A 273,416-nucleotide genomic window follows, 5' to 3' on the forward strand; every position below is an offset into this window, starting at 1 on the left:
CAGATCTGACGAGCTGAGCTGTTTTATAGAAACAGACTTTTCTCTGTATTTTCTAGGACCGGTATTTAGAAATTATACAAAGAAAAACTGCAGGTCAAGAAGTGTGGTCTAGAAAAGGCGGGATGAAACAAAGAAGTCTACAAAAGTAATAAGGTTTCTAGAATTGTTCAGACAGATGGAAAAACCACCCAGACTCTGGAGAGATATAAGTAAACAGATTCTGGAAGCAAATAGATCATATTAGAAAGCCAATCAGGGTTCATCCTGCTTGAAGGTTCCTTTTTTTCCTAATGTTTTGCCTTATTGTAAGGCACATAAAGGGAAGTTTACAATCTGTGGCCATATTTGCTGGGGGCGGGGGGCTCCCTGCTTGAGGTCACTTCCATCTCTGTGTGATCAAGTCCCAGAAGTTCTGCAAGCATCTACTATGCAATGTTTACAAAATCACTTCCCAGGAGCTTCACCCAACAATGGAGGGTAAAGACTGAGCATCAAGTCCAAATGCATCAGAGTGGTTTCCACCGCTTCCTTGCTCTGCACTCAGCCGCCATGCTCTCTTCGCTGTGTCAACACCATGTTGTCACCTGTCCTCATCTACCAGGAAGACCCCCTCCCTGCTTACTGCCCTGCCCCCACCTTCAAATCAACTCCCAACCAACCTTTCCGTGAGATGTCCCCAGGCGACCCCAACCCTGGGCCAACCTAGTCTCTCCCCACTGCTGCCACCACCAAATGATTATTATAACACATTTGATAGATTGTTGGAAGAGAAAGATTTCTCTCCATCCTCTTATATTTCCAAGGGATTTCCACTCAAGAGCCCTCTCCCTGTGTGAAGGAATATTAGCAGAAACCATTCCAGACTCTAATGATGCATCTCCAGGAGAGGAGGCACCACCAGATGGATTGCAGCCTGACAATCAGTGACCAGTGTCTCTCTAGGAAACAGGGTTACTGTGCCTCAAAACTGGGAACCAGCTCAGTTGCTGTTTTTCGTTTCCTGCAGTCAGCGGCAGTTTCTTCTCCTCTTCCTGTCCCCATGCAGTACGCACACGTGGGGATATTACACTCTTCTCTGTGGTCTGTGTCCATTCAACTTGTCAGTGAGAACATTGAGAGTCACCTGCATAGAGGTCCAGTCATATCGGGGTGGGTACAATGGGTCCCCAACATGACCTCAGATTTAGTTCACATTCCCCAATGCAAACCCTTCACAAGCATCGCGTGTAGTTATGACCCAGAGTGAAAAATCAGTCCCTTATTTCCCACGCAGGTGGTGTTGCTCTAATGATTTATCTAGAATGCTAGAGAAGGGGAGGTTAGGGGCAACTCCATCTTTCCACATTTAGCGTTGGTTCTCAAGTACCAATCTTTCAGTGCACAAACGTTTCGCTTCCGAACAAGATGTTACAAGCGTTGAAGGCAAATGCATCTGTATGCCTCTTTATAACTCCTCTAGTGTCTACCAGTGTCCTATGCGTAATTGATAGTCAAAGAGTACTTTTTAACAATATTATCCACAAGCAAACATAAGCCCGTGAATCACCAGCCCTGCCCTTTGGCTGCCTGCTCCCCCAACAGAGCCTCGCTATCAAAATAAGAGTGTCGCGGTGGTTGCGTGAAAAATGAGACTGGAGAGACCCATTTGAATTCCCGGTGCGTTTTGTTTGTTTTTCCCAGTGATACAGGAAAGAAATTTCTCATCTCCTGTCTGTGGACACTTCAGAAACAATATAGATCTTATCTCTAGTCCGTTTAATTGAACATAAAAAGCAAGGTCACTGCAGCCCTTTGGTCCCTGTGACTTTGGAACTGCCACGTGCCGCATCAACGCAGAAAGAATATGGTGCTCTCTTGCCGCCTGCTGCTTGGAAACAAAACAAATGGCTTTAATAGGTTTAATCTTCTCATTAGGGCAGGCGTGTAGGCTGGAGTTGGTGACAGTACTGCACTGATCATGAGAAAAATAAGTTGGCACGGTTCTTTCAAATAAGCCTTCATACAGTAAGAGCCCTACAAATGTCACTCTTGTCCTTAACAGATAAAGCTATTTCCAATGAGAGAGGAAAGAAAAAAGATACATTCTGGTCATCTTTGCTTAATTTCTTTCACTTTGCAGCAAGCCTGTTTTTGTTCTCAACTGGAAAATGGTACTTCCTTGGGAAAAGGAACCAAGACTACTTGGAACTATGACACAATGGTCCAAGGTCAAATGCATTGTCCAGGCCTGCCTGATGCACTTGTAGCTTGACCTCACTTGCAGGCAGTTCTTACCTGAGAAGCCCAGATAGCTAACAAATATTGGCAGCTCCCATGTCGATGTGAACAGCCCCAGAGGTGAAAACTTCAGCCAGCTAACAAGGTGCTCTGAGCCGCTTTCTTCCTTAACAGTCGGAGAGCGTACACTAATTAGATAACATGGTTAATTACTTTATTGAATGCCAATGCTCTGACTCACTTTTCCTCCTTAAAGTACTAGCCAGGAAGCACTGAGGAAATAAACACTGTCCTCTTGACTTGTATGCTCTTCGATTCATCCTGGGTCCCCAAGAGAGGTCCTAGAGCCAGCACAAGCAAATGTGTGAGCCCATCCCCAGCAACCCTGGACTTCTGTGGGCAGGACCCCCTTGCCTAGAACCCCCAACACTAAGACTGTCATTCATTAGCAATGACTCAGCAGCGGCTTGGTCAGGCTCTCTGACAGAGTTTGAGAACCTAAACTATTAACTCAGACATAATCCAAGCCATTCTGACTTCAGAGGGGCACACAGACCGTTGAACTCCATCCCAGAATCCAGCGTATTGGGGTTCAAATGCACTGTACTCAGAATCAACACGACTGTTGAGTATCTGTCACTGGAAGCCTAATTAGGGAACACACACAAGCCCTGCCAAACACTCAGATGCACGGGCTCTTTTCTGATTCCTGCATCCACTGTGCAGGGGCCCCTCTTACCACCTCAATTTTGCTGATGAGAAAGTAGAGACTCAGAGTGTTCTGGTTGCAAACCAGCCTAGGACCTACTGGCTTAAAACCACAAGTTATTATTATCTCTCAGGGTTATGTGAGTTGACTGGGGCTTCAGTGGGCAGATCGCTCTTGGAGTCTCATGCAGTTGCAAACAGATGTCATCTGAGAGTCCAAATGGGCCAGACGTCCAAGATGGCTTCTTAACTCCCATTCTGCTGCTTCAGGGTGCCGCAATGTGGCCTCTGCCTCCAGCAGGATACTTGGACTTCCTAGATGGTAACGAGGGCCCCAAATGACCAAGACAAAAGCTGCTAATGCTTGGAATGTTCGGCCTGGATCTGGCTTAGCATCATTTCAACACACTCCATTGGTCAAAGCCATCTCAGACTGGCCCTGATTCAAGACAAGCAACAGACCCCATCCTTGCGTAGGGGAGTATGAAAGAATGTGTGGTCATCTTTAATCTGCCACAAAGAGGTTAGGCAATTTACCCAAGGTCACACAGCAAATAAAAGCCCAGACTGGAGCTCAATCCAGTTCAGTCTGACTCCAAAGCCCATGCTCTTAATCAACCACTCTACTCCCTTCCCAGCAAAGGGCACTTCCATGAACCTCCATAGTAGAAATGGAAGTAAGCCTACCCAAGACTCTTCCCAGCCCAGGGAGAGAGAGAACTGAGGACACAGGCTCCCTCACGACCTTGGCCCTTGACTGGGTCCTGGCACAGCTATTGGTCTCTATCTGGGGGTATAAGAACAAAAGACCCCACCCCTGGGTCTCAGAATTCCTCAGACCCTGCCACAGACACTCTGGCCTTGTAAAATATATTCACAATGCCCCAGATTCTTTCTCTCAATTCTTAACTCTGCCGGGGTGAGACAGATGGGGACTCAAAGAACAACCAGGTCACAGATCAGGCCAAGGACAGAAATCACCCGAGGACCTCACCTGGACAGCATAGAGGGCAGAAGTGTGCAGAATTGGGATCCCGGGTCCCTCACAGGGCTACTCCAGGGAACACTGTGATTCCCAGAGACTGATCAGGAGAAATGGTCCCACTGGCAGGTGTCCTAAGGGTTTTGTTGGTCAAGAACTGGGGAAATGAGGGTGGGGCTGAGGGAAATAGAGTCAAGGGGGTGTGCTGCAACAAGCAGAGCAGGTGGACAAAGGCTATGTAAAGAACACCATACGGGTGTCGCGGGAAGGTGACTTAGAACCCTGACCTGCCCCGAGCGGAATGGTCAGGGTCTCCCAGGAGAGGTAGGGGAAGGAAGATTCTGAGTAAAGCCTCTCCTTTCACCAGCTCAAGCTCCACGGTAGCGGGTCCTGGTCATTCTCCCCTAAAACGACACCAAGTCATCCACACCAGCCAAATCCCATGGCATCTCACTCGTGAGCGGGATGCACCTTTCCTACACCTTCCCTCCCTTCCCCTCCAGCCCGCACCCTCCTTCCCCTTATCTCTCTAGAGCCAGCATTTGGGAGCCCTTCTTTCATTCAGCATTCATCAGCCAGACCAGGCCTGCAGCCATTTCTTCCGCGAGAACCCTGTGCATCCGTGGTCATGGCTGGGAAGCGCACAGATTGCCACACACGCGCGCATCTGCATAAGGCGGTCCCTTTATAAGCAGCGGTGAAAACAAAATTCCATGACGTCAGAGTGCATTCCCCTGCAGCTCACCATCAGACGCTCTTCGCTCTTCGGAGGAGAGGCAGTCACCTGGCTGCCACCAGGTACTTTAGGGCAGTGGTCCCCAACCTCCGGGCCGCAGACCGGTACCGGTCTGTGGGTCATTTGGTACCGGTCCACAGAGAAAGAATAAATAACTTACATTATTTCTGTTTTATTTATATTTAAGTCTGAATGATGTTTTATTTTTTTTTAAATGACCAGATTCCCTCTGTTACATCCATCTAAGACTCACTCTTGATGCTTGTCTCATAAGTTCGACAATTATATTTAAAAATACCACAGTTTTTACGCCAGTCGCATAATTTTATTTTGTGCATTTATCCATCCCACCCTAAAGGCCAGTCTGTGAAAATATTTTCTGACATTAAACCGGTCCGTGGCCCAAAAAAGGTTGGGGACCACTGCTTTAGGGGGCTGACGTAGTGATGCTTTCTCTGCAAGGATCCTGGAAATGACCGACCCTTCCATTTACCTGGGGCTGCCTCACCCGGAGGAAGCCCGAAATGCCTCACTGCCTACCCCCGCATTGCTCATCTGTCCGCTAAAGTGGGGGACCATGCGCTCATCCCAGCCAGCATGTTCTTGCCTCCATCTGCAGCCATAGAAACATGGCCTGGGGGACAGATCACACGGAGCTCATCAGCTCTGACTTGCCTTCCTCTTGCTTATAAGTCTGGTCTCCCAGTAACTCGATTGACTTAGGGAGGTTTCACAGCCACTTCCCCCACCCCAGCAGAGGCAGCTGGCAGGGTCCCACCATGGAACCAGGATGACCACAAAGCCCCGAGCAGGGGAAGGCAGATGTGGGTTCACGGCAGCTAACACCTACCCAGGAGCCTCTGGGCTGCTCCCACGGCAATGTAGAAGGTGCACGGCCTTAGGGAATGAGAAGACTCAGACTGCTCTGGAGCCCAGAGCCCTGAATGGGCTTGGGGATGCTCTTGGAAGAGGACAGTGATAGGCAGGTTATCCTTACGGATGGACTAAGGAGGCGTCGGCAGAGATGCTTTCTTCACATTCCAATGTCAGGGACTCCAAGAAAGCATCCCCCACCTCCCCGAAATAATAAGGTCCCTCCCAGGTGACAGGGCTTCTTTAACAAGGAACAGGATTAGTCCATCTACAGGTGGAACCAAAGTGAAAGTGCAGTTGTCCCTCAGAGATCAAGTCATCACTGGGGCAAATGGTTAATGTGGGAAACGTTCTGACAGGTGGGAAAGGAGAGAGGGAGGTGGCAGTGGGAACCTGGTGAGACAGGACAAGGGGGACAACAGGGAGGAGACCACTGATACCTCATCTGCTTCATGACAGGGAAAAGGCTGCTGTACTGACCAGAGGAAATAGGGGTGTTCCCCAGATGGGGGCTTCCTCTGGAGGTTGAGAGAGTTCAGAAATTAGAGACTGAGGGTGATGTCCAAGGTGTCTTTCCCTTCCCCTGTCATATTCCTCCACGAATTCCTTTTAATAGCATTACCCGACCCAGCAATGACCATGTCTAACCCTCTTGCCACAGCTGAAGGAAAGTCCAATTTCACCATTTTTATTGCACGGCTGAGTACAGAGTGCTAATGACATTTTTCAAGGGAGAACGAATGACTTAGATACATCAAAAAAACAACTGTGAAGAAGGGACTCATGTCTCCTTGTTTCAGCTGACCCTGATTAGCTGTCAGCACCAGATGAAGTCTACATTAGATCATTCCGCCTCCATGTTTGTCTTTTCTTCATGAATTTGGGCCAAGCTGCCCTTCAGTAAAAACTATGGCCTCTGACCCTAGCAAGACAAAGAAAAGTGGAGGGAGGAACTGACAGCTAAGAGGTCCCCACATGACCTTGAGAAACTTGGGGGGGGGGTGTCCAGAGTCAGTGATTGTTTCAGGACGACTGACCTAAGCTCCTACCCAGCCTGTCTGTGGTCACACTTTACACATTAAGAAGTAATCAAAGCTGAATAACTGAAGGTGGCCTGAACTCCAAAATCCAGCAAAGGGAATGCTTTCCAGAGGTTATAGAATTTCAGAAGCTGTTCAGGTTCTCTGCCATATTAGGGTTTGAAGAGGACTCCCCCTGCCTGAATCCTACCTCTCACCCTTCCCCTCTGGAGTTCTCAATAGAAAGAGAATATTCACAAGGAACAACATCTCAGTGCAGAACAAAACATAGTTGTATTCATAACTTTGAAAGCACCTAAGGGCCCACAATGCAGGACTTCTTGGGTAAAACTGAATTGGAGAATGAGGCTCAGAGCAGAAGACCAGAGTGGGACCACCCACCTCCTCCCAATGGACCATGTGACTCCTACCTGTTTCAGCTTGCACTCTGAGAGCAAGAAACTTGGTAGAATTTTATGAGAGGTCTGAGGTCTACTTGAAAGAGGCTGGCCCATCAGTGTCAAGAGACTCAATCAATACTCAGCATGCTGGCAAGCCTTAGTTGGCAGGGGGTAGGAGGTGGGGTGCAGAGCTAGGAAGAGGATGAAGAAAGTGTCTAAGAACATGTGAGCACTTCCCCTAGAAGGAGAGGACTGGGTTTGCTGCCTTCTATTAAGAGATGTTGAAACATGAGGAGAAAACCCAAAAGTCACATAAACAAGAATTTGCAAGAATATCTGTATATGCCTGACCAGGCGGTAGCACAGTGGATAGAGCATTGGATTGGGACACAAAGGACCCAGGTTCAACACCCTGAGGTCACTGGCTTGAGCACAGGCTCACCAGCTTGAGCGCAGGCTTAGCAGCTTGAGCGCAGGGTCGCTGGCTTAAGCATGGGATCATAGACATGACCCCATGGTTGCTGGCTTGAGCAAGGGGTCACTTGCTCTGCTGTAGTCCCCCAGTCAAGACACATATGAGGAAAGCAATCAATGAACAACTAAGGAGCCTCAATGAAGAACTAATGCTTCTCATCTCTCTCCCTTCCTGTCTGTCCCTCTCTCTTTGTCTCTCTCTCTCTGTCACTGTCACCAAAGGAAAAAAAAAAAGAATATCTGTACATGCAGTAACTACCTTCCTAAGAAGTTCTGTACTGAGGACAGGTAGAGGGCCCATGGCAGTAAGAGATGAAGCTCCTCCTCAGCTCTACAGAAAAGCACCTGGGCTCAAGGTAGGATGATGACCCAAAAGTCCATGGGACAAAGCACAACCCCTGGGTCTCCTTGCCATCGTGGGGCCTGTGCAGACTTTTAGAAAATGCTATAAGATGTAGGGAAAGGCTACGTCTAGATCATTGAGCAACTGGGCACTAATCATCAGAGATTAACTAGATTGTCCCAATATGGATGGTGACAAGCAGATGCTTAATGCACCCATAGCCTACACATCATTGGAGAACCTTGGGTCATGGTTCACTGCTTTGTGCCACTGACTCAGGGGAAACAGTGCCCAGAGAAGGTGCTGACTGCCCAGAATAGGTTCAAGGGCTTGGCTCATTGATCAGCTTTCTGAGAATGGGGGTGTGGGGTGTCCTTGGACGGAAAGCTGCGCCCTCTGTGTCTTGGCCATAACAGAAATAAAGAACAATCAAGTGGCAAAAGATTGGCATCTATCCCTTTTTTCTCGTGCCTTTGTAGGTTGGAATGTCTAACAAAAGCAGACCCTCACACCTCACACATGCCCAATAGCCAAGTGGGAGAATGCCGTGAGGACTTCAGGGAATTTTTGCGAGGGACAGCTAAAGTACAGACAAGTGACAAAACCCGAGAGACAGAAAGGAGGGAGAGAGAAAACAAAACCCCTTTGACCTGAAGGCTCCATCCTCACTTCAAGCTTTCAAAGGTGCCTCAAGGTCACCTGGAGGGGCCAGCAAAGATGGAGCAGGCAGGGTTCCATACCATACTTGCTTCAATCACAGCCATTTAATTTGCCTTATATGTTGGGATTTTATATCAAATTTCATTTGGACAAAAGGGGAAGTCCTCTGACCAAAAAAGAAAAAAGAAAAAGAAAACATTGAATGCCACTGTTCTAGAAAGGGCAAAGAATAGGAATTCCTAACATACTAGGAAACAAAACCCTTGTCCCCCAGCGCACCCCATTATACACATTGACTCAAGCAAGCATAACTGGAATTAAAACCGTTAGCTTCTGTCTGATTTGCCCTCTCCTCTCCTTCCCATGTTTCAGCAGTGTCAAGGTCTTGTGGTCAAAAGAGAAAGCCCTGATCTCAGAAATCAAAGTCATAAAGGAGAGGTTTGGTCCCTTTGCTTACTAGAGATGTCCCCCACACTAATCACCCAACCTCTGAGCTTCTATCTTCTGAACTATGAAAGGACATGGTCATTCACACCCTCCCTGCCTCACAAGGTTATAGAGATAATTCACGTGGAAGAACTTTCTTCTGCGAAAGAGCCTTATGCAAATCTGTGTCTGTTACTTCTGAATATTTTGTAGCACCTCTGCATTTTTTGGTCCATGTTCTAGTCACGAATTACTTATTCAGATCAACCAAAACTTCAGCCACCTGCAGATACAGGTGTGGGTGGGTGAAGGAGCTAGAGGCCTAAGTTTGGGGAATAAGTTTCAGGGAAATCACGGAAGTTCCAGTGTGGATACTGTAACATCCACTGGGTACAAGAACAGACGTCGGAGACTTTCAGGAGTATAGATGTAACTTTATTGGCCAGTTTTACCTGTGCAGGGGCAAATTCCCGAGGTGTCCAGAGACACTGTGCTCACAAGGAGCTACAGATGGGAATCGCACCTAGCGCTCACAGCTAAATCTTTTTATAAGATAAGCAAGCAAGCCTAATACAGAAGCAGATGCATAGCATAGCAACAGGGGCTGGGGTCTAGCTCATTGGCGAATTCCAAACCTAAACTTCTGATAAGGGTCTTTTAACCAATAGAATGCAAACGTTTGTCTCTTTTTCTTTTTTTTTTTTTTTTTTTTTCTCTCTCTCTCAGCCTCCCAGAGTCCCTATCTGTCTCTGCTTCTTGAACGACCTTGGGCATGTTATTCCTAACAGAACAGGAGCAGGACCTGCCTGTAACCCTTAAGTTCCCTGTTCCATTAGTGCCCTGCTTATTTTCTGATCTTCTCTTGGTCCTTACAGATACCATAGCCCCGTGTTAACCACACAGCACCTTTCACTGGTCCTATTAGTGATCTGAAGACCACATCAATCAGAATTAGAACAGGAGCCCCCAACACCCCCCTAAAGAGACCCCTGTTTCTTCTCATAACTTTATTCCATTTTATTTCAGGTATATACACCGGAGTCACCGAGGGCCCCAAAAGGTGAATATACCCTACTTACCTAGTTCACCACTCCACACTTTGACAGGTCAGAGGACAGAAGAAATGATCAGGCAGAAGGCAGGACAGCCCAATGGCAATGATGAACCCATTGGCCATGAGACCCCAGAAACAAAACAGATGAGTGAGTTCAGCTAGGATCCCATATTTTCACAGAGAATTTAAAAAAATCTATACACAGTTCTTATATATTCAAATAGCAAGACTGCATTAATCTTCAGCTTTAGCCAGCTGCAGCAAGACCCCCATAAGCCTCTCAACAATTGCTTAAGCACCAGAAACGCAGCATGCAGTTACAAACCCCCCCCCCCCCAACTGCTCCTGACAGCTCCACGGCAGCTGCAGATTTCACCGTGAGAACGCCACCAAATGCTGCAGACATGTAGACTGGCTTTAAACTGTAAGTTAAGCCCGGCACAAACGCAAGGGGCTGCCTTAAAGTGGAGAAACCTGTCTATCTTATTTACCCATCACTGTCCTCATCTTAATTAATGACAATGAGTAACCATGATCACAGAAAGAACCAACCTCGAGATTGGAAGCAGAAGAACAGCAGGATAACAAAATCAGAAAAAGAAAAAACAACCAACCAGGCCCTGGCTGGGTAGCTCGAGCATCGTCCTGATACACCAAGGTTGTGGGTTCGATCCCCAGTTAGGGCACATACAAGAATCAACCAATAAATGCATAAATAAGTGGAACAACAAGTCAGTGTATCTTTCTCTCTCTCTCCTTCCTCTCTCTTTGTAAAATCAATAAATAAATTTTTAAAAAGATTAAAAAAACAATCAGACTACACATTTGAGCGCTTTCTCATCAGTTGCATAAAAACAGGACCAATAAGAAAAGGATCCCACAAAACCATGAAAATCAAACAATGAATCAGAATGTATTCATAATTATACTTGACCTTTAAATATTTATTGCCTTGCCACTTCCAAAGCCCTTTCCTAAGAATTACCAACATGGATGCTAGAACCCTTAGAAACAGAAAACACAGACCTTGTTCCCATTTGACTGATGGGCAAACTAAAGCCCAGAGTGGTGATGTGACTGGTCCACGTCACACAGCTAGTAAGAGACAATGCCAGGCCTCCGGGCTTCAAACTCCATGCTTCCTGCTGCATAAAACCTGCTCTCTTGAGAGTTATAGAACTGCAAATAAGTATCTTACAGGAAACACTAGGTTGCCAAGCTTCTTCAAGTGACATTTAGAAACAAACTGGGCCAAGTCAAGGGTCACAGAATGGACTGTCATGTGGCTAGAAGCCACCCATCCCCTTGGCGTCTGCATCTTGCAGATCCCCCGAGAGTCAAGAGTCACATCTTCATTCACAACATTTCCAATAAACCAACCAAGACATCACGATGCTGGCAGAAGGGCCCAGAATGAGCTAAGAAGATTCCAAGGGCTCCCCATCGCCTGTTCCACCGCCAAGAAATAGCATTACTAGTGCCCACTGGACATGGGGTGGGGGGGCTTGGGAAGGCGGGGAGAACCCAGTCTGGCCCTCAGACAGCATATGTTAATAGGGGCAAGGTCATTCTCACTGTCATCTAAGGACTCTGGGCGTGCCATTCCCTGAAGGCCCATTTCTCCCTGACCCTGACTCTGTGCCTTATTTTAGAGCCACTGTGGAATCCACCTCAAAGTTTCTGCAGTGAACAAAATAGATCCCTTTTAATAAGCATCTGCACCAGTTTTCAGAGTTACTGGTTCCCGAGTCCATGTGAGCTACCATTTTACACAGTTATCCTCGGTTTGGGGTTTTGTGTTTTCGCCTGAATAAACAATGTTACTCAAATACTTGTGCTTATCAAGAGAGACAGACCCTACCAAGCCCAAGCAAGAAACACTCGCTTTTATTATTCACCATACTGGCCTTGGCATACTTGGAAGCCAAGGTGCTGTTCTGCAAATGCTGGGCTCATTGATGAAATGGGTTTTACACCTAAGAGATGGATGAGCCATCTAGACTCTGAGACAATGCATTCTGTGGCCAGGACACTTTACTTGATTGTGAATCAGCAAATGGAACTGATGGCTTGTTTTGTTTGCTTTGGGGAGCACCGGCCTCCCACCCTCCATCTCTTTTCTGGGTACAACCTGGGGAATGTTTTCTTTTCCTCAAGTCTCAAGAAATACCCCCCTCTTGTTGTGGACCGTTAATGGCAAAAAGCCATTATAGATTCGAGGCTTAGCAAAAGGCTAAGTTCTCCCCCCTCCATCTCCATATTTGGCTTTGATGCTAAGTATTTGCACCCACTCCACTTGCTTCCTTGGGTTGCTGAAAGCAATATACATGCCCTTCCTCTGACTCTTTGTTTATTTCAGATATTTGAAAATTTCACTAATGTATCCTGTTTTTGCCTTGGGAGAGTTCCTGTCTTAGCCTTTGATGTGCAACTTTGTATCAGGGTCTTTGATTTGCATATGTCTATATAATAAAGGGAACTGGGGCTATGAGGCACTCAGATACTGCCAGGCAGTTTGAGGAGTCCTCCCGGTCCCATCATTTTTGTTTTGACAAAGTGTGTTTCCTTAATTCCACACCGTTATTTGGAGCCGAGCTGGTCCGCAGCACCCTCTGGTTTGAGGTGACACCCCGCCCTATGCTCTGTGAGGGAAGCAGAGACTAATAAAATAGAACATGACATTGTAGAGGAAACTCAGACCACCCAGCCAAGCACAGAAAGCCAGAGATTTTTAGCTGGGCTCTTGTTCAGTGAAAATGATATCACCATCCATCAGCATCGCTCCAGCCGGGACCTCCTACTCCCGGGATAGATCAAGGTGAATTAAGTTGCCAGATGGACTGTGTTGAACATTTTAAGAGACAACCTGCTCTCCCTGTTCTGGATACAGGTTTAAATAAGTGCCAGCAGCCTTCTCTGGAATTTTCAGGAGTCCCTGGAAAGAGGAGATGGGGGTAGTGCTTATGAAGTGCGGAGAAGTGTCTCTTAAGACAGGGTTTCTCCGTGGTGACAGTGGTGACATTTTGCACTGGATCATTCTTGGTTGTGGGTGTACTGCTATGCAAGAACTGCCCTGTCATAGGGCCACAGACGGGGTGCTTAAAACAACAGAAATGTATTCTCTCACAGTTCTGCAGGTCAGAAGTCCAAGATCAAGGTGTCAGCAGGGTGGGTTCCTCCTAAGGGCTATGATGGAGAATCTGTTCTAAAATGCTCTCCTGCCTTCTGGGGATGACTGGCGACCCTTAGTGCCTTTGACTTGCTGACGCAGGGAGAAGCGCATCCCTCCAGTCCCTGTGTCTACCTTCCTGTGCTTCTCCCTGTGTCTCCCCATGGCCAGCGTTTTATAGGGACACCAGTCACATTAGATTAGGGGGTCCACGGACTCCAGTACTGACATCTTAACTAGTCACATGTACACCAAACCCCTTTCCAAATCAAGTCACATTCTGAGGTCCTGCAACATCACTTTCTGAGAGACCCAATTCAGCTCCTAACACTGAAGTGTTCTGGGCATTGAAGGGTATGTAGCTGCACCCCTAGCTTCAGCCTACTAGATGCCATTAGCACTCTCATCGTTTGGAAAGTGACAATCAAATATGTCTCCTAGTGGGAAAATTGCCTCTGGTTGAGAAACACTGTCCTAAGGCTTTGTGTCAGTTTAAATTCTGGTTCTGTTTTCATGACTTGTACCGTCACCCTGGACGACTTGGCTACACTGTCCGGTCCTCATTTTTCTCACCTATCTCATGGAGCTGCAGTGACACTGAGGATTAAATAAGATAGTGTATGGAAAGCATCTGTTGCCTAATGAGACCCAGTAAATGACAGCTATCACCTTTCGTTAATTAGGGGAGGTTCCTTTGCAGGATTCTCCATAGGTTTCAGTAAACCCATGTTGATTTTGAACTCTGGGCTTTGTCCCCAAGACTTTCAGAAGGCAAAGGAGCTTCCCAGATCTGCTCTATGTCCTTTCTAAGGGCAGAAAGTCCCCTTGAGCCCAGCTGACACCCTCCCAGAGTCTGTGACTGCAACACCGAAGCTGCAGATAGCCATAGATCACAGCCAGGGAAGGTGAAGCGCGGGCTCTGAGCTGAATGTTAATGTGGCTGCATTGCACCATGCCCATGTCAACCCAAGTGCATGCTGCAGGGATGGGGGCGATGAAGGAATCTGACTCTTACCATTGGTTAGAGCAGAACTTTAAAGCCCTGGCTTCCCTTGCCATGACCATGATGAGATGATCTGAGGTCTGCGCTAGGTACTTATTATAAAACACATCGCAATGAGCTGTGATTGGCAAGTTACTAGTCTAGTTCCCTCAACTCTGTGAGGTTGAGAGTAAGAACTGTATCTTATCCAAGTGTCTATCTCATGTGCTCAGAAATAGTGCCTGTCATATGGTGAAAGGTCTGTAGAAGTACGTGTTTATTAGATGTGCCATCTCTTTGTCCCCAAGCTCTCTTGTCTTCTAAGTGATACTTTTCTTTAAAGCTTTAATAAAAATAATCCCATGGAGCTCAAGAAATCCCTCATTTTTGCAGAGTTCCTCCCATTAAGTAAGTTCTGGGCATTCCATAAATCTGTCCATGTGGAAATGAAATTCCTCTGTCAATCATTCTCCAATCACCTCTCGCCATCTTTTAACTGGCCTGTTGTTGCTCATTCCATATAATGTCAACTCCTTTGGGAACCCTGACCCCAACTGCCCAACACTCTGCTAAGAGCAGACTTACAACATTTCACAGATCCATGACCAAAGACCGAAAGACCAAGGGGCCATGAAAGGTGCTTTCATCAGCTACCACACATGGGTACTCAGGGTCCCTGGACTGCATCTGACTGCACACCCTTGTCTATTTCCCCACAGGCTCACACGTGGTGGGATGAGGAGGAAGGCTGCTGCTCTATTGGTTTTCACAGTGTGCTAGGTTCACTGTAAGCCATCCTTGATTTGTGTGTTTATTACAACAATATTCTGGTAGGGAAATTTGCATGAAGGTTCTACATGGGCTAGTGGTGAGCAGTGGTCCTCATCCAGCCCCAGCCAATATTTTCAATCATGAGCAAGTGGTACAGAAGACCAAAGATCAGAGAGATTAGCTCTGTTGTGGCCAGATAGTTGCACAGCCCTGCAACCCATGTCCTGTAGTATCCCACAGTGATGGCCTCCATTGGCAGCCATTTGTAGTGATAGTGGAATTGGACATCAATGGTAGTGGCCACTCCCTGGCCCAAATGTGCATTCTGCTGAGCCTCCATTGGTGACTGTTTTTCCCACCTGGTTCTGCGGCCTCCCCAGTGACTTGTGAGTTAGCCAGGACACTTCCAACTCTGCACCTGCACTGCACAGCTGGACATAGCTGGAGACAAACTCACGAGCAGGGCTCACTGATGAAAACAAGCGTGCAAACCACCTGGCAATTATGGGATATTCTCATAGTAAAGCTGCTTCCCCATTTCTCAAGATGATATTTTACACCTTTTTCTCTCTCTTTAATAACTATTGTCTCCTCCAACAGTTCCTCTCCCCATGCCCATTTTTAACTGTAAGCTTTATGCTTCATTTCACTGAAGAAAAAAAAAATAGGAATGAAAGAGAAACATCTGCACCTACCTGCTCTCCTTGTCTATTGTTGAAATGAATGACCATTCCCGGTCATACCATAGCCAGCCTTTAACTTGTACTGAGTAGTTCATCCCTACTCACCCTTGTGAAGGACTCCACTCCTGCAATCATAACCTCTCTCCCACGTGGTCAATCCTCCTTCTCTATGGAGTATTCCCATTTCAATCAGCAGCATCATAACCTGCTGATGTAGACAAATGCTTCCATTAGATAAAAAAACAAAAACAAGCTCCTTCAACTCACCAGAAGCCCCTATTCAGAACCCTGATGAAGCACTGTACCCCAGAGAGCCAGATTGTGGGAAATATTTATTTTGGAACCCCTGTCAACAGGAAGAGGAATCAATTTGTCCTCATGAGAATAGACACTAATTTTCGAGGTGAATTTGCTTTCTCTACATCCTCCAACATGACTCTATCAGGATATCCATTACTGGACTAACTGTATGCCTATATACAATTACATCTCCTGGTACATTTTTTTCTAGGGGCTGAACTTTATAGAAAAAAAAAATTAGGCCATCTGGTTGGTACCCGTGGAGTTCAATAGTACTATAATGCACCCCATCACCCAAAGGCAGTTATGCAATGGTGCAGTAGCCCTCTGAATCCTCAGTTATGGTGCTATCTTGGAGACAACACTCTGTGATATTTGGATGAAGCCTTATAAGATGTTGTATGCGCTCTGAACAATATACCTGGTGGGCAAAAAGTAGGCTTATAGTTGTGACTATGCAAAACACAGAGTTTTTTGTCTATTGTCTCCTCCAACAGTTCCTCTCCCCATGCCCAATTATTATATGCTTATATTATTATTTATTAATTTGTATTTCTCTGCATGAACTATAAACCTACTTTTGCCCTCCCCTGTGTAATCCTGCAATACGGGTTTTTCCCACATCACTAAGTAATTAATTCATTTCTGACTCTGCATACCTGTAGATAGCATTGGATCCCACTGGTTAAGGACTTAGTTCCACAAGACTGTCCCCACCCTTCATACACCGACTGAAAGTACCTGTCACCTGGCTTCGGACCTACCAGCTGTAGATTGCAGGTTCCTATAATGCACTCCTCGGGTTGCTAGGGCAGCTCACAGGATGCAGGAAAACATTTTACTTACAAGATGACCAGTTTATTACAAAAGTTACCGTACAACTCAGGAACAGCCAGACAAAAGGGATATGGAGAGCAAGGTATGGGGAGGGGACACTGAGCCTCCATGTTCATGAGAGCATTACTCCCCCAGCACCCCCACAGGTTCATGGAGCTGCCGACTCTCAGAACCTCTGCGTTCTGGGTCCTTATGGAGGCTTCATTACATAGGCATGATTGACTAAGCCAGTGGTAGTCATCCTGGTCCCTACCGCCCACTAGTGGGCGTTCCAGCTTTCATGGTGGGTGGTAGCGGAGCAACCAAAGTACAAATAAAAAGATAGATTTAACTATATTAAGTTGTTTTATAAAGATTTATTCTGCCAAACTTAGTGAAAATCAGACATAAAGTACTTGGTAAGTACAATAATTATTATATGCTTTAACTTGCTGTAACTCTGCTTTATAAATTTTATAAAGTAAAGTTACTTCCCTACTTTATAAATCACCATTACTGTAGAACCGGTGGGTGGTTAGAAAATTTTATTACTAACAGAGATACAAAAGTGGGCGGTAGGTATAAAAAGGTTGACTACCCCTGGACTAAGCCATCGGCCATTGTTTGATCCAACCTCCAGCCCTTCTCTCCTCCCCAGAGGTAGAGAGTGGGTCTGAAAGTTCCCCTGGCAACCAGCTTCATCCTTAGAGGACTTAGAGACTTTCCAAAAGTCACCTCATTAGCATAAAAAATGCACTTTTATCGCTTTCATCACTTAGGAAATGTTTAGGTTCTTGAGAGCCTCTGTGGCAAGAACGTGGGAGAAGACCAAATATATATATATATTTCTTATTATAAATCACAAGATCATAAATCCTGTGTCCACTGTAACCAAACATGCAAAGCAATGAAACCAAGGTTTGAAAGGGTCCAACAGAAGTGCCGTGTCCAGTGGTGGGAGCCATGTCAGCAGCAACCGTGTCCAGTGGGGGTGACAATACCCTGAGTGATGGTCCCACATCCCACATTGGCTGTTCCTTGCTGCCACGCATCCTCAGTTTCTGCCCATTTTTCCAGCTGAGTTCTTCAGCTTTCCCTATCAATTTTGTGAGCTGATACTTGTTGGAATCCATGGGAGTCCAAAAGACCAGAGTAACAGGCTTTATTGAAAGGAAGAAAGAAACCGTGCCAGGAACTTCTCCTGGGGGAGAAGAGCACCAGTACAAGCTAGGGGGACAAATTATATGGGGTCAAGAAGAATTTCGAGGATGTGGGTATTGAATCAAAAGTCCTGGTATGTCTGGAGCCCCTCCTTGGGGTGGCTTGTCAGCTTCTTGGAATTCCTCTGTCTCAGGGGTGATAGTCCAGTAAGGGTGAGGTCTGACAGATAAGCGGAACATCAAGAGGGCAGTTGGAATATACATATCTATCATTTCTCAACTCTGTAGTTACATATAAAAGAAAGGCAGTTATTAATTTTATAATATATGGTGAGGGGTGATGAGGAGAAAGAGGAGAAAAAATTGGAAAATTATTGCTTCTTCTGGAGAGAACTCAAGAAGGGAACCTTGCTAAGCCAAGTCCCTCATCCAGTTAAGGAGGTCATCCATTTCCGTGCTGAACCGGGCGATGTCTTCGAAAACCTGAGTGAGGAAGTAAAATAATTTTTCGAGGTAATAATTGTTAGTTACTTGCTGCGAGTGCTGATTGAATAGGGTGACATGGTGATACGTGGTCTCCTGGATGAGCCTCATGAGACTAGCTGGTCTGGTTCCTCTCAAATGGGAGGACATGTGGAGATTTTTAGAGACAAGGAACCTGTTGGTATAAGTTTTTAGAAGGACTGAATATGTGTGGTTTAAAAGGAAGGAGGTTTGGAGAACATTCAGGAGGAAACTTCTCAGGCTGAGGGGCAGCTTCTTCCTGCTGTCATCCCTACCTATTTGATATTTCCCTCGTGAAGTTCTCCTTGGTGTATTGAAGAATAGGAGTGTAGAAGCATTTAATTGTAGGTAATCCTAGAGATTTCTCTCATCCGAGCCTGTAGGAACTTGATAAAGAAGGGGGCAAGTGTTTGGAGATCAGAAATGCAGAGATAAGGCGGGTTGTATAGCAGGGGGTTAAAGTTCTTCCATGGTAAAGTTAGAGATATTTTTTCCTGGCAGCCCTGGAGAGAGCAGTTAGCTTGAGCTAAAAGAAATGTTTCATGTTCATTTGCAGGCTCTTCTTCAGCCAAGAAGACCCAGCGATCTTGTCCCCTTACTATGTGAAGGGTAAAAAGATTGAGAAGTGTTAAGAGGTGAATGCTATTCATTCTCCTAGTTCTTCAAGGATACAGGAGAGCGTTAGGGTTAGGGGACCTGTAGAGGTTGAAAGATAGGATTTAGGAGGCTTGCTGATATAGGGTTTCAGATTTTTCTGTTTCGCGAGGGCAGGTTTTAGGGTTGGTGTGTAGGGTTAGGTAGATTTTCCAATTTTCTGATTGGCAAAGGTCTGCATGCGGTTCTGTAAGAAACTAGTGAATAAATGTAAGTGGCAGGGTCTAAAAGTTAGAAAAATAAATAGGAGAGTGAGTGGACTAATGAAAGGCTATAGTCAAGACACCCAGTTTGTGTGAAACCACTGATTCCATGGTTACAAATTTTCTGGGCTTCAGAAAGAGAGAGAGAGTAGAAATAAGACAGGGAAGTGGCCAGTACCCTGCCCTTAGACCTACTTTTGTAGAGATTCCTAAAGCAACAAGAAGAGAAATTACCTGTACAGCTCGTTTGGTCCTTAGTTTGACGGGTAGTGTACTAGGAACTGGAAGAGGTTCATGAGATGGGATTAGGTTGATATTTGGGGTGAGCTAGATTAGGGTACAGGTTTCTGTCCAATTAGTAGGGAGACACATATAGGTGTTAGTCCCACACGAGTAGAAAGCCCGTGATTGGGTGAGGCGGGCTGATAGGGGAATAGAGAATGGAAGGACAAGGGGTCAGTTTCGTTTCTCTGTTTCTGAGCTCCAGAAGGTCAGGGTGGAGGAAAGAGTCACCCTTAACAGCAGTGGGAGTTGTCAAGATCATGGTGTGTGGACCTGTCCACGTGAAAATCAGTCCTTGGGTAATGTACTGCTTGAAAGCACCTCTTGGACAGTCTTTGAACTGTTTGCTGAGTAACCTATAAATCCTGCAAGTACTTAGGGAAAGGGTGGTTACATTTCTATACTTTGCAGTTAGAGTTTAAGTCCTAGTAACCACTGCTTCTAGCTGGAATTAGCAGCAGGTCCCAGCCTATAATAGACATAGGGCATTGAGATAAGAGGAATAAAGGAGATACTATACATTAAATAAAGTAAAAAAATCAGACTGTCAATACCCACAGTAGAGACCTTCGAGAGATAAATAAAACTTAAATATTCAAGCAAGGCATAGTAGATGGCCCGTGTGTTTACAAGAAATGAGATTAGCTTATCTGCTACTTGGAAGAAATACCTTAGGCTCGTGAACGATGTCCTTGGGCCTTCAGTGGCAATTCCCAGCATGCTGGGCAAGGTCAGGTCACAGGTAGCTGGAGCAGGGCTGGAAGAGACTGAACCCTCCCTCCATGGAGCAAGGGGGCAGCTTACCTTCTCGTGTCCTTCTTTCCACAGCAGAGGTGTGTCCCTTGATGGGGCCGGGAAGCCTGGCAGGCTTCAGTTCAATGACTTTTTTTTCCCCCACTCTTGAAGTAGGGCCCTGATGGAATCCTATGAAGCCCTTTAGGGCACTGGAGCCAAAAGCTGGTATTTCCTGACTTCTTTTGGGCCTTATTTGCCTTTTCTGTTACTTCCTTGGCCATTATAGACCTTAAAAGCCATGCTCAGATCTCACTGAGGGGCTTGACTAAGAGAGCAAAATTGGGAATCCAGTATTTAAAGAAGACTATTAGATCAAGGAAAGAAAAGATTTGATTTTCAGTGGTAGGTGGTTGGAGACTGCGGAGGGTCTGAGTTTGATTTAGGGTGAGACTTCAGGTGGTGGGGGTTAAGGTGATGCCCAGATAGACTACAGACTGAGAATGAAGTTAGTTGAGCCTTAGCAGAGAAGACACAATATCACTTCATAGCAAGGAAGTTAAGAAGGGTGGTGGTGTGTCTCCTTGAGGCAGGCAGGGAGGGGCTGCAGAGGAGTAGGTTATTTACATATTATAAGAGAGTACTAGTTTTGAGATTGCATGCTGTTAAATCCTGAGCTAGTGCCTGCCCAAACAGGTGTGGGCTGTTTTTGATCCCCTGGGGTAAGACAGTTCATGTAAGTGCTGGGCTGCATTAGTGTCCGGATAAAGGTAAACAGAAAGTATAAGTCAGGGTGTAAAAGAATGGTAAAGAAGGCATTCTTGAGGTCTAGGACCTGTGGAGATTAGGGACTACTGGATGGAGAGGAATTACTGCCTCATTGATTAGGTGTAAGGCTTGTATGAGGCAATAAACCCCTGAAGGTTTTTGAACAAGAAGGATGGAGGTATTGCAGGAAGAGTCCATGGGGATGTGTAAGCCTGGTTTAAGAGGTGGATAATTATTAGTTTAAGGCCTTAGAAATAGACACAGTTACACATTAAACAAAGACTTTACATAAAAGTTATGAATTAAGGAATTTAAATGAGCATGCTTTACTTGTTTCAATTCAAATTATACTAGAAATATTTTCTGACAAAGAGACAAGACGGATTACTTACTCACATATCTTAATATACACTTCTGGGTTTTTTTAAGTTTTTCGAGATGGCAGGGAGTTGCCAGCATAGAGGGGAGGAAGAGAGAAAGTAGATGGATGGACAGTGTGAGCAGCTGGATGGAAAGAAGGAGGGACAGAATCTGCAAGAGGAGGAGGAGATTAAAGTGCCACATGGTCAGAGGAGTCAAAAAAGATTTAGAGCTCTGAGGAGAGGGGAGAGGGCGAGGAGGAAAGAGGCACAATCACAGTTTGTAAGGAGGGAGGAGGGGTCAGAGAAGAGACAGGCACCTCAGCCAGAGCTACAGCTTCTAAGGAAAGGGGAGGGGATGAAGAACACAGTGGCCAGCAGGGGAAGAGAAAGAGAGTGTGGTATTTGCAGGTGAATGAGAAGCAGGTTTCTGTGAAGGGAGGGGGCTCTTGGAGGGAAGAGACTCAAGTTGAAGATATTTGCAGAGGGACCAAAGAGGGGTCCTGAAAGAGGGGTGCCCCCAGGAGTCAGGCAGGAGAGAGAGAGTTGGGAGTCTACAGAGAAGGAGAGATTAGGAGCAAAGGTTTTAGGTGAGGTTTCTTTGGACAAAAATGGCCTGCATGTAGAACAGAAGGCACAGAAATTAAGGACAGGAGAGAAAGGAGAAGAAAGGCCCGCACATAAGGAATTTCTGATCCCCTCCCCGTCCGGTGGCAGAAATTGTCAAGATCTCTTAGGATATTGTAATGGTAGTAGAACGCAACCTGGCTAGGTGCCTAGACTTTTCAGGAAGTCTGTAGAAACTAGCCGCTCAAAGTAGAAATCTCCCAAACTGAACCTCAGAGAGTAGGGTAAGTCCCGAAGGAGTAGAGGAGTCCTGAAGGAGTAGAGGAGTAGTCTCTGAGGCCTGAAGTTGGGAGGAGCCCATGTTCCAAGGGGAGCCTGGCTGGACGGTTTGGACTGAGAGGAGCCCATAGTAGAGGAGACTGGTGAGAGAAGGGGGCGTCCCCGCCTTCAGTCACAGTTTCAAGAGAAGAAAATCTCTGTAGAAAGAGAGTCTCATATAAGAGGTCATCACCCCAAGGCTGAGATCCCAGGACACAGGAGAGTGGCTAGCCAGGCTAGTCGCGCCCAGACTTATGTAGACATCCATAAAGGAGTGGAGGCAGACCACCCGTAGATATGGGGTCCAAAGTCAAAACCGTCCGACCAGGAAGGGGTGTTTTTGGAGAGAAATTTGGAGGCCAACCAGGGAAGGGGAAGGGAGAAACTCCTTACCTTCTGGTCCAGCAGGGGTTCGGGACAGGGACAGGTCGCCGGCCAATCGACCTACAATTACACGTCCAAACAGAATCAGGGAGTAAGCCTGGGACGAGCTGCCACTGCCCATTGCTTCCCTGGTTGTAAGTTTGGATGGCAAAGAGCGATTATCCAGGCAGTTAATACCCTGTCCTGGGTTTTGGTACCAAATGTTGGAATCCATGGGAGTCCAAAAGACCAGAGTAACAGGCTTTATTGAAAGGAAGAAAGAAACCCTGCCAGGAACTTCTTCTGGGGAGAAGAGCACCGGTACAAGCTAGGGGGACAAATTATATGGGGTCAAGAAGAATTTCAAGCATGTGGGTGTTGAATCAAAAGTCCTGGTATGTCCAGAACCCCTCCTTGGGGTGGCTTGCCAGCTTCTTGGAATTCCTCTGTCTCAGGGGCGATAGTCCAGTAAGGGTGAGGTCTGACAGATAAGCGGAACATCAAGAGGGCAGTTGGAATACACATATCTATCAATATTCTTCCATGATCCTCCCTGAAAACCTACTTTCAGCCTAAGCTAGTCAGCCTTGGTTTCCTTCTCTTGAAACTGGGAGAAATAATACAAACAGAGCTACTTTCTTTTTTTTTTTTTCTTTTTTTTTTTTTTTTAATTATAATTTTATTTTTTTAATGGGGCGACATCAATAAATCAGGTTACATATATTCAAAGATCAACAAGTCCAGGTTATCTTGTCTTTCAATTATGTTGCATACCCATCACCCAAAGTCAGATTGTCCTCTGTCACCTTCTATCTAGTTTTCTTTGTGCCCCTCCCCCTCCCCCTTTCCCTCTCCCTTTCCCCCCTCCCCCCGTAACCACCACACTCTTCTCCATGTCTCTTAGTTTCACTTTTATGTCCCACCTACGTATGAAATAATGCAATTCCTGGTTTTTTCTGATTTACTTATTTCACTTCATATAATGTTATCAAGATCCCACCATTTTGCTGTAAATGATCCGATGTCATCATTTCTTATGGCTGAGTAGTATTCCATAGTGTATATGTGCCACATCTTCTTTATCCAGTCATCTATTGACGGGCTTTTTGGTTGTTTCCATGTCCTGGCCACTGTGAACAATGCTGCAATGAACATGGGGCTGCATGTGTCTTTACGTATCAATGTTTCTGAGTTTTGGGGGTATATACCCAGTAGAGGGATTGCTGCGTCATAAGGTAGTTCTATTTTCAGTTTTTTGAGGAACCACCATACTTTCTTCCATAATGGTTGTACTACTTTACATTCCCACCAACAGTGGATGAGGGTTCCTTTTTCTCCACAGCCTCTCCAACATTTGCTATGACCTGTCTTGTTAATAATAGCTAATCTAACAGGTGTGAGGTGGTATCTCATTGCAGTTTTGATTTGCATTTCTCTAATAACTAAAGAAGATGAGCATCTTTTCATATATCTGTTGGCCATTTGTATTTCTTCCTGGGAGAAGTGTCTGTTCATGTCCTCTTCCCATTTTTTATTGGATTGTTTGTTTGTTTGTTGTTGAGTTTTATGAGTTCTTTGTTCTATTAGGCCCTTATCTGAGCTGTTGTTTGAAAATATCATTTCCCATTTAGTTGGCTTTCTGTTTATTTTGTTATCAGTTTCTCTTGCTGAGCAAAAACTTCTTAGACTGATGTAGTCCCATTCATTAATTTTTGCCTTCACTTCTCTTGCCATTGGAGTCAAATTCATAAAATGCTCTTTAAAACCCAGGTCCATGAGTTTAGTACCTATGTCTTCTTCTATGTACTTTATTGTTTCAGGTCTTATGTTTAGATCTTTGATCCATTTTGAGTTCATTTTAGTACAGGGGGACAAACTGTAGTCCAGTTTCATTCTTTTGCATGTGGCTTTCCAGTTTTCCCAGCACCATTTATTGAAGAGGCTTTCTTTTCTCCATTGTATGTTCTTGGCCCCTTTATCAAAAATTATTTGACTATATATATGTGGTTTTATTTCTGGACTTTCTATTCTGTTCCATTGGTCTGAGTGTCTATTTTTCTGCCAATACCATGCTGTTTTGATTGTCGTGGCCCTATAATAGAGTTTGAAGTCAGGTATTGTAATGCCCCCAGCTTCATTCTTTTTCTTTAGGATTGCTTTGGCTAGTCAGGGTTTTTTATAGTTCCATATAAATCTGATGATTTTTTGCTCTATTTCTTTAAAAAATGTCATTGGAATTTTGATGGGAATTGCATTAAATTTGTATATTGCTTTGGGTAATATAGCCATCTTGATTATGTTTATTCTTCCTAACCAAGAACAAGGAATATTCTTCCATCTCATTATATCTTTCTCAATTTCAACAGAGCTACTTTCAAAGGGAGTCGGAGCTGCCCTCTCTGGGGAGCTTCCTGGCCTGTGGCCCATCCTATTCTTCAAACCTCTGGAACATGAGAGCCAAGCCTTCGGACTGGGCCTAAAGTGGCACTGTTTCCCAAACAACTGTGTGTAAAGATAACAAGAAAGCAGACATTGTGACTATAGACTGAAAATTAAAGACATTCTTTAGAATTAGCATCACTATGTTAGCTTATCTACACCTATAGAAATGCCTTCCTTCACTTACTAAACACCCACAGAAATGGTTTCGTTCCACTGATGCAACTGTTTCCCTTCCCTTTCTCATAAATTCCCCCTGGCCTTCGCCTACATCCTCATCGGAACACTATTTGGGTGTCTGCTTGAATCAGTGCTTCATGGAGAGCTATGATTTTGGATCACAAATAAATACCTGTGGCTCCTCATGTTGGCCTTCTAATTTTAAGTCAACCAAACCAGGCACCCAGACATTCACAGAGAGTGTTACACAAAGATAATTCAGAAACTTGCAATCTGGAAAACAGTAGTTCTCCAGCTTTAAAAGAAACTGAACACTCAATCTCCATCCAAGAAGCACCACATTACAAATGAATGAATGTGAGAATGAATAGCCTTCAGCTCTCCAGAGTGGGTGACCATGTGCTTAGAGCCTCAAATGGAAAATGTGAGCTCCTTACTTCCTTATGCTGGGGACCTGGCCACCTTGCCAGCCCTAAAAATGACATGTAGGACCAATCACTAGCAGAACAAGGTAGATAAATTGGGGGGTTTTTTCCCTTTGGGGACAGAGCACATAAATGAGGGTACCATTCTGGCTTCAAAAGAAATTCTTAGATGAAAGCTGGTATTGTAACGGTTGTAAAACAAATAGAGATAATGCCTTTCTGTTGTGCTTGCACACTCAGAGGGCTGCTAGGAATCACCATTTGCACATATTTAGAACTTTCTGTCCCTCCACTAATGTATAGAAGATAAAATACAACAAATCCTACCAAGAGCACAGGATCCCAACCCTCATTACCAATGGCTGTAAACCTTTGCAGGATGATATGAGGCTCTGATGCTCGCTAACATCTAACATCCTTGGAACAAAAGCAAAAGAGAATTTAGCAACAGGCCTTCCTTCTCTGCTCCCTTCTCCCAGAACAGTCATGGAAACAGCCTTTTCTGGCATCCAGTGTACCACTTACTGCGACATCTTAACTGCACGGCAGTGTTTTAAAATGCAGATTTGATTATTATTCAGGTATGGTGAGGCCCACAGATCAGGGGATGACTGTCACTGGGAAAAATAGATAGTCACTTACAGTTCCCTAGGGGAGGGAACAGGGCATGTTATGCAGGGCCCGGCAGGAAAGCACCAGGGGTAGTCAGGAGGCAGGAGCAAAGGAAAGCACAGGCAGTATCTTTCCTTGTGACTTCCACAAGGAAAACAAAGCAGGACCTGGGAAGCAGGCTTAGAACTGGCACGTCTGAATGAATTCAGCAGACTCCAGGAGGATTAGGACAGAGGAACAGTGCCTCCTGGAAACTGAGCCAGACAGGAGGTGGCCCAGAGACTGGCCTCTGGGTTGGTTGGTTTGCATATGAAAGGCAGACTCCTGTGGGAGTCCTTCACTCTCTCTAAAACTAAACTAAGCCCTGAAGGGGTTAGCTATCACCAGGCAGCAGGCAGTGAGGCCCCCAATGCCCCAGGATTGAGAATACAGAAAATAAGAAAATATTGTTCAGACAGACAATGACATTGCAAATTCCTGATGGGCCTTCTGAATCATCTAACTGCAGGCAAATCATATCCACAGTCATTTTGGTGGTGAATACTGTGATTTTGAGGGTTTCTTGAGTTACAAATGAACCTCATCCTCCCCCCCCCCCCCCAAAAAAAAAAAGTCATTCTGACTCAGACAGGAAAGAGGGATGTGTTGTTCCGGTATCTCAAAGTCCATGGGCTCGTTTCATCCAAATATCAGGCCCTGTTCTTCTGCATTTCTTGACTCTGTGCTTTTTTAGGTCCCTCCTCAGTGGACTCTCCTTTCTGTAGCTCAACCAAAGGGACCAAGCTTCTGTTTCTTCTTTCTACCACTGATTGCAGGGGAAGAGAGACAAGGTCAGTTTTCCAGAAGTTCCAGCAAATGTCATCTTGATTCTCATTGGCTATGACTGGATTACATCACCGCAACCTGTCTGCTGGTTTAAACCAATCAGGATGCAACCCTGGAGCCAAGTTGGATCCATTCAAAAGAATCCACATGATTGGGAAAGGATGAAGGGTGTTTTCTTAAAGGAAATGTGGACAGCATTTCCAGAAGAGAGGATTGATAATGAATCTCAAATGTACATCCTTCTTTGTATTTAAAATGTTCAAGGTATATTAATCATAAACACAAACAATACATTGTTTGAAAATTTAAAAAAAAGAAGGCTGAAAACCCATTGCCCTGGTAATGCTACCTTCATTTCTCAACTATTATATGACTCAGTCATTAAATCTTCATTTGTAACAGGCTGTTTAATTTCAATCATAACTTTTCAGTATTTAAAAAATAATACATACTACTTACTAGTGAGGATTCAAAATATACTAATTCATTTCTCAATGCAAACTGATTTTTTATCATTTTACATAAAAGTAGAAAGGAATCGCCAATAAAAAACTTCATACCTTAACCCTACCTGTCTTTGGCTCTCACTTTCCCCTTAGCCTTGACAACATCAATTGGGTCTCTTGCTATATTTTAAGGGGAGAGTTAAAATATTTCTAGGAATAAATGATGAAGAAAAAGTCAAACAAATCTGCTGCCTTCTTTCACTCAAAAGAGAGCCCCTGCCTCAAAACCAGAAGGCAGAGCAGGGAGCATTTCTGTAGAGATGTAACTGCAGAACCAGTTCAAAATGGTCCCGCCCTGTTTAACAAGATACTGAGTTACGTTTCAGAGACAACTGAACAAAAGCACAAGTCAGGCATGCAGACAGAGCAGGGAACTTTGATCTCCAGCTGCACCCAGCATCAAAACCTCAGCCACTTTCTGCCATGGAACCAAGGGACTGGACCAGGATATGACCGGAATTTGAACATGAAAACCCTTTCCAAACTGAAGGGTCCATTGTCCAGGAAGATCCAGTGCTAAGAACCCTGTACCATAAATAGCCAAGTTCCAAGGTCCTCCAATTAAAACTTGCCCCACTGGGGCTTCCGCATACCTGTTCCCCCAGCCACTTAAAACCCTACTAGTCCAGGCCTGACCTGTGATGGCGCAGTGGATAAAACATCGACCTGGAAATGCTGAGGTCGCCGGTTCGAAACCCTGGGCTTGCCTGGTCAAGGCACATATGGGAGTTGATGCTTCCAGCTCCTCCCCACCTTCTCTCTCCCCCTCTCTGTCTCTCTCTTTCCCTTTCTCTTTCCTCTCTAAAATGAATAAATAAAATTTAAAAAAAAAATAAATAAAAAAAATAAAAAACCTACTAGTCCAGCAAGCAAGATGGGAGAATTAGGTCTCCCATTTTCTCAGTGTCTACTCGATAAATAAACCTTTCCTTATTCAAAACTTTGTTTTGAGTTTTGGCTTTTTGACGTGTCGAGCAAACAAACCAGAGTTCAGATACAGAGATAATATTTAGCCACATAACATAGTGCTTTCCCCCACCCTTCTTCCATGCAGGTGTCTTTTGCCTGGTCAGGGAGAAGCCCAATCTTCCAACAAAGCTGGGGGTGAGGACCGCAGGAAGTAATACATTAATACAAAAAAAAAGGGAAAGGAAAGAAAAGAAAAAAGAGCTCACACCATTTCTTTTACTACACCAAGTTACTAAATTAACACAAAAATTAAATTTTTTTTTGTATTTTTCAAAAGTGAGAAGTAGGAAGGCAGAGGGACAGACTCCCACATGAGCCAATCAGGATCCACCTGGCAAGCCCACCAGGGGGCGATGCTCTGCCCATCTGGGGCGTTGCTCCGTTGAGGCCAGAGCCATTCTAGCACTTGAGGCAGAGGCCACAGAGCCATCCTCAGCACCCGGGCCAACTTTGCTCCAATGGAGCCTTGGCTGTGGGAGGGGAAGAGAGAGAGAGAGAGAGAGAGAGAGAGAGAGAGAGAGAGGAGAGGGGGAAGGGTGGAGAAGCAGATGGGCGCTTCTCCTGTGTGCTCTGGCCAGGAACCGAACCCAGGACTTCCATACGTGGGGCCAACACTCTACCACTGAGCCAAACAGCTAGGTCCAAAAAGTAAAATTTAACATATAATTTGACATTGAATATCCTTGACCAGAAAAGCAGATGAGGAGAGAGGGCATCTCTCTATTGTTTAGGTTGCAATCAAGAAAAGTTTTTTGTTTTTTAAAGATTTTATTTATTCATTATTGAGAGGGGAGAGAGAGAGAGAGAGAAGGGGGGGAGCAGGAAGCATCAACTCCCATATGTGCCTTGACCAGGCAAGCCCAGGGTTTTGAACCAGCAACCTCAGCGTTTCCAGGTTGACGCTTTATCCACTGCACCACCACTGGTCAGGTGCAATCAAGAAAAGTTAAGATGGTTGGTTTTGAACCTGTGGCCTTGAGAGCTCAGATTTACAATAAATTCCTATGGGAAGGAAAATGAACCTGGTATAATGTTAAGACATTCTTCTCAAAAAACCTTCAGGACTAGATTATATTGTAGGACTTCCTGGCTTGTTACAGTGACCAACAGGTCCCTAAATGCCATCTGTTTACAAGGGACTGTGTTTGGAAAAGTTCACCAGTCATTGCTGCAATGAGTCCCCTTTGGCGGGACTTGGGCTGCATGCAAAGTAAATCTCTGCCTCTGAGGGTCACACTGTTTCCAACTCAGAAGAGCTCCAAGGAAAAGGGCAAGAAATTTTACCAGCCAGGAAGGAATAAAAGAGGTATGTTTTTGCACACACACATGGTTTCTATCATCGTTTTGTAAAAATCAACTTCGACCTAGCTTTGTGATAGGAGACAGCATGATTAAGGATGACAGGCCCAGAGAGCCCACTGCTGTCCCCAGACAGGGGAGTGCCTGCGCTTGATTTGTGGCCCTAAATGGGGTCCTGCGCCATGTGAGGTGAGTCTGACACACGTCTCCTCTCCTGACTGACCTCCCCCAAGCCGCTTCCCCCATATGCCAACCAGCTTCCTACTGGGTGGTGATCCGAAATACAGAAATAATGAGCATCTCAGGGGAAATTAATGGTCTAAAACAGAAGCCAGACACTTGTGCCCACAAAACAGAGCCATCCCAAAGGCCTATGGTGGCTCCCTCCAAAACAGGTGGCCATGGGAACTTGCATAGCCACCAGGCTCCATGTCAGAACCTAACATGCAAATCTAACCAAAATCAACTCAGGAGAGTTGACTATACCCATGAAATGCCTCTAAGTCTCCTTAAGCCTATGGAGCCCGGGTAAAGACATGGGTATAGGAAGAAAGCCTCCATGTGCCTGAGGAATGGGGGGTCCAGGGCCTAAGAAAGCTGGCCCCAGCACCCCCTCCCGGGCTTGGCCTCGCTGCAACATGGCAGCACTGGACCGCGGCACCACCGGCCTTCAGGAGGCCCTTCAATGAGATCAGAACACACCTGAAAATAAGTCAAGAAATACTTGGTGCCCTGGCCAGTTGGCTCAGCGGTAGAGCGTCGGCCTGGCATGCGGGGGACCCAGGTTCGATTCCCGGCCAGGGCACATAGGAGAGGCGCCCATTTGCTTCTCCACCCCCCCCTCCTTCCTCTCTGTCTCTCTCTTCCCCTCCCGCAGCCAAGGCTCCATTGGAGCAAAGATGGCCCGGGCGCTGGGGATGGCTCCTTGGCCTCTGCCCCAGGCGCTAGAGTGGCTCTGGTCGCGGCAGAGCGATGCCCCGGAGGGGCAGAGCATCACCCCCTGGTGGGCAGAGCGTCGCCCCTGGTGGGCGTGCCGGGTGGATCCTGGTCGGGCGCATGCGGGAGTCTGTCTGACTGTCTCTCCCCGTTTCCAGCTTCAGAAAAACACAAAAAAAAAAGAAAAGAAATACTTGGCAAGGGGTGACATTTCTAACTCAGAAGCCCGCTGGCATTGCCCACCCTGCTCTCTACACAACACCCACCCCACCACCTTCAGTGCCTAAACAGTACAAGGCTTGTTGTTTTCCCACCACTGGAGATGCTCTTCCCCCCAGATGTCTACCTGCCAGGTCTCCTCGTCAGGAGTCACCCTCCTTCCCAGATAGCCTACCCATCCACACCCCACAACCCTGTCACCCTGTTCTAGTCCTCTCAACATTCACCATGTACATTCTCAGCATGATGTGCTAGGAAAGCAAGGCTAAAATTCTGTTCAACTGAGGCTAAGTCACAGGACACAGAACACAATGTGACTTAGCCACCATAGCGCAGGTTTAAGGCATGAGCTGACTCTTTCAAAAGTTTCCAGCCCATGAGTCGTCCTCTGAGCCACAGTTTGGGACATCAATGCGCATCCACCCAGCTTCCTTCACAGCCCATGCTGACCTCTATGTGGCAGCTTCTTCTGCACCTGGGGACCTAGGGACATGTGCTATTGAGCCTCAGGTAGAAAGCCTTCTTTTCCCAGGCCAGCTTGGACAGAAGTCTCCATCTCTGGACATCCCTAGATCAGGCCCTTCGGCTTCTTCCCAGCTCAGGCAGTGTGTCCTGCTCCCCTTCCCTCTCTCATTCTGTCTCTGAACCTGCATTTCTCTTTAGAATGAAACCCCAAGTTACCTCCTCAGTCTTCCACCCTCCTGGCCCTCTGTCCTTCCGTCCACTCTGCCTGACACACACCAGCAGGAATATACCGCTCCTGGTTAAGATAGAGTCTTTCCAAACTACATACATTAATTGGGCCTCAGTACCTCCCCTGGACCTGACCGAACAGCCAGATCCATTATTTCTACGGAAATTCTTTTAATGCCTTTCATCATAGTCATTTTTGGGAGAGGAGGAGCTAAAATAAGGTTGGGGATTTCAGTTATCCACACTGATCCTCTGCAGAACCACGGGTGGTCCATGCTCATCAGCAAGCCTGTGTCTGATGGGAGACCCTGGATCCCATGGGTGCCTTCTTCACGATTAACTCAGCCCCCTGGCTGACCTCAACCCCGCCCAATTTCATCCATGCTGGCAAGACCGAGAGCCAACAAACTGGATTGCAGCCCAGTAATGTTTCCATCTGCCCACATCTGGGTTCTGTTTGGGGCTGGTTAGTGAGTTCACTGGTTGTTGGTTGGAAGAGGTTCGTTTTCATTCACAACTTTGCAGGAAACTGTTGGGAGAGGTCAACCTGATTCAGGGTCTTCTCCCGGGTTCTCTTCTGAGCATCAACTCTAGACAGGATAGAGGGAATACAACATTGAGAAGACAAAAGCCAGCATCTGCCTAGCCAGGAGTGTGAGGGACTCTGCACACAGGGAAGGCCAAGCGGCCCTTCCACCTCCTCAAAGCAGCAGAGAGTTCAGGCTGTACCAAGTAAGGGAGAGGGGCAGCTCATTCTGACATTCCACAGCTTCCAGCACCAGAATCCCACACGGCTGCACCATGGCCCTCTGCCTGCCAATCTGGGGCGGCAGATCAACCTGGGACTTCTTCCTGCCCAGCATGCTCCTTCTTCCAGCTCCATCCTTTTTCTCCCAGCAGTTTGACACCCCCCCTTGCTTCCCTGAGTCTGTCCTTCCCTTTCATGGTCTTGACTCATCAGAAAATGAGAGGCCCTTAATGCTAACAGTCCTGGTCCCCTCTCTGTAGGTACATGGGTGTACACACGGAACACAGACTTCAGATCTGCACATGCGCACAGGTATGCCCACATCGTACCCATACCCACTCCGTGCCCACAGAGAAGAAATTTACCTCTCTGGAAATGCTGCCTCTTTTACAGATTTATTCTTTAAAAAGTGAGATTCCCTGCCTGGGATGGACCCGGAGGGGGATGGTGGGGGGAGAAAGAAAAGCCTGCATATTTGTACAGCCTACCCAAGCTCCAGGCATCTGGTAAGGTAGAGGGGAAGCAAGGAGGGAGTTAAGGAAAGGGGGATGAGCAAACGTAACTCACAATAATTATGGGACTAGAAATGCTACTTGTCCTTGGAAAGAGCTAAGTGTATAGAGCCATTGCAAAGATCCAGATGTTTCAGGGACTTATACAACATCTGGCCCATCTGCAGTTGGATAAGCACCTAGGAAGGAAAGCTCTCATTTCCAGGCCAAATCTCAAGGTGGGGACAATGGCTTAGTACGTCCCTTGGGAAGCCTGAACACCCTATACATGGCCATTCTGGAGATACTAAAATGCACATCGAATTGCACAGCTTTAAAAGCACGCGGTGATCCCATTCAGTCATCACCAAATGACTGAATCATCATCTTCCTGATACAGATTTTAACTCCACAATCTGGGCTGTCACACACGGTTTTGTGAAGGATGAGAGCTGGATCTGAAATGTTCACCATCAGGTTGATATTGAACTTTAGCTGCTGGGCAAAGAAGCTTGAAGGAGGAGGAGCCCAGAGATCTCCGGAGACAGCCAGGAAAGGGGCGGGCCGCTATTTCTGCACACTCCCAAGAGCTCTAAATCTTCTTGCTACATATAAGGGCAGCCTCTGAAGTTGTCATAAAAGCCAAGGCAATATCAGATACCATCTCGAAGAGTTTAGTGTATGGTCAAGAGAACAAGCCAGTTCCACTGCCCTTCTACCCATTGGACCACCCATGGGGTGAGGCCATGTCCAGTCCTTTGTAATCGGCAAGGTGATGAGCTGGAACTTACCCAGAGGACAGCAGTGAGCACACTCCAAGCACGGCAGTGCTGTCACATGAGCAAAAGAAAAAGGTTCATTGACAAGGAAAGCAGAAGGGTAAGGGAGCAACATTACAGCCCTCAGGGGTCTGGCATGTGTGAAGAACTTTCATTTCTATACATACACAGCTTGCTAAATACACACAAATTACAGTCAGAAACACAGAGAGTAGAACTAGGAAGAGAGTTCACTGGGAGGTCCCATCCTGGCCAACACCATGTCCTAGGGTTTTCTGATCTCTCTCCTTGAAAATCTAACAGCCCCAGCAAACAGAACCACAGTTACACACACAGACACACACCAGCACACACCCCTTCCCCAGGCTCTGAACCATTAGTCAGCCTTGCAAACCCCCTCCGGAGGTCAGAACAGACTCTCTCCATGGCCAGCTCAACGAGGCCCCACACACAGATCACATATGTATTGAGATGGAGGACATGAGTGTCACCCGCTCCCACATCACCAACCAACGCTTCACAGAGATGGGACAGCACGTGTTCCAGCTGCTCAGAACAGAACTCAGAGTCAGACGAAGGTGGACTTCCTTCCCTGTGAGCTCTCCCACACTCAGGCTAGCGCACTACTCCAGGGAACATCTCACACTTCCTTTCAAGGAGAAAAGAAGTTCAAGTTCACCAACTGCAATATGTTCATTTTACAGATGAGAAAACTCACTTTCACAGGTCCCATTAAAATGTCCATTTCTCCCTAACGAGGATGTTTCCACATCCTAGTTAATAGTCCATATATACAGGACTTTGCTAATGTGGACACAATGTATTCTGCTAAGTCACAAAGATACAGTGGGCAGATGGGTTCACAGGCCATGGCTGTTTAGAGTCGTATCTGTGTCCAGTGTCTCAGCTGGCCATGAACTAGCAGAGTAACCTGAGAAAGTCACTGCCCCACTCCTGAGCTGAAGTTCTCTCATTTGTTTTATGAGGTGATTAGATTAGAGAATTTATCATCCATTAAGGTCACTTCCAACTGTAAAGTCCCTTATCTGTAAAAGTTCTTGAAGAGGTTGACTCCAGCCCTTGAGGTAACATCTCTTTTTTTTTTTTTCTTTTTTTTTTTTTTTTCTGTATTTTTCTGAAGCTGGAAGCGGGGAGAGACAGTCAGACAGACTCCCACATGCGCCCGACCAGGATCCACCTGGCACGCCCACCAGGGGGCAATGCTCTGCCCCTCCGGGGCCTCGCTCTGTTGCAACCAGAGCCACTCTAGCACCTGGGGCAGAGGCCGAGGAGCCATCCCCAGCACCCGGGCCATCTTTGCTCCAGTGGAGCCTCGGCTGCGGGAGGGGAAGAGAGAGACAGAGAGGAAGGAGAGGGGGAGGGGTGGAGAAGCAGATGGGCGCTTCTCCTGTGTGCCCTGGCTGGGAATCGAACCCGGGACTTCTGCACGCCAGGCCGACGCTCTACCACTGAGCCAACCGGCCAGGGCAAGGTAACATCTCTTTAAATTACTGTACTTAGACCCATCTTAGTTCCAATCCATCCTTCTGTGCACCTGTCATTCTGCACACAGCTTGGGTGAAAACACTCATTTAAAAATTTGATTGAAGTGCAAGCAAAGTGAACTCCAAACACCCAGACCAGCTCTTCAGACATTAAAGAGACAAGAGTTTCTCATTCTCCAGACGCGGCCATGAAGGTCCCAGCTTTGTACCAGAGGACTGATGTCCACACTCATGTGTCCACACCCATGTGTCCACATGCACATCAGCAGAGCCATCTTCCTTAGACACCCAAGACTGACTGCCCTAACCTGAGACAGTCACCTGCTTCTGAGCCTCTCCAGTCCCTCAAAAGTTTGGGATCAGCTGGGTAAATCATGAAAGGTTTTGATAGGAACAAAAAAGATTATTATCTAGAAAGACAAGCCCCAACACCAGGGCAATTATCTGATTCTGTAGGGGTTTATGCCCATGGTTTTCTGTGACAGTTTACAGAGTTTGCTACAACTTTGAAAATTTGTAGCTCATTGAAAAGAATAAAAAATTATTCTTGTCCACAAAAATGTGAGCTAATTCTATCTATAGAAATATATACAATTGATTGAGGAGACACGTGAGTGTCCTTTTGGGCCCCTGGGCTTGGCATCCTTAGCGGCGGGAGTTCACGGGCATCGGGCTGGACCCAGGCTGGACCCTAGTGTCAGACAGGAGCCCCAACCCAGATGACGGCGAATGCCAGGGCCTCACTGGTTGGCTGGTTTTTGTCGCTTCCTTTAGCAAATGGCGGATGACACCAGTGCTGTGGAGAGTCCGGAGGCCCGGGGGGCCCTGGAATGGGAAGCTGCGGCGGCTTCCGGCTTCCGTGGAGGATTTGGCAGCGGCATCCGGGGTCGGGGTCGAGGCCGAGAGGCTCGCAGAGGACAAGGAGTGGATTCCAGTCACCAAGCTGGGGCGCCTGGTCAAGGACATGAAGATCAAGTCTCTGGAGGAGATCTATCTCTTCTCCCTGCCTATCAAGGAGTCAGAGATTATTGACTTTTTCTTGGGGGCATCCCTTAAGGACGAAGTTCTGAAGATTATGCCCATGCAAAAGCAGACACGTGCTGCCCAGAGGACCTGCTTCAAGGTATTTGTTGCCATTGGAGACTTCAATGGACATGTTGGTCTGGGTGTTAAGTGCTCAAAAGAAGTAGCCACTGCAATCTGTGGGGCCATTATCCTGGCCAAGCTCTCTATTGTTCCTGTTCAAGAGGCTTCTGGGGGAACAAGATAGGCAAGCCCCACACTGTCCCTTGCAAGGTGACAGGCTGCTGTGTCTCTGTGCTGGTGCGCCTCATCCCTGCCCCAGAGGCACTGGCCTTGTCTCTGCCCCTGTGCCCAAGAAATTGCTGATGATGGCTGGTATCGACGACTGCTATACCTCGGCTAGGGGCTGCACTGCTACCCTGGGCAACTTTGCCAAGGCCACCTTTGATGCCATCTCCAAGACCTATAGCTATCTCACCCCTGACCTCTGGAAAGAGACTGTGTTCAATAAGTCTCCCTATCAGGAATTCACTGATCATCGCTGTGGCCACCACATAATTTTATATAAGGAAAATAAAGTGAATTATGCCTGTTAAAAATAAAAAAAAAGAAATACAATTGATTTCTGCTTTTTAGAAAACATGATTCCAAACATTAGATTTCATTGCCCTATAAGATAACAACCAGTTTTGCATCTCTGAGCAAATTCATGTCAGCATTTCTAATTACATACATATAAATGAGTTATGGTTTTTCCTTTTTGAAAATTATCCCGTAACCATCCATTATATTTCTTTTTGTTTTTATACACAATACAAACTTTGTTCACACATCCACAGCGATGGGAATGGAAGTTTAGTTAGAGCAATGTCACACTGTTCTCTGACATTCTGAGTTTGTATGTCAAAATTCATATAATAATCGTGATCAAACTTATTTTGATGGTCTTTGAACTGACAACTCAAGTTAGTTCTTCAATTCTGAAAGCAAAGAACTGGAAACTGTCCGACCAGTGACCCAGCCATTAGAGTCATTTGCTCTCTCAGAACCATTATTTGGAAATCCTGGTTTGAAGCACTAAAGGCTTTTATTCCTGGGACAAGGCACCACGGTTAAGACTCAGAAGGGTGAGAGGTATTCAATTATTGCGTAAAGTGAGCCAAGGGCTATTGTAAACAGGAAGGTAGGACAGAAACATTATAGGATTGTTTTAGGAGAAAACAAATGTAGGAGAAACTATGTTTATGAGCTGAGGATGTGGATACTGATTCCCTTCAAAGTCTTCTAGGAAGTCTGTGCACCGCCATGAATGTGTATGTCCAATGTGAAGACCACTCTTTTAAGGCACATGGGAGAAAAATCCATCCCTTGTGGAAGCAGCTGAATTCAGCAGAAGCATCTGAGAGTCCTCAAGATGTTGACTTTGTTTCCCAATTTTCAAACTTTGACTCCTGTCTGATTGACTTCTAGCATCTACCTTTCAGTTTCCAGGCTTCTTCTAGCAACTTCCATACATTCCTTTGGGATATAGATATTGTGTCTTTGAGTTCCCTTTTAAATTGCATTTCTGCACAACCTTCCATTACATCAGAAAGTTTGGAGGCTCTGGAAGAAAATTATTTTGTGACTTCCTTGCATTTCACCAGAAATTTCTAAGAAATCTATATCATAAAGCAGGAGTCAGGAACCTATGGCTCATGAGCCAGATGTGGCTCTTTTGATGGCTGCATCTGGCTCACAGACAATCTTTGATAAATATAATATTGTAATAATGTTAAAAATATAAAACATTCTCATGTATTACAATCCATTCATTTCCTACCACTCATGATGATGGTTGTGGGTGGCTGGAGCCAATCACAGCTGTCCTCCAGGACAACACCAAATTTTTACTGGATAATGCATAACGTACACGGGTCGTTGTGAGGTCAGGAAGTAAACTTCCCTCCTTTTAATCAAGTACAGTGATACCTCGGTTCTCGAACATAATTCGTTCCGGGAGAACGGTCGAGAACCAAATTGTTCGAGAACCGAAACAATGAAACCCATAGGAAATAATGGAAACTGGATTAATTTGTTCCAAGCCCCAAAAATATGCCTATTTACTGGTGCTTTCTCACAAATAACGACTTCATTGATGCTGTCACCTGCTAACTCTTTTTCTTTAATGAAAATAAGAAGCAGCTTCTCCATTTCCTCCATTATCTGAGGCCTTTGCTTTGTTAACAATGTAACACCTTTGGCAACATTGGCAGCCTTTATAACAGCTTTATTCTTAAGGAAAGTTGAGATAGTAGATCTTGGCATGCCATACTCAGCAGACAGATCTGAAACACGTGTGCCCTGTTCATATTTGGCAATGATTTCTTTTTTCAGCTCAATCGTTGTTCTCACAGCTTTCCGCTTACCTTTGTCTGCATTACCACTTCTGGCTTTCTTTGGACCCATGTCTAAGGGTTAAATTCAGTGTACAAAGCATGCACAAAGCGTGAGTCTCTCCACAAAGCGTGAGTCTCACCACAAAGCGTGACTCTCACCACAAAGCGTGACTCTCACCACAAAGCGTGACTCTCTCCACAAAAACGTGATTCTCTCTCTCCACAAAGCGTGACAAAGCGTGACTCACACTGATGACGCAGGCAAGGCGCGCTCGGCCGAATGAACACCATTTGGCTCAACTCGGCTAATCTCGGACGTTCGAGTTCCAAATATTTGTTCGGATTCCAAGACAAAATTTTCTCGAATTTCCTGGTCGAATACCGATTTGGTCGAAAGTCAAGGCGTTCGAGAACCGAGGTATCACTGTAGTTAGCTAGCTAATTGCAGAAACCTTTTTGACGAAGAAGATGGTTAAAAGAAAAAAAAAGGATGAAGAGTATCGTACTTTTCAGCAGGAATGGACAGAGGAATTCACCTTTGTGGAGAGAGCAGGTTCTGCAGTGTGTCTAATATGCAATGATAAAACTGCATCGATGAAACGGTCAAATATAAAGCAGCACTTTGACACACGCCATACTACATTTGCATCAAAATATCCAGCGGGGGACAGCAGGAAGAAAGCATGTCAAGAGCTACTGTGCAGAGTGCAAGCTAGTCAGCAGCAACTCTGTGTTTGGACCCAACAAGGTGACTGGAATTTAGCTAATTTTGCTGGTGCTTTAGCAATTGTGAGAAATGGAAAGCCATTCACAGATGGGGAGTATGCCAAAACATTCATGCTTGATGTTGCCAATAAACTTTTTTACTACTTTTCAGATAAAGACAAGATAATCAAATGAATAAAAGACATGCCTCTGTCGGCAAGAACTGTTCATGATCATACCATCATGATGGCAAATCAAATTGAGGCAACACAAGTGAAGGACATAAATGCAGCACCATTCTTTTCTCTCGCTTTGGATGAGTCAACAGATGTAAGCCATTTATCCCAGTTCAGCGTGATTGCAAGGTATGCTATCGGTGGCACACTATGTGAGGAAAGTCTTGCTGTTTTGCCCATGAAAGAGACAATAAGAGAGGAGGTTTTATTCAAGTCTTTCACTGAGTTTGCTAAAGAAAAAAATCTACTGATGGATAAACTTATTTCGGTGTGTACTGATGGTGCTCCATGCATGGTGGGGAAAAACAGAGGATTCATAGCACTTCTTTGTGAACATGAAAGAGACCCATTCTAAGTTTTCACTGTATCCTACATCAGGAGGCGCTTTGTGCTCAGATGTTTGGCGAGAATCTTGGTGAGGTGATGTTGCTGGTCATTCGGGTGGTCAACTTTATTGTTGCCCGAGCTTTAAATGATCGCCAGTTTAAAACACTGCTGGATGAAGTTGGGAATAATTATCCTGGTCTGCTTCTGCACAGCAATGTGCGTTGGTTGTCAAGAGGGAAGGTGCTCAGCTGTTTCATGGCTTTTCTGAGCAAAATCCAGACTTTTCTTGAAATGAAAAACATTGAGCATCCTGAGTTAGCTAATACTTAATGGCTCCTGAAGTTCTTAATGGTCCACAGGTTGAAGTTTTTTCATTTCTCCCACTTGTGTTTGCTTGCCAACTCTGCCTGCTCCTGAAGTTGGCAAGCAAACTTCAGGCTCCTGAAGTCATCTCATGAACATGACTGAACATCTGAACCAGCTCAATGTGAAAATGCAGGGCCTTGGAAATACAGTCTTATCCCTTCAACAAGCAGTGTTTACACTTGAAAACAAGCTGGAACTCTTCATTGCCAACATTGAAACAGGTCGTTTACTACACTTTGAAAAACTGGGAGAGTTTAAAGATATATGCACAGCAAGTGACCCTGCTCAACATTTGATCTCCAGCAGCTAGCGGGCTTCACATCTAATCTCCTGCAGTCATTCAAAGCATGTTTTGGAAAATTTCATGAGTGCACTCGTCTTTTTAAGTTCATCACCCATCCACACTAGTGTGCAGTGGACAGCACCAACCTGAGTTACATCCCCGGTGTCTCCATCAGAGATTTTGAGCTATAAGCTGCCGACCTGAAGGCCTCAGAAATGTGGGTGAATAAGTTCAAGTCACTGAATGAAGATTTGGAAAAACTTACATGACAGCAGGCAGAGTTGGCAAGCAAACACAAGTGGGAGAAATGAAAAAACTTCAACCTGTGGACCAGCTGATTGTCAAAACTTGGAACACGCTTCCTGTCACATACCACACGCTGCAGCATGTGAGTATTGCTGTACTGACAATGTTTGGCTCTACGTATGCATGTGAACAGTCTTTATCACATCTAAAGAACATTAAGACCAACGTACAATCATGTTTAACAGATGGAAGTCTCAATACCTGCATGAAGCTTAACCTCACCATGTATCAACCAGACTACAAAGCCATCAGCAAAACCATGCAGCACCAGAAGTCGCATTAATGGTAAGAAGCACTTTATTCATCATTGGTTAGCAACAGCATAACAACGTTATTAAAAAGAATTCAGAGACTTATTGTACTTTAAAAGTGTTGGTCTTAGCCTGACCTCTGGTGGTGCAGTGGATAAAGCGTCGACCTGGGAACACTGAGGTTGCTGGTTCAAAACCCTGCACTTGTCTGGTCAAGGCATATATGGGAGTAAATGCTTCCTGCTCCTCCCCCCTTTCTCTCTCTCTCTCTCTCCCTCTCTCCTCTCTAAAATGAATAAATAAAAATAAATAAAAACAAACAAACAAACAAAAGTCTTCACCTTTAAAAAAAAGTGTTGGTCTTAAATAAAATGCACACATTTACTTGTATTTAGTGTTTAACATTTTGTATGGCTCTCACAGAATTACATTTTAAAATATGTGGCATTCATGGCCCTCTCAGCCAAAAAGGTTCCCAACGCCTGTCATAAAGCCACTTACAACCATGACATGCCAGTTCGTCAGGTCAGCCTCAGCAGAGAGCGGGCCCTGAGTGAATGAAGCTCAGGTTAGATCAGCTCTGAAGCTGGGAAGACCATAGATAAGAAGATTGGGAATGCACAATACTCCCATTCCAGATGGATATTGGAGCAGATTCTGGGAGAGTTTTGGGGGGAAATACATATATTGATCGACTTACGACCTATGCAACTTATGACCATTCGACTTTACGACCACAATCGCTAGCAATGACTGCTCTGCATCTGGCAGCACAAGTGTTGCCCAGCTGGGCATATGACAGTGCGGACCAGCTTCCAGCAGCACTACCATCTCCACGTGCACCATTTCAACTGTTATCCCAGACTCAGTACAGCAATTTGTGTTTTGTGTCTTGGATATTTTTCATCAAACCCCTCCCAAGATGTCTACCAAGAGGAAATTGTCTTTGCAAATATTAAACCAGTTGTACTGGTAATGCAGTGTTTTACTTAAACCTGACGAATGTAAAAATAAGAAACAAAATGGTGTGGAGATGATAAAAATGGCATAAAATGAACAAAGAAAATTATGATATATAATAATGAAAGAAAATTATGATAAAATATGACTTAAAGATTTTTATAACATCATTTCACAGTACTGTACATATAGCCTACTCAACTTACAACCAAATCGTGTTATGATCAGTCTGTCAGAACCAATCGTGGTCGTAAGTCGAGCACTAGCTGTACCCTGGGTGTCCTTAGAAAGAAGACACTAGAAATCCTTGGAGAGAAGAAAAAAAAAGGGTGGAAAAAAGGTGCACAAAGGATAAAATTAGATCATTCACAACTTTGACCAGTCATCCTCCAGATCAGCAAAACTGCAAGTTGTAGTAAACAGTACAGGGAGGAGGCAGAGCTAATGCTTCCATTCAAACTTCTTTTCTTTTTTTTTTTTTTTTGTTGTTTTTTTGTTTTTTTGTTTTTTTTTTCCATTCAAACTTCTAACCAGCATAACCCAAAAGCCAGTCTCCTTGGAAACGACAGCTTCCCCGGGGTACCCCTGAACCAACAGCACCAAACAAGGACGCCCTTGGGGAGGTGGTGAGAGGAACAGTGGATCTCCCTCCCCGGAAAGGACAATGTCAACCTCTCCTTCCCACCCCAGGACTAGATAGAACCATATGTTCACTGTTTTCACAGTTTCAGAAGGAGAAATAAAAAGCAGCCTATTATTTTTCTTACCTCATTTGCATAATGGGCGAGCAATAACAGAGCCCAGAGGATGATGAGCGTCCGCTTCGCAATCATGGGGCATCCCAATGACCAAGCACTAGGACGAGATGGGCTGATCACCCATCAGTTGTTCACCCATTGCTCCATTGGTCCAGGGCTAAGTCAGGAGAACTGAAGGAAGAAGACACACACGCTGCCCTCAAGGAGTCTACTTTCTAATGTGCACATGATGGGCCAGAGCCAAGTACATCAGTCTGTACATAGTGCATATAGGGTCAACCCATCAATACTTATGCAACTACTTTGTGTCAAGCACCATGCTAGACATGACGAGAGACTCGAGAAGCACAAGATTTGGGTTCTGCCTTGAAAATGTGCACAGACTGGTTGGATAAGTCGCCCTGTTAAGACGTCTTAAATCAACATGTGTTAAGAGGAGCCCAAGTGTCTGATGGTGAGCTGCAGATCGAAGGCACCACAAAGGAGACCAAAATAGAAAAATGTATTACTCAGTGGGACCTGGAGGAAGTACAGGGATCTCCTCAAGGGGCCACTAGGGTGGTCAACTGAGAGAGTACAGACGGAGGAGGGGCAGGACCTGGGGCACGTGCCTTTATGAAGGTCCCTGGGTGGAGTGCTTTGGGATCCCTGGGCTAAGGACTAATTGGCAGGGTTTTGTTAAACTCCATGGAGACCCTACCTCAGGGGCACACAATGAGAAGGCCCTGGGAAACAGGGGGGACTACTGATCTCAAGGGCTGTTGGAAAGTCACATCAGAAACTTACATGGGCTTGTTATATAGAGCACACCATTTGTATAAGGGGGCAAGGGTCAGTTCAAGGACCCTACTAGCCACTTGGCCAAACAAAATGGATGTTGCAGCAGAAACAACCTCTTGTCAGAGACTCACCCACATGAGACAATTACTGAGCAGTAAAGATTTAAAACATTCACAAGTATAAACAGGCATTCAGGAAAAGGAGGAGTCGATGAGGCCTGGAATAGTCCCAGGGGTTTTATGGAGAAAGAGACATTTGGCCAAGCCAGAAGGGTAAACAGTAGATGGACAGGTCTGAGAATCGAGAAGACATCTCTCTCAAAGACAGCAGGCGGCGTAGAGGCACTGAGGAAACACCAACCACAGCAGAACAGGGGGCAAGGAGGGACTAAGACAGTTTGAGTCAGGAGTAGTGGGGAACACCAGTTTACCAAAGGTCTGGCAGAGAACTGTGGCTGAACAGGGCAATCCAAAAGAGGTTATAATTAGTTCTTGTGTAGGAAAAGGGCATAAAAAGGCAAAGGTTTGGATAGATGATCTTAAAATAAGTGCTTTAACCTAATTGGATGTAAGTTTTGTATATCTTGAAGCCTAATATGGAGAAATGGTGGAGGAAGTAAGCCCCAAACTCAGTTTGCAATGTTCAAGGTACACGGTGTTAGCATTCAATCATCAGTAAACGCCAAGCACCTTCTCTGTTCCAGGCACTGAGCCTGGCACTAGAAATACAAACACAATGAATAAAATACCTTTTTTGTCCCTTGAGTCTACAAGCTTCTCACCTTGGCTCTGCTAGATCAAATAATCAGTCATACCTCTTCATTTCCCTGGAGAAAAAATATGCACCCACATGCTTGTCATGGTCTCATAGGAGCAACGTGCATTTCTTGGCTCCACTGATTTTGTCATTAGCCATGTGACTTCTTGGGCTAGGGCTATGTTAGCAGATAGGACACAGCAGCAGCTTGAAGTGTGCTTGTGTGGTTGGCCAATCCCTCATGAGCTTCTGATATCACCATAAGTAGAGCTTCCCTAGAAAGCTCCTGCCCCTTCAACCTGGACCCCAGAATAAACATGTATAGAGAAAAGCCACTCAGCCAATCCAGAGACCAGAATCTTGGAGGACAGCCACTTCAGTGGCCCAGCAGGTGTGCCAGAAATAAATGCCTAATGTAAGAATTTTTTGTGCTTGTTTGTTATACAGCAATAGCTGACTGATATACTTGCTCTCAAGTGCCTCCCTAATCAAGCCTGCATCTACATTTCCAACCGTATTTCCTACTTTCTCTCTATACATCTCTTAGAGTCCAAGCAAAGTAGACTACTCACTGTGCCCTTGACCAACCCTCCTTCCCCATCTGCATGTCTTTGTTTGATTCAGCTCTTACTACCAACTTTCCCTCTTTCTATCACTACTCAGCAAAATCCTACCCATATCATCTCCTGTGCTAGCTTCCCCTCCAAAGCTTTTCCTAATCCTAACTGAATCCATATGGCCCACCCTGAATGTGCTCAACCCTGACTGTCCCCTAACCCCCAGCCTTATTTGCTTGTTTTACTTCCAGGCCAGAATGACCCTAGTGACAGCTCATATTATTTTTACAGTCATAAAGCCCAAGTGACAACTGCTGCCACCAAAGACCAAGAGGCACCCACAGATACCAACTGACCATGTCTGCGCACCGAACAAACAGGGCCCCCCAAGCCTCTGGCCGCTCAGCAGAGTGCTGGATAAAACAACCCAAAACTTCAATGCAGTTGGCGTTCATGGAGAAGCCGTGGACTAACAAAAGGGGGTAAGAGGCAAGAGCCAGCAAATAAATTGCTCCCCTTCCATCTCGATGAGGGACAGCTAACTGTTCCTTGCACTGTCCCTGGAGATGGCCCAATTGACTGCGCAGTCATCTGGTTCTCTGCAAAGCTGTAATCACCCTGGCAGGGTGCCACCTTGCCTCTGCTCTCGCTTCTTGCCCAGCTTCCCCCTTTGCCTCACTCCTTCCCCCTGGGGGTGCACCCTCGATATAGTGTTACTGAGTAAGAGTTTGTTTCAGGCCCATTTTCCCCAGGAGTCCAGCTGAAACACCAAATAAATATGCTCTCTGCTTCCTTTGACCCTAAGTGGTCCTTTTCACATCTCTCACTGACAGTGCTTATTTCGTTCAGCTTCGTGTTAAAGCTCTTTCTGATGGATATGCCCACGTCAGCTGCTACGCGCTCCATATGTAGTAGGCACTCAATAAATGCTCTAATTAAGTGGAACTGACCCTGTCTCATTACATTGGAGTTAATAAGTAAAAACAATGACCGTTCCAATGATCAAAATAAATTTGCCCCATTAGCCCCATGAAACACATTCCTTCCAAAACTACTCTAATTTCTACTTGTCCCATAAACATTAACAGAAAACAGCTTTCTGTCCCGTTGTACTTGCTACAGCTAGAAACATGAACACTTACAACAACTCCACAGGGATGCAGAAAGGCAGAGAAAACAGGCAGTTAATTGAGGATCCAGGAGGCAGTTAATATTTCTAAAGCTTAACAAAGTAGCCAAGTTACCACCCCCTCACCACCATCAGGACAACTGCCACCTTCCCCTTCTGTGTGCCAATTGCCTCTAGGCCTTTCCAAACACACACCGTGTTCTCATAAATCACAGTGGTGTTAACTAGATCTGCTCAGACTCACCGTCTATCACTACGATGATAACACAGGAAAAATATTTGCAAAATCCAATGCATTATTGATGCACTCTGGAATGAATGCCCATTCAGTAATTACACTCCCTCCTGCTAAAAATGCAGCAAAAGATATCGGGCAAGAATTAAAATGTTTCTGGAAAGCTATACAAACACATGTGAGGATTTTCTAACTTGGACCCTATTGGAGGGAATAAGCATCCTGCAGGGGGAGGAGCATTCTGCAGGGAGAGGGCCTAGACTCCGCTCCAGAGTCAGAAGTCATTGCAACTCCACCTCTTATCAGTGATCTCACCTGAGACCCATTGTCTGATGTCTAAATATTAGGAAGGAATAACAATTTGGGGCATACAAAGGAAAAAATGATATGAAAATGTTTCCTAAAAAACTATGAAAGACCAGCCAATGATATCTTCCAAATATTTTCTGTGTGTGCCCAAGTAGCTCGTGATGTTTGTTATCACTTTGTCTATACAACTGCATTCAAGTGCTCCACACCTGCAATCTGGTCCTTCCTGCAATGGATACTGACACACAGGAAACTAAAAATTCTCCTTCACGGTCCTTTGCCAGCCATTCCAAAAACACTTCCTCTCCACACCCTTGCTCAAAGGAGAAGCTGGGTATATTGCCAAAAGAGTCACTGTCTTCCCTCTGGGAAAAATGGATCCCAATAGCACTTGTGCATTGCTACTGGGGTTGGATTATATCTCAAAGTCAGCCTAAGATGCTCGAGGTAAGGTGCTAGACTTCTAGACTGTGTACTTAGAAGGAAGCTGCTTCCTGCCTGGAAATCACCTTCCTGTCTCCCAGACACCCTCTCCCCACAGACACACATATATATAAGGTCACTGACAAATGTCTGTATCCCTCCTGGAAAAAGTATGCCCTATGCATGGTACTGCAGAGGTACCATTTGCATTCTGAATTATTTTATGAGGGCAAGAATGAATTAAGAGTCTAGCACATGCATATCAAATACCCCATGCAGTCACTCCCTCTATTTTACAGGTGCATGCATTGAACAGAGTACTAGAAGCCTTATGAACAGCCAGAGTCATGGCAATAGTAGTAATCGCTAATAGCCACCATTTACCGGCTGCCTCCTCTGTGTAGATATTATTGTGATAACTTGATGCATAATCCCCAATCTTCACAGCTACCCTTTGACTTTAGTTTAGCTTCTCTCCTCCTATTGATGTTGAAATAGACACACAGAGAGGCTTGGACACATGCTCAAGGTCAGCAGTGTGACAGCCCAGACGCAGGTCCAGCTCCATCCTGATCCAAAGCCTGGGCTCCTCACACTGCATCACAACCAACCCCTCTCACGGCAAAGATGAGAGGGGAAAAGAATGTGGTTCCAAGCCCCACGGGTCAGTTGCTGAATCACCTTGGACATAATTTATGACCCAAGGGACTTGGTGGAAACAGAGTTGGCTTCTTTTATGACTTTTTTTCCTTGCGGACCTTTTGGCTCTCTTCTGTGGGTGATTTTCTCTTTTCTTAAGCCACATTTAGCATGTGCACATTTGTATATATTAATAATGCCTGTTCATTTGCATCTTACCAAGGCACAAGTCAAAGTGCTCTGGGTGTATTATTTATCTTCCATTGTTTACTCTCCTCTGCTTTGCCATTTCCATACCTTTCTTTTTCTTACTCTTCCCCCCTACTTCAGCCATGTAGAATAAATAATGCTCTCATTCTATAATTAAAAATGAATCTGGAAACAGAGGGTTAAGTTCTTCAGGATGTGAGGATGGGTCCAGGAAACATTTCATCTCTTTCCATATATTACATGGTTTCACGGGATGTTTTAAATGTAAGGATGTGAATTTTCGTTTCCGAAATCTTGAGTTAATAAAAATCGTAATTAAAACTAAAATAGGGGGTACTGTAAGTGGTGAAGATTATCAAGCTAGAGACCACCTTATTTAATAAGCTCTGAATCTCCAGGTTATTATTCACTTTAAGAATGTAGACATTTTATAAAACATGGATCTATTTAACTTACTACTTCCCTCTACCTGAAACAACCCTTCCCTCTTTTCTGCCAGAACCCTCCCTCTCCTGGCTAACCATGAAAATAAACCACCAATGTGATGGTACATCCAACAATGTCATCTTAAAATTTATGTGTCTCCCTACCTCTACTCAGTACCTACACTGCATTTGGACCACTCATTCTCATGGCTATCCCCCGGGTTTTGTTATCAACCCAAAACTCTTGAACTCCAACGTTGTACTCTCTGACCATTTCCCTACCCTCTGAGCTCTCTCATTCTCTCTTACCTTACTCCTACTACACTTGTTCCCTGGCCTTATGGAACATTCCAGTTCCTTGGTTCTCTTTCCCTCTCTCTCTCTCTCTCTCTCTCTGCCAGCAATGTTTCCTTCCCTGCCAAGCCTACATCCCCAAATGAACTATCTGCACCATTCTGTCTGCTAACCCTGATCATCTCTCTATCACCTAGCTCAGGAGAATCCCAACCCTGCGTCCATGCTCCAGTCCTCCTTCCCCACCCCTATACCCACCAGCGACACACCACCAACAAAAGGGCATCTCTCAGGGTTGACTCCACTTAACAGTCATGGCTTCAAGCTTCACATGAGCCTCTAGCACCAGCCATCCACCCCGCGGCATGTCCTTGGTCCGCACCCTCTTCCATCTCCGCAATAACTGTTCCAAGTGTCTACCAATTTCTCTGTACCCCTTAGATTCATTTCTCTCAGGGGCTGATCTTGCCTCGCTCTTTATTATTAAAACTGAGGTTATGAGATATGATCTCCCTCGTCTTTTCTCATGTTATCTATTAATTTATTTACATGCAGATCAGTACTGACTCCTTCCCTTCAGGCTCAGAAGGTGCTAGGCTTCCTCTCACTGATGCTCAGTCTTCCACCTGGGAGCCTGCTCCTCTGTCCCTGGATCCTGTCTCCCCAGGACCCTTCTCCACAAGTTCCCCCCCACCTCACATTTCCTTGGAGAACATAAAAGAAGCACAAGGCAACATTCCAGCCTTCAGATCCTGTATCAGCTTGGAGAAACAAGAAGAAGAGACACTGCAGCAAATAATAAAGCAGATGGAGAAAATCCTCAGCCTAGTAGAGTCTAATGAATCTATCACCTAATCATAAAAAGCCAGTCCTGGAAGGGACCGTAAGGTCATCTGATACCCCTATTCTCAGGCAGGCGTCCAGCTAAATGAACCAAGAAAGATTGCTTCACCTCCCATTAAAATCCACCCAAGACAGAAATTCCAACAAGTTTCTGTCCCAAATTGGCAGTTGCACTGCCCTTAGGAGCATCCAGAAGGGATATATTTTGATGGTGAGCCAACCTATTTTCTGCTATTTCTTAAAATGCCTCATTCAGAAAGACCACAAGGCAATCAACTAGAATTACTTTCTGGACATGAGCAACATGAAACTCTGGGAAAGTCCAGTCAGCATCAGGACGATCAGGGTTACAATAGATCAATTTCTTCTTGGAGGACTTGAAGACCTTTGGGAAATAACCTAAAACAGTAGGCTGACCTCTGCCTGGAAGCCAAGGGTAACCTGAGCATTTCTGGTGAGACGCACACACACGCGCGCACACACACACACACACACACACACACACACACACACACACAAGCCTACCGCCCCATCCAAAATCTCTGATGTTCTGCCCTCCTCCTACTTTTCCATTTCTCCTTGGGAGGCTCAATCAGAAGCCTTGAGACTTGTCCATCCTGCTTGGTAGACATCATCCAACCCTGGCCAGTGACTGACAGAGGTTTTGCAACAAGGTCACTAACCCTGAGCAATCAGCCAAACCCGGTGCAGGGATGGCTGGGCTGGTGCTCTCTGTGAGCATGGAGCAGCTCCACTCGGCCTCACAGAGAGCCACAGCGATGCACGGGAGCCCACGAGCAAGGACCACTGCACAGGAGCAGCCAGCATCCCCCCCAAGCAGATTCAGCCAATGCACATGAGACCTGTAAGAGTTGTTAACAGGGGAAAGCCATGTTTTAAACTTCCTGCTTATAACCATTCCCCTACAATACAGCCAAACTTTATGTTCAAGATATAAAACCCTGAAATTTTCCTCTCCTAAACTAGTTTTCCTTCTTGGGAGGATTCAGTCACTGAAATACATGAAGAAGGCTTGATGGTATTGGAAAGCAGAGTGGTGGTGTATTTTAAAGAATAGGGAACCAGCCCTGGGCAGGTGGCGCAGCTGGTTGGAACATCATCCCAAAGTACAGAGGTTGCCAGTTCAATCCCTGGTCAGGGCACACACAGGAACAGATCAATGTCACTGTCTCTCTCTCTCTCTCTCTCTTTCTCCATTCCTCTTTAGCTAAAATCAATCAATAAAAAATAATTTAAAAAAAAAGAACAGGAAGCCAAATGAAGGGTGGGACTGAGAATATAGACCTGTGTCCACCACTAATGGACAGCAGTAACCAAATCAGAGTCCTCTGTATCCATGACCACAAAACAGAGAAATATTAGAGAACTAGGAGCACAGTGCAGGTAATCGGAAGTAAAGATGATGTAGATATTTATGACATTATTACTGTGGCATATTTATACAACAGACTTGACTGTTAATAAAAGGCACTAAATACTTCAATGAAAAATTATTCATCTCAAATTATCAGCTCCTCCCATGAACTTTGAGAAATATTTCACCTCATTTCATCAATGTGAACCCCAAGGCCCAGAGAAGTCCAGTGATTAATCTAAGATCTCATAGCTTTTAAGTGGCCGAGTCCAAATTTCAACCCAGACCTTCTAATTCCAAAATGTTTCATTCTCTAGAAAAGGAAGATGCTACGGGTTCTGCCAATTTATCAGTAAGACTAACTAGTTATAGGCCCTTCTGGAATACTCTTCCAAATTACAATACCTTATGCCTCTCATTGAGCAAACTCTACATCAAATTTAAACACCTCCCTGAAGCCTTCCAAGCTCTGTCCTTTACCCTCAGTGCTTCCAGACACAACATTGAATGCAGGTGACTCTGAACATTTATTTGCATTCATGACAGCTATTCAAAAAGAATAGGACTTGGGGGAAGGTTGCTGGGACAAGAGGTGTAGTTCTGTGACTTTGCTGGTAGCTCAGACTCTAATTAGAAACATGTATTTTGCATTAGCTATGACTGCTTTGTGATAGCCTTCAGTGAAAATGGTCACATTTCTAGACAGCAACTGTTAGACAAAGACTTCTATATGGAAAGAATTTCAAACAGAATACTTTCATACAGAAATAGGTCACCAACTTACTAAAGCTTACATGAAGTTCTTTGAACTCTAAGTACCCATTTAAAAGACTGTGTTATGAAAGTGTAGTCTAATGCAAACACAGTGCAAGTAATTTTAAATCCGGTAGCCACAATATTTAAAAGTAGAAGGAAATCAGTGAAATTGATTTTTAATAAGTTAAGTAAACCTACCAAAACAGTGCTGTTTCAAAATGTAATCAACATATAAACACTATTAATGAGACTTCATACTTTTAATGCTCATACTAAGCCCTACAAATCAGAATTAGCCACATTTCAAGTGCCAAGAACCACACGTGGCTACTGGCTCCTGTACGGAAGCAAGCAAGGTTAAAGACTTCTATTCATTCAGAAGGATGCTCATGGTGCATTATTAGGGGGAAAAATGCAAGGTAGGGGATATTAGATAAAAGAAGTTCATGTTTAGGAGGAAAAAGAACTTATACACATCAGTTATGTTTGTGAAGAGTGTGCACATCAGCCTTTTAACACCGGTTATCTCATGAGGCTAGGACTTGAGGAGGCTGGGTAGTAGACAGAATATAACTAGCTTTTTATATACATACACCTTTGCATTGTTTTCACTATAGTTCAATGAGCCTGTATTAATTCTGTAGCTTTTCTCTAATTCTCTGAATACAATGGGACAAGTTGGGGGCAGGCATCATTTAAGATGTCTTATTTCACTTAACATACACAATGACAACAAATCTGTTTAGAAATCACATAGAAAAATTATTTTTCGTTTGAATCTGAGAATAAAATAATATTAGAGTCACAAGTCACCCACCCTCATCAGAATAACTCCTCCACCTCACCTTGGAAGGTAGACACCTGGTATTCTGTTAGATATAGCCACTCCTTTCCCAGAAATCCCATTTTTTCACAGCTGTCTGCCCTCCTGACCCAAGTTCCATTCCACACTTCAAATGAAGACATCAGAACTTAGAGTCAATTAATAACAGGACAGGAATGATAAGACACAGGCCCAATCAGCCCAAGGCCAGGGTTACTCTGAGAAATGGGTAGCACTCAGAAGGGTATGGGTATAGGGTGTCAATACATATTTCTAAAAGCAGGCGAGGATCACCAAGCCCAAACCCATTCGACAGAAAGGGGCCAGGAACGGGCTAGAGAAGAGTTCGGGGCGGTCTCAGGGTCCACCCTCATGATCATCTACCCCCATAACTCCTCGACAATTCTGCTCCCTATCCCTATAACGGCGTAATCTCTGCTCCGTGCAACATGACGTGGAAAAACGTGTCAACATTTTTTCCCCTGGGTGACTTGGGGAAATTAATTGGAAATAAGAGTTGGTTTTCCATTCATTCCACTTAGGTGAGAAAAGTGGGCCCCTTAGAAGCAAGAGCATGTGAACCTTAAATTTCTGTAAAAAAGTAAAAATCTTAATTAAATAAATAAATAAAAGCATGACAATCCTTTTCCCACTCAGCTGGATTTCTTTTCCATTGTCCTTTTCTTTTCTTTTCTTTTCTTTTTTTTTTTACAGAGGCAGAGATAGACAGGGACAGACAGACAGGAACGGAGAGAGATGAGAAGCATCAATCATCAGTTTCTCATTGCGCGTTGCGACTTCTTAGTTGTTCATTGATTGCTTTCTCACATGTGCCTTGACCGCGGGCCTTCAGCAGACCGAGTAACCCCCTGCTGGAGCCAGCGACCTTGGGTCTAAGCTGGTGAGCTCTTTGCTCAAGCCAGATGAGCCCGTGCTCAAGCTGGTGACCTCGGGGTCTCGAACCTGGGTCCTTCCGCATCCCAGTCCGACGCTTTATCCACTGTGCCACCACCTGGTCAGGCCATTGTCCTTTTCTAAAGGAATATTCTCCACGTTCTGCTGGAAATGACATAAGAGACTTCCACTTATAAATCAGTTCCGCCAAGGGCCATGTCCAATGATGAGCTAATGTCTTTCACTCAGGCTGACTCTCATACAAACATATGTCACAGGGACTCCGACCATGATGAGCGTAAGACTCGGTTACAGAGTTCCGAAAAGAATAAATAAATCAACAGAAATAAAAAAGTCAGCTGGATGGAATCAAGGTCTAAGGAAAGAGAAGACAGAGGACATATGGACAAGGCATGATGGCTGGAATGGCTCTTGAGACATGTCACGGGTCTGCAGTGTGCTGTTTGTGGTTAGTCATAGCCCTCTGCTGCTTATAAGCCTTTCTTCTGGGGGTTGGAATAAAGGGAAAAAGAGAAGAGAAGAGAAGAGAAGAGAAGAGAAGAGAAGAGAAGAGAAGAGAAGAGAAGAGAAGAGAAGAGAAGAGAAGAGAAGACAGGAGGGGAGAGGTGGGGAGAGAAGGGAAGAAGTGTTTGTACAAATAAAAACATATGAGATATATAATACACACTGTTTATGATACCCCCTAAGGGAAAGAGTATTACCATTGTCATTTGGGGTCCCATGATCCATCTCTTCCAGTGTCTCTCTTTCGTAGTGTCACTGAGGCATTTTAACTCTTCCATGATGTCAAAACTTGACAATAATGTGATTTATCCCAAATAGCCCTTGATTCCCTTAATAGCCCATTATGAATCCATTACACATTAATTCATCCAAGGTCTTAAACTCTTCTCTACTCTCAGTTAATGCTACATTTTAGAGAATAGAGTTTCCATAAAAGTGAATCCATGAAGGCTTTCCTTGAACTTGTCCTTAACCTCTCTGTTTCAGGCTCAAAGGGTTGCCTCTAAATTCTGTTAGAGTGAGATTTGTTTTCAAGTCCATGTTGGGGCCATGGTTATTCCCTTCATAATTTTCTTAACTTTTAGGGTGCCACCTTCAATCTATATGTGCGACATAGGCAGAAAGCAGACTAGATTGTTTTTACTGTTTTGCCTGAAAGGTTTTTACAATGGATGATTTTCTACTTGAAAAAACTTTAAGGCCCTGGCTGGTTGGCTCAGTGGTAAAGTGTGACACAGTGTGTAGGTGTCTCGAGTTCAATTCCCGGTCAGGGCACACTGGAAAGGCAACCATCTGCTTTTCCACCCCTCTCTCTCCCCCTTCTCTCTCTCTCTCTCTCTCTTCCCCTCCTGTAGCCATGGCTCGATTGGTTCAAGCACATTGGCTCAGGTGCTAAAGATGGCTCCTTAGAGCCTCTGCCTCAGGTGCTAAAAATAATTCAGTTGGGAGCATGGCCCCAGACAGGAGTTACCAGGTGGATCCTGGTCAGGGTGCATGTAGGAGTCTGTCTCTCTACTTCCCTTGCTCTCACTTGGAAAAGAAGGGGAAAAAGAGAGAGAGAAAAAAATACTTTAATATCCTTAGCCTCACATTAAGTCCCCACTTCAGATCAAGGTACAAGGTCCATATAGAACTTCTAAGAAAGATCCTAAATAGACTAGCCAAAGCAACCTTGAGAAAGAAGAGCAAATCTGGAGGCATTACACATCCTGATTTCAAAGCATATTACAAAGCTATAGTCATCAAAACAGCCTGGTATTGGTATAAAAACAGAAGCATAGATCAACAGAACAGAACAGAGAGCCCAGTAATAAACCCATACATGTATGCTCAAGAAATTCACAGCAATGGAGCCAAGAATACACAACCCCCTGCAGCTTGGTGGTAAAGCCCACTGGAAATGCTGTCTCCAAGATGTGCTCAGGGTCAGGGAAGGGGGAGCAAAGATCATCAGGAAGTCTTGGGGCAGAACCAATCCAGCCAGCTGTCCAAGCTTTGCTGGAGCTGATACTTAGTGTTTGCCTAAAGACCCTCGGGCTGCCTGCTCTCATGGATTCCCTAGCATCCTCAGACCCGACTTTTCATCACACCCCATTTCGACCCCCTTGTACTTATCTGCATCATGCTCCCCAACCAGCCCATCACTCCCACAGCAGCCTTGTTCTCAGACACATGCCCAGTGCCTAGCACAACACCCAGGACAGTGCAATACACAGACAGGAAAGGCCTGGATGGGGGCTCTGTCGTAAATAACAAACTTGCCACTGATGTAACAACACTGTAAAATGTGCACCCTTGGCAGTATTTTTGGTCATGTGTGACCGGGACACCTCTGAAGCCTCCCTCACGCCATCCACTTTCCTTGCAGCTGGGGCTCAGCACGTTCTATACCCCGGAAATTGATCAAACGTAATAATTCATTAACAAGAATGAATATTTTATTGAAGATATCATGGGAAGGCCCAGAAGAAGGTTTTCACTCTCCAACCACAAGCAACACTTTCTCTAAAAGACCCTGTGGACTTTTCTGTTCCTTCCCACGAAATTCTCCCAGCACAGCCCCTGCAGCGCCCCGCCCCCACCCCGACACAGCTCCCTCCCTCCCCAGCCCTTCCTCAGCTTCTCTCCATCTCCAGGTTTCCAGTAGAAAAGGTTCAATCTTGCATCTGCCATGTGATCACCCAGCCCAACAAATCAATGTTTCCCCTGGGGACCCACCCTCCTTACAAAGCTGAATGACACATCAAAAATAAGTTTCCTCTGAAATCTGGTTTTAGACTCAAGTTTATCGAGGGTAGAGAATGTGTCCACTTCACCAGCCAGACCAATTCCATGTCCGATTCCACTTCTGGGTCTCAACTCCTGAAAGACTGACAAAAACACCTTTCATTTTATTTGGTGAGAGTTCTGTGACCATCACTCTCTGCTCAGAAGTAGGAGAGGACAGGGGTTTGAGCAGAAACTGGTTTTAAACGTCCCAAGCACCTTGAAATACCTCCTCCCATATAGACATAAAATCTTATGAATACTAATGGTCTCAGGCCAGGCTCAGCCCAAGAAACAGAACCAGCCGGAGAGAGTTATATAGAGAGATATATGGAAGAAATGACCTGTGCCATTCTGGGCGCTGGCTGAACATGCCCGTTCTCCCGAAGGCAGAGGGTCGGGGACGATGCACCCTCCCCTGGAACCCAGAGCAGAAGTCCTTCCTTCCCCGGCTCTTAAGACCTTCCACCTGATTCAGCCAGGCCCACCCACGTGATCTGCACCATTTTGTCAACTCAAGTCAGCCAAAAGCCCTGACCAGGTAGCTCGGGGTTGGTTGGAGCGTCACCACGAAGCTCAGAGGTTTGATCCCTGGTCAGGATCAAACACACACAGGAATAGATTGATGTTCCTGCCTCTCGCTAAACACATAAATATAAAATAAAAAGTCACCTAATTAGGAGCATTAACAGAATGAATGCCTTCACAGCAAGGCCTAACTTAGCGTTTGATTTTATTCAAACGGGGGGGGGGGGGCTGTACTCTGGGCAAACTGACGTATCAGTGATGCTACCACGCTAGTGAGAGCAGGAAGAAGCTGCACCCATGCGGTGCTCTGCGCCAGCCACGTCACATATATTATCACCTTTACTGTCACCACCACGCAGTGTGATATCACCTCTATTTTACACTAACTCTCCAGGCTAATTATTGGTTAAAGTGCCATGGTAAGGCAGCAGCTCACACTTGGACCCGTTGCAGAGTAATTAGCCAATCGCTCCCCGTTAGGACAGAGGAACTTGATCTGCAGAAAGGAAATCCTTCCTCCAGCATCTAGTGGGATGAGCCTGAGAAAGGCTCCTGATTGGCACCTCAATATCCCACTACCAGCCACCAGGGGGCGCATCTCCCACTGATACTGAAAGGGCTCATCAAGGGACCTCAGACTCAGGCCGAGATCAGGGCAGAGTGTAAGGACCAAGAGAAGATCAGAAAATAAGCAGGGCACTAATGGAACAGGGAACTTAAGGGTTACAGGCAGGTCCTGCTCCTGTTCTGTTAGGAATAACATGCCCAAGGTCGTTCAAGAAGCAGAGACAGATAGGGACTCTGGGAGGCTGAGAGAGAGAAAAAAAAAAAAAAAAAGAAAAAGAGACAAACGTTTGCATTCTATTGGTTAAAAGACCCTTATCAGAAGTTTAGGTTTGGAATTCGCCAATGAGCTAGACCCCAGCCCCTGTTGCTATGCTATGTGCAGCCCCCTTAGCAAATAGGTTACCACCACATCTGCTTCTGTATTAGGCTTACTTGCTTAGCTTATAAAAAGATTTAGCTGTGAGCGCTAGGTGCGATTCCCATTCGCAGCTCCTTGTGAGCACGGTGTCTCTGGACACCTCGGGAATTTGCCCCTGCGCAGGTAAAACTGGCCAATAAAGTTACATCTATACTCCTGAAAGTCTCCAACGTTTGTTCTTGTACCCGGTGGATGCTACACAGAGCACGGTTTCTCTACAGCAGTGTTACTGGCAACCCGGACAAGACAGTTCTTCGTCTGGGAGGCCTTCCTGTGCATTAAGACATTTAGCAGCATTGCCGGGCCTCTACCCACCTGATGCCAGTAGTGCCCTCCTCCCTCCATGTGTGACACCCCAAAATGTCACCAGACATGGCCAAAATCACTGGAGATGAGGGCAAGGGGAGGGGGCAGCAAAATCCAGTTGAGAACCACTGGTGTAGATCAAAAGTCCACATAAATGGTGCCAATAAATGAAGGGTGGGGGCTACAATGTACCCGTTTCAAAATACTGCAACAGTGGTCTCTCTCCAGGGGAGCAGCCAGCCATGCTTTGGAAATACAATGCTCTCTTTCTCACCTTCAGGTATATGCTGCTCCCTCAGCCACCTGTCCCCTTTGCCTGAATAACATCCATTTATCCTCCAGAGCCCCAGAGCCCCTCGAGTCTCAGAAAGGTGTCCCTCCCACATGTCCCCTGTCTGCGCTCACTGTCCCCACTATGGTATGCCCCACTCCAGCACTTTGTGTGTCCTGTGCCTGTCACAGTACCTAAGACTCATGCTCAATTAATGTTCTTCTTTAGGTAATTCTAAAAAGCTAAAATGTATTGATTATTTACCCTGTGCCAAGCAGTGTGTTAGAAAGCAAGTAAAAGGCTGAATTGTAAATGAGGAACAAATGAATAAATGTTGATCAGGAAAACCTAAATTAAGCTATATGTTATTTATTGTGTCAGAATTTTACTAATTATCCCAATATTGAGAGTATTCCTATGTACAATGGGGTTCTTGGATTTCCCCAAGATAGAAATCAAGAGGAAAGCCCAGAGAAATTTCCAGACAGATTTTATATATTAAGCTTGTGCTCAAGCACAAGGGAGGCAGCCCAGAGGAAAGAAAGATCCTCTGAACTGGCTGGGGTCCTGGCTCTGCTGGGTTGCTTTTATAAACTGGGGGCAAAGAAGGCAGGCTTTTTGAAAAAGGGCAGGCTTTTGGAATTTTCCATTTCAGGATCAGGTGACTTCCATTTCCAGCTGTGTTGCCTGGTAACTATTCCCCTTGCACTGTTGGGGCAAGAGGGTGGACTGCTCATTAGCACCACCCTAGGAAGGTCATATAGTGGTCAAGCCTTGATCAACTGTGCACGTGGGTCAATAGTTAAAGCAGACAGTTAGAAGGGAGATAAAATCATCTACCTCTGCGTTTCTGAGTAGGGAGTGGAGGGGTGGTGACATATTTTTTTCAGTCCTGCTTTCCATCTGGCCATCCAGTGTCCTTGGGGTCGGGAGCCCAGGTCCCTATGCTGTCTCATGAAGACTAGCAATTTTCAAAGAATTTGTACCCTATTGTGATTTTATGATTTATAATAAATATATGTTTTGATCTTTGTCCACAGTTACTGGCTCACAGTTTCCCAAACCCTTGGAATTTCCTGAGCGTAAGAGCTATGAGAGGGTCTTTGGTTATAATTGTTGGTCTTCTGTCCTCAGTTCCTGAAACTGCTTTATAGTTATAAAGGTGAAAGGGATGTCTTGCTGTTAACATGACAAGTGTATGTTAATGAGGTGACTTTTGGAAATCCCCAAGGCAAGGGTCATGGGAACCTCAGGTTCATACCTGGTTGGTAAGAATCACAGGTTAACAACTCGGACTTGCGATTGGCATCCACAGTGGAGGACAGTGCTGTGAGGCTGACCCTTCACCTGTGGGATCTGACGCTATCTCCAGGTAGTCAGAATTGAGTTGAATTGTAAAATACCCACCTGACATCCAAGAATTGCTTGGTGTTGTGGTGGGGAAACCTACACATTGCAACTGGTCCCAGAATGAGACCAATGAAATGCATTTTACATTAAAACTTCAGTGAACATAATTTGTCCATCTTTCATCATGGGGGGGGGGGGACACTTAAGGTATTTCTATCCATAGGAGCTGTTGGGCAGATAAAATGTATTATGCTCACTTTGTTAAAGAGGCCGTTGCCCAGGTGATATTAATGTGTGTTGAGAATCGTTGTAGCCTGAGGCTTGGTTTTGGGATTAAGCCTTTCCCACCCTTTTTGATGTAGGGCGGTACAATCCAATCATGCCTCAGAGAAGTGACTTTGTTTTAGAGACTTCCCTACTTTGTATATTAGATTAGAGGTTGTGAAGCTACAGTATAAAGTGGGGGCAAAACGGGAGTTTGCGCTCTTGGTTCCTGAGATTAGCATGAGAGAGCAGAGAGAGTAGAGCCAGCAGCAGGAGGAGGCCACGTGGAGGAGGCCAGGAAAAGCAGCCAAGATGGCGGAGTGCTGAGTGAGATGCCAGTTTGTGTAGAGTTTGTATCTGGGAGAAGGAAGGAGATGGGGAACTGAGGAGAATAAGTCTGGTGAGCTAGAAACCTTTGATTCTAGGAAACTCGGATAAATCAGTAGCTTTGTGAGCACTGAATGTGATTAGGTTTTGGAGCCCAGTGTGTATTTTTACTTGCCCGCCGGGTGCAAACTAGGATTAAAGACTATGGCCCACCAGCTTTTGGCTCCACTGTTTCTTTACCGACTGTCCGAATCCAATGCGAACCTGCATGGGCCAGAAGGCTGCTGTGATAGTGGCTGTGATAGTGGCCCTGGCCCTGCCTCCTGGCTTTACAGAGCCATTATTAGAAATATCAGTTATTACATTTCACTGATAGGGAGTCACTCAACATTCAGTTCTTATTGCTAGAACACCAGAAAAATAACCTTTTCTGTGGCAAAGACATGACTTCAACACAGTCACTTTTGAACCCCAGGACCATAGTAAAAGAGTCACCAAATATTCTCTCCTCCAAGAGGCAGTTACTATGGCCCCCAAGAGATGTTTCTCTTTGATACTCAGCCTGGATTTTACACACGGGACTAAAACGTTATATTATTTGAGCCAGATCCATCAAAACTAATGAGCCCTCTGCACTTACAGTTCTCTCTCTCTCCATCACAGACTATTATCAGTGACCTGTGAGCTCTCCCCTTTTACGAGCTACCCGGGGCTCAGTCCCACCAGCTTGGGCATGACCGCCTCCCAGTCCTGCAAGCAACCCTGCATTTCTGTGCAGATGGCCATGCTGAGAATCATTGCACTGGATGGCTCCAAAGAGCTCAATGCACTGAAGGATGTGCAGGCTAGAAAAGCCCCGACAGTTTACCCAGTGCTCTCTGCCCAAGCCTTCCAAAGGTCCTGTGCCTCCCGTGATAAGAGGAGTGACCTCGAAGGCGAGGGACAGGCATGCTCCTGTTTTGTCCTGAGTGGCCATTGTGAAATTACAGAAGGGGAGCAGATGGAGAAGTAACTCAAATGAATATTCATAAGAAGAAAATCAATTAGCTACCATATGTGCCACCTGCCCTCTCAACCCAACTTAACCCCCAGCTGTGGGAGGTAAAGGGGATTGCACGCCAACCACAGCCTTCACCTGGGAGGCTCTCAGCGAGGCCAAGGGTACGATGCCAAACCGGGAATTTTTGGCACATTTGACCTGAAAAGATGCAATATTTTGTGTTCGTGACCTTTAAAACAGGAACCAAAGCCATAGAAAGATGGCATGGTGAAAGTGAAAGGGGGAAAAAAGCCTTCCAAGGCAGTATGGCCTGGGCTCCAGTCCCAGCACTGACCCTTCTGAAGTCTTGCCCTGTAAGTCTGTTTAAACCGAACAGGTGACACAGACTCTGAGCCTCACCACCCTCACCTGCATAACAGGGAGAAGCACATATCTGTGTCGAGGGTGGGGGGCCAGGGTAGAGGGAGTAAGTGAAACAACAAATACAAATCACCCAAGCATGGCCCCGCCCCCACAAATACCACATCAGAGGGAAGAGACTGGGTTGGTAAGCATCAAAACCATTTACGCTGAATGTCTACTGATGGACGGTGTGTGATGCCCAGTGGCTTTATGACTGCCCCATAGGCTTTTTAGGAAGCAGAGACATAAAAGATTTGCTATTCATATAAAGGGGCCCTTGAATATTCAGTTGTTATTTTATATAATATAGCTCCTTTATATAGATCCTTTATTCCTGCATCCAGATATATTACAACCACAATACCACCAGGGTTTACCCTGCAGAAAAAAATTAAAGGACTTCAAATTATAAATTGTTCTTTTAAAAGCATTTTTATAAACTTGCAGAAATGAATGAAACCAGAGAGCCAAGGCCCAGGGCAAGGAGCCCTGTGGTGCCCAAGGGCCCCTTTCTGTGTTTCAGAACTGCTGCCCCTCTCTCCTCCCAGCCTTACCCACAAACCCCTCGCTCATGTCCCCACTTCTAGCGGAGGGCAAAGGATCATCTCTGCCACCCCAGATAGTCCCTGCAAATACCCTGTTCCTAACCTTCTCAGGAAGCTGTACCCAAATGGGCTCTGGCTTCCTACAATGAAAATTCCAGCTTAACATAATTTCCTTAATTATGATTCAGTTATTCTAATCAGGGCCCTTGGAACAGCTTTTCTTTGGCAAACCATAATAGGGAGTTAGTCCCTGCAGGCACCTGGGCCCCCTCTTGCCTTTCAGACAGCCAGGTGGCCACCACCATTGTCATCCCTGCAAGCGGGGACAGCCGCCAAAAACCCTCTGCAACCTGGAACCTGCTCTCATATCCACTTCTCTCGTCCTCCCAGGGCATGGGCCAAAAGCTTGACTCATCCATCAATGCAGGCTTCACCCCAGGCGACACACCGGCCCTCTCCCGACCTATCTGTGACCTTCCCAGCCCTCACAGATGGCTGTGGCTGCCCCTCAGCTTCTGGACTCGCCCCTTCCTCCAAAAATAGAGCTGGACAGCTTGCAAGAGAAGGGATGCCAAAGGCGAGCCCTCTCATCCATCCTGCCCACCTCGGCTGACCAAGGGGAGCAGCACTCACTCACCAGCCCACCCTCGGAGGCCTAATGTCCACGTCAGAACGTGTGCCCTTGAACTTGTGAAACTGCTTGCTTAGGGGCGGGGATAAAATACAGATATTCCCACAGTTATGCAGGAGGCCAGAGAGGGCGGGGGCAGTGTGGGGAAGGGAGGGGCGAGGAGGAGGAGAAAAGGAAGAGGTTGGTTCATAAAACCCTGCTCTTAAGGTCCAGCCCCAGGCACACGCGCTTTCCCCACCTGACTCCTTCCTCTAAGGCTTGAAGAAAGTGCTAGAGGGAAAAGTGTACCTTTGTCCCTGCCCTTAGCTCTCTGGAATTCCCCTCATTACCCGTTGCCCACACAGCTGGTCCCCAGGCCTCCCAGGGCCCTCCCCTGCCACTCCCTCCAGGGCCCTGGCGGCCAGGGACCCGCCCCTGGGCCCCTGCTCACCTGCTCTCAGGCTCACATGAGCACTGGCTCTGCTCACCCTGCCCGAGTCTCCAGTCTGCAGTCCCAGCCCTGGGAAACCCCAGTGTGACCCAGCAGGTGCCACAGAATCCTTGAGAAACAGCCTCTATTTAAAGCACAAGGAAGCCATTAGGCCACAGAGCTGGCATTCACCGCCATTGTCCCCTGGTTCTCTCCCAAGACGTTCTCCCATTGTTAGTATTCTACAGAAACCCTGACAAAGGTCATGGGGGTGACAGGGACACATCGGAAGAAGCACAAAGCCCCCTGCGCCCTGCTCTGAGGACGTGTGGCCCAGGTGACCTGCAGGCTCAGGCCCGGGGTTTCTCAGCAGAGCCCGGACCAGCTGGGGTGTCAGAGAGACACTGATTACACAAGGGGAAGACTGATGTGTCCCCTGTGTGCTGTACAGAGGTCAGCAAGCCACACTGTCTGGCTTTAAATCTACGAGGTGTGACATCTGGGCCAACGGGGAGACCTCCCTTATTTGCAGCCCAGGATGCTCACCTCCTGACGGGCAGGAGTATTTTATTTTGTTCATCTTTATTTTAAAATTCACGTCAGTGCCCAGCAACGAATGTTTCGATGGAATGAATACACCAGCCAAGGTCACGGTCTTCCCACTAAATTCTTCAGCTCTGTCCCAAAACCGGCATCGGTTGGCATGGGGAAGTTGTGTTCCATGAAGTCAGCGAGGCAGCTTATCACAGACTGCTCCTGCTTTGGGTTACTTCTAGGACAGGCCACGGAAGGGAAACCCTTTTAAACTGTGCCGTCATGCCAGGTGTGGTGGCAAAGCCCTTTACAGACCAGGAAGCAGACAGTGTATCAGGAGAGACTCAGAAGAGCGGGAGAAGGGCCTCGGATGGAGATATGTCCCAGCAGTGTCCTCGGTTCTCAGGCCACCAGCCCTGGACCCAGCTCCATGAGCTCTAAGTCAGCCCCAGTCCCCCGACAGCCCTTGGGCAGAAGAACCTCCCTTGTGGGGCATCTGATGGGAGGGGACCACAGTCCTGTGGCAGCCATGAGGAGCAGGACACTTCATGAGACCTCTTCACCCTGTTGGCAAACTAGTCTTTGACAGAACTCAGGGATACATTTCATAATCCACCAGTGCTTCCGCAGATGAAAGACAGGGTGCAACTAGAATTTCTTAAAGCAGGAGGACCACAATGAAGGTGGTGGACATCTGTCAGCCCATCCAAACATCACTGCACTCCTGGCCCAAATAGCAACTGCCTCTTCATCACGATGATCTTTAAATCTATGGGGACTGGCCGCCTCACAGACATCTCTCTTGGAAGAGACAGATTCCTACAAACTGGAAGATTTTGACTCTATACAGGGTTAAGAAAAGAAATATCAAACTTATACTGACTGACCCCAAAGTAAGTCCTTTAGTATCTCCCATCCACCCCTTTCCTTGGTTAAAAATGGGAGACACGTTGTGAAGTGTGGCAAAGTGAAAAGGAAGTGTGGTCTGGACTTACACAGATCAGGGTTCAAATCTCAGCTCCACCACTGACTAGCTGTGTGACCTTGAGCAAACTATTTGACCTTGCTACACCTCAGCATCTGCATCTGTAAAATGGGAATGAAAGTACACAGCTCAAAAGGCTAATATGAGAAAGAAATAAGGCCCTATCCAGGTGGCTCAGTGGATGATAGAGTGTTGTCCCGGTACTCGGAGGTCACAGGTTCGGTCCTGGGTCAGGGCACGTAGGAGAAGCAATCAATGAGTGCACAAATAAATGGAACAACTAAGCAGAATAATGAGTTGATGCTTCTCTCTCTCTCTCTCTCTCTCTCTCTCTCTCTCTCTTCCCCTCCTTATCTTGTTCTCTTCCCCTTCTCTCTCTCAAATCAATGGAGGGAGGGAGGGAGGGAGGGAGGGAGGGAGGGAGGGAGGAAAGGGAGGAAGGGAAGGGAGGGAGGAAGGGAAGGGAGGGAGGGAGGGAGGGAGGGAGGGAAGATGGTACCTATGAAACATCTAGCAAGGTTCCCAAAGTGTAGGTGTGATGTGTATAAAAAGGATTCCACAACCTGATAAATTTGGGAAGCGCTTGATTAGACAAATGGAAACCTGTTTCCTCTCTGCGGGCCTTCTCAGAGCCTTGGAGAGACCAGTCTTCAGGCTTGCCAGGCCACTGCGACCACAAAATCCTCCTCATAGACCACCATTCAGGGCAGTGCTCCCTGGCTTAGCACTTAGGAAATGACGCTTTAAATTGTGAAAATGCAGCAAGTAAACATCACACGGCCAGCGGCCTTCCTCTGGAACCTGTTAGTGGCCACTATTAGAGAAACCCTCACCAAAGAAGAGAATCCAAACTCAGTTTTCTTCCCCAAAACTACCGCATGAACTGACTGCTGTTGCAACCCTAATGTTTTCCTAGTGGGGGGCCGCCCAGCGGTACCCACTACCCAGCCCTCACTGCGCAAGTATCTCTTCTGTGTTCCCAGGCACTTGCTTCCCTGGGAGGAAACAGAACCACGCCTTAAAGCAGACTGGTGTGTGGTTAAGCATTTTTTAGGTTTTTGTCTGATTTTATGCCTCGCATGCAGTTGTACTCCTGAGCCAGTTTGGAGCTGCTGAGGACTTTTCGGCCATCTGATTGCCTCTTCCTGTCCCTGCAAAGGAAGCAGGCTAAGGCCTCCACTCCTGGTAGGCAGAGTGAGAGCCAGATGGTCAGAGCAGCCCAACCGGAGAGCCCACCGCTGTGGGGAGAGGCACGGCCTCCCCGGGGCTGCAGTTCCCCCCGAAAAATGTCTTCTTTGGTCACCATCACCCTACCCATCAGTTATGGATCCTGGCATGTCCTGAAAGCAGATTTGATTTCACAGAGGAAGGAAATGAATATGCACACCCACTCTTTCCAGAATTATCTGTCAGGTACGAAAAGCCACTCTGGACACTGTGGTCCCATAAAGCGCTGCCCAGAGACCTGCCTGGTGGCTTTACACTTTCATGTGCGAATGAGACTCAGGGACAGTTTATCCCTCCATGCAGATGAGAATAGCAGGTGGCTCACCTTGGCCACTGTCCCCTGAAGCCGGTGACAGGCACGCTTAACCCCACCACTAAGTCAAGTGCACAACACAGTCTGGTGGACTTGGAGAGCTGGGTGGGCCAGGAGAAGGGCTTTGAAAAGAAAGGTTAATGTTACCAAGGTTCAGCCTCAAAATCCCCCTCTCCCCGCACCCCCCTCCTCCATTCCCCTCCCCAGTCCCTCCCACCATGTCCTTCTACCCTGTCACACTCCAGTCACTTCTGCAGAATGAAGAACCAACCACCTGTTGAACACATATGCTGAGAAATCCTACGTGAGGATCTCATCCTCACACCAGCTCCGCGAAATCAAGTCTTCCCATTTATCAGATGATAAAGCCAAGGCTTAGACAAGGTTAAAATCACAGCCAAGGATGCTCTCACGTCACCCATGTCACTGGCAAGGCTAGAAATGACTGGGAAGTGGACAGCCAACCTTCTTATGTCTGAAGTGGAGAGTATCTACCTCTGTCATTGTTGGGTGGCCATTTCAGAAAATCTGACTAGCCCTGAAAATGAAACATGTAGCCATGCTCCTACTGTCATCTTGCAATAATAATTGCTCTCATTCATCAGCTGCTTCCTATTTGCCTGGCATTATTCAACATAGTTTAGATATGTGACAGAGCTAATCCTCACAACGACCCCATTACCTAGTCATGGCTCTCATCCCCCATGTTACAGAGGAGAAAACAAAGGTCCATAAAGACCAAATGCCTTTCCAAACGTTTAAGAGCCAGATCTCAAACCCAGACAAGACAGTCTAGCTCTGAAGTCCACACAAACTCTAAGCCCTGGTTGTTACCCCTCTCTGTTAATGTGCTCAGAGCAAGGCAAAAATTTTCCCCCATGAGACTAAAAGCTCCTTGAATGTAGTGACTGAATTGTATTCATCTTTTATTCATCACACACACACACACACACATCCTTAGCACAATATAGAGTACAGGATAAGTGATAAATTTTTAATTTCTTACTTTATTAACCCCACACATTTTTCTTTTATGTTCCCATTTTTGGTGAGAAATTATGTATTATTTTGGTCCCATTTCATAGGCAAGAGGTTACCTCATTTTTCTAAATAGCCTTCAGAACTCATTAAAAAGAAATGGAATGAAAAGGGCGCCCACGTGGCACCCAATGCCAGAAACCATAACTGAGAAGCAGCTCTTCCCAACCGAGCCCTTTAAACCCTCAGGAGGAAGTTGAGGGAGACAGCTTGAGGACTCAGTTTGAGACAATCTCACCAACGATCAGAAAGACAGAGAATGCTCAATGGTGGGGCTACATTCTGAGAAATGCGTTCTTATGTGATTTAATCATCATACGAACATCACAGCATGCACTCACCCAGACCTACATGGTCTAGCCCACGTCCACTGAGGCTGGATGGTACAGCCTATTGCTCCTGGACGACAAGCCTGTACAGCAGGTTACTGCACTGAGTACTGCAGGCAAGTGCAACACAAAGGTGAGCATGTGTGTATCTCAACACAGAACAAAGACAATATAAATACAGTATAAAAGATTAAAAATGGCACACACCTGTGTAGTTCACTTACCATGAGTGGAGTCTGCAGGACTGGGAGTCAGGTTGGCTGGTTTGGGGAGAGGCCTCGGTAACTGCAGAGGCAGAGCATCTGATGGGAGGCAGCGTTTGGGAACCATAGCATCCATGGAGAGAGCCAGAGAGCTGGCTTCAGAGAGGGGCACAGGCTGCCCCCATTGACTCCTCCTCTCTTAAATCCCTAGTCCTGCCTCTCACCTATACTCCTGACATCTTCAATCTTGAATCAGTCACTATATGTGGTCATTCATTCACCCCATACTATTGATTACTTTCATGGCCTCCATTTCCTTCTTACTGCCATCACTCAACAACTAAAATTATCACGTCTTTCTACCTAGTAAATTAGGATACAGTCTGTTTGCTTTAATGTTCAAACCAGGCTCACGCTGAGGCCCCACCTGCTCATATGAGCAGAACCATCGACCTTTTTCTACCGGTCTCCATTGAGGCCCCTCTTCTGGGTGTCACTTCCTCTGCCATCATGTGTGGCCACCTGGCCATTTCATTTGCAAACCTCCGTTTCCCATTGGTGTGAACTCATTTGGAGCAATCCAGGCTCCCTTGCAAACTCCCTGCCCTTTTTTGTCAACATTTTACAGAGAGCACTGAGGCTGGAGCAAAATGACATTGCCAAGGTCGAAGAGCCAGCTGGTGGCAGAGCAGGAATACAGGACTTTCGGGTCAAAGCCATCCTCACGCCCCTGTAGCTCCATCACTTTCTAAAGCACTGACCCACCGGGGTCTGACAGTTGTGTCTACAGAGTCCGGAGACAAGTGGCAAGATGATTAGGAACTTGCATGAGGCCAGTGAACCCTCTTTACAACTGAGTTAGAGAGTCCCGTGGAAGACTGCTCATCACCATGACAACACTCAAATCATCTTTCCACGCCTGCGCCTGCTTCCTGCGATGCACACTTTGCTTACCTTCTCAGGTAGGTAACACCAGGGATCCCTCTCCTAACTGGTGGTAAACTGAGGCTCAAGTAAGTGGCATCACCTCCTCAGGACAGGGCCAGGCGTCTGCTAATTCAGGGAGGGCCAGCCAAACAAGTACAAGGGTCTCCGCAGGACCACTGGTCACTTACACAGCAGTCATCACAGGGGAATGTCGCAGCCAGACCCCAGCCCTGTGGCTGAGCCCAGCTGGTTCTTATTGTCTTCCCCGGCCAGGCCTGCTGTGTGGTTTCATTTAATCGTGTATTTTTATCGTTTGATATGTGTAGCCAGATGCCTGCAGGCAGTAAATGCCCTTTTCATCCCTGCGAACATGAAAATGTACCTGCCATGGCAGTATTCGCTTCACTGGGCTGCTGACTTATTTTAAGGACTAAATCTTTCCTGTTACTTTATTTTTCACTCTGGGGTTCATGTACTCCAAAGATTGACATTAATAACTTCCGCGCAGGGCAGAGCTCCCTCTGGCGTGAGAACGCAGCTCCACCTAGTGTCCACTCGCTCAACTGCAGCCAAGATAAATAACTGTGGTGATAACCTTGACAAAGGGTGTGCTCTGGAGGAGAGCTTTCACACACATTCTTCTTTCCTCACATAACAGAGCTTGCCTGGCAGCGTTAGACTGATCTTACTTCTAAAATAAATAAGTGAAGACACAAGGCTCCAGGAAGAAAGCTGAGTAAGATGTCTACTTGCCAACTGGTGTCATACTTCCCAACTTTGGTGGCTGTCATTTATAAATGATGAGCTCATGAGACAAGAGAGCAATGCCCAGGTGTCCAAAGCACGAACGTGGAGAAAGACAGCCCTCCCATGGGGCCTGATGCAATGGTCTCGGCTTCATTTAGATTTCATACCAGCAGCCCCATGCGTTAGAGCAGGATCATACTCATAGCACCTCTGAGGACTCAATCCCAGGATTACTGAGATTGCAGGTTAGCACGAGCTCGCCTGTACAGAGGTGGGAAGTCCTTACTCCTGGCACGTGAGAGCGGAGATGGGGCTGTTCACTGCCCCCTTGCCTCCTCACCAGGGCAAGAACCAAAACCACCCATCTATTACCACCTACCAGCTCTGGTCTTCAAGCTCCCGATTCCTTTCAGATGCCTAGAGTAGGGCTTCTCCACCTTGGCACCCTCGGGTTGGATAACCCTCTGTTTGGAGCAGGGCTCTAACTTGCGCACTGGGAATGTTTAGTAGCACCCCTGGCCGCTACCCACTAGATGCCAGTAGCACCATCTCCCCTGTTAAGACACTCAAAATATTTCTAGGCATTGCTGAATGTTCCCAGGGGGTGCAGTAGTACCTCTGGTTGAAAACCATTAGTCTAGCCTGGGGTGCCACAGTGGATAGAACATCAGCCTGGAATTCAGAGGACCCAGGCTCGAGACCCCAAGGTCACCGGCTTGAGCATGGGCTCACCAACTTGAGCATAGGGTTGCTGGCTTGAGCATAGGATCATAGGCATGACCCCATGTCGCTGGCATGAGCTCAAGGTTGCTGGCTTGAACAAGAGGTCACTGGCTCAGCTGGAGCCCCCCGGTCAAGGCACATATAAGAAAGCAAACAATGAACTACTAAGGTGCCACAATGAAGAATTGATGTTTCTCTCTCTCTCTCCCTTCCTACCTGTCTGTCCCTATCTGTCCCCCTCTCTGTCTCTCTCTCTCTCTGTTGCTGTCTCTCTCACTAAAAAATTTAATTAATTAATTAATTAATTAATGAAAGCCACTATTCTAGAAGGGCAATACACATAAATAAATAATAGTAGTAGCAACAACTACTATGGTTGCTACCAATTAAAAGGCACAAATTGTGAGCTAAGAGCTTACTGTTATTACTTTACTTCATCTTCACAACCAGGAAGCCAATCTATGTTGAAATCTCTAAGGAAATATTTACATTACAGATAAGGAAACTGAAGCTCAAAGAGGTTATGCCACATGACCAAGGTCACCAGGCTTTCTTGACTCCAAAACCTGAGCCTGTCACCACTTCCAGAGCTTGGGGATCACAGATCACAAGTGTTTCTCAGGCAGTCTCAGTTCTTGACAGTCCCTCTAGAGTTGTGCTAGCACTATTCACATAACACAGGGGTCCCCAAACTATGGCCCGCGGGCCGCATGCGGCCCCCTGAGGCCATTTATCCGGCCCCCGCCACACTTCTGGAAAGGGCACCTCTTTCATTGGTGGTCAGTGAGAGGAGCATAGTTCCCATTGAAATACTGGTCAGTTTGTTGATTTAAATTTACTTGTTCTTTATTTTAAATATTGTATTCGTTCCCATTTTGTTTTTTTACTTTAAAATAAGATATGTGCAGTGTGCATAGTGATTTGTTCATAGTTTTTTTTTTAGTCCAGCCCTCCAATGGTCTGAGGGACAGTGAACTGGCCCCCTGTGTAAAAAGTTTGGGGACCCCTGACATAACATATCCAGATTTAGCTTGAAACATGTAAACACTGTCACTATTCTCTAAAATCAATACAAAGACTGTTGATGCTGAGGACATTTTGCTGCAGGGTAATGGAGAGAGCCCAAGTCTGAAGTTTAGACCCTGTGGCCAATTATTTTTTTAAGTTCTGAAAGTCTTTGTTTTTTCATCTGCAAGATGGCAAGGATTGGTTAGATCAGGTTCTCAACCCCGGCTGCACACTATAGTAACTTGGAAAGCATTTTTAAAAGAATGGAAAGAAAAGAAAGAAGGAAGGAAGGACGGAAGAAAGGAAGGAGGGAGGGAGGGAGGGAGGGAGGGAGGGAGGGAGGGAGGGAGGGAGGGAAGGAGGGAGGGAGGAAGGGAGAAAGAAAGGAAGCCTCACCCCAAAACAATTAAATCAGACTTTCTGGGACCTGGGCAATGACATATTTTAAAAGCCCCAAGATAACTGATGTGCAGCCTGATGAACTGTGAGACCCTCAAGCTCTGCGTTTCTACCTTAGGGCCCCGCCCCCCTTTGACTAGAGGTCTTTCTGCCTTACATGGTCCACTAGGACTGTCCGACACACAGCACTCTTCTGGGGGCCACAGGTGGCTAGTTTCTCTGTCTTATAAGATTTGTCCCAAAAGTCTTGAACAATTCCTAGGACTCCCTTGGTGCCTCAACTGTCTTTCAGTCCCTGAACTAACCATTTCTAGCATCTCTTTCTACCCACCATGCATGACAACCCCACGCCACTGTCCTATGGTAGCTGGGGGTTGGACCCCCCTTTTACGCCAGGCTGCAGAGAACAGGGAGCATGACAGCAGACAGCTGCATCGGCAGAAAGACTATCCTGTCGCCAGCCTTGTTGAGCTCTTGCCCTGGCTAACTTTAATAAGGTTGATTCTAATCCATGGTCTCACAGGAGGTGAGAAAATCTCTCCTTTCTGAATATGACTCAGGGCTCCCAACACAGAGTGATAACATCTCACTCAGCCGCTGCCCAAGAGGAGCTTTGGTTGCAGAAATAGGGCTCTGGGCTCTAGAAGGCCACATTCTGCATCCCTCCCTCTGCCTCCTCTACCCCCATCTCTGTGAGCGACCCCCCCCACACACACTACGTATTCGGAGGGCTTCACACAATACTTCTAGGTACAACTATTGTAGTAATAAAAGTAATTCACACCAAGCACTCCCCAGATGCAAGGCTCTGTGGGAAGTATCTACATGCATTGCTTCATTTATTCTCCCCAACTAGCCACAGGCGATGATGGTGTTATTGCTATCATCATCAGCATCATCATTCACATTTTACAAATGAGGAAACTGAGATGTCCACACTCACCATTCTTGTTCCCCAGCCTTGAAAACCACATTGGACAAGGTCAACTTAATAGAAATTTAATCCAAAAATGGAAAAATACACATTTTTCTCCCAAGTGCGGAGAACATTCTCCAGGGTAGATCACATATTAAGTCACAAAACAAGCCTCAACAAATTCAAGATCAAAACCATAAAGCATATTTTCCGACCACAATAGCATGAAACTAGCAATCAACGATGGGAAAAAAACTGGAGAAAAAAACACACAAATACATGGAGGCTAAACAACACACTACTAAACAACCAATGGCTCAAACAGGAAATCAAACAAGAAATGGAAAACGATCTTGAAACAAACAAACATAAAAACAGAACTTTTCAACACTTATGGGATGGAGCAAAAGCAGTTCTAAGAAGGAAGTTCAGAGCAATACAGGCCTATCTCAAGAAACAAACTAAAACATCCCAATGTACACTCTAACTCTACACCTAAAGGCACTAGACAAAGAATAATAAACAAAACCCAAAGTAAACACAAGAAAGGAAATCATTAAAATCAGAATAGAAATAAACAAAATAGAAATTAAAACAAAAAAAGATTGATAAAACTAAGAGCTGGTTCTTGCTAAAGACAAATAGAATAGACAAGCCTTTGAGAAAAAAGGAAAACCCAAGTACATAACATCATACAGGAAGAGAAGTTTCAACCAGCACCACAGAAATACACAGAATCACTAAAGAATACAATGAACATCAAATGCCAACAAATTCGACAATTCAGAAGAAATAGAAAAATTTTAGAAGGATATAACCTTCCCAGACTGAACCAGGAATATATACAAAATCTAAACAGACCAATTACTAGCAATGAAATTGAAGCAGTAATAAAAAAAAATCTCAAGAAATAAAAGTCCAGGACTAGATGGCTTTAGAGGTGAATTCTGTCCAACATTCAAGAAAATGACTACCTATACTTAAACCATTTCAAAAAAATCGAAAAGGAACGAACACTTCCAAACTCATTTTATGACACTAGCATTAACCTGGTACCAAAACCATATAAAAACATCACATAAAAAAAGGAAATTATAGGCCAATATCCTTGATGAATAACTTAACATCAAAAAAAACAAACGAGCCTGACCAGGTGGTGGTGCAGTGGATAGAGTGTCGCACTGGGATGCCGAGGACCGAGGTTCGAGACCCCGAGGTCACCAGCTTGAGCGCAAGGTCGCTGGCTTGAGCAAGGGGTTACTCAGTCTGCTGAAGGCCCACAGTCAAGGCACATATGAGAAAGCAATCAATGAACAACTACTAAGGTGTCACAATGCGCAATGAAAAACTAATGATTGATGCTTCTCATCTCTCCGTTCCTGTCTGTCTGTCCCTATCTATCCCTCTCTCTGACTCTCTCTCTGTTTCTGTAAAAAGAAAAAAAAAGATCCAATTTAAAAATGGGCAGAGGACCTGAATAGACATTTCTCCCAAGAGGACATACAGATGGCCAACAGACATATGAAATGATGCTCAACATCACTAATCATCAGGAAAATGCAAATTATAATCACAATGAGACATCACCTCACACCTGTCAGACTGGCATCAATAAATCAACAAATAAGTGCTGGCGAGGATGTGGAGAAAAAGGAACAGTCGTGCACTGTTGATAGGGAATATAAATTGGTATAGTCGCTATGGAAAACACTATGGAGATGTCTCAAAAAGTTAAAAACAGAGCCTGACCTGTGGTGGTGCAGTGGATGGAGTGTTGACCTCCATCCACTCAGGTTGCCAGTTCAGGGCACACGCGAGAAGCAACTATGAGTTGATGCTTCCAGTTCCTACCCCTCACCCCCTGATGCCTTTCTCTCTCACTCTCTCTCTCTCTCTCTTTCATCAATAAATAAAGTATTTTTAAAAAACGTTCAAAATCGAGCTGCCACACAATATTCCCATTCTGGGTATTTATCCAAAGAAAATAAAAACACAAATTTAAAAAGATATATGCACCCCTACGTTCATCGCAACATTACTAGTAATTGCCAAGATACAGAAGCAACCTAGATGTTACCAATAAATGAATGGAGAAAGAAGATGTGGTACAAAGTATACACAATGAAATATCATCCAGCAATAAAAAAGAATGAAATCTTGCCATTAGCTACAACATGGATGGACCTAGAGGGTATTATGCCAAGTGCAGTAAGTCAGACAGAGAAAGACAAATACCATACAATATCACATCTATGTGAAATCTAAAATAATAATAATGAGTAAACAAAGCAAAATAAAAACAGACTCAGAAATAAAGAACCAGCTGATGGTTGCCAAAGGGGATGGGGACATGGTAATGTAAAAAAAAAAGTCTTTTTTTTTAAACATCCATGAAAGGGCTATTTGGTGTGAGACAGAACCAAAGTTCATGAGATAAGTTGTATTACTGATTTCAATAAATGGGTGTATTCCATTGGGCCCACATAAAGTGGGGAGGCATTCACATTTGAGCTGTCCCCCAGGAGGTCAAATGGTTACCACCCCACTACCTGTGGGATATATCTGCCCATGTGGGGTGTTGAGAAGGGCTGTGTGTCCTGAGTCATCCTAGAGGATGCTACAGCCCCTCCTACTAAAGATCCAGGCAAGTGGGAGGAGAGGGTCAGCTGGGGCCAGAGACCCTAATCCCTGCACCAGGTGGCCCGCTTCAGTGGACACCAAGAACAGGGCGCTGGGTGTTGATCCCTCCTAACACTAAATGGAACCTGGAGGGCAGGGGTTCGCACAACTGGTTCGTTCTGAATCTTCTGTACCTGAACAAACATGCTCTGTGTCTCCTGAAGCCACTAATTACTGCCACTGCTCCATGTAACTCTGCCTTTGCGTTTATAAAGCAACAAGATGACTCCATCTATGGCAGCCATTCAGCTTTTATTGAGCACTTACTATGTGCTACACACTATTCTAGGCGCTGAGACTACAGCAGGGAATAAAACAAACACCTCTGGCCTCCAAGTGAGACAGAACAGAATAATCAACATGATAAGCACACTATTTGGTAGGAAAGGAAAGTAAGTAGAATGGGGCAGAAGGAAGAAAATGAGAAGGATGGTGCAGCTTAAATGGGGGTCCAGAAAGGTCTCTTTGTGAACCTGGATGTGAACTTGAAGGAGGTACAGCAGAGAGTCGGGGAGCTCATGATGCAGTAACAGCACGCTGTGGCCATAATGTCATCCCTTTGATAGATAGTTCATTAAACAAAAGGGACTGAGGCATAGTCTCATGATCCCAATTATTCTGTAAAAAGAGCTCGTGTCACAGTAAGATGAGTACTCAATAAATATGTGTTGAATCAATTAACTTGTCCATAAACAATGACTGATTTAATTTACCAGAACCAAAGCCACCCCCCTATAACTTCCCTATCCTTACTAAACTTGATACAAGTTGCCACAGAAACAATAGATCCGGGAAGCATTTCTAAGACCTAAAGGTATATTTCATTTTTGCGTTTTCCCTTCCAGCCTTTGTCAACAGGCATAACTTACCATCAGTGTTTTGTGATCCTAACCATCAGATTTTGACATTTGGTTTTCTGCTTATCACGTTGTAGACATTTCCCTCTGGCATTTTATAGTTTTAATAAGAACAATTATCCATACAGGATGCATGGAGTCAGAGCCTGCTAGCTAAAGCAAGGTTGCTTCCAATGTCCTTGAATTACAGTGTCCAAGGTAACAAGTGGATTCCATAGCTCAGTGGTTAGAGCACTAGTCTTGTAAACCAGGGGTTGCGAGTTCGATCCTCATTGGGGCCTTGCCTCATGTCCCTTCCTTCCTCTCTTTTTATTGTACTTGTTCTCCGTAAACACGGAACAGAAGCACCAAAACGGAAAAGTCCTCTCCTAAAACGTTCCTCTCCACAGATGAAAAGTTACTCCTGAAATGCCAATAACGGGCACCCTTACTGCGCTTTAAATGTGACCCGGAAGAGAAAAGCCTGGACCGCAACAAAGAGCAGAAAAAAGAAAAACAGAAAAGCCGACCTCGGCGCCCCCGGCACCTGCGGGCCCGACCACTGGGAATGCACGCGGGAGGGCGCAGGCTCGTGGGAGACCGAGCCCCGCACGAAGCGCGTAAAGCTCGGGGCCCATCCTTCCCGGGCTCCAGCGCCAGCGGGCAGGCGGTGGGGACGCTGCGCCTGCAGTGCGGCGCGCGGCCGGCAGGGGGCGCTCTGGCACCGGCCCCGCTCGCCTGTTTCGCGTGGGCGAATGAACGTCTGCACACCGGCCCGCACCCAGAGCGTGGCCAGCGTGGTCCAGAAGGAAGCCCGCGTCGTGGCTGTCACGTGGCAGCCCGGGCCTCGGCGCCCAGCCGGGGTCTCAGGTGCGGCCCTCCTCCAGAGGGAGGGTCAGGGGTTCCTCAAAACAAACAGCCCTGGCCGCTAGGGAAGCCAGTGTTTGCAGACATTGTCATTTCTCCGTTTTTCCCCCCTGAATGCTTGATGTGTGTGACTGCAGTCATCAGAGGCTTTTCTGAATAAATGAATGTTCCCCGCCCACGATTCCTGTCCCCACATCTCAGGGCTGGAGCTAGGTAAAGGGCTCTCTGTAAAGCAGCCATTAGCCACATGTGGCCACTGCGTGCCTGAAATGTGCAGACAAAGTAACATACACATCAGATTCAGAAAACTTGGTTCCGAAAAAGGAATGTAAACTATCCCATTCATAATTTTGGATTGATTAGATGTTGAAATGTTAATATTGTAGATATAGTGGATTAAATAAAATACATCATTACATTAATTTTACCTATTCTTTTGAATGTGAATCCCAGAAATTTTTCAGTTACATCTGTGGCTCCCATTTGCAGCTCTCATACTTCTGTTGGGTGATGCAGGTTTAGGGAGCCAGAGACCTGTGACCTTGAGTTCAAGTTAATTTTTAACCAGGTAAAACTGTGGTAGGCAAAGCCATCTGGGCCTCCCAACGCCAGCACTGTGCCTGGCAAGCAGCAAGCATGACATTGGTTGAAATGAAATTAAATACAGTGTGTCCGTAAAGTCATGGTGCACTTTTGACCGGTCACAGGAAAGCAACAAAAGACGATAGAAATGTGAAATCTGCACCAAATAAAAGGAAAACCCTCCCAGTTTCTGTAGGATGGTGTGGCAGCATGTGCGCATGCGCAGATGATGACGTAACACCATATACTCAGCGGAGCAGCCTACAGCCATGCCGGCCATATGGACAGTACAGAGGAAAGTTCAGTGTGTTCTGTGGCTCGCTAAATTCGAATCCGTGACCAAAGTGCAACGTGAATATCGGCGCGTTTATAACAAAGCGCCACCACATAGGAATAACATTACTCGGTGGGATAAGCAGTTGAAGGAAACCAGCAGTTTGGTGGAGAAACCCCATCTGGTAGGCCATCAGTCAGTGACAAGTCTGTAGAGGCTATACGGGATAGCTACCTAGGAGTCCTAAAAAATCTGTGCGTGAGCCCACATCGAACTGCACTGAATAGGTATGAAACTGGGAGGGTTTTCCTTTTATTTGGTGCAGATTTCACATTTCTATCGTCTTTTGTTGCTTTCCTGTGACCGGTCAAAAGTGCACCATGACTTTATGGACACACTGTAGTTCCCTAACATAATTTTCAACTCCACAAAGAGCAAGAGAATGCTTTTCTTTTAAGTTAGCTTTGAGAGGATGCAATTGTAAGACTTTCTATCTTGCCTTGCAAGATTTTGGCTCTGAAAAAAACACATAGTTTAGTTGGCTCCTTTGCCCTTCTGTGGTCAGGATATCTGTTGTGACCATCTGTGAAGTAAAGTGAGAGAACTATCCATAGTTATCACGTATAGGTCAGCACGTCACTGCCACCGAAGGCCTTTTGACAGAGCCATGTCAGGTACTTGAATACCTTAATACCAAGACTACTTACTCTGAACCTGCAAAGGAGATGACCCATGTAGAGGGCTTTTCCCTGGACACCTGTCACCACCAGCCTCCTCTTAGACCTGGAATGAGGCGTGAGAGTGAAATACAGTCATATTTCCCCATGTATAAAACGCACCATTTTTCGAAAAATTTGGTCTAAACTGGATCCGTCTTATATAGTAGTTGTAGATTTCTTTACTTGCATTTAAAAAGTGTACCATTTCAAATGCCATAGGTGGAACTGAGGATGAGGCAATATATGAAGACACTGATTCATTCATTCATTCAGACACAGATGAGGACAAGCTACTGATGGGAATTTTGACAGTGATGAGGAGGTGTATGAATTTTATGATGAATAAAACTTGGGCTCAATAACTTTATGTAATACATTTTTTTTCAAATTTTGGGCCCCCAAAATTAAGGTGTGTCTTATATATGGGAGCGTCTTATACATGGGGAGATATAATATACTTCTTAGGCTAATGCCAACCATTAAAGAGATACCTGTGTATTTGAGGAGTGTTGATTTATTGCTTTAGGTCGTAAGCATCTACAAAACAACATAGAGATGTGGGGTGCCGGTCCAAGCAGGTTACGCACCAGTGCCCAGGACAGCTGGGTGCACTGGCAACGTGGGATTTGGTCTCCCCACCCCCCCGCCCCAGAAGCAGACAAGGAGCATCGTTCAGATAGCAAGATTCCCTCGGCAAGATGATCACACAGGCCCTAATTCAAGTTCTCTCTGCCTCACCCCTCCCATATACCCATCTCCCCAACCACCCCTACCCCCATACGTCTAAGATCCCAGTTTAGCAGCAGCAGGTTCCACGTGGTGAGGCGGTTCTCCCCTCGCAGAGCCCCTGATTGACCAGCTTCACAGTAAAGGCCAAGGACGGCTCTTTCTAGCTCACCCCCACCGTGCTGACAGGCTTGCCCGGCCACTATAGGGTTTCCGGCTCTCCTTCCTCTTCCCCTGGGGGCCTGAGGACCTGGCTCCAGCTCCCTTCTCTGCACCAGGACTTGGAAACGGCTTCCTGGTTCTTGTGGGAGAAGCTGGCTTCTTGGAGGAGCCCCTCTGAGATGAGGCTGGGTCTGGATGAGAAGCTGAAGTTACGCTGGATAATTTTCTAGCAGCTTTCTCTGATTGCTCCTTGAGCAAGTCCAAGACCATCTCTGGGAAACAAGCATTTATTTAGGAAGAAATGTAAGTCTGGGAAAAAGTAACTCTAACAAAAGCACCATCCAGGAGAGCTAGGACTGCAGGAGGGTTCTTTAATATGAATTCTTTTGAAATTAAAGGATTTTTAACTGGCCTTGATCTACATATATTACTTCTATGTGTCACTCCAATGACACATAGCTCCCTTAAGATAGTGTCCCTTTATAAATCTTCTCTGATTCCCCACCCTACCCCTAAAAAGCAGTCCTCGCCCTAGGGGCCCTCAGTGCTATAGAGTGTATTGATTTCTTTATTTGACTGCACTACCCACTCCCCTCCATTTGACTCCTGCAGGTCAGGCTCACTGTGATGCCCCCAAGGATTAGCACAGTGCTTGCCACAAAAAGGTACTGAATGAATGAAGCCAAATGAATGAATACATGTGTGATTGAATGAATGAATGAATGAATGACAACAGGTTACAAAAACAGGTGTTGACCCCATTCCCGCTAGTATGCAGAACAGATGTATATATAGTCTGAGCCACAACTTATAACCCTCAACCACAGAACAAGCCATAGATGAGGAAGCAAGACCTCCCACCAGAATTGTCGTGTTTGCAGAGGGCCCAGTGTCTGCGCCTTGGTGGTAAGGCCCGAGTCAAAGACAAGGACGGACTCACTGGCTAGTGGTCTGAACTGGACCCGCTGACTCTTGGTTTTCAATGGCACAGGCTTGTATTTGCACTTGCCTGGGGGTGCTCGCCTAAAATCAGATAGAAAAAGTGAGGACACAGACTCTGAAAACAGGACTAGAAAATCCAGGTCACCAGAAGGCATACTTTTACAAGAACTGGCTTCAGCTCTCCCTTATCTATGGGGATGGAAAATAGGTGACAAACTCAGAAGGAGAGGAGAAAGGTTAGGGGTGTCACAAGGACACCACAGGTCCTTGGAACGCAGCGTCGTGAGAGGGCACAGCATAGCAGCAGATAGAACTGGGTTTACATCCTGGGGACCACAGGCAAGTAAACCTTCCCACATCTGAATTTCCACATCATAAAATAGAAAAAGTAATAGCACTTGCGGGGTGGGTGGTGAGGATTAAATGAGAACTGAGAACATGGCACACCATGAGTGATTGATAAGTCACTTTTTAAATTTTTAAAAATAAAATTAAAAAAAACAATTGAAATAGTGCCAAACACATAACACGTGCTCCATAGATGACGATAATGGTGGTGGTGGTCATGGCGGTTCCCTTGAAAGAAAGTTCCTTCAGGAACTCATGACACAGTCCCTTAACACCAGCCTCTCTGCCTACGAGTATACTCATTTGTAAACTGCTGTCCCCTGAGTGTATTTTCTGAAAAAAGAGGGACTCTGGAGTCTGGTGGCAGTCTGCTATTCAGAGCAGAGAAGGAACTTTCCAGCTAGCCCCCACTGCCACCTTCTGTGACCCCCCCCCACCCTATCTCTTGTTGCTATTGCCCCCATCCCAGATGAAAAGAGGAAGTCATTATATTTATGTGACAAACGCATAAACAGCTTAGACACTGCACTAAGCTTTACAAATATAACTCCCTGAATCCTCACAATAACCCTATATGGTAGGTGCTATTATTATCTCATTGTGCAGAGGGGAAACTGAGGCACACAAAGGTTAAGAAATAGATGCAAGGTCACACAGTGAGTTGGTGGCAAAGCCAAGATTCAAGCCCAGTCTCCAGGCTCTCTGACTAGTCTAAAGGAAGTGAGAAAGGAAAAAAAATGGACGGGGGACAAAAATTATACATAAATAATCCAACCACCCTGAGAATGCTGGGCTGGTGCATGCAGTGCAAAGGCGGGCTGGATAAGTCAGCGGCGTCAGCGTCTGGGCCATGGGAGCTTTTTAAAAGTCTGCAGAATACAACGTACATAATTATAACCGAAGTGAACTACCTTGGTCCAGTGATTCACCGAGCTGTCTCTGTAAAGCAAGGGCATTAGCCTGCCTCCCTGGGTTGCATCTGCATTAATTGAGTGCCTGGTGTGCAGTAATAACTCAGTATATTTCAACTTGAGAAAAGTTGGAAGGTATTTGCCAAAGACCTTGGGAGCCTTGACCAAACCCAGGGGACAAGGCAGTAATACTTACTCAGGTGGTCAGCAGTAAACACCCAATGGTCAGATGATCCCAAAAAGAAATTTCCAGAAGCAAATTTTAAAAAACAAAAACAAAACAGGAGGCACAGGTCTAGACTAGTCACCCTGGAAATTTTCTGAAATAAGAGTCTTTTGGAAAGACTCAAACTCCTCATTTCCAACTGCAAAGAAACCACGGCCCAAATATCCCGTCATTCCTAGAGATACACTGTCCTCCTAGGCTTGATCAGGGCAGGGATTTGCTTCCTTGATCAGTTATGGTAATTCTTGGGGAGTGAGGACACTTTTTATGGCCTGCCCCAGAGATAAGGTCAGATAGAAATGCACCTGAGAAGAAAATGAGACCAAATCTCACCTTGATGGGTCAACAAGTTTGTAAATGGATCCATGTGGTGCATACGCACTTGGGTAAGCGGTGGCCAGGAAATAGAGCTCCCCTAAGGAAACAGGACAGGTGGTCAACCACGGGACACAGGCAGGGCCGAGCCACGGAGCTGAGCGCACAGTGACCTGGGGCCCCCCGGCCTTGTGACTTTCACAACACCCACTTTCCACTAAACATCAGCCTGCCGGCCTGTGGTTTCTCTCCTTTTTTATATGTTTGGACTTCCAATTTGTAACTCACACAGACTTGTCTCTATTACGAATGCTGGAATGTTCCAATATTCCCTGCTGCTCTGAAAGACCCACCTCAAACTTCCCATTCATAAGCCAGCCAAGAGAAAAGAGTCCAGGAGCCGACCAGATTTTTCCCCATCCTACTCAAATAAAGGTCCTGAACAGCCACACCATGGTTTGGAGTGATAGAAAACCAAATACTTAGCAAAAAAAAACCTTCAAGATTCTGGTTTGTGTTACAGAGAATCCCAGGTCTGTAAGAGACCCCAGGGCGAAGTTTATTCTCTTCCTTGCTCCTAAGCATGGCTAGATCCAGAGCGAAATAACATTTTATTGTTCAAAAATATAATGTATATAAAGCCAAAATTTAATAACCCATTTTCTGGCTACAAAATTTGGGGAAACTTATTAGAGAGGAGTGTGTGTGTGTGTGTGTGTGTGTGTGTGTGTGTACACACACATGACTTGCTTTGCTACTGCCCTTAATATATATGCCTAATCTGTCTAGTGAGTAGCCTCCTACCTAGCTGTTCACCCATCTCTTGTCCCTTGCTCACTCACAGGCTCTTTCAGGGTCAGGAAAGAGCCCAGCCCAGCCAGTGGCTGAGCTCAGAGGTGCTCTCTCCTAGGTGACAGCAACAGGACAGACACCCCCTGTTCCTCTGGTCTGTCCCACTACTGGCCTTGTCCACCTTCCTACAATCGTAGATTAGGATAAAATCGGGGAGGAGGGATCACATGCAACTCCTCCATAGCCACCGGATGGGAAGGATCAAAGTATAGATTTTGATGTAGCCCACACAGTGAGTACAGCTCAACCAAGAAGGAGTAGGCTGGTGTAGTCAATGTTTCTGCACTGAGGAAGTGAGCATCATAGTCACCTTGGGGGTGTTGTGATTACTAAATTAGATTAAAATGTAAAGGGCATAAGTCCTGGCTGTTTTGCTCAGTGTGTGGAAGTCCTAAGTTCGATTCCCGGTCAGGGCACACAGGAGAAGCACCCATCCGCTTCTCCACCCTTCCCCTTCTCCTTTCTCTCTATCTATCTTTTCCCCTCCCACAGACAAGGCTCCAATGGAGCAAAAGTTGGCCCAGGTTCTGAAGATGGCTCCATGGCCTCTGCCTGAGGCACTAGAATGGCTCCAGTCGCAACAGAGCAGCTGCCCTGACGGGCAGAGCATCACCCCCTGGTGGGCATGCCTGGTGGATCTCAGTTGGGCGCATGCAGGAGTCTGTCTGCCTGCCTGCTTCTCACTTCGGAAAAATAAATAAATAAATAAATAAATAAATAAATAAATAAATATAAGATGTAAAGGGCATAGAACAGTCTTCATGCGACTAAGGATAGTAAAAACAGAAGTGGTCACTGATATTTAAGTAACAATAGCAGCAAAAATAATAATAATTTAATTAATCAACATTCAGTGCCCTTCAGTTACCTGCCTCGTCCTCCGCGAAGGAGATGATGAACTTGTTGTGAGTGCTGACCAGCCCCGGGAAGGCACAGGATGTGGGGCTACCCACGCAGATGTCCCGTTTCTTCCATTTCTTGGTTTTTCTATCTTCCTGCAAAGCCATAAGTCGACTAGATGAAAAATAAAACCTTATATTTTAGGAATCCGTATTTCCACCCTGCAATCCTGCAGGGTATTTATTATTCCTGCTAGAATTAGAATCTTTTGAGTACTGAAACTGGGTCTCCCATAGGCAATCGATAACTAGCCTCCCCCAAGGGTCCAAAATCCACTTCCCCGATACTTCTGTCCCCCACTTGCCCAAGGTGGGGAAGTTCATTTTCTGTCATAAAAGGAGTTTGATGCTCTGCGGACATTGCACCTCTACAAAAGACTAACTTAATTTTTATTAGTTACATGAGCTTGGGCTAGTTGCTCAACATCTCTAAGCCTCAGTTTTCTCATCTGTAAAATGGGAAATAGAAATTGAATTTACCATGGGTGAGAGCTGGGAAGGTTAAATGTGACAACATACAAAATTATCTCACCAAAGTACTTGGCATATATAAAGGGTTCAAAAACCAGTAGCTGCTTTTATTATTATTATTATTATTATTATTATCATTATTATTATTATTATTTTATTATCACTTTGTCTATATAATAGTAGATGCTTTATATGCCTCATCATCTATCTGAATTAAAGGCAGGATTTGTGTGTGTGTGTGTGTGTGTGTGTGTGTGTGTGTGTGTGTGTATTTTTCTGAAGCTGGAAATGGGGAGGCAGTCAGACAGACTCCCGCATGTGCCCAACCGGGATCCACCCGGCACGCCCACCAGGGGGCAATGCTCTGCCCATCTGGGGCGTCGCTCTGTGGCGACCAGAGCCACTCTAGCGCCTGGGGCAGAGGCCAAGGAGCCATCCCCAGCGCCCGGGCCATCTTTTGCTCCAATGGAGCCTCGGCTGCGGGAGGGGAAGAGAGAGACAGAGAGGAAGGAGGGGGGGAGGGGGGGAGAAGCAGATGGGCACCTCTCCTGTGTGCCCTGGCCAGGAATCGAACCCGGGACTTCTGCATGCCAGGCCGACGCTCTACCACTGAGCCAACTGGCCAGAGCCAAAGGCAGGATTTTAGAAGAAAAGATAATGGAAGTTGGGTAAAACAGAAGTGGCACCGGAAAAGTTGCATATAAAGAGAAAAAAATATGAAAATAAAATAACCCTAATAAAAAAGAGATGCCCAATCCCATGTGATTCTAATGCACATGCTTCAATTAACAATCACTGCATATTAACCCCACAATATGAATGGGGTGAAGTGGGAGGTAGGAGTTATGGTAAAAACCATAAAGAACAATTAAATCCCAAAGAACTAACAAGTAATAAAGGACCTATATGGTTACTAATGCTACACCATTTCTGTGACCAAGAACTGCATCATGAAAATGTCAACACCCTATCTGGCTAAGATGGGGTAACAGGGACCAGATTCACCGTCCCATCTTAAATAGACAAAAAACTAGATAAAATAGAACAGCAATGGTTTAGAAGGCATTGGAGAGGCCCTGGCCAGTTGGCTCAGTGGTAGAGCATTGGTCTGGCGTATGGAAGTCCCGAGTTTGACTCCCAGTCAGGGCACACAGGAGAAGCGCCCATCTGCTTCTCCACCTCTCCCCCTCTCGTTCTCTCTATCCCCCCCCCCCCCAGCCATGATTCAGTTGGAGGGAGTTGGCCCTGGGTGCTGAGAATGGCTCCATGGCCTCTGCCTCAGGCACGTAATAGAATCTGGTTGCTTAGCAACAAAGCAACACCCCAGATGGGCAGAGCATCACCCCTAGTGGATTTGCCAAGTGGATTCTGGTTGGGACACATGCGGGAGTCTGTCACTGCCTCCCCTCTTCTCACTGAATAAAAAAATAAATAAAAAAAGACAGTGGAGAGCAGTGAAGGACTGTGTTCCTTAAGAGATGGGAGACAAACAGAATGAGCCCTACAACGGGCCCAGCTTGCTATCTTGCAGGAGTTTCCATCGCAGAGAGGGAAATCATAGGCAGTGCCTATCAGGCTCCTTGAGTTGAAAAGACAGAGGTGAAAGTCCAGCCTCCATCCAGCTTTCTTGTTCATATAAAGGTTAAAATAAAAAATAAGAGAGGCCAGTGGGTGGTTTAGTGGATAGGGTGTTGACCAAGCATACCAGAGGTCACAGGTTCAACCCCCAGTCAGGGCACGTATGAGAAGCAATCAATGAGTGCACAACCAAATGGAACAATTAAGTGAAACAATGAGTTGATGCTTCTCTCTCTCTCTCTCTGTCTAATCAATGGGAAATTTTTAAAATCAAATAAAAATATTAAAAGGAGAGAGCCAACATAAACCCCTCCTTACCCACTCATGAAGTCCCCAAAGATGTAGAGGCCATTGAGATTTGGAGATTTGCACCCACGGTAGACATAACCTCCAGTGACTGACTTCCCCAGTGCATGGCCATAAGCATAGATTGGCAGGATGTCATCTGTCCAGGGACAAGAAAAGAGAATGAGTGTCATAGCTAAAACTCGGGAGCTTCGAGGAGGAAGAAGAGGGCTTTTTAATGCAGTCACCAGGTTGAGTGGAGGACATTTTATGCGAGGTCTTCAATAGGACAGGCAACCAAGAGAATCACATCCATTTTTCTCAACAGACAAGCCACAAAGTACACACACCTAAGGTGCACTTTGATCATTGACTATATAAGAATATCATTCCTGTGGGCTATCCCAATTGGAAAATAAATGGAAACACAGCCACCAATTTCTCTCTGCCGGTGGTCCTCATAATAGTACACCTAAAACTCATGTGGGTAACTTATTAAAATATAGATTTCTAGGTCAATCCTGCTCTCTGAGTCCACCCAAGATTCAAATTTATTAGGTTAACAAGTAGCGTGCGGCCCTGGCCGGTTGGCTCAGCGGTAGAGCGTCGGCCTAGCGTGCGGAGGACCAGGGTTCGATTCCCGGCCAGGGCACATAGGAGAAGCGCCCATTTGCTTCTCCACCCCTCCGCCGCGCTTTCCTCTCTGTCTCTCTCTTCCCCTCCCGCAGCCAAGGCTCCATTGGAGCAAAGATGGCCCGGGCGCTGGGGATGGCTCTGTGGCCTCTGCCCCAGGCGCTAGAGTGGCTCTGGTCGCAACATGGCGACGCCCAGGATGGGCAGAGCATCGCCCCCTGGTGGGCAGAGCATCGCCCCTGGTGGGCGTGCCGGGTGGATCCCGGTCGGACGCATGCGGGAGTCTGTCTGACTGTCTCTCCCTGTTTCCAGCTTCAAAAAAACGTAAAAAAAAAAAAAAAAAAAAAAAAGTAGTGTGCAAGGGCTCTCTGGTGCCGGTTGCCAGAGGGCCACTGTGAGAAACACTCTCCCCTAGAACACGAGCAAAGGCACTTAAAGGACCTGCAGGGCAGGACACGTCCAGATTTTTGTCCCCTAACCTCCACCTCCTACAAGACATCATCAGAGAGCTGCTCGCTTACCCAAAGAGGCATTGTGACAAAGTTTCCAGTCGTAACACTCAAAACCTTCCTTTGCTCTCCAGCCATAGTTCCCGCCTCTAACAATGATGTTGACTTCTTCAAACCGGTTCTGTCCCACATACCCGCAGAATATCTGGCCGCGGCCCTGGTGTGTGACGGGGTCCCCTCGGTCCACCGAGCAGCGCCATATGTTTCTGATTCCATAGGCATAGACAGCGGGCTAGGCCCCTGGCTCAGAGACAAATGGATTGTCCAGAGGGACCCGGTACTGCCTGCCACCTGAGCCCGCCCCGTTCACATTGATCCTTAACACTTTCCCCAACAGGGAACTTCTGAAAGAAACAGGGCCAAAAAAATAGGCACAGGGTAAATACTCAGCAGTGGAACTGCCAGATCATAGGCTAGTTCTGGTTTTAATTTTTTGCGGAGTCACACGCTGTTTCCATAGCAGCCACGCTAGTCTGCCTCTCCCGCCACCCTGCACAAAGGTTCAAATGTCTCCACATCTTGCCAACACTTGTCTTTTTTTTTTTTATCAATAGCCATCCTAACAGGTGTGAGGTGGTATCTCATTGCAGTTTTGATTTGCATTTCCCTGATGATCAGTGATGTTAAGCCCCTTCCCCTGTACCTGGTGGCCACCTGTGTGCAAGATGAGTGGGTTCCAGTGACCTGCTGCCTGGCATTGTCCGATAATTAACAACATTGTAGGGTACACTTGAATTTTGTGTTAGATCTCTTTTTTTTTTTTTTTTTTTTTTCCTGAAGCTGGAAACAGGGAGAGACAGTCAGACAGACTCCCGCATGCGCCCGACCGGGATCCACCCGGCACGCCCACCAGGGGCGACGCTCTGCCCACCAGGGGGCGATGCTCTGCCCATCCTGGGCGTCGCCATGTTGCGACCAGAGCCACTCTAGCGCCTGAGGCAGAGGCCACAGAGCCATGCCCAGCGCCCGGGCCATCTTTGCTCCAATGGAGCCTTGGCTGCGGGAGGGGAAGAGAGAGACAGAGAGGAAAGCGCAGCGGAGGGGTGGAGAAGCAAATGGGCGCTTCTCCTGTGTGCCCTGGCCGGGAATCGAACCCAGGTCCTCCGCACGCTAGGCCGACGCTCTACCACTGAGCCAACCGGCCAGGGCCTTGTGTTAGATCTCATGTTAAGTATTCAAAATAAAATAAAGCAATAAAATAAAAAATAAAATGGCACAGGACCAGAGGAGACAGCCCAGGCAGGCCTGCTAACAGTCGGTGCTGAGCAACGGCTAGATATCACATGGGGACACATGACAATATGTGTGTTTGTGTACACAAGATATTAAGACTTCTTGATTTTTATTTTATTGTTTTGCTTTGTTTTTGGAGAAGAAGGGAGAGAGAGAGAAAAACATTGATTTTGTCATTCCACCCATATATGCATTCATTGGTTGACTTTTGCATGTGTCCCAACTGGGGATTGAACCTGGAACCTTGGTGTATCACAATGATACTCCAACCAACTGAGCCAACCAGCCAAGGCAAGACATCCTGATCTGGGGGCTCCATGAACCACTAGGTAAAAGTTGATGTAGTTCTGGTCCATGTGACTCTGAACAATTTTTTTTTTCCCAATGAGATGGTTTCTCTCAGATCTGGTCTAATACTCTGAACTTTAAAAGGAGCTGGTTTGTCCTTCCTCATAAGCAATGTGGTCAGCAGAAAGGACAAAGGCATTCTGAGGCTCTTCCGAGGACGGCGGTCTGTGGGCCTCCGTCTCCTCATTTGCAAAGCAAGGGAGAATAACATGACCTCGCAATGTGGTTGTAATGTAACGCTGCCACGGGTTCATATGACACAGCGTGCCACGGGGCAGGCATCTGACAAATATTAGCTCTTTATTATTATCAGCCAAAATACGGATATTACGAGCAATAACAGGAGCCATGTGGTTGCTAGGTGCAAAGGGCAGAAGGAATATGTGACCTTTATAAGGGTGGCACAGCCTCATGGTCTGAGTTTGAAATCTGGTTTTGCCGCTTACTCGCGGTGTGACCTTGGACAAGCTCCTTTACCCTTCCCTACCTCTATTGTCTTGTGTGTAGATGGCAGTCATAATACCTACACTTCATAGGATTCATCCATTCTGTAAGTATTCACGGAATGACTCCTTTGTGCCAGGCACTATTCTTCGTCCTGGGATAGGTCAATTAAAACAGATAAAAACGCTTCCCCTTGTAGGTTGTTAGAATTGCATTTAAGGTATTTAGAACAATACCTGGCACACAGTAAGCATTCAGTATACATTAGCTCTTATTAACTAAGACTGCCATGTGCCTCTGGGGCCTAGCACAGTGCCTGGAACTCAGGAATGAATAATATTGTTGAGTTGAGTTCAATTGGATGGTCAGATCTTGGTGTGCAAATAATGTCCTGATAATATATTTTAAACATTCTGAATTTGTTTCTACAAAGGGCTCTGCAAATTACGTTGACCTCCATAACGTTAATTACTAAAATATACAATGCCAAAATGCACTGGACAGAAAACCAAATGTCCCTCCCACTTGCCCCCACACAGGGAAATACATCTTGCAGTAAGTGATTTGGGTTTGACCCATCTGTGGCTCCTTCTCAGTAAGAACATTGCCCCAGGAGCTCGCCCTAAGGGGACATGGACCCAGCCTCCACTCCGCTTACTTGTTCTGAACATTTCCGAATTTGCCAAAGGGGTCCCCGGCCTGTCCTCTGTCACCAATGAATATGTACAGATAGTCATCCACGCCAAAAAGAAGTTGTCCACCATTATGATTTGAGGCTGGTTCTTCTATCTCCAAAATGACCCTGGAAGAAAAAAAAAAGAAACCTTGGATGAGGCTTTAACATAAACTCAATCTGTATCCTCTTTTTTTTTTTTATTATTAATTTTTAGAGAGGAGAGAGAGAGAGAGAGAGAGAGAGAGAGAGAGAGAGAGAGAGAGAGAGGCGGGAGGGAGGAGCAGGAAGCATCAACTCCCATATGTGCCTGACCAGGCAAGCCCAGGGTTTTGAACCGGCGACCTCAGCATTTCCAGGTCAACGCTTTATCCACTGCGCCACCACAGGTCAGGCAATCTGTATCCTCTTGAGAGTCCGAAATGATTGGTGCAAACCAGCCAAGACCTGCTCAGAGATTCCAAGGATCACAAAGCAGGTATCTTTGGGGCTCTGAGACACCCCTTGTGCCCTAGTACGACTCCTTCATGCATCATTTTCCTTTTCTATCATGACTTCGTGAGATGTAGGCACAGCCAGGGTAACAACCATCCTCTTGTGAGGCTTGGCCCTACTCTCTGCTCTACCAGCAATCTCAAACCCCTTCCTTTGGGCAACCTTGCAGCTGTTGGTCTATCAGTTCCTCATGCTCTTTGCAATCCCCTAACCTTTCTATATGGGAAAGGAGAGATGAGGCAGAAAGAAGAAGGAGAAAAAGCAGAATGATAGAGTGGAAAGAACATGAGCTTGGGGTCAGTTAGAACCGAGTCCTGTCTACGGCCATACCACCCTGAACGCGCCCGATCTCGTCTGATCTCGGAAGCTAAGCAGGTCGGGCCTGGTTAGTACTTGGATGGGAGAACTGAGTCCTTTGTCTATGCATCGATAGCATCTCAATGTCTTATGAGGTTGAAAATTCCCACATTCAAGGTAAAGAGTGTGGGATCTAACAGCTACACCATAATCAGACACTGCTATTATATATATATTGATATGACCCATAGTTATCTTTCAAACCTTTATGGCTGCTGGACTTTGCTTACTTTCCATAAAGTCAAGCAATCATGGCTCTAATTAGGTAACTATAAGGTGATGTCAGTACCCCAAGAAGACCCTTGACTCTAGAGTTTAACTTGAGTTGTCCTCATTAATCAACGAGTCCTTTGTCAACATTATAAGCTAGTGACTCTAACACCAAGAAAGTTCCCCCATATCATCCTATCCATTATCCATTATCTTGGATAATGGTACACAGATGTTTACAGGCACATCTCACCTTTCTGACTTTGGGTCTGCTTGGTTGGAATCAGTCTGAGAAACCTTCATCTGACTAATCCGGATCTTTTCCACCTTCTTCTTGCCCAGGCATGAATAATAAATATAGAACTTGCAGTTACGGTAGAATTTGGGATGAAAAGCCAGCCCCAAGAAGCCTCTCTCATCCCCAATCCATGGAGTGGTCAACACGATGCTCTTGAGGTCCAAGAAGGGCTGTTCCAGGCGACACCCATCAGGCAGGTAGACTCCCGTTGAGCAGCATGGAATCCACACCCACCTGCTCTGCCACGAAGAAGCGATGGGTGCCATCCCCTGCATGGACCATGGAGACAGGGTTCCTCAGCCCGTTGGCCACCTCAGCCAGGCAGAGCTGCAGACAGCCCTGATGGTCCTCGGCCACCGCGCCCAGGTTGCGGTTCAGATGGTCATTCTTCAGGACGTTCGGGAAGCAATAATCCTGGTCAGGAAGGTTGAGGAGGTGGCAGAAGTGGGCACCATCTTTTTCATGGGACTCCTGGAGGCGACGGTCACTGGTCAGCAGGGAGATGGCAGAGTGGCAGCTGGAGTGAAATGCAGAGCAGTAGTCAGAGCAGAGGCCAGGGAGTTTCTGGAGTGGGGTCTGTGGGTTCTCAGCATTGTAGAGATGGGCCGCATACGGCGAGCACTCCTAGAAAAGACAGAAGGCTTACATTCCCACGTGTCACACTGGCCACAGTGGGCAGGTCCCAATTTTTGAGAAGGCAGAAAGGAAAACAGTCGGGGAAAGAATCAGGATTCTGGGGCTTCTACAATATTACCAATACTGGTCCAGCTCTTCCCTGGGACCCAAATTTCCCATCCAGTTAACCCTCCCGGAAGGTGGAATGGGAGGGAAAGATCTCTCATATTCACTATATTCTAGCATTTTAACTTAGTTCTTGACACATGAAGTTTTATTAAGTGATGAATTATTTTTATTTTTTTTATTTTTAAAAAGAGATAGTAGCAGCCTTGGCTGGGTGGCTCAATGGATAAAGTGACCCCACGCAAGGTCATGGGTTTGACTTCCCCCCATCAGGGCACATACAAGAAGCAATCAGTGAGCACACAACTAAATGGAACAACAAAACAATGAGTTATGTCTCTCTTTCTCTCTCTCTCTCTCTCTCAAATCAATGAAAACATTTTTTTTTTTTTTTTTCTGAAGCTGGAAACGGGGAGAGACAGTCAGACAGACTCCCGCATGCGCCCGACCGGGATCCACCCGGCACGCCCACCAGAGGCGATGCTCTGCCCACCAGGGGGCGATGCTCTGCCCCTCCGGGGGGTCGCTCTGCCGCGACCAGAGCCACTCTAGTGCCTGGGGCAGAGGCCAAGGAGCCATCGCCAACGCCCGGGCCATCTTTGCTCCAATGGAGCCTTGGCTGCGGGAGGGGAAGAGAGAGACAGAGAGGAAGGAGGGGGTAGGGGTGGAGAAGCAAATGGGCGCTTCTCCTATGTGCCCTGGCCGGGAATCGAACCCGGTTCCCCCGCACGCCAGGCCGACGCTCTACCGCTGAGCCAACCAGCCAGGGCAAAACATTTTAAAAAGAGACAGTACCAAATTTCTCCATCTTTCCCTTCATCATAAATGCTGTATCTATAAGACTTGACTTCTTTATATAGGTCTGAAGCAACGTAGCAGAAGTTTCACATTCGTTAAAACTAAGTATTGAATACATAGTGTGAATTTTTCATTTTCTGCACTTTCCCACATGTTTGAAATACTTTATAATCTAAAAATAAAATGACCAAAATGGACACAGGATTGATCTATCGCTCCCTGAGCTTAGGCGTCCAGTAATTCCATCACTTACTTATTAAAGATATTTATATTTAATGTATATAAACACAAATTTTGCCAGACGCTGCACAGATTTCATTGTGGCTACAGCGACATGGGACTGCTCTTTCCACAAATACACATGAATTGCGTGCTCAAATGAAGGAGCATCTTCTACTGAGACCTCCCTGAATGGTAGCAATTTTTAGAAAATAAATAGAGTATTGTGGGTAGACAACCAACTCCCAATACTGTTGGAAGGCAGAGGTAGCCGAAATGGGAGAATAAACAAGGCCCACTGAATGAGTGTAGTCTAAGTCCGTTGAGCAGCATGGAGTCCACTAGCCCAGAACCCATGACATCTGACCTCCCTCCCAGCCAGCCGGCCAGCACAGGACTGTCTGTTGTGTTACCACTTATCAAAGGGACCAGCCTCATCTCTCAGGCGTACCTGAGTTCCCTAATCTCTCATATTTCCACCCTGATTGCAGGTTACAGAGCCAGGGCTGGATCACCAGAAAGAAGGGAAGAAAATGCCCAGCAATTCAGCATCTGAGTTTAGGACACTTGTCAGGGCTGCTGACCACAAGCAGAAATGACCTGAACTGCTCTCGAAGCAGCTCTCTGCTCTGGAGATGTGCAGGGAGCAGGCGGCACAAAGGCTCTGACCTGGTGAAGCTGACACTTTCTCACGGTCAGAAGACCATTAAGTAAATCTCAGGACTGTCATTTGGAACCATGTTATCAAAAGGGCACAAGACTTGGAGCCCAAGCCTCTAAACTCATGTCCCACACTGTCTGACCTGGGACAAGCCCATTAAAACTCCCGATCCCTCCTCAGTAAAATGAAGGTCATGACAGCTGCCCACAGTTGTTGCTGGGGACACACTACCTGTGTGGGAAAGAGCGAGGGAGCACCTTCTGCTTTTTTAAAAAATGGACACATGCAGTTATTCTGATTCTTCAAATCCCTAAAACAGGAGAGCTCTGAATTTGGCTCTCTGAAATCTCACCCAACTGGGAAGAGGCAGAGAGGAGAGACGGAGGGGGAGACGTTTCCACCAAGAGAATTCTCAGAATTTGACAGCCTTGGTGTTGTTCCTAAGGGCCCCGAGTCTGCCCAGATGGCTGTCCCAGGGTTAATTCTCCAGGAAACAGAGGAAGGTGGTTCCAGGTGACAGAGCACAGCCCCAGGCGATGCCACCCAGGTGGCTGGCTTCTGGGCCAGACTCTGCCTGGAGAGCAGAGTGGCCGCTGTGCTCCGGAACAGTGGGAATGGTGGCAGCGAGGGGAGCCAAGTAATCACACCAACGTGGCAGGAAGGTCTCAGATCAAAGGCCTTGCTGGATTCCCTGGGTCGCCCCCAGCCCATTGTAGGAGCGCTTCTCCCCACGGCAACCTCTTTCATCAGCTCTGGATGCTGACTCTCCCCTGCGCCAGGGTCCCCCTCTCACAAAGCCGGTGTGTGGCGCCGGCACCCGCGCAGGTGATGCCTGCCAGGGATGTGGGTTTGGCTGCTGGAGAGCCAGGAGAAGCAGAACCTCTGAGTCATTGCCACCCGGCTGCCTGCAATTCTGCCAGTCCAGCTCTCGGATGCTGGGGAGAGCCCTCAACCCCTGCCGCCACCATCACCACCATCACCATGGCAGGACCCCTGGTGTGCATGACCCCTGGCGTGCACGACCCGGGGAGCCCTGGGCCCCTGCAGATGCCCCCATTGCCCCACCCCGGGCTCTGTATAAACCCCCGCAGGTATGTGCTGCTCTCGGAGCACCCACCGTGGGGAGGACCCAGACAACAGCTGCTGTGACCGCATCACAAAGGACAGTGGCTCATTCTCCCAGGGGTCTGAGAAAGCACTAGGGCCTGCAGAGCCCCGGAGGGGGAGTTCTGGGAAGCCATCAGAAAGCAAAGTCAGCACCTCCTCACCGACAGGGACCTGTCCGGCCCAAAGTTCTTCAGGTACAGCAGCTGAGCTTCTAGAAGGCTGGGGGCTCAAGAGCCCTGCCCACCCGGCCACCCGCCCTGCACCTGGTCAGCGGGGCTGGAAGGTGCTTTTCTAAGCCTGCTCCCTCGGGGTTATTTTTACACTCATGCCTACCTGGCAAAGGATGTCTTTAATGTAACTGCCACACAGCTCATGGCCTTTCAGACCCAAGTAGTCCATGATGTCCCAATACCGAGCAGCAACGCGGTGGTCCTTATGCTGGTCACAGCAGCCGAAGGACTCATAGTCCGAGCAAAACTCGAGGTGCACAGGGGGCTGGAAGGGGGGCCTGTAATCCAGGCACTATGGGTGCCCCTGCAGCAAGCCCGCCTGGTCCAACAAGAACGTGAGGCAGAGACAGAAAATGCCAGAAGAGGTTGGAAGCCAGGGGGCCTGCCAAGTAGGACCCCCCTCGAAGTGGATTTCCTCCGCATTCTGGCCTCGGGAACAGTCCCGCCACTGTGTTCCCTCGAGATAGACTCACTGCTCTGGGCTAATTCCCACCCTCCCCTCCAGGTTTTCTTCCTTCCTTCTCTCCCCCCTCACCAAGTTCACTGAACAGTGTCCCTGCTGTAGGCTGGGTAGGAAGGAGTCTCCTGTGAAAGCAGTCAGAGGTGTCCCTGTCCCCTCCAGTCCCCTAAACATGAAGGCACCTACTGCTGGCTTATTGGGGAGCATGACTGTTGAGCAAAAAGGGTCCACAGTCTCCAGGGCAGAGATGCTGTGATTCATTAAAATTGCAGAGTTCCTGCCAGTTGGGAGACCAGGAAGTTCAGGCTGTGTTTACAGTTTCTTCCCAAGCGGAGCAGTCAGAGTCTCACATGAAAACACAGGTTACACACAGTCCAGACGTCAGGCTGTGGAAGCTGAGGTTCAAGTGCTCCTATGATGCTCAGTGGCCCCAGGAACGTGGGTGTGGATCGGGGAAAACAGAAGGGAGCTTTCCTGGAATCTGGGAAGGTATGTATTCAGAGTGGGAGGAAGACAGCATTAGTAGGAGACCGTGAAGGAAAAGGAGGGAGTGTGACCTAGTGAAAACAAGGAGACAGCAAGGACTCTGGGGACCTAAGAATACTTTTGGATCTTTTATGGACATTCATGCCTGTTTTCCCTTTAGCCATGTAAAAGAATTAGTCCAAAAGAAATACCCTGTTTGGAAAATAAGTCTAAATGAGTCTGTTCACAGAATTGTAGCACACATTAAAAAAACAAGCAAACCAAGAAAAATATGGCCATGATAAAACATATGTCTTTTTATCTACCCAGGGCATGTATGATCAAATCAGATCTTGCTGTTTTGGGCAAAGAATGACTACAAACTTTACAGGGAAAAAAATAGCTAGCAGGTACCCCCAGACAGAGTGACAGCATGAGTTTCTGATTATTAAAATATGCAACATTTCAGCTGGGACTGCATAATATTGTGGTTAAAATTATGTAATACATGTGATTATGTAATAATTTTACAGTAGGTATGTATTGCCTGCCACATGCAAAGTATTGTGCAGGAAAAGGGCTGTCTAATGGAAAACCAACACAGAAAATAAACTTTGTCAGGGAGCTTATGCCCCGAGAAGGCAGGTTCAAGTTGATGTCCAAATAACACAGGGCAGATTATACTAACAAAGGAACAAACTGCCATTGGGGTTCTAAGGAGAGAGATGAGATCAGTCTGGGGAAGTGGTTGGCAAACTCATTAGTCAACAGAGTCAAATATCAACAGTACAACGATTGAAATTTCTTTTGAGAGCCAAATTTTTTAAACTTAAACTACATAGGTAGGTACATTCCTTATAGAGGTAGCGCCCGCACGTGGTATTTTGTGGAAGAGCCACACTTAAGGGGCCAAAGAGCCGCATGTGGCTCACGAGCCACAGTTTGATGACCAGGGGTCTAGGGGGCTGAGAAAATCTTAATGAAGGCTGAAGAGATATTTAGATAAGGTCCAGGTGGGCAAGAACAGAGAACAAATTTTAACCAAGTGTTAAATGAATTTTGGGGATAAATCTGGGACCAACTGGGACCAGACTGAGTAGCTGAAATCAGCTGAACTCCCACTTTTGAAGCAAAAGTGGTATTTAAAACATACACATATACACACTGTGTGAGTTTGCTAGGACTGCTGTAACAAAGGACAAACTGGGCGGCAGAAACCACAGAAAATCATTGTCTCACACCCCGGAGGCCAGAGTCTGACATCAAGGTGTCTGTCAGCAGGGCTGGTTCTTCCCAAGGCCCATGCAGGAGAATCCGTCCCAGGCCCCCCAGCTCGTTAGGGTCTGCTGGAAGTACCCTGCATTCTCTGGCTTGTAGACACATTAGCCCAATTTCTGACTTTGGCTTCACGTTGTGCTCTCCCTATGTGCATGCCTGTGTCTACATTTTTCTTTTTTATACGGAGATTAGTCATATTGGATTAAGGCCCAACCTAATGATTTCATTTTAACTGGATGATCTCTGTAAAGATCCTATCTCCAAATAAGGTCACATTCTGTGTTAAGACATCAATAGGGCACTGGCATAAAAACAGACAGATCAGTGGAACAATATAGAGCAGGGGTCCCCAAACTTTTTACACAGGGGGCCAGTTCACTGTCCCTCAGACCGTTGGAGGGCCAGACTATAAAAAAAACTATGAACAAATCCCTATGCACACTGCACATATCTTAGTTTAAAGTAAAAAAAACAAAATGAGAACAAATACAATATTTAAAATAAAGAACAAGTAAATTTAAATCAACAAACTGACCAGTATTTCAACGGGAACTATGCTCCTCTCACCAACCACCAATGAAAGAGGTGCCCCTTCCGGAAGTGCGGTGGGGGCCAGATAAATGGCCTCAGGGGGCCGCATGCGGCCCGCGGGCCGTAGTTTGGGGACCCCTGATATAAAGAGAACAGAAATAAACCCATGCCTGTATGGTCAATTAATCTATGATGAAGAGATTAACTGGGGTAAAGACAGTCTCTTCAATAAGTGGTATTGGGAAAACTGGACAGATACATGCAAAAAACACGAAACAAGACCACTTCCTTATGCCATATACAAAAATCTACTCAAAATGGACTCAAGAGTTCAATGTAAGGCCTGAAATCATAAAACTCCTGGATGAAAACATAGGCTGTGACTCTGACATCATCCTTAGCAATATTTTTTGGGCGTATGTCTTCTTGGGCAAGAAAAACAAAAGAAAAAATAAATGGAACTATTTCATACTAAAAATTTTTGCATATCTCATAAGGGGTTAATATCCAAAATACATAAGAAACTTATGCAACTTAACAACAAAAAATACAATTTAAAAAATGGGCAGAGGAACTGAATACACGTTTCTTATACACACACACACACACACACACACACACACACACACACACACACACAGATGGCCAATGAAAAGAAGCTCAACATTACTCATCATCAGGGAAATGCAAATTAAAGCATGAGATAGCACCTCCCACCTCTCAGAATAGTTACCAGCAGTAAAATCAACAAACAAGTGGATGTAAAGAAAAGGTAATAATCCTTGTGCACTGTTGGTCAGATTGTAAATTGGTGCAGGCAATTTCAAATTAAAAATAAAACTACCATATGACCCAGGAATTCCATTTTTGTGTACTTATCCAAAGAAATCCAAAACACTAATTTGAAAAGATATGCAACCCTATGTTCCTGCAGCATTGTTTACCATAACCAAGAGAGGGAAGCACCAGACCAATGATTTCCTAGAGGGTATTGTGCTATGCAAAGTCAGTCAGACAGAGACAAATACCGTCTGATTTCACTTATATGTGAAATCTAAAAAACCAAATAAATGAACAAACAAAACAAAAACAAGCTCACAGACACAGAGAGAACCTTGATGGTTGTCAATGGGAGGAAGGTTGGGAGACGAGATGAAAAGGTCACGGGATTAGAAGTACAAAATACCTGGTAAGAAAAGAGTCACAGGGGATGTAAGTCCAGCCCAGGGAATACAGCTGGTAATATTGTAAGAACTATGTATGGTGTCAGGTGGGTACTAGACTTGTTGGGGTGATCACATTGTAAGGTATATGTCTAATAATTATGTTATACACCTAGCAATATAATATTGTATGCCAACTATAATATGGAAAATTTTTTTAAAATAAAGAGCTGCTACCCAGCTCTATGTTCTACATTATAAACACTGACTAAACTGCGAGTCAGTACAGACAGTACAAATAGTGTGGTCTTTGGACCACACTGATTGTGTTACAGACCTGGTGAACATACTGACTAGCTACAACCTTAGACAAGTTACTTAATCTGTGAGTACCCGACTTCCGTTCTAGGTAAGACAGGGATGAGCCATAGGCTGTGTGGTGATGCTAAGATGAAATGGAAAGCCCAAAGTGCTTGATCATTGTTAGCAACTATTATTCATGAAACTGGCTCTAACCTAAACAAAATTTTCAATTGTTGATCCACACTGCTTACTGTACAATAAATACATGAACATTCGACGTAAGACTGACCCTTTCAGGCTGTAGCTTCCACTTGGTTTATTTGTCTGTGGGGCACCTACTTGTCTCATATGCATATAGTAAAAGGTTGGATACTTCTTTGGTGATAGTCATTTTTTACTAAATATAAAATATTAAATTAAATTACTGACAAAGCATAGTATACCATCCAATTTTCTTGCAGATGGTTTAAAATTAGTGGGAATTTAAGCCAATGGGGAGACTAGATTGTTTGCTGTCTAAATACTGGGCATTCTCTGAACTTCATGGAACTCAAATACTAGTTATCTGAACAATAAATGTATAAGAGCCAAGACATTGTTGAAGAAACACGCACTCTACCAGTATTCACAAGCTGTTATAAAGCTCAGCTCAAATTCCAGGAAAGCTGTTTTTGGATTCTTAGCCAAGCCTTCCTATTGGGCTTACTGTGTGGCCCTGGACACTATCTGACGGGCAGTGTCCTCCGCTGTCCAGCTGCCTACTGCTGCAACCTAGTTTCCGAGAGAAAGGCGAGGACAGGGGAGTTCTAGAGCCCATCTTCAGATTGCTGAGTCCAATAAACAAACAAACAAACCCAGAACCCTCTAAAGTTAAGCAGGCGCCAGGTGACAGCAGCTGGCCCCCTCTGCCCTCTGACCCAAATCAGTCCTCTGGGATCAAAGAGGCCTCTCTGCCAGGTCACTCAGCCCCGGCCATGTCTAAATGCCAGAGAAAGGGTAAGGTCCTGTTCTAAATCTTTCTATTTCCAAAGTCCCTCAACAGAACTCATCGCACAAATATTCTTCAGGGTAGTAACGTGGATCTAATATGGACCATTCAGAATCTAAAAGAAGAACATAAATTCATTCAACAATACTACGGTGATATTTCATTACACAAAGTCAGGCAAGTTATCTACAAATAACAGTAACTGTTGCAGAGTGCATTCTCTGAGTTTACAAATATATTTTTTATTTGAAGATTATTCTTTAATAAATGTTATATTTAACAGGACACAAAGGAGAAGTATCTATGTACAGAGAGCAAAGGTAGTGTGGCTGTTTATAACAAAAAGTAAAAAGAAAATATAAAATATACATAAAAATAATTTTTTTGTAGCCATGTAAAACTATCTGAAAACACCAAATAAATAAATGCACTCAGTAATTATCTATTCAGCCACTACACTGTAGCTACTAATCTGAAATAACTAAAATTCAGTATCAGGGTCCTAGAGTTACAATACTATATTTTTGCACAAATTTCTTTATTCGCTTTATTTTCTTCCTTAAGGCTAGATGATCTTGTTTTGAAATATACCGAAAATATCTACAACCTAAAAAACAAACAAAGCAAAATAAACAAAAATTGTTTTAATACTTATCAAATTCTTCACATATATTTCTACATTTTAGATTTTGCTTCAATTCTGGCATAAGTGATTTGTGTTATTTATACAAACATCTTCTAAGCACCTCATCAGAGACCTTACATATAAAATGTACTGCTTCCTACATATGGGTATGTTTCTGAGCCATCAAAATCAAAGCATAAACTTTAGTGTGTTTTCTACCCTGCCTCTCAAACCCTAATTAAGATGATATGCATATTATATAATTCATATATTAAATGAGCCTCCTCCAAAAGCAAATTACCATAGATTCCCTCTCAATGTTAGTTTGTCAAGAGCAAAAGAGGCCTCTATAACAATAATGACGTAGTGTGCAAAAACTTTTACTGTTAAGGACTAGGACAAACCATAGATTAGAAAAAATCAGAAATTATCTAGTCAGTCTAGACACCTGGCAAGTAGCTGGCTGGAGATCATGTAGCCCTGCCAAGGTGTCTAGTCCTCAGTAGAAGTTCTGTTCAAGGTCCTCTGCTCATTTTTTAATTGGATTGTTTATTTTTGTTGTCACTGAGTTGTACGTTCTCTACATATTTTGGATATCAGCCTCTTATCAGAGGGATTGTTTGCAAATATCTTTTCCCATTTGGTTGGTTATCTTTTTATTTTGTTGATTTCTTTTGCTGTGCAGAAGCTTTTTAGTTTTTTGTAGTCCTATTCATTTTTTTTTTTCTTTTCTGAAGTTGATAACAGGGAGGTAGTCAGAGAGACTCCTGCATGCGCCCGACCAGGATCCGCCCGGCATGCCCACCAGGGGGCAATGCTCTGCCCATCTGGGGCGTTGCTCTGTTGCGACCAGAGCCATTCTAGTGCCTGAGGCAGAGGCCATGGAGCCATCCTCAGCACCCGGGCCATCTTTGCTCCAATGGAGCCTTGACTGCGGGGGGGGAAGAGAGAGACAGAGAGGAAGGAGGGGTAAAGAAGCAGATGGGTGCTTCTCCTGTGTGCCCTGGCTGGGAATCAAACTCGGGACTCCTGCACGCCAGGCCAACGCTCTACCACTGAGCCAACCGGCCAGGGCCCTATTCATTTATTTTTGCTTTTGGGGTCAAGTTCACAAAACCCTCTGAGAACAAGGTCCCTAGGTTTAGTATAACATATAATTTCCTATATGTATTTTATTGTTTTGGGTTTTATATTCAAGTATTCAATCCACTTTGAGTTAATTTTTATGTTTGATGTCAGATAGCCATCCAGGACACATACAAGAATCAACCAATGACTGCACAAATAAGTGGAATAACAAATTGATGTCTCTTTCTCTCTCTCCCTTCCTCTCTCTCTAAAATCAATAAATACTAATTTAAAAAATAAACATTACAGTCAAAAAAGAATATTTCTCTATTTCTAATAAAGTAGACAATCCCAGTAAACTTTTTATACAGCATGGTAAAATGGTTATGTGTTGTGAAAATAGTTTTCAGCTCCTACCTTAATGGCCACTGAAGATAATCAAGTTAGAGCATAAAGACCAATCATATTCAACAACATAAAGTCACTATTTCTAATCCACTGAGCTTCCTACCAGCACATCACCTGAACTCAACCCAGGATTCATTTTTCTATTAAAGTTATTTCTCTATCATCTAATATCCTTATATACCGCTCTATGTAAGCTAGAAGATGAATGAATGATCATACTTTATACTTTCAAAATCATTAAAAGTGATGTCCAGATTTTTAAAAAAATGTACCTTTTCCTAACAATATCCCAGCTACAAAAGCTTTCTCATAAGCCAAAGCATTATCCTCCTTCCAATCATTTGTTGCCCAATAGTAGCTGAAGTGAAAGTGTGGCCACCAGTTTTTCCTGGAGCTCCACTCTTCTTGGACCCAGGCAAAGTGACTTCTGGAAAAGAAAAATGTCAAACAGAAGGTCTATATCAGCAATGGAGATGGGTCTATGGCATCAGAATGTGAACTTAAGCAGAGTCTGTGGAACAATGACAAGGAAGACGCTTTCAGACCAATGATGAGTTTGGCCATGGTAGAGGATACACGTGAACTCTCACCAATTTTAGTTCCCTTTGATCTCTATGCCCTGTTTTCCATTTAACTAAACCATCAGCTCAGTATAGAACAGCAGTTAAGAGCAAAGACTTTGTGGTCAAAATCCAACATTGAATCTCAGACCTTCTATCATCCTGGCCACGCTGTTTAACCTCTCTGAGCCTATCTCCTTGAGGATGTTAATGGCACCCACCCCATAGCATTGCTATTAGGATTAAACTGGTTCAGTGATATAACAGTCTCAGAGAATGCTCTTGGCATACTGTCTGGTACATAGTGCATGTTCCATAAATGTTAGCTATCATCATTAATTAAAAGTAATTTTAAATTAAACCTTATTTTAATTTATATGCTACTAAGAATTACTATCCAAATTCAGACACCATTTTGATACATATACATGAACACACAGGTGTGACAGTTGAATCACACAGTGCTAAGTGTTCATCAATAATTTAATTGAGCAAATACAGCACATATTTAGGACCTATTTGCATCCTATGATGGAAATTCTTCAAGTTCAAAAAATGAACAGTACATTTCTCTGCCTTCAAGAACCTTATGGTTAGTAGGAGATTACATGGTGCTTTAGATTTGCAAAGTGGTTTTCAGTGAGTATATGAACATATCACACCGCAAACATTTTATAATCAACTCTGTTCTATCTCCAAGTTCAGGTCGAATCTGAAGCAGGAAACACGTTCCCATCCATAATGAATTTCCTAACCAACTAAAATGGATACAATAAATAAATAAAACAAATTTTTTTTTTTTGTATTTTTCTGAAGTTGGAAACGAGGAGGCAGTCAGACAGGCTCCCACATGCGCCCGACTGGGATCCACCTGGCATGCCCACCAGGGGGCGATGCTCTGCCCATCTGGGGTGTTGCTCTGTTACAACCAGAGCCATTCTAGTGCCTGAGGCAGAGGCCATGGAGCCATCCTCAGCACCCAGGCCAACCTTGCTCCAATGGAGCCTTGGCTGTGGGAGGGGAAGAGAGAGACAGAGAGGAAGGAGAGGGGGAGGGGTGGAGAAGCAGATGGGCGCTTCTCCTGTGTGCCCTGGCCGGGAATGGAACCCGGGACTCCTGCACGCCAGGCCGACGCTCTACCACTGAGTCAACTAGCCAGGGCCAAAACAATTTTTTGATATACCTTCTTCTCATCAAGTAAAAATGACAAGGGCTATACCTTCTTTTCTTAAAAATGTGGTACTAATGATATAATGGTCAGAGGTATTGTTTTAGATAGCCAGCTCACAATGGACTTAAGAATATTTGTTGAATGAATAACCTATGGTTTCTGAGGCCCTAAAACCCCACTGAAAATTATTGAAAACGCAGGGAGGAAAACTGCTTCCTACGTGATCTCAGAAGCTGATGACAAATAGCTTTACAAGAGTCTGGCAAAGAGTGGGAGTGATCCTGTCTAAGTCCTCATTTCCAATTTGAAAACCTACATATTTCCTAACAGCATAGGAGTACATTATTTGTGGTACAGAACTTATTTTGCTAAAAGAAATTTGCATTAAAAAACTTGATAGAATTTTTGTATGTTTTACTTGTGACTTTGCATGTCCTGCTTCTGATGAACTCAAAAGAAAGTAGCAAAAGACACAGTTCAAAAAATCCAAAGCCCTGGCCGGTTGGCTCAGTGGTAGAGCATTGGCCTGGCGTGTGGGAGTCCTGGGTTCGATTCCTAGTCAGGGGACACAGAAGAAGCGCCCATCTGCTTCTCCACCTTTCCCCCTCTCCTTCCTCTCTATTTTTCTCTTCCCCTCCCGCAGCCAAGGCTCCATTGGAGCAAAGCTGGCCTGGGCGCTGGGGATGGCTCCATGGCCTCTGCCTCAGGCGCTAGGATGGCTCTGATTGCAGTGGAGCAATGCCCCAGATGGGCAGAGCATCACACCCTGGTGGGCATGCCAGATGCGGGGGGGGGGGGGGGGGGGATCTCGGTCAGGAGCATGCAGTAGTCTGTCTGACTGCCTCCCTGCTTCTAACTTTGAAAAAATAAAAAAAAATTAATTTAATTTAAAAAATAAAAATAAATAATCCAAAACCAGGCCCTCGCTGGGTAGCTCAGTTGGTTAGAGTGTCGTTCTGATATGCCAATGTTGCAGGTTCAATCCCCAGTCAGGGCACATACAAGAATCAACCAATGAATACATGAATGAGTAGAACAACAAATTGATGTTTCTGTCTCTCTCCCTACCTCTCTAAAATCAATAATTTTTTTTAAAAATTTAAAAAAGGAGCCCAAAAACATATGCAAAGAACTTCATTTAAAAAGTGACAGCTATCAGCTATAATATCAGGACATATTTTTTATACTGATCCAGTAATAAATACCATGTGTTACTTACCCCATTAAGGTCTGTCTGAGACATTTTGCCAAATATTGCCAAGCTGTTGTATTTTTCGTGCATCCAGCAAAATCTAAGACAGCAAATAACACCTCCAAGCCCAGCTTATGGTGCTCTTCTTTCTCTGCAATGGTCACAACAAGCAGGCTTCACATAAGGGATTACAGTACACAAAGCTAACTCAGTATGTTCTGTTGATAAAATATTACTGAACCACAAGCCCTCTACTTTGGTTAACAGTTTAAAACAATTCACTGTACCACTACTTTCCTGTGTTGAACCTGAAAAACTCAGGAATTTAGTCCACACTACTGAAAATCGCAGTGCTGGGTCTCATCTCTAAATGGGCGTCACAGTTGAATGCATGAGTTTGGGGTGTCAACCCCCACACCTCCACAATCAAAAATCCATGTCTAATTTTTGACTCCCCCAAAACTTTACTGATGGCTTACTGTTGACCGTAAGCCATATCAATAACACGTTTTGTCTGTTACAAGTATTACATACTGTATTCTTACAATACAGTAAACTAGAGAAAAGAAACTGTTATTAAGAAAATCATAAGGAAGAGAAAATATGTTAATGTATTTATTTTAAAAATTATGCATATAATTGGACCCACACAGTTCTAACCTATAATGTCTAAGGATCAACCATATACGCCGAGAACCTTATTTAAAGAACCTGCCCTGTCTGGGCATTTCATATCCGTTTTCCCCTATTAGGAAGGCCACCGAGGCAGTTTCAGTACCTATCAGGGTTAGGCTGGTTTCTTCCTAGGAAGATATGCTGTTCTCTATATTGAGCTGTGATGCTGTAGTGGTTAAAATGGGCTGAATTATATAAATTAAAGCCAGTTCTCTTTTGTTGACTACTGTCTACATTCCATAGCAGGGGTCAGCAAACGTTTTTTGTAAAGGACCAGAGAGTAAACATTTAGGCTTTGTGAGCTGTGTGGTCCCTGTCACAACGACGTAACTCACTGCCATCTTGTAAAAGCAGCCAACACGTGAAGATACGTGAGTGAATGGACGTGGTGCTCCGAGACCCTGATTCATAAAAACAGGTGAGCGGTGGATTTGGCGTACAGGCACAGTTGGCAGACCCTTTAGTCTACAGCTTATCTGCACAGAGATATAAAACAAACATGACCTACCTGATTTTTGCAGTAATCTGTGGAATTCTAACATCAGTTTATGAGACGGTACAATTTGATACAGAATCTGGAAGAAAGAATACTTTTGTAATATATACACATTCAAAAGACATTTCTCATATTTCAGCTTACTTGCAAATACAGTTCTTTCTGTCACATAGACCCTCAGTGAGCTAATCACGGGTTTAAAATATACCATCCTTATACCCAGTTTCAATTTGGGTACAGAAATTGTCCCATGTAAATCTATTTTTAAAAAATCAATAATAACAAGATCAGAGGGGTGAGAGAAATAGACGAAACATTTATTTCTCCTTATACATTTTTTATACTGTTTACCACACTTAAAATTTTAATTTTATTTTTCAGAAGCCAAGACTGAGAAAAAAAAGGGGAAAAATCAATATCACACAGACTAGATAATTAATATTTATTGATGAGAAAAGGTCACAGAATAGTTGTATAAAAACAAAACCCAGAAAGACAGGAGTGGCTATTTTAGATTGTGTTCAGGAAAACAGTACAGTAAGAATATTCAAGTAAATATTTTTATAACCTTTCTACACAATAGAGAGAAGGTAAAGGCATTTCTTCTTAAGAACAGAAAGGACTATTTTTATAAATATATATATAAAAAATTTAAAGTTAAGTTATATTTCTCATTTCAATACATTTAATATTAAAAATGAATTCATTCTGTGTGCTAGTTGAGGTTCTTCGACTTTCCACTGAGGTAATCTCCTATAATAAAAAGTAAATTCTATTATTTTTCTTCTAAATAGTTTTTTAAAAGGAGATCAATCGGGATCAATATACCAAGATTGAGGATATTATTAAAACTTGGTTCTTACAAAATCACTTTAAGTTTTATGACATATAAAATTCTGTATATGGCTGAATTCCCTTAAGATTTTTCAAAATCTTTTTGTTAAAATATAGCAAATATAGCATATATAATAGATATGTATATAAAGTGTGTCATCCAATAAATATTTACAAATTATACACACTCATATAATCAGTACCCAGATCCAAAAAGAAAAAAAACAACTATCAGAACTCTAGAACCCTTTGGTCAGCTTTAGAACATTCTTAGCCGTTAGCTCTTCAAATAGTGGCTTCTCTTTGTCTGTGTTTGGTCCTTTGTTCTTGCCTGCTCTTTCTCCTCTCCCTGTAACTCCAACTGTGTCACACCTTTTCCCATGTCCGTCTACACTCTTCTCTGCACTTTTTATCCTTTTGCTTTCCCTGCTTTAGCCTGATATCTTCTACACAACTAATTGATCCTGTCCTCTGTTATGTTCAACCAGTTATTAAACTCACTGTTGAGTTCTTAATTTCAAACATTGCAATTTTCAAAAGAAAAAACGGAATCTCTCCAAGTCCACCTTGTCCTGAACCTAAGTGTTCAGCATAGTGATTTCCGGCTACATATATATGATTGATTGATTTTCAACAAAGTTAGCAATGTAATTCAACAAGGAAAGGATGGATATTTCAACAAAAGGTGCTGGAACAGTCATATGAAAAACAATAAACTTTGATCCTTATAGAAGAGAATGTTCATCAACTTGGGGTAGGCAAAGATTTCTTAGACAAAAAAATACTAACTATAAAAGAAAGATGCATACTGTATACCAGGGATCCCCAAACTTTTTACACAGGGGGCCAGTTCACTGTCCCTCAGACCGTTGGAGGGCCGGACTATAAAAAAAACTATGAACAAATTCCTATGCACACTGCACATATCTTATTTTAAAGTAAAAAAACAAAACGGGAACAAATACAATATTTAAAATAAAGAACAAGTAAATTTAAATCAACAAACTAACCAATATTTCAATGGGAACTATGCTCCTCTCACTGACCACCAATGAAAGAGGTACCCTTCCAGAAGTGCGGCGGGGGCGGATAAATGGCCTAAGGGGGCCGTGTGTGGCCCGCGGGCCGTAGTTTGGGGACCCCTGCTGTATACTATACTTCTTCAAAATTAGAAATTTCTGCTATTTGAAAGATACTGTTTTAAGAAAGCAAAAAGGCAAGCCACAAACTGGGGGGAAAATATTCACAATATATATACCTGACAGATGACCTATATCCAGGTTATATTAAAAAAGCTTCCAAATCAATAAGAAGACAAATAACCCTCCAACTAGACAAAATACGTAAACAAACAATTGAAAATTAAACAAGACAAAGGAATATCCAATAGGCACACTAAAAGATGCTCAACATCAATACTAACTAGGGAAATGCAAATTAAAATAATGAGATACCACTACAAAACAGAATGGCTATAATTCAGAAGACTGACAACACCAAGTGTTGACAAAGATACGGAGAAATTGATCTTTCATATATTGACAATGGGAATGTCAATGGGACAGTCATTTCAGAAAAAAAGTTGGGCAGCTTCCTAAGAAGTTACATATATACTTTCCAGCAATTCCATTCTTAGGTAGCCACCCAAGACAAATGAAAACATGTGCATGCCGGGACTTGTACATGAATGTTCTCAGCAGCAATCATACCAGCCACAAAGTGAAGAAAATCCAAATGTCCATCAGAAGTGAATGTATTAGAATGGAATACCACACAGCAGTAATAAGGAACAAATAACTGGGACAGTAATATGGGTGGATCTAAAAAATATTCTTCGTAGCCAGAAAATCCAGGCAAAAAAAAAAAAAAAAAAGAGTGCAGATGCTAAGATTTGACTTATGTGAGATTCCAGAAGAGAGCGGATTTCATTGATAGTGACAGAAAGCAGAGCAGGTGTCTGCCTGGGGCCAGGAGTGGGTAGTGGGGGTGGGGTGTGGGTGTAAAGAGAAATAATGGACTTTCTAGGCCAGTAGTCGGCAAACTCACTAGTCAACAGAGGCAAATATCAACAGTACAACGATTGAAATTTCTTTTGAGAGTCAAATTTTTTAAACTTAAACTATATAGGTAAGTACATTGTTATTAACTTAATTAGGGTACTCCTAAGCTGGCCTTTGCGCCCACACATGGTATTCTGTGGAAGAACCACACTCAAGGGGCCAAAGAGCCGAATGTGGCTCGCGAGCCAGTTTGCTGACCACTGTTCTAGGCTGATGGAAATGTTCACTATCTTAATTATCATGGTGGTTACATGGATGTATATATTTGTTAAAATGCATCTAAGTGCACTTAAAATAAGTGTTTCAATGTATGGAAATTAAATTTCAATGAAAGGTGATTTAAAAAAAATAGTGATGCAGAACCTTCCCAGCAGGGTGGCAAAGGGTTCTGAAATACTGAAACCCTCAGTCTCACCTGGTGGAGAGTGGCCCAGAGCCCACAGCCTCCTCTGATTAGCTTCGTGTCCCACCCAGACATTGTCATTTTCTATGGATGCCATATTATGAAAGTTGCAAAGCAATAAACTAACAACCTTTTAAATTGTTAGTTCAACCCTGTTCAAACATTGACAGAAAATTCTATACCTTAAGCACACTTATCAGTTTCTCCCTTGGTGCCTTCACTCGCTTTAGAAAGTTGTATAAGTAGACATGCGCGTTGGGATTCAATGGGAACTTTTCGTCATAGGCGTAATCAGTGAGTATCTTGCGGGCTTTATCTTGAGCCCCATGGAATTCCAGCATCTATACAAAAATAGATAATATTTTAGCTAAATTCTATAAGATATCTGAAAGGTAATGCACAACTTATTGAGGGGTACAAAAAATATAAAAGCAAATAACAGTATTTATTGTATGGGAGACAGTAGTCATGTGATCACTCACAATAAAGGCCTATGTGGTTTTCTATTTTTTTCATACTTTGTTACTGAAAACTGCAGCAACTTCATATAAGAACTGTTCCTATAAGAAATAAAGTGCCCAAAGCAGAGCACATTAACGACTGAAAAAAGACCAGTCTTTTTTTCAGTGCCCTATATAACTTCAGCCATGAAAGAAGTACATGGGAATTCCTCTCATCTCATTCACACCTTTACCAAGGAATTTCCACATTCACTAGCATTTGGTTTCAGAGATTATCTTATTTTACTTATTTATTTATTTTTGTGACAGAGACAGACAGAGACAGAAAGAGGGATAGACAGGGACAGACAGACAGGAAGGGAGAGAAATGAGAAGCATCAATTCTTTGTTGCGACACCTTAGTTGTTCGTTGATTGCTTTCTCATATGTGCCTTGATGCGGGGGGCAGGGGGGACTACAGCAGACCAAGTGACCCCTTGCTCAAGCCAGCAACCATGGGCTCAAGCTGGTGAGCCTTGCTCAAACCAGATGAGCGACCTCAAACCTGGATCCTCTGCGTCCCAATCTGACGCTCCATCCACTGCACCACCGCCTGATCAAGCCAGAGAGTATCTTCTGACAACACAATGATCATCTTAGCACTCATAAAACATTCAGAAAACAAATCATTTTGATGACTTATTCCTAGGGCCCAGTGCCAAGGCCCTGTCCTTCCACAATGACTCTGAGATGACAGGACGTCCTTATGAACTTCCTAAAAGCCACGATTCTTCATACAATATACTATGACCTAATTTCAGATGTCTGTCCCTTTCCCTTATATAATCCATCAAATCATAAAAGATCTTTCTACTTTCTTTTAAGCCCAATAATAATAATATAGAGTTAAAAAAATAATATAGACTTGAGATTTACAACTATATTGCTATTGATTTTATAAATATTGGACTATGACATGTTATCCAGTGGTAAAAATAAACACAAAGTAACATTTACAGGAAACAAGAAAAAGAAACAAAAATTGTTCAGACCAAAAAGAGACATTATATCATTTTTTAAAATAAATTTTTTTTAATACCTTGTGAGTTACAAATTTTTAAATTATTTTCATTTGTGGTATGTTTTTTTTTTAATAAATAAAATTTTATTATTTTTTTTTTTTAATTTTTTTTTTTTTCCTTTTCATTTTTCTGAAGCTGGAAACAGGGAGAGACAGTCAGACAGACTCCCGCATGCGCCCGACCGGGATCCACCCGGCACGCCCACCAGGGGCGACGCTCTGCCCACCAGGGGGCGATGCTCTGCCCATCCTGGGCGTCGCCATGCTGCGACCAGAGCCACTCTAGCGCCTGGGGCAGAGGCCAAGGAGCCATCCCCAGCGCCCGGGCCATCCTTGCTCCAATGGAGCCTTGGCTGCGGGAGGGGAAGAGAGAGACAGAGAGGAAAGCGCGGCGGAGGGGTGGAGAAGCAAATGGGCGCTTCTCCTGTGTGCCCTGGCCGGGAATCGAACCCGGGTCCTCCGCACGCTAGGCCGACGCTCTACCGCTGAGCCAACCGGCCAGGGCCCCTAAAATTTTATTTTAATGGGGTGACATCAATAAATCAGGGTACATATATTCAAAGAAAACATTTCCAGGTTATCTTGTCATTTAGTTCTGTTGCATACCCACTTTTTTTTTTAAATAAATTTTAAACATTAGTATCCTTCTGGTCAATAGAGATTAGGCTTACAGTTATTGATCTAATCAGAATTTGACTCTGGAGACGTGGCCTGCAGAATGCTACAGCCCCACTGTCTACTCTTAGGTTCCTCACCTACTTGGCAAGAATAGTCACCTCATTGCTGTTCTTTTTGTTGCCATCAAAAATATGCCCGCAGATCCTTTCATTTTAAGAACTTTCTGCAGACTGATTAGATCCGACACTGACCAAATCAGGAATGGATTAGATCTAATTAGATCAAGGATTAATCATATTAGAGACTGTGTAGATCAGCAACTGATTATATCAAGGCCCAATTAAAATAAATAGATAGATAGATAAATAAATCAGAGACTGATGAGATTGGAGCCAATCTGATCAGGAACCAATTTAAGCAAATGCTGATTAGATCACAGACCGAATAGATCAGAGACTTGATTGGATTAAGGGCTGGCTGAATCAGAGTGCTATCAAGCCAGAGACTGATTAGAACAGAGACTTGATCAAACAAGTACTGATTAGATCAAGAGTTGTTCAATCTGAATGCTGATCAAGAACTAATTAGATCAGAGACTGATAAATCAAAATGCTGAGTAGATCAAAGCCTATTGGGTCAAAGACTGATTAGATCAAGGGCTGATTTGAACAAGCACTGAACAGCCTGACCAGCGGTGGCGTAGTGGATACGGCGTCAGCCTGGGATGCTGAGGATCAAGGTTCATAACCCTGAGGTTGCTGGCTTGAGTGTGGGCTCACCAGTTTGAATACAGGGTCCTTGGCTTGAGCATGGGATCACAGATATGACCCCATGAGCCCAAATGTTGCTTGCTTGAGCCCAAGGTCACTGGCTTGGTTGAAGTCCCCTGGTCAAGGCACATATGAGAAAACAATCAACAAACTAAGTTGCTGCAACTATGGGTTGATGCGACTCATCTTTCCTTTCCTGTCTGTCAGTCCCTGTGTCTGCCCCACTCCTCCTCTTGCTAAAAAAAGAAGAAAAAGGAGGAGGAGCAGGAAGAGGAGAAGGAGGATAAGGAAGAAGAAGGAAGAAAAAATAAGTAAGGAAGAAGAAGAGGAAGAAGAAGGAGAAGGAAAAGGAGAAGGAGAAGGAGAAGGAGAAGAAGAAGAAGAAGAAGAAGAAGAAGAAGAAGAAAGGGAAAGAGAAGAAGAAAGAAAAGGAGAAGAAAGAAGAAAAAGAAAGAAGAAAAAGAAGAAGGACAGGTAACCCACAATTTATAGATGAGCCTGACCAGGTGGTGGCGCAGAGGATAGAGCGTTGGACTGGGATGCGGAAGGACCCAGGTTTGAGACCCTGAGGTCGCCAGCTTGAGGGCGGGCTCATCTGGTTTGAGCGGGAGCTCACCAGCTTGGACCCAAGGTCGCTGGCTCGAGCAAGGGGTTACTTGGTCTGCTGAAGGCCCACGGTCAAGGCACATGTGAGAGGGCAATTGATGAACAACTAAGGCAGGTGTCCCCAAATTGCGGCCCATGGGCCGCATGCGGCCCCCTGAGGCCATTTACCTGGCCCCCCTTCCGGAAGGGGCACCTCTTTCATTGGTGGTCAGTGAGAGGAGCACTGTATGTGGCAGCCCTCCAATGGTCTGAGGGACAGTGAACTGGCCCCTGTGTAAAAAGTTTGGGGAGCCCTGAACTAAGGTCTCGCAACGAAAAAAAACTGATGATTGATGCTTCTCATCTCTCTCCGTTCCTATCTATCTGTTCCTATCTATCCCTCTCTCTCACTCTCTCTCTGTCCCTGTAAAAAAAAAAAAAAAAAAAATATGGATGAATGCCAGAGAATAGGGAAACTAATAAAACTCTGAAAAGTCTACTCACCTCTACATAACTCTTCACAAAAGGGTCCCACAATCCAGGAACCTTAATCAATGCATCAAAGTTGATGGATGCCTTCTCACTGTGGCTGAGCATGTCCCGAGATGCTGTGCTGCAAGCATAATCATCCTCATCTGCTCAAAGACAAGAGATTTTAAGAATCATTCAGTACTGAAGACCTCTGGTGAACTAGCAATCAACAACTGCCCACCAGAAACGGGTAGGCCTCGATGGCTTCACTGGTGAATTCTAACATTTAAAGAATAAAACTAGTTCTTCACAAACCGTTCCCACCAAAAAAAGAACAGAGGGAACACTTCCCAATTCATCCTCTCTGCCAGTATTACCCTGATACCAAAACTGGACAAAGACAACACAAGGAAAGAAAAGTATAGGCCAATAGTTCTAGGTATATAGATGCAGAAATCCTCAACAAAATACGAGCAAACTGAATCCAGCAACAGATAAAAAGGAATACATATACCATGCTCAAGAAAAAATTTGGAGGATTCACTACAGTAGTCCCTTTTTTTTTTTTTTTTTTTTTTTACAGAGGCAGAGATAGACAGGGACAGACAGGAATGGAGAGAGATGAGAAGCATCATTAGTTTTTCGTTGCGCGTGCAACTTCTTAGTTGTTCATTGATTGCTTTCTCATATATGCCTTGACTACAGGCCTTCAGCAGACTGAGTAACCTCTTGCTGGAGCCAGTGACTTTGGGTCCAAGCTGGTGAGCTTTTTGCTCAAGCCAGAAGAGCCCGCGCTCAACTGGCGACCTCGGGGTCTCGAACCTGGGTCCTTCCACATCCCAGTCCGATGATCTATCCACTGTGCCACCATCTGGTCAGGCAGTAGTCCCTTTCTTATTTGTGGTTTCACTTTTTGCTGTTTCATTTACCCTCAATCAGTCCAAAAATGTTAAATGGAAAATTCCAGAAACAAACAGTTCATGAAGTTTTATGAGTAGCAAAGAATGCTTCAATCATCAAGGATTAACAGGCCCTGGCCGGTTGGCTCAGTGGTAGAGCGTCGGCCTGACGTGCAGGAGTCCTGGGTTCGATTCCCAGCCAGGGCACACAGGAGAAGCACCCATCTGCTTCTCCACCCCTCCCCCTCTCCTTCTTCTCTGTCTCTCTCTTCCCCTCCTGCAGCCAAGGCTCCATTGGAGCAAAGTTGGCCCGGGCCCTGAGGATGGCTCTGTGGCCTCTGCCTCAGGCACTAGAATGGCTCTGGTTGCAACAGAGCGACGCCCCGGATGGGCAGAGCATCGCCCCCTGGTGGGCGTGCCCAGTGGATCCCGGTCCGGCGCAGGTCCGGCGCATGCGGGAGTCTGTCTGACTGCTTCCCTGTTTCCAACTTTAGAAAAATACAAAAAAAAAAAAAAAAAATTAAAAAAGGATTAACAGCCATTGACACTGTCTGCTCCCAATATCCCGCTATTGATACTATCATGGCTCAGCGGTCAGAGATCACGAAGCAGATCACCCTCCTTCTGAAACATCATCAGAAGGTCCACAGTCACCTCCCACTGAATCTCAGTGCCTACGTCATTCCCCTCACTTCTTCTCAGCCCATGGACAGTGTGTCATGCACTGCGTCACACGCAGGACTTGGAAAAGCCCGATTTACCAAGTGAAGTGAACTGGGGGATCGAGAGTGATGGCTAATGGCCACAGGATTTCTTTCTGGGGTAATAAAAATGTCTTAAAACTGATTATGGTAATGGATGCGCAATGCTTTGTGAATACACTACAAAGCACTGACTTGTACACTTTAAGATGGTGAATGGTATTAAGAATTATACCTCAGGTCTCAATAAAATTGTCTTTTTAAAAAAACATAAGGGATCACTACACCTTACAAACTGGGTGATACAAAAAATCAGTCAATAACATATTAAAGAGATTACAGACAAAAGAAAACCCTGACCAGACTACTAGGGAAGCATAAATTGAAAATCACTTTGGCCTGACCAGGCGGTGGTGCTGTGGATAGAGTGTTGGATTGGGACACAGAGGACCCTGCGGTCACCAGCTTGAGCACGAGTTCATCTGGTTTGAGCAAGGCTCACCAGCTTGAGCTCAAGGTCGCTGGCTAGAGCAAGGGGTCACTCAGTTTGCTGTAGCCCTACAGTCAAGGCACATATGAGAAAGCAATAAATGAACTAATTCAACTAAGGAGCTGCAACGAAAAACTGATGCTTCTCATCTCTCTCCTTTCCTGTCTGTCGCTATCTATCCCTCTCTGAGTCTCTGTCAAAAAAAAAGAAAGAAAACCACTTTGGAAAGAGTTCAGCCTATTATATACGTACTAAAGCTGAAAATGTACATACTCTGTGACAAGTCCTACTTCTAGAAATATCTACGTGTTTGTACTAGTATACATGCCCAAGAATTTGAAAGCAGCATTATTTACAACAGCCAAAAACTATTACTAATCTAAACGGCCATCAATCTATAGAAGAAATAAATTGTATGAATATCATACAATGACATGTTTTAAAACAATAAGAATTAACATAACTAACGCTAATTCAACTATATGGATGCATCTTAACACTAATGTTAAACAAAATGTGCAAGTCTCAAAAGACTTTATATACAAAGTATGAACCCAACTGTGACATTCAGATATAGGCAAAACTTAATTACATTGTCTATAGATGCACATATGAGTGGGAAAGGCTTTTAAAAAGCAAGGATGTGATTACAATTAAAGTCAGGACGGTGGTTTTCTTGAGACAGAATGGGAGAAAGTGTGATCAGAAGGCACATGGGGAACTTTCAGGTGACAGCAGTGTCGTGCTCCTTCATCTGGGTGGCAGTGACATGGATGTTCTATAATTATTCATTCTATCGTATTTGTTTATTCACTTTTGCATACAGCAGGTCCTCAAATAACATCTTGGTTCAATGTCATTTTGTTATAATGTTGATGACATGCCATAGGAACTTGTTTACATCAATCACCCTTTGGGAAAATTGGTTTTGTTGCATGTCATTTCACTTAAAGACTCAGCACCTATGTTAAGTGAGGACTTACTATACATTTCACAATCTTAAAGGTTTAAAAAAAAAATTCTCAGTCTTCACAAGCAACAACTAATGAGAACAAAATACTCTTTGGTACCAATGCTAATTTTCAGCCGAGAAAGTAATCCATCCAAAAGAGGGATTGGCATTCTCTCACTGAGTAAGTATCACTATGGAATTGGAAATTAGTGATAAGGGTAAAGTAGGTAACAACTGATACAGAAAAAAATTTTAAAGGAAAAAAGGCAGATCCCTGAGTAAGTGTAAGTTGGGTGTGAACTTACTATGGAAAAGGGTTCACAGTCACCACATGCATCAAATACAACCAGGACAGACCAGAGCAGCAAGGGGAAGTTATTCTAAGACAACTCTAAGCATTTGTTCATGGGTTATGTTCTTATGAGATTAGTTATATAGAACTTTTCTCTGTGAAATGGACATTTGAGGTTGGAAATCATCTAAAGAGCCCCAAGCATGATCATATCTTCATCTCCTGCTGCTAGAGAACAGAGCGTCAGGAGCATGAAGGTACCGAGCTTCTGTCCATGGGGGAGACAGTGTAAGTGCCAGGTTCCAACCGCTGTCATCATCAAAGGCTTGCTTAAGTTCTACCTAAACATGGGTGAGAAGCAAGTAAATATTGACTTGAAAACTTACCTAATCAACATCAACAAGCCTTTAACAAAAAAAAAGAATTCAAGCAGGCATTATGGCAAGGTTAACTAAAGAAACAGAGGACAGATATGGGACCTCAAAAGATGGACTGATCGAAACATGGAGCTACAACATAAAATACATATGAAAAAAATTAGAAAAATTAAAAAGCAAGAAATGAAGAAGCAAATAACATAGGCTGAACATGTGGCTGGTATGTCAGGTTTAAGGCATAAAGAATAAGGGGTCTATTGAGTCTTGAAGGGCAGAGGACATTCTAGATAAGGAAGTCTCCACAAGAGTATCATGACGAAGATGGCGCATCGGAAGTGTCTTGGGAGAAAGCAAAAATAGGAAAGAGGAAGGGAATGTTAAGATTAGTAAATCATATGACCAGAGACCAACAAAATACTACTTATCTCATAAGCATAAGAAGGGAACACTACTTTCCATGCAGGATGTGAACCCCAGGACTGAGATTTGGAGAGAGAATGGGAACATAAAAAGAAAGGGGTTAAGCCTGACCTGTGGTGGCGCAGTGGATAAAGCATCGACCTGGAAATGCTGAGGTCGCCGGTTCGAAACCCTGGGCTTGCCTGGTCAAGGCACATATGGGAGTTGATTCTTCCAGCTCCTCCCCCCTTCTCTCTCTGTCTCTCTCTCCTCTCTCTCCCTCTCTCTCCTCTCTAAAAATGAATTAAAAAAAAATTTTTTTTTTTTAAAAAAGGGGTTAATCCCAGAAAAGCGATGGAGAAAAAACACACGTGAGAAAGAAAATGCAGAAAATCTACAGCTCTGAGAACACAACATGGGGCTAGGACAGGACACCATCGCCACTGAAAAGTGAGAGAAAGGGGACTCAGTTTGAGAAGGACACGCGATCAATTTTTAGTACAATCAGTAGATCAAGAAAATGTTCTGTTATGACCTTTGTACAGAGATGAGACAACTTTATCATGTTCTATTCTTTATACATATTATTCTGAGAAACAATGTTATAAAACACACTAAACCCCATTCTAAACTCACCAGAAGAAACATTTATTCTATGCTATAATGCCTGCTAAAGGAACTGGTCACCTTTCTTGGCAACCATGTTTTAAAAAAGCAATGAATCTAAAATGGTCACAAACTTAATTTATACATTGTCTCATTTTTGTCTGAAAAGCTTTTTTATATACTAGAAATATAAAGGATGAGTGAGAATTTTACATCTAGAGAAACATCTGTTCTCTGTAACATCTGGATAAAGCTCAGCTGGGAAGTTGGTGGATTAGATTACTCCTGAAGACCCTGTGTCCCTCTGTCTTGTCACCATAATGAAAATCCACTCATACCCACTCACCAAGCTTGGACAATTCCATCTTGTTTGCAGACCAACAATAATATTGAAAAAGCCCTTTATAGGCCTTAATCAGGTTGATCAGCACCTTCTGGGAAGATGACTTGTCACCATATCTCCATGTCTCCGCCTGGCTGAGATTTCTGCTAGCCTCGTCAAGCATCCCATGGTGCAGAAGGTATAACACATGTTGTAAGGAGATCTGCAACAATGAGAAGACATCCTTACATAACCATTCACCAGAAAGCTTAGTAAACATATGATAGAGGCTGGACTAAGACTTTGTAGGACACAAAAGAGGTAACAACACTGTGTCGGTCATCAAAAACTTCAATCCAGCCTGATCAGGCGGTGGCACAGTGGATAGAGCATCGGAGTGGGACGCAGAGGGCCCAGGTTCGAGACCCCATGGTCGCCAGCTTGAGCACAGGCTCATCTGGATCGAGCAAGGCGTCACTCGGTCTGCTGTAGTCCCCCCGTCCCCGGTCAAGGCACATATGAGAAAGCAATCAATGAACAACTAAGGTGCCACAAGGAAGAATTGATGCTTCTCATCTTTCTCCATTCCTGTCTGTCTGTCCCTATCTGTCTCTCTCTCTCTGACTCTCTCTGTCTCTGTCACAATAAAAATAAATAAAAAAATAAAAAATAAAACTTCAATCCAGCAAAGAGGAAAGATACATGAAACAACACGAGGTAAACGAGAGTAAAACTATCTAAGCTTACAAGAAGACAGTGTGATCTAGTGAGAAGAACCTGGGCAGTGACACAGAGTGTCCTGGCTCAGATGCTACTTTAAAGCTACACAGGCAGAGAGTAGACTGGTGGTTGCCAAGGGCAGAGGATGCAGGAAATGGGAAGACGCTGGTCAAAGGGTGCACGTTTTCAGTTAATGAATGAGTTCAGAGCATCGAATGTGCAGCATTGTAGCTATAGCTCATAACACTGAATTGTATACTTAAAAGTCACTGCAAGAGTAGAACAGTGATTTTCAACCTTTTTCATCTCATGGCACATAAACTAATTACTAAAATTCTGCAGCACACCAAAAAATATATTTTTTGCCGATCTAACAAAAAAATAGGTATAATTTTGGTTCTTTCACACTGGACAGATATTGTTGTATTGGTGGTTGTCATTTTTTTTTATTAGACAACCCAAGGGAAAAGAGGTCAGTGCCCCTGACTAAATAGTCAGATATTACAATGTTTTCAAAATTCTTGTGGCACATGGTAGAAAATCGCTGGGTGGAGCTTTAATGTTCTCACCAGAACAACAATAAAATGGTAATTATGTGGGGTAAAGGATGTGTTAACTAACCTTATTTTGAAAACTCTTTCACAACCTATATGAATATCAAATCATCACATGGTACACATTAAACTAACACCATGTTATATGTCAATTCTATCTCAATAAATATGGGGAAATAACATTTTCATGTGGTATTAGAATTTCCAATTTGTTTAGCTCTGTCCTTTTGCAAAAGTGCCAATTCCTAGAGCACTCTAATGACTTAGGCAAAAGGTGAGACTGTGGCCCCTCACCATAATGAACACCAGTCCATCCCCGAAGACTGGTTTTGCAGCTAGCTGTATACAAAGAGAGGTATGTCACTCAGAGAACAAGTTAGGCAACAGAAAATGAAGAAATTAATGCTTCTACAGGCTGCTTTCTCTCAGCTGCTCGTATTTACCCAGGTGTCTTACCCTCCCATCCATGCCTGTTCCTGACTATCTAACTTATCACCGAGATAAGCTATTCTGTTAAAATGAACACGGCAGAGGTGAATTCACACAGCCTACATTCTTACCTTTAAGTAATTCATGACACCAATATTTTTCATCCTGTCAGCAAAGGTATTAAAAGTCTCCATGCTGCTTTTGGGGTGGTAATAGAGAATTTCACTTCCAAGTTTCCAAATAATCTGTCAAAACAGAAATTAGTAACGCAAATATAAAATCTTTGCCTTAACCAATGTATGTCTCAGAAACCTATTTTTTCTAATTACAACATTAAAAGGCAAGCTATAATTTCTTTTCTTATTGCTTCTGTCAACGTTTTACTGTATTTCACCCAGAGAAACTAATATTGTGTCAAATGTGATAAAATCTTTTCCAATTAAATTAAAAAACCAGGTAATTATAGAAGTGCCATTTTTAAGTTAGTAGTCTAAAAAAGGAAGGCAGTTAAGATTCATTCAGAAGTTAAAAATTTTAACTGATATAAGAGGAAAATCAGAAAACTTGGGTTCTGTTAACATTGGCTTCTTCACTACTCTTGGTCTCATGAGAGCAATAGACTAGATAGTTCCTGAGATCACAAGATTTATAACTATTGGCCCTGGCCAGTTGGCTCAGTGGTAGAGCATCGGCCTGGCGTGCAGGAGTCCCGGGTTCAATTCCCAGCCAAGGCACACAGGAGAAGCGCCCATCTGCTTCTCCACCCCTCCCCCTCTCCTTCTTCTGTCTCTCGCTTCCCCTCCCACAGCCAAGATTCCATTGGAGCAAAAAGTTGGCCTGGGCACTGAGGAGGGCTCTATGGCCTCTGCCTCAGGTGCTAGAATGGCTCTGGTTGCAGCAGAGTGACGCCCCAGATGGGCAGAGCATCGCCCCCTGGTGGGCGTGCTGGGTGGATCCTGGTTGGGCGCATGTGGGAGTCTGTCTGACTGCCTCCCCATTTCCAACTTCAGAAAAAAAAAAAGATTTATAACTATTGACTATATGTAATCTATATCGAGAACTCCAACTTAAGACCTTTTTATCAAATACAAATTTTAGTAAAATACATTTTCTTCCCAGGGTACCAAAACTTCAGTAACAGAGCTTGGAGCTTTTCTTTTTCATGACAGTGAATCTTATTTCTCTTAGCCCAATTTAAGGTCACTCCATAACACTGACCTTAAGGTAAGTTTAAGTGAATTTTAAACCAATTACTTCTGTAAATATACAAATTGATTGGTATAATCATAAAACTCATCTTCCCAACTTAGAAAGAGACCAAGATTTCATTTGTAGAATGCTAAACGGTAGTATTTTGGAGCTTAAAGAAAAACTTGGAGATTACCCATCAGAGCTATACTCAAACCTGGTTATATATAAGAATTATCTGTTAAAAATAAATACTGCAGGGATTCAGACTCTGATTGAGTAGAACTGGGGTGGACCAGCGGAATCTGTGTTTTCAACAGAAGCCCTAAATAATTCAAACAGAGCCAAACAAGTGTCTAGAAACCACTGATCCAATGCCTTCATGTTAGAAAACTCTCAACAAAAAGAGCCTGTAATTTGTCCAGTGTTTTCAAGATGTATAAAACTTTAGTCCATAAACTAAATTTTCAATCAATGGGAACATTTTCTTTCAAAATTTTTTTTTGGCTCTATTAGATATCTACGTCATACAATGGTTCCTTATTCATAAAAGCTATTTGAGATTTTCATGTGAAGTTATTTGCAGATAAACTGTTTTATACTGAACAGGATATACCAGGCACTGTTCTAGATCCCTGCCCTTCTGGAAGTTACATTCTACTATACAGACAGACAGTAAGCCAGAAACATAATAAATAAATTGGCAACTATTATAGGAAAAAAATGGAGAAGGATAAGGCAGTGGTTTTAAACCACCGGTCCGCAGAAATTTCATGCCAAACTGTCAAAGAGTTAACCTCACTGGTGTTGTATGAAGATTACAGAGCCTATAATCATGGGGTCTATAATCTTCACTCACAAAGGTCATACATTATATGAGCCCACTTACTATATATAAAATGTCCAGAATAAAAAGTATGAGACTAGTGGTTGCCATGGGCTCGGGGGTGAAGAGCGAAACAAGGACTGAATGCAAGTTGGTACAAGATTTCTTCTTGGGGGGACAAGAATGTTCAACTTTAGATTGTGGTAATAGTTGCTCATCTCCATTACTATATGAAAAAACAGTGAATGGGTGAATTGTATGGTGTGTGAATTATATCTCAATAAAACTATTTTTAAAATTAAAAAAGGATCACTGGTTGCTATGTTGAAAATAGACGAGGAGGAGAAAAGGGAAAACAGTCATCTAAGTGGGATGCTAGTGGCTTCTGTCAACGTGCAGCAATGGGGGTGGTGAGATGTGTTCGGACTGTAGGGAATCAAAAAGCAGAGCTGACAGGATATTGTTATGGATATGGGATATGAAAGAAAGATGACTCCAGAGTACGGCCTTAGCCATAGATACATAAATAACATCATCTGAGGTGAGGAACATTAGGTGTGATGCTGAAGATCAGAAGATCCTCTTCAGATTGTTCGTGTGATATGACCATCGTAATTCAGGCGGTGATGTGGGGAGGATCTGGACTCGAGGAGAGATTTTCAGGGCCACAGACTATATTGATCTCCTTCAGATCAAGAGTGAGCTGAGAAAAAGAAGAAGACTATGGATCACGTTCTGGGAGCAGTCAGAAAAAAAGACAAGAGGAATGGCCAGCGAGACAGGACTGAAAACTGGGAGTACAGTGTCCTGGAAGCCAGATGGAGACAGTTTATCACACAGGAGGGAGTGATCTACTATTGCTGATAGATCAAGTCAGGTGAGCTGAGAACCGGCCTCTGGATTCAGCAACCCGGAGATCACTGCTGACCTTCACAAAGCAATTTGGTAGCAATGGTGAAGTTGGTGGTCAGGGGGCCTAACTGGAGACTGCTTGGGGAGAACAGGTACACACACATTTGCTGAAAGGGAGAGTGGAAAAATGGGGCACAGCCTATAGGGCAAGATGGGGTCAAGAGATAATTTTAAGATGGATAAATAAGCCTGACCGAGTGATAGCACAGTGGATAGAACATCAGACTGGGATGCGGAGGACCCAGGTTCGAGACCCCAAGGTCACCAGCTTGAGCGTGGGCTCATCAGATTTGCACAAGGCTTACCAGCTTGAGCCCAAGGCCCCTGGCTTGAGCAAGGGATCACTCAGTCTCCTGTAGCCCCCCAGTCAAGGCACATATGAGAAAGCAATCAATGAACAACTAAGGTGCCAAAAGGAAGAATTGATTCTTCTCATCTCTCTCCCTTTCTGTCTGTCCCTTTCTCTAACTCTCTCTGTCACAAAATAAAAAGGAAGAGAGGAAGGGAGGAAGGGAGGAAGGGAGGGAGGGAGGGAGGAGGGAGGGAGGGAGGGAGGAGGGAGGGAGGGAGGGAGGGAGGGAGGGAGGGAGGAGGGAGGGAGGGAGAGAAAGACAAGCTTATCACTGTGAGGTCAGTAGGACATAGGAATTAAAAAAAAAGAAAAGATGGATAAATAGCATCCTACATGGAGGGGAGAATAATGACAAGAGGAAAGATGGATGAATTATTAGAATAAATGAATATTAGGAAATCTGAGAATTCAGAGCTCAGATTTTTTTAGTCTCCTTTAAAATCACAGAGTAACGGCCCTGGCCGGTTGGCTCAGCGGTAGAGCGTTGGCCTAGCGTGCGGAGGACCCGGGTTCGATTCCCGGCCAGGGCACATAGGAGAAGCGCCCATTTGCTTCTCCACCCCTCCGCCGCGCTTTCCTCTCTGTCTCTCTCTTCCCCTCCCGCAGCCAAGGCTCCATTGGAGCAAAGATGGCCCGGGCGCTGGGGATGGCTCTGTGGCCTCTGCCCCAGGCACTAGAGTGGCTCTGGTCGCAACATGGCGACGCCCAGGATGGGCAGAGCATCGCCCCCTGGTGGGCAGAGCGTCGCCCCATGGTGGGCGTGCCGGGTGGATCCCGGTCGGGCGCATGCGGGAGTCTGTCTGACTGTCTCTCCCTGTTTCCAGCTTCAGAAAAATGAAAAAAAAAATAAAAAATAAAAAAAAAATCACAGAGTAACAACAGTGTGCAAATAAAATGTCCCAATACAAACACTCTATTTAAACTACTTTTAGTAATTCCTAGTCAAATCAACTAGAGATCCTGAAAAACCTATTCTGGGGAGAACTCCACAGACTGAAACCCTCAGACATCAGTCATCTCCTCCAGCAGACTCACACTTGACTTACCTTGGGTGCAACCTGCTTTTTGTTGTTGTCTGAATCTTCTAGGATCTGAAAGTAACTGTGCATGTACTCTGCCGCCTGCTGCCACTGGTGCTTCAACAGAGCTTCTTGGATGAAACCTAAACAAGCATTTGTTGTCTGAGCAAAATCCTTCTCCTCTTTCCCTTTGGTCACTATAAAGATTAAAGAGAAGAGTCTTTACCTGGTGACTCTGATTCAACAGCTCAAAAACCTACTTCCATGAGGCCCTATGCGACATACTTTACATGTTCTCATGTATTTCAGTCATGGCGATGTTCCAGATAGACATGGATTTGGCTCCTGAGACCAGCACTTAAAGAGTTACTTCCGATTCAGTTTCCTCACCTTCAAAATGCCTCACAGGACCTGGCTGGTTGGCTCAGTGGTAGAGCGTCAGCCCAGCATGTGAAAGTCCCAGGTTTGATTCCCAGTCAGGGCACACAGGAGAAGTGACCATCTTCTTCTCCACCCCTCCTCCTACCGCTTTCCTCTCTCAATCTCTCCCTCTCCCGCAGCCATGGCTTGAATGGTTCAAGCAAAGTTGGCCCAGGGGCTGAGGATGGCTCCATGGCTTCCCCTCAGGCACTAAAATAGCTTGGTTGCTGAGCAACGGAGCAGCAGCCTAGAGGAGCAGAGCATTGCCTGGTAGGGAGCTTGCTGGGTAGATCCTTGTCAGGCCAATGTGGGAGTCTTTTTCTGCCTCCCCGCCTCTCATTTAATAAAATAAATAAATATATAAATAAAAATAAAATGCCTTACATATAGACTTACTGAGAATTTACTGAGAATTAATTTACATCTCATGATATAATTACACGAGATGAGATTTAGATCAAAAGATAAAGAAATAGGAGCTAAAGTCTAGGAGACAAGGGGAAATAAGGAGCATTTGAGATCTTGCTTCCTAGAAACCATCGTCAGTTTGGGCTCAAATAAACTCATAAAAATTCTTTACAGGTTTGGACATTTCTTACATCAACAACAAATTCAGATTAAAGCCATCATTACATAAATGTACTGTATTGTAAAGAAGTGAGACATTTTAACTTATAAGCTAGCATTTTATTTGGAGTTCATTTTAGTGTTTTCTCTTTTAGTGTTTGGGTTATTTTAGGACACAGAATATTAAGAAAGAAGAAACCTAAAGATGACCTTACAAAGAAAACTTGTACAAGGTTGAACATTAGGAGGGTACCTGGATAATTCACAGTTGTTCTCCACCTCTAGCTCATGACCTGTTACTTCACCTGAAGTGTAACTAACTGCCTAGTATTTGTAGAACCCGGTATTGGGGCTCCCGCTGAATGTGCTCTCAATTTGCACTTTATCTTTTCCATTTCATTAAATGTTTTTTCTCTCATTACATATCAAGCAAGAAAAAAAAATCACCTATAACCTATCAGCCACTAAAAGGAGGAGGAGGGAGAAGCTAGGCTAAGAAAGATTTGAGAGTGATAAGAAAAGTGTTGGTTCAAATGTACTCCCAGAACTACACCATCCAGTGTGCCAACATACAGGAAACTGACTCTTTTATAAGTTCTTACACAGAATTTATCACAGAGAAAAACTGGCTTAAATTACATAAGATGAAAATGGGAGAAAATTTTCTTTTTTCAAAATCTGTTATAGGTCAATTCCATTAGGGGTTATGTCAATACAACTCAACAGAAATTTCTTGAAAACACCTGCTAGGTATGTGCTCCACAATGGCAGAGACCATATCTTCTTCCTCTAGGTAGCCCCAATATTTAGCCAATGCCAGGAATATAGTAAGTGCTCAGTTAAAAAAAAAGTGTATTGCCTGACTGGGCGGTGGTGCAGTGGATAGAGCGTCAGACTGGGATGCAGAGGACCCAGGTTCAAGTCCCTGAGGTCGCCAGTTTGAGCGTGGGCTCATCTGGTTTGAGCAAAAAGCTCACTAGCTTGGACCCAAGGTCGCTTGCTTGAGCAGGGGGTTACTCGGTCTGCTGAAGGCCCACGGTCAAGGCACATATGAGAAAGCAATCAATGAACAACTAAGGTGTTGCAATGAAAAACTGATGATTGATGCTTCTCATCTCTCTCCATCCCTGTCTGTCCCTATATGTCCCCTCTCTCTGACTCTCTATCTCTGTAAAAAAAAAAAGGAAAAAAAAGTGCATCTACCATAATAGAGACTATTATTAATTCAAAGGAAAAGAAATCTGAAAGAAAAACAGTCTATTTTTTTATGATTTCTTTATTGCCACAGTATAAGAAACCCTCATATATGTATTCCTATCTTGAAAAGTAAACCAGCTTGGTTATTCATTTTGTATCCATATCGAATCTTATCAACCCTTTGCATGGAATATAAAAGGGCTGTATTGTGTTTTACTTACCCACACTATCTATATGCTTATGGAGCCAAGGAAAACACATTCCTGAACCAGAGAGTACACTCCGTTCCCCTGGGTCATCATCCTCTGTCTCTGGCTTTATAAATTCTTCACTGGAATCACTCATACCTATTTCAACTGAGAATATCTGTTACTTTCTGTACATCTTGATCCACAGCCTTCTGAGTTATACAAAAACACACACACAAAACTTTTTATCTAGCAATTATCATTTGATTAGCAAAATCAGTTGTACCTGGTAGTTCCTTTTAAAAAATTAACTTATGTCAGCAACAGCCAAAATAAATGATCCATTCAAAATAAACAAATACTACTTTGTTTCAAGAAAACACTAAGATAAGACTCTGTCCCTTGATTTAAAAAACAAAACAAGTGCTCAAGTCTAGAGGGAGAAACAGCAAAGTAATGCCTAATAAAAAAACAATACAATGATAACGGTAATAATAGTTAACATTTATTGGACGTTTTCTATACACCGGGCATATAAATCTCATAATTTAATCCTTACAGACATCCTGAGGTAAGTACTATTATTTTATTCCATTTTCATATTGAAAAAACAGAAGGGCTAAGTAAAGGACAACAGCTTGGCCCGATGTCACAAGAAAGATGATGACAATATGCTATGAAATACTAACTGAAGAACTTGTCCAGCACAGAGTCTGAGGTGTGGGTGGAGGAGGGGATCGCAAACCAGAAGTGACGGCGGGAAACCGATCTCGGAAGGCAGCCCTTTATGCCTAGCAGAGTTTGGACTTAACCCTCAAGGTGCTCAGGACCATCTCCCTCGCTCCCTCAGCCGATGGCTTATTCGGTCCTGCTGGTACTGCCTGCTGGCACTTCAGCCTTCCCTCTTCTCCGCCATCCTACACCGCTGCCCCAGCTCAGGACACCTTCAAACTGCTTCTAGATTACCGCATTAATTTTGTAGCTTGTCTCCACGTCTCAAATGTACCTACTCCACATCACGGCCAGAGTACACCTTTTAAAATCAAATTCTAGGGTTAGGAGCCTGGGCTTTAAAGAACAGGTGAATCTGAATCCCATGCACACGGACTGTGAGTCCGTGGATGACACCGGTGGCACTTACCTGCCTACCAGAAGTCGCCTGTACCACCTAACCCCATCTCCTGGATACGGAGCAGCGTGGCAAACACCGGAAGTGGAGTTAGGGAGTGCTTGGTTAAAGCACGCGTAAATCTTCAGCGGACTTTAAGGCGGTGCGCAGACGCAGCTCCGCCCCTAACTTGCTTCGTAGGCGCAGCCGTGGTGGGTCTTCGGCTTCAACCCTCGCTGCTTGACACCCAGGTCCCCCGCCCCAGTAACCCGGAAGTGACCGCGAGCTGCCGCCCTCCTACTGCTTTCACTCCAGCTTCGTAGCTTAGCCCATCCTAATTGGGGAAATGGGAGACTTTAATTGCAAGTGGATATTGGGATGAAGTGAACAGTCAAAAAAGGCAGAATGTCCTTTACCCATGTTACCTGTAGGATTTTGCTTGGCTCAGGAGGTCACTGCGCGAGCCTCAGAAGTGTGGTTGGTGGTCCTGGCAAAACCAATCAGAATTGCTTCCTTGAAATTTTTTTCTTTCATGAATACTTAGCTTTGAATCAAGGTGACCCCTAACTATGTCCCCCAAATTTGGGCAAAAGTGTTTTTCCTCTCAACAGTGGTGGTTCTGCAGACTCACCTGAAGTCACTGTCATGAGGAAAGTTGACAAACTTTTTATGAAACAGGCATGGAAAGTAAAATGGCTAAATGTGAAATAGTGGAAAGTTGAGGGGTTCTACGGAAGACCACCCTGGAAGAGCAGAGACCAATGGAGAAACAATATGTATCTCCAAAATTTGTAAAGTTGATCTGTGAAAGAAGGATCAGACTACTTCTTCAAAACAGCCCAGTTAACAAAACTAGGACTAAAGAATGAAAGTTAAAGGAAGGCAGCTTTAAAGTCTTTCAAGTCATTACAAGAATTTTGTAAGGCTGCACAAGTAATAGCATAGGCTGCCATGGGAAAATTTTACCCCAAAAGTAAATAGTTTGAACAGAATCAGGGTATTGTAGAGTTGATTGAAGGGTCTAGTAAGAGTTTGTCCAGGAATTCCTTTATTTATTCTGGTTTGATGTCATTCATTCATCCTCTTTTGTATTCCATATCATTTCCTATTCTATGAAGATTTAAATAGGAATGAGCTTTAACACTTGCAGCTAACTCATTCTCTTTCTGTATGCAATTGCTCAATAACCACACTTGAGTAGTCTTAATAATAGTATTTCTATTCCTATGTTCCTGTTCTTAATTTTATACTGAATATATCAATTCAAATGCTGAGGATTCAGGAGGTTTGCTTTGTCCGGACATTTGTGATTTGTTAACAAGTGGGCTGTGATTGGGTGTCATCAAGAACCTCTCTTCCTCTCCTCTCAGTTCTTAGTGTCTCCTCCAGGGGGCGCTTTGGAACTGCCAACCACAGCTTGGGAGGGTATTACCTGCCACACTGACTTTTAGTAAAAAAAGTGTTCATGGTAGGTACTATCTAAATATGTCTCCATTGTGACAAAAAGTCATTGATTTTCTGAGACTCTTTTTGCACTAGCAAGCATCTTTGTTGGCTAAGAGCCAGATATGTTGCTGTTTAATTTTTTAAACAACATAAATGAGCAACTTTTAACATGTGATCTTACTTGCTTTTTCAAGAAACACCATGAAGTGTTAACATTAGCCCCGATTTTATAGATGAGGAACCTGAGACACATAAAAACTGATGACTCGCCTAGGATCACACAAGTCGACTTCTGATATTTAGCTTAATTTTTTTTACTACAATCCCTGCCTCTGCTGTTGTCCTGTAAGTAAGTAACCCATAACTGAAAACTATAATGGATAAAGCCAGTCTACACTGTAGAAATAGAGTTGCTCAGGCCCCACCTTGGAATTTGTTCGTTTCAAAGCATCAAATATTTGACTTCTTTGAAAATAGTGCCAAAGTAAATTAGGCAGAACCGGAAACAGGAACTTATATATAAACCTACATATAATTGTGGCAATTTCAGATGTTTGAGTTTTTCTTTCTTTGCACAACAGAAATTGGGGTATTTGCCAAGACTAGACAAATAGTATATGCTGACAGAAAACTTGCCTTGTGTATGACTCACTCCCGGAAGACCATAACCTCTGACGTGACTTTGGCATGGCTTTTTATTTGGGGGGAAGAATTTAACCCTAATGGCCAAGCTTAACCCCAAACTCCGTTTTCCTTGGACTTCAGAACAGAATACTTGCTTAAAGTTCCCTTCATTTTTATGATCCCTAAAGTCTGATGCCTTTCTGTCTTTGACTCTACTAAATTTAAATTCATGTGCTTGATTTTCATAATCTGACCTACCGTAGCCACCCAAATTTATCTCTCGCTATTTTTTAACAGGATTGATTCACTCTAGTAAGATTAGGTCTCCTTACTGCCTTACTGTCCTTTCAAAATTACTTTTTTTTTTTTTTTTTTGGTTTTAGGTTCTTTCTTCACTTGACCTTTCCTTTCTTTTTAGAATCTAAATTCTGCTTATTCACCAAGACCTAACTCAAATCCAACAACCATCATTTACTTTCCTCCTTTTTTGAACTCTTTAGTGCTTACAGTTTATACCAAAACACATTTTAGCACTTATTGTGTGGCAGTGTTCTTTTTCTCATCCCATCCCCCCATTCTTACTAAGAGAGATGATTGGTATTAGCAAGAGAAATTTGTTGATCTTTTAGGAGTTTCCACTGTCATGAATATGATGAGGATCCAGAGTCATTCTCTACCCTCAGGGTTGGACACAGTTGTAAGAGGTAAACCCACCTTCTAGACACTGACCACACAGGGGACACTGACACAAAAGCCAGAAATCTGAGAAGAAAGGAAGATCTCAGGATGCTCAGCAGAAAATGATACTATATAGGTTGACCTCACACAATAAAGAAATGTGTTTGGTGTTTTTCTGACTCACTATTTTGTAACCAGTCAATAGTGTTTGTATTTTTAACTAAGACCTTTCCTAGGATATTTATCTGGTTTATAGTTCTTCAGTTTGTCTTTTATTACTGAATTTTAAAGAGATTTTAATATATTCTAGATCAGCGATTTTCAACCTTTTTCATCTCATGGCACACATAGACTAATTACTAAAATTCTGCAACACTCCAAAAAAATTTATTTTGGCTGATCTGCTAAAAAAAAAATTAGGTATAATTTTGAGTGACTTACAAAACAAAATAATAATAATAATAATAATAATAATAATAATAGTAATTGCCCACTCTTTTTGCTCCAGGGTGACTTTTTAAAAAATCAGATGGCAATACTTGTATATAAAGATTTCTGGTACCAAGAATTAACCAACCAGATGCAACCATATTATGCAACATGACCAATAAGATGCAACTCTATTATATGACTGATATTTATGGCTCAAGATAGGGCATTCACACCAGACAACTACTATTATGTTGGCTGCTGTCATTTTAAAAAATTGATTGATTAATTGATTGATTTTAGAGAGAGAAGAAGAGGGAAAGAGAGACAGAAACATTGATCTGTTCCTGTATGTGCCCTTACTGGTGATTGAACACACAATCTTTGCATATTGGGACGACACTCTAAACCAACTGAGCTATCCAGCCAGGCTGTTGCTATTTTTTTATTTGACAATCTAAGGGAAAAGAAGTCAGTGACGCTGACTAAATAATCAGGTATTAAATATTTAAATTTTTTTTTGTGGCACATTAGTTGGAAATCGCTGTTCTAGATTCCTTATCAGATATGTAACCAACAAATATTTTCCTTCCTTCTGTGTGGTTATCTTTTCACTTTTTCATGATGTCCTTTGAAATTTAATTTTTAAATTTTACTAAGACAAATTTATGTGTTTTTTTTTATTTCTGTGCTTTTGTTGTCATATCTAAGAAATCATGCCTGGCCAGGCGGTGGCGCAGTGGATAGAGCGTCGGACTGGGATGCGGAAGACCCAGGTTTGAGACCCCGAGATCACCAGCTTGAGCGCAAGCTCATCTGGCTTGAGCAAAAAAAAAAAAAAAAAAAAAAAGCTCACCAGCTTGGATCCAAGGTCACTGGCTCAAGCAAGGGGTCACTCGGTCTGCTGAAGGCCCACGGTTAAGGCACATATGAGAAGGCAATCAATGAACAACTAAGGTGTCGCAACGAGAAAACTGAAGATTGATGCTTCTCATCTCTCTCCGTTCCTGTCTGTCTGTCCCTATCTATCCCTCTCTCTGACTCTCTCTCTGTCCCTGTAAAATAAAATAAAATAAAATAAAATAAAATAAAATAAAATAAGAAATCATTGCTTACTACTCCAAGATTTCTCCGTTTTTTCCTAGGATTTTTATGGTTTTAGCTTTTACATTTAGGTCTATAATCCTTTTTTAATTAATTTCTGTATGTGGTATAAGGTAGTGTTCATTTCTTTCTTTTGCATATGGATATCCAGTTGTCCCAGCACCATGTGTTGTAAGACTTCACGTCATCTTTGAAAAATACTTTCACTTAGTATACAACTCCAGAGTGTCATATTTTTCTTCTAGCACTTTAAATACGTTGATTGACTGTCTTCTGGCTTCCATTTCTCCAACAAGAATGATCCTGTGACTCATTTTTGCTCCTGTGTATATAGAGTGACTATTTTCTGTAGATGACTTTCACATTTTTTAAAATTACCACTGGTTTCAAGTCATTTGACGTGAACTTGTTCATATTTCTTGTGCTTGGAGTTTGTTGAACTTCTTGGATCTGTGAGTTTTCATTAAACCTGGAATACTTTTATCCATTATTTCTTCAAACATATTTTCTATCTCCCACCTCCTCAGAGACTTCTATGACACATATATCAGAATGATTGAAGTTGTGCACACTGATGCTGTTTATTAGTCTCTTTTTTCTCTCTCTTTCATTTTGGAGAGTTTCTATTGCTATGTCTTCAAGTTCACTATTATTTTCTTCTGCAGTCTCTAATCTGCTCTTAATCCCACCCAGTGTTGTTGTTTTTCTCTATCTTAGTTGTTATTTTTCTTCACCTAAGTTTGACCTGGATCATTTTGGTCCCGTGTTTCTCCTTTCCATGCTTATGCTTTCCTACAGCATCTTTAACCTATGGAATATAACTGTGCTAATGTCCTGGTGTAATAATTCTATCATTTGTATAATTTAATATAGTTTCTATTGATTGATTTTTTCCTTTCTTTGTGGCTTGTGTTTTCTTGCTTCTTTTCATGCCTCATAATTTTTTACTGGACTCCAGTTACTGTGAATTTACCTTGTTAGGTGCTCAGTATTTTGTATTCTTTTAAATATTCTTGAACTGGCCTGACCAGGCGGTGGCACAGTGAATACAGCATCAGACTGGTATGCGGAGGTTCAAGACTCTGAGGTCACCAGCTTGAGCGCAGGCTCATCTGGCTTGAGCAAAAGCTCACCAGCTTGGACCCAAGGTCGCTGGTTCGAGCAAGGGGTTACTCAGTCTGCCGAAGGCCAATAGTCAAGGCACATATTAGAAAGCAATCAATGAACAACTAAGGGGTCGCAAAGAAAAACTGATGATTGATGCTTCTCATCTCTCTCAAGTTCCTGTCTGTCCCTATCTATCCCTCTCTCTGACTCTTTCTCTGTCCCTGTAAAAATAAATAAAAATAAATAAATAAATAAATAAATAAATAAATAAATAAATAAATATTCTTGAACTGTGTCATGGAATGCAGTCAATTTACATTTTTAACTTTTTAAAAATTCATTTTAGCCTGACCAGGCAGTGGCACAGTGGATAGAGCGTCAGACTGGGATGCAGAAGACCTAGGTTCGAGACCCCAAGGATGCCAGTTTGAGCGCGGGCTCATCTGGTTTGAGCAAAAGCTCACCAGCTTGGACCCAAGGTCGCTGGCTTGAGCAAGGGGTTACTTGGTCTGCTGTAGCCCCATGATCAAGGCACATATGATGAAGCAATCAATGAACAACTAAGGTGTCGCAACGAAAAACTAATGATTGATGCTTCTCATCTCTCTCTGTTCCTGTCTATCCCTCTCTCTGACTCTGTCTCTGTAAAAAAATAAAAATAAAAAAAATTCATTTTAGATAAGAGAGAGAAGGAGAGAGGAGCAGGAAGCATCAACTCCCATATGTGTCTCGACCCTGCAAGCCCAGGGCTTCAAACCGGCAACCTCCTCAGTGTTCTAGGTTGATGCCTTATCCACTGCGCCACCACAGGTCAGGCCATTTTGAACTTTTTTTTTTTAACAGAGAGAGAGTCAGAAAGAGGGATTGATAGGGACAGATAGGAACGCAGAGATGAGAAGCATCAATTATTAGTTTTTCGTTGTGACACCTTAGTTGTTCATTGATTGCTTTCTCATATGTGCCTTGACCGTGGGGTTACAGCAGACTGAGTGACCCCTTGCTAAAGCCTGTGACCTTGGGCTCAAGCTAGTGAGCCTTGTTCAAGCCTGATGAGCCTGCTTTCAAACTGGCGAGCTCAGGGTCTCGAGCCTGGGTCGTCTGCATCCCACCCAGCCCGACACTCTATCCACTGCCTGGTCAGGCCCATTTTGAACTTTTTGAGGTTTATTTTTAATCTTTATTAGAGTAACTTTCAACCTTAAACTGCTAATTTCCCCTTTATTGAGCCCTCTATCTTGCCCTTTTTATTATGTTTTCTACTCTGGCGAGTGCGAGCACAAACTTCTTTAATTTAACAGTGTCTATCTCTTTCCTCTCTGGTGGTTCTTTCTCTTCCGTTAGTTCTTTATATACAAGTGCTTATCATTACTCAGTTGAAGACTTGAGAATAACCATCTGCATGTCTCTGGAGTTTTCTCTATGAAGTTTTCTCTTCTCCATTCAGCTCTATTCTCTCCTGTGCCATTTTCTGAAAATCTCAGCTGCCTTGACCTCCCCAAACTTTCAAATCTGTGTCTTCAACTCACGGAGATCACCTGCATGACTTTCCTTTCTCTGGTTGTGACCTGGAACCTTTATGCAGGGAGTAAGCTGGGCAATCCTAGCACTCACCTCATTTGTTCCACTTATCACAGAGATCATTGTTCCATACTGTTTGTTATCTAATGTCTGAAAATCACTGCTTCATATATTTCGTCCAGTTTTTTTTAGATGCTTAATATGGGAGGGTAAATGTGATCCCGATTAATCCTTCTTGGCTGGAAGCCATAGTACTCAGTAATATTTTACACCATTCTCTGGACTCTTAAGTGGTTTCATCATTGGCAATAGACTAGGTTCTTCCTGGTAACTTTAGTGTTAGGCCTTTAGATGTTCCTCAGCAGACCCCATGGGACGTTTGCAGTGATAGATGTTATTATGCTGTCTTCTATTTGTTTCAGATGTATTTTTCCTGTCCTTTTCATTCAGACTACTAATTATTTATAATCACGAACCTCCATAGCTTACATTATGATGTCTCCCCCTAAAACCACAAGTTAATTTTTTTAAAGTCTTACTCCACCTTTTCCCAGTGAAAATTCCCTTTGGGATGGTAACAAATAATACACCAAGAATTACGTGTATGTTAAGCTTCAGTGCCACATATTTCAATGCTGTTGAAAAGGAATTATGATTCATCCTGCATTTTGCTTGGTGGAAGCTTTAAAGAGTTGTAATAAAAGGAATGGTACTGCATGGGTTTGAATTTTAGCTCCCTCACCCACTAGAGTGGAGAGACCTTAATTTGCTCATCTCAGAAATGAAGATAGGTTTCGATAGGATCTACTATCGTGAAGTACCATTGTTGTGAAGAATAAATGTATTCATGTCAAATAAAGACCTCAGAATAACACCTGCTTCTAAAGAAAGTACTCAATAAAGGTTAGCTCTCTCCTACTGGGACATTGATTCATTAGTCGTTCTCATGCCGGTTGGTTCCCCACTCAACTGTGGGCTTCCTGAGGCAAGGGCCAGTTATCTTGTCTTTGATGTATGTATTTCTGCACACAGCCCTAGAACTTTTGTCCAGGGCCTGGCATGAAATGGTAGCATAAAATGGGAGCTCAACACATTTGTCTGGAATTAAATTACTTCTCTCTTTATGTTATGGCTTTTTTTTTATTATTCATTTCAGAGAAGAGAGAGAGAGAGAAAGAGAGAGAGAAGGGGGAGGAGCAGGAAGCATCAACTCCCATATGTGCCTTGACCAGGCAAGCTCAGGGTTTCAAACCGGCGACCTCAGCATTCCAGGTCAAGGCTTTATCCACTGCGCCACCACAGGTCAGGCTACTTCTCTCTTTATGGATCTCCAAGAATCTGAAGATCTCAGCTCGGGGATCCATTGCCCATCTCTATCTCCCAGGGCTCCTAAAAAGACCAAGCTGGCCACTGGCGCTAATTTACATCACCAACGCACCATTCCACTCACATGCCCCCTTCTTAATCAAAGGGGTACCTGGGAAGGGGCCCCAAGAACCCCTGGGAGTCTGAAGGAGAGGGAGCCTAGAAACAGGGACTAACAGTAGCAAATCGTGGGTGGGATTTCGTAGCTGGGGAAAGGAGGTGCCAAACCAAGAATGGGGGTTGCGGATCAGAAATGAGGAGGTGCGAGAACCTCGCGCCATCCTACTAACTGGTTGGCGTGAGGTTACGGGATCCAAGGTCGCAGAGCGTGGGGAGACACGGAGAGAAGAGTGCGGTTGTGGTCCTTCCCTTCCGAGACCCTTTCATCCCCTCCCGGAGCCCGTGCTGACGTGTCAGACAGGAACTCACACCTCCCCAAGCACCGCCCTTCGGGCGCACTTCCCACCGGCCTGCTGAGCTCCGCCCCCGGCCCCGCCCGTGGGCGCCTGCCGGGCCTCCTCCTTGGCGTCACCGGCTCCCCGCGGTGACCACAACATGGCTGCGGCGCCGGGGCTGCCCTTCTGGCTGCTCCTGCTCGGGCTGCCCTGGTGGGTACCGGGCCAGCAAGAGCCTGACCTGGACCGGCGCTTCTCGGAGCACAAACTCTGCGCAGACGAGGAATGCAGCAGTGAGTGCCCAGAGGGCGACAGCGGCCCGGGCTGCGTGGAGGCGGGAGCTCGGCAGCCAGCACGCCGGCTGGAGAGTCTCAGCAGCCCGGGCCAGAGGCGGAGCGCCGGGAAGGGGGATCGGGGACCGAGCCCTGGGTCTCTGCGTTGGTGCCTTGCGGCCCGGTGGGAGCCCGGGCCAGCAGGCCCTGGCCGCGGGGGGCTGCACCTCCCACTTGTTGCCTGCGATTATTTTCCCTTTGCTGACCGAGGCGGGATTGAGGGGGGGGGGGGTTGAATGTGGCCCCTGATGCCCCTGGGTGAGGTCCCAACGTCCACTACCCACGCGCGATGGCTCAGAGAAGAGATGAGGTGGCGCGCCGCGTGCTTTGGGCTTCCCACGCCGGCTCTGAGCGCTTTCCTGCCCCCGCTTCGGGGACGCCGGTAGGTGCTGTCCCGGCGCAGACGAGCTCAGGGCTCGGTGATCGGATTCCCTGCCGTAGGTTGATGATGGAGCTCTGGAAGGGCACCCTGTCGCTGCCCCTTCGCCTTTCTGCTTCACTCGGACTTGGGGCACAGACCGCCTTTTGAACAGATAGTGGAGTTTAGGTTTGGGACAATCTCGGAGTCCAGGCATGCTGTGTATTCCAAGGGTTCTGCCTCAGTCTTGTCATTTCTGTTCTTGGAAGTCTCCTGGCAGAGCAGCAGGCAGGGAGGGCACCGGCAAGGCCCAAATTCTTGACTCTTGAAAGTTGCAGGGCATCTGCCTCGGCCACGTGGGACCGGCAGCCTGCTCTTCTTCACGCAGGAAACATAATTACCCCGTATCTCGGATTGAGGGTGGGGGTTGCAGAGGGTGGAGATCCCCAGACTCCAATGAAGAGGACCGTTAAAATAACGATAATGAACGCTCCAAGGATTTTATAAACCCAACCAGCTTTAGCTTGTGTTGTTGGAATCTCTTCCTCTGTGTTTGCGGAACCAGGATCATTATTAGAGACTCCCAGTAGGTTTCAGATAACCTTGTAACTGATAACCGCTTCTGCAACGTTTGCTCATAAATTGTAATCAAAACGTATAGAAAATGTTCTTTCCTGAAAAGGCCACCAGCCTACACTTTAAAGCTATTTATATTGAAATTGGTGCTATCCAAAAACAAATCTCATAATTTGAAGTTTGTGCAACACCATTCACTAAGAAAGGAGGCAATCTCTGATTTGCATTAAGCCATTCCTGGAGGGATGGGCCGATGTGAAAGAGCACCAGAAACCGGAGCAGCTTCCATAATTTTTTCCTTTAGTTTTCTCAGAGCAAACCCAGCTTATTCGCAAGCAGGGATGGCTATGGCAAATGTTTGCTAGTCTGTTTTCAAGCACAATCCGATGCCCGAGCTCTTCAAAAGCAGTTACCTGGAGAATCACATTGCTGATGCTTTCTCAGTAGGAGACATGGTGTTGTTGAATGGGCCCTTAAGTTGTCACTTGGCATGTGTCCAAACAGATGTAACCAAACACAGCAGGAAGCAGCTAAAGCAAGGTCTGGGCTGTGCTGTGTGGCATGTGCTTTTCAGACAGCTGTTCTACAGCCTGTATTACGTTGTCATCTCATTTATTATAAATCCACAATGATCTATTCTAAGGGGAACAAGAGAAACATTGCTATTTCCAATTCTGATAGAGTCCCCAATTAAATTGTCCATCATCTACAACGTGGCCTCTCACTCAATTATATCTGTATTAGGATGCTGACATAAATTAAAATAACGAGATTTTTTTTTTTTTTTCATTTTTCTGAAGCTGGAAACAGGGAGAGACAGTCAGACAGACTCCCGCATGCGCCCCGCCGGGATCCACCCGGCACGCCCACCATGGGGGGCGATGCTCTGCCCATCCTGGGCGTCGCCATGTTGTGACCAGAGCCACTCTAGTGCCTGAGGCAGAGGCCACAGAGCCATCCCCAGCGCCTGGGCCATCTTTGCTCCAATGGAGCCTTGGCTGCGGGAGGGGAAGAGAGAGACAGAGAGGAAAGCGCGGCGGAGGGGTGGAGAAGCAAATGGGCGCTTCTCCTATGTGCCCTGGCCGGGAATCGAACCGGGGTCCTCCGCACGCTAGGCCGACGCTCTACCGCTGAGCCAACCGGCCAGGGCCAAAATAACGAGATTTTTAGCTTCAAAATCAAACCCCTTCAAATCTATGTTTGTCTCTCAAGTACATGTTTAAAGATACATTTTAACATATTTATTGCTAATTGGCTTTTAGAAAAGTTATTTTTATTTCATTCTTTTTCTGTGCTATTGAAGGCACTTATTGCCCATATCATTTAACATCAGAAACTGTGTACTTGGCTAACACAAAGAAAAATACTTCTGCCCATTTCTAGGTCAGGTGTCATTTAAGTACTACATTTTAAGACTGAAGGTAACTACCGAACAGTTCTCATAAGTTTTGCTTGTCCCTGCCACATGTTATGTCCATTTTTTATTCTGTTTATAGAAATAAGTTAAAAAGGGTATTTTAACTTTGTTTTGAAACATTCTTAATGTTGTCTATAGTAAGTATTATTTACTTTAAGAGAATATTACCTTGTAAATGTGATTGGATCCGTAATACAGGGCGTGATAATCCTTTCCCATTAATTTATCTAGATATTGTAAGGAGAGAGCAATTTGGCCACAAATGAAATTGTCCTTGATTACTGCAAATGAAATTGACATTGTTTACTGCTGGTGGTTGCAGTTAGAGCCACTTAAAGATCGTTCCTTTAGCTTAAGTTCAAGTTAATTGATCCCTTGAGGATTCCTGGGTACTCTCCCCAGGTCCTTACCACCGCCACATGTAGCCAGGTGTAAGCTAGTCAGCATCCGTGCTTGAGTCACCCAATCACAAAATGAAGTCTTTTTTCGTGATTATGAAACAGCAAAGATCAAGGACTAGAAGGTTCAAGAGGGAACCAAATGTTTTGAGCCAGCCTTTTGTGGTGGTGGACACATTGGTTTTTGTTTCTCAGCATTATCCATAAAGAAAACTAGTGAGAGTTCCCCGCATCCCTGTCTCCTTGCTGAAGGTGTCATGACTTACAGCAGCGGTTCTCAACCTGTGGGTCGTGACTCCGGCGGGGGTCAAACGACCAAAACACAGGGGTCGCAATGGAAGTGACTGAGTCCAAAAAGTACTGGAGAAAGTTGTTTATAGTGATTCCTGATAAATCAATATGGACTCTGAAAGATGAATCCCAATATCTGATTATTTCTTTTCTCTCTTTATATACAGTGTTAATGTACCGAGGTGAGGCTCTAGAAGATTTTACAGGCCCGGACTGTCGTTTTGTGAATTTTAAAAAAGGTGACCATGTCTATGTCTACTATAAACTAGCAAGGAAATCACCTGAAGTTTGGGCTGGAAGTGTAAGTAAAAATTTGACATACTTTTTCTTCTTTTTTCTAAAATCATCAAAAAGGATTCAGGAAAAAGAAAATATTGCTATTCAGAGCCTGCAGACTTGGTGAGCTACGTGCAAATTCTGCTGGGAAATGATGGAGAAAATGACACACTTTCTTCTCTGACTTCTTACTGGCTTGTTTAGCACTGTCAATTTAAATAACTGTCTTCTTGGGGTCCTTGATGGTGTTAAGCTGTCCTCTCTGCTGTGTGTCCCCAGTGGGCTTCAGGTGTGGCACAGAGTAGGGGCCTGCCAGATGTTTCTCAAACAGAACTGAACTGCCTCCTGATGTTCCTCCCCAGCATCAGCCTCTCAGCCTGCTCAGCCTCGGTGTACATAGTAAAGGCTGAAATGGCACAACCTGAATATTCATTCCCATTGAAAAGGAAGGATTCATGTGCATTAGACTCAGGTTGTGTGCTTAAGCTATGTGCAAGATAGTGTTTTCAGGTATTCACAAAGTTGATTTTGTGTGCATTTCTTTTTTTTCTAAATTATTAGTCTTTGTGAAAAATGGACAGCTCTGGGAACAGTTACCTAATCATGTGTGCTCTTCTTAGTCTGTTAAAAAAGCAAAGTTTCATTTTCACTGTGTGCTTTCTTGTTTGTTTGTTTTGTTTGCAACTTCTGGGTCACCCGTTTCCTGCTGTTCAGACACTGGCTCCCAGTGGTTCCCCCGGCAGCTCTGTGGGCGCCGATAGCAGACATGGAAGTCGATGAGTGCATCGCACTCTGATGTTCTGAACGAAGAGATTCACTAGAAGTGAGCTGAGTAGAAGGCTTATGAGTTATCCTTTTTTAAAAAGTATAACATGTGGACCATGTATTTATTGAAAGTATTGAGTCTTTGATGTCCAAAATTAGAGAACTATCCAGCCCCAACTGTGAAAGATTTCAGTCTCGATCAATAACACTCCAAACAAACAACAGAAAATAAGGCTTAAGGAACCTCCACAAGGAAAAACAGATTGATTTTGTTGGCATTCCAGGTTCCTAGGGAGGAATTTTGAAAGGCCAACTGGTCAAGTACAACCCTTGTATTTAGGCAGAATACCAGTTGAATCACTCGATATAAAGAATCTATTCTGTTTCTTTCAAGTCTGCCACATGAGATTTTTAAAAAAATTTATTGGTTTTAGAGAGAGAAACATGGATTTGTTGTTCCACTTATTTATGCATTCACTGGTTAATACTTGTATGTACTCTGACCAGGGATCGAACCCACAACCTTGGCATCTTGGGACGACACATTCTAATCAACTGAGCTATCCGCCAGGGCTTTTCCTTAGAAATCTTTGTTCTTGCAGATACTTTTCCATGTCCCTAGGCTGCATTTTTTTTATCTAGTGGTCAGGTTTGAGCATTCGGATATGTGAACTCAACTTGCATTTTCTATCTCCATACTTTTGTTCACGACCAAATTCACCTCTAGAAAACCTGCCATCTTTCTGCGGCCCAAATGTCATCCTGCCTTCTTTGGGAAGCACTGTCCTCAGCACCAAGCCAGAAGGGATCTTTGCCATCTGATAATTATTTAGGAGGTGCTGTTTGCACTGCTCATGTGACATTTTATTTTTTGCTTTGTATTGTAGTTAGTGTGTGTCTTGTCTTAGTTCCTATAAAATCAAGTGCTCTGTCATGGAAATACATGTCATGTCTTGTAATCCATCTTCCTTTTGAATGTTTCCTTTCAGGGTAGTGGCATATACATTTGTTCTAAGAGTAACTGTGCAGAATTTGTTCTTAAAATAGTATTCTGCTTTCTTCTCCCAAATCAGATCAGCAGTTCCTTGGCAGGGATGATATATGGAAGGAAAATTAGATATAAAGACTACTTCTAGTTATGAAAGCCGTTATTTAAAACATTTTTGGGGGAGGGGAGATCAGGTCATAAGCAATAGGGTTTTAGCCCCCCCCTCCCCAGTATAAAAAATACAGAGCTTTATATGACAAACATTACACAAAGATCAATGTATTTTCTTTCTCTACAGATCTCTGGTTTTCCTTTTCCCTTTTCCTAATCTTTAAATAAAATTTTCCTGGGAAGGTGGAAGGGATATTTCCCTTCAGTCTCCTCTCTCATTTCGTGAACCCTATACAGGTACTTTAGGAAATCAAAAACTTTCTCCTTAGCTTTCAAATGATGATTCTATTTCTTAGTTTTCATCCTGTCAAAAAGGTTTCTTAGAGTTTCAGACTTTAACTGCCAATGTGGCAGTTTTTAATTGCCCCACCTTATCTAATCTCCAAAGCAGTATTCCACCACTAGTACTGGCTTTCAGGTGGTTGCCAGATACAACAAGAGCACTAGTAATTAGGATATTTTGGGAGTTAGTGATAAGATAGCCTTTTTTTTTTCTTTTTGTGCATCTGATCTGCCTTTCTCCTTTAATGATTGTGAATCTGCCATTCTTTTTCAGACTAGCTAGTAAAAGGCAGTAGATGTTTCTCTAGATGACACACTCAGTATAATCTCAGCTATCAGTGCTGTAGATAAATGGGAGGATCCTCTACAGAGGTTGACTTCGTGGAAAACTAAAGCTTGATGAATAGATTAGTAGGAATTTTATTTCTCTCCAAATAGTTGGAAATCCAGTTTTTTGAAAAGGCTAGCTCAGCCCATAAAATCAGTAGATATTTGGCCCTGGCCGGTTGGCTCAGTGGTAGAGTGTCAGCCTGGCGTGCGGGAGTCCCGGGTTCAATTCCTGGCCAGGGCATACAGGAGAAGTGCCCATCTGCTTCTCCATCCCACCCCTCTTCTTCCTCTCTGTTTCTCTCTTCCTCTCCCGCAGCCAAGGCTCCATTGGAGCAAAGTTGGCCCGGGCGCTGAGGATGGCTCTATGGCCTCTGCCTCAGGCGCTAGAATGGCTCTGGTTGCAACAGAGCAACGCCCCCTGGTGGGCATGCTGGGTGGATCCCGGTCAGGCGCATGCGGGATTCTGTCTGACTGCCTCCCCATTTCCAACTTCAAAAAAATACAAAAAACAAAACAAAAAATATCAGATATTTGTCTTTTGTTATGTTGGTCACACATTTCAGAAATTTTGCACTTTTTACTTATTGATTTTCATGGCTGGTATTTATTGGTTTAAGAAAGACATAATACTGATAAGTAAATTCTTGCTAGAGGTTATTTGGAACTGTGTTTCTAGCTAGCTTTGATTTGCATAGTCATAATCATATATAATTAAGCTGAATGTTGAAAGAAAACCTCGGCCTGGCCTGTGGTGGTGCAGTGGATAAAGTGTAGAGCTGGAATGCTGAGGTCCCTGGTTTGAAACCCTGCGCCTGCCTGGTCAAGACACGTAGGAGTTGATGCTTCCTGCTCCTCCCCCTTCTCTTTCTCTCCTCTCTAAAATGAATAATTTTTTTAAAATCCTTAAAAATAAAGAAAACCTCAGTGATTTTAGAAAAGTTCGCTTTACAATATTATGTGCTTAATTTTTATTGGAATAATAATCTCTATACTCATAATAGTGCCTGTTTCTGTGGTCAGAGCTACCTATCTATATAAATATTTCCTCTCATTTACATTTATCTCATTTATATTTCTTATATTTTGATTGATATTTTTTCTTTTGCCCATTCTTTTATATAGGTTGGACGCATTTTTGGATATTTTCCAAAGGATTTGATCCAAGTAGTCCATAAATATACTAAAGAAGAGCTAAAAATTCCAGCAGATGTAAGTTGTGGATTTTTTTGTTTCTCAATTATAATTGGCTTACAGATTCATCAGTTATTAACTGCATTAAGTTCTCACTGTCATCTATAGGTTCAACTTTAAGCAAAATGACATATAACAGGCCCTGGCCAGTTGGCTCAGCGGTAGAGTATCGGCCCGGCATGTGGAAGTCCCGGGTTCAGATTCCCGCCAGGGCACACAGGAGAGGCGTCTATCTGCTTCTCCACCCTTCCTCCTCTCCTTCCTCTCTATCTCTCTCTTCCCCTCCTGCAGCCAAGGCTTCATTGGAGCAAAATTGGCCTTGGTGTTGAGGACCGCTCCATAGCCTCTGCCTCAGGTGCTAGAATGGCTCCAGCTACAACAGAGCAATGCCCATGCATCATCACCCCCTGGTGGGCATGCTGGGTGGATCCCAGTCAGGCGTATGCAGGAAACAGTCTGTCTGCCTGCCTGCCTCCCTACTTCTAACTTTGGAAATATACAAAAAAAAGAAAAAGAAAAAGATATATAACAAAGACAGTTTTATAATAGGCTAATTAATATAAGCAATTACTTAAGTTTCTATGCCATTTCATCAATGTTATAATGAAATGACATTCAACAGGATGTTATTCAAGGACCTGCTCTATTTTTTAGTCTTTGAATGTGTTTTGGTCAAAAAAAGAAGTTAATGTGTATGTCTCAGATTTTAATTTATGATCAGACTACCTTTATAAGCAGGAAAAAACAGAAGTTTGAAAAGAATTTTTAGATTATCATAGTCTGACAGTTATCTAATAATACATTGAAGGAAGCCGTCTTAGACAAAATTGTGTACTCCTTTTTAAAAACTGTTTTTATTTATTGGTTTTAGATAGAAAGGATTGGGGAGGGAGGAAGAGAGAGAGAAACACTGATTTGTTGTTCCACTTATTTATGCATGCATTGTTTGATTCTTGTTATATGTTCTGATAGGGGTTCAAACCTGCAATCTTGGTATATCGGGACTATGTTCTAACCAACTGAGCTACCTGACTAGAGCAAGGCTGTGTACTTTTTTATACAGAGTTCTTCTTTGCTGCTTTATATGAGAAAATTAAGAATTCATTATCTTTGCATTTAGTTATTAAATTTAAGAGGTAAATAATTCTTTTTATAAGCAAAAGGAAAAGATGTCTCAATTTGAAAACTACTAATTAAATAGCTGTTAGACAGCTTAAGCATACAGAAATCAGGTTAAATTGATCAAACCCTAAATTATGTACTGGGCCAGGCATGCAAATTCATAGGATTTTCTTACTACTGACTCTAGTGATTTAAGAGATTATAGTTGCATTATAGATTTGGAAAAGGGAATGTGAACGTTTCAGGTGAAGTCCTGCCTCACATCTACAAGGAAGTGACTGCCCATTCCATAAGGCATTCATCTTGGGGGCACTGACTTAAAATAGCTTTGTGAAGGCAAGGATGTTGTGTTCTGGGATCCTCACTCAGCGGATTATTTCTAGAGTTTTACAGTTTATAACAACGGATGCTCGCCTTCATTCAGAAGTCTCCAAGCAGCTCTTCAGAGCAGCTGTGAGGGCAGTTCTGAGAGGAGAGTGGCAGAATGGATGTATTTTAGAGCCATTGCTATCCCTGAAATTTCTTGAAAATCACAGGGGTCATAAAATTGGCCCTATTGGCTGTTTGCAGATGAAGAGACTTCCGGACATATGCGATCCAGCAGTTCACTGGTTAGCAGGCCTCACTTGTCTGGGGCTCTCACTTCTTCTTGCTCCTCCCACTGCATGCTTCCCTTAGGGGTAAGAAAATGGCTTAGAAGTGCCCGTGATGAGAAAAGGAACTCATGCATCCGCGCTCCACTGGTCAGGTCTCCCCAGGTTAATGTGACCATTTAGTTAGGGGAAGAAAATGATCTTTGTTGTTTTTTTAACTTTTCCTCTGCTTACGGTCCCTTGTATGTCAATAGGGTTTTTAAGAGTGGAAAGGAAGACTATAGATTTACATAGAGTCCTGAAAGCCGATTTTAATAACCCCCAGAATCTTGACTTAGAGTAGAGGATATCCATTACTGAATCTTGTTTTCAAGTTATACTGATGGTAATAATTACGCGGGAGCCCCTTGGACACCGTTCTTTGTCCCTTTAAATTTTTACTTCCTTTGCAGCTGTACTTTGGTAAGATACTTCTTAAGCTGATTTATATTTCCCAATCCAAGGAAAATAGGAGCCCAAACCCTGTGTAGACGAGAGCCTAGCAGCAAGGTGATGGTGCCCGTTTCTAGCTGGGTGGGCAGAGAAGTGGAGCCTAGAAGGCAGGATACAAGAGCTGGATGCTCTTCCATCATCTCCCATGCAATTTATTACGCGGTGAATTCCCAGAACATCAGGTATAGATGCTGGAAGTTGGGGGACCCAACCAGGGATACCCTACTTTTCCTTACCTGTGCTCAGAACGAGTCGAGAGACCAGGAGTCAGGCAGATGGAGACTAAAATGTCACCATTATTTATTGATGAAGCTTTCTGGCAAACCTGGCTCAAGTGTGCAGAAATAATGGACTTTTGAACATTGCAGTCTAGAATAAATAAGACAGACTAACACAGACAAGAGGCAGAGAGCCAGGTAAGGGCAGGACATGGGGGTTGTCCCCAGGGGAACTGTCCCTATAAAAAGGACAGGATAGAGGAGAGAGAATGTGTGTTGCTTCCAGCTGGTCCCAAACAGAAAACAGGACTGGAACACAGCAAAGTCAGCAGCCACATGAATCATTCCTCCCCCTGGGGAAGAGAGTAAAGGGAAGCCAGTCCCTGCTCAGGGAAACAGAGAGCCAGGGAAACGTAGGCTCCAGCCTCCCATCTCCTGACTAACCAGGAACAGGCATTGCCCATGGTTGGCACAGAAGCCCCTCTAGAGCCAAATATGAATTTGAGGTTATCCTCATGAATAGCATGGGTAAGAGTTTGCTCTTATGACATGTGGCTAGCAACACATTAATGTTTTTCTTTCTCTTACAGGAGACAGATTTTGTTTGCTTTGATGGGGGAAGAGATGATTTTGATAATTATAGTGTAGAAGAACTTTTACGAAATTTGAAAGTGCACAGTTTAATGACTGGAGGTTCTGAGAAAGCTATAGAAAAACCTTCTCAGCATGAGGAAGAGCCTCCTAAAGAATCTGAAGAAGGTGACCCTGAACCAGACTCAGTACCAGCTACCTCAGAGGAAGGAGAACGTGTGTTCTCAGAAAACACTAAGGACCTCAAGGAAAGAGACGAAGCTCAGGAGAGCCTCCCCCATGTACACAGTCAAACAGGTCACCTTCAGGGAGGACAATCTTCATTCGAACCGTTTGAAGAAATGCTTCAGGATAAATTAAAAGTGCCAGACAGTGAAAACAACAAAACCAGCAATAGCTCTCAGATCTCAGATGAACAAGAGCAGATGCATGCTTACAAACTTTTGAAAAAAGAAATGACTCTGGACTTGAAAACGACATTTGGCTCAACCGCTGATGCACTTGTGTCTGATGATGAGACCACCAGACTTGTCACTTCATTGGAAGACGACTTTGATGAGGAATTAGATACTGAGTATTATATAGTTGGGAAGGAAGGAGAGGAAGAGGATCAAGAGAACTTTGATGAGTTACCATTACTGACCTTTACAGATAAAGAAGATCTGAAAATGCCAATGAAATCTGAAGTTGGGAAATATTCAACTGATGAAGAGCAGAATTTCAGTGAAGAGGATGAGGTGGAGGCAACGCAGCCATTCGGTATAAACAATGACAATAAAAACCAACTACCACCTTGGGAGGAGACCATCTTCTCTGCTACCACGGAGGATGAAGGACAGACAGGCATGGACTTCGAGAGTTCTGACTCAGAGGAAGAAATGGAAGGAGATGATGGGTCAGTCCCGGACAGCAAGTGGGGGAGATCACCGTTAGCAACAGATTACACTGACCCTGAAAAGGCCAAAGATGGTCTGACTGTAGAAGTTCCTAAAACAAATAATGACAAAGACCCAGAGACGGACCCAGACCTTCACACTAAAGGAAACGGGAGGACAGCTGAAGAATCCAAGAAGGACCTGGTGCAGGGTGAGAAAGGATCAGTGGATGAAAGGAAGGAAGACAGGACTCTACGTGGTTCCACTCAGAACAGTATCCGCCACTCTTCGTCCGCTACTGAAAAGGGTAAGGAGACATTGCAGTCAGCCTTTGATGATGAAGAACATGATCTAAAAGGAGCCGCTGTCCATATCTCAAAAGAAATGGTCCAGGAAGAGAAGCCAGGAGAGCAGCCTGCGGAAGGAGGCTCAGAGAGTGGATGGGAAGGCAGAGCTGCAGGGAACCACATGGAGGGAGAACAGAACGAACAGGAAGCCAGGGACATTACACCTCCCCTGGGAGACAGTCAGCATAATGCATCCAAAGACGGCATGCAGGAGGAAGTGGATGTTTCAGTAAATGGGCCGAAACCACCCACGCTTCCAGTGGAGCATCCAAGTGAGGAATATAAAGAGGAACAGCTTCTTAAAACTCAAAATCAACCTCGGTTCTCCCCTCCCGATGACACTGGTTTGTCAACAGAACTGGAAGATGAAGGCCCCACTCTGGGAAGAAATCTGTCCAGGCAGCAAGAAAGAGGTAAGCCTGCTGCAGTTACTAAGCAGGTGGATGAGAAGACCGGGCTTTCTGAGGAAAAGGTCACAAGGGACACCGTAGATGAAAAGTTTGTTCCCCCCACGCTGGGCACTTTGGCAGCAGAAAGAGCAGGTCAGACTGATGGCACAGAGATACCAGGTTCTGGTACTGAAGACACAGAAGCAGAGGAGGACAGTCACACCCCCGAGGAATTGCTGGAGGATGAAAATGCTGTCAGTGCAAAGCAGTCTAAAGACCAAAGGCCAGAGATGTGGGACAGGCAGTCAGGTGTGACTCTGCAAGTCCCTAGAGCAGGAACATCAGGCACTGTGAAAACTGATGCAGAAATTGGAGAAAACAAAGAAAAAACTAGTAGTATTTTGGAAACTGAAAGAAAAAATGAAACGGTGGGCAAAGAGGTCCATGTGCCAAGCAAGGAACCTGGTGGTCTGGCAACAGGAAAAGAAAGTCCTTCTGCAGAAAATAAAGCACAGACACCACCAGAAGGAAGTGACTTTCCAGATGAGAAAAAATACCAGGCTCCAAAGGTAGGTGACGTGTTTCAGAATGATTCTGGTTATCGCAAAGACAGCCCCAGGGGACTGGAAACCCCGGGGCCTGCGGAGGAGCCTGGGGTAGAACTCTCAAAAGAGGACCAAGAGGATGTGGAGAAATTCACAGGCACACAGAGCCAGGGGTCTGCTCTCAAGGACCATGGCAGTGACCTCCCCTGGAGGGCAAAGCCGGAGCGTGGTGACCACACAGAGGACTTGCCTATCATAAGCAGCTTCTTTAAAAACCAGCAGTCTTTGCAGCGATTCCAGAAGTACTTTGATGTCCACGAGCTGGAAGCCATGTTCCAAGAAATGTCATCAAAGCTGAAGTCAGCACAGCGGGAGAGCCTGCCCTACAATGTGGAGAAAGTCCTAAATAAGGTCTTCCGTGCGTCCGAGTCACAGATTTTGAGCATAGCAGAGAAAATGCTCGATACTCGTGTGACCGAACGTAAGGATTTGGGAATGGAAGAAAATGACATATTTGAAGAGGCTGCAGTGCTGGATGATGTTCAAGACTTGATCTATTTCGTCAGGTACAAACACTCCGCAGGGGAGGGGGCTGGGCCCCTGGCAACTATGGCACAGCTTCCAGAGGAAGGCTGGGATGGATCTGCACAAGGTAAAGTACTCGCCTGTGGCCTTGCCAAGCTGGGCTGGAGGAACAGGTGTGGGGCTGGGGGGGTTGGCAGGCATGCCTCACATGTTATTTGTAAGGCTCTGTCCAGTTTACAGCGTGCCTAAATACCAGAGCCAGCACAGTGACAGCCACAGGCCCCTTCCTGCCTTCTCTTAGGCATGGAAGATGGTTTCTTACCCTGTTTTTTCCTTAGTACAGTTGAGACTGGTAACATTTTCAAAAGGAAGCTTTATAAAAAGATAAAGATATAAACAAGAAAAAGATGCACAAAGATGTACTATTAACAAGGTATGTTTCATGTAGAATTATGAAAGCGTTTTTGCGAACACAATCTTTTTTATTTTAAGGAATTTTTTTTTTTTTAGATTTTATTTATTCATTTTTAGAGAGAGAGAGAGTAGAGAGAAAGAGAGAAAAGGGGAAGGAGCAGGAAGCATCAACTCCTGTATGTAGTTTGACCAGGCAAGCCCAGGGTTTTGAACCGCCAACCTCAGCATTCCAGGTCGATGCTTTATCCACTGCGCCACCACAGGCCAGGCATGAACACAATGTCTGAATCATAGAGTAACTGCTGTTGGACCAATGATTGACGGGCATAAATTTTCACTAGATGCCTCCGCCTGAGATGATTCTTCCCTCCCCTAACTTTCGTCTTTTGTGGGTGTCAAGTTCTCCCTGCCTTCGGAATAATCAAGCACAGAACCAGGATGCTAACAGCCCTTGACACGTAGAGGCCAGTCAGTAAACAGTGGCTGAGCTGACCCTGAGCCAGTACCAGACATCAGCTGGTTCCCAGTTGCGTGCTCTGCTCTCTGTCCCCATGCTTTCTGAACTGAGGTTTGAGCAGGAATACCAGGTGGACATAAAGGCACAGGATAACTGTTATCTCCCCAGAGTGCCAATGTCTTCCTGAGCATTTGGGGAAGGGAACTTCTTTGCATTTCATTAAAGTAGATATATAACAGATTAGAATGTAAAACTCCAATTTTCAGGGTAAATTAGGACGAGTCAAAGAAATTCATCTTTGTTGGGGGTCATGTTGGGGTATGCCCGAGTCTCTTAGCGACGGAAATGGGCTCTCATTCTGACCACCGGAGGGGCTTGGGAGCACTTGGAAGACACTCTGCCAGCGGCCTCTGCAGGGAATGTCCTTCCCTGTGCTGCTCTGAGACACGAGCCTGTCATTTCTGATGAGAAGAGAGATTTTGTATTTTTGCTCTTGACGGGGATTCTCTTTTGCACATTCCTGTGTGGGCCAAAGGAAGTTGGGTTACCGAGGTCCCTACCGAACTTATGACATACTTTGGGATAAGATTGTCATTTTTATTATGTAGATCAGCCATCTTTGAAGTGAGAGAAGAGCATTTGAAACTCCTCCCCAGCCCTGCTGTGCTCTTTGCGCTGTGGCATGGCACAGGAGGGGGAGGGTGGTAGCAGGGGTGCCCGTGCAATGGGGGAGCTGGCCTGGGCGGGGCGAGGGGGAGCACCAGCGAGCTTGGCCAACGCAGTGCCCTCTTCTTCCCCACAGAGACGCCACTGCCATCGCAGGGTTATTTCCCACAGGAGAACATGGACCTCGAAACGCAGATACCTGAGGAGCCTGGCCACTCAGATCAGCCTGTGACCAGTAACCTGGGTATATCAGAACTGTCACAGGAGCCGACTGCTGAGAAAGACGTCCACCCAGGTAAAGGCTAATCTGTCCCTACAGAGTGGGGGCATGTCATGAAGCAGAGCTTGTGGTCTTATTAAAGAGGAAGTAGAGGGGAGAGAAATACAGGGTAGGGGCCTTGTGCCTAGACCTTACATAGAAGCAGGCGTTAAGACACAAGATCAGCTTGACCAGGCGATAGCGCAGTGGATAGAGCATTGGACTTGGACATGGAGGACCCAGGTTCAAAACCCCGAGGTCGCCAGCTTGAGCGCTGGCTTGTCTGGCTTGAGCAAAGCTCACCAGCTTGAGCCCTAGGTAGCTGGCTTGAGCAAGGGGTTACTCGGCCTGCTATAGCCCCCCGGTCAAGGCACATACGAGAAGCAATCAATGAGCAAACTAAGATGCCGCAACTAAGAATTGATGCTTCTCATCTCTCTCCCTTCCTGTCTGTCCCTCTCTCTGTCTGTCTCTGTCATCAAAAAAAAAAAGACACAAGATCAATCATAGGAAACAGGTCCAAGTCTGGAACTAGCCCAGACACTAATGACTGGCTATCATTAGCTCATGCAAACAATTTTAAACTAAAACATACTATACTTTTAAAGGCTTATGCTCTAAGCCAGTTTTCAGCCAGACCAGCAGCATGAGAAACCCTGAGGGTGGAGACCAGCAATCTGAGTTTAACAAGTCCTCCAGGAAATTGGGTGGTTGAGCGGGAATGTTGCAAACCACTGTCCCGGCACGCACAAATTCAGTGTTTTCTCCCATTCCACCTTCCCCCAAAGAATACACTGTGGTTTAGTTCTTCTGTTAATTTGCTACCTGGACATGGTAAGAAAACTGTAAAACACAGAAGGTAATATTTATGTCCAAGTCTCTTTATCCTGGAAGAGAATACGCAACAGTACAGAATGTTGTGGTCCATAATAGCGTTGTGTAGGCTGAGGCTAAATAGTAACTGAAATCACAGCACAGTGATCATCTACTGGGAGAGCAACTCATCTTGTTTGAATTGAAAGTTGTTTTAAAAATGAGGTGTTACCTGACCAGGTGGTGGCGCAGTGGATAGAGCGTATGCCTGGGATGCGGAAGGACTCAGGTTCGAGACCCCGAGGTCGCCAGCTTGAGCATGGGTTCACCTGGTTTGAGCAAAAGCTCATCAGCTTGGACCCAAGGTCGCTGGCTCGAGCAAGGGGTTACTCAGTTTGCTGAAGGCCCGCGGTCAAGGCACATATGAGAAAGCAATCAATGAACAACTAAGGTCTCGCAACGAAAAACTGATAATTGATGCTTCTCATCTCTCCGTTCCTGTCTGTCTGTCCCTGTCTATCCCTCTCTCTGACTCTCTCTCTCTGTCCCTGTAAAAAAAAAAAAAATGAGGTGTTAAAAAAATGCAACCCCAATAATGTGTCAACAGCTTTCTGGAGTTTTTGTTTTGTTTTGTTTTTTGGTGCCCTGACCCAGGATTGAACTGGCAACCTCTGAACTTTGGGAGGATGCTCTAACCAACCCAGCAATCCAGCCAGGGCTATAGCTTTTTAATTTTTGTGTAGCTCACTCATTTTACCAGAAGTCAGAAGAATAGCTGATTGTATTATTTTGTCTATCCATAATGGTGACATGACATCATTACTGTTTTCATGTTTTTAAAGGTTATGCTCTAGAAGTCTAGATATAGTATAGCTTTACTCTGTGATTCCACAAGTCCTGGCAGCCCTAGGCTGTTATCCCTAACCCCCTGCAAAGTATAGAAGTCACAGGTCACAATGGGAGAGGACTTCCGCTAATCTGGTGAGGGGGACAGTGTGTTGGAGATTGAAGGGTGTGATGGCTCTAATGGGAACTCTGGATTTTTCTCTGTTATCATTGTCTTTGATAACCACAGATCCAGGCACAGTGATTACTGTTTAATGGGGACTCAAATATTTAAAGTCAAGGAACACAATTCTTACTCTAAAGCATGAGATAAAATACCAGTTCCCCCTCGATTTTAGGGCTCTTTGTAATGGAAAGCCCTCCTGACAATGCTGTTGATGGAAAAGAGTGGCCAGCAGTACAAGCTGAAGAGCCAGCCAACGCCACACCTTTTGAGAATGCAGTTCTCCTAATATCTTCATTCACTTTTCATTTAACTAAGACGGTAAGTTTGACACATAGTTTCTTTTAAGGGAGTGTTGATTATGACAGTTTTTAAGTTGGTATTGAGCATGAGATGACAAACTTAAAATGCTTTTGTGAATAGTAAGATAGCCTCTGGAACAAGCCACAGATCCCTGACTCTGGTGGGCCCCAGCTCAGGGCAGCACCTAACGATCTGCCGTGTGCCAGAGCTGGGTACAGACACACCTGTAAGACCCGGTTGTTCCCCTCAAGGGCCTTTCAGTCCAGCAAGGGGATCAAGACATTCACTTGAACCTAATGTCATCCAGGCAGAAAGACAAGTCTTCACCTGATGGGCAGCACACTGTGTTGAATAAATTGATTGACTGTGGTGGGAGGATGGTCCAAGAGGGTCAGAAGTGGGCTGAGAGGTATTTTGAGCAGAGTTGATAGACACAGTGGGAGTTAGATGTGTAGTTTGTTGTTGAATAGAAGGGCGACGGGGAAGGAGATTGGTCAGTGTGCTGTCATGTTCAGGGAGGGAGATGGAGGCATAAAGAAAAGGTGGTTTGGAGAAGCCACGGAAGCGCTGTTGGTGTTCAAGTGCATAGTTGGAGGGAGATGGACAAACATAAAGTTGTGTATCGTATTAGATGTTAGGGATGGGGATCCTTTGAAGTTTTTAGCAGGAATGGGGTGTGGTCAGAGTTGTTTCTTAGAAAGAGTCATTTATAGTAGAGTGTCTATTCAGATTCATCTTTCAAAGGAAGTCAGGATCCCAATGAGACATTTAATCTGTCTAGAACAGTGGTTCTCGAACGACGGGGTCGTGACCCACAGGTTGAGAACAGCTGGTCTAGAAGTTTAGCTAAGCTTTTTAGGTCTTGGCTCCTCCTTGTGGTGTTTGTTGAAATTGAGCGTTTTTCTTGGTAAATCACTTAACTGAGCAAGCTTTTGGTAGTTGGAGGCCAAACTGCTCTTGGAGCTACAACGTGTCCTCCCCAACAAAAATATTCTTCCTCCAGGTTCTGCTATTTCAAGACTTGTGTAGGAAAGAAGGTTTTGCTTTTTTGGTTTTTTTTTTCTATAAAATGTATGGGTTTTGAGCCAGGACAGCACGCATTCAAATCCCAGATACATTTAGAAGCATGGGCAAATTACTAAACTTTGAATGTCAGCTTCCTCGTCTTTAAGATGCAGATAATGCCTACACCAGAGCTGTGGTAGGGCATAGATGGGGTGGTAATATAAGTGTCCAGTAGGCATCATACTCTCCCTGCGTCTCATTGGGACAATCGGCAGGCAGGAGAAAGATGCTGACTACCTGCAGAATTCAGGAGAAAGGCCCCCAGGATGGGAAAGACAGAGGAAAACCAAACTGATTTTCAGTTTCCTCCGTGGTCATTGTGGTGGCAGTAACTGGGTGAAGGTGTGTGTGACCTGTGAGTTAGAATAATGAAATTTTCAGTGATTAAGGGAATCTCAGAATTCAGATTTGATTATCAGAATGCATCATCACTTCAAAACTTTAACAGCCTCCCATTTACAAGAGGGATTCTGTATTCATTTTATGTATAGATATACACAAAGCCCTGTTCTGGTTCAGGGTTGGAGGGTGCAGATGTCGTATAGGACAATCCCTTCCTAGGGATGATGGGAGAAAACAGACCTGAAAGGCAATAGGAAGGGGTGCACTTGGAATAAAAAAATTCTAGGGAGGTATAAAGTATAATTCTGATTTCTGAAAGGCTAAAGAAAAGGTCATATCAAGTATATATGTAAATTGGGGAAAAGGAAGATAGATGAAATAGTTTATAGATAATTATTTGATAGGGCTGGGGAACAATAGGGTGCTGACTTGTTTGGGAAAATCACATTGGAAGTCAGATACAGAGATCAGCAGTTAATGAAAGGTCATGGTTAGAAGAGACCTTGAAGGGCAGCCAGCCCAGCTTCTCACTAATTGCAGTAATTTCCTCTCCTGCAGTCCTGACAAGTAGTTAGGAAGTCTGGGCATCAAGAATTCCTAGTGTGAGAACCTGCCTTACACTGCTCTCTTGACTAGGTCAGTTCTGATACTGACTTCCAATTGTTCTTCATACAGTGTCTTCTAATTCCTTTTCTACATAGTGATCCTTTAAAATTTGAAGTTATGCTTTCATTTCTTTTAAGTGTTATATCATGGAACATTTCAAACTTACAAAAGCAGAGAAAATAGTAAAATGAATCCATGGGCCCATCAATCAGCCTAACAGTAATTCTTTAATATCACCCAATGTTCGGCACATTCAAAATCCTCTTCTCCCCTTTTCAAAATTGTTCTTACTCAAGCCAGGATCTTGTTGAGGTCCAGAAGTTATAATAAGTTGACGTATGTCTTCAAACAACTTTAATTAAGATATAAACTACATACAATGAAATGCACCCATTTTAGGAATACAGCTCAGTGAGCTTTAACAAATGTATACAGCAGCCCACCTTTATCTTGCTTTCTGTAGTTGTTACCATGGCCAACTGCGGTCCAGAAATATTAAGTGAAAAATTCTGGAAATAAACAATTCATAAGTTTTAAATTGCAAGATGTTTTGAGTGAGGACATCACGAGAATCATCCCTTTGTTCAGCTCAGCGTATCCACAGATATATTGTGAATTATTTCAGTCTATTGTCTGGCCTTTTAAAGACTTTATTTATTCATTTTAGAGAGGGGAGAGAGAGGGAGAGAGAGAAAGGGGAGGAGCAGGAAGCATCAACTCCCATATGTGCCTTGACCAGGCAAGCCCAGGGTTTTGAACCGGCAACCTCAGCATTCCAGGTTGATACTTTATCCACTGCACCACCACAGGTCAGGCTGGCCTTTTTAATTTCTTAACATTGACTTTTTTTTGTTTGTTTGTTTGTATTTTTCTGAAGCTGGAAACGGGGAGAGACAGTCAGACAGACTCCCACATGCGCCTGACTGGGATCCACCCGGCACGCCCACCAGGGGTGATGCTCTGCCCCTCCAGGGCGTCGCTCTGCCGCGACCAGAGCCACTCTAGCGCCTGGGGCAGAGGCCAAGGAGCCATCCCCAGCGCCCGGGCCATCTTTGCTCCAATGGAGCCTTGGCTGCGGGAGGGGAAGAGAGAGACAGAGAGGAAGGAGGGGGGTGTGGAGAAGCAAATGGGCGCTTCTCCTATGTGCCCTGGCCGGGAATCAAACCCGGGTCCCCCGCACGCCAGGCCGACGCTCTACCGCTGAGCCAACCGGCCGGGGCTCTTAACAATGACTTTTGAAGAACATTTTAAATTTTGATGAACACCATTTTATTAATTTTTACTTTTATGGGTTAGTACTTTTTGTTTCCCACCTAAGAAGTCTTAGATTTCTTATGGTGCAGATATTTGGTCATGTTTTCTTCTAGAAGTTTTATAGTTATACTGTTCATGTTTGGGTCTGTGCTCCATTTTGAGTGAACTTTTGTGAACAGCATCAAGTTTCCTTTCTTTCTTATGTAGGTATGCAGTTGCTCCTGTAGAGTTTCTTTCCCCTTCTAGTTACTGTCGCACTTTAGAATTGAAATCAGGTGACTATGTATGTGTGTCTCTTTCCTGACTTGACTCTGTTCCATTTGTATCCTAAGACTGTAGTATTACTATAGCTCTATTGCAATCAAGTAGTTCTTTTGCAAACTTGTTTTGGCTCAGTTCACTCTGGTTAGCAGGCATAAAATGCCTCCTAGTCCTGTGTTAACACCAGAAATTGTTTGGCTTCCAGCTTCCTGGTAGGTTCATTTTTTTCCTTGGTCTGCAGTTTTTTTGGAAAGTGGAGGGCATCCTCAAGCAGTATTATAACCTTACAATGTGTTGCTTTCAGTTCAGCCCAAGATTCAAGGAAACCCCCTTGCAGATTTCTGGAACTCTTTTTCTGTGTAGTTCCATCATTGTCTGTGTGTTTTCGGTTCCTCAGTCTCCCAGAACTCTGGTGTCTGCATCCGCAGCGATACTGCTGTGCTCTGCCTGGGTGTCCCTCTGCAGACTCAGGCCTGGAAAGGATCTCCAGGTCGACAGCTGGGTGACCATCAGGCTCACCCAATTTGTTTCTTCTCCCAGGGCTCACACTTGTGTGCCGCCTTCTGCTCTCTCTCTCTCTGAGAATAGTTTCTTTTTTTATATATTTGTTTCTAGTTGTTTTCAGTGGGAGGGCAAGTACTGTAACAGTTCCTCTGTCTATAGATTTCTCCTTTGTCATTGTTGCAGTGTATTCAAGGAAGAAGCAGCTTAGTTTGGCTTCTAGGGATATCATGGCCTGAATTTTGCTAGCTACAGCCCCTTGGGATAATTGAACATGTTTCTCTGGTTCTCAGTATTTTCTGGGATTAGGAGTCAGATTCAGGAGCTATTTTGCTGAGAAGCCCTGGTTCTTATTAATGGGAAATAGTACTTAGAGACTACATTCTGGTTACCATGATGGCTTATTGCTTTTGAGTTTGCCATCATTTCCAGGCCTCTTCAGAGGACAAAGCTAGAAAGTATGTGGGATTTGTGTGTGTGTGTGTGAATATTCCTCATGATGCCCATGGATGCAGTCAAAATTGAGGATGCTAGAGGGAGTCTTCTTAACCTCATCTATGTATCTTACATTTAGGATTCTTTCTCTAATGTTGGAAACCCCAGTTTTCAATAACATCAACATAACTTTACCTTATTTTACAGTAGTCACACAACAGTATTAAACATACCAATATCAACACTAGCACCAACATGTTATCAAAAATATTTTAAAGATGTTTTACAGTTCCTTTTGTGTCTACGTGGTATCCTGCTAGCAGAGGTCCCCAAACTTTTTACACAGGGAGCCAGTTCACTGTCCCTCAGACTGTTGGAGGGCCGCCACATACAAGTGCTCCTCTCACTGACCACCAATGAAAGAGGTACCCCTTCTGGAAGTGCGGGGAGGGCTGGATAAATGACCTCAGGGGGCCACATGCGGCCCACGGGTCATAGTTTGGGGATGCCTGCACTAGGGTATGCTTGAGTTCATTCCTTTCTGTTGTCCAACCACCAACTCAGTATGCAGGTTAATTGTTTCATTTTTGCTTTCAATTCTTAGTGATTGCTCTTAAAGATTTTGTTTTTGTTTTGTTTTATAATTATCTAACATATCTACAAGATCCAAAGTCAATTTGCAAAAACAAGGTCTCTTTGGAGAAATCTACCTTTTGTCCTACCTAGTTCTATCCAACCTGTTGTTACCCTCCTCTATAAGTAAGTTAAAGAATCAGTATCATTATCCTATCATTTAAAAATAAGCAAATGATCTAGCCAAGATAGATTTGTAGGTATCAGCTTTTCCCTCCTAACTGAAACTAAAAAAACCCAGACAAAATAAGTTAAACAATAGTTTTCAAGAGACTGGGCATCAGGTAACAAAGAACAGTAATTCCTGGAAGGTAGGGAACAAATGCCCTGCAGTTCATCCCAGCTTCCCAGCGCATTGAAGAGTCCCAGGTGTGGCGCAGAAGGGAGGAACCCTGAGGCGAGGAGGTGGAGCTGAGAGGCAGGGAAAGCCACAGGAGAGAACCATGCAGAGAACTGGAGATCTCTGAAAGTTTCCCTTTGGGTATTCAGCAGACTACTGATCAGCACATGAGTGTGCAAACTGCTCAAGGTCAGAGAAATCACCTAAGTGACTGGAGGCAGCAGTTTCTGACACGGCCAAGAACAACACTGTACCTTATAATTGTAGGGAAAGTGGGTAGAGTACTCAGAAGGGTCCTGCCTCAGGCTAAATGCTGCTTATGTCCTGCCCAACAAATATTAAAAACAAGAACCAATAGAATCCATCTATTTTTCAGTAATGCAGCTGCCTCTCAGAACAAAGCCTAAGAATGTTTACTGTACCAGTCAGGGTTCTCGAGACAAACGGAACCAGCAGAACATATACAGGCAGACCTCAGAGATATGGTGGGTTTGGGTCCAGGCCACTGCGATAAAGTGACTATCACAATAAAGCAAGTTACACGAATTTTCTGGTTTCCCACTGTATATAAAAGTTATGTGTACACTACACTGTAGTCTATTAAGTGTACAACAGCATTATGTCTAAGAAAACAATATGCATACCTTAATTTAAAATACTTTACTGCTAAAAAAAATGTGCTATCCATTATCTGAACCTTCATTGAGTCATAATCATTTGCTAGTAGATCTTGTCTCAGTGTTGATGAAAATGAAATATCTGTTAAGTGCAATAAAGCAAGGTACGCTGTATATATAGGAAGAGGTTTGTTATAAGGAATTGACATACATACATACGGAGGCTAGAGGTCCCACAGTCTGCTGTCTGCTGGCTGGAGACCCAGGGAAGCTGGTGGTGTCATCCAGGCAGAATCCAAAGGCCTGAGAACCAGGGGTAAAGAGTTTATTTTCCCCAACTGTCTTTTGCTGTGTCCTAAACTTCCAGTGCCTTTGGGTCTATTTCTGGATTTTCTGTTCTGTTCTGTGACCCGTCTGTGCTCTTGGGCCAGGGCCACTCTTGACTCACAGAGCTGCCTTCCCCCTCTCCACTCACCCCTCTTTTCCTCGCATCTGCAGGACTTCCCAGCTTGTCCTGGCTTTGTACTTCTGCATTGACTTTCTGTTCAACCCAAAGAGATACCTTTAAAGATCTGCAAAAATTGTTTTCTCTCCAGGTTCATGCTCCCAGTTTCTTCCTAGTCCTCGTCTGTTTCCGGAAGTTCCATAACCTTCAAAGGTGGGACCCAGAACTCAACCTGTAGGCACGGGCGTGAAAATATGCGAGTCCGTAGAGCGTGGCTTTTTACGGGGCATCAGCAAGGATGGGAGGCAGGGTGAGCACCTGGAGGAGCAGGAAGACGGGAAGCAGGCCTCGCCCGGGAGGCGGCAGCGGGGCAGAGCCGCGGTCCTTCGTGGGCGTGGAGAGGCCACAGGTGTGGTGTCTCAGCACGCGGTGACAGAGGGACAGGCTGAGGGTTGGTTCCACCCCTTCTCCGCGTAGCTCTGCCCGGGGACCGCACTCTGGCCCAGCGCCTGCGGCTGGTGAGCCTCCCGCCCTCCGGCAGCCCTCGTTGGGTTTCTTCCGCGCAGGCCCGTTCGCGCTTCTCTCCCGTCTCGCTCGGCCATTGGTCGCTTCCGCCGTGGCCCCGCCCACTGCGGCCCGGCCTCCGTCCCTCCGTCTGCGCGCTGACGTCCACCCAGGGGCGGGGCTGGTGACGTGTTGACGGAAAGTGGAAGGCCAAAAGTGTCAGTGCCAGCGGGGGAAGGCGAAGTTCATTCTCAGTCCCCACCCCTCGGGTCTTGTCCGAAGGAGGAAGCGGTGACAAGTGAGGGGGATCCAGTGCTGTAACAGGAGAAAGCGTCGCCTCCCCTCCTCGGTTCCTGCACAATGGACCAAGTACCTGCCACCGTGCCTTCTGTCTCTTCCTCCCCGGGGGATTCAGAGCTTCTGGGACCCCTGTCAGTGCTCTACGCAGCGCTCATAGCGAAGCTCCTGGAGGTGACGGTCCCCATGCCAGGGGAGGGCCCCCAACTCGGGCAGGCTGGTGGAGGAGTTGTGAGCCGAGCAGGTGCCCTGCCGGACTGGACGAGGGAGACAGGGAGTGTGCCAGGCCTGAGACGGACAGGACACCGCAGTGCTGTTTAAGGAGGCGCTCGCGCGCGGGGGGGGGAGGGTGTGTATTTGAGAGGGTGTCATCACCTGTTCATTTTTTTTTTTTTTTCTTGAAGCTGGAAACGGGGAGAGACAGTCAGACAGACTCCCGCATGCGCCCGACGGGGATCCACCCGGCACGCCCACCAGGGGCGAGGCTCTGCCCCTCCAGGGTCGCTCTGTTGAGACCAGAGCCACTCTAGCGCCTGGGGCAGAGGCCAAGGAGCCATCCCCAGCGCCCGGGCCATCTTTGCTCCAATGGAGCCTCGGCTGCGGGAGGGGAAGAGAGAGACAGAGAGGAAGGAGGGGGTGGGGTGGAGAAGCAAATGGGCGCTTCTCCCATGTGCCCTGGCCGGGAATCGAACCCGGGTCCCCCGCACGCCAGGCCTACGCTCCACCGCTGAGCCAACCGGCCAGGGCCACCTGTTCATTTTTTATTGAGCACCTGCAATGTAGCAGGAGCTGTTACTTTCTGGTATGCACTCACCATCATAACAGCTATCGCCACGTCCATACAGTCCTCCTTTTCCAATGACTCGCGTTGTTGGGGTTGGGGCCAGTCTGACAATTACCTGTGTAGGTGTAGAAGGCAGTGAAAGCTGTAGAAGCAGGCAGGTATTTAATGCGGTGACTTTGAGGAAACATTTACAATCAGGGCATTGAGTTTTATAAATGACAGTTAAATTCCGAGAGGTCTAGACCAGTTCTCAGCTGTCTGAGGATCCTCAGCATTTGTCTATGTGTAAGAGTGGAATGGAATTTAGATCTAAAACCTTAGAGGAAAAGCACATTACGGTATTTCTGTTACTTATTATCATTTCGGTTTTATTTGCAGCCATAAAAGTTGATTGCTTTTGTAGTATTTCAGTGTTTGTTTTATGTGACTTTTTAAAGTCATAACAATCAACTCAGGAAGGAGAGTGTCATCCAGAGGGATTCTAGCCATGTGTAGAGAATGTGATGTGATATGTGGTGTTGCAAACTGGAAGTACCTGCACAGCTGCAAGATGTTTAGATTCATGATGTTTAAGAACATTTCAAACCAAACAGGAAATGTGAGGCCACCAATATCCGATCTTTATTGAAGCAGTGGAAGCTGTTAAAGATTTTTGAGTGGTTGGTTGGTTATCTGATGGAGATTGTTTTAGAATTTCTGTGCATAATTCTTTGTGGCTGTGCTGTTGTAATTTTTATTTTTTTATTTTTATGGTTTCCCATTATTGCTAATGTATCTGTTTCAGCTTCTTTCTACATTGCCTGGTGATGTTCAGCCCGGACCTGATTTTTATGGACTGCCGTGGAAGCCTGTACTTATCACTGCTTTCTTGGGGATTATTTCATTTGTCATTTTCTTCTGGAGAACCATCCTTGTTGTGAGTAAATTAAATTAACTTATCCCTTGACTCATAAAACACAGGGCATATTTTGTAATTACTAGGTCTTTAGTTTCTTTTTAAGTACCTAATATGAACACAAATTAGTGCATATAATTTACATGGACCTTGCAAAATAATTCATTGGTAAAACTTAAGTGAACAAGACAACACATGTATAATCTCAATGGGAAAACTTCAGTTTATAAATCTCTTATATCAAAACCAAGATATACAATGTTAGTAGAATTGGGAACTCCTACATCCATCCTGAAAAGCAATTTCATATGTATCAGAAACCTCAAAAATATTCATATCCCTTTATATAGTATAATACCATGCCTAGTAATCTACTTTAAATAACCAATCTTGTATGAGGGTGTTCAATGGAACAGTACTTATTTAGAGTGAAAACTTGGTACAACCTAATGATTCATCGTAGGTGGAAATTGTACATCCATATAATGCGATATTAGGCAAGTCTTAAAATTTATGTGTTTCAAAGACATTGGGGCACAAAAATGCTTACAGTTTAATATTAACTGGTAAAAAGCAGAAACAAAGACTTTCAAGTGTAGATGAACTTATATAAACATAATACTATACATTAAAAAATGTTGCAAGGTAATAGAAGTAATGGTAAAAATACTTAACTCCAAGAGAAGAGGTCAGTTTTCAATCTGTTTTCTTATGTATATGTATGGCTCACAGATTTTCTAATTTTATTCCATGCTATTGTGCTCAGAAAATATTTTTTTATTTGGAAGTACAGATTACATAGTATCCAAAGACACACTTATTAAAATTTTTATTCCTTACAGTCTTTCTCTGTGCTGAATTTGTCTTTTATGCTTATCTATGTATATATGCTCATACATATTCATACTTATGATTATAGTATATGTTATTTTGTTTTATAGTTATCTGACATAATTGGGGGAAAATTATTTTGTGTAAATGAGCTTTGCGGGTGCAAAGCTTTCCGTTTTAGTTGATGCTTAACAGTTCAAGTGGCCCAAGTATTGGATGCATATTTTTTAAAATCGAGTCTTCTTTTTCTGATTTCTTAATTTTATCAGAAAAATCATTGTTAATAAACTTTCTCTCCTTGCCCAAATGATTGTAAAATCACTTTAAAAAGGGTCTTTAGCTTGGCTTCCTATGAAGACTCCTCTAACCTTCTGGGGGGTTTTCTCAAAAAAAAGAGAAAAGGGAAAATAGAAAGGGTGACTGAAAGTAAAGACGTTTTCTGTTCCCCACTTTTGTTTCTCCTATCTTAAAGTCCGGACACCGGTTTAAATTTTCACAGGGTCTGCGGGCTCTGTGTCCTAAAGGCTGCTTCTCAGCCTCTGCATTTGACTTTGGGAACCTTGGTCCCTACTCTCAGTGGCCCGCTGCTTCTTGCTTCCACCTGTTGATTTGGGTGAAAAGAGGGTAATGGAAACTTACTTTCTTGTTAGCAAGACTCTGTCGTTAGAGAATAATTTCTTTCCACGTGGGAACTCTGTGGGCATTTTCCTGTAACAACATCAGTTGTACTATAATAATATTGAAACATCATGGATGATTTGTGGACTGATCTGAGTATTTCATCAAAGTATCATTTGAAAGAGAAATTATGGGTTACAAAGACATTGATTAACACTTATTTATTTGAGTACCACTTAGATTTTATTATCCTGTAATTAAGTGCTGTCTTTAGGAGATAACTTAGGTGTTAGCTGTCTCCTTTCCCAGTCAGGTTTATGACCACTGTTTTTAGGGGTTTGGGGAAATCAGATAATCTAGCTTATTAGGCTTCTAAATTCAGCCAATAGTCAGCTTTGAATAGGATTTCTGAGATGTTTTCTGATAAGAGGAAGAGGCATATTTTAGTACAAAGATAATGTATTTAATTTTGTCTTCTTGAACAATCATTGTTTCTAGACCTCATTCTGGTCATTTGGGGTTGTCAGAGTATTTCAGGTAACTGAAGCATTCATATATATATATATATATGACAGACAGGAACGGAGAGAGATGAGAAGCATCAATCATCAGTTTTTCATTGCGACACCTTAGTTGTTCATTGATTGCTTTCTCATATGTGCCTTGACCGTGGGCCTTCAGCTGACTGAGTAACCCCTTGCTCGAGCCAGTGACCTTGGGTCCAAGCTGGTGAGCTTTGCTCAAACCAGATGAGCCCGTACTCAAGCTGGCGACCTCGGGGTCTCGAACCTGGGTCCTTCCACCTCCCAGTCCGATGCTCTATCCACTGCGCCACTGCCTGGTCAGGCCACATCATATATTTAATAAGAGAATATTATCTATTTTCATTTTTAAAGTTAGGTGCTTATTTATCAAGATTGGTACTCACTTGATAGATATATAAATGTATCTTTTGTTGTGAAATGAGATATTTATCTTATTTCTTTTATCTATTAGAAACTATGAAGTATCACTACCAATTACATTTGAAATGCTTTTTAATCTTTTTCTAATCCTTGTGGCTCAGTAGGCTGAACCAGTTGTTAAATTTTCCTGTAGTTAACAACTTGACTGTTGTATTAGAACTATAATATTTCTAATAAAATGTATTAAATAAAATTTAATTTTCTCTTTTAGGTAAAGAGTCACGTTTACCAAGGTAAATATTTAGGCTGATAGTTTGAATGTCCTTTATTGATAGTCAATATGAGTTTTACAAGCTAGAAGTAGATACTAGTGATGTCTGATGACTGATTGACTTTCTAGCTCCTGAATATTTTACTAGTCCTCGTTTGCTAGCTTGGATGACAGAGTAGATGGTGATGCTACATACACACTGAGATAGGGGATGAGGTGGAATAAACTGGGAGTAGGAAGAAAATTGGTTTAGTTTGGGGTAGATTGACTTGAATTGTTAATATAATGCAAATTTATTACATATGAACAGTTTACAGTTATTTTTTGTTTGTTTGTTTGTTTGTTTCTTCTTTTCCAAGCGAGAGGAGGAGAGATAGAAATAGATTCCCACATGTACCCTGATCGGGACCCACTCAGCAACCCCCGTCTGAGGCCTATGCTTTACCCATCTGGGGCCATGCTTGCAACTGAATTATTTTTAACTCCTGAGATGGAGGTGCCATGGAGCCATCCTCAGTGCCTGGGGCCAATGTGTTTGAACCAGTTGAGCCGTAGCTGTGGCAGGAGAAGAGAGACAGAGAAAGGAAGGGAGGAGGAAGAGGTAGAGGAACAGACGGTGGCTTCTCCTTTGTGCCCTGACCAAGAATCAAACCCAGGACTTCCTCACACCAGGCTGACACTCTACCACTCAGCCAGCTGGCCACGGCCACACTTTATAGTTTAATAAATGTAGTGTATATATTATATATGTAGATAATTTGAGGAATAAGAGATACAATCAATATGCTGTACTTTCTGTTTCTCTTTGCAATGATATTTATTTGAAATGATCAGTTTCTGCAAAGAAAGGTGCCTCATGAAGGGAAAGATATTGAGCTAAAATATTTTACTGTATTTCCTGACTCTGAAATAATTTTAATTGGAATCTCATTGAAATAAAGGTTCTTATATTCTTAAAATTTTTTTAAATGATAAAAGTGAAAATGAGCTGTTTTAATTGGATTGAGCAAGTTATGTTAATGCAGGCTTTGCACCAAAGTTTCTCAACTTGGAAAACAATTTACCCTTATTTTTCCTTCTACCATATATGTTTTATTCATCATTCTCTTTTCAGTTTTACATACAACATTGGTAAGTTTCCTTAATTCCTCCCCCCCCCCCCAAGCTGGAAACGGGGAGGCAATCAGACAGACTCCCGCATGCGCCCGACCGGGATCCACCCGGGACGCCCACCAGGGGGCGACGCTCTGCCCATCTTGGGGCATCGCTCTGCCACAATCAGAGCCATTCTAGCGCCTGAGGCAGAGGCTACAGAGCCATCCTCAGCGCCTGGGCAAACTTTGCTCCAGTGGAGCCTTGGCTGCGGGAGGGGAAGAGAGAGACAGAGAGGAAGGAGAGGGGGAGGGGTGGAGAAGCAGATGGGCACTTCTCCTGTGTGCCCTGGCCGGGAATCAAACCCGGGACTCCTGCACGCCAGGCCGATGCTCTACCACTGAGCCAACCAGCCAGGGCAGTTTCCTTAATTCTTAATGATTCTAATGTTGGCATTGTAAGCCCTTGAGATCTGTCTTTTTAAAAAAAATTTATTGTGTTTACATAGATTCTAATTTACCCCTGAATACATCCTCCCCTCCCCCGTGTTCTCCAGTACATCCCCCCCCCTCCCGTCCCCCTCCCCGCAACGCCCTACCCCCTTCCCTCCAGGATTTGCTTTTCTGCTCTCATCTCATCCTATCATTCTCTCATCCCCTTTCCCTCTGTCCACTTTCCTTCTGGACCCTTTGATCCCGCCTCTGTCTCTATTCCACTCTTCAGTTCATATTGTTTGTCAGATTCCTTAAATGAGTGAGGTCATATATTCTTTTTTTTCTTTTTTTTTTTTTTACAGAGACAGAGAGTCAGAGAGAGGAATAGACAGGGACAGACAGACAGGAACGGAGAGATGAGAAGCATCAATCATTAGTTTTTCATTGTGCATTGTGACAACTTAGTTGTTTATTGATTGCTTTCTCATATGTGCCTGGACCGTGGGCCTTCAGCAGACCGAGTAACCCCTTGCTCGAGCCAGCGACCTTGGGCTCAAGCTGGTGAGATTTTGCTTAAACCAGATGAGCCCGTGCTCAAGCTGGCAACCTTGGGGTCTCGAACCTGGGTCTTCCGCATCCCAGTCCGACACTCTATCCACTGCGCCACCTCCTGGTCAGGCGAGATCATATATTCTTAAATTTTAATAATGTTTTTACATCCTATTGTTCTTAACTACAAATTGCTTGTTAAACACTGATAGTTAAGCTAAGAAGTTCTTTTCCCTCTTAGTGCAGGATAAGGTCATTGTTGCATATACATTGGGTAATTCAGTTTTATTTTGTAATCATAATCATATTAGGAATTTTCTCCTTTTTTTAGTTACTGAACAGCAAATTTCTGAGAAGTTGAAGATTCTCAAAAAAGAAAATGCAGATCTTGCACAAAAATTGTCAAATTATGAACAGAAGGTATAATTCTTTTAGTTATTTCCCCTCATGGTTCCAGCTTGAATTATTTCCTCCTCCTGTCTTACAGTTATTATTGTATTTTTAAATCATATTTTTAAATGCCATTATTTCCTACAGACCATCAAAATTTGAAGCAATTATCTTATGTGTAAAGAATTACATTTTTTTCTAAGGGGTCACCTAAGGGAGATAAGTTTTGTTAGCTCTGTATTCTGGATGCTTTATTTAAATAGATCAAAGAATCTAAAAAACATGTTCAAGAAACCAAGAAACAAAATATGATCCTCTCTGATGAAGCAGTTAAATTTAAGGTAAAAGTTCCTTATTCTTTTGAGATAACATTCTAAAAACTAAAGGAAAATAATGAGTAATCATTATTCATCTTAATACCTATTCGTATAGGATAAAATCAAGGAACTTGAAGAAGCTAAGGAAAAGCTGAATGATAACGCTAAAAATCTGCGTCTTATGTTAGAATCTGAGCGAGAACAGAATGCCAAGAAAGAGGACTTGGTAAGAATTTTGCTGCTAGGTGTTACCATAATTTGAATTACAATCTATTTTTTTATTTTTTCAAACTATTTTGTAGATTGGATGGGTTGACCTCTGCATATTCCCATGTTGTAGAATATGTAATATTGGGAGTCAGGAAAGTTGAACCTACTTCTGTCCATTTTTACAGAATTTTAAATGCTGATACCATAGGTTATTATTTTTATGGTCCTAGGAAGTATTTTTGTTCTCAGTTCTGTGTAATTTTCATATTGTTTGGCTCAATCCCCAACACATTCAGAGCAAGTAAGAAACTGTAGCCAAGTTCTATACTTTGTTTTATATGTGTGGTTCTTTTTTGTGACAGAGACAGAGAGAAGGACAGATAGGGACAGACATACAGGAAGGAAGAGAGATGAGAAGCATCAATTCTTTGTTGCAGCACCTTAGTTGTTCATTGATTGCTTTCTCATGTGTCTTGACTGGGGCGGGGGGCTACAGCAGAACGAGGGACCCCTTGCTCAAGCCAGTGACCTTGGGCTCAAGCCGGCAACCTTGGGGTTTTGAACCTGGGTCTTCTGTGTCCCAGTCCGACACTCTTATCCACTGCGCCACTGCCTGGTCAGGCGGTTCTGTTTTTAAAATAAACTTTTAATATTTAGACGGTTTTAGAATTAAATAAAAGTTGCAGCAATGGTAGAGAGGGTTCCTGTATATAGCACACCTCCATCACTCAGCAGTTGCTCCACAGTAGTCACCCTCACCACCCTTTGCATACTGTATTCTGGAAGGAAGTCACTTTGCACAGCCCACGGTTCGAGTGGAAAGTATGCTCCACCTCCTTGGGGAGGAGGGATCTTTATAATTTATTTGGAAGTTTTCTCTATGTAAGATTTGTCTATTCTCAAGCCCAGCCATTTTTAATTCACGCAAGAGAATGTTTCAAGTGACCTTGGGATTTTTTTCTCCATCACTAGGGAAAACCATTGATTTGATCTGGTTTACTTGAAAATTTTCCATCTTCTTTGCTTTCACCTCTTTGGTCATCAACCACATTTTCTCCTAGCCAGGAAGTTTGTGGGTGGATGGAAACACTTATGCCTCCAATTTACATTCTGTACTTTTCTTGTAAGGCTAAAACTGGATCACCTGCTTTTGCGTGATATGTAGGGGATGGCTTTTTTTTTCTTTTTCTTTTAGCATATACCCCAGTGTTTCTACTGAAATCCTAATATATGTTTTGTGGTTTTTTTTTCCACATGGCAGATACTGGAAAACACGATAGCTTTAGAGAATTTAAAGGAAGTTATTGCGATGAATGCCTCCGAACTTTCAGAGGTAACGGTGCCAACAAGTCCTGCAAGATATTAATACGATGTCTTAGTTTTATTGGGTGAACAAAATATATGTGCTAGAATAGGCAAAAAACAAAAACAAAAAAAAATCCCCAAACTATCTAATGTCCAATTGGGAAAGTGTAATTCTTTTTGTTGCTTTTCTTTGGAATTAATTCACTAATAGGAGTGTTTTTGCACTAGGTTCAGATTGCCCTTAATGAAGCTAAACTCAGTGAAGAGAAGGTCAAGTCTGATTGTCATCGGGTTCAGGAAGAGAATGCGAGGCTAAAGAAGAAGAGAGACCAGGTAAGTAAAAGTTAACATCATGGATCGTGGAAACTAGAGAACCGAACATCATTACTTCCTTATGATCCTTTTTCAGCTCTGTTTTTAAGGAAATGAATATGTATGCAGGATTCTATTCCTAGCTATGCAAAGTTTAAACTGTGCTCCCCAAATTGGGTACATGTGTACGTCCTCCATCTGTTCCGATTTTGTGTTCTGTACAATTTCTTACAGCTAGCACAATGTTGAGTCTGTCCTGTCAGATTCTAACCCAGGGGTCCCCAAACTATAGCCAGCAGGCCGCATGCGGCCCCCTGAGGCCATTTATCCGGCCCCCACCGCACTTCCGGAAGGGGCACCTCTTTCATTGGTGGTCAGTGAGAGGAGCACATTGACCATCTCATTAGCCAAAAGCAGGCCCATAGTTCCCATTGAAATACTGGTCAGTTTGTTGATTTAAATTTACTTGTTCTTTATTTTAAACATTGTATTTGTTCGTTTTGTTTTTTTTACTTTAAAATAAGATATGTGCAGTGTTCATAGTTTTTTTTATAGTCCGGCCCTCCAACGGTCTGAGGGACAGTGAACTGGCCCCCTGTATAAAAAGTTTGGGGACCCCTGCTCTAACTCATCATTAACCTGAAGAGCCTCAAGGGGGTAATGGAGTTGCTTCTTAAACTAAAAAAACCGGTTTAAGCAGTTACTACTTCAGTGACCAAAGGCAAGACTACTACATATTAGAATCTGGGAGACTGAGATTGTGCTCTACTATTCCTACTGGGAGTCAGTTATTGGATGGGCTGGAATTTTCTGAAGGATACAGTAAACTGGATCAACTCTTTTGACAGCCTCTGTTCTCACTGTAATTTTGAGGTTGGAGCCAGTCTCCCTTCACCCTCAACCAAAGCCTTAGCCCATCGTGACAGGCCCAGTAGGAGCCTGGCTCTGTACTAACCCACCTCATTCAAACGGTACCCATGTCTCCAGTGCAAATGCCCTAACTTTTGGGAATTCACGTGTTTTAACTTTCAGTTGCAGCAGGAAATCAAAGACTGGACGAAATCACATGCTGAGCTCAGTGAGCAAATCAGGTCATTTGAGAAGTCTCAGAAAGATTTGGAAGTAGCTCTCACTCAAAAAGATGACAACATCAGTGTGAGTTCACTCTCTTGAACACATGCTTATTCTTTTTTTTTTGTTTTGTTTTGTTTTTTTATTAAATTTAATGCAGTGACATTGATAAATCAGGGTACATATGTTGAGAGAAAATATCTCTAGATTATTTTGACATTTGATTGTGCTGTATACCCCTCCCGCAAAGTTAAATTGTCTTCTGTCACCTTCTATCTGGTTTTCTTTGTGCCCCTCCCCTCCCCTAACCCCTCTCTCCTTCTTCACCTCATCCCCCCTCCCCCAACCCCCCGCCCCTGTTGCCATCACATTCTTGTTCATGTCTCTGAGTCTCATTTTTATGTCCCTTCTATGTATGGATTCGTCTCAGTTTTTTTTCTGATTTACCACATGCTTATTCTTGTGACTTCCTAAGTAACCTGCTTAATTCAAACTGAGAGGTTCTTTCTAATACTCTTTTGCTGCTTTTCTAGGCTTTGAGTAATTGCATCACGCAGCTGAATCGGTTGGATTGTGACTCTGAGCACCAAAGTAGAGGAGGGAATGAGTCAGATGAATTAGCAAACGGGGAAGTGGGAGGTAAGATGAGTTTCGGAGAGGTTGGTCCTCTTTTTGCCTTCCTGTCTTTAATTAAGTACACACTGGGGCTCCTTTTTGGCTAACTGGATTTCCTCTTAAGCTTTAGAGGGGTGGACGCACGTGACTGGATTTGTATGTGTCTCTGTGCGTTGGGCAGAGGTGGCTTGCTGGGCTGTCGTGGAACAGTGGGCATGCCGTGAACACTCATTCCACTTTCCATCCCACTAGAACTAGATGGGTGCTCTGGAGCTGCTCAGTCTGAGAAACTTTTTTCTCACCTTCATGGAGATGACGATTGAATGTAGTGCTCATCATCTGTAGCTCTAGTTTTAAGGCCCCACAGCCACTTTTCAGAGTAGTAACATGGTAGCAGCCAGACACTTAACTAGGGTCATGAGAACGGAGCCTAAAGCCAGCAGTGTTTCCTGATGAGATGCTTCTAGAAACTGTTTCCCAAGTTGGATATTGCTTGCACAGTAGGCATTTTCAGTCCCATCTGGTAGCAGATTCTGGGGCGAGAACAGAGGAGTGAGTCGTTCTAAATAAGATACTTGACCAGGTAGATGTGAGAGAAGAGCTTTGCCTCATATCTACCTCCTTGCTTACAAACAACATAAATAAAATAACACTTTTATTGCACACTTTCATTGTACTTTCACTTTTGAATATAGGTTTGCGATTTTCTTAAAAGTTAAGTAGCCTAATCATTTCTGTTGGTTCATTTGTTTTTACTTTGCATGTTTAAACAGGGCAATTGTTTAGTTTGAGGGAAATCAAGAAAATGTTAAAAAGCACGTGAGGAAAAAGTAATGGAAACCTTTTGTGTTTTAGGTGACCGAAGTGAGAAGGTGAAGAATCAAATCAAGCAGATGATGGACGTCTCTCGGGTATAACCCTTTGTGTGGAACAGAGTACTGTCAATGCCTGTGAATTCTCATAGCCTCGCTTTAAGACCACTTCTCTCTGCTGCACTTTTTAGACACAAACGGAAATGTCGGTAGTTGAAGAGGATCTAAAACTTTTACAGTTTAAGCTGAGAGCCTCAATGTCTCTAAAGAGTGACCTGGAAGGTAGGTTATCATATCCTGGAAAGAGAAAGAATGGCTTCCTGTTTCCAGGTCTCTTCCTCCGTCTTCGCTCCGCCCCCACAAGGTCTCAAGTCCTTGCACGCATGCACAGCTCTGACGTCTGACCCTTTTACAGAGCAAATAAAGAAGTTAGAGGAGGATCGTAGCTCACTGCAGTCTGCCAGAGCAGCGCTGGAGGACGAAAACAAGACACTGAAGCAGAAGGTGGAGATTCTGAATGAGCTGTACCAGCAGAAGGAGATGGCGCTGCAGAAGTGAGATGGCAGGGTCCTTCTCCCTATGGTGTCATTTAACTAAATGTGTGTTCTAGTATAGATAACCTTGTCTTTTTTTTTAAAGAGTAACAGTTTTTCCATCTATAATTAGCATAGAGTTGCCTTTTTCCCTTCTGACCCCATTTTCCATAACTTGTATCTTTCTTCCTATTCTAACCAGTTGAGGGAAACTGTTGCCTGAAATTTATTTGGGGGGTGTGGTTTATCAGTGCTGACAGTTACTGCTGTGGAAGTGCTTTTTCTTTTCTTTTTTTGGCAGATCCTAACCCTTTCTATAGCCTTTAAAAATTCTGAGTGATTTATATGACATGATTTTTAGTAAAATAAATACTGCAAAAGGGATATTTAGTTATTGAAGATTTAAGTTTTGGACTTCATGTTGTCAGATACTCACAATAAATGTTATATAACGTAATTGTGCCAAGGATGTTGAAAGTTTTAAAATAAAAATACCTGTTTGGTTTGTATATTCTGAAATATACATCTCAGATTTGGAGTTAGGGATCGTTTTAAGCTTTTTCTTCCACAGAAGTACCCGAGTTCTCTAAAAAAAAATAGATTAGATTATTAGTGGTTGTTGCTTGTGTTTGCTGCTATATTTTTACTCTTTGGCATAACTAACTGTGTGTGGGAAGGCTTATCTTGCTAATAAGCAAAATTAATTTTTTTAAATGCTTCGGTTATTATTGCCTGATGCCATTAAACTTTGAAACCAAAATTCTTTGCTGACCAAGCAATTAGCTTAAATTTTCCAAATTTTGTTCAAGCTAGCTCCAAATACCTGATCTGCTTGAGAGAAATATTTCTCATTTTATTACCTTTGTATTTTTAAAGAGCACTTATCTGCCAATAACAATAATCTGGGTCACCTGAATGGCATTGTTTTTTTGTTTTTCTGTTGTTTTTTTTACAGAGACAGAGAGAGAGTCAGAGTGAGGGATAGACAGGGACAGACAGACAGGAATGGTGAGATGAGAAGCATCAATCATTAGTTTTTCATTGCACATTGCGACACCTTAGTTGTTCATTGATTGCTTTCTCATATGTGCCCTGACCACGGGCCTTAAGCAGACCGAGTAACCCCTTGCTTGAGCCAGCAACCTTGGGTCCAAGCTGGTGGGCTTTTGCTCAAACCAGATGAGCCCACGCTCAAGCTGGCGACCTCGGGGTCTCAAACCTTGTTCCTCAGCATCCCAGGCTGACGCTCTATCCACTGCGCCACCACCTGGGCAGGCAGCATTGTTTTTCTTTATGTCACAGTCACTGCTGCATCAGTCTGTTCAGTTCCTCAGTCACGTCTGGTTTGTACCCTGCTTGCCATCTCCAAGGTCACCGTGTTCCCTCTGACCCGTGCCATCTTTGTGCCAGGCCCTGTCCAAGTGCCTCTCTCTTGTTTCCCTGGCTTGTACCCCTTCTTCCAAACTTGGATTGATTTTCTCCACAGTCGCCAGAGTGAACTTTCTAAACTACACATCTATCCATGTAATCGCGTGCTTAAAATCCACTGGGGCCACTCCGTTTCCTTCGGGATCAATCCCAGACTCCTCAGCAGGCACACGGGGGTCCCCGCAGTAGTCCTGGGCTGCCTCTCCAGGTGCACGCCCTACAGCCCCACTGAAATAAAATGTCCCCTGTGCCTCTGTTATTGCATGTGCCACTTCTCTGCACTAAAAGTGGCCTTTCACATTATTTAATGTAGCAATCTTCTGCCCAGTCACCTGTTTATGTTCCAAAAGATCTACCTGTAAATAAATAGGTAGGTAGCCAAGAGCCTGGGGGCAGTCTCATTTTTTTCTAATGTGACTCTTAAATGTTTAGGTTTAAATCTACCTATTGGTATTTGCTTGCTATCAGACAGCCTGTTCTGTCTCCCTTTTCCTTTACTTTTGAATTGTTCAAATATGTTTAATAATTTTGGTTTGCCGTTGATTAAGCTTGTTATTTATAGGTGGCTTTATGTGTCTTCATGCAATTACACGTTAAGCCCACAACAGGTATCCTCACTTATACTGTCTGACATAAATGAATAAATTTACCTCTTTCTGTGTTTCAGCTCCCTCTGTATTTAGGTGCTGTTGTGGTAAAATATTCTAATTCTCTGTATATAATACACATATAAATCTTAATTATTCCTAAACCCCACAAGGCATTTTTATTGCCTGTCACAGGGCTGCCCGGCCAGTAGCCATGCGATTGGCACGTGCTTGTTGCTTCTGTAGTTCTCATCCAGTTCTGCTCCTCACTTTTGCACCGGGGTCACTTCATTCTACTTGAAGAACTGCTTTTAGCGAAAGATTTCTTCCTCTGTTTATCTTGTGTCTTTATTTTGACTCCATTTTTCTGCTGTTTGCCATTAATGCTGCTGGGGGTCATCAGCACCTCTTGAATTTTGGGGCCCTTTTTGTGTACTGATTCTGCCAAATTCTCTTCTTCTGAGATACCATTTAAACATTTTCATTTCCTCTCTTGTCTCCGATGTTCTTCCCTCTGCTTTATTCTGGATTATTTTTTCCTGACCCATCTTCCAGCAGTGTCAAAATCTCTCTTCAGTCATCAGAGCTGCTGCTAAAATCTGAGTTCTTCATTTCATTTACTATGCTTCGGTCCTATAGTGACTATTCTTCTGCCAAAAGTCAAACTTTCAACATTTACTTCCTTAAATATATAAGGCACAATGATTTCAAAGTCTATGTGCTAATTCCATAATGTGGATACCTGGTGGGTCCATTTTGCTTTTTAGATTTTGATCACAGTCTCGCAGAGTGCCCGTTAGTTTTGATTGAGTGGAAGACATTGTACATGATAATAGTATTTGCCCATACATTAATCTTAGCATGTTACTAGGTAACCAGTATATTATAGCCACTCATAAAATGCTTACTGAAGTATTGAATGGGCAGTTATAAACACCTAAACCCTTTTCTCTTTGGTGTTATTAACCCTTTTTACTATAGCTCTTCTCTCATTTTGCTTCTGATTCATAGAAAGTTAAGTTTCAAGTTAAGCATCTTTTTAAATCCTAACTGTGCAAAGAGGTCCAAGAGCAAGAAAGTAGCAGTTTTAAACCATTAAATGTTGCAGCTGTTGTTCTGTTACAGTAGGTTGACAGGCTAAGACCAACCAGTTCAGTAGATAGTACGCTGATTATGGGAAAGTGGATTCTTTTTTAATTCAACAGACATGGCCAGTCCTTAGGTTTTTCTCTTTCCCATCACAACTCCATTGAAATTGGAAGTGGGCATACTGGATCTGAAGTGTGGAAGTATTCTGTGGTTAATTGCATAGAGACAAGACTTTTTTTGTGTGTGTGTGTGGCAGAGAGTCAGAGAGAGGGACAGATAGGGACAGACAGACGGGAAGGGAGAGAGACGAGAAACATCAATTCTTCGTTAGGGTTCCTTAGTTGTTCATTGATTGATTTCTCATATGTGCCTTGACCGGGGGCTACAGCAGACCAAGTGACCCCTTGCTCAAGCCAGTGACCTTGGTTGGGCTCAAGCTGGTGAGCCTTGCTCAAACCAGATGAGCCTGCGCTCAAGCTGGCAACCTCGGGGTCTCGAACCTGGGTCCTCCACATCCCAGTTCGACACTCTATCCACTGCGCCACCACCCGGTCAGGTGAGACAAGACATGTTTTAAAGCAGTGGTAGTCAACCTGGTCCCTACCGCCCACTAGTGGGCATTCCAGCTTTCATGGTGGACAGTAGCGGAGCAACTAAAGTATAAAAAGATAGATTTAACTATAGTAAGTTGTTTTATAAAGATTTATTCTGCCAAATAGCAAAAATCCGACATAAAGTACTTGGTAAGTAGTTATTATTCTATGCTTTAACTTGCTGTAACTCTGCTTTATAAATTTTATAAAGTAAAGTTACTTCCCTACTTTATAAATCACCATTACTGTGGAACCAGTGGGCGGTTAGAAAATTTTACTACTAACAGAGATACAAAAGTGGGCGGTAGGTATAAAAAGGTTGACTACCCGTTTTAAAGGAATCTTTCTTCAGCAGACTGTCTTTATCATGGTACCGTCTTGAGTTGAGTCTTTCCATGATAGAACTAAGAGAAGTAATTATAGGTCTTCCCACATTAGACATAACAGGATTATCCCTTGCTTTATTATCCTAATAGCTTAACTGTATTATATCAATTAGTGTGGCTTCCCACATGGAAGTAAAATGAGCTTTCCTAGTCTCTAGCATAAGAACATTGCCCATGGGCCACATAGTGGTTTTTATACATATATTTGTTTTATTTATTAATAAGTAGAGAATTATGAGAAGTTAGAAAATGCAGGTGATTTGCTCTTAAAAGGGTAGAGACTCCTTGCTCTGGATTTGTTTGGATGTCTGTGTGTTGGGGAGAGAATGGAAGCAGTAACGTCTGAATGGAGGCGTCAGAGGGCAGCTGGGTGGGAAGAGATACCCTCACTTGACAACTGACTTGCTCTTAGGAAGCTGAGCCAAGAAGAATATGAACGGCAGGAGAGGGAGCAGCGGCTGTCGGCCGCAGACGAGAAGGCGGTTTCAGCGGCAGAGGAGATAAAAACCTACAAGTGAGTTCAGCCTCTGTGGCCTGAAACTACAGTTGGCTTAAAAAAACAAAACATTTTTACAGTTTGTAGAACAAAATAGCACAGAAACATAAATAATAGAGAACATGAATACGTTCAATTCGCACATGAAAAAAATCAATTTCAAGTTAACAAAGGAAAAGAATTTTCCAACACCCAACATTGGCAAGACTGTAAAGGGACTTCCTTGGCTCATGCCAACAATTCTGGGTGGTTTTATGTGGTGGAGTCATTGTTTTAGGAGAGCAGTTTGCTCTGTTGTGTCTCAGAAACCATTAAAATGATCGTGCCTTTGATGGACCCAGTACTCATAGTTCTGGGAAATTTTCTGTGGCTATAATTAAAGGAAGAAAAAGCTTTATGAAGGAAGATATTCATAGCAGGCTTAGTTGAGAATATATGGAAGGACAGTTAAAGAAATTATAATATGTCAACTCAGAATCTCCAGCCATTGAATAAAGAAGGAAATGATGTAGTATCAGTTTTGATCAAATTGTACTCTTACTGTAACCGTGTAAAATACATTTCTGTGTTATAGATAAAGTCTCTAAAGGTACAGTCAGCGTAACAGGAACATGGTGAAATTGTTTAAGGTTTTATTCAGTAGTGCTTCATTGATAAAAGGAAGTGTACTTCTTAGGTGGCGGATTGAGGAATTGGAGGAAGAATTACAGAAAACAGAGCGCTCCTTTAAGAACCAGGTATATTATGCTCCCTCCAGCTGCAGAATTCTTAGGGGTCTCATACAGACTATTATAATGAATCCCTGAGTGTTTTGTGATGTGTTGTCTTTTTCAGATTTCTGCTAATGAAAAGAAAGCTCACGAAAACTGGGTAAGATTTTTTTCCCTTTCCTTTATTTTTTTTGTGCAGTCTACCACAACTGAATCGGGATATTTTTTCCCTCCAATAGCTCAAAGCTCGTGCTGCAGAGAGAGCTATGGCTGAAGAGAAAAGGGAAGCAGCCAACTTGAGACACAAGTACGTGACTTTATTGATACCTATTTTTTTTTCAGTGTGTTTTAGAGTTTTTTAGGGCTGTGCGGTGTGTTATTGCCTAAGAATTTTCTATTTCATATTTAAATCCATTTTTTCTCTCTATTCAAGATTGTTGGAATTAACCCAAAAGATGGCAATGCTGCAAGAACCTGTGATTATAAAACCAATGCCAGGAAGACCCAACACACAAAACCCGCCGCGAAGAGGTAGGGAGCACTTCCAAAGGGCAGCGATCTGTATTTTGGTGCAGACTGTGTAGTTTACTTTTTATTTCTGTGTGTAAAAGTAATGATACCCTAGAAATAATCCCAAGAACTTACACTACAGAAAAGAAAGGGGGCCCAAGAGTGGTAACAGTGGACTGTCCCCCACAGGTCCCCTGAGCCAGAATGGGTCCTTTGGCCTGTCGCCGGTAAGTGGCGGAGAATGCTCCCCACCACCAAGGGACCCACCTGCAAGACCACTCTCTGCTACGCTCAGTCGGAGAGAGGTGCCCAGAAGTGAATATGGTGAGCATTCATATGTTACCTGTAGACTGTTCCAGTTTTTTCTCCTTTTATTTGAAAATTCTATTGCAAACATTTTAGAACTTGGGCCTCTCCAACATAGAGAAGAAAATTTCTTAATTTTTCTTAGTATTTCAAGTAGTCTACTACAAGATCTACTTTAACAGAAATCATCTGATTATTATAATATTATTTATTATGTGTAAATATGTAAAATATATTTATATGTAAGTAAACGTACATATTTATTGTTTTTGCTGATTTCTTATTTTTTTACCGTGATGTGTAAGCTTTTATCTTACAATTAAGTTTTTGTTTGTTTGTTTGTTTTTTTCTTTTTTTTCTTATTTATTAAGCTGGAAACAGGGAGAGACAGTCAGACAGACTCCCGCATGCGCCCGACCGGGATCCACCCGGCACGCCCACCAGGGGGCGACGCTCTGCCCACCAGGGGGCGATGCCCTGCCCCTCCGGGGCATCGCTGTGCCGCGACCAGAGCCACTGTAGCGCTTGGGGCAGAGGCCAAGGAGCCATCCCCAGCGCCCGGGCCATCCTTGCTCCAATGGAGCCTTGGCTGCGGGAGGGGAAGAGAGAGACAGAGAGGAAGGAGGGGGAGGGGGTGGAGAAGCAAATGGGCGCCTCTCCTATGTGCCCTGGCCGGGAATCGAACCTGGGTCCCCCGCATGCCAGGCCGACACTCTACCGCTGAGCTAACCGGCCAGGGCCCTTACAATTAAGTTTTAATGCTATTCCTTTCTTGAATACTATAAAAGTAGCCTGAAGTCTTTATAATTGATGGAGCGTACAGCCATTGCTTATTATAATATGAAGTGCTCTAAGTATATTCCTATTCATAAATATGCCTGTGAACTTGGTAAGATATGGACGTCATTACCTATAAACTGAGGCAGAGCAGCCAGTACAGTGGCATTGGGCCTGGGGCGTGGACCCAACAGAGCTCTTCACATGCAGGGTCTGTTCCCATGCTTTCATTGAACAGAGCCCTCCTTATAATTCTTTAGGTCTGTGTGCAATTATTTCCCCTCATAGGTTTTGGGGACCTGTTTTCAATGTTGAACCCTGAACCGTCCACAATTGGGTTATTCCTCTGAAAATCCACCGAAGGGCTGTTCTTTCTTTCTCAAGGTTTAGTGACGGGCCTCCACCTGGTCTCCAGTTGTCATTGGAGGCATCTGGAGACCCTCTAGTAGGACCCGAGTGTGTTCCGAATCAAGCATCATGGTGGCCATGGGTAGAGGCGTTTTTCATATTCATCAGAGCATGTAAGTCAGATGAATCTAACTCAGTCCTCTGGCCTTCAGCAGACCCAGGAGCTGGCCCTGCTCCCATGAGGAACAGCAGCCCATGTAGCTCTTCCCCGTCCAAGGCGATGGATGAGGGCAAGGTGAGTATTTCAGGGAACACAGAACTTTTCCTGCAGCTCCCCATGGCCTCATCCATTTCCTGTTTGTGTGTTCTGTTACATCTGTACTGTCTCATTTATTCTTTTAAAAAAAGCAAACTGTTCCCCAAGAGTCTGAAGGCCCTTCAGTTCCCAGCATTGCACCTTTGGCTGAGCATCCAGGAGCAGTAAGTACTTAGAGGTAGAAGCGTTTATGTGGTGTGTTTCTGGAAGGGACGTGTGGGCATCACACCAGTCTGCTTTGCTTTAAATTACATGGCAGTGTGACCTTACTCTGGTCTCTCTGACTTGGGAGTGTTTCTAGGTTGCTGAAATCTGACTGGTCGATCTTTTTCTTTTTTTTTTTTCTTTTTTTTTACAGAGACAGAGTCAGAGAGAGGGATAGATAGGGACAGACAGACAGGAACAGAGAGAGATGAGAAGCATCAATCATCAGTTTCTCGTTGCGACACCTTAGTTGTTCATTGATTGCTTTCTCATATGTGCCTTGACCACGGGCCTTCAGCAGACCGAGTAACCCCCTTGCTCAAGCCAGCGACCTTGGGCTCAAGCTGGTGAGCTTTGCTCAAACCAGATGAGCCCATGCTCAAGCTGGTGACCTCAGGGTCTCGAACCTGGGTCTTCTGCATCCCAGTCCAATGCTGTATCCACTGCGCCACCGCCTGGTCAGGCAATCTTTTTCTTTTTGTTATGTGATTAACTGGTTTAGAATGCTGTGATAACTAAAAAAATGCAAAGTCTCCACCTTAACATTATGTGCTTCAATGTTGAGAGCTGTAAGGCAGAGTAAACTCATGGCATATTGCATAATTCATCATTATTACACATTGTTTGGAAGTCTGCTGTTTAAGATTATCTCCAGTTGTATATTAGGCAAACCCTGTTTTGAATAATCTGAGATTACAGCTTGGTAACGGAAGAGAGTTTGCTGCAGGTGAAGTACTGACTAGTGAAGATCTGGAATCACTTGTGTGCCAGTTCCCAGCAATAGTCTTAAATTATGTTACATGAGTACCCTCCGGCCCCGTGTTGTTAAGAGCGGGGTCCTTTGATCATACCTCTCAGTGCTTGTCCAGTTTGAAATCGAACTGTGTAATTTAACTATTTAGAATTTTCAACCCAGTTTCCCATAAGAAAGGATTAGTCATGTGTCATAACATATAGTATCACTAGTGGTGAATGAAGGTAAATGTTGGCACTGTACTTGCCTAACTCATATATAGGACATTGTTGCTGTTGGAAAACACTTCCTAGTTGGAGCATACTTCTCCGGGAATATATATCCTTTTCCTCCCACGGCAGCTTGAGTAAGACTCAAGACCCCTTTGAAGTAGCAGACTTCAAAGAGAATAGACAGCTTTGTTAGCGGGAGGCAGACCAGGGTGGGAAGGTCACGGCCAGAGTCAGACCTGATACTGAACTTCACCTTGGCCTCTTCCATGCAGTATAACCGCCAGCAGATTATCTGATACTGTCTGTATTCTTTGGGATCTAAAACAATATGATCATACTTAGAGATTTCGAGATCTGAGAATTAGAGGAGAAATGGAAGGTCCCCTGAATGGCAGCTGTGATTCCCATGTATAGAGGATGGGTGTGTGTTCCCTTCTGTTCCCTCCACTCTAGCATGGAAACGAGCTGTCGTGGTGGGAGGGAGGTGCGCAGGGACAGTTCTTGATTCCCCCTCCACCCACCGCACAAACCAGCAGTGACACCATCAGAGTAAAGCTCTCCGCCCCTGCGCATCCCGACTAGTCTGAGCTGTCTGAGGGAACAGATGGGAGGAGGGGTGGCACTGGTCCTGACCTTTGGCAGGTGCCCGACATCTGCTTCTCTGGGTATCAGCTTTTGCTCGTGCTTGTGTTGGTGCCTTTGTCTGTTATACTCAAGTATTTCAACTGTTTCTGCTCTGCAGGTGAATATGGCTGCAGAGGGGCACCCTCCTTTCCCAGGGGTGTCCCACATGAGCTCCTCCATGGGAGGCCCTGTCCCACCGCCCATTCACTATGGACCACCACCTCCACTCTGCGGGCCTTTCGCGCCTCGGCCATTTCCTCCACCATTTGGTATGATTATTGAACAGTGGTCGTTGACTCAAAGTTAATCATCTTTCTGTCCCTTGCTAAAATTTTTGCTGTCACAGGGCTAGGTAATGAAAGGATAACGCTGGCTGAGTCTATGTTAACATTTCAGGAAAAGTTACAGTGGGTGCTATGTAATCTCCCTTTACTGAGATGGGCAGTCATGGGTGTCTCTTGTAGATGGAGAAACAAGCTATTTACAGAAAGCCAGAAATACTGCTTCTCTGGATATTGATTGAACATCTGTGACTACATGCCAGGCTCTGTAGCAGTCAAAACTCACTCTCTCCTAACTCTGAGAGCTTGGTGTCCTGGACACAGCTACATACGTTAAACAACATAAATGGGTCAGAGTATAAAGGGAAGAGTAAACCCTCACTCCTTACTTTAGGAATAAATGGGAAGCAAGTTTCAGAGAAGGCAGAATGTAAGAACTACCTAATGAAGGTTGCTGAATTTAATTAGGGGAGCTGGGAGGCCTTCGCAGGAGGGCCAACATCTGGATGCTGATGGCTTCTTAGGTTCGTGCTGAGCTACATACTGCATGAGTTTTTAATTGCTACAGTGATAGACATGGAATTTCCTTTATTTTGTAAAGCCCTTTTTTCATAATCTGTCAAATATAAACCAAGTTCTTGTGAGATACAGATAGCAGAACCATGTAGCAGAAAAAACAAGCTCGGTAGAGCTATGTTTAAACCCTGCCTGTGTTGGTGCATGGCCAGCCAGCCATAGGCTTGTTATTCAAACTTGCTGAACCCCAGTTTGGTCTGTAAAGTAGGAGTTCTACCCTGACTTCTAAGGTTGGGAGGAATTAACAATCAACACCTGGAGTCATGTAAAAGTAGTTATGTTCACATATTATTTACATGATGCGGTTTTCTTTTTCCAGGCCCTGGTATGCGCCCACCACTAGGCCTAAGGGAATACGCACCAGGTGTTCCACCTGGGAAACGGGATGTGCCTTTCGACCCTCGAGGATTTGTACCAGGTCCTCACTTTAGACCTCTAGGCCCTCTTGGCCCTCGAGAGTACTTTATTCCTGGTCCTCGACTACCAGCCCTGAGCCATGGCCCCCAGGATTACCCTTCACCTGCTGCAAGAGACTTACTACCTTCTGGCTCCAGAGAGGAGCCCCCGACCGGCTCGCAGAGCCCAAGCCAGGACTCCTCCCAGGCCTTGAAACAGAGCCCATAACTCCCGACCTCCGACATTAGTCAGAGAATGCAAACTGCACTATCCATGCCAGTCTTCAAAATCCAAAAGTTTAAATAAAGTTAGTTTGTAGAACTAAGCTGCCCTGGCAGTATGTGTTTTTGAGCCAACAATTAAAAATATCATCTCCCCTCCTTAAATAAAAATCACCTCGTAAGCTAGAGCCTTCTTCCAACTTTGAAATGTGCAATAAAGATACCTGTGTTTTAGTTAATATAGTATATGTAACTGTTAAATGATTTAGAATGTCATGAAAAATATGAACATTTCCTGTGGAAATGCTGTAAGAACATGTATTTCCATTTATTATCCTATTTTTAGTGTGTACCAGTTGAATGCAAAGCAACGGTGTTTATAAGCTTGATTGTTTTCTAAAGTATCTGGTCGTAAGGACTGTTACGCTAAAAATGTTTACTAAAAGATCACTGAACTTTATCTCCCCTCTTGCTGAAGTTCTTTGTAGTAAAAGTTCATTAAAATTTGGTTATTAATGTTTTCCAAGTGTCTGTTGATTCATCTGTTTTCTGATGAGACTTGTGTCATTTGGGAAAGAGGTAAATTAAACCAGGGCTCCCAGAACCGATGCTGGTCACCAGGCAGCAGTCATCTGGGACTGAAGGCCTCCTTCCCTCAGAGCTGCCAGGGGGCCCATCTGTACAGCACTCCGTGTTCTCTGCCACTGACTGCCTACGTCATCTCCTGCGTGTGCATTTACAGGAGTGGCAGGACTGTCTGTCCTGACGGTGTTGCCTTTGTCATTCCTGCATCAACAGTGCACGGCTGAAACATGCAAGTGTCTTGTACCCACAAAATGAAATTTATTTGAAAATGCAGTCTATTATTTCTTCCCTTCCTTGCCTATGACTTTTCAATGAATGTGGCAGAAATTATCAGAAGAGTAGAATACTATGAGAAAGAATGATTTAGGATTTTAAGGCATGAACATGTCCATAGTCAGCAACCACGGGCGGACTGACCTCGATTCTTGATTGACTCCACTTCAGTTAATATTTGAATGTTGGCACTTATATTTAAAACACAGTATATCTAAGAATCTGGGATTACACGATACTTAAAAGTCTTATTATGATGTAGTAACTATGTCTTTTAAATGATGTTTCTTAAAAAACTCTTTAGACCCTTTATAGTAACTTAACAGTACATTTCAAGAAGTTTAAGATTTAGGTTAAATCAAAATTATAAAAAGGTGATATACCCTTTTTAACTGTTTGACACTACTCTCCTACTCTTTGAAGTTCTACGATGTAATACTTCCTAGACCACAACCTGTCACTGTTGATATTTAAAAATTTATTTATTTATCTATCTATTTATTTATTTATTTTAGAGAGAGAGAAAGAGAGAGAAGGGGGAGGAGCAGGAAGCATCAACTCCCGTATGTGCCTTGACCAGGCAAGCCCGGGGTTTTGAACCGGTGACCTCAGTGTTCCAGGTCAACGCTTTATCCACTGCGCCACCACAGGTCAGGCATACACTGTTGATATTTAATCCACTAAAAATACTCTATTAAAAAAAGCAAAAGCTTCCCCGTGCAACAAAATTTTTCTTTATACTAAACCACTAATACATATATGACTTTAAAAGGATTAAGACCTTTGAAAGAAAAAAGATAACTCAAAATTCATAAGTAATATATCTTCAAAAGAATTTCATCAATAGGTCCTTCCATTTAATATCAAGAGTAAACCTGCTTGACTGGTGGTGGCACAGTGGACAGAGAATTGACCTAGGATGCTGAGCTCCCTGGTTCGAAACCCCAAAATCACTGGCTTGAGCACAGGCTCTCCAGCTTGAATGTGGGATCACAGACATGACCCCATGGCCACTGGCTTGCACCCAAAGGTCACTGGCTCAGCTGGAGCCCCCAGTCAAAGCACGTATGAGAAGCAATCAATGAACAACTAAAAGTACCACAACTACAAGCTGATGCTTCCTCTCTTCCTGTCTCATTAAAAAAAGAAGAAACGTAAGAGAGAACTCCATAGTTACTAGCAAAACTTATTTTTAACCATGTAATATTAAATCACAATTACAATTTTTGAATATTTCCATCCCCTTTAGGACCCAAAATAAATTAATATAATTTTCATTTTAAGTAGCATTTGAATATAAATTATACCAGTTAGGAAGATGATCAAGTAGGAAAGTTAATTAAATCTCTTTAAAACAATCAAAGCTGGAGTCTTATTTTATCCCTCAAGCTTTCTGGGTATTTCATTCTCTATGTCATATTACTGAAAGATCAACCCGCTGTCAAGAATTCCAATGTCACTTACCTGAGCAGTTTGAACCTGCCATGGTCCTGCCTCTCAGCCCTCTGATGGCATCTCCCAAGGCATCTCCCCAGTGGAGCCCACGCAATCTGCCAGTATGCAGAAAGGGGATGGGGACCGTCCCTCAGTCACATCACACTTGGCCATCTATGTCAGCAGATGTCTCTGGCTGTTTCTGGGTTAGTTGTTAAAGTTATCTCATTTATGAAGCAGTCATGTTTCAGCCTTGAGGGCATTTCTACTAGGCTTGTGGTGGTTTTTCAATGGCTTTTTTTTTTCATTTTAAAGTAAATTTAAATAATTTGTGGGATGTGGAGTATCCTGTGTGCTTTGAGACAATCACTCATTTTGTCATATTTCATTCAGGTCTGAATTAAAGCTAAGCTACTCACACAGTGCAATTTTAGCTTCTTACTACTGAAGAAAGGCATGTGTGTTCACATAAACCATATTTAGGTGAACAACAGCAGATGCTTCATGTAAGTTATCACTTTGATACACATGCCTTATGGTCTGTCAGAAAAAAGAAAGAACAATGTATCAGTTTTGCTACATTTTAATAGTAGGTTTTCTGAGAGATCATTTTTAGGTCTTGTCAGCAACATCAAACAAAAGGTACTGAGTACTCCACAGGGTACAGAGTGGTGCTAAGCATGTAGGGAATATACATGATGGAGCACTGGTTCTTGTCCCATGAGAAGCTTACAGTCTGGGGGACTGACAACTCACAGTCTAAGAGTTGAGTGAATAACAAAGTTATTTAAGGCAATTCCTCATCCCCTCCAGCGATTGTGGACTGAATCCTTTTGCAATTAATCTAATCAATATGAAAGACAAGACTGACTCTGATAGAGAGTTCTTTCAAGCTCATAAAGTTTTCGACATCCAACTGGGTACACAGAACTGACCTAATAGACATCTGAAAGAGTAAATCTCTTGAAGTGCAAGGGCTAGGACAACTTAATTGTGGTTACTTATTTTAAAAAGCAAACATATTGAACAGTACGACAGGTTATTACACTAGTTTAAGAACAGGTCGCATTCCCCTCATGCTAGCATTGGTCACTTAAGTAGTGAATGTTAAATGCGTGGGCTCTACATCTAACCCACAGAAAGCCAACCCCAGATCTTAATGTGCTGTGTCAAATGGCCACTTCAGGTGCACTGTGAAAGTTTTAGTTATGCCCCATTAAGTCAAAAGTAATGTAAATAGTCCAATTATAATAAAGCTAATGACCTGCATATTTCCATATGGATGAATGTTGATATATCTAAATAGGAAATAAATGGCAATCCTAGCTACCTATGTAAAAAAAAATAGAGTATTTCCAGATTTTGCATACTCATCGCTATAAGAAGAGGTATGCAGGTTTTCAGGGCTCACAATCAGTTGTCAGAAAAACAGCAGTTATTCCTGTGATATCGCATTAGCATCTGATGCAAATTATTTCTAGGTTACATGACTTACAAGACATTAACCCATTTAAAATTTTGTAATTATTCTGAGATGGTTCCAGATTAACCCTAGAGTCACTTCTGGAAAGAGTAACAAGGTGATGTAGAAGAACAGAGGATCAACAGGACTAAAAATATGCTCACTTTCAGGAACACAATGTGGTCACCTGGAAAAATCACAGCTATGACCTCGGAACACTCCCAACGGACAGTGATCTGGCCAAGGCACACTCTAAGCAGGAAAAGGATGATATCAGGGTGAATTCAGGCCATCTCGGCAGAGCAGCCTAGACGTTTCCTTCTTGGTCCAAACACTCTCAAACCAGTCTCATACTATCCTACCCACATCGGCCCAAAGTTTGACATTAACTTAAAACACCAGAAGAGCATAGTAGAGAAGTGAACAGATGTGTAAACTCTAGTACATTCTTATTGCTGTAGTAAGTTTGAAGATGAACAGACTCTACTCCCAACAGTGTTGTTTCAGGAAGCAGGGCAGGAGTAGTGGTCAATTAGAATAGAGACTAGTAATCACAAAATCAACAGGAAAGTAAAACACGTTTCAAAACCTAGAGTAAGCCAGTATCTGAGGGGGTCTCACATGCCAGCAATGTGCTGGGCACGGACCTCTGGGCCACAGCTTTGCCATGGACCCATTCTGGCCTACTGGGTAGGTGTGGCCTGCTTCCTGCCTGATGAAGGGTGAATATGCTACACAGAGCTGTGATGGTTTCTAGTGCGTGGTAAAATTCACAGAAGGTCCAGGTTATTCGTGTCAGGGTCACTCCTTGTGCAAAGTTTGATGTAGATGAAGATAAAGTGGTTTCTTGGTCAATAATTGCAATTTCTTTCTTTTAAAGTCAGTGGGTTTCTTGTATCTGTAACCACAATAGAAAAACCACTGTTTAAAACACTTTGATAACTGTTCTAGTCCAAGGTCCCATACTAAGAAGTACTAGTCACCGTTCAGTTAGTACTAACCAACCCCTATGTGCATCACTTACAGTTCTATTACAATGGGCCCAGGTTTAATTTCATCCATTTCCATGAAGGCAAAACACTTGGTACTGGTAAATCTTTTTTTAGGCTTGTAGTGTTTGAATTCAAAGAAGATAGCTGCACCTAAGGGATGAAAACAAGACACGTTAGCTAGCCAGCACCATTGTAGTCAATGTTCTCTGACCACCAGGAGCCTATTTAGAAAGTAAACTTTGTCACAAAATCTGCTGTTATGACTGTGGCTGTCACTTCAAACTCTTCTGTATCTGAATGGAGTGACATTTCTACAAAGTACAGCAAAACTTCTTGAGCTAAAGAAACATGCAGGCCCTGGCCAGTTGGCTCAGCGGTAGAGCGTCGGCCCAGCATGCGGGGGACCCGGGTTCGATTCCCGGCCAGGGCACATAGGAGAAGCGCCCATTTGCTTCTTCACCCCCCCCCCTCCTTCTTCTCTGTCTCTCTCTTCCCCTCCCGCAGCCAAGGCTCCATTGGCGTAAAGATGGCCCGGGCGCTGGGGATGGCTCCTTGGCCTCTGCCCCAGGCGCTAGAGTGGCTCTGGTCGCAGCAGAGCGACACCCCAGAGGGGCAGAGCATCGCCCCCTGGTGGGCAGAGCGGCGCCCCTGGTGGGCGTGCCGGGTGGATCCCAGTCGGGCACATGCGGGAGTCTGTCTGACTGTCTCTCCCCGTTTCCAGCTTCAGAAAAAGACAAAAAAAAAAAAAAAAAAGAAAAAAGAAACATGCAAAGAGAAGAGCCTCGGAAGATTAGCTGAGCTGCTTATAAACATGAAGAAAGTATATTCATTAGCATTAGTATCAGTTCAAACTACAGTAACTGTATGTCATGAAATCAAAGCAGGAGACCATGATGTGGCAATAGTTCCAAAGGCACTTAGGCACTTGTCTGTCGTGTACAATCCTCTGATGGAGCTTGAATAGTTCAAAAACTGTAACAGACTCTCAGGCAACAACAAACTCTGTGACACTTACTTCCCCAATGCTGCTAGGTCCACCAGGTAACAGACCTAAGTAAGATGAGACCTCTGACCACAGGAAGCCAGCGATTTACCATCACAAACCTTTAGTTAACTTTTCCACGTGTTTCTGAAGCTCGATGTCCACATTAAAATGAACATATGTATCTTCTTTTCTTGAGGCCACAGGAGTATCTTGCACAGGAGTTAAATCTATGCCATTCAGATCTAGAGAGGAAACAAGTTTCTGCTCAGCAGTATTCAAACAGACTCAACATCAGCCAACGAACCACAGGGGGTATGTGGGTATGTCTCCTACAGGCCTGGTGAAGCAGAGGGCACACTCCCTGCTAACAGGAGCTCTCATTTGGTGTGGACGGCGCTGAAGCCCTGTGGTTTCCAGAGGTGCATGGGGAGCTGAGGAGAGAGAAGGTGGGGGCCCCATGGACCGGAGGAGGAAGCCTGGCTACAGCTGGGGACAAAAGAAGGCTTGGCGATAACAAAATGTGATGCTTCCAGTGAAGAGGTGGCGAGAATGCTATGTCTTCCTCAGTAACACAATAAAAATCTGGAATGTGAATAATATTCCACAGTGGGGCCCGACCCCTAGTTCCCAGCCTAGATCAAGTGCACGGCATGGGAAGGCCTTTACGTGTACCATGATCAAAATCCCCCTGTTGTATTCAAGTCAGAGGACCAAACAGCGGGCATGAAACTGCCAACAACACCTTCCCATACACAAGTGCTTTTTTATATACACTACCTAAATATGCTGGTTGTGTTTGCTATGACACAACCTGATTTACAACATCCAGATGATACATGATGGAAGGGGTACAGCTTTAATTTCCTGAAGCCAAGAATCTTCCAGTTTAATCAAGTTCAACGGAAACTCCCTTAACGACTCCTCATTGTGTATTACTTCACAGACCCATCCCAGGGAACTCAACACAATTTAGTATATTTAATTCTTTCACTTCCTAAAGATACTTACACAAAACCATATTTCAGCTCAACATGTACACAAAGGTAACATAAGACGTATCACATCAGCATAGCATTTTTTTGTGTTTTACAGTATTCTCGAATGAGATACGTAGTTTGTGAGGGCCTATAAAACAATGTAGGGAATAAATATGTCCCAGGCGACCATGGATTTGATACCCAAGCACATCAGAAGACAAAGAAGCACAGCACTAGTGCCATGGATCATGGCCTCTCCATGTCAAAATTCTTCTGTGGCCAAATTCCTTTTTTTTGAGCGAGAGAGAGAAAGAAAGACAGGAAGAAAGAGAAAGAGAGGGAGAGGGAGCATCAACTTGTAGTTGCTCCACTTTAGTTGTGCATTGATTGCTTCTTGTAGGTGCCCTGACCAGGAATCAGACCTCGGGTTGAGCCAGTGACCTTGGGCTTTCAAGCCAGCGACCTACGGCTCAAGCTAGCAACCTGTGGGATCATTTTGCTGATCATGTGCCCAGGCCAGCAACCCTGCCCTCAAGTTGATGAGCCGGTACTCAAGCCAGCGACCTTGCAGTTCTTCACCTACAAGCTCAGCGTTCCAAGTCAGCACTCTATCCACAGCATCACCACTGGGCTGGCTAAAGTCCTTTTTCTTTTATTTGGTGCTAATAAATTTATCTCTGTCATTGGTAAAAGTTCCCTCCATATAATTTCAGTCCATATCTGTTTCTTTGATCTGCCTCAAACCACAAATTAACTGTGGACTGGATGAACTGTGCCATCATTTCTGAGTAACAGCATGACTTCCTCCTCAATCACCATATAATTTTTTTAGAAAGATCACTGCTTTACAGTAAAGTCCTATATAAAATGCTTGGTGATGGCACCAAAAAAATTCACTCACTGTGGTTTCCTTCTTAAACCAAAGACAGAAAAAGTTGTTTTCAAGGAATAAATGGTTTGCCACATAAATGGATAGTAGGAAAAAAAAGTCCTAAGAATAATCATGCTTAATAACCTCAGGAACATTGTTCAGGATAAGAAATACACCACTTTCTAATGCCCCACAAGACTGTAGTCAGGGTGTGGATATTTACGGATATGTCCTATTTCCCTGTTTCCACTGATGATTCATGGAAGTCCTGATTCTCCACCTGGGCAGGGCCCTCCTCTGCATAAGCCTCTCCCAGACAGGAACAATAGGCCTCAAGGCGGCACAGGAGAATCAGAGAACACGGCTTTGCAAAAAAAAAAAACCCACACACACTTGGGAGGTGGGAACCTGTTTTTAAAACCTGTTTCCTGCCTGACCAGGTGGTGGTGCAGTGGATAGAGCGTCGGACTGGGATGCAGAGGACCCAAGTTCGAGACCCCGAGGTCGCCAGCTTGAGCGCGGGCTCATCTGGTTTGAGCAAAAAGCCCACCAGCTTGAACCCAAGATCACTGGCTCGAGCAAGGAGTTACTTGGTCTGCTGAAGGCCCGTGGTCAAGGCACATATGAGAAAGCAATCAATGAACAACTAAGGTGTTGCAACGTGCAATGAAAAACTAATGATTGATGCTTCTCATCTCTCTCTGTTCCTGTCTGTCTGTCCCTGTCTATCCCTCTCTCTGACTCACTCTCTGTAAAAAATAAATTTTTAAAATTAAAAATAAATATAAATAAATAAAACCTGTTTCCTGAAGGATGTCTCTGCTATAAAGACAGTGTGTTTGTCTAGGCAGCACCCTTGGTTAAATTTTAAAAATAAAAAGACATATACAAAGGAAAACTTAAAAACAAAAGTAGGTATAAGTTACAATAGAAAAATATTTTTAGTAAATCAGAAACATTCAAAGAAGGAATGATGGCCTGTTCTCAGGGATTTTGCTTCACTGCAGAATGAATGGCAATGAGTTATTATAGACATGAGAGCCCTGCCCTTACCAACCCCTGCCCCCCCACCAAATATCCCAATGAGAAGCACCAGTATAAAATCCACCAGAGGGAAAATACACAGACAAGTTATTTACCCTTTACACTAACTGTGATATAGGGATCAATGCACTGCCCGGCATCTTTTAGACCGATTTTCTCGATTCTGATAGTGAGTAACGTCATTCCTGGTTCTGATGGCAACCTTGGTAATAAAGTACCTGGTAACAGAGAAACAACAATCAAAATGAGCTCCACCAATAGTTTCAGAGTAAAAATTTTAACAACATAGGAAAGATAGAACCTTCCTCTTAACTGACTTAGTAACCAGCCAGGCATTACTCTGGTTTCCAGAACTCCCAAACACTTGATGTTATTCTTTCCATATAAGTATTTAATTAGATACCAGATAGATCTGCACTTTCATACTTCATGTTCAAGACTAAAGAATTACTAATTCACGTTTGTTAAAAATTCACTTCAGGCCTGACCAGGCGGTGGCGCAGTGGATAGAGCGTCGGACTGGGATGCAGAGGACCCAGGTTCAAGACCCCGAGCTCGCCAGCTTGAGCCCAAGGTCATTGGCTCGAGCAAGGGGTTACTCGGTCTGCTGAAGGCCCATGGTCAAGGCACATATGAGAAAGCAATCAATGAACAACTAAGGTGTTGCAACGCGCAATGAAAAACTAATGATTGATGCTTCTCATCTCTCTCCGTTCCTGTCTGTCTGTCCCTGTCTATCCCTCTCTCTGACTCTCTCTGTCTCTGTAAAAAAAAAAAAATTTTTTTAAAAATTCACTTCAGTCTAGGAAGCCCAATTATACATTACCCTATAATTAATAGATGATATACTTTACAAATATTCATTCATATCTCAATATGAAGTGGTTGGACAGAAAAAGCTTTTAAAATATTTGTTATATTATTCTAAAGTTTAAGAAATTTAATACCACAATCAAGCAACAAGTCTTTTAGTTACTATGGATGGAAGAAATAACATGCAGTTTAATATTTCTGTATCTAATTGATTCATTTTAGTCTGATTTCCCTCTCCCTTCCTCATCCAATTCTATCGATGTCTTCTCTCAGAAATCAGTCCTGAGAATGCCACTTAAAACCACAAGAGCAACTGTATGCTTAAAATCTTTTCCAGTCATCAATTTTTTAAAAGTGAAAAAACACCCAGAATCACATAAGAGCCCACCCCACTGAGAAAACGATGTAAAGTAAGAAATCAACTGTCCAGCTTGTTCATTTATTTCAAATCACCTGTGGATTTGTAGGTGTCATCAGCCTCCACCGAAGGGTGATAATGATGAGACCAGCCGCCACCACTGACATTCAGTATGTGATAGGCACTGCGCTAAAAGCTTTGTGTGTAGACCTTGCCCACTCTTCACAGTGACCATACATGCCAGGCACTATTATCCCATTTTATAAATATATTGAGTTTCAGATTGGTTTAAGAAACAGGTGCAAAGTCACCTAACTAGTAATTGTCAGGTTCTAGACTCAAGCTCAAGTATCTGCTGGTTCAAGCCTATGTTGTTCACACCCCATAATGCCCAAAGGAGTACTACAAATACTGAAATATTACTATGCTTTTATTACCAAGAAAGTTACCTAGATGACATATATGTTGTATTTAACTGTACTGTACAGCTTCTAGAGTCTATTTTAAAATGCATCACAACAGACCCTGAATGGGTAGCTCAGTTGGTTAGAGTGCCAGGGGTCCCCAAACTTTTTACACAGGGGGCCAGTTCACTGTCCCTCAGACCGTTGGGGGCCGCCACATACAGTGCTCCTCTCACTGACCACCAGTGAAAGAGGTGCCCTTTTCCGGAAGTGCGGCGGGAGCTGTATAAATGGTTTCAGGGGGCCACATGCAGCCCGCGGGCCGTAGTTTGGGGATGCCTGGTAGACCATCGTCCCGATACACCAAGGTTGTGGGTTTGATCCTTGGCCAGGGCACATATAAGAATCAACCAATGAATACAGACATGAGTGGAATAACATGTTGGTGTTTCTCTCTCCCTCTCTCTAAAAAAAGCATCACAATATTACAGCATATTGCTATACTTCTTAATGTGAAGTGGTTTACACAAATGAAGGCTGCACTGTCTAACAGAACAGAGAAAACAGTAATTGGGAGAGGCAAGAAATTCATCTAGGTACCTGTCCTAAATTATTTATAGGGAAGAAGGAGCCTCATCGAAATCTTCTACACCTAAGAAAGGTTGGTCATACGTTTTTTGTTTTCCTAAAGCAAGATGGGTAAAAAAGGGTATTTGCTCAGTACTCATTCCCCTGGGTCCAGTTGTAATGACCACAACTTGATTGATTAAAGAAGTAACAATATTGCACAGGAAAGAGTTTACCAGAGCAGTATTGAGACTGCTACTCTTAAAAAGGCATTTGCAAGGTCAGCCCATGGCTAGTGTCTAGAACAGGGGTCCCCAAACTTTTTACACAGGGGGCCAGTTCACTGTCCCTCAGACCATTGGAGGGCCGGACTATAAAAAAAAACTATGAGCCCTGGCCGGTTGGCTCAGCGGTAGAGCGTCGGCCTAGCGTGCGGAGGACCCGGGTTCGATTCCCGGCCAGGGCACACAGGAGAAGCGCCCATTTGCTTCTCCACCCCTCCGCCGCGCCTTCCTCTCTGTCTCTCTCTTCCCCTCCCGCAGCCAAGGCTCCATTGGAGCAAAGATGGCCCGGGCGCTGGGGATGGCTCTGTGGCCTCTGCCCCAGGCGCTAGAGTGGCTCTGGTCGCAACATGGCGACCCCCAGGATGGGCAGAGCATCGCCCCCTGGTGGGCAGAGCTTCGCCCCATGGTGGGCGTGCCGGGTGGATCCCGGTGGGCGCATGCTGGAGTCTGTCTGACTGTCTCTCCCTGTTTCCAGCTTCAGAAAAATGAAAAAAAAAAAACAAAAAAAAACTATGAACAAATCCCTATGCATACTGCACATACCTTATTTTAAAGTAAAACAAAACAAAACAGGAACAAATACAATATTTAAAATAAAGAACAAGTAAATTTAAATCAACAAACTGACCAGTATTTCAATGGGAACTATGCTCCTCTCACCACCAATGAAAGAGGCGCTCCTTCTGGAAGTGCGGCAGGGGCCGGATAAATGGCCTCAGGGGGCTGCATGCGGCCCGCGGGCCATAGTTTGGGGACCCCTGGTCTAGAACTTGGATTTGGGAGGGTTCCCACCATCTCATTAAGAAGTCCCTATGTCTAAACTGTCTGCGTAAACCACCTGGCTTATGCTGAATAGTTGCTTTCCTCTGGGAGTGTGGCATTTGGGCCAGTGCTAGGCAGAGGAAGGTTATGTGAACAGCCCCCAGGAACAGCTCTAGGCAGTCTCTAACGTGCTTCCCTACAAGACAACATTGCACATGTGTTGGGACAATTTGTTGCTGGAGGAACTATGCACAACATACACTACCGGAAGGACTCCCAGAAGCTTGCACCTGGCTTCCTTCCTTGAGCGCCTTTCCCTTTTGCTGGCTTTGTTCTTATATTTTTCTCACTATAAAGAGCTATGCATACAACTATATACAGAGTCCATCCAGTAGGTCACCAAACCTGAGGGTGGTCTTGAGACACCAGACACTGTAGATACTTTCAGACTATACTCTAAAATAGCTACCGCCAGTAAGATGGCTATCAACATTTGCATCAGACAAACACAGATTCTGGAGAGGTTTTACTCCCCACTAGCAAGTCCCAAAACAGGTTCCAAACATCTTCACCTGGAATTAAGTAATGTGTGCGTGTGCGTGTGCGTGTATATATATATATATGTTTTTTGTTTGTTTTTTTTACAGAGACAGAGAGTGAGTCAGAGAGAGGGATAGATAGGGACAGACAGACAGGAACAGAGAGAGATGAGAAGCATCAATCATCAGTTTTTCGTTGCAACACCTTAGTTGTTCATTGATTGCTTTCTCATATGTGCCTTGACCGTGGGCCTTCAGCAGACCAAGTAACCCCTTGCTCGAGCCAGCGACCTTGGGTCCAAGCTGGCTTTACTCAAGCCAGATGAGCTCAAACCAGATGAGTGCACTCAAGCTGGCAACCTTGGGGTCTCGAACCTGGGTCTCTGCATCCCAGTCCGACACTCTATCCACTGCGCCACTTCCTGGTCAGGCAAGTAATGTATATTTTTAAACAAGCGACACCCACCTGGAACTCTAGCAGGAAAGGAATCAAGAGACCCCGCACCAGCACCGCCCTCTTCTTCATCTTCTTCAAATTCCAAATGTTCTTCTTCACCAGGTGCTAGAATTCTTCTACATAAGAAAGGACAGAAAAAATAGTGAGCTCAGGCCCTGGCTGGGTAGCTCAGTTAAATAGAGCATTGTTCTGATACACCAAGGTTGTGAGTTTGATTCTCAGTAAAGGCACATACAAGAATCAACCAATGAATGCATAAATAAGTGGAACAACAAATAGATATTTCTCTCTCTTTCTCTAATCAATCAATCAAACTTAAAAAATCAGTGAGCTACAAAACTAAGTATACTAGCAAAGCCTCATAACTACTTATTTCCTAGCTAAGATGTTAATATAAAAATGTTGACAAACGTAGGTGTAAAATAAGAAAATAAATATTGGTGTGCATTTATTTTACCTTAAGGGGACAGGCTGAACATCAAATGGGAATTCTTTATTATATGTAAGAATATTCTTTAGGACTAGAATAAAAAGAGAGAAAAAGCAACATGAATTCTTCTGTGAATCAAAATGTAAAATTTTACCAGAAATGACTGTTTTTCATCAATTTTACTGTGCATATTAATAATTTCTAAAAATTGCCCATCTTTGTCCATTGACTTACAGATCTTTGCAAAATGGAAAATATCTGTAGCATACTCCATGTACTGATAATTTCAGAATACTGTCAGATCTCTAAGGAGAGTAAGTCCCAGTCTCAAAGCCCTCACAGAAAACAAACCCCCAGATCATTCTTCTATGTACAAGGTCCCATGTGAGACAAGGGAACCAGAGACAAAGAATGCCTCCCTCCTAGGGTGCGTCAATTAAAAGACTGACGTCAAAGATGACCAATCAGAGGTACATGAGCATGTCTTGTCTATGCCCTGATTAGATTTCCCCTAAACTTCATGAAACTGACAAAGTTTGGTATATCTGGTTATTAATTCTCATATTTAAACACACACACATATATGCATATAAACGTTCAGTATCATTTATAAAGATAAAAGTTATTACATACATATATGCACACATATACAAAGAGCGATTTATCCTAAAAAAAAAAGTCTTCAAACAACACAACACAGCACCACCTCCTGTATCACAGTTGTGCTCAGTAATTACATTCTGGCACGTAAACTCAGAGGGAGATGTTCCACACTTCTGCCTATGTTTGAAGAGGTGCTATAAGTATGTGCCTAATGTGTTTCCAGTAACTGCCTGCAATTATATGAAGGTGAAGTACTAATGGAATTATCGGGGCAATTCAAAAAGTTCCCATGATTTTATACTTACCTTATTCAACCTAATTTTGGAGTCCAGCAGCTTAAAGCTAAAATAGGTTATGGCATTATTTCATCCCAAAGGAGGAAATCCCAGCGTACATGTTGCAATTAAAGGACTTCAATCGGAGTCAGATTTGTTTACCAGACTTCTGGTCATATATGTACCTCTACTAAGTCCCTTCAGTGAGACAGAATTCTGAGACCTGTGTCTAGATTCTCATTTATTCTTATTCTCTCTCTCTGTCTCTCCCTCTCTCTCCAGCTGTTACCCTCATCCTTCCTCTTGCTCTCTTCTTCTCAACAAATGTGCCTTGAAAGCTCACAAAGTTCCATAATGTTTTAGGTACTAAAGATATGGTAATGATCAAGACAGAGGGTTCTTACCCTCACATATGGATCCGAGGCTCCAGTGAGGCGAGGCAAACAATACAACATGAGCTGACAAATTAACAAGGTAATATCAGACTGTCCTTAGTATTTATAGGCTACAAACAGGAAGACTGTGCAAGAGGAAGAGGGAAGAACTTCAGCTAAGGTGGACACGGTGGGCCTTCCAAACCAAATTGTTAGAAGACATGTGAGCCATGGCTAAGAGTGAGAGGAACTGTCTGGAAGAGCTCTGGCACCAGGCCTTTCCAAGTATTAGAGAACAGGCGGGAGCAATGACACAGGCTCTGAGGCAGGAACTTGTCTGGCTTGTTCAAGGAACAGAACAGACTGGACAGCTGAAGTTGGAGAAGCTGGGCGGATGTGGCAGATATTTGAAACCCGATATAGTGATATTATTAAGGATTAATGTAAGAAAATTAAATGACTAGTACTTTCACAATCTTAGTTTTAGTGTACTTCAGACAATATTCTCAAGAAATTTTAAAAACCTTGAAGGAAAACTACATTAGCAAAATAAAGCAACCAAGTCTCACATATTGAAAGGTACAGTCATTCATTAATTTTCCTTTTCTTAGTCTTAGTCTTAGAGGAGGCAGAGGCTAGTTTGACTAAGTGCACACAACTTGAAATATATCAAATACCAATTTGTAGAAAATGATTAATTCTGAAAAAACAATTAACTCATAAGTGCCTACCTTTAATAAGATCAATTTTATAGAGCATATCCCACTGAGATATACTATACACACTGATGTTCCTTCAAGGGGCAATAACAAATTAAAATCATCTAAAAAGACAGTAAGTACCAAGAAGTCCAGATGAAAAACACTATATAAATTCAAATTATAACAGACTGAATCCCAATAATGCTACTTTTCCTTTCCATTCCAACCCTTAATCATTTTTTTTAATTAAGTGAGAGAGGCAAGGAGGCAGAGTCTGTCTTGAAGGGATTCCACCTGGCAAGCCCCCTACTGCCCATCTGGGGCCGCTTCTCCTTTGCTCAGCAACCGAGCTATTTTAGCGCCTGAGGCAAGGTCATGGAGCCATCCTCAGTGCCCGGGGCCAACTTGCTTAAACCCTTCGAGCCATGGCTGTGGGAGGGGAAGAAAGAAAAAAAGCTAGAAAGACAGAGAAGTGAGAGGGGGAGGGGAAGTAGATGGTTGCTTCTCCTGTGTGCCCTGACTGGGGAATCAAACCTGGGACTTTCACAGGCCAGGCCAATGCTCTACTACTGAGCCAACCAGCCAGGGCCTCCAACCCAATCTTAAAAAATAAAAATAAAAACAAACAAAAACAAGAAATAGAAGGCTAATACAGACTTAGTCCAACCTTCTACTAATATATGCATCAATAATTTCTCAGGAGCTTGAATTGGAGAACTATGATGTTTAGGACTGACATCAATATTGCATCATCACAGGCATTAATACAGAGTACAATGGAAGAAACACAGGCTCTGGGGTCATTTAGAACCCTGATCAAAACCCAGTCCTGCTATTTATAGGCTGTAAGGTCACAGGCAAGTGTCAGGTAGCAAAACGCAAGTGAGTGGATTTATCTGAGTGCTTGGTAGATAACTGCTTCTCTAAAAAATGTCAACCATTATCATCAATGAAAGATCCTTTGAGGCAGAAGGACAAAAACTGGACATGTTTATAGGAAGAAATAATAAATACCTAAATATAAAGGATGTATAGTTATCCTACATATCTATTCAACTTTAAAGTTTTATTTGGAAACAAACTGGGGGGAAAAAAAACTAAGGGAATATAGTGACTAAATAAGGTGACAAAATCTTGATTGTGCTTATCATTAAAAAAATTGAACATTATAATTTCTTTAGAAGCATTATCTAACCATTAAATAACCATTAAACCTATCAATATGCTTATCTTAAAATAATAGTGTATATAACCAGCTGCAAAAGACCATATATCATATGGTTCCATTTATATACAATGTCCACAAGAGGCCAATCTATAGAGACAGAAATTAAATCAGTGGTCACCTGGGGCTGGGATCTGGGGAGTTGGAGGTAAATGGGTAAAGGATAATGGGCACAGGGTTTCTTTCTGGGGTGATGAAACTGCCCTAAAATTGGCTGGGTAATATTCAATACTGTGCCTTCGCCTGTATGGTCAACATTTCCTCTAACAGACCATTAATTTGAACCAGCAAAAAAATTTCTTTAGCAGCATCCTAACCACCAAATATTTGAAGAAGTTGTTTACTTCAAAAGAGCATTCAAAAAGGGAAAGTAAAATGAGGACAACAACATAAAAACACATTTTGTAGAGCAGCTCAAACAGCTTGAACTGTCGTTTTTGATGACGTGGTATAAATGGGCCTCAATGACTATAATTTGAAATTCTCCAGTAGACTCTACTAAATATGCTTATCAAAGTAACTGTAGTCTTATTAAAATGATTAAAACAAGATAAAGGCTAAAATGTACAGATACGGTAAGTACAACCTAGAATCAAATTTTTCATATTCTAAATGAAGGTAAACCAAATAAAATTTACTGTAAATATTATAGGAATTATAAAAGCATAAAATATCACAAAGGACTAGGTATTAACAGAAATAATACAAATAAGCATTAATGCTAAATAACCTTAATATCGTTAATAAATATTTTTTGAAAGGAGTAACAGTAAAATTAAAAATAAAACTTACTTGGTTCTAGCTTCTTAAGGTCCTCCAGTTTAAATTCATCTTGGGACTGTGTGGACTGAATTTAAAATATGCATATTACATCTTTTTATTATAAAGCTTTAGCTACAATCCATGTTGTTTAAGTAGCAACTAAATATGTAGTCACAAAGTAGCTAAAATAAATGAGTTTTTTTCTTGCTTTTGAAGTAGAAAATGAAAAATTCGAAACTGATTTTTGTTTGTTGTATTTTGGGAACATTAAGACTACCAATGACAGAAAAAAAAATTTTAAGTTATAACTTTTATTTCTAGTTTATAAAATATAAACAAAATCTTTTAATCAGCTTAATGCATGAATTCCTATTGTTGTAGAACTTTGAGATAATACTGCTTTTAGCAGGCATAACTAATGTTTTATCAGAGTAGTTCATAACAATTCCTTTTCCTTAATTCTGCACACCTAACAGCTGGTGGTTTCCTTACATCAGAAAGAGAGGAAAAAACCAGTTTACCTGTAAAGCTGCACTTCGTAATTCCAAGCATGTTGCAATTTTGCCTATGGTTTTCTGCAGGGAAAAGAGAAAGCTATAAATGCCAAACATAACCAACTGGTAGTTGTCAAAATCAAGTTAATTTTTATTGATAAAGAAGGTATACTTTTTAAAAATAAGTTAAATTTTATTTTAGTATCCTGCAGATTTTAAAAAGAAAAGGAAGCAAAAGGCTGGGAGAAGAGAGAAGGGAACTATGTATTTTCTCCCGACTTAACCTGCCACAACCGATTTTAAATCAAGTTTACTTTGACGACAGCATTAAGATATGACTTAAAGCAGTGGTCCCCAACCTTTTTTGGGCCACGGACCGGTTTAATGTCAGAAAATAATTTCACAGACCGGTCTTTAGGGTGGGACTGATAAATGTATCACGTGACTGAGACAAGCGTCAAGAGTGAGTCTCAGACGGATGTAACAGAGGGAATCTGGTCATTTTTTAAAAATAAAACATCGTTCAGACTTAAATATAAATATAACGGAAATAATGTAAGTTATTTATTCTTTCTCTGTGGACTGGTACCGGGGGTTGGGGACCACTGACTTAAAGGACAATTAGAACAATTTCTGATATCTTCCTTCCCCAGCTCTGCCTTGTCATCTTCTCCATAAAGCCTGAAATTCACTAAAAGATTTAAAAGCAAAGATACCTTGAAATTGAGCAGAATGGTGTAATTTAATTTTGACTAAATCCAATCCTGACTTATTTAAATACACAGGCAATACTAAGAAAAATTAATGTTTGTGATGAATGGTGGCCAATTTTACAGTCAGATTTTTTATATAATACGAGCTATAAAATGTATGTAAGTGAGTAGGAATAGTTCTTGCCATTAATAAGCTCAGTTCTATCATGTAAGATAAGATATGTCCAGAGACAATGTAACACAAAAAAGAGACATATGATTTTCTAAGATTCGGCAAAGTAAGCCATTTAATGTTGAAGAAACAGGACGAGACCATGTTTCAGTAATCCAGCTCCAATGACTGGGCAAATTTTTAAAACAAAAATGTTTAATTGTTTGTCATGGTTCGGTTGTCCCAAACTAAAAACAGGTTTGAAATATGAAGTTTGTGTGTGATGGGGACAAGGGTCGTTCAATGACTAGCTGAGGACCCTGTTCCTGCTTTAACAATAAATTACACAGAAGGTTTTTGACCACAGAATGACTATCATATCTGCCCTTTAAGAAGATTGTTGTGACAATAGTATCCATAGGTTGAAGTAGAAAAAGTAAAAGACTAAAGGTAAGATCAGTCAGGTTATTTCAACTGGCCAGGTAAACGGTAATGAACAAGAACATGATTGACTAGGGTGAATATGAAAAGGAGGAGACCCACAGAAGACATGTTGGTAAACACAGGCAGCGGAATTAGGCCAATCAAGACTTTCAAATCCTTCCAAAAAAGACACCTCTGAAGTTTTCATTGGGACTCAATCCAGATCATAAAAGGAAGTACCCGTGTACAGTATTTCCAGTGCCTTTACAATGAAATATAATGAAGACAAAATACGTGTTGTTCTAAATGTATAGATACGAGCGAGTAAATTGGATTAGGTGGTTTTCTCTTGTCAATTTTCTTTGCAAGATAAATGAAGAGCAAAAGGAGTAACAAGTAAAATCCTGGCCCCTGCCCTTAGGCTGGTGGGCATTACTGCAATTATACAGACAATAAAAAGCTGATACAGCAGCTCACAACATAAACTAATACTGAGCAAGACATGAGACTTGGTTCAGGCACAAGTAACAATATTTACCTCCACAGTCTGAAAGTTCCTTTTAATCCCAATTAAGAGTATATAAAACACCCAATTTTATTCTGAAAATTTACATTTAAAAATTTCATTTAAATATAGTAAGTGCAGGCCCTGGCCGGTTGGCTCAGTGGTAGAGCGTCAGCCTGGCGTGCAGGAGTCCCGGGTTCGATTCCCGGCCAGGGCACACAGGAGAAGCGCCCATCTGCTTCTCCACCCCTCCCCCTCTCCTTCCTCTCTGTCTCTGGCTTCCCCTCCCGCAGCCGAGGCTCCATTGGAGCAAAGTTGGCCTGGGCGCTGAGGATGGCTCCATGGCCTCTGCCTTAGGCACTAAAATGGCTCTGGTTGCAGCAGAGCAATGTCCTAGATGGGCAGAGCATCGCCCCCTGGTGGGCATGCTGGGTGGATCCCAGTTCTGGCGCATGCAGGAATCTGTCTGACTGCCTCCCCGTTTCCAGCTTCGAAAAAATACAAAAAAAGGAAATAAAAAAAAGGAAATAAATATAGTAAGTGCAAAATAATTCAAGATACTCAGATTTATTTACACTCCCAATAGCTGTTGCATAAGAATCAGGAAGTCTCTTCTACATAAAATATACCACCCCCTAAATCCTCATTATTCAAATATAACACTCAACTCCCACAAAACTAATAAATAATTTTAAACATAAGTATAATAATACTAATGGCTAACAACTATAGAGTACTTACTAAGTGACAGGCTCTCCTAAGAGATTTGCAAACATTAATTCACTTAATCGTCACTATAATTCTATCAGTTAGATGCAATCATTTTATAGATGTGAAACTGAAGAAAGAGATTAAGTAACTTGTCCTAGACATCAATTCTTTCTATACAAAAGCAATATTAACAAAACTATCCATTTATCTTATTACCATGTTCTTTTACAAATGGTCTTTTAACAAGGATTTTGTCTGTATTAAGTGACATAGACCAATGAGTAAGTTTTTTAAAATATTAGTTAACTCCTTTTCCTTCTTTACTATAAAATCCATTTAATTTGATGCTTTTGACTTTTAAGGTAAAATGTAGTTTAATAACCATGAGTCCACTAATAACCCATTTTAAAATCAAACGCTTCTTCAACTTAAGCAGAAGCAACAACTTTTTAGATGCAATCTACTGAACAAAATACCAGCAGGCATTATTCATAACTATTTTAAGGGACCACACCCAACATCAGAATTAAAAAAGGAGTGAAACGCTATCATTTTCCAATGTAGCAATGACTTTTAAAACATGTAGCATTTACTGATGTCAAAATCAAGTGCTTGCTCCTGTAACTGTCTCCCCTCTCTTAGAAACATCTTCACAAAAATGATTGAGAAGCACAAGGTCACTTGTGTCCAAGTGTAAGCACTGCCTATTCATTAATGTACATTAGGACCAAGCACTGAAGGTAAGTGAAGTTTAAATTTAGAAATAAATTATCAGCACTTCCTTTAAATGAATTGCTCACACTTCATATGGTATAGAAATGGAAAAGGTTTCCATTTTCAAAATATTGTCCATTTTAATACTTTATCACTTGATTCAAAAAGAGCAGTTGAAGAAAAAAATAAAATAAAAATTAGACAATTAAAGAGCTAAGTTAATTTTCCTAAAACACATTCAAATTAAATAGGTTTTAGAAATATATACAGTTGAAGTAGTATAGATTCAATCCAGACTTAATTTTTTAGACTCAACTCAACAGTCAGTCATCAACTCTCTAGCTGGGGGGACGCAGGGAAGAGAGGAAGACAGGGAGGGGCAGTAGAAAGGGGAGACCTATAAAATACTATATAAAACAAGCATATAGTGCTGGAGTTCTCATTACCACCAATTTTGACTCAAAACAGGGAAAGATTTTCTGAGCATCATGAGACATCATGTTCTATTCTGCCCAGAAACTTACATGAGGAAGTCTACACCAAAGGAAGGAATTTAATGGAACGAAAGCTTTTGGCAGCTGTTCTCTGGCTACTAAACCCAGTTGTTATTATGACAAAACTACTGAGAATTGAAAACTAAGTCAACTAATCATGAGGGAGGATCAAGTAAGAATCATAGTTTCTTACTTCCCACCAAAAATTTTTGAGAATATTATGAGTAGAAAATCCCTATGAATATTTGTAAATCACCAATTAGTAAAGTTTAGAGAGATCACTAGTTCTGCTTTAGAGTCCTTTAGAATTAATATAAATATTGTGAAAATGTATGTTATTCTCTCAAAAATTAGGATTTCTCTTATCTTACAATACTAATCATATATCAATAAGTATCAATAACCTAAGGTTAATAACAAAGCATCTATTCATCAAATATTTTTGAAAGCTTACTGTGAGCTAAACAGCAAAAAGCTTCATATAGAAAGTATTTTAGAAATATGGTTGGTTTTTTAAAATCATTCTTTTAAAGCCCCACAAATTACTAAATAATTGCCATAATTCTCAAATTTCCCACCACTACAAAAACAGTAAAAGCATGAAAATATATAATTCAAAAGAAAAAAACCAGAGAACAATTTTGCTTAGAATAACTTAAGGAACATTCTCCATTTCCCTCTTTCGAGGAAAACACAATCTAGTTTCTCTTACTTCGGCTTATGTGCGAGGTCTAGTGTCCAATTAATTTTGCAGACCTAACAGCTGGTTTCAAAATTTCCCATAACATGTCCTTTAGAGAACACTAAATCCAATGAAGTGTTCAGAAACAGGAGGAGGTGTACTTTCAAAAGCAAACAAACTTCAACCTGGAAATGCTGAGGTCGCCGGTTCGAAACCCTGGGCTTGCCTGGTCAAGGCACATATGGGAGTTGATGCTTCCAGCTCCTCCCCCCTTCTCTCTCTCTGTCTCTCCTCTCTCTCTCTCTGTCTCTCCCTCTCCTCTCTAAAATGAATAAATAAAACAAACAAACAAAAAAACCTCAGTAACATGAAAAGAGTTGTTCTAAAAAAAAAAAAAAGCAAACAAACTTAAGAAATACTCCATTACCTGAACTCTTTAAGAATTCAACATAATAAAATAATAATGTTAAAAAAGAGAGAAAATTCAGCACGTACATTAGCATATTAAAAGCCCTGACAAATCACAAACTCTCTGTTCAAGTAACATCTATTAATTTTTCAGAGCCAAGTTCTCTAGATCACATCTGGGAAATCCTTCTTTTCTAACCAGTTAGCAACTTCTTGCTTATGTGACATTCACATGAGGCCTACATGCCATTAAGAGTTTTTTGACCTGTTGTGAACTTTTCAGCTGTATTTACAAAGAAATTTGAATTTGTAATGCATACAACTTGCCATATATTAATAATGCAGTGCAGAGTGGATTGGGGGGTTCCCTCCAAGCCCAAGGAATGGGCAGGCAGACATAAGCTCTCTCTGTAGGCATAACTGGCAGCCACAAATGCCTCCTAGGCAGGTACTGTATTATAAATACCTTAGAAATCACGCGTCCAGGAAAAGGAGGAAGAACCGCATTTTCAAAGATAAAGGTCCCTAGAGGATTTAGGGGTTTTACAATCATTTAGGGTTATCTAAAACTTCATTTCCTTTTCTTTTTTTAATTAAAATTTTTTTTTAAATTTATTGGGGTGACACTGGTTCATAAACTTACATAGGTTTCAGGGTACAGTGCTAGACTACATCCTCTGTATGCTGTACTGTGTGTTCACCACTCTAAGTCAAATCTCCTTACAGAATCAATTACACCCCCCCCCCTCGTTTACTCTCTCAGGTCTCCCCACTCCCCTTCTCTCTGGTAATCAGCATGCTATTGTCTGTCTATAAGGGTTTTTATTTAATTTTTTGCTTAATCCCTTTACCTTTTTCATCCAGCCCCCTCCTGGCTCCCCTCTGACAGCTGTCAGTCTATTCCTTTCTGTTGGTTTTTTCTTTTCTTATTTTTAAGCCTTCATTTCATACCCAGGGAAATTAAGGCCCAGAGACAGCTAGTATTTAAGACAAAGTCATCTAACTCTAGATCTCATGCCTTTTCCTCTAGGTCAGTGGTTCTCAAGCTTTTTGAAGTTGGGGTGCATTTAAAATCTTACAAATAATTGTAGGCACACTATATACAAATTTCTGAGAAATATAATAATTAAGTCAAATAGTAAAGAAAAAAATATAAAGTCCAAGCATGCTTTTATGGTAATTAAAGGAAATAAATATTACAAAAGTATATTTATTCTGACATTAAAAAACATTCTTATGTTACATTTTTTGAGTTACGCTTTTTAGAATTTGTAAAAAAGAGGGGTTAAAAAATAAAAAAACAACAAAAAGTTATCTTCTTATATATATAGATAAATTCTTAGTAAGATTTAGTAAATTCGGCAGGTCCCAGCGTGAATGTGTTAAGTTTTTCATTCTTGTGTTTATGAGAAACATGAGCCTGATGTGTCCTAGCAATTTCTTCAATGTTTGGGCATATATTTGAAAGGCAAACTCTCATTTCCTCATCAATACATTGAAGAATTCCTCTCTTTTTACTCTTAACTGTGTTGAGTGCAGAAAACCCCCACCATACATATCATCTTAACTTGACACCAAACAAAGGATAGAAGGAACTTGCCTCCAGTCTTTCTGGGGAACATGGGGGGTAGTGTAAACAATCCAGCACCACAGCTTAACAGCCTTTTGCAACCTAATCAGGCAAGTGAGGTGGAAGGTTGGGCAGACTGTCAGCTTACAGCCAATTCCCCACACCTCTGTCCCCCAAAATCTAAACTCCCAAAACCCTGTTGGGTTTTTGGTCCCCAACAGGCACATATTTTCTGGAATACCATAGGGAGCACCTGGAAATCTAGAGCGCACCAGGGCGCCCTGGCGCACACTTTGAGAACCACTGCTCTAGGCTGTGCTGCCTCCTGGGCCTTGCAAAGTACGTATAAGACCTGTAGGTCTGTGTTACTACCAGAAGAGAACAGGGGGCCACTAAGGAACAACCATTGTTAAGGAATAAATAAACAGGACTATCAGACACCAACTTCTTAAACTTTTTTGAAAGTTTAAAAAAATTAAGAAAAAGTTAATTTTTTTTCTCATTAGTCTAGCAATCATTATCACACGCCAGTGGTAGTCAACCTGGTCCCTACCGCCCACTAGTGGGCGTTCCAGCTTTCATGGTGGGTGGTAGCAGAGCAACCAAAGTATAAATAAAAAGATAGATTTAACTATAGTAAGTTGTTTTATAAAGATTTATTCTGACAAACTTAGCGAAAATCTGACATAAAGTATTTGGTAAGTAATTATTATTACTATATGCTTTAACTTGCTGTAACTCTGCTTTATAAATTTTATAAAGTAAAGTTACTTCCCTGCTTTATAAATTACCATTACGTGGAACCGGTGGGCGGTTAGAAAATTTTACTACTAACAGAAATACCAAAGTGGGCAGTAGGTATAAAAAGGTTGACTACCCCTCATCACACACTAAGGATCATTTCTTGATGGCATTTTAAAAAAATTCGCAGTTTGCCTGACCAGGCGGTGGCGCAGTGGATAGAGCGTCAGACTGGGATGCTGAGGACCCAGGTTCGAGACCCCAAGGTCACCAGCTTGAGCGCGGGCTCATCTGGCTTGAGCAAAGCTCACCAGCTTGGACCCAAGGTCTCTGGCTAGAGCAAGGGGTTACTCGGTCTGCTGAAGGCCCATGGTGAAGGCACATATGAGAAAGCAATCAATGTACAACTAAGGTGTCTCAACGAAAAACTAATGATTGATGCTTCTCATCTTTCTCCATTCCTGTCTGTCCCTATCTATCCCTCTCTCTGACTCTCTCTCTGTCTCTGTAAAAAAAAAAAAAATTCAAAGTTTTAGGTCCAATCACTTTATATTTTGAGGTCATGCTGCTCATAGGTTCATACCTAAGCAACAGATGTTGGAGACAAAACATGTAAGTAACTTAAGGCAAATAAGTGATTAAAATATGCAGGGCAGGGTCATTCAACTTTTCAAAAATTCCCTAAACTTTTCATTTTTTTTTCTCTATATTTGAGATTCTCTTTCAAAATTTAGGTGTTTTAAGTCCTAATACCGTGATACCAGCTGATCATTTCCTAATCAATTCTTAGATTGAACAAACCATCATAGAGGCAGTAGAGCATCTAGTCTTTGTTCTTTTCCTTAAGTAAACAAATCATTTCCTATATGGTAAGTATCTTCCGGGGCTTAACTCCTACATACCCTAAATCTATCATGGGTCTTAGTAATTATTAAGGAAAAAAAATACACTTTTAAATTGTAGCAATGTGCTGTTTCCTTTTACAACACAAGAAAGTACATTAGACAATGTAGGTACTAAATATTTTAAAAATGCAAATGTATTCAGTTGTATAAGAAATGCAGCTAACTCAAATCTTTGGGTTTTTGGGGTTTTATTAAATTTCCTTCCAAACTCCTATGAATAACAGTTAAATGAATGCAAGCCTACAGACCAAAATAAATTTGTTTCGGCTTACTTATTTAAAAAGTCTGCAAAAAAAAAAAATCACTCCCACCCCTTGCAAAAAAAAAAAAAAAATTAAAGCAAATTAAGTTTCCACAGTTTTCACAGTGTGTTTTCTTAAGAGATGGGGGGGGGGGGAATTATACATTTTTTCCCCCCATTATTTATGAGATTAAAATTTGATTTTACATTAGATACTTTGAGCCAGGAAAAAAATGGGAATTGTTTCTTCCCACTTTTCCCTCTTTAAAGTAATTTTCATTTCTTGTTATCTCTAAAGGTTCAAGGAATCAACTTGACACATTAAAATTTCATTTAAGGAGAAAGAGCACCATTGAAACATTTTGCAATTTTATGCATTTATTTTGCTGACAGAGTCTTATGCCAAATTCTTGATCTAATTTTTTTCAATGTTTTGGGGTTTTTTTGGAGGGGGGAGTTGTTTTGTTTTAAGAGGAGATAGAGAAGAAGTTAAAGTTCAGAGTTAAAAATAAGAATTGAAGTGGGCTATAATTACTTATAAATCTCTGGACACCGCCTCCTCCCCCCAACCAAATTGTGGATGATCACCACTGAAGTTGAAGTCTAAACAGCCAAGTAAAGAAATTCATGAAGTGCGAAATTCAGTCCCTGGTAAATCATGTGGTATCTCTACTCTACGTGATCATTTAATGTTTAGCAAAACATAATCAGGATCATTGTTCAGACTTAAGCATAACAGTTTTTGTTGTTTGTTTCTGCTTAACAAATCAAGAGACAGAACCCTTTTCATTTGGAATTTGACATATCTGGCAATAATTTTATGGTACCTTTTGTTCTTCTGTGAATTCAGAATTGTTGTGTTGAGCTTGGGCCTCTTTTTGTAGATGTCTTGCTAATCTGTAACAAGAGAAATATATATTCTTTAGAATTGAAGGAAAGCAAACTATCTCCAGTGCAAGAAGGTGAAACCATTTCAATGTTTTAAAGTACAGGCAGTAGGAAGGAGACTTGGGATGGTGAACACACAGTGCAATGTACAGATGATGTATTGCAGAATGGTACACCTGAAACCTATATAATTTTATTAACCAACGTCACCCCAATAAATTCAACTAATAGAAACAGACAGTGAAGTACAATACTATGTTCAAAGTATAAATCTACATTACCTTTAGAATCAAACTCTTTATACAATGACAATAAAAATAAGATATATTTTCAAACTATTTCGCTGGAACAAATTTCAGCTCTAGGCAGTAAAAAACAGAATCTTAGAACTGGAAAGAATCTCAGACTAACCCAGCTTTCTTTAGGAGGTATTAATTTCTTCTGTAACAAGCCAATAAGCAGTTGTCCAGGTTCGGCCTAAACATTTCTAGTGAGCACCAATAACAGTACCAATCAGTGACATTTTATCAGTCTATAATTAATGTGTTGATAAGATTAGTCCAAATTACAGCCATGCCAAAGTGAATACTCAAATCAATCAAATTATACCTTTGGAAACATTTTTCATGGAAAATAAAGAAAACTCCACCAATCAGACATGAAAATTATTGTTTGCCCAATTACCATCAAAATTAAAAATACAGCTAGGCCTCGAGTGAATTTTCAAGGATTGGAACTGTGTTATGTACTAGTACAACTCAACAGTAAGGATCCATAGTGATTTCTGACACAATAAAAACCAATTAGCTATTGACTCTTAATAGCTAATTTAAAAATGGACAAAGGGCTTGAACAGACATTTCTCCAAAGATATAAAAGTGGCCAATAGCACATGAATATCTTATCATTAGTCATTAGGGAAATAATGATATATGATGTCACACCTACTAGGATGGGTATACTTTTTAAAAAGAAAAAAATATATAACAGATGTAGGCAAGGATGTAGAAAAATTGTAGCCTTCATATGCTGCCGGTAGGAATGTAAAATGGTAGGGTCACTGTGGAAATCAGTTTGGCAATTCCTCAAAAAGTTAAAAAGAGCTACCGGCAATTTCAATAACCTAGATATATTCCCAAAGAAACCAAAAACATGTTCACACAAACACCTGTACGTGAATATTTATAGCATCAGCATTATGCATAACAGCCCCTAAGTGGAAACACTCAAAATGCCCATCCACTGATGAACAGGTAAACAAAAAGGAGTATATCCATTCAATGGACTATTATTGGAACATAAAGAAGAATGAAGTAGTGATACATGCTACAACATGGATGAACCTCAAAAACATGATGTTAAGTAAAAGCCACAAACAAATATCATCATATGATTCAACTGAAATGTCCAGAAAAGACAAATCATTAGAGATACAATAGAGACTAGCAGTTGCCGAGGGCTTGAGTGGGAATATGAAGTGACTACAAATGGGCACAAGGGATTTTTTCTGGGTGATGGAAATGACCTAAAACTTTATTGCAGTGATGGCTACGCAACTTAGTAAATTTACTGAAACTTCATTCAATTGCATATGTAAGTGGATGAATTTGTATATAAATTATACTTCAATAAGGTTATTAAAATTTTTTTAAACCTAGTAAAAAAATTATAAGACATGATTGTGTCCACTGAGGGAAAATCCTCATACTGTGGCTATCAAACGAGCAGGGGAAAGAGTAGCCATTCGATTAGTAGAGGTGAGAAACCTATCACATGTTCTTCTCTAGAGAATAAACTCACCCTACAACGCTACAGATAAAGCAAGATTATTTGCAAGGGGGAGTTTTAAATATACTTTAAGCACATAAACAAGTAGTTGACTTATAGCAATCCTTCACAGAAATCAGTCCTTCTCAAACTATCTGTAATGAAGGACTGATTATTTTCCCCCAACCTGTTCTAGACATATACTTTTATAAATACAATGAGTATTGTATAGTGGTGATGGACGAAGACTTGGCTTGGGGGGGGTGGTGAATACACAATATGTTTACAGAGATGTGTTGTAGAATTGGGCACCTGAAACCTGTATAATTATGTTAACCAATGTCAACCTAATACATTCAATAATTTAAAAAAAGGCTATTGTGCAGATGTCAAATTGCTATATGGTTTCTAAATTGTAATTCTCAATTCCGTTATCTTGTTGCAGACTGGTTATAGTCTGCAGATCAGCCCAGAACTATGGACCACACACTATATCAGGCATAGCAAGGATGATGAACAGCAGGTATTATTGAGTCTTCAAACTCACCATTCACTTAATATTTATTGAGCATCTATGTGCTAAATACATCAGGACTGATCTTGTGCAATATTTGATTCTGAGCAACAGGCTCCATACCACTCTGCCATAAGTTAGGGGTCATGTGTCCCCAGGTTCCTGAAGAGGTAGCCTGCTAAATGGAATTGTTTTTAAATGACCATGTTTATTCGGATAGGAATCTTATTTTTGCCATCATTTGTTTAAATCTTCAACAAGCATTTTGGCATCAACTCTTTAATGTTCCCACAGCATACTACTGAATCCATTCATTCAACAGAATACAATAATTACATAATATCTAATTAAATAATTACTTAATGATAGCCTAGAACTACTGTGAATATTAAGTATACCTCTGATACCCTGCCCTCAAAAAGCTTACCTTCAAGTAGGGAACCAGACAATACACCAAACAAATATATAAAATATATCGTATTTTAGATGCTGACAAATACTACAGAAAAACTTAGTCAGGATTGGTGGGGTAGGGTGTACAAGACTGAGTAGAGAAGGTGGGGATGAACAGCAAGTTTTGTATTTTTTTTTTTTTTTTTTTTGTATTTTCCTGAAGTTGGAAACGGGGAAGCAGACAGACTCCCGCACGTGCCCGACTGGGATCCACCTGGCATGTCCACCAGGGGGCGATGCTCTGCCCATCTGGGACGTTGCTCTGTTGCAACCAGGGCCATTCTAGCGCCTGAGGCAGAGGCCATGGAGCCATCCTCTGCGTGGGGGCCAACTTTTGCTCCAATGGAGCCTTGGCTGTGGGAGGGGAAGAGAGAGACAGAGAGAAAGGGGAGGGGAAAAAGTGGAGAAGCAGATGGGCGCTTCTCCTGTGTGCCCTGGCCGGGAATCGAACCCGGAACTCCTGCACACCAGGCCGTCGCTCTACCACTGAGCCAACTGGCCAGGGCAAGCTTTGTAATTTTAAACAGCATTGCCAAAAAGTGTCTCATTGAGAAGATAATATTTGAACAAAGATCTGAAAGAGGTGACTTAGTGACCCAAAGAGATAATGGGGGGAAAGTGTTCCAAAAAAAAAGTACAAAAGCCATAAACCAGAATCTTCAGGAAACAGCTAGCAAGGTGGTAGCCCTTATTCTTTTCATATTTCTGTAATGGAAATACCCAATTAACTCTAAAACCCTCCAATTAGACAATCAGGGCTTTGATGGTGGAAATCTAATCTTACTGGCTTTTATATCCCTCGCTCTCACTCGCTGAGGGATGAAATTGTTTAAGCTACAGTATCTTGTGTTATGATTATACTAACAAATTTATTCCTTTCCCCAAGCCCCCCTCCCATAAACTCACTCCTGCTGTATGACCATAAAGACATTGCTGCCTGCCCCATTAGAAATGCCAGTTATCCTAGACACTTCCTTCTCACTCTCAATATCCAGCCAGTAACTGGACCCTGTCAATCCATTTCCCCATCATTTAGTAGTCTCCAAATGCTCCTTTTCTGTAGCCTTCCTCCCAGATAATTCAAATAAAAACAGACACTTTGCCTTCAATTTTGAATATATGAATTTTAAAATCCACCTCATTTTACACGTAGCCTGAGTGTTTACACAATTTGAGCCAATTGTTACACGTTTCCATTCAGATTTGACACTCGTGGTTTTTAAAATTCGAGAATGTCTCTGAATCATGAAGTTTAAAAGTTAGTATTGAGGTCCAATAATGGATTTGTATGTGCCGATTACTCAGCTCTAGCTAAACAGCTTGCATACTCAGTTTCCCTTTGTAATTTCAATTGGACATGGTATTCTTCACTTTCCATTGTGAGGTCGGCTATTAAATGCCAACAGCTGCTAAGTCCCACCATGTCCCAAGTGATAGGCAGCTTTATGTTTCAGGGTATGCAGTTCTGGTTAAGAAATAGATGAGTACACATAGGTGCTCACTGTCTAACTGGCTATGGTCTGGAAGGACATGTACTTTGGTAATGAAAGAAATCTAATCTGTCCACTTCACATACACAGTGCATCTTAAATATAGTGTCTTAAAAACTCTGTGGTAGTGCAAACAGGATTTGAAATTAAAAAACAAAAATCTCAAGATTTCAGTGGTATAGTTTTGCAACCCTAAGTAATCTGCTTAACTTGAGCTTCTATTTCCTCATTTTGTAAAATGAAAATAATATTCTCAATGAGTAGTTTCAAGAGTGAGTGATATCAAGCGAAAGTGCGAATCAAATGATAACAGTTGTTGCACAATGGCCCCAAGCAGGGTTGTTTTCAGGCCTTTTGAAACTCCAGGCAAGACAAAGTCAGTAGACATCTACACATTTAAACTATCTTAATGGCCAGATAAAAACAAATAACTATTGTACAGAAAGGACAAAGACTTTAGATACTCCAAGTATCAATCGAGTCTTCTGCCCAGAAGACATTGAGAGGGGATAAAAAAGGTTTTAATCACACATGGTTTCACATTCGGTAAAGACTCAAACAATAACTTGCTTTAACGAATTAATGGCAAGTTTGAAACAATAGCATTTGAGTAGGCAGTTATTTCCAGGAAAATGTGCAAGAATCTACGCAAGGTTTTATACGTATACGTATGTCAATCTCGTCTTTTAACTGAAAAAAAAAAATCCCTTAAGTTTTGTTGTTGTTGTTGGGGGGGGGGGGGGGGAGTCAGAAAGGGAAAGAAATCGAACTTGTGCTGATGAAAGAAACTGGTCCTCACATGCACCCAGCGGCTATACATTGTACACAGGAAAAGGAGGTGGGGCCCAAGGAGGGAGTGGTGGCTCCCGTGCGTGGTCTATTAATTCACATTTTGCTCTCTTCTGTTCACATCCTGCGCGGACTCCACCCAAAGCAACCGAGCGAGGGGGTGGGTGGGACCCACACTGCCTAGCAAATAACAGTCCCAGAAACCGAAACAGAACCGAGGTGAATTGGGAAAACACGGCTCACTAGAAAAAGGGGTGGAGAAGGGGCGCGAGAGGGGGGGACCCTTCTTTTGGCTGGTGAGGCACCTCTGGCCTTGTTGCTTCCCGGGGGCACACCCCTCCTCTCAATCGCCACCAGTTAGTTCCCTCCTGTCGTACACATGGGAGGAGATGGCACCGTGCACGGAGTCACTCATCCCTGGAACGTGGGCGCAGAGCACTCCAGCCTTCCCTGGAGTTTCTAAAAGAGAAATCGAGAGGCGGCAACCCAGGAGTGGCGGAGGGACGGAAACTGCAGAGCGGGGGAACCCGCGGGACGGAGGAAGGACCGAAGTAGGGACCCCGATGGGGCGGGCGCCCCAGGAAAGAAGGGCTACCTGTTGAATGGAAGTGGCCCGCTGGAGGCGGAGGGGGAAGCAGGGCGGGGGAGCCCAGAGGGCGGGTCGCGGTCGCCCGCAGCCTCTCCGGGGTCGGGGCGCTCGGAGCCCCGGTGCCCGCGGGGCCCCACCCTGGGGAGCCTTGGCTGCGGAGACGGGGGTGAGACGCCGACAGAAACGAGGGGGAGGCGGCCCACCGGAGCCGGCCGTTCGTCACTCACATCTGATACTCGTCTATCGCCTCCACCAGCTGGCCCCAGGAGTCGAAGTCGGCGCCTCTCCTAAAACTGGCGCCCCAGCGCTGCAGCAGACTCCGAGTCACCTCCGACATGGCCGGGCTCTACCCCGTCCCCTCCCGCCCCTGCCCCGCCGAGGCCGGGCTCTAGGGTGCCATCCTTCCCCGGCCGGGCCTCGACATTAATAGGGACAGCAGGAACCGCGACGGCCACCGCCGCCACCCGCCGAGGAGCCGCCCAAGCCCATTTGCCGCCACAGCCAAACTTGGTGGCTCCGAGGCCCAACCCCACCCGAGACCCCGCCCCCAGGCCCCGCCCCGGGTTAGGTTGAGGCCGCCCCGCTCACCCTGCGGCCCGGGGCGCTATTGGGGCGTCGTTCTCGGCGGGGGAGGCTGGGCTCGGGCCGACACTGCTCTCCCTCTAGGGAGACGGGACTGCAGCTCAGGTGCAAAGACTAGGGCGGAGCAGCCAGGACAGGGCCCAGGGGACAGAGCGTGCGGAGGGGGCTGCGACAACGCGGCAGCCCCCGCCCCCAGCGCTGCAAGGCCACCCCGGCCGCTGTCATGGCCGCCGGGCCACGTGACCCGGCTCGGCGCAGGCCCGGTGCCCCGTCGCCCTAGCTCGGTAGCCCGATTCCCCACCTCCGTCCTTTCTCGCCCACCGGCTCGGACACCGCCTTTCTTCTTTTCGGAGGACTGCTGTCCAGGCTCAGAGAAATCCGGTAAGATGTCTAGACGATGGGCGTTTCCCGGGAAGATCCCTGCCCTTGTCGCTTCTCGGGGGGTTCTAAGCAATGGGGTCACCCCCTTTTACACAGTCTCCACAGACTCCCGGGTAGTGGTCCCCAAAAGTCTTATTTGATACCTCGGGACCAAAGAAAGAAAGGAAATCCGTTTTGGCTTCGCGAATCAACAGTATTCACAGTTAGATTCGTGGAATCCCCTTGCCCGCCTCTTCCCTGCCATGGGGGGTTTCTAGCTAAATAGGGGTTTGTTCGGCGGTGGTCGGCCGGCCCCTCGCGGCTGGAGGGTATCGGCTTTCCATAAAAATGCCTGTCGGGGAGAGAGGGGTATCGGCTTTCCATAAAAACGCCTATCGGGAAGAGGGGCGGCTCGGTCTGGCGCCTGCACAGGTCATCGCCTACGGCCCGGAACGGGACTGGACGGGACGGGACGGGCACGGGCACGGGAGGAAAAGGCTGGTGGTAAACAGGAAGTGGACACACTCCGAGCTCGGCGCTCTGCTCAGGTGGGTTCCTCCCGGGACCCTTGTCAGAAGTCGGGCCCCCCTGAGGAAGCGGGTTAGGGGATAGCCTCGATCCGACTGTTGGCTCTAAAGGTACCCTGGCACCTGCGGGTGGGTGTGGCGTCCCTCGACCCCACCTATCGAATTCCTGGGAATCGGGAGTGCCCGGTCTCAGTAAGGGAAAAAGAGGGCAGAGAATGCAATTCAGAGAGACATGAAGAACTTCAGACATTCATCCAGAAAGTGAGAGGCCACCTTAAAAGAGTATTTGTAGACAATTTGGTGCCACAAAGTAAAGGACATTGCGTGCCATTATCTCAAGAAGGCTTGATTTACATGTACGTAGATGCTCTATTTAGGTTATAAAGGAGGTTTTGCATGGATAATGTTCAGAAGGTTTTTTTTTTTTCAAAAGGACTTGCTAAATGTTTTGAGTCATAAGTGAACTTGCTCAGTTCCTCATGGAGAACACAATGCATATTCTATTAAATATGTGGTGCTGTCCAAAACCGGTTTTGACAAGAATAATTAAACAGTGTAAGGGAGGTGCTAGAAGTAGGTATTTTCATATCCTGTGCTTCTCAAAAGTGTAGTTTAGGGACCAGCAACATCAGCATCTCAGGTCCTATCCCAGACTTTTGAATTAGAACCTGCATTTTAACAAGATACCCCTCTGATTTTTATGTACATTAAGGTTTAAACATTACTGCTTTGCTATTTTAACATTGTATTTATTGTGGGCAGATGTCCCAATGGTATTTTTTTTAAAGGCCTAATCTAAACATAGACTGCTGTAAATAGACAAAACTAGATTGACTTCTTTCTGGCAATGAAGCATTTTATATATGTATGTTTTAAATATTTTTTATGTAAAAATATACTGCCATAAAATTTTAATTGCAAAATCATTATTTTTATACTGTCTACATTGTTTATTTAACTTTTATACATTTCTTTTTGTTTATAGGAAACATCTGGAAAAAATGACACATTGGTTTCACAGGAACCCATTAAAAGCCACAGCTCCTGTTTCTTTTAACTACTATGGCATAGTCACTAGTCCTGCTGCATCAAAAATTTGCAGGTACGTTTTAGTCGATCTCAACAAGTAGTGATGGAGCCACCCTTGGATACAAGATACTTATTTAGGTCCCATGGGCAGTACAGAAGCATATAACACACTCTCCCTAACCTAAGACTCCTTACAAACATATAAATGACATGAAAATTGAGATCATAGATTACTTAAACTTTGGCAGTCAGCAGGCTCGACTCCTTAATTTTAGACCAGTGAGCCCCAGAGAGGCTAACACAGTCACAATAAAAGTGTTATGTATTATAATAGTACAAGAGACTCTACCAAGTTGTATTTGGGTGTCGTTAATGGGTTAGATAGTAAATTTATTGAGTTCTGACCCTGCAACCTGAATACTATCAGAGTGTTCATATAGGAGAAAGGAGTTTAAATAAATTGTATAGCTTAGATGAGGTGTTGGCAAACTATGTTCAGCAGACTGGGCCCATTGCTTTTTTGTTTGCATTCCAGAGGACATCTTTAATGTCCTACGTAGTCTTTTTTTTCTTTTTATTTAACTTATTGCCGTGACATTAGTTAATAAAATTATATAGGTTTCAGGTGTATAATTCTATAATACATCATCTGTATATTGTATTGCTTTCCATTTTGGTCAGCTGTATATAATTGTTAATCTATATTTTCTTGGAATAAGCTTTCTTAGAGCTATAATCAATGAAATGAATAAACACTCCATCTAGACCATTTGAGATTAAGTCTGTGCTTTCTACCAAAACAGCCCTTCTCAATCTTAAAGTAGTTGAAATGTTACTCTTCTTTTACTCAAAAACAAAGAATTTTGAGGATGTGCTTTGTCCTAGGTACCTACTAAATTCTGGGTATACAGTTTCTACTCTTTAGATGCTTACATTTTAAATTTAATCTTTTCTTAGTCATTGACACATAAGTGTCTTCAGTTGTTGTCAGTGTGATGTCATTCCTGGAACCCTCCCTAAGCAAGTTGCCTTTTGAAACAAGATGTGGCACTGGAACAGGACCGAGTGAGAGCTGATGGTGTAGATCTAAGATTGGATATAAAGTTGTGCGAATAGAGGAGACTTTTACATGGTATTACATACTTTCCATAGATTAGTTTTTCTATAACTTGCTTACCTTTATTGTCTCTTGTTTCACCTAAGTGACTTGAGATCGTCCAGAGCACAGCTTCTTGAATTGTTCACTGATTTGAGCTGTAATCCAGAAATGATGAAGAATGCAGCAGATTCATATTTTTCACTTTTACAAGGTTAGTTATTTGTATGAACTTCGGAGTTCTTAAAAAACAGCTATGTAGAATTTCACATTTAATTCTTAGACTTTTGCCTTGGCAGGATGGCTCGGTTGGTTTGAGCATCATCCCAAGGTAGAGAGGTTGCTGGTTCCATCCCTGGTCAGGGCACATACAGGAACAGATCTGTGTTCACCCCTCTCTTCTCTGCCCTTCCTCTCTCACTTAAAATCGATATAAATAAATAAACAATTCTTAGACTTTTCAAATCAGAATATAGTCTTTTATGATTGAGCTTTAGAAATGGGAAAATGTAAGGGTGGTGTGTGGCTTTTTCAACATTCTGAAAATTAAATGTTTACGTATTTCATGTTATGTGACCTCAGGAGAAGGTATGAGATAAAGAAAGGGGGAGGGGGTCAGAGGTTTCATTCAAATACCTGGAAAAGTCATTATCTGAACATTTTTCTAAGTAGAATTCTTGATACCACTTCTAAAACTGAAATGTTTTGTACCTTTTCATAGGTTTCATAAATTCACTGGACGAATCTAGCCAAGAAAGTAAGTTACGATATGTTCAAAATTTCAAGTGGACCGATACGTTGCAAGGACAGGTTCCAAGGTAAGCAGTGCTAACGGTACTAAATTGAAGCCATTTTGTAACTATTTAACCAATGGTTAACTCAGCTCCTATATATGAAGAAATAAAATAGAACTCTGATGAGCATTTTCTCCTTTCAGGAAATTAATCTTAAAAATTTTACCTACACTCCTAATATAGTCTGTTAAGTGAAAATATCATGTCTCTCCAGGACCAAATCTGTTTCTCAGATAATTAGTACAAATAGTAGCTAGAATTGAACAGCCTTGACTTGTAATAACACACACAGAGTGGGTTGGGAATTTGGCCCCCAGTTCTAGCTTTCAGTCTTTGCCAACATTCACATAGAGCAGGATTTTGTTTCTCGTCCTACTTTTGTTTTCTGATGGATAATTCATGTGTCTGGTCATTCTCTTTCTCTGTCTCTTTCTCCCCAGTTCTTCCCCAGCTCCATATGCTTTTGACCTACAATATTTGTTTCTTTCTCATTTCTCTTCACTATTTCTATTTTTAAAAACTTCCTCTCAGAGCTTTATTGTCACTCACTTGAAACTAATTAGAAGAGATCTAATTATAAGGGGAAGCAGATCATAATGGTGCTACATTTTTATTTAACTACTTTTTTTTTACACGTCATTGGGCTATTTATTATAAATGGTTGTATATTTTTATCTCAGTTTGATTTGTCTAAAATCAGATGGGAAGGAAAGGGAGATTCCTGGAAGACCGGGGCAGGCATTAGAGCGGCAGGAGTGTGGGCCTGGGGCTCACACATGACTACATATAATTTCAGGGTTTCTAGTGTGTGAACATCTGCTTCCACTGTATGTTGGGGTCACAGATAGAGGGTCTTTATGAGAGACAGAATAGGAAAATTCACGTTAAGTGACTAATTTAATGCCAGGCACGTAATAGACTTTCAGTTGATGTTAGTTTCCTTCCTTCCTTTGGAATATTGTGTGTAGAAGTCATAAATTGATTATGAAGTTGAGGACTATGGACCCTTTCTTCATTTTAATATTCTGAGATACTCAGATTTTCCAAGTCCTGATTTTCTTGTTTTTCTTTATGTGACTCCTTTGTACTTTCTCTAAAATTCAGGAGTATTTTTATTTAAAAAGATTAAAAAAAAATACTGAAACCACTATAATTATTGCATTAGAAAACTTGGACAGGTTGGCCCTGGCTTGTTGGCTCAGTGGTAGAGTGTTGGCCCAGCATATGGGAGTCCTGGGTTCGATTCCCAGTCATAGTACACAGGAGACGTGACCATCTGCTTCTCCACCTTTCCCCACCCTCCTTCCTCTCCCACAGCCATAGCTCAAATGAGCAAGTTGGCCCTGGGTGCTGAGGATGGCTCCATGGCCTCGCCTCAGAAGCTAAAATAGCTCTATTGCTGAGCAACCAAGCAGTGTCCCCAGATGGACAGAATATCAGCCTCACACAGGGGTTGATGGGTGGATCCCTGTCAGGGCACATGCAGGAGTCTGTCTGTCTGCCTCCCTGCCTCTCACTTGATTAAAAAAAACAAAAAAATTTGGCAGATTCTAAGGTATTTTGTATTATATACATTTGGCACTTTTTCCATGCCAATTGTTGATTCTTGTAACAACGTTTCTCAGCATAGTTTTATGAGACAGTACAAAATTATGTGACAAACGCCTTAAATAAGAATACTGAATATTCAGTACATCTGAGATTTTTAAGTTACTTTGTCCTTGATTGCTACTTATATGCAATAGAAAATGTACTGAGTATAGAATGAATATGTCTTTTCTGAAGTGTTTTTTCAACTGTATGTATGCTACTTAGATGTGTGGGACAATAAAAGTGGAATGTTTGGGGGTGAGGCAGATTGAAATAAATGAAGGGAAAAAGGGAATTGTTCATGAAACTGTAAATCAGCAAAACTGTCTCATTATTTAAAAGTAAAGTTACAAATTGGAGATGCTTAAGATCACCAGAAGTAATTCATTTGCAAGGCCTCAACAGTAAAAAGAATAAGCTATTAAACTATGCATTAAATCTTTTTTTCAGCAGGGTAACACTATTTTAAGAAGTTTGTTCATAACTATCATATTTTTGTATGTTATGACATTAAAAAGTATAGTTTGTAAGTTATTTTTGAATTAGCGTGTTTTATAACATCTTTTCTCTTTATTTTGAAAAGTTTTCATGTCTCCACTCCTTTTAAGATGTAGGCAGCAAAGTAGAATTATGATTCTAGTTTCTTCCTGTTGGGTAACTTTTCTTTATATTAATATTATGTGTGTAAAATAAGGATATTTGGTTTTCTTCCTCATTTGAGATTAATGAGATAATGTATAAGGGAGTTTTCAGGGTCTTAGCGAAAGTATAGTGATTAAAAATTAGTATCTTATTTGCTTGGTAAGATTTTGGCACCTTTGTGTCATAATTAGTAACAGAATATGAAGGGAACAAGATATAAAATATACCTGATATAACTAATACCTTTTGCTTTGTAGTGTGCTGATTCTCCTCAGCTTCTCTCCAGCGTGGCTCTTGCCCTCTGTTCCTCGATTGCTTTTTACAAACCATCTGCTCCAATAAAGCTGGTTGGGTTTCTGCTGTCCGAAAAATCTTGACACTTTCTTGTGCCTTAATAGCATTGTTCCCGCACCCGGGATGCCCTTCTGCTGCCCTCTGAACCATCTTCCAAGGCACAAGTCAGATTCTGTGGATACCATTGAGCCTTCTTCAGTTAGTCTAGCCTGAAACCATCTCTCCTCTGCTTCCTTTTTCTTAAAATGTGGTATATGACCCACCAGCTTCACAATTAACTGGGTACTTATTAAAAATGCAGATTCTGAGCCCTTTCCAGACTTTCTGACTCTCTGGGGTTAAGTCCAAGAAATCTGTGTTGTTAAAGCTACTCAGTGTATAGTAACCTTTGGGAACAACTACTGGTTTCATGTTACTGGGCCATTGTGTTGAGTCATTCATTGTTAATTATGTGTCTTATCTCCCCATCTGTGTTAAACACAATGACTGTTTTCTTCATTTTTCGGTTAGCTATAATTCTCTGTAATTTTTAGTTGGATGTACAGTAGGCACTATGGAGAGTTGTCTTAGTGATTCACAGAACTTAATGATCCTGTTTATAATTCCAGTGCCCAGCAGGATGCTGTTTTTGAACTAATTTCCATGGGATTTAATATAGCTTTATGGTATACCAAATATGCTTCAAGACTGGCTGGAAAAGAAAAGTAAGTTAAAAGGAGACGGTTTATGTACATGTTTTATTTTTCCCCAAGATAAAGAGTTTTGTCTCAGCTATTGATAAAAAGTACCACTCTGATAAATGAAAGGTTGTCTCGTAATGTTAGTTTTTAAGTAACAGAATTATGGGGCCCAGTGTCAAAAGGGGGGAAAATACTAATGTTGTCATGAGGAAGGTCTTTCTAAATAAAACCCTAAACCAAGAAAAGAAAAAGGTTGAATATTTGACCGTGTTAAAGTACCAAAAACAGAATTTTTACAATAACAAATGGGTCAAAAAAGTGCATTGCATATTACAAACAATTAATGTATACTCTTACAAATCAACAAGGAAGAGACTGATGAGTCAAGTGAAAGTAAGCAAAGGACATAAACAGAAAAAGAAATACTAAGGCTTATAAGTGTGCAGAAGATGTTTTGAAGGATTTAAGAACTGTGAAATAAAATGAGATACAGTTTTTAAAATAGTAAAAGTCGATACTAGCAGTACAAAATCCATTATCAGCTCTGGTGCATCCAAACATGGCAACAATATGCAGCCATTTAAAATGAAGTAGATGGAGGAGACTTGAGTTGGTGAACATACCATACCGTATAAAGAGGCTGTCTTATAGACTTATACACCTGAAACCTATATAATTTTATTAACCAATGTCCCCCCAATAAATTTAATGAAAAAGTAAAAATGAAGGTGAATTTTATTATATATGCGGATGTAAAATCTCTAAAGTAATTTAAGTGATTAAAACAAGAGCAGAGGAGTGAATATTATGTTTGTGTGTTTTCCAAGTGTGTGCATGCATTCAGTGTAATAGTTATTCCTGTGTATGCACAGAAGCTTATCAGGAAAGAAGAACAAGAAGCCTTTGTTCAGACCTCCAGACGGGTCTCTTTTTTCATTTGTAGTCTCGTCTGGATATTTTTCCTGGGCATTTGTTAAATATCAAATTAGATTTTCTAAAAGGAGGAAAACTAGTGGTGAGAAACACCAAAGACAAATTTGGTTTTAAGCTAATGTATTAGATGTGGGTTTGAATACTAGAAATGGGCTTATCCCCTCTAAGTAATATAACCACTGTCTTGAAGCATCACAGAAGAGGAAGCAAAGGACGTCCACCGAAGCCTAAAAATTGCAGCGGGGATTTTTAAGCATTTAAAGGTAAAATAATACTAAAATATATTTCTAATGCCTTAATTTTTGAATAACTTTTTTAAATTTATTTTTTGGCAGGGAAGGTGGGAAGAAGACATTATATTGTTATATAAAAAGTGCTAGCATGGGCCCTAGTTAGCTCAGTCATTTAGCATCGTCCCAAAACACCAAGGTTGAGGGTTCGTTCCATCCCTGGTCAGGGCACCCACGGATAGCGACCATGAATGCACAACTAAGTGGTCCAACAAGTGAATGCTTCTCTCCCTCTCTCCCTCCCTTCTTGTCTCTGTCTCTCTAAAAGCAATCAATTAAAAAAAAAGTGTAGCAAAAAGTACTAGTATGTGTTCTGGTTGGTTTCCTTATGTGAAGTACCTTGTTGATGAGTGCAGCCAATTATAGACTAGTGAATGTCCATTTTAGAGAATATTTTTCTGTCTCCTGAAAAGGTAGAAAGCAAAGCATGGAACCTGCTGGCTACACTCATCTTTGCTGTCTACATCAGAGGCAGCGAGCAGCCCTGGCTCTGCAGCATTGAGCTGCTCTGTGTTTCCCTGTGTCTCGGAGAACAGCAAAGGGGCAACCAGTACACAACTCTTAAATTAAACTGAAGATATGCAGAGAATCAGGGGAAGGATTAATATATTTCCAGCCAGAATTGCCTGTACCTCATTCTAATTAAACCACTATTTCCTGGAGACCCATATTGGGTTTTCTTTTTTTTTTTTTTTTTTTTTTTTTTAGATATTTTTTTATTTTTTATTTATTCATTTTTTTAGAGAGGAGAGGGAGAGACAGAGAGAGAGAAGGGGGGAGGAGCTGGAAGCATCAACTCCCATATGTGCCTTGACCAGGCAAGCCCAGGGTTTCAAACCAGCGACCTCAGCATTTCCAGGTCAACGCTTTATCCACTGCACCACCACAGGTCAGGCCCATATTGGGTTTTCTTATGCAAAGATGCCTTTATAGTGATTGAAAAGCTGTGATCCTGAGTTAGTTATAGAATTGTAGTTATTGACCAGGGCCGCCTGCCATGCAAGAGAGAACAACTTTGGTTACTGTTTCAGTCAAAAATTTTCAAAGTTGAAAATATGACTTGACTAACCAATCTATTAAGACCCAAATTTTACCTTTGAATTTATCTTTACAAAAGCTTATAAAAAGCTTTGAAAGTTTTGTTACACAGAAGCCTTTAATTCTCTGTAAGCTTAATATTGGTTTTTTACACAGTTTCTGTTAGTAACCTAAATTTCTGACAAATCCCCAAACCAATATCAGCTTCCCTTTTCTTCATCTCTCACAAGTGGGTTAAAATAAATGTGGTTTCTTTTTTCTTTTCTCTTGCAGGAAAGTGAAATCCCAAAGCTTATCACACCTGCAGAGAAGGGGAGAGATTTAGAAGCACGGCTCCTAGAAGCTTATATTGTCCAGTGTCAGGCTGAAGCCCAAGAAGGTATCCTAAATATTGTAAGATTTTTTTTTTCTTTTTTGAAGAATGTCTGTGTCGGCATTAAAAAGAAAGTCTGTTGTTTTTTAATCAGAATTAGCTGGAATTGAGTTTCAGGTTTCAAAAAGTTTATAGTGAGGAATAATTTTACTCTTAACATTTGCCTTCATTTTTAGTTGGCAGGAAAGGACCTCACAATTTCATGGCCCTTTTTAAGAGGATTTTGATTTCATGCTTGTTTCTGGCAGCAGAAAATTCAATCTTCAGCTCATCTCGGCCTCTTCCACCTTGCTCAGTCCTTTTCTTCTTTGACTGTTTGGGTTGCCTTGAAATTGTCACCTGTCGGCAGGAAATAAATGCAGACATAGGTGAAAACAGTAAATGAACTGTGGAGGCTTTTGTTTTGCTATGTGTCTGATTCCAGCACCCTGACATATCTGTTTCCTCTCACACCATGCTATTCTCTAGTAGTAATTTTCTGAGATCAGCTGGTAATTGGCTAGTGATTTATATAAAGAAATGGTATCGGCTCTGACAGGTTGGCTCAGCGGTAGAGCGTCGGCCTGGCGTGCAGGGGACCCGGGTTCGATTCCCGGCCAGGGCACATAGGAGAAGCGCCCATTTGCTTCTCCACCCCCCCCCCCCCCTTCCTCTCTGTCTCTCTCTTCCCCTCCCACAGCCAAGGCTCCATTGGAGCAAAGATGGCCCGGGCGCTGGGGATGGCTCCTTGGCCTCTGCCCCAAGCACTAGAGTGGCTCTGGTCCCGGCAGAGCGATGCCCCGGAGGGGCAGAGCATCGTCCCCTGGTGGGCAGAGCGTCGCCCCCTGGTGGGCGTGCCGGGTGGATCCCGGTCGGGCACATGCGGGAGTCTGTCTGACTGTCTCTCCCCGTTTCCAGATTCAGAAAAATACAAAAAAAAAAAAAAGAAAGAAAGAAAAAAAAAGAAATGGTATCAGAACCAACCAGCTTAGTGTTTCCTGTTTATGTTTGCATTTTCTGTGGCTTACTTTTCATGTTAAAACTTTTAACAAACTATTAAAACCCCAAATAGATTGTCGGACTCTTTGCTGTTAGAATTGAACTCAGAGTGAATACAAATGAACTTAGTTGTATATTCCTCATATTGTATGTTGTTTGCAGTAACAATTGCTCGAGCAATTGAGCTAAAACACGCTCCTGGACTGATCGCTGCGCTGGCCTATGAGACAGCCAATTTCTACCAAAAAGCTGGTAAGTTTATAATCCTGTTGGAAGTTTTAGTCTAGATTTTCAGGTTAACCTCTTGGCTAAATAGGGACCAGTCACATCAGAAAGATTCTCAGATTTTTCATTATTTGCGAAAGTCAAATAATATCTACATTATTTTTATAAATTTTGTTTAAAAGAAAATAAAAGGATTAGAGCTGTTCACAGTTAATCATGCTACATTGCTTCTAATGGAAAGGATGATACTAGACTTTGTAACCAGTTATATCTACTCATTATACAGGTAGTTTGTTTTTGAAAATTTTCTGAGAGTTTCTCTCCTTAGTGAAATATGAAGCTAAAATCCAGAGAAGGAACATAACTGGTCCGTAATTTAACTGTTAGGTAGGAGGCTGGGACTAGAACTGGGTTCAGCTCATTAGGCTACTTTTCATTCACTTATTTAGGAATTATATATATGTTCCTATTTATGGAATGGTTAATATTTTAGTTGCTGGATATACAAAGGTCAGTAGAAAAGACTCTCGGTCTAGGGAAGGAGACAAACACATGATTATAGCCTGAAATAAGATGTTACAGTAGCAAAATGAAAACTTAAGGATCTGGGCATGCTAGAGAAAGCTTCCTACCTCAAGTGGTGTTTCAGCCTTATTCTGAAATATAAATAGAAGCTCAGTTTGCCAGGAAGTTTAGAGGATGGGGAGAGGAGAACGCTCTGTCGTGTGTACAGAGATGAAAAGGACCATAGCTCCTTGTGGGACCTTCAAGCGGACGCTCTTGGCTAAAACACAGGATGAGTGCTGGGAGGAAACGTTGGGAAAGGATGCACGTGTGAGATCATGAGTTGGTTCGGAAGCCTGAGAAGTTTGGCCTTAATCAGTAGATGATACAGGGAACCCATTCAAAGATACCAAGTGAATCTGACTTGATTTAATTTGACTTTAAAAAAGGTCCCTGTGGTTGTAAGATGAGAAGTAGGTATGCTAGGTGAAGCACTGGTGGGCTGACTACTTAGCATTTAGGAAGGAATGGTGCCTGTCTAAGGAGAAAACAACGAAAGCTTTGACAAAGACAGCAAAGTTGGAAACGGGGAGGAAGAAGTAGACTTGAGAGCTGTTTGGCCGGGCATGTGAGAGTGTGTGTTTCCTGCAAGGATCAGTGATGGGAGATAAATGAGAATTAAGAGAGGGTCCTGCATGTTTCTCACATGGCCAACTAGACTACTCTTTGCATTGCTATATAAACTTGAAAAAAATAGGCAACATAATAGTATAATTCATGTTTACCTTGAAATTCTTAGTTATAGCTAGTTTTATCATTATGTTAAGCCTAAGTTACATTAACCATCAAAAATCAAATAAGGGCCATGGTATTAAACCAATCTTACTATGTAGTGAAAATATAGTTATTAGAAAAATAAATCACTAAAAAAAGCAAGGTTTTTTTTTAAAAAGTGTAAATGCTTGAGTTTTAGACTTGAATGGCATTTGCTTTAGCACCTGAACACATGAACTAAAAGTCTTCTAGTGAATCAGGGTGAAATGATACTTTGCTTCTTAAAATGTAACTTTAGATCATACTTTATCCAGTTTGGAGCCTGCATATTCTGCTAAATGGAGGAAATACCTTCTCTTGAAAATGTGCTTCTACACAGCTTATGTGAGTATTTACAACCTGCGACAGTGAAAAATGAGTGTTTAGCCCTGTGAATGCCAGCTAAGTCAGACTCCAGACCCTTAATTCTCATTCTACAAATAACGGACAGCACTCAGTAAATGTTTGCAGGCGGTCGGGGCAGCCAGCCATTGTGAACGCCAGTGGGTGGAAAGAGATGGAGAATTTAGAACTGGGTTCTAGCCATGGAGTTACGGTTTCATTGAAACCCACTCTTAAACTGGAACCTTCTGCATGCATAATGAGAAATGTCTCATTTCATCCTATACATTGAGAAAGAAAGACATGTACTAATTCTAATCCTAAGGTACACCATGTTATAGATCCACCTGCGTTAGTGAAGAACCAATAATAAGCTCTCTTTTGGAAGTTACATTTTGTCTCTTATACCCACCAAAAAAAATTGTATATTTTTTTGGTTAGACTATCATATGAGAGAGAATTAAAAACCTTTTTCAGATCTAAGTAGATCTTTTCATGTCCTATGCCTTATAATCTCTTTTCAGGGATAGACCACGTGTGCTGTCCTTACATTGATGTAGACGTTTAAAGAGTGAACATGTCCGACTTCATGCTGATACCTTTCTCTTTAAACCTGTTTAATCCTAACTGCAGTCCTCCCTCTCCATCAGCACATGATTTCCCTCCTTTACCCACAATGCCCTAATTTTGGGAACAGGCTCAGCAAATGCGTTTCGCTGTCAGCCCGTGGTCGAAAGGCTAACTTCACTCAAAGGCTTGATGTAATTGCATCAATAAAGAGATGGGAGAAGGTTTATTCAAGTAAATACATGTAAGGGATTGCATTGATACTTTAACAATGGACAAAGGCAGTGATTTATCCCATGTGTATATGAAACTGGTCATGGGGAGCATCCTTTGTGGAGAGAATGAGTAAACATTTGTGTGTCTTTTGTCAGGCTTACTGTTACCATGGGCAGACCTTGTTGGCCAGTGATAAGTGTGGTGACGCAATCCGGTCTCTCCAAGAAGCAGAAAAATGTAAGTATTCCTGCCAAAATATTGCCTCCCTTTTTTAAAAAAAATGTTTTATCACAAAGGAGAGAGGCAGTTAAAAGAGATTTTGGCTGAGTTTATGAAAGGCAGTGGGAATGAGGGATGTAATTGGAAGAAATAAAAAATGTTTCAGAAACCCAGAATCCGTAGAGAGGAGTCCCTCTCCCCTTGCACTGTTGTTGGCATCACTCTCATACTAAGTAAAGAGCAGTAACATTGCTTACCATCTGTGATTTAAAACCTTTTTAGTATCAATAATCAATAATGAGTTACAGTCAAATGACTTAATGTCCCTCTCGCATGCAGTTTATGCAAAGGCAGAAGCATTATGCAAAGAATATGGAGAAACCAAAGGACCTGGACCCACAGTCAAGCCTTCTGGACACTTGTTCTTTAGGAAACTTGGAAGTCTTGTGAAGAATACCCTAGAAAAATGTCAGAGAGAAAATGGGTTTATGTGAGTACAGCTTAGTGTTATTTTAGTAATAGTAATAATAGTATATTGGTTGACTCTTGAAAGACACAGGTTTGAACAGCTTAGGTCCACTTGTATGCAAGGTTTTTTTGGTTAATACCTCTAACTTTTCAATCCGTGGTTTGTGATTCCCAGATGAGGAGGGCAGACTGTATGCATGGATCTATTTTCAAAGATTTTATATCTAATTGCAGTTAAGATTAGCATTAATCCTCTCTTTAAATTGGCAATGATGTTCACCTATGTTGGACTTGACTTATTCTGCTCCTGATCTATAAAAGCAGATTTTAAAATTTAAATTGTTCATTTATTGCACCTTATACTGGTCTTTGTCTTTGCCTCCCTGCTGTTCCTTCTCCATCCATTCTGTGTGTCCTCACAGCTCCCTGTATGTTCACCTCTCTGCTGTCTGCCACCTGGAAACTGTGAAATTAAGTATTCATTATTAAATCAGCATTGTTCAAACTGTACCTATCTATGTTGGTTGGTAGGTGCAATTTTTTTTTAAAGATTTTTAAAGTTCCTATTTTAAAATTACAAAATAATCAGAAGTAGGAAAATAAGTGCTCAATATGGAAAAACTACAGAGTGAGGCGCAGAGAAGATAAAACCACACCCCTTCATTGAGTGCCTTACATCAGACGTCGCGCGTCTCTTCATTCAGAGAGGTGTCTCTTTTTGGCCCTCAGTCACATTGCATCCTCTTTCACATAGGTGGTATTTGTTTTTCATGGAGTTTGTTTCCATCAGGTTTCTTTTTATGATTCTAAATAAAGCTCCAATAGCAAATATGTGAACAAAAAAGACAACTTTTCAACAGCAGGCTGCAAAGTTCACCCCAATTTTCCCCCTGCTTTTATCCCTTCCACTCTTCCTCTTATATCCTGTGTCTGGTCATGCTAAGTGCTTTCACTCCCTGAGTATAACTTCTGTCCCTTCCTCTGGGAAGCAACCCTGAGCCCAGGCCTGGGTTCACTGCCCCTGTGTGCTCCCACGGCACTGCATCATCATTGACAAGATTTCCTGTCTCACTCATGCACTTACCACTTATCGGTAAGCTGCACGAGACAAGAAAATCTGTCTTCTTTATCATTAAATTGTCTTTTTCTTGCATACGGCCTTACATGTAATAGAGACGCAAATAGTTAATGAATGAATGAATAAATGGCTGTTTAAATGGCTTTTTGCAGTTACTTTCAGAAAATTCCAACAGAAGCTCCACAACTGGAACTCAAAGCCAATTACGGTCTTGTAGAGCCTGTACCTTTCGAATTTCCACCGACAAGTGCGCACTGGACCCCAGAGACGCTGGCTGCGTTCGATCTCACCAAGAGGCCCAAGGAGGACACTGTATGAGATTGGGTTTTTCTGTTCATTCACAAAAGTGTAAAAAGAATTCAGAGTCAGCATGCTGATATTTTTCTCTCTATAAGTAGATATGTATGAATTAGCCGACTGCAGCAGTAAAATCTATGGTAGACCTATTGGCCTTTGTTGTCTCCTGATTTTCTGCCTTGTTTTCAGCATATGGTCTTGCCTTTTTTTCCAAGTTTTTAGAGCCTCCCTTAAGAAAAGTGTGGGAGAGCAGGTCTAAGAAGGATGGCTCATCTGTGCTAATATTGCTGTAGCAATAGTCTGTTCTTGATTTAGCTAGTGCAAGGTAACTGAGAATTTGACCTAATTTCACCATTTCAGTGAAATCATTTAGGGGGTAAAATATGCTTTTATTCATGTATATCTAAGTACCTTGCTGTACTAATGGTAGATTAAGTGGAAATGTTGAGACTTGACCTCCCAAGAGAGGGAGAGATTTGTGAAAAAAGGGAGAGGGAATTAATCCTTCCTTTTTTTTTTTTTTTTTTTTTTTCTGAAGCTGTAAACGGGGAGAGACATTCAGACTCCTGCATGCGCCCGACTGGGATCCACCCGGCACGCCCACCAGGGGGCGATGCTCTGCCCACCAGGGGGCAATGCTCTGCCCCTCCGGGGGGTCGCTCTGCTGCAACCAGAGCCACTCTAGCGCCTGGGGCAGAGGCCAAGGAGCCATCCCCAGCGCCCGGGCCATCTTTGCTCCAGTGGAGCCTTGGCTGCGGGAGGGGAAGAGAGAGACAGAGAGGAAGGAGGGGGGTGGGGGTGGAGAAGCAAATGGGCGCTTCTCCTTATGTGCCCTGGCCAGGAATCGAACCCGGGTCCCCCGCACGCCAGGCCGATGCTCTACCGCTGAGCCAACTGGTCAGGGCCCACTCAGTTTCTTCTTTGGCAGAAAGAAGAGATGAATATTAGCTTGAGTTTTGCCTACCCATTGGTTTTCATCCTCACCGATATGGTGCCTTCCAATTATGTCTTGAATTGATAGGTAGCCTTTAGAACAGTTTTATTCAACTCAATGTTGTATCATTTCATGTAGTATCTTTTAAAAATCAGAAGTAGAAGATGTCTAGTGTTTGTTTTCCAAGTCTTAGTGTATATTCTTACATCCGATTTTTCTTTCTCCCCAGACCAAACTGAAACCAGAAGAAGTGGTGAAGCCTGTCAAAGAACCAGATGTCAAACCTCTCAAGGACACCGGGTGCTCCATCTCCTAAAGTCCATCAGTACTGTGCACTTGGACTCTCTGCTAGTGGATAAGATAACATGGACCTTCAGTTCATAGTTCTTGAAATGATTTCTCTGAATCCTGTAGAATAATTTAGTACATTCAGAGAGAATCTGCCTTCAGTTTAGTTGTTCTAGATCGTTGATAGACTGGTGAAGTTTCAAGCTTTGTTTCTACACGCCTTTTAACCAGGACAACATGCGAATGTTTTATTTTGCCTCTGAAGAATGTATTTGAGGGTTGGGTTCCTCCTACCCCCTGAACTCTAGGTAATAATATTAAGTTACAGGTTAATATATTATAAGCTAAAATCATGTGGTTTTAGATATGTTTTTCTGTCCTCACAAAAAATCCTATTTTCATTTATTTGATACCAGAAACACATAACAGTAGCACAGAATTATATTGAGTTATCTTTTCTGATGGAAAAGGGTCACTTATAAAGATCAGAAAATTTTTATACCCAGTCCCTCTATACATTTGAATCGATAATTTACTCAATAATCAGTGTTTATGAGTTTGTTGAGACTTTTTGAGAATTTACTTCTATTCTGGTAGCCCTTCACTTTGTTTTAGTCTCATTAAACACAATGGTGTTTACAAGCTCCTTTCTAATGGATTTTTCACTTAGAGGACAGAACTTTGTAACAGCTTGTGATGTTTCTATGTGAGGGGAGCCAGAATGAAAGGCTTTAGAAGAAGTCACATGTTGCATGATGTAAAGAAAATCTGTAAACCTAGAGGAGATGGTTGTCCTGGATCACATTGGCAACTCTGTACTTGGTTAAAGAAGAGTAAAATCCTTTTGTTACCTGCTTTCAGTGTACATTGTTTTTATATGGTTTTCTAATACAGGTCAGAATTGTATTGCTTTAGGCCAGAGGCCATAGCAAGAACTCAATAGGACAAACAGAGACAGTATGATCTTCAAAATAGCTTGTAATGTTTAAAACAGCTCAGTGTATATGTACACAGACTTGGGATATAGTGGACGTGGATGCGTACATGATGCGTTAGCAAAAGCCACCCTTCATTAGGTTTATCTTCTCTCACTTATTTTCCTGGGGCATTAGCTACTTTTCCTGTTATAAATGGATTGGTTCACTTAATGGAAATAATAATAGTGTATGTTGAGAGCTTCCTGTGAGCTGAGGCACTTGCATAGATAAACCCTTGAATCCACGCAGCAACCCCAAGAAATAAGTGAAACCTGCATAGAATGTTCAAACAGGAATGAACATTTTATTATGAAGAATAAATAGATTATCCCTTTCTGAATCAGTATTTTTTTCAAGTAAAGGACTTCTTAAATCATAATTCACACTCTTGAAAAAAGTTACATAGAATTTTTTTTTTACTACATGGAAATGGCTACCAGAAATAATAACGTGGAAATACTCCTTGCTATAAAACATTAATATTTAAAGCTGCCATCTCCAGAATACATGGAGTGATAACAGACACTTAATTTTATCTTCTTGTGTACAGAAAAAATATTTTAATTCAATTTTACTGCATTTTGATGACAAAATCCTTCCTGTTTGCTGATATGTGCTGTTAACGGAACACAAGTGGCACTTGATACCAACTTCTCACTTGTGGCTTGTGGGATCTGTTTATCTCGGGGCTCGTGCTTATCAACTGACCTCCTAAACTTTTTTTTTTTTTCTGTATTTTTCTGAAGCCGGAAACGGGGAGAGACAGTCAGACAGACTCCCGCATGCGCCCGACCGGGATCCACCCGGGACGCCCACCAGGGGGCGACGCTCTGCCCCTCCGGGGCGTTGCTCTGTTGCGACCAGAGCCACTCTAGCGCCTGGGGCAGAGGCCAAGGAGCCATCCCCAGCGCCCAGGCCATCTTTGCTCCAGTGGAGCCTCGGCTGCGGGAGGGGAAGAGAGAGACAGAGAGGAAGGAGAGGGGGAAGGGTGGAGAAGCAGATGGGCGCTTCTCCTGTGTGCCCTGGCCGGGAATCGAACCCGGGACTTCTGCATGCCAGGCCAACGCTCTACCACTGCTAAACTTTTATATTGACACTGTTGTGGACCTTACTACCACAGTGGAATGAAAACATGTCACACGCTTGCTGCTTTTGCAAAATGCACTAAATAATGATGTTAATTTGTAATTGGTAACTTTGACATAAGCAGGTATTTCTATCAACTCAGCAAAGGGGGCGTCTTGGGACTAAAACATCCTGTTATTTATCATATTCTTTGAAATAGTGTTGGAAATTTTGGGAAGCTGAGAAATGTACAGAAGTGGCATGAAGGTTATAGAGAGGTAGCAATTTGCTATTACAAACATTTCATACTTCATTTAAAGCAGGTGACAGCTAACATTCTGTGCAAAGTGATGTTTGTATAATGAATTATCTTTTTATTTATGAAAATAAAAGTAATGGCCCTGGCCGGTTGGCTCAGCGGTAGAGCGTCGGCCTGGTGTGCGGGGGACCCGGGTTCGATTCCCGGCCAGGGCACATAGAAGCGCCCATTTGCTTCTCCACCACCCCCTTCCTCTCTGTCTCTCTTTTCCCCTCCCACAGCCAAGGCTCCATTGGACCAAAGATGGCCCGGGCGCTGGGGATGGCTCCTTGGCCTCTGCCCCAGGTGCTAGAGTGGCTCTGGTCGCGGCAGAGCAACACCCCGGAGGGGCAGAGCATCACCCCCTGGTGGGCAGAGCATTGGCCCCTGGTGGGCGTGCCGGGTGGATCCCTGTCGGGCGCATGCGGGAGTCTGTCTGACTGTCTCTCCCCGTTTCCAGCTTCAGAAAAATACAAAAAAAAATACAAAAAAAAAAAATAAAAGTAACTACTTACAGTTTCATTGGAATTTTTATTTGCTTTTCTGTAAATAATTTTACAGTTTTTTAATCCAGTAAGAGTTAATACAATGCAAACATAACTTTTCACAGTAATATTTTTAAATGACAACATTTTTATCAGTTGTTTTATGCTCCATGAGTTTATTAAATCTTCAACATGCCTTGACCTATTTGGTTTCTTTTTATTGGTACTTACCACCTCTTAATCTCAAAGTAGGATTTCGATTGGCCTGTACATATCTTATTCCTAGTATTTACCGAGTGTGGTAAGTATTATGAACTCTGTTTAGCTAGCTACAGAGCTCATTATCGTGTACAATACTCTAGATAACTTTGTGCTTTGGAAACTTGAGAGGCATTTTTTTTTTTTTTTTTTTTTTTTTTTTTTTTCATTTTTCTGAAGCTGGAAACGGGGAGAGACAGTCAGACAGACTCCCGCATGCGCCCGACCGGGATCCACCCGGCACGCCCACCATGGGGCGACGCTCTGCCCACCAGGGGGCGATGCTCTGCCCATCCTGGGCGTCGCCATATTGCGACCAGAGCCACTCTAGCACCTGGGGCAGAGGCCACAGAGCCATCCCCAGGGCCCGGGCCATCTTTGCTCCAATGGAGCCTTGGCTGCGGGAGGGGAAGAGAGAGACAGAGAGGAAAGTGCGGCGGAGAGGTGGAGAAGCAAATGGGCGCTTCTCCTGTGTGCCCTGGCCGGGAATCGAACCCGGGTCCTCCGCACGCTAGGCCGACGCTCTACCGCTGAGCCAACCGGCCAGGGCTTCTTTTTTTTTTTTTATTAGAGAGAGGAAGGGAGAAAGAGACATTGATTTGCTGTTCTACTTAATCTGTGCACCCATTGGTTGACTTGTATTTGCCTGACTGGGGATCAACACCACAACCGTGACAGATCAGGACAACACTCCATCCAACTGAGCTATCTGTGCAGGGCAAGGTGGCATTCCCAATGCTACATACACATACTGAGAAATAAAACCTTACTCAGAAATACTTCCTTATTCTGCAGAACAATCACTCACGCTTTAGAAACAACATATTTCTTTCTCCAATGTGTGCGTGAAAGCAAGCTGCAAAGTCATTGTTAGTGAATATTGCTCTATGGGACTTCAGGTGTCCCAGAGCTGCTTTCCTGCATTGACCAGAGGCCTGAGCTCAGACCACCTGGGTAAGTGCTGAAGGTGGAAGCAGGGTGGACCCACAGGCAGTGGCCCAGGTGAACAGTGCTGATTAGCTCTAAAGGTTTGTTTTGTAGGTTTGTTTTGTTTTGTTTTATTTATTCATTTTAGAGAGCAGAGGGAGAGACAGAGAGTGAGAAAGGGGGGAGGAGCTGGAAGCATCAACTCCCATATGTGCCCTGACCAAGCTAGCCCAGGGTTTCGAACCAGCGACCTCAGCATTTCCAGGTCAACGCTTTATCCACTGCGCCACCACAGGTCAGGCTCTAAAGTCAGTTTTTTGCTGCATATTAACCTGTTTTGTGCTTGCAGCATTTTTTGATTAATGGAAACTGAAGGAACTCGAGGGGAATTGAGGTATAACCCTCCTGAAATTAAATGCCAATATCCAGAACTAGTATGTTACTAGTTACAGATTACAACCCTGTGTTTCAGTGAAAGAGTTCATTTAAATGAAGTGAATCGTGTGTTAAGTGTAATGGGAAGTATATGAAAAGAGCATTTTAACACGAGGAAATAAAATTACAGGTCTGCCCTTCTTGTTTTTCTAATCTACTATACAGTTCCTTCTCACCCACCCATTAAAATGAACTAAATACATGTATGATTCATTTGTTAAATACCTAGTTCCAGCTGTGCCTTAGGTAGTGTCCGGGAGGAGATAACAGCAAGGCGCCCGCAAGTAAAGCCCCTCCCGTTCTGGCCGAGGGCGGGTCGGGACAGGCGAGGAAGGGGAGAGGGACACAAACAAGCGGAATATCGCGTGTGTTCCGTGATGACGAGCCGCAAGGAGGAAAAGCAAACCGAGGGGGTAAGATGTTCAGTGATGGGGGAGGGGTCACGGGAATGGGAAATCGTCTTCAAAGCGGAGCTCACAACAGATCATTTGAGTGAAAGTTGAAAGAAGGAAGGGAATGACGTCTGAGGGGAGAAAGACCAGTCCAGATAAGAGCCAGCAGCACAGACATCCCTGCCCGGAGAGCCCGTGGCTGGCGGGATGGGAGTGAGGGGTGAGTCGAGAAAGGTGAGGTCAGGGAAGTGTTAGGGGCCAGATCTACAGCGTGTGGGCCATTGCAGGGACTTAGGCTCTTACTCTGCGTAAGGTGAGAACCGATAGGAACGTTCTAAGTTGTGACGTGATCCGCCTTAAGATTTAACAACCCCGGGTGCTTTCGAGGATAAGCCTTGGGGAGGGGGGGGTTCAGTTAGGCTCCTGCAGTAGTCATCTAGGTGAGAGACAGTGGCTTAGACCAGGTAGGTAGCGTAGGAGTGCTGGTATTAGGATTCCAAAAAGATCCAAGAGAATTTCCTAGTGGATCTCATGTGAGGTGTGATGGAAAGGGAATAATCAAGAATAACTCCAATGGTTTACTGACGGAAAACAGGCAAGGAGTCGATGTGCGTGTTTATGTGGCGGGGGAGTGCAGGAAGGAGAAGGGGCGCTGATTTTGAGCAAAGACAGCCATGTTAGGATTGACGTGTCTATTAGACATCCAAGAAGAGGTACTGAGTAGACTGTAGAATCTGTGAATCTGAGATGCAGGGGGAAGTCTGACCTGATAGAAGTTTGTGTTGTACATGGTGTGTAAACCCATGGTGCCAAATCAGATCACCAAGATAGTAGATTAAAAAAAAAACACAGAAGAGATCCAATTACTGACTCCTGAGGCACTCTAATACTGAAAGGTCAGGGGAGATGTTACAGTCCGCTAGTTATATACTTAGGAACAAGTCTTGATAAACTGAATTTGGGATTTTTAACAACGAAGAATAGAGATGCTCATAAGAACTAAAGCACGTTGTAGGAAATATTTGATCCTTTGAAAGATCACTTAAAGACATCCATATATAAGGTACTTGGTGTGAAGTTGGCAATGCTCCCAAAGTTTTTGTTAATGAAAATAAATAGATTCCACACTGTTCCATATACAGTCCCTTCTATGTCACAGGTACTGTGATTACAGATGACTTTTGCATAGCAAGTCCTAACATGCCCACTAGGTGGCAGAAAACATCCACTAAATCAGCGGTTCTCAACCTGTGGGTCGCGACCCCGGCGGGGGTCGAACGACCAAAACACAGGGGTCGCCTAAGGCCATCGGAAATTGTATTGTATAATAAATATGTATTTTCCCATGGCCTTAGGCGACCCCTGTGTTTTGGTCGTTCGACCCCCGCCGGGGTCAAGACCCACAGGTTGAGAACTGCTGCACTAAATCAACTGCAGGTGTCAGTCTCCCACTCTGTCTCCACTATAATTATATTTATTAGAACATTTTTATCACCCCCCAAAGTTCCTTTTTTGTTCATTTGGAGTTAATCCCCCCCCCCAGCCATACCCCTACCTCACCCCTAGAAAACACTGATGTTTTTCTACTATTATATTTTTACCTTTTCTAAAATTTCACATAAATGGAATTTTATAATATACAGTGTCTGGCATAATGCTTTTCAGATTCCTTCATAGCTTTGCAAATATTATTTGTCCATTAGTAATTGCTGAGTAGCATTCCACTGAATAGACAGAGCCCATTTCATTTGCCAGTCGATGGACGTTTGGGTTGTTTCCAGTCTGGGCTCTTACAAATAAACCTGCTATGAGCATTCACAGACAATCTTGAGATGGATGTATGTTTTCGTTTTTCTTGGGTAAATATTGAGGCACGGAATTACAAGATTATATGATAATTATATGTTTGACGGATTATTTTTCCAAAGTGGCCATACCATTGACATTCCCACTAGCAATGCATAAAAATTCTGGTAGATTCGTTTACTCATTACTTAGTATTATTACTCTTTTTAATTTTAGCCTTCTAGCGAGTATGTTATGATACCTCATTACAGTTTCATTTTTCATTTCTCTGATGACTAATGACATTGAGTGCCTCATCCTAACTTTATTTGGCATCTGTAAATCTTCTTTGGTAAAGTGTCTGTTCCAATTTCTTGCCATATTTTAATTGAATAGCTTGTGTCTTGCTGATTGAATTGCAGTAATTCTTTATACATCCTGAAAATAAGTTCTTTCCCGGCTGTATACATGGCAAATATTTTTTCCCCTCTGTGCATAGCCTGTAATCTTAACCAGTACTTGCACTGCCTCTCAGCATTGACTGAAACGATTGAGGAGTTTCCGCAGGGTGATGGCCCCTTCCTACCAGCAGTTATGGGCTTTCCAATGAATAAGGGGTGAAGAGAACCCTGTTGAAGTTTTATTTGCAGATCCAAAGTTCACCTTTTCACTCCTAAATGGATCTTTTCTATTTGGGCACAGAAAAGAAAAGTCTTCTCTTGGAATTGAAGAATTGATGAGTTCACAATCACAGCTGTGATTATGTCTGAACTGTCTTTACCATTTTGAAAATAACTGATGCATCCCAGCTCTATAAACACTGCCCTGTGCAACTTGCCCTAAAGCATCCTGTTTTTAATTTACTAGTTGCTGTGTTTCCTGATGGAAAAGGACAGTTTCTAGCAGTTAGAACTAGAGAAGAGTGGGCCTCCCAAAAGGAGAACTCCCAGAAGAATTATCCATTTTGTTGATGGAGATATCCTGGAAGAATATAGCACTGAGGAGGAGGAAGAGGAAGAAAAAGAACAGAGAACGAATTCAACCCTTGACCCTGTAAGCTTAGAATGTTAATATTAGTGAGCATGGGGTTGAGTGAATAAAAGATTAAGCCAGACAAGGTTTGTAGAAAATAAAGGTTTAAGCCAACTCCTGTGTCTCCCTATTTGCTCGCTAGATACATAGATAGCCCATAATTTTGATGATTTTAGTTTTCTCATCTGTTGGAAAATTGAACATACAGCATTTTGAAACCTGTACCCAAAAGACTTATTAGTCACTCTACTTGTTATTAATTACTCTAATGTGATTTCTCTCTCTCTCTCTTCTTTTTTTCAGTCTAAACTTTCATGGGGGCCTTACCTATGGTTTTGGGTACAGTGAATAGCAAGCACCTCGTTTTCTAGTAAGTACCACTGAGATTCTTTTTCTGTTATTTTTTCTTTTTTTCCCTTCTTTTGTTATTTTTTTCTTTTTTTTTTTTTTTGTTATTTTTCCCCCCATATAGACTTATAGACCCTCAGAGTGAGATGGGACTTCCAATGGTTTAATCCACTCCATGGCATTCTAAAGAAGTGATTATCTGGAGTGTCTTCTAGAACTATACTTAAACTTGGCCCAAGGTGTGGGACCTCACATCTTCGGATACACCTTTCCAGTTTTCCCAGCTCTTGTTAGTAAATCCTGTCTCACATTGTGTCTTCCTTTCCAGTTCTTCCCATTGATACTACTTGTCTTTTTTAAGGCCATACGAAACCAGTCTAGATTCCTCTTTCACAGGACAGAATTTCAAACATTTGAAGCCCATAGTCAGTCTTCCCTCAGTTGACTCTTCACTTGAATAAACTCCCAAGTGTTTAGAAACTATTGTTTTAAGTAAAAATAATAATGAATAACAAATATAAAAAAAATAAAATAATCAATAAAACTATTGTTATATGATAGACTTCCAAGTTGTCATAGTCACTCTATTATAAACAAAAACTTTATTGACCCCCCTTCCCGAGACATAATGAATAGGCTAAGTGACTATTTATAACATGAAATGACTTATATTTTCCTTGACTTTCACCAATTTTCTTTAAAACACTGTGCATATGACAGGAAGGAAAACAACCTTAAAAACCTGAGGAACTATAAGATACAGCTCTTAGGAACTGATCTTCATTCATTCAGTAAATAAACATTTCCAGGAGAAACCTTTGGGAAACCACTCATTATTTCTGCTCCACCTTTATTCATGACTGACAATCACAGTGCTGGGTTCGCAGGCCCCCTTGTTACTGAGCTTGAAGGCAGACCAGGAAGGCCTGAAACTGCTGTTGGAGTTGTCTTGATGCATGGAACAATTTCTGGCATGGGTCTTGGTAACACTGGAGTGAATTTTTACTGTAACTTGAAATATATTCACAGCTAATATACTGGTGGATAGGCATCATCTATTCTAATTGCTCAGGACCCATGCTGTTCCTGTAGTAAGTACTTTGAAAACCTCTATTGATATAGTCCTCTGGAAAGGATAGTTTGAATGTCATCCCATGTGGAGATAAAAGATTTCACAGCCCTGGCTGGGTGGCTTGTCATCTTGGTGAACTGAGGTTGTGGCTTCAATCCCTAGTCAGGGTACTTATAAGAAGCAATCAATGAGTGCGCAACTAACTGGAACAACTCAGTGGCACAGTGAGTTGATGCTTCTCTCCCTGCCTCTCTAAAATCAATGGAAAAATTAAAAAAAAAAAAGATTTCACAAATTCCCTTTGAGTCCTAGAATTTTTTGAACGTCCAGAGCAAGTGAAATCTGTTGGCAGCCTTGAAGTCAAAGGTACTGATAGACCAACTGCAGGCAAGTTCAAAATCTTGGCACCTCAACTGACTTTAAGCTTTCGTTATGAATTCATTTTACCCAAGTGCTTTGTTCTTTTCTTAACAGCGTGTGAATTCCTTGGTGGGAGATTTGCAATCTTCTTTGGTCTTAGTCAACCCAAATATCAGTATGTGTTAAAGGAGTATAGTAGAACACAAAATACGGTATGTGACATCCTGATGGGGACACCAAGAGCCCCGAGATGGGAAGGTTCAGACCACCCACAGGAGTGTTTTCCCACTCAGCATTCATGCACAGCAGGTCCTGGAATAACGTTTCACATAATGTACCCTACTAGGAAAGTGACAAGAAGAGCAAAGGGAATGGATCAAAGGCCCAGCCATCCAAGGTTCCTAATGAGAAGTGCCATCTGAAAGCCGGGGGCCAAGCGTATGGAACAAGACAACAGGACAGCATAGAGGGTGGTCCTCCGAGGAGCGCCTCCTCCAGGGAGGGTTTGGCAGCAGATTCCAGCTCCTAATGGGAGTCAGGGCTATAGTTTTCCTGGACCTTTGTTCCTTGGTCATTGGCTGCCATGGCAACAGCACCACTGGTAGTGCTCCTAAGCCAGATCTGAACTTGATGTCCTTGTGCTATACTCTCCACCATCCTGGAATTGCAAGCAGTAATGAGAATAATTGTGGATTCTTTCTCAATATAAGCCCCCCAACCCAACTCCACCCCAGCAATACAAGTCCTGTTGGTCAGCTGTGGTCTATTAGTATTGACATTTGCACAGAACTGGAAATGCTTTAAGGAAACTGGGTCTTGGAGTTTGGGGGCTAAAACTCTTTGTCATGGGCAAGGGTGCAGAAAAGAAACTGTGCCCCAGAAAAATACTTGGGCATCACAAAATCTAAATAAATCTGCTTTCAGCATTTGACATAAGGTGTGTTCTTCCCAATAACCACCCTGTCTTAGTTGGGGCTTGCTTTACAACAAGCAAACATTATTAATAACTCTTACTGTATATCAAAGTCTTTAGGAATTGGGTGCATTTTCCCCAAATCAATTAAGAATAAACAATCTAAGCTCTAGAAAAAGTATTTGGAAAAAATGGGATGATTTTTTTGTTTATTTGACAAATTTTTAAAGCCTGGTTGTGGTTTTAAAATTTTTTAAAGGTAGCACAGGAAAGCATAGGGTTTGGGCTTACAGTAGTAAGACCTGAGTTCAAGTCTCAATTTTACCATTTACAGATTGAGTGATTTGGGGTGCACAGATTGCGTGATTTGGGGTGTCCAGATTTGTGATCTCAGTCTCTTTCTTTGTAAAACAGAGGTGGCATTTATTTGTTCCACATGGGTTATTGTTAAACAAAATAGAATAATAAATGTGAAAACACTTTGAAAAGTGTGAATATTAGTTAATAATTAATGGCTGATAGAGATAGTTAATATTGATAGTTCCCAAAGAACCAGCCCTCTGAAATCCTTGCTCTGGTATAGGCCCATTGGCTCTGGGCTTGGCCATGTGATTTGCTTTGGCCAGTGCAATGGCAGGAGGTGTGATGCAGATGGAGGCTTGATTAGGGCTTGCACGTGGAGACTTGTCCTCTTAGAAAGACCCATGTTTTAAAGAAGATTCAGCTAGACTTCTGAATGGCAAGAGGCCACATGGAGAGAGTTCTGGGAATTCTCTGAAAATCCCTCTATTGGAGAATTCATCAGCCAGCCACTGGCCCTGCCCTGACAAGGCAGTTGAGTAACCTTGGTCCCTGCCTTTGGAGAAATATTGCCATTGGGTAGTTACAGCTTAGAATTATTCAGATGTCTTGAGTCTCCCAAGAGCCATGCCAGTGACCCTGCCACCCATGACCCTTAACTGCTCCAGAATCCTGGTTACCCCTAACCCCTCGGTACCGGAATACACAGTATGCACCCCTTCAGCAGTCTTTGGGCTCCAGGACTTCGATGTCATGGCCCAGCCTAAACACCTGAACATTCTCCTTGGCGGAAGGGACATCCCTAATCCCCATAGCATGATCTGAGACTGAGGGTGCAAAGGTGGCGAAAATCACTCCCATTTAGAAGTGCTGCTGATGGGGACTCAGGCTTATCCAGGAACCAGGGCTTGCAGATGTTGCATTCCAGTAGTTGTAGGTCCCTCGGAGCAAGACAGCAGAGTTTTCTTGGTATCAGGGGAAGCAAAGCCTTTGTGTAGTGCGAGCCTGGACACTGGCAGATGCCTGGTTTTTCTCCAGAGTCAATGGTAGGGTCTCTTCCTCCTCTGAACAGGGTCCTGGCCCAAAACTGGGCCGCCACCTGTCGCCTGTTGGGTATTCCCCACCTCTTTCTGCCCCAGAGAACTGTCGAACCTGCATGCGCAGTTTGCTCTTCTGCAGCAGGCTCCCTCAAGCAGAGGCCTCTGTGGCACCACGACTCTTATCCAAGGTCAGCCCTTCCTTGCCCTGCCTCAGGGACACTTTTGAGTCCCCACCCCAAGCTCTGCCTATAAGGGCAGTAGGTGCCATTGGTAGACTACCTCTTGGAATTATCTAGAGTCTCTGGGTCCCCCAAGAGTCCGCACTGGTGACCAGGCCGCTCACGACACTTGGACTGTTGTAGATTCCTGGTGACCCTGAAGGGCAGCGCACATGCAGGGCAGCACGCACCTGCTCGGGGGTCCTCAAATGCCAGGTGGGGTCGAACTACCTGGATGGAGATCCACCTCTGTGGAGGAACCCATTCCAAATGCAGTCGGACCCTGGGGCTACAAACAGGGCGACAGTCATTCCCTAATGAGACTTGCTGCTGATGGGGACCCAGGCCTCCAGGAACCAGAGCTCCCAGTTGTCTCTCCTTTCTGGAAACCTTGCTCCCATCAGTCAAGTCTTCAGGGTTCCCGGGGTTTAAGGCTCCCGGGCAAGCTGGAACCTTTGCACAGGAGTGGGTTTGATCATCGGCAGTGTTCTCAGAAGATGACCTTCCTTCAGCCTGCATGTGACAGCAGCGTGGGCCAGCAACAGCTGCTACAGCCTTAGGAGAGACTGCGCCTGCGTCTCCGAGGTAAGCCGCCCCTGGACTTCTGACTCATGGAAACCGTGACATCATAAGTGTTTGTTGTTTTAAGCTGTGAAATATTGGCGATTTTTGACTCAGCCAAGGATAACTGCCGTCTATTTTTATTCCTAAATATGCATAAGGACACAGGTACTCATCCAAGAATCATCATGCTCTCAGAGGGCCAGAGTATTATTGCCTTACTCTTCAAGGCAAGATTGACTTCATGGAGCTGTGCCTCCTACCCTTACTGTGTTGTGTTGAGGGCTCACCCAGGCCACCATGTCCTACAAATTTAGTATGTCTGTTTCATTTGCCACCACTATCAATTCCCACATTTTCCATTCGCTGATTCATCCAGATGGGTCTTTGATGTAACAGGGAAACATTTCTCTGTAATATCAGTCATGAGCATCCCCTGCAAAAAAAAAAAAAAAAAAAAAAGGTTTAAATTAAATACAACTCTTTAGTGTTCTCTTTTACTCACAAATCCATAGCCATTTTCCCAAAAGCATGATCATAATATCAAATTGTCTCAGTAGGAAAGGATTCTACCATTAGCCATGCTCATAACCAGAATGAACACTCCCCAGCAACAATCTAGAGAATGGTATTGTTCTTGTCATCAGTCTAGACACCTCCTCTTTTAGGGTGGGTTCCCTCTTGGGCCTTTTTTTGTTCTTTCATGCTTCCTAGCCTTGGTCATTATCATCCGTCCATCCTACCTCATTTTCATGTCTTTGAACTTGGAGTAGGACAGGGGTCCCCAAACTTTTTACACAGGGGGCCAGTTCACTGTCCCTCAGACCATTGGAGGGCCGGACTATAAAAAAAACTATGAACAAATCCCTATGCACACTGCACATATCTTATTTTAAAGTAAAAAGGCAAAACGGGAACAAATACAATATTTAAAATAAAGAACAAGTAAATTTAAATCAACAAACTAACCAGTATTTCAATGGCAACTATGCTCCTCTCACTGACCACCAATGAAAGAGGTGCCCCTTCCAGAGTGCGGTGGGGGCCGGATAAATGGCCTCAGGCGGCCGCATGCGGCCCGCGGGCCGGCCGTAGTTTGGGGACCCCTGGAGTAGGAGTTGTAGTCTTAGTCCTTACCTCCCAGAAGGCATCTCTACTTTTTGTATATTTATGGATGCTAAACAATATGTGGGGGGAAGAACATTGGTCAGCTCTATGGGGAAGCTACTAAGATTCAATATGTTGGGAAAGGGGCAGCCAACTTCCTCTTCCAGCAACAGTTAAGCCCTAAATTCTTATCAAGCCCAAAATATCTTCAATTAAGCAAATTATGTAGCAAAACATCTTTTTGAATCAATAAACTAAATTTAAACGATTTTCTGGGTTTTGATGTTTTAGGTTATTGCCACATTTCATTGTGTGTAATATAGATAAATCAAAGTTAATTTTATTATTTTTCTTTCTAATGATGAAGTCATCTAAATGTTAACCTTTACGTGGGAAATGCAGAAAGTCTCTAGTGATCAGAGAATCTCTCTGGCAAACGCACACAGGGTGCCCACCCTTCATCTCCACTTATGAATCATTTGACTGTCGTGCCCTGAATGAGCAGCCTGTCAAGAGTTGTTTGGGTCTTTTCATCTTTGCAGGCTTGTTGGTGATGATGCCTTTCAATTATCTCTGTAAAAGTTTCCATCCTCAGCCAAACTGCACCACCTCCAACCACAAGATATAATTATTTTTTATACCTACAGCAAAATGAAATGAACCAGATATTTAACCATTTTCCTTCTCAGGCACCTTGGGCAGGTTTGCCAAGAGCTAGAAAACACAGTAATCAGATTTTCGGGCAAAAGAGGGAAGAAATGGGCCCTGGCTTGGTAGCTCAGTGGATAAAGCACCATCCCAGCACACTGAGGTCACGGGTTCGATCACATAGAGAAGCAGCCAGTGAGTGCACAACTAAATGGAACAACTCTCTCTCTCTCTCCCTTCCCCTTTCTCTTTCTTTCCCTTCTCTTTTTCAAATCAATGGAAAATTTTTAAAAAGAGTTTTAATTCTCTAGGTTTATAATCATTATTACCATTCAATCAAGTTTATTTAGCATTTCATAACATTTAAAGCATTGCTTAACTTGTTTCTGCATCTCAGAAAATGTTTAGAGTAGCCCAGCTGGTTAGAGCAACCTCCTGATACAGTGAGGTTTCAGGTTCATCCCTGGTCAGGGCACATATGAGAAACAACCAGTGAATGCAGAAATAAGTGGAACAACAAACTGATGTCTTTCTTTCTCAAATCCATGAAAATAAACTCGTACATTCTCATGCAAAAACACTTTTATCTTGGCTTCCCACGGTTTACCCAGTGAAGTCCAACATCCTAATATTTATGAAGAGGTACCTGGGCTTGTGTTCACACTTCTCACGGATTAATGGTGATCACCTAGAATTGCCTAACTGAGACCTGGAAGTCTTCCGCTAGCTGGCTGTGGGACAATGCATGAATGACAGACAGACCCCATGGTTCCCAGCAGAGGCGTACAGTGAGCGCTTGGAATCTAAGAAGAGAACATATCTTCAAATTTGAAGGGCAAGTGTAGTGAGTTTTCAGGAGCAAGGGAACCTAGACTTTAATTCCAGACTCTCCAGCCATTAGCAGAATGGCCACAGGCCAAATATCAGACTTGTCCTTCCAATAGGGATAATATATAAAAACTGGCTTCCCTAAGAAGGGTGAGATTCACTGAGGTTCTACATGTGAAAGTATTAAAACTCTGTTCACACGACACCATCAGTATTGTCTATTCCATTTGGTCCCTTCAACCTCTGTGGGATAATCCTAGAAGCAGAAAACTATACAGTGAGAGTATATACTACAGATTATTCCTCTGTTCTTCTCTGCTTTCCTTCCCACTAGAGTTAGGACTCTATGGAAAATGGAATATTGAAATTCAATCTCTCCCCTCCAACACATACACACACACACACACACACACACACACACACACACAAACACACACATTTATATGCAGCTGTGGATGGTTCAAGTTACCTACTATCTACTGAGACATGTCATTATGTGGAAAACAGACATATGACTCCAGTGCTGTCCTCAGGAAAGTGGAATGTTCTTGAGATACAATTTCATATCAAGGGGGCAGCTAAGTCAAGGGAGCTGGCGCAGGAGTGTGTTTCCAGAAACTTCATTCAGAGACCCATCAAAGCACAGGTCCTTGGCTACAGGGTCAGACTCCATGTGAAGAAAGAAGACAGTGCTAACAATGGAAGAGGAATTGATCAGAGAGCAATGAGGCCAAGGAGATGGATGAGGGATAATCTTCATTTTGAAAAGAATCGGTCTAGAAAAGGCTGGATTAGGAACTCTATTCTGAGTCAGGGTGAACTAGAGAGGTTACCTCTCATCTGGTCCCTGGGCACCAAGCAACTAGTTTTGTCTTTGCCTGGAAAGGTAAGAAGGGAAGTTACTTGAGGTGGATTGGCGTGTCTACGTTGTCCCAGTCTGAATGTGTGTGGGTGTGAGTGGCCCTGTTATGGAAGGGCGTCCTGTCCAGGGTGGGTCCCACCTTGTGCCGTGCGTAAGCTGTTGGGAGAGGCTCTGGCCGCCAGAGATCCTGAAATGGTAAGCAGGTTGGAAAAGACTGATCTTACTTGTTTTTGTGTGTCCTTCTGAAATGTATGTATAGCTCACATTTATTCCAGTGTTTAATATTAGAAGTGTTCTGCATTTTACTTAGAAATTTGAGATTAGAAATATGCTATATTTGTGATCAGAAATACGCTATAGGAAATTAACACTTGCTTATGTCAATTAGCCCTCAGAAACATTGGTTTTGTTTTGTGTATTTTCACGAAACATTGCTGTTTCCAAGAACCTATCGGTGATGTTAAGTGAGGACTTACTATGTCAGGCAAATGGAGTCTTAAACCTGCTGGCTGGTTCTGCTTTAGAAAAGAGGCACAGATCACCTTCACATTAATTAGAAACCTGAAGTAGGAAGAGCAGAGAATAATAAGGAGTTGGGCAAATCAGATTCTAGTTCTGACTCAGCCACCAGGATGTTGTGAGTTTGGGTAAGTTATTTCCTATCTCTGGACTTGGTTTTCTAACCTATGAAATGAGGAGTTTGGACTAAATTAGCTTTTCCCATAGTATATTCTTCTGACTGTTATTAAATTTTATATTTAAAAAGGGTCTGAGATGTAATTTTTTGGAGGAGTTCAGTTATACAAAATGAAAAAAAGTTTCTTCTCTACAGGACTTTTTAAGGTGTTTAATATGCTAATGTGCATTGTTAAGCTCCAAAAGGCAGATATAATACAGTGTGTCCATAAAGTCATGGTGCACTTTTGACCAGTCAAAGGAAAGCAACAAAAGACAATAGAAATGTGAAATCTGCACCAAATAAAAGGAAAACTCTCCCAGTTTCATACCTATTCAGTGCAGTTCGATATGGGCTCACGTACAGATTTTTTAGGGCTCCTTAGGTAGCTATCCCGTATAGCCTCTACAGACTCGTCACTGACTGTTAGCCTACCAGAACGGGGTTTCTCCACTAAACTGCCGGTTTCCATCAACTGCTTATCCCACCGAGTAATGTTATTCCTATGTGGTGGTGCTTCATTATAAACGCGCCGATATTCACGTTGCACTTTAGTCATGGAGTTGAATTTAGCGAGCCACAGAACACACTGAACTTTCCTCTGTACCGTCCACATCTTGACTGGCATGGCCGTGGGCTGCTCCGCTGTATACACGGTGTTACGTCATCATCTGCGCATGTGCACATGCTGCCACATCATCCTACAGAAACTGGGAGGGTTTTCCTTTTATTAAGTGCAGATTTCACATTTCTATCGTCTTTTGTTGCTTTCCTGTGACTGGTCAAAAGTGCACCATGACTTTACGGACACACTGTATATACAATATTTTCCAGTGCATTTGCTTATCAAATCACTTGTGCATGGTGCATTTCAATAAGTAGCAATCTGAGGAGCTTTTTTGAGAAACACTAAGCCAGATAATCCTAAAGTGTCTTTTAAACCTAATATTCTTATTCGATCAAGCTGGAAGATAACTAAGAGAATGGGCATGTGCCATGTGTAAACGACACGTGGAAGTGGGAAATGGTTTTTCTTTTTGTCCACATCTTCTTTAGCCCTTTCTCTCTTTTTAAACAGTACCAGCATGCCTGCTGTCGGCCATGCTGGAAACGCAGGAACTTTACAAGCAACCTTGACTCTCAGCTGTCAATCTAGCCATTGCTAATTCCTGACAATGCATCCTTTATGCTAGCTCTGAAACTCATTTCCATGTTGGGAACTCTGCTTACAGGCCTTCCTGGTGGACCTATTTCTTGATAATTGCTTTGCTGGTGGAAATACTGAAAATCTCCTGAACTAGCGAGGGCATGAAAAGGCTCTCGCACTCTCTCTCCTTGTCTACTGTTGACCTTGATGCCAGAGTTTTTCTTTTAAGCCATGCATCTAATCAGGTTACTCTCCTCCTCAAAAATCGTCAAAGCTCCCACTGTTACAGAATAAAATTTGAAATTATTTAAGGTCATTCAAGGTCTAGCCCTAACTTATTCTACCATTTATTTTTAAAAATTTATATATATATATAAATATATATATATATTGATTTGAGAGAGAGAGAGAGATCAGTATGTCCCACTTATTTATGTCTTTATTGGTTGATTCTTTTTTTTTTTTTTTTCTGAAGCTGGAAACGGGGAGAGACAGACAGACTCCCGCATGCGCCTGACCAGGATCTACCCAGCACGCCCACCAGGGGGCGACGCTCTGCCCACCAGGGGGCGATGCTCTGCCCCTCCGGAGCATCGCTCTGTTGCGACCAGAGCCACTCTAGCGCCTGGGGAAGAGGCCAAGGAGCCATCCCCAGCACCTGGGCCATCTTTGCTCCAATGGAACCTCGCTGCGGGAGGGGAAGAGAGAGACAGAGAGGAAGGAGAGGGGGAGGGGTGGAGAAGCAGATGGGTGCTTCTCCTGTGTGCCCTGGCTGGGAATCGAACCCGGGACTTCTGCACGCCAGGCCGACGCTCTACCACTGAGCCAACCGGCCAAGGCCTTTATTGGTTGATTCTTATCCCCTGACTGGGGATCAAACCCTCAACCTTGGTGTATTGGGACGATGTTCTAACCAACCAAGCTACACAGCCAGGGCTATTATTCTAGCTTTCTTATCTCTAAAGGCCAAGCTCTCTGCTCCTTAAACACATCTTATTCCATGCTTTTTCATCTTCGTGAATATAATTTTTTCTCTTTAGATTTCCCACCTCTTATCTCTCATTATTAAAACGTATCTCCAATAAAACATCTGTATCATTCAAGACCCAGCTCTCCACCCACCTCTTCTTTAAAACTTCCCGAGCATTCTCATTTAGCTGTATGTCTCTCGTCTCTGAACTTCGTTAATACCTCCCTTATCTCATGTGTACCCTGCCGATATGATAGTGATTTTTAAACTTGTGCCAGTCATTCTTCCGATAATTAATTGATTGAACAGGAGTACTAGTGAGTGACTGGACTAAGCTCATTCAAGAATTATGCTCCAGAAACGGGGGAATACAAAACATGGATAAGATCCTGCAACCAATTCCTTGGTTTCCCCAGCACAGCTCTAGGTGCTTAAAGAGAAGACTCTGTCCATCACAGATTGCCCATGTCTTGCCTGAGCAGCCATGAGCAGAGCATGCTCAGCAGGTCCCAAGTGCCGCTGCTGTCACTGCTCCTTTGGCCCACGTGGTAAGATCCTCTCATTTGAGGTCTTTAATGTTCCTTAAGACCCATTAAAAACACCTGCCCTTTGATCAAAACCTCCAGAGCCTTGTTTTCAGATGCATCCTATTAAGGCTCTGGAACAAGCCTGCACTAAACACACCACAGATCCTGGTGCACTTACTGGAGTATTATTTACTGTAACCTCTGTGAAGTGTGCAATAAACACCCAGAAGTCCCCAAAGCTGTAGGCTGGAGATGCAGCAGGAAGATAAATACGCTTTGATGACATTTTCAATGGCTGGTAATTTCGTGCTTCTACAGATACTCTACAAACACAGCTGTCAGAAGTGCATTGTGTAAATCAGATGCTAATTAAATTAAATTCCCACTAGAATTAAGACAGCGAAGTATTTCATCTTGTTTCCTTGCAAACTTAGGCCTCTCCATCCAGACAGCTGGAGCACTGGTGTTTCAGGTACGTGGGAAGCAACAGCTGCAATGAAGCAAAGCAACTGCTTTTGGAATTAAATTGCCATTGGTATCAGGGAAGCACTGGCATTCTGGACAGCCTTGGCCATGTTAGAAATGCGAACGATCTAGCAGAACCTGAGCTGGACTGGGAAAGAAGAGAACTGGGTTCTGATGTCAGTTTTGGCAGAATCACTTCACAACTCTAAGCCTAATTTCTTTTGCTTTCCCCCACCCACCTTCCTCCTTTCCCTTCTTCCTTCTTTTCTTCTACTGAATATTCATTGAGTGACAGTGTACTGGGTCCTGGAGACACAAAAATACAAAGACACTCCCTGCCCTCTGGGTAAGAACCCGAAGCAGGACACCGTGATCTAGGTATGTTCCATGACTTACAGCTCTGTCATTCCAGATACAGACCATCATTCAACCAGCAAGTAGGTGATACCAACTCTTTCCCAGTGCTCTGTCCCACCTCTCTGCTGAAGGTTACAGAAGACACATCCCTGCCATTGGCCTTCAGTTTTTAGTCTAATTAGAAATAAAAGCAGATGTAAGAAAATAGTACCTAAATTATGTAGAGAAGTCTTGAGGCTGAATCTTGTGTTAGGAAGTCATTCAACAAACGCTTTTCTTTACTCATTCATTTACTCATTCATTCATTCACGAAACAGTTACTAAACACCTATAAGTGTATTAGGTTCTGTACTGTGTGCCGGGGATAACAAAGGGACAGCCTTTGTCATCAAAGAGCTTCCAGTTAATTGGAGAGGCAAATACCGAAAAAGTTAATTATAATAAAATGTATAATAGAACCACTAGAATAAGACACAGGAGAAAGAGGTAGGTTTTAAAAAACAAACTCTCTAGATGGTAGACATAAGGCTATTCTTTTAACTTGGCTGTCTTTAATAATAAAATCTGGGAAGTGGAAGAGATACATGGTGTCCCCAAAGAGTTGGGAGTGACTTCTGTTTGGGGTTGGCAGCAAAATAAGATGGAATAGGAGCCTCCAGCCAAAGTTTTCTCTTTCCCCTTGGGGCCTCAGTGTGGGTGGGGATGGGGGTAGGAGGTCTGTAGCGACAGGTGGAGCAGGGAAGAGACAGAGAAATCTTGGGAATGTAAGGAAAGCTGGCAGAGAGGACTAAGCCATCTGGACTCTCACCAGGATAAGTTGCTAAAATGCAGAGAGATCTGATTTGTCACCCCAGGCAGCCTTGGTATCTGGACAGAGAAGGAACTGGCACAAGTCTTCGATCTGATTTGGACAATTTACGAATCTCATAAACTGTCTTCCCAGAGTGTCAGGGATAGGAGGAGGGTTAAGCATCTAATGGCCACACTCGGTGAAGTCTGTTCCAGGGCAACAAGGCTCCAGATGTCTCCAGAACAGAGGGAGAAAAGGCTGTAAAGCAATACATCGGAATGTTACTGGCTAGATGCTAATTTCCAGATCTTTGCAGAATTCAATGAAGACCAGGGGATGGTTAATTCCTTCCTGCTCTTGAAAAGCAAGGGAAGACTTCGTCTCTAGGTTTATAAACCAACAGATTTTAAAAAAAATATATTTCAAATCTCTGTTCTATGATCCTTGAGTGTGTGAAGAGAAAAGGATAGAACCAGAACAAAGATACCTCCTACAGTGATACCTAACAACAGTGGTTGAGAGGAGAGACCAGGAATGCTGATTGATAAACTGGCTCTTGTGAAGTGCCTACTGTATGCAGGCAGAATGGCCCGGAGCCAGGAGCTGTCACTGTGGAATCACCACATTGTCCCACTAGAACCCTTTGCCCTAACCTCGACGGTGCAAACAACTACAAGTGTCCTGTTTCCTTCCATGTCAGCGTCTCATTTCTCCATTAGGAGATGCATCTGAAAAGGGAGTCATCGATTTCACAGTTCCTCGGCATCATGGTCAAGACCCATTAAGTTCTGAAATTGATTCCATGAGTCTCAAACATTAATTTTTTAAAAAATGAAGTGGCACAGAAAAGAAAATATAAAAGTCAGGAGTAAAGATAGGTCGTGACATTTTTGTTTCAGTTATAGGTGTTTATGGTGGGTCTCCATGATGAATATATATACTTCTTTCTCCAGGACAAGGTTACAAAGTTTGAAGAACACTGACCTATTTCATTGCACTGGAGTGTGCAATGGTTTCCAGTCATGGACTTATTGAGAGCGAATTATGAATGATAAAATCTTGTTAAAAGAAGGGATTGTTGGCTGTGTTTCTTTAGGCATACTGTCAAACATGCTCACAGAACAAATAGATGGCAGAGGATAAGTAGACTGAAAGGCTTGTGATCAGAGAGTTTTCCTGAATAATCACTTCCATGAACTGGGCATATCACGTGGCAGTTGTTGAAGCTCAGAGTAATCTTTGTTCAAGCGTGTAGCTTCCCATCACTAATTACACCCATCCTCATGTCATTTATTACACTCACCAGCTATAAATCATTTTCTCCCTCTTCTCTCAAGACACCCTCTCTACATTTCTTAAGCCCACATGCAATCATCAGAAAACACATTTTATAAGTCTCTGGAGTGAGGAATGTAGTGGTAACAGATGATGAAGTGGTGTTATGAATTATTTAAGGCAGCATACATCATGAGTGCCTGAAATGAGAATTCAATTTTTGAATGGTATAGTTCAGAATCAAAATCCCCAGATAGGTAAAACCTAAAGTACGATACAATTCCTGTATGTGTATTTTCTAATATAATGCTGACTAGGTTGTTTGTTTAAATCATTTTCCAACCCAGGAAGGCAACAGAATCTTGCAGTGTGTGCAAAGCAATTTTTTAGTCTTTTGGCATGTGCCATTTGATTTTGAAGAATGATATTTTTATAACTTCAAAGCAGTGTTTCAGATCTGATATACTCTGGGAGCTCAAAGATGCTTAAGTGAAGAGGCCATCCATGTGCAGTGGTAGTCAACCTGGTCCCTACCGCCCACTAGTGGGCATCCCAGCTTTCATGGTGGGCGGTAGCAGAGCAACCAAAGTATAAATAAAAAGATAGATTTAACTGTAGTAAGTTGTTTTATAAAGATTTATTCTGCCAAACTTAGCGAAAATCCGACATAAATTATTAGGTAAGTAATTATTATTATTATATGCTTTAACTTGCTGTAACTCTGCTTTATAAATTTTATAAAGTAAAGTTACTTCCCTACTGGCAATTAAGGGCTAAAACTTCATAAGGTAGAGGAGTCACGGATAAGACCTCCCCACTTTCAGTGCCTTTGTGTGAATGAGAGAAAGACGCCCCTTGCAAAGGATGCTGCCCGCAGTGCTTGGCCTGAAGAGCGGAGGCTGCACTTTTGCTTCTGCTTGCCCCTGGCTGGATGCTTGTAGCAGGCACAACCTACACACACAGACACAGTAGCCCTGGTCACAGTGAGACAAGAGGAACATAAGAGAGGCACGATGTCAATGGAGTTTGAAGAGGGTGGGGTGAAAAGAACCACTTCTTTTCATGGACCATTTCTGTGACAGAGAGCAAAGGGTATTCAACTCTGCCAACAGCCTAGACCCTCTGTTCTCCATCTGCCTCAATTTCATTCAACAATACTTGTCTCTGTTACCAAATGACACATGGCATAGGAGAGTACTTTGTAAATTATTAAGTACCATACAAATATTAGTCATCATTGTCACTCCCACCAGCGGAACTGGTCCATTTCTATAACTTGCTTTCCTCGCATACCAGACTGCTGTGAAATCCTCACAAAGACACTCATTGAACAGTCCCCATGTTGTTGTTGGAACTGATCACTAGGTGTAGCTCTTTGTCAAGATAACATGTTTTTAACATTTCCCCTGGCTCCAATATACTTTTAATTTTTTGTAGAGTGGCTGAGATTGTTTTTTCTCTGTTTGATTTTAAGAATAACCCATTGTAATTCTTAAAATATGTATGTTTCCAATAACATACAGTGAGATAATTCAGAGTCAAGAAAGGGAGGTCTCTCCTCAATTCCTATTTCATCCATTCAGCAAATATTTATTTAGTGTTATATCTGAGCCAGGCACTGGATTAGGGACTGCAGATACAACAGTGAAGAAAACAGACAAAGGCGTCAGTTACTTACTCTGATTGCTCTTTCTCAGACAACAGATCCACATTACTAACTTCCGGTTGGGGAATTAGCTAAACAAACTCACTTGTCTTTCTGTTTCCCACATTGAAATTCTCCCAAGGTAGCATCCATGTAGCTCACCTGCCTTTCAACCTCATCATATTTATATTGAGACCCACATCTTGACTTGAATGGAACCATCACTCATTCTCTTGGGTTACCAAATCAAAAGCCTCACTTTCCTTGAACTGCTCTCCGCCCTTTTCTTCCCCTCCCAACTGATTGTCACATCTAAGCTTTCAAACAGGTCTTCCCCATCATCTTCTTCCCCAAAGCCACCACTCTCATTCAGATTTCTTGCCTGGGCCGTGGTAAGATTCCTAATTGCCTTTGCTGACTACTTTTCCTCTTGCCTCCAACAAATCCTCTACACATGTTGACAAAGTGATTCTTTTGAACAGTACATTTCATCATATGACTCCCATCTCTATTCTTTATTCTAAAAATAGTTAAACCTCTCTTTAGCATCTAAAGCTCTTTCCATCATTTGTTCCAACCTTAATAATCTGCATTCTACTTTAAATTAACAAAAAGTGAGTCAAGAAATATTTATGTGTCAGACATTGGGCTGAGGCATGTGGAATAGAAAGATACAAAGTAAACCAGACTTCTTCTCCCATGATAAGCTGAAGAAGGTTATTAAATAAAGTGTTATGAACTGAATTGTGTCCCACCCCTTCACTCCTCCACCTGGGTACCTTCTAATGTGACTGTATTCAGAGACAGGGTTTTTAAAAAGTCAATTAAAACCCTGGCCAGAGCCCTGTCCCCATATGTCAAGGTTACAGGTTTGATCCCTGGTCAAGGCAACATACAAGAATCTACCAATGAATGCATAAACAAGTGGAACAACAAATTGATGTTTCTCTCTCTCTCTCTCTCTCTCTCTCTCTCTCTTTCTCTTCCTTTATTTCTCTCTAAAATCAAATAAAAATTAAAAAAAATAAGAAGGTGCCCTGGCTGGTTGGCTCAGTGGTAGAGTGTTGGCCTGGTGTGTGGAAGTCCTGGGTTCGATTCCTGGCCAGGGCACACAGGAGAGGCATTTATCAGCTTCTCCACCCTTCCCCCTTCTCCTTTCTCTCTATCTCTCTCTTCCCCTCCTGCAGCCAAGGCTCCATTGGAGCAAAGTGGCCCAGGCACTGAGGATGGCTCCATGGCTTCTGCCTCAGGTGCTAGAATGGCTCTGGTTGCAACAGAGCAATGCCCCAGAGGGGCAGAGCATTGCCCCCTAGTGGGCTTGCCAGATGGATCCTGGTTGGGCGCATGTGGAAGTCTGTCTCTCTGCCTCCCAGCTTCTCACTTCAGAACAATACAAAAAATAAAATAAAAATAAAGAGGCAATTAAGGTTAATTGAGGTCATATATAGGTGGGCCCTGATCTAATATGACAGGATGACAGGTGTCTTTATAAGAAGAAGGAGTGACACCAGGGAGGTGCTCATACAGGGAAAAGGCGATGTGAGGACATAGCAAGAAGGCTGCTCTCTGCAAGTCAAGGAGTAGAAAGGACAGAACACAGTAGGCTTTCTTTTTATTAACAGAAAAGAACAAATAATATATTCTTATTAAAAGTTCAAGCAAAAATGTATAATTGCTTTTATTCTAGCAGAATTTCCCCCTTGTTCAAATTAAGTAAATATTTTCCAAGCATCTCCTGTATGCAAGTCCCTGTAATTCGTGCCTGAGGGAATATAAAAATAAGTGAGAGACAGTTCCTTCTATTGAGGTGCTTTCAATTGGAAAAAAAATAGATAACTTAAAAATACAAAGACTCCTAAATGTATCTGGGGGAGATGGGACTATCAGAAAGGCATGTGCCCCCCAAAATGGCATGGGAGCCAAGAGGAAAGGTAAATCAAATCAAGTTTGGAACAGAAGTTGGTGATGACATTGGCCTTGGAGGATAGGTAGAATTTTGATAACTAGAAATAGGAGGAAGAAAAGCAGCAAGGGCAAAGCCATGGAGACTGGACAGAACTGAACACAGTAAGAGAACAATCAATAATACAGCAATAATAATGCACCATCAGGTTCACAAAAGAGAAAGATGTTAACCACCCCCTCCTGTGGCTCCGGTATACATCCCAGCACCCTTTCTCCAAAATTTTTTTTGTATTTACTTGTTGCATTCATTTGCTAGGGTTGCCATAATAAAATGCCTCAGAATGGGTGTCTTAAACAATAGCAGTTTATTTTCTCACAGTTCTAAGAATTGGAAGTCCAAGATCAAGGTGTTGGTAGGTTTGGTTTCTCCTGCAACCTTGGTGTATCTGGATATCACTCTAACCAACTGAGATACCCAGTCAGGGTCTGAGGACCTTTTCTCTATTTCTTGCTAAATGGGCCTGACCTGTGGTGGCGCAGTGGATCAAGCATCAACCTGGAGTGCTGACATCGCCGGTTCAAAATCCTGGGCTTGCCCAGTCAAGGTACATGTGGGAGTTGACGCTTCCTGCTCCTCCCCCCTCCTCTCTCTCTCTCTCTCTCTCTCTCTCTCTCTCTCTTCTCTAACATGAATAAATAAATAAAAATAATTTAAAAAAAAGATCTAGGCTCTGCTTTAAAACTCCAGGGCTTCTAGAGGACAGCTTCAGAATCCCCATACTTCCTCTCCATCACAAACAAGTAATCTTAACCCTAAAAGTTCTCCTTTTCTATTTTTCAGCTAAACCTTAACTTTTAAAGAGTAATTAAAATATCCTTAAAGAACTTTCCAGTATTAACTCCAGCTTCAGTAATTCTGGAATAAAATAGGGGGGAAAAAAGCTACCTGTTTTGCTGTGTTGTCCTGTTAACACAATAGTCTTCATATAAAGCTAAGCTGGGAAATTTTGTTATTAGCTCAATGGAATTCTATGCCACAGTAAAAGAGGATGAACTGCAGTCACTCCCCAACAGTTGAGATAAATCTCACAGATGTAATGTTGAGTTTAAAAAAAACTCAAAAGAGTGCATACTATCTTATTGCATTATCACAAAGTTCAAGAATAGGCAAAATTCTAGTTATTGTTAGGATTAAATGAATAGACACATGCAAAGTCTTTGGAGGAGTAGATTAATTGAAACTAATCAATAAATGTAAGCCACTTCTTTTATGATAGGGGGCAGTTACTAAAACCCCTTCTGAAATAAATTGGACTCATTAAATGGTCTTAACGAAGAACCCTCGGTGCCCCGAGGAAAGCATGACAAATGAGCCTCTACTAAGGTTGACTCAACCAGAGAAGTAGAGTGCCAGGTCTTGCAGGCAGAGGTGATATTGGAAGTAAAATGAGGCTCCCTGCAGGGCAGGAGGTAGCGAAGGGGTGGGCAATGATGATCAATACTGACTCCAGTAAGGGTGGGAGTCGGGGGAGCCTAGGAAGTTATTTCGGAGAGGAGAATGAATGGCAGGGTAGGAGAAGCAGGAAGGCATGTGTAGTAAATGCTCCAGAGAGGGACTTAGGGGACACCCCTGCACCATAGCTCCATCAGTCTTCCTCACGTTATCCCAAATAAATAATGCTAGGGCCATCACCCCAGAGTTTAAGATAAAAAACTACAGGTTTGCTTTGGAAACAGCTTCAGAAACAGTCCCTTGTCCTATTCTAAGCCTGATCACTGCCAGCGTGTTCCTCCTCCCTTATGTGGAATCCGGAGCAGTCCCTGGGTCTTTGATCCCTTGTTCCCTAAGGCACTGGCCCCTCTTCCTTCTGTCTTACTTAGATGCTCTATGAGGCTGATGTGATGGATAGGACTGCATCCCTTCATCTGGTTCCAGAGTTATGTCTCCCAATGCAGCTGTCAGCTGCATTGTACTCAGTCTGGCTGTGTACTGAGACCGCAGATACACTGTGAATGCTTGGGTCTCTTCGTGATCTCTAGTAAGAATGTATGCTCAGAAGTGTTGAGTAACAAAAAATATCATTAAAAATAGTTGGATCATTCTTTTTTACTTATGGTTCTCCCTTTCCACTACTCTCCTTTTACTCAGGAATTTTTAGATTCAAAGCAACTGAAATAGTGGTTTGGTGGTTTATAATAGATATTATCACGAAGGCTTTGAAAGTGCTTTCTAAAGTACTGTCTTCCTTATACTTATATTTCAACATATAAATGTAAAAATATCCCCATAGAGTGCTAACTGCACTTAAACTGTCATTGTCAAATTAATGGACAATCACCATCCCAAAGTAATTCTAATCCACAGCAATTATAATGGCACCATTAACTTTTTTTTCAAGATTTATTATACACGAGAAGAATTGTAACTCAATCATACTTCAACAACTTGGCTCATTACATAATTGCACTCTGAAACTCGTGACTGGTGACACCATAGATATTTAACAAATACTATTTGATTTTCTTATCCTGATCATGTTTCCTTCTTCCTCATCTTTAAAAAAAAAAAATACAATGCAGTGAAGGTGTGGGCGTGGAAAAGGAAGTATAAACTATGCATTACATTTTATATAGGAAAGGATTAATTCAAAGTATGTTTTGGAATAGAAAAAAATGCAACCTTAGGACAAATTTGGTTGGCATTCCTCTAGCTAAAATAAGCAAGGCCTGACTCTTACACTCTGTAGACCTTGCAAATGGCCTAAGGTGAGAAGACATTTTGAGTTGGCCTGGATAGTGTGGGTTTCGAAGGACTAGTCTCACAAGTTTGCCCATTGATAAACTGATCTATACAGGGTATACAGTAGTCCCCCCCTTATCCACGGGGGACTTATTCTAAGACCCTCAGTTGGTGCCTAAAACTGCAGATAGTACCATACCTTACATGTACTGTATATACATACCTATGATAAAGTTTAATTTATAAATTAAATGCAGTAAGAGATTGCCTTCAATAACTAATCATAGAATGAAACAATTATAAAAATACCCTGTAATAAAAGTTACGTGAATATAGTCTCTCTCTCAAAATACTTTCTTGATGTGAGATGATCAAATGTCAAACCTATTCCTGGATCTGCAGGACCATCCCTTAGTTGCAGTAAATGGCCAGATGTCACTCGTTTCAGGGAGTTCCTTACTGAAGCCTTCCTATAGGCTCAATGCTTTCTGGCACAACATGTTTCCATCAATTGAAACATGTCTTCTGGCCCTGGCCAGTTTGCTCAGTAGTAGAGCATTGGCTCGGTGTCTGAATGTCTCGGGTTCAATTTCTGGTCAGGGCACATAGGAGAAGTGACTATCTGCTTCTTCACCCCTCCTCTTCCCCCTTTTCTCTCTCACTCTTTCTCTCTCCCTCTTCCCCTCCCTCAACCATGGCTTGATTGGTTTGAGCAAATTGGCCCTGGGCTCTGAAGATGGCTCCATGGAACCCCCTCTCAGGTGCTAAAAATAGCTCGGTTTGAGCACGGCTCCAGATGGGCAGAGCATTGGCTCTAGACTGGTAGTGGATCCCAGTCTAGGCACATGTGGGAATCTGTCTCTTTATCTCCCCTCTTTTCACTTGGAAAAGAATAGAAATTAGTTTTTTATTATTTACTTATTTCATTCAGTATAATGTTCTCAGGGTCCTTCCATGTTGTAGTAGATCTCACTATGTCATTGTAAGGCCAGGAGCCATGGCTGTCACTATCAAAGCAGCCACCTGGCCCATGCAGGTTCCCATTGGATTAGGGCAGATGGTAAAGAAATGGCAGAGTCGGAGGATGGTGGGCCATCCTATTTATTGATGTCTCACCAAGACAGGCAAACCACAAAAGAAGACAAGGGAAAAGCAGAAAACCAGCTTTTCCCATGAAGGGCAAGGGATCAGGGAAGCCCCTGCAATCGTGATAGCAGGAACTAAGAATAGAAATTAAAAAAAAATAAACATGTCTTCTATCCACAAATTTAATGCCTTTCCACCTTAACTGAGTACTTATCTTGCACTGTGGCTATAGTTTTTGCGGTCTGATATGCAACAGCAAAACTAGCATGGGCTTCTTTTTGTTTCTTCACAGTTTCCAAGGTAGAAGATTCATTCTTACTGTAGATCTTGGGAATCTCAGAGAGATTTTTTTTTCTTTCCTGAGTCAAGAACTTTCACCTTTTCATGTAAAGGAAGCCTTTTATGGCTTCTCCTTGGCACATACGAGTTGCCAGCATTGCCACTCTTTCACTTTGGGGCCATTAGTCAGTAAAATAAGGGTGACTTAACACAAGCACTGAAATATCTCAATAGTCCATCGGATAACCAAGATGGCTAGTGGGTGACTAATGGATAGCATTATACAACATGGAGACATTGGACAGAGGCATTATTTATGTCCCAGGCGGTTTGGAGCAGGACCGTGCGAGATTTCATCATGCTGCTCAGGATGGCACAGAATTGAAAACTTAGAAGTTTTCCACTTAGTGTTTTTGGACCTGGGTTGACTGCAGGTAACTGAAATTGTGCAAAGTAAAATTGAGGAGAAAGGGTAGAGTATCTCTATGCTTGTCTCTATTAGGTTAACTTGGTCTATATAGTTAATATTTTCTAAAAAAAAAAAAAAAAAAAAAAGATTCAGGGAGCCAAACCACAGTATTGTCCATAAGCATACCAAAATTGTATGTGAAATTGTGTGTATGTGGTAGTGGTGGGGGGTATGTGCATGTGTGCATGCTTTTTCTTGGGGGAATAGGTATATATTTTTATCATGTGCTCAGAAGGGGCCATAACAGATAAGGGTAAGAATCACTGACCTCTGGATAAGGTCCAGAAAAGACAATGAACTTGAGAGCAAACCCTAATAATGCTTGTTCAAGGACAGCCCAAGGGGACTGGGATGGGGGGACTAACACAACTGTGCGAGAGTATTCAACTAGGAATGCTGTCCAGGAGCAGACTGAGCCTGTGTCCCCAAAAGACAGGGTTAGTTTATTACCAATACTCCCAGCTCAAGTTGCCAAAATGTATTTATATATGTATGTATGATATGTATGTATGTATGTTTGTATGTATTGTCAAGCTCGCACAAATCATTCAGGTTCAGGCTCTCCACCCAAGCCTTTTGGAGAAAGGAAAATGCCTTCTGTGTCCCTTAGGCGGGGAGATGCTTCATCAAACAGCAGAAGGTTGATGAGAGGAAGCAGCCTGGCTGAGCTCACAAGCCGAACTAAGGTGGGATCAGTGGCCCATTGTTTAGAATGATGGTTTCAGCTCTTCTCTGTTTATGATTTGGCCAGAGCTCATTCTTTTCCAAAGTGGCACATCATTTTTTTTTTTTTAATGCACCCAATTTGGTGACATTGGAGCAGCTGTGGGGACATGGTAGAGTCAGGGACAGAGGGAGAAGGGGAAGTGAACAGAGGGACATTGTAGTTCCCTGGGCTTCAGACCAAGCTTCACGCTTCCCACTGGGAAGGGTGGAAAGGCTGGGCTCTAGCAGTGGCCTGGTAAACTGAGGACCTCCTGTTCCAGTATACCTGTCTACTGTTATGGCTTCATTTAATTAATTCTTGAAGACCATTTTCTTTTAAAAGGAATATTTCTCAGGGAATGAAACCCCCTCCTAGAGGATCAATGCTAAAGACCTCTTCAGCTAACACTTCCATTATTAGTTAATACTGTAACAAGGCTTGAGAAGGCTGATGATTATGTTTCATAATTTTGCCTGAGGACTCCATTTCTCTCAGAAGACTGTTCCAGCAGCATTACAAGTTATTAGTGGCCTAAATGTCAAAGGTTTGATGATCATATTTTTCGAAATAAAAATGTCCTTAAGTGATCTGACAAGTCTAAGTGTACTTACATGGATAATGGGATAAGCTATTTGAGATCACAGTGAACTTTAGCCAAAGGTGGCTGATTCTCATTTAGTTTACAGGGTTACACCCTTCCCAGCTGCAATTAGATCTGCTGGCTGGATGCCACGTGAACTGTGAGCCAGGACTGATTCTTCCCCTTGAAGAATGTGGAAAAATCACTGCTTTGAAAATTGGGTATTGTTATACTTTTTATTTGTTGACTTACCTTTTAAAATTAATTTTGTATTTCATTTTCATAGATGTTAATTTCAAGAGAAAGTTATTATTGGCTATGATAAATTCATTGGAGCCACGAGAGATGAACTCTTTAAAAAAGCTCACAGCAGCCCTGGTCAGATAGCTCAGTTGGTTAGAGCATTGTCCCGATGTGCAGAGGTTGCTGGTTTGATCCTTGGTCAGGGCACATACTGGGATAGATTGATGTTTCTCTCTCTCTCTCTCTCTCTCTCTCTCTCTCTTCCTTTCTCTCTAAAATCACTCAATGAATTTTAAAAATTATTTTTAAAAAAAGCCCACAGCAGACTGTCCTTGGTGTTTTGGAAGGGCATGTGAGTGCCTGGAATTCTGGAACAGAGTCCAACTTTTCATAGAAATTGATGCTTTCAAAGGTATAGAAATGATGCTATCTACCTCTGCATTTGTGATGTCTTTGGAACCTTAGAAATAAAAGCAAGAAAACTTAGCTTTCTCTTTAGTCTATGAGTAAGCAGGAAGAGGAAGGTAAAAACCGAGTAAGCCAGGGAACACAATATTTTAATTATTTCAAACTGCTTTGGCAGAACAGTTATTTTTGTTAATTAAAAAAATGATATCAAAATAAATAAATAATTTAAAAAAGAAAATGACATTTTGTATCATGAGTGAATGATTTTAATCTTCTAAGCACGGATGTTCTTGTTTTGTTAAGGTGACAAGGAGCAATTTTATTTTGGGGCTCTTTCTTGCATATCTGCTTGACAAAAGGCTTCACATCCCACTTACATGTGAAAAGAAGAAACTTTTTTAATGAAAGGAGGTCATTCTCAAGTTCTGGATGCTGTATAATTTGTAAAACCGCGAGTGTTTTTTTTACTACTTGGCTGTTTTCATTTTATGTATTAGTTAAGTAAACACGTTAATTTGAACTCTGAGACTGTTTGGACAGTGAGCTTTTCTGAGTCAGCTAGAACTACTCACTGTTCATCTTACTGTTGACCATCTAGTCCTTTCTCCTGGTCCAACAGGGACCTCCATCACTCTCTCCTATGGCTCCTCCTGTGTTGTCATTCTTCTTCTGCTGTACTTGACTTTCTTAAGTAATAGGAGTAGAATAAATTTGCCTTTTTCAGATCTTCCAGCTGGAAGAATGACCCCTCGTGTACAACACAAGTAAACTGAGCTCTTCCTTTTGTGAACTTTCACAAACTCCATTAGCTGCAAAATCAAGTTTTGCTATGTCCTAGGTATATGCCCATGTTTTTTTAGTTGAAAAGTTGAAGGGAAGGATGAAACAATAACAACTGGAGTCTGACTTGAGTTCATTTATGTTAAACAAAATATATTAACTCTCAGACTATTTTTCTGGATTTAACCTGGAATCATAGAGAAATTAGGTTATCTGGACAAAAGCAGCTTTGGAAAAATAACGAAGAGCAATGTGGAATGTGCTTCAGAACTACTGGTAAAAAGCCCAGACTGGAGGCTATTACAATAATCCAAAAAAAGAGAGTTTGTATTGAGATAGTGGCTGGGATATAAAAGTATATTGTGTCAAAATTTCACCTCTCCTATGCTTGTGAAGGGACCCAAAGCAGTCAGAGTTCTCTATGATGACTTTATAATGATGATAGATGAACTCTGATAAAAGGTGTCAACAGCAGAATTTAACACCAATTTATTACATGTTCACCTTGTGCAGGCCCTGAGCCACACTGCTTTACTTTGAGGTACCATTCGCTTCATTTTTTTTTTCTTTTTTAAAAAAATTAAAAAAAATTTTTTCTTAAGTGAGGAGTGGGGAGGCAGAGAGACAAACTCCCACATATGCCCCATGGGCAAGCCCCCTATGGGGTGATGTTCTGCCCATCTAGGGCGTTTTTCGTTGCTTGGCAACTGAGCTATTTTAGCACTTGAGGCTAGGCCATGAAGCCATCTTCAGTGCCCAGGGGCCAACTTGCTCCAACAGAACTAGACCAATGGCTGTGGGAGGAGAAGAGAGATAGAGAAAAAGAAGGGAGAGGGGAAGGGATGAAGAAGCAGTTGGTCCCTTCTCTTGTGTGCTTTGACCAGTAATTGAAACCAGGACATCCACATGCCAGGCCAACACTCTATCACAGAGCCAACCAGCAGAGGGCCTCATTTTTAATTACACCTAAATTTCCTTGAAGGAATGCAGCCTAGTATTGAAAAGCAGTGTGGTATTTCCTTAGTACATGAGTGTCCCCAGAGAGATGTTCTTTTCTATTTTCCAACCAAACTAAACTAAGTTGCTAAGTGTCTTGCTAGAAATCCCCATCATAAGTGGCCAGTGTTCTGGCCAAGTTTTGGTGGGGAGTGGGCCAAATGCTAATGATTTTAGTAAATAAGTCTCACCCAAACAACTCTGTTCTGGTTTTAAAATCTCCATGGTCTGATGGTAGTGTTCTCCATGTATGCCTCTTCATGCAGCACAAACTCCCTCTGTGTGGTGGGTGGGGGCCAAGGTGGGAGCCACTTATCATATTAAGACCTTGCATGTAGTCTACTGGGACTAGGAACCCAAGGCAGTTTTCTGAATACTTAATGAGAACATTGGGCTTGGGTGTCACACGTACAGGCATTGGTCTCGGTTTCCTTTGCCAGTGAGTGGGTATGATATTTGTCTGTTATTCATCCCACAAACCTTGATTGACACTCTTAGGTTTTCTACTAAGTGCCTGGAGTCAGAATGAATAAAATATGGCTGGTGACAGCAAGAGTTACATGCTAGCTTGCTCATTAGCTAAGTTCCATCCAGAAAAAAGAAGCCACACTTATTATCTTAGTAGAGATAATTTAATTTGGGGAACTGGTTAAATGGATGATGGACAGCTGGAAAGACAAAAGTAAGGTGACCAACTTTTTTACAATGAAAAGGAGGACAAAAATAAATAGAATAAAACAATATTATAAATAAAAGAAACATTTTATTCATTGCAACAATAATACACTATAATATGATAAATGCATAATAAAACATTTTATATTGTAATTATGCTTACATGCCTATTAATTTTTAATAATAGTTGTAAGAAAAAAGTACTCATTTAGATACAAATATGTCACATCACATGCAATGGATCGACTCTGCATCGATCAAATATGGACATTTACAGTTTAGTCTTCCAATATCAAAAAGGAGGACATGTAGGAGGATACTTTTCAAGGGAGGATGGAACTTACAAAAGAATGACTGTCCTCCCTAAAGGAAGACGATTGGTCACCTCAATAGCAAGGCAGGAGGTGCAGGAAGCAGCCTATGCCTTTAGGGCTGTGGAAAGCAGGGAAGCCCAGGGTCTGCAGAAATGGGACCTGGGACTCTGAGGTGAGGCTGCATCTCTGTAGCAGATACTCTGAGGGACCTGATGTGGTTGGTGTCAGGAGTAAAAGCCAGTAATTGTCCCCAAGAGGAAGAACCATCTGTAGGTGATACTGACAGGAAACAGGAAGTAGGCAGGAAGGAGCAAGTCCTTTCTCTGCCTCCAGAATCCCAATCTCCCTCTAACACTCCTGCTGGAGGAGCCTAACAGGGAGCAATGGGCAGAGAAAAAATGTCTGCAAGACTGATATGGGATGCAGAAATACAGGCAGATCAGTTCTAGCAGGGAGTCCAGTCTGAGCCTAAGCTGGAATCAAGACATGTTTGAGCATTTGCAAGCTTGGAAACTGGGTATGTAGAATCTTATATGCATATTGCTGCCTCAGGGCTATTCCTTCTGTCTTAGAACACTTTTCCCCAGACTTGCCCCTTTTTCACAGTTTTCTCAAGCCTCAGCCCCAGTGTCACTTCCTAATTATTGTAATTGCAACCCCAGCCCTGCCCCCTGCTCTTCTGTTGTTCCCTATTTTTTTCTAATGTATTTCTCATCAGTTAAATAAACATGTTCCATTATAAACAAACATCACCATGTTAAACAAATCATAATGTATTTAACATATTTGTCTATTGTTTTATTTTCTGTCCACCTCCCCAGCCATTAGACTACAAACTCTGCAAGATTAAGAATTGTTGTCTCTTTGGCTTACTAGTGGCTTTAGTCACTTCTTACTAACTAATCAGGTTTTTTGTAGAAAAAGCTCTCTGGATATTTGTTGAGTGAACAGATGAAAAAAGGTTTATGCTTAGTTGAGGGAGAAAAAGCAAGTTGTTTGGGGCAAAAAGCTAATAAGACTAATAAAAAAGACTAATAAAGGATGACGTCAGAGTAATGGCAGGGTAGGAAGCGATACCGATAAATCTCCCCCCAAAATCAACAAGATCTTCAACCAGAAACAGAAAAACCTATCCTTGGAGCCTCCAGATGTTTCGCAATACACCCGAAGGTATGGTTGAGTGAAAAATTGGCTAAATATATAATCAAACCCCGAAGGAAATAGGGAGTAAGAAATGCTCCGCCTTCCTCACTAACCTAAACAGGGTGGCTTTCACTGGGAACTGAGAATATAGAAACTAAGGCGGGCAAAGGGGGTGAATAGATCTAGGCCACGGCACAAACGGCTGAACCAGGCCGTGGCACGGAGATCCAAGCCGAGAAAAAACTGTTCCTGTGGCAACCCGTGCAATACAAGCTAACAGTCGCGCCAAACCCAGACAAAGAAAGACAAGCGGGGCAGCCATTTTCCCTGATCTCCAGGTCAGAGCGCGCAGATAGTGGGTGAGAGATTCCTTCCAAAGCCCCGGGAGTGGGCGCCCATGTTATCCCACAGAGAGGCAGAGTCAGAGGCCTTTGTGTGGGCCGAAAGCGGAATCTCCGGACCACCCCAGCGCCCTTAAAAAGCCGCTCACGGGGAGGGAGCAAGAACTAATTCCAACGCTGGAACTTTTCCGTGCGGGTGGGGGTTTCACTCAGAGGCGTCTGGCCTGATATCCTGGTCTGCGTGCGCAGATAGTGAACGAGAGTTTCCTCCAAGCGCCCCGAGAGTGGGCGCCCGCCCATGTAACCGGACAGAGTGGCAGAGCCAGAGGTCTTTGAGTGTGCGGAAGCCCCACCTGATTATGCTAGCAGCTCTGACTGACTGAGCCTTACCCAGAGACCTGTGCTGAGTGGGAATAGAGTGGGGAGTGGCCAGCTCTTTGAGCCTCTTACTATCCAGGCAGAGGCAGCAGCAACCCCATAGCTGGATTATCAGGCTACTAATTGAGGAAGGAAAGACTAGGAGAGAGGCTCCAGGAACACGGACTCTCTCACTGGCAGAGCCTATAAATGCTAATGAGCCTCGACTGCCAACAAGACTAAAGCACAATACATGACATCGCCATAGAGACTTATCAACTGCAAACCTCTACCTGAGCATGCCAAAGGGGCAGAACCCGGGGTACAGAGTCACCAACCAGGAAGAGGGAGAGAAAAGAAAAAGCAAGAAGATAACCTCTCAAAATCAAGAATAATCCGCAGACTTTATAACCTATCCCATTTTATTATATTTGTTCATTTGTTTCTCTTATCTTCATTCTTGATATTTTTTTTCCTCCTCCAATTTGGTTGATTAACTCTCTGCCGGTCTTCCTCTCTCCTCTACTTGAACTACACTACCCATAAGTGTTACATCTCCCATTATCTTTTCTTTCCTCTTCCTTTCTCTCTATGAGGGTTGCACTACAAAACCCTTAACTCTCTCTCTCTCTCTCTCTCTCTCTCCTCTTTTTCTTTTTTCTTCTTTTAGTGGTTCCCTCTTTTTTTCTCTCTCTCTCTTTCTTTTCTCCCTCTATATTAGTTTCTTCCTTTCTCTTTTACGTCTCCTCTCATTCAAACCTAAATAACGAACAAATTATCTTATCTGGGACTCAAACTTATGTTTGTGGCATTTTGGGGGGTTTTTACTTCACCTTTTTAACTCACTAGCAGTGCTCCCTTCCCTGGCTCTCCATTTTATCTAGTTCTTATTCCACTAAATACTATAGTAATTTTTTAATTTGTCCCCCCATTTTCATTTCCCTCTTATTCCTCTCATCATAACTCTTAGTCAACCAACACCTAAAAGCAAATCATTTTATTCTTGACCCAAATTTTTTCCTTATTTGCTTTTTGTGGGTCCATACCCCCTTCTTTTTTCTTTCTTTTTTTTTTTTGCCCCTTTATTACTTTTCCCCAATTCAGGCCCTCCATTACAGGCATTGTTTCTTCAATTTAATACAATATAATTCACAGTTCACCACAAGATTTTCTCAAGAAAGAGGGAAGAGGAGAGGAGAGGAAAAAAGGAGGGGGGAGAATAATTTCCTTTTTTAAAAAATTTTTATTTTATTTTATTTTTCTTTATTTCATTATTAATTTTTTTTAAAAAACAACTCTTTTCAATTTTTTATTTTTTTAACTTTTTATTCTTTATTAAATCTCATTAATACTATCAACAAAACCACCCTCAGATGCCATTAAGGAAGAGAAAATCAAATATCATGGATACAAAAGAAAGAGAGGTAACACAGCTAGATGAGGAAAAATCTATGGAGAAAAAATTTAATATATTGGAAACCTTGGAGCTAAATGACAGAGAATTTAAAATAGAAATCCTAAAAATCCTCCGAGATATACAAGAAAACACAGAAAGGCAATTTAGGGAGCTCAGAAAACAACTCAACGAACACAAAGAATATATTTCCAAGGAAATTGAAACTATAAAAACAAATCAAACAGAGATGAAAAACTCAGTTCAGGAGATGAAAAACGAGGTAACAAGCTTAGCTAATAGAACAGGCCAGATAGAAGAGAGGATTAGTGAAATAGAAGACAAGCAACTTGAGGCACAACAGAGAGAAGAAGAAAGAGACTCAAAAATTTAAAAAAATGAGATAGCCCTACAAGAATTATCTGACTCCATCAAAAAGAATAACATAAGAATAATAGGTATAACAGAGGGAGAAGAGAGAGAAAATGGAATGGAGAACATACTCAAACAAATAATAGATGAGAATTTCCCAAGCCTGTGGAAAGAACTAAAGCCTCAAATTCAAGAAGCAAACAGAACTCCGAGTTTTCTTAACCCCAACAAACCTACTCCAAGGCACATCATAATGAAATTGGCACAAACCAACAGCAAAAAAAAAATTCTCAAGGCAGTCAGGGAAAAGAAGAATACAACATATAAAGGAAAGCCCATTAGATTATCATCAGATTTCTCAGCAGAAACTCTACAAGCTATAAGAGAGTGGACCCCAATATTTAAAGTCCTGAAAGAGAGGAACTTTCAGCCATGAATACTATACCCATCAAAGCTATTCTTCAAATATGAAGGAGAAATAAAAACATTCACAGATACAGAAAAGATGAGGGAATTTATCATCAGAAAACCCCCACTCCAGGAATCACTAAAGGGGGTTCTCCAATCAGATACAAAGAACAAAAAAACAAAAAAACAAAACAAAGCCACAAGTAAAAGCTCCAAGAAGAACACAATAAAACCAAATTTAAACTGTGACAACAACAAAAAGAAAGGGGGGGAGAGGATGGAGATTAACAGTAGCAAAGGACGATGGAGTACAAATGTACTCACAAAATAGTGTGCTACAATGAACAGGGTAGGAACCCTTTTCATTACTTAAAGGTAACCACCATTGAAAAAACCACCACAGAAGCACATGAGATAAAAAAGATAGCAATAGAGGAAAGATGTATGGAATACAACCAAATAAAAACAAAAGATAGAAAAACGAAAGAGAAGAATCAAACAAGACACAAAACTAACAGAAAGCAATATATACAATGGAACTCACAAGTGTCAATAATTACACTAAATGTAAATGGATTAAACTCACCAATAAAAAGGCACAGAGTAGCAGAATGGATTAAAAAAGAAAATCCAACTGTATGCTGCCTACAGGAAACTCATCTAAGTAACAAGGATAAAAACAAATTCAAAGTGAAAGGCTGGAAAACAATACTCCAAGCAAATAACATCCAAAAAAAAGCAGGCGTAGCAATACTCATATCTGATAATGCTGACTACAGGACAGCAAAAGTACTCAGAGACAAAAATGGCCATTTCATAATGGCTAAGGGGACACTGAATCAAGAAGACATAACAATCCTTAATATATATGCACCAAACCAAGGAGCACCAAAATATATAAGACAGCTACTTATTGACCTTAAAACAAAAACTGACAAAAATACAATTATACTTGGAGACCTCAATACACCGCTGACGGTTCTAGATCGATCGGTCATCCAAACAGAGAATCAACAAAGATATCGT

At 43.1% G+C, this 273,416-nt stretch overlaps 6 protein-coding genes, 1 non-coding gene and 1 pseudogene across 21 annotated transcripts; 5 read left to right on the plus strand and 3 right to left on the minus strand.

Moving 5' to 3' along the window:
- The first annotated feature begins 34,116 nt into the window (after positions 1-34,116).
- On the plus strand, positions 34,117-36,769 carry LOC136388163 (small ribosomal subunit protein uS5 pseudogene; annotated as a pseudogene).
- A 41,434-nt stretch (positions 36,770-78,203) lies between these two features.
- Positions 78,204-95,399, minus strand: HHIPL2 (HHIP like 2). The gene is given in 12 exon segments (XM_066360138.1): positions 78,204-78,369; positions 79,204-79,465; positions 80,134-80,216; positions 81,954-82,035; positions 83,656-83,801; positions 86,054-86,180; positions 87,175-87,506; positions 89,846-89,989; positions 91,176-91,429; positions 91,431-91,844; positions 95,080-95,372; positions 95,375-95,399. Coding segments are annotated over 12 exon segments (2,328 nt in total).
- A 4,982-nt stretch (positions 95,400-100,381) lies between these two features.
- Positions 100,382-160,851, minus strand: TAF1A (TATA-box binding protein associated factor, RNA polymerase I subunit A). Of its 6 annotated transcripts, XM_066380808.1 has the most exons (13): positions 160,616-160,851; positions 160,415-160,529; positions 160,068-160,155; positions 127,065-127,190; positions 124,687-124,856; positions 120,494-120,607; positions 118,684-118,882; positions 113,655-113,785; positions 109,839-109,997; positions 106,372-106,438; positions 105,216-105,339; positions 102,538-102,692; positions 100,382-100,771 (listed from the first exon to the last, which is right to left on the minus strand). In XM_066380808.1, the coding sequence occupies exons 4-13, from the start codon at positions 127,186-127,188 to the stop codon at positions 100,659-100,661; spliced, it is 1,356 nt and encodes a 451-aa protein (XP_066236905.1). In that variant the 5' UTR covers positions 127,189-127,190; positions 160,068-160,155; positions 160,415-160,529; positions 160,616-160,851; the 3' UTR covers positions 100,382-100,658. The 6 variants fall into 6 exon arrangements, with proteins under 6 accessions (XP_066236905.1, XP_066236895.1, XP_066236932.1 ...); XM_066380798.1 differs by having other exon boundaries at positions 160,415-160,851; XM_066380835.1 differs by lacking the exons at positions 160,068-160,155; positions 160,415-160,529; positions 160,616-160,851 and adding an exon at positions 128,173-128,473 and having other exon boundaries at positions 124,687-124,802; positions 127,065-127,199.
- TRNAV-GAC (transfer RNA valine (anticodon GAC)) lies at positions 114,652-114,727 on the plus strand. Its single transcript has one exon. It is a non-coding gene; the product is annotated as a tRNA-Val (tRNA).
- Positions 136,926-184,377, plus strand: MIA3 (MIA SH3 domain ER export factor 3). 6 transcript variants are annotated; one of them, XM_066380592.1, is made up of 28 exons: positions 136,926-137,098; positions 140,345-140,478; positions 144,112-144,198; positions 147,196-150,004; positions 151,551-151,709; positions 153,671-153,816; positions 162,667-162,798; positions 165,403-165,424; positions 167,809-167,897; positions 168,131-168,208; positions 168,300-168,410; positions 169,656-169,727; positions 169,928-170,032; positions 171,044-171,166; positions 171,616-171,721; positions 172,553-172,608; positions 172,701-172,791; positions 172,925-173,063; positions 177,538-177,639; positions 178,298-178,358; positions 178,456-178,491; positions 178,571-178,638; positions 178,765-178,862; positions 179,031-179,165; positions 180,485-180,567; positions 180,681-180,752; positions 182,501-182,651; positions 183,559-184,377. In XM_066380592.1, the coding sequence occupies exons 1-28, from the start codon at positions 136,966-136,968 to the stop codon at positions 183,861-183,863; spliced, it is 5,703 nt and encodes a 1,900-aa protein (XP_066236689.1). In that variant the 5' UTR covers positions 136,926-136,965; the 3' UTR covers positions 183,864-184,377. The 6 variants fall into 6 exon arrangements, with proteins under 6 accessions (XP_066236689.1, XP_066236698.1, XP_066236708.1 ...); XM_066380601.1 differs by having other exon boundaries at positions 180,488-180,567; XM_066380611.1 differs by lacking the exon at positions 180,681-180,752.
- An 856-nt stretch (positions 184,378-185,233) lies between these two features.
- Positions 185,234-216,761, minus strand: AIDA (axin interactor, dorsalization associated). Its single transcript, XM_066380850.1, has 10 exons — positions 216,503-216,761; positions 210,613-210,682; positions 201,555-201,608; positions 201,064-201,118; positions 197,121-197,184; positions 196,673-196,779; positions 192,575-192,697; positions 189,707-189,829; positions 188,635-188,752; positions 185,234-188,508 (listed from the first exon to the last, which is right to left on the minus strand). The coding sequence occupies exons 1-10, from the start codon at positions 216,610-216,612 to the stop codon at positions 188,412-188,414; spliced, it is 921 nt and encodes a 306-aa protein (XP_066236947.1). The 5' UTR covers positions 216,613-216,761; the 3' UTR covers positions 185,234-188,411.
- Positions 216,762-216,797: 36 nt separating this feature from the next.
- Positions 216,798-234,743, plus strand: BROX (BRO1 domain and CAAX motif containing). Of its 5 annotated transcripts, none has more exons than XM_066380738.1 (14): positions 216,798-217,238; positions 217,621-217,765; positions 218,730-218,846; positions 219,977-220,083; positions 220,591-220,687; positions 223,798-223,893; positions 224,993-225,065; positions 226,404-226,509; positions 227,644-227,733; positions 229,283-229,368; positions 230,304-230,385; positions 230,707-230,857; positions 232,066-232,225; positions 233,374-234,743. In XM_066380738.1, the coding sequence occupies exons 3-14, from the start codon at positions 218,746-218,748 to the stop codon at positions 233,458-233,460; spliced, it is 1,236 nt and encodes a 411-aa protein (XP_066236835.1). In that variant the 5' UTR covers positions 216,798-217,238; positions 217,621-217,765; positions 218,730-218,745; the 3' UTR covers positions 233,461-234,743. The 5 variants fall into 5 exon arrangements, with proteins under 5 accessions (XP_066236835.1, XP_066236865.1, XP_066236846.1 ...); XM_066380768.1 differs by having other exon boundaries at positions 217,101-217,238; positions 217,650-217,855; XM_066380749.1 differs by having other exon boundaries at positions 217,101-217,238; positions 217,650-217,765.
- Positions 234,744-240,936: 6,193 nt separating this feature from the next.
- Positions 240,937-243,395, plus strand: FAM177B (family with sequence similarity 177 member B). Its single transcript, XM_066360139.1, is given in 4 exon segments — positions 240,937-241,107; positions 241,390-241,456; positions 242,981-243,078; positions 243,213-243,395. Coding segments are annotated over 4 exon segments (519 nt in total).
- Positions 243,396-273,416: the final 30,021 nt, after the last annotated feature.

Source organism: Saccopteryx leptura, chromosome 1, assembly GCF_036850995.1.
Source record: "Saccopteryx leptura isolate mSacLep1 chromosome 1, mSacLep1_pri_phased_curated, whole genome shotgun sequence".
In the NCBI taxonomy this organism is placed as follows: Eukaryota; Metazoa; Chordata; class Mammalia; order Chiroptera; family Emballonuridae; genus Saccopteryx; species Saccopteryx leptura.

Excerpts from the sequence above, each read along its gene's own strand:
- TAF1A (XM_066380808.1), bottom strand. The coding sequence starts at position 127,188 with ATGAGTGATTCCAGTGAAGAATTTATAAAGCCAGAGACAGAGGATGAT. Across the intron at positions 109,998-113,654 it reads TTGTGAAGAGTTATGTAGAG|ATGCTGGAATTCCATGGGGC; the intron begins GTGAGTAGACTT and ends ATTTTTGTATAG. Across the intron at positions 100,772-102,537 it reads TGGGATATTGTTAGGAAAAG|GTTGTAGATATTTTCGGTAT; the intron begins GTACATTTTTTT and ends TTTGTTTTTTAG.
- AIDA (XM_066380850.1), bottom strand. The coding sequence starts at position 216,612 with ATGTCGGAGGTGACTCGGAGTCTGCTGCAGCGCTGGGGCGCCAGTTTT. Across the intron at positions 189,830-192,574 it reads TATCACAGTTAGTGTAAAGG|ATCTGAATGGCATAGATTTA; the intron begins GTAAATAACTTG and ends TTTCCTCTCTAG. Across the intron at positions 188,753-189,706 it reads CGTGGAAAAGTTAACTAAAG|GTGCAGCTATCTTCTTTGAA; the intron begins GTTTGTGATGGT and ends TTCATCCCTTAG.
- MIA3 (XM_066380592.1), top strand. The coding sequence starts at position 136,966 with ATGGCTGCGGCGCCGGGGCTGCCCTTCTGGCTGCTCCTGCTCGGGCTG. Across the intron at positions 171,167-171,615 it reads AAAAAGATGACAACATCAGT|GCTTTGAGTAATTGCATCAC; the intron begins GTGAGTTCACTC and ends CTGCTTTTCTAG. Across the intron at positions 171,722-172,552 it reads AGCAAACGGGGAAGTGGGAG|GTGACCGAAGTGAGAAGGTG; the intron begins GTAAGATGAGTT and ends TTTGTGTTTTAG.
- BROX (XM_066380738.1), top strand. The coding sequence starts at position 218,746 with ATGACACATTGGTTTCACAGGAACCCATTAAAAGCCACAGCTCCTGTT. Across the intron at positions 218,847-219,976 it reads GCTGCATCAAAAATTTGCAG|TGACTTGAGATCGTCCAGAG; the intron begins GTACGTTTTAGT and ends GTTTCACCTAAG. Across the intron at positions 230,386-230,706 it reads TCTCCAAGAAGCAGAAAAAT|TTTATGCAAAGGCAGAAGCA; the intron begins GTAAGTATTCCT and ends TCTCGCATGCAG.